Consider the following 285,691-nt stretch of genomic DNA (forward strand, 5'->3'; position numbering starts at 1 on the left):
TGCCCTGTTTGGCCATGAAATTGGCCATTGAGATTTGCCACTTGGCCACCAGTAAAAAGATGGATTGGATTAGGGGGTGCTCAGAACTCCTTGGATCCGGATACCAGCACACTGGATTGATGGTGATTGGCATTGTTTCTGTAAAGGCCTTTTCTTTGAGAAAGACTGAAATTTATCCCAGTCCACAGACGCGATGTCAAACATGAGATATATCTTTAAAACCAGACACCTTATGCACCAGTGTTTACATGGGTATACAGTACATGCAAGGGAATATGAAAAGAGGGTTACATGTGTTTTGTTTTCCCACTAACACTGTGAAATAGATGTAAATGCATGCACACGTGGATTACTATGGGTGTACTGATTTGTGCATGCTTGCGTGCATATATGTATTTAAATGTAAATTGTGATGGTGGAAGGGCAGTTGGGATGTTTCGGGAATGGGGTAGAAGAAGTGATCTGCATTTGTATTTACATTATTATGCAACAAAGTCAAGTTTAAAAGTGAAACTTTTTTCTCTCATTTTTTGACAGCCAAACTTTTTACTTCTAATTTATTACTGTTAAATTTAAGTCACAGAGCTAAGCATCTGTCACACACACACACACACACACACACACACACACACACACACACACACACAAATTCCCCATTGATCTTTGAAAAACCCAGAAGGTCATTTAACACTTATTGCTTTATGTCGGTGCTCAATTTGTATGGCGTGAAACTAAATTAAAAAAGCTTTATTCTCAGTTATATTTGTATATATTGATGTTACACTTTACCATTTTCAATTTTCATTCAAAATAACATGTTTATATTTTTCTTATGTGGAGATATGACATTTTTGCCTGGCTTAACAACAGTAAAATCTTTATTATACAGTGGATTTATTTTCTTAATCCAGATAGAAGAGTCTTTTAGAATTGTGAAAAATATCTTCAGATCAGCAGAAAGTGTTGTTCAACACCCTTGGTTATTTATTTTTCTGAAAAACAAATGCTTAACTGTGACTGGAGTATAATGGTAACACATGAAAGGCGCAGACCGGCACAGACCAGTGTTAGAATAATTCCTGACTCTGCAGTTTATATAGTAGTCTCTGACCTGTCTGTTGTCAGTTTGACACAACTGACATGGTAACACTTAATCCTCAACATTGTCTTGCTATGTGTTTGTGATGACCAATAGCCTACACATAGTAACATAATCTTGATTAAAATCAGTTAATTTGATTAATTTCCTGAGATTTATGACAATCCAGGCATCATATATCTTATGTCTGGAGGACTTTGAGCCCAGAGCTGCAGGAATGCTTCAAGATACAAGTGGCTGATAATGAGAAGAGTGACCAGTATGACTTTCTGATGAGGGCTGAGGAGGAGGTGAGGGGTGAGGGCCGTCCTCCCATCTGTAATCCCCTCTGTGGTGACGTCACCCAGGCTGTTTCCAAACGCACTCAGCGTTGAGTGTTTGAGCAGCCAGGCGGCCAGTGTGTGCATCCCAGGACGCAACATCAGTGTAGCTGGGGCTCGACTTTCAGCTGATCGCTTCACTTCGGACGCTTTGGGAAACTAATAACAATGGGTAAGTTTCTAGCAACACATGCTCCATTACTATAGCCGGAATATAAGACGGATATAAACGTCGCTTCTTTTTTTCGTGATGACAGCACGCTTCATACTTTGTAATTGTTGCTCCAACTTTCGGGGCGCGCCGATTGTTTTAACGTAAACTCAACTTCTACTACTAGTGCTGCAGAGGTAGGTTTACCTGACCCGGTTTCATGAGAATCAGCATTAGAGCAGCCTGCTGAAGCAACTTGAGGAAAGCGATTAGAGAGATTAGGTCCATCTGGATTCCTGCAGTCAACTCTGTGCGAGTCTGCGGAGGTGTTAAATCCAGATCAACTTGCTGCCTCTACTGTCTCTGTTACTGCTTTTAATAGGGCCTCGGTGCTGAACTATTGGGAGTGAGCTAGTCCTATTTGATCAAAACTTTAAAAAAAAAACCTTTATGGATCATTATTGGTCAGCAGTGATTGATCATGTTGCATGGTTGATAATTATTGAGTAATTTTCAAAACCAAACAGTACAATAATGTTTTGCTGGTAAAGAATGACTAAAAGTTACTGGAAAAAAAACTAACAGGCAACATATTGTATTAGTCAGATCCTCCATAGCTGAAGCCTGCATGCTTTGTGTTATGCCAGAACTTGTAATTGCTATCTGAAGGTCTGAGCTGAGAAGGTCCTATCTTTAAAATCAGTCCCAAGTGTTGGCCATCTGTGCTCCCAACCTGGGGTGGGGGGTGCATGGGAGGAGTGAGGCGCTCATGCCTTGGATGTTTAGTAACTTCTTGCTAAATTGAGACTTTGAAACAGTGATAAACTATAGATCAGATATGACGTTGACATCCCAACTGTTCTCATCCTGCACTGGGGTAGATATTTTAGAGTAAAATCACACAGAATGGATCCAATAATTGTAATTCTACCAATTTGAGCTTTTTGAGTTGGTTTTTAGGCAGCATTTATTGGCTTGTGTGTACCACAGCCCAGCTGAGGCCAGGGAAGAACACTGTGTGCGAATGTGTATCAATGCTCATTAATTCGCTCTGAAGCTCTCACAGAGGCGTCTTTGTGCTTCTAATTTGGAGCTGCTCCTTTGTGCAACTTCAGTGGCTCTTAATGTAGAGAGAGAAGAACACCGAATTGCAAGTTACAGAGTGGATACCATGTGAACTGATGCCTCACAGACCCTCTTTCACTGTCTCATAGACAATATTACTCTGCATGGCAATCGACTTTGTGCATTGTCCAAACGCTCCCATTTTTTTTATTCAAAGACCTTCCATGGCCCTTTCAGGAAATGTAGTATAGCCTTTTGTTGTGGGAATTAGAGGATTCGTTTGGAGACTTGCTAGTTGCTTTAAAGGTTTCCTTTTGTTGTGTCAGAGAAACTGATATCATACTGCTGGGCTTTGATTTGCTGTTTCACGTGAAATAGCTTTGAAAACAGAAAATGGATTAACTGTGTGCACAAAACCGTTCAGCCCAAAATAAACACGATGTCTTGAAGGCGATTGTGTGTGGAGCTGTGAAGTGAAGATGTCATTCAGAGGTTATATAACTCATGTATGATTTGATTTTACAGCGACCACATGTTTTTAAGAGATTCTCCTCTGTCCTTGCAGTGAACGATTTAACAGTGCATTGGCCTGTGTGAGGGATGTGGGAGGATAACTTGGCTTCAGTCCACTGTGCTTAATTCAGAGGGAGACAGCAAGTCATTTTCCTCAAATATCTTGTTAGGTTCTTGGTGTTTGCCCCGTGACTATTTACTCACCCAACAGTGTTTGGTTGCCAAGAGTTACTTGATAACTAAATACATAAGAGACAATTGTGGTTTGCTCTACTCAGATATTTTTATTATTGGATGAGAATGCCTAAAGATAAAAATGTTCTTTCTTGCATGTGATGATCATACTCACTTTACCAAGGAAAGCACGACATTACTCTGCATAGCCAGCTTAATAGTTTTACCTTGCTGCAGATTGTAGCCCCTGAGCTACACTATAGAGAAAAATCTGTCAAACATTAGCAACGTTTATCTGATATTTTAACTTTGATTATGTGCTTAACATTTAAAGCTGTCTTATGACAGGAGATTCAACTAATCAAATACAGCAAATTATGGACACGACTATTAACACCGCGTTTGTTCTTCTTGGAGCTGGATCCTGATCAAAAAAACAAAAAGAAAAGAAGGAAGGATTGCTTTTTTCCTCATGGAAACTCATGAACCCTCTGTTCGGAGTGTTTTGTCTTCAGCGTGGTGGTCTTGTGGAAAAGGTCATCAAGGCTGGATGCAAACCAGATCCAAATGTTACATCATTGTTTTTGAGTATTTTAAGAAAAAGAGAGTAAATCACAGCCGACAGTTGTAAATGTGTCTTTAATTAAACATCTTCCTATAGTTCAACAGCTCAGCTGTTAATGCCACTTGGTTTGCTGGTGTACAAGTGGAGGCTATCCTGATGTCAACTGTTAGTAGTCGTTATATTGGTTATAGTGAAGACTTCTTCTGATTGATTCTGTCCTTCAATGATCCACAAACACAGAGGTTGGACAGTCTCCTTCATAATGCTTTTTTACATTTGTGTCTGTGAACTGTCTCAGAGTTGTTAGCTGTCTCGTGCTCTTTTAACCTGTAGTTCTCCTCCATCTGGACTGGGATGTCTGGAAAGTGTCTGATTATTTAGCTCGCACATCAGCAGTGATCACTGTCACAGACACATGTGCTGTGAGACCCTGCATCCTGAGTCTGAGGAGAGGAAAGACCCATGACTGCTAATGCTGTGCCAGCGGAGGTGTTTTTGTGCTCTCGGAATCAACAACTTGTCAACTGATGCCAGAGCAATAACAGAAAGTCAGATAATTGACCCTGCTTTTAGTTGACTCATGACAATATTGTCCTCAGAGGCATATTGTAGGTCATGCACATGCTTCTGTTTCCAAGAGATGCCGAGAAAAAACACAGGACTGCAAGAATGAGTCACTGCAGAGATGGTCAAAGGATGCTCACAGAGAAAGTTTGTTTGTTTGAATCAAAGCATTCATTTGTTAACTCCAAAAAGATGCTCTCCTTGAATTTCCTCAGTTAAGTCCAAATAAAGTATGCGGTCGTAAAATATTATGAATGATCCCCCCATTGCTGTCACCATCAATAATTCCTAAATTGCTTTTTCGTCTTCGGGTTTGCAATCATTAATTACACTGAGTATCCCTCATAATGAGGTGAGTTGCTTTCATGGTTACATGATTTCTGGGCTTCTTTCCATTTGGCAAAGGATATGACCGAACATCTTTCATAATTATACAGCAGATGAGGCCCATAGAGTACTTTTTGCAACTGTGCAGCTTTAAAAAAGAGACTCTTTAGTTCAATCGAGATTTCATTCATCTCCTGCTTCCCTTCCTGCTCCACTTTGTTTCCTCTGAAATCTCCCTTCTCTCTCTCTCTCTCTCTCTCTGGGTCATCTTCACTGCTTTCCTCTAACTTAATTTTTTTGTTTCTCTCCAGCCCTGCAGGTCTGCCAGAGCAGTCATGATAATTTGGTGAGCTTAATAACTCCTCCGACAACAAAGAGGGCCATTGAGTATTGTGACATGAAATGATAGGAAAAGAGAGTGGGGATGCTTGTTATAGCATGTGCCTTGGCTGTTACTTTTACTAAAAGCTTATTCACAGTTGAACAGAAGGGATGCAAGTGTGGGTGCGTGTGTGTGTGTGTGTGTGTGTGTGTGTGTGTGTGTGTGTGTGTGTGTGTGTGTGTGTGTGTGTGTGTGTGTGTGTGTGTGTGTGTGTGTGTGTGTGTACGTTTGTTCTTGTTAGAAAGATATTACAGTCAAACTGCAACATGGTAGAAACAGGATGGCATTTAAATATCTGAAAATAGACCACAGGCTTTTAATATATATATGCAAAAGACCACAGGCTTTTCAGATATGAACTCTGGTGTTGCAGAAAATATGTCAAAGATACAATCTGGCCTTTATTTTATCTGCAAGACTTCAGACAAACACCCACGGTTTTCAAGGGTTAAAATGCCAAATACATGCATAATAAGGTCTAATTTGGGTTTTTCTTCTTCAACTTTACAGAATGTTGGCATCGATGCATGTACATAGAGTGCAGAGGTGATATTTGCCATTGGAGCAGCAATCTATCATTGTTTTGTTCACAGTCAGATGATTGTTCCAGAAGCCCTCTGGGAAATAATAGGTTGGGGAGAGCAAAGAGCCTCTGCAGCTGATGAACATTCACTCACTCATTCAACAGGCGTTCAGCTTCACTGCAGGATTTTCTGCTATCTACAGTAAACCATGTTACAGCAAGTCTGTATGACCGCATTTGCTACAGCAACAACAACAATGCATAGGCCTTGATTCACTCAGTCTGTATCACATGAGCAGGGGACATTGATTTAATGATCAATAATGTTTTCACGGAATGACCTATTTTCTCTCGCCAAAGACTGGCAAGATCATTATTTGGTCAGTGTTAAAAGTGACTGAACAGTGTGATTGCTCTACACAAAATGATGCCTGTGGCAGAGAGGGCTATGCTAGCTAATGCATCTGCTCTGTGATGGCCAGGATCTGGGCTAGAGGATTAGAGCCATGGGGGGACCACCAGTGTTAATGGCTAATGCCAGTAAAAGAAGTTGGTTGAACCTGTCTTAAGGTCTTAAGCCTTCAAACTCACTGATCTTTTCCTCAAGCTGGACTTCCTGGATCGTATTTCATGTCTCACCAGTACCTGAAGCAACACGTCCCCACCAATGCATTCCCTTGCCTGTCGGATGTTCAAACAATGTCCGAAACGCCTCTCCTTACAAAAACTGTTGGATAAAATGTTTTGTCAATTTCCAAAACTGAACTCTCACTTAACGTTGCAATTTTGTGTGTGTGTGTGTGTGTGTGTGTGTGTGTGTTGGCAGGTTTTTTTTTCTTCATAATTCAGTTCACCCAATTACCGCTGCCATGTACAAACAAGTGCAACACAATGAATACCTTTTAAAGGAAAGACTGTCCAAAAGTGTGAGCCCTTGTATGCCATTTGAGTCATTATTACATCTCGGTGCTTTTCACCTCTGCCGTCAAGTGTGGCAATTTGGAAAAGCTATTAACACTTTTGCCATCAGATGTTGTCAGACGACGCATGGTTTGTTTCAAGCACCATGGTCTTGGTCATGGTCAGGTACACATATGAACCTCGAAACAGGTTTTACTTGTATGAACCAGTACAAACCTTATGTTTATACTGGCCATTAAAAGATTGTTTCCAATGTAAGTGATGGGACAAAATCCATAGTTGACAGGTGTCTCAGCATATTGTGGTCAGTAAGTCAAGTGTTGCTTGCTGCAGCATTACCAAGGCTTCATCCCCTTTGCTCAAATTTAATGTAAAAATAACTGCCAAGTAGTAATGCTTCAGAATCTCCCTTCAGACACCTGTTGTCAATGATGCTACATTGATATTTTTCCATGCTATGATCGGAGACGGGGGTGAGGAGGTGTGTCACCAAAGTTGGTTGGTTCTTTCAGCACAATGTATTCATTTTCCTATTTTGGGAGGAAATGCAAAGTATTGTTTTAAGCTTCCAAAACATCTACGTCGATAATAATTTAGGTGCTCGATGTGTTCAGATGTGAAAGCAGTTAGCTGAAATAAGAAGAAATAATAGTGCCTCCAGCTAATTTCCCTGTAAGATCATCTGTTCGCAGTGAGAGCAGAATGCATTAGTCTGCTTTTCAACTGTGGGAGCCTGTAGGATTGAGCTGTTGGCTGTGTGCCCATTGAGTGTATTCAACCCTTCACAGATAGATCTTTGTCCTCTGCGCTTTTACGCAGCTGCTAAACAACCGTAAGACAAAAGCATCTGGGGTACCCCAGCACACCGATGAGAAATGTTCACCATATGAAGAGCTGTGCCAGACAGCCTGAGACCATTTGGATACAGCCAAATGCTATGCTTGGGATAAATTAAGCAGGAATTGAAATGAATGCCTATGTAACCCCTCATGACTTTTTCTTTGCCTCTATATTCAGGATTATGTGATGGCACTCATAAAAACAAACCTTGTGAAGACGTATTTCTTCACAGCTTGTTGTGTCTAAGATGCTGCAGGAAATGCTCATGACTCATCTTTGCTCATGTGGTGCTACATGTGACAAAGTGAAACCCGAGTTAGAGGCCACTGGACACACACTCTCTCCCTCTCTTCCACCAGAAATTATTTTCCTGCCCAAAAAAAAGGTTTCCAAGGGAGAGTTTTCATTGTCTGCTTATTATTCTCCAGAGAACTGCTTGATAGGCAGGAAGAGGCAATTCTTCCAAGCAGATGAAAATTTGCAATAGCTGAGCTTTTATAAAGCGACAGCTGCAGGAAACCCAAAAGCTGAGGGAGAGTGTTTGAGGAGCATTTTTGCTTCGCAGACAGAGTGTTGGGGGGTTTAAGAGGATGGATTTCAATTAGACTAAATTGTTGAATAATAATGTAATGAAAATAATGTGTGATGCTTTTACCATTTGTACACTTCATGGTTTTGTAAGGTTTATGTGTCGCTGTAGGTTCACTCGAGAGGAAAGGAGAAACATACCAGCTAACAGCAGCTTCAGGGGAGAGGAAATCCCAGATGTTTCTGTCTGAAAAACAGCTTGACCCCGTAAACCACGTGTAGACCAGAGGAGAGATCAGTTAGCAGTATGAATGTTACAGCTACACCACTGAGAGGTCTCATAAGTCATCTTAGCTTCTGACCTCTACTCTATGGGAAAACAATACTGTAACAATAGTGTCCAGAGCTGAATAGGGGAAATTAATGTTGTGAAGAAACTGAGAATCTGGAATGTATAGAGCAACCTTCTGCTGTGTGTGTGTGTGTGTGTGTGTGTGTGTGTGTGTGTGTGTGTGTGTGTGTGTGTGTGTGTGTGTGTGTGTGTGTGTGTGTGTGTGTGTGTGTGTGTGTGTGTGTGTGTGTGTGGGCTTGTTTAACTATATTCGTGGGGTCCAAAAACCGGGAATCCAGTATACTTGTGGAGTCCTGACAGCTTTGTGGGGCCAAAATGCTGGACCCCACAAGTTTAAATGGCTGTTTGAGGGTTAAGACTTGGTTTTAGGATTAGGGTTAGAATTAGGTTATGGTTAGGGTGAGGGTAAGGGTTAAGGTTAGGCATTTAGTTGTGATGGTTAAGGTTAGGGTAAGGGGCTAGGGAATGCATTATGTCAATGACGGGTCCCCACAAAGATAGTGCCACAAACCTGTGTGTGTGTGTGTGTGTGTGTGTGTGTGTGTGTGTGTGTGTGTGTGTGTGTGTGTGTGTGTGCATGCAATGTCCATAATTTTCTGTATTTATTGATTTCAAAGTAGAAAACACAACATTCTAGGGGTGAAGATAGATGTTTTTGTATTCCAACAAAATGATTTAAGAAAGACAAATCTTTTTATGTATTATCAGACCAGTGGTTGCATCATGTATTTCCATCTACAGAGACATCCACATAATTTAAATGGAGTGTGCACAGAATACATTCATGAGAGTGTAAATGTTTAGACACTGACAATGATGTAGTGACTGCATCACATCAGATGGTGCCATAAATGGGTTCTACTTTGCACAGTAGATGCTTTGAAAAGTCCAATATGATGGACAAGAGGTCATTACAGTCTGTGCAGTTGGGAAAACTGCCCATCAGTACTTAAAGCAATAAAGTAATGGATTGACCCACTCTCTCAACGTTCAGCCAGGGGAGAGTATATGTCAAGCGTTAGAGAGATTAGCTTCCGTCTTTCTCTGATGATGAGCTGTATTTGCCACTTATTGTTAAGCACTTACTCCACGTCTCTGCAGGGGTGGAAGTGTCAGGTTCAGGTTATGGCCGACTCCCTGTCCTTCCAGGATCCAGCCGCAGGACGCAGGGATTTGAGACACAAGAGGAGAGACTTGTGGAACAATGGCATTAAAGTGATCTCCGCGTCATCTGCTTTGTTGTCATAGCGCTGATGATGAATCCTGACACGGTGGGGTCCAACTGTTTCACAGACCAGCCAGTCGGCTGAGGCGAAAAGGAGGAGGTTTCTTCTCCTTCTAATGAGGGTTGGGGGAACGGAGAGGAAAGGAGAGGTTTGAAAAGGGTAAAGTCTCGGGTCAGGGGTGAGAGGTTGGCAGCATGAGGCAGAGGACAATAGGACTGGCGGGGTAAAGAAATCCCAGCAGCTGGGATAGACACAGTGGATGGTGGGGGCTGTTCATGGGAAGCAACCCCGAGATTAGCTGGAGAGTCTCATCTGATGTCCCTTCATTATGTCTCTTGTGTGTGTGTGTGTGTGTGTGTGTGTGTGTGTGTACATATGTGTGTGTGTGTACGTGTGTGTTTACATGCTTCTGCCCTGTGCAACAAGTAGGAAAATGAAAGACTGCTTTTTGCCATTCCAGTAGCTGTAGTGTGAGAAAGTTTAAGTTGTGGAGATCCTCATCAGTGTAAGTGAACGTTTAATGAAACGTGTGAGACATCAAACTAGAATTAATTTGCTTTTACACAATTTCTAGGCCTCCTGACACAACATGCTAGATTTTCCTAATATATTTAGTGCAAAATTGTATGTGCTTGTGTTGCTTCATTTGATATCAGAATATTCATAGTTCAATAATATTATGTGCACATCCTATAGTACAAGATTGAAGCAAATAACCTGCTAACTTCCTTATAATTCAAATTGACTGCTGTCCCGTCACTAATGTAGCATAGAAGGCAACTCAGTGGTCTTTTGTGTGTTGAGATAAATATAAAAATGTTTACTGAGATAGTTTAAAGGACTAACACCACTAAGGGAAGTCCCTGTGGGATTTTGTACTCTTTGTGCAGTTTAATGGACATTTATACATTTCAAATGGCTTTGGGAGGGGCTCACTGTCAAAATGACTGCAGGGTGGAAGCAGTTAATGTGTACAGAGAAAGATGGATATAAAGAGAGTAGACCCATAAATCCGATTAGAAGGACACCTTAGGGGGCCATGATAACATGTACATGAAGGAGCTGACTAGTTGCATGTGGAGGGTTTCGCTCATTGTGACAAACCTACAGAAAATTATCACCTGACTTTAAAGTGCTGCTTTATAGCATCTCTTGTTGGTTGGTTTGGTTTTCGTTGTTTGCAGCTATTTTAAGCAAATCTCTGTACAGAAGTAAATGACAGACAGACAAAGTTCGCTACTAGCTGGTGACCACATTGGAACGTTTAAAATAAGATAAGATTTTATTAATCCCACACTGGGGAAATTCCTGTGCTACAGCAGCTCAAAAGAAAAAAATGTACACACATCAGAATAACACAAATACACATTGAATAGACATAGGAGAAAAAATATACAGAAAATATTATAAGAAATAGAAAAAAAAAATAGAATTAGTTATAATAGTAATAATACAGACAGTATATATACACAGATATACAGATGAGTAAGGTGCGGATGAATAGAAATTACTTTTGAGTTTAGCACCTCAACAGCCAGATATTTCCCTAACGAGTTTGTGGAGACCAAAAAGAGATCATATCTGTGAGATATAGACTTGGGGTTAATGTTACTGGTAGCATTCGGTAAGATGATTCATTGGGTCAATAGGCACTCAGCATCTTGATCATTTTCCACAAATAATCTTTCCTGAGGCTCGTCTATTCTGAAGAAACTGCCGAATGATATGTGTTGTTCCATGTTGGGAAATAAAAGTGTGTTTTAAACCCCCTAATTTTTCTTACAGACAACTATTCAGGGGTAGCTGGGTATTTTCATTACCCCCACATTTTGGCAAAGTATTATCACAATATAGATCAAAAAGACCAGAGGTTATTATGTAGCATTATTCTAACTAGATAATGGAGAGGTGTTCGCTTGCAGTGCCTCTTGGCTGGTTCATTGGCTCCATAATGTAAGCGTGGCAGACCACAAATACGGCAAAGCCTCTTCCAGAACTGAGGCATCATTAAAATATTTGGAGGACACTGAAAGAAAAACAAACAATTACGCAAAGACCTTTACTTTTCTCTAAAATGGCAGAAGTTCATGGTCTGTGAGGGAGGAGGTTGTACCACTACTATAAACACCTCCTCTCTGTCTCTGCCTTTCTCTCTTTCACTTTTTTCCAGCTTTATGTTTCTGTTTCCTGGCATTGATTTGCATTTTTGACTCCAGACTGAAATTATGAAATTGTTAGTCTTTAGGTTTTGATATTACATTGGTTTTTCTGTCCGGCCAAGCCATAGTGGCAATGTCCAAGGTACTGTAAGCTAAGAAGCCTGGGTAATATGAAGCATCTGTGTTTCCCACTCTCTCTGCAACACACTTCGGCCAAAACCACAGTGGCTGTGGAGGTGCCAGAGAGTTAGGGTTGTGAAGTCATTTTTAGAGAAAAAAACATGGCTGCCAGGCATCCCTGAGTGAGTGTTTGTCTGTTTCCAGACTTAACGTGATATAGTATCACAAACATGCAATTAGAGAAGTGCTGAGTCAGATACCCAGGGAATTGTTTGGTTAAACACTAATTTCACTGGAGCGAAACATTCAATCTGGAAATTGCACAGAGGAAGAAACGCCAAGACATAAAGTATGTCTCTATTAGAAATGGTTGAAATTGAATAGCAGAGTTGGATTTCTGCTATTTTCCAAAATGTTCAGGTGTTGGGGACTTAGAGTATACTTTATACATGGAAAAAGTTGTATAAATCCTTTTGAGGCTACAAAAGGAGCTGTGTGAACTCTGATAAATTGCCTCAAGTGATGTCACGCAACAACATTGGTTGGTGGTGAAAATGAAAAAACATCTGGAGGTGTTGAGTTACAAAGAAACAAGCTTACCAGACCTCTGTAGCCCACTGTTCATCTCTGCTTGAGGCTAGCAGCTCATGGCTAGCGGCTCAAGGCTAGCAGCTCAAGGCTACATTAGCGGCTACTAGCATGACACACCCGAATCCCTGACCAAACTGTTGGCAGTCAAGTTGCATTGTGGGTTACTGTATGTAGGTGCCAATGTTTGACAAGGAAGAAGAATAATGCGTGGACTGCATAGATCTTGTGTATGTATGCATGTACGTTTTTATTTAAACTGTCCAACAAAAGAGAAACATCACAGGCACTTGTTCAAGTTCAATTATAAAGGTTATTTAAGTATGATGGCAATACCAGATTCAAATACCTTTGAACCTTCACTCTACTCAAACACTGATGGAGATTCCTCTTTTTAGATTTTTTTCTGCTATGCAAACAATGATGGTGGAGAAAAAGAGATTTTTCTTAGTTTATAGCTTTTTGACAGAGCCAAAAGAAAGCACCTGGATCATTATAAGTTTGCCTGTTTACTGTGGTTTTCCCTCTCACAGTCCACATATTTTGTTATAATGGATGAGGACAGTTAGCATATTCATTATTTCCATTGCAGTGATAGGAAAATAGGAATACAACTTAAAGGCTCATGTTGGTTGTATTTCCATGGAAGTATTAGCTGTACTTTGAGGCATGCATTTTGATTTAATGACTGTTATAACAAATCATATGCTGAATTTTTGAACAAAAGTCTTTTTCACTGCATTTGTTATTCTGTGGAAAATGGGTCAGCAAAACAAGCCAATGGATCTGTATAATGGGGTTGTAGTGCACTGCTTTTGTAAACCAATCAATGACTTGGATTCAGCACGCCAAACATGAAGGCAGACATCCAGAGCAGATTGACCTATGAAGATGGCCTGCATTTAAATCTAGGACAGTAATGCCCCCACAGTACATACGAATGATTTTCACTGACTACAACAAATTGCCAAAACAGTGTTTATAAGAATCTAGGTCTCCATGAATGTCGTAATGTGCCACTTATCACTGTCATATACAAGAAAGGGAATGGTATAGCTTTTTCCATGAGAGCAGCAAAATATTCACAGATATTTTGACAACCAGTTTGCTCTCTTTTTTTGGCTTTCTTCTGCCTTTCAACAGGCTTTGGCCTTCACAATGAGGCATACCTCATATGGTTTGATCTGTGCTTCTTTGCTCTGGTGTGGTGAGCCTGCTTTCTCAGGCCGTTGTCAGTGTTTGTAGAGGTACTTGGGCCTGGGCACAGGCCTGCATCCCTAAGAACGGTGAGCCAAGCAGGGTGCAAGTCTTCATGGGTGACTGAACACTGTGGAGCATTCAGGGCCCCCAGTCTCACAGCGTGAAAGGTTGACCCACAATGAAGCCTCCTCCATTTGTATGAGCTTCATCATCATTCAGATTGTGTCCTCAAGTAGGGGAGTGGCGCTGTCTCAACACTGGGGCTGAGCATGCAGCTCTCAGGCTTTGCCTCCTACGTTCACATGATTATTCCCACAGCCACTCAGCCTGTCACAGTATTTTTGGTAAAGCTCCAATCAGTCTAGTACTCATTATGTGTCTAACAATACCTTTCTTGTCTAATTAATTTGGTACCACTTTACGTTAGATTTTGTCATTTAATGATTTTGTCAATAAACATCTTGCAGCACAAGATATATTATTAGACATTACAGCAGCATATTACCGATTGCAATAGCATGACATAGCATTTATTTACCACTGAAGTTATGTTTGAAAGCTTTTTATATATTTAAGTATATAAACACTATACTGTATCTTCTTTGCATTATTTATTATTGTAAAGTGGTTTCTCTATGTTAGAGAACTCTCAAGCCCCTAAGAAATACACAAAGTAGACATAATATTGTACATTGGATTCCTAGAATTAGGCAAATTGTGCTTGCATTAGCTGATTGGCATTAGTTCATTAGTCTTATTCATCAGCTGCTTGGTTACCAGCTGACTAGTGATGTCCAGTCGTATTCACGCAGTTGTACTATACAGCATGGTCATTATAACCAGACACCTGTCACGATTACTCTGCTGATACCTACATGCCAGCGCCCTTTGCTGCCACACCGATAGCCACCACCCAAAGGGCGGATTAGTCCTCCTATAACATTTTTGTTGCAGCTCCGATTCTTTGACAGCTCATTCAAAGAGTAGAGACTTTTACGCCAAAGCTAATTGCGAAACCATTTATTATTAATGGCTTTCCTTGACATAAGTGTCTCTTGACTGAAACAGATGTTAAAGCTAAGGTGGAGGATATGAATCTCTTTCGTAATCACTGTTTTAGTTGACTTCATTATTTGAGAATGAGTACTGTGACAATGCCATATATGCTGATTTTCTATTTCTGAGTTTTGCTACAACTGTTAACACTGGTTTGATCACACTTTTTGACTGCAGAATTTGACCAGGCCTGATCACATGTTTTGAATTTCCTTTTGCATGTGTGCAATGAACTCAAACATTTCGTTCTTTTAAAAGGCTGCAGATGGATAACTGGCTTGTTGACAACTTGTCTTGTGTATCAACTCCTTTTCTTTTTGAAGCTTCACCTAAGCTCCTCAGTACAATTAATGGGGAAATCCCAAGCACAGCTACCTCGAAATCACCTGTATTCTCGCATACTGCCATCACTTCTACATATGGGTTGGAGTCTCCCTTCTCCACTTCACAAGGATGTCAGTCCTCCTGGCGTTTTACAGGGCTGACAGTGAAAAAACTAAAGATTAGTGCTGCATTTGTTGTTGTGGGATCCCCGCTAAGTTCACTTCCCTGACCCCTGAGGCTCTCATCCCCTGCTGATCCCCCTCCTTTCTGAGGTCTGGTATCCGTGAGAAGACCCCACTCCAGCTCCGCTCCAGCAGGGCTCTCCCCCCACCGCTGAAAGGCCTTTCTCTCATTAGCATGCCCCTGGGGCTCCTCGGCCTGCTGTTGCCAAACAAACACAGCCAAGATCTTCTACCCTGTCTCCCTCACTGTCTGTTTCTCCGGCAATCTCTCGCTTATTTTTAACAACTTGGTTCTCACTCTATCACCCCCTTAGCATTCTCTTATTTCTCCGTCCTTTTTGGACAGCTTACAGCTTTCAGCTTACATTCTTCATGTTTCTGCCCTCATGATTCTCTGGATCCCCCATTTTTCACATGCTGTTTCCTCTGTTATTTGTATCAGCCCAGAAGACGCTCTGTGTCCTTGTTTAGGAAATGCAGATTTGCATTTCTTTCCTGTGTGCTTTTTATGTGAGTTAGAAGCCACCAGATGGAGGGAATACAGCGGTCAGAGGTTGCTAATGTATTCTGCAGGAGCAGAGGGCATATGGTGCCAATCAGAAGATGAAGGGCTAACCCCCCCACACACACACACACACACACACACACACACACACTCACTCCCTCTTTCTTGAACTGTGGTCAGATGTGAAATAGAGAGCACTGATATGCTTTCAGCCTCAGCCTATACAGCACTCAGTCGACTAAAGTAGGGGTCCATTCTCACCCATCTGCACCCTCTCTGATATAACAAGCCTGCTCTCATCGGATTGCTAATCAGGGTTCTACTTTCGTTTCTGAGACAAGCACACCTGAGAAGAGGGAGTCTGTTCAGGGCATGGACGAGGATTTGTATGTCATTAGGAGGACAACTTGATTTGACTTAACTGAATCGCAAAACAGCCAAAACAAATGAAAAGGTGCACATTTTGCCTGTGAAACTGGGTTTTAAGTGATATATGACTGTGGCTCAACCAAATCCCTACTGACAAGACCTCTGAGCCTTGGATAGGATCTGTGATCTACAGTGGAGCGGTGCCTTCACGAGGCAGGACGAGACGAAAAGAGCGAACGTGGAGGAGAGAGTAAGAGCAAGAGAGAGAGAGAGAGAGAGAGAGCAGAAACGTGCGTAAAGCAGAGTGAGCGAGGGAGGAGAGGGGAGAAAGGAAGAGAGAATTTGCTGAAAGGAAGCATTTTTGTTGGATGGGAGAAAAACAACCATGGAAACTCCATCAGAAGAAAACCAAGACCAGAGGCAGGACAAAAGAGGTACCAATAAGCGCTCACAAAGAGCCAGTTCAGTTCTTTTCACTGCTCTGTTTACTGGGGCTTTAACCTACTCCAGCCTGCTTGGTTTCACTCCAAACAATAGTTGGGTAGATTTTTCTCAGATGGGACTTTTAAATGTCAGCACGGCATCCTTGTTTTAGTGTTTGTATGCACATCATTGTTGATATTCCAGTTGCTGATTGATGTTTTTTTTCTGCAGTATTTTTGTTTGTTTTTGTTTTATGATCTAATTAGACTAAGGATATGGGATGATTTTAGCAGACCTACCTCTTGCAGTGGCAGGGATGCTGTGTTGCCGCTGGTCATCATCATGCTAGTGTCACTTAATGAGTCTGTTGCAGAATTAACAGCAGATCAATCAAACCTGCAGGGTGTGTGTGAGTTGTTCTTTCAGGGGGACTGGTGATTAATGAGGTGGATGAGGGGCTGACAAGGACAAAGATAAATGAACCAGACATTACCAGCCTCGCAAATAGACAGCCGTAAGGAGTGTGTACACTAAGGAGAGAGAGAGAGAGTCATTAACTTGCTCACCCCATCTTGTAAAAATCAGCAGGAACCATTTCTTATTTTATTGCTCTCTTTTCTGAACATCTATTCCAGGTAAAATATTGAACATTCAGACAGGCACTTTCGAAAGAAAGGCTGTACTGCTTAATAATGTAATATTTGTGGAAAAAAAGAAAGTCTGTGACTTTTAAACCTTTTCTTTTAGTGATATTTTATAATCTCTGAATTTGTATAACTGAAGAGTTTTGTACCAAAACAAGTATCTATAAATAATTGCACCTTTGGCAGTGTAGACAAAGTCACATGTATCTAGGGCTGTAACTAACAATAAGTCATTTTTGAGCTGTCAGAAAATAGGGAAAAATGTCCATCACAGCTTCCCAGAATCCCAGTGTTGTCTGTTTGCCTGAGAAAGCAGAAACTCCTCATATTTGAGAAGCTAGAGCTTTGAGAACCAGCGAATGTTTAGTATTTTTGCTTGATAAATACCTTAAAATATTAACCGATTACACTATTGGACATTTTAAGTCTTTATGAGGACAGTATAGAGCTGACAGGAAATGATAGGAGAGAGATGGGTAATGACATGCAACAAAGTTCCCTTGCCGGACTCCAATCGAGGACGTTGCGATAACATGGTTGGGGCTCTGAGTTGGAAAACCCAGAGTCGGAAACCTGTGGGTCTGTAAACCTATTGAGACACTGTATGTGATATTGGCCATAGGCCTATAAAAAGAGTTGACCTGACTAAACTCTCCCATCATTTCCTTACACACTCTCATGTTCACAAATTTACTCCTCAGCTGTCCCCAAACATGCAATGTATGACCCATTACGGCCACCATTGCCTTTTATTGTTAATACATCCACACATCCCCCTCAGCTCCTTTTACACACAGTCATGGCTGAGCTGCAGTCAACAGCTATTAGCTGAAAGAGTATAAGTTTCCCTTGTTAGGTAAGTAAACAGTAAGACCACTTTATGACTAATTGGCAGGCACAAATCACCCCTGTCCCACGAGAATGGCCATTAAAGCCATTATGGCATTTTTAAGTCTCCTGTCAAAGTGGAGATTGTGGAAAATGAGACTTTCTCATAAATAGTGTATTGGCAGCTCGCCCCAATGAAGCAACAAACAACAATACCTAACATAGCTGTAAACAGACACATCTGTTAGCAATGAGGCTCTATGCTAGATTAAAACTGGATGGTGTTTTTGTCGGAGCTAGAAGCAAATTTGTTGTTCAGGGCCCGGCTATAAGATGGGAGAGTTGCAGCGGCTTCATCCCAAATTGTGCCTGTCCAGGTGTGTTAATTTGTGTGAGTGGGATTTATTTGTATATGATATACATACTTTCACCATGTACGTATGATTATGTGGTTCTTCTGTGTTTGTCTTGCATGTGATTCGTTGTTTGCGTAGGTGTGTTTTTGTTTGTGTTTATGTCTGGTATGGACATCAAATTAAACAATCTTTTTCAAAATGTCTGCTGCTGACTTGAACCAGGGGCGAATTTAGACATTTTTCCACTTTCCACTGAGGGTCCCAGCTGTTGGAAGATTTCAGTTTCGTGGTGTTGACAGGCTGTGTTTACGTGAAGTCTGATCGAAGGATGGAGGGTGGTAGCATGAACCATGCTGCAGGGGTTAGTTTGAGGAGTCTGGGCTCGAGCTAACTGTGGTGATGCATAGATGGATTAACCTGTTTGGAGACACCAGGGCAAACATTTGTTATTGTCGGGGCACCTGTTGCCACCTGTACCCATCAAGTACAGTGCACAGAGAAAACTATAGAAGGCAGCTTCTTTATATTTTTGCAGGAAAACCAACCAACAACTGCTACTGGTATAAGTAGTCTTCCTATTAGGGCTGCTAGTAACAATTGTTTTCATTATTGATAAATCAATCAATTATTTTTTGGATTCATTGATTCATTATTTGGAGTCCAAGCAGGCATTTTCTTTTCTTGTCTTGTGTGATGAGCAGTCCAAAACCCCAAGATATTCGTTTTTCTTTCAGGAGACCAAGAGAACCAGATAATTTGAGAAGCTGGAAACAGTGAATTTTTACAATTTTTGCTTAAAAATGACTTATTATTACTTACCTAATTATCATCAATTATCAAAATTGTTTGCTTTTTGTCGGTCAACTAATCAATTAATCGATCAATCGATAAATCGATGCAGCTCTAACTCCTGAAGTATTACCTGGCCCCAGTTTTTCTTCACCGAAGTATGTGGTAATTTGATGAAACACAGCTTTATTTAAGAAAAAGGCACCAGGTGAGGACAATATACAATAAAATAATAAAGGTGTATTATACTGTATATTAATGCGGGACCCAGTTGATATTGTCCTTTAATGATGTTAATTCCCTAACAAATTTGCAAGTAACTAAAAACCAGGTCACTCACAAACTAAGTAGACCTGGAAGTTGGGGCCCTGGGGTAGTTGCCCACTTTGCCTACTTGATAATCCAGCATTGTGGTTATTGACACAAGGCTAAAATGAACCCTTGTTTTCTTGGTCACTCTGGTGTGTCTGTTTATCTGTCCGCGGGTTGGTCTTAATGAGCCATCTCATTCACACATTGGATGATTTGAGCTGCTTTGACAAACAGGATCCTCCTGGAGTGTGAAGTGGCTGCTGTGGCCCATTGTAGACTGGGCTATGTGCAGTGCTGGAGGGGCACACAGGATGGAGCTCAGCGGTGGGCTTGTCCTGGGCCTCAAGCCTGTGGGCCGGAAGCGCGGGACCGTGGTTCACTGCCATTCTGAATGGCCCCTGAGAGTCCAGTGTGATGGACAGTCTAGGGCTGCACACACTGGCTCTTTGTATCAGGGCTTCTTGGACTCTGTCTCTATTTTTTCTGTCTCTCTCACACAATGTTATACACGTACACACACACACACACACACACACACACACACACACACACACACACACACACACACACACACACACACACACACACACACACACACAAGCGTCTTTTTCCCTCTCTCCTCATGATCCTGATGTGGCAAATGTAGCCTCTGCTGTAAGGCCTCACATTGTCATTACAAACAGTCGCTAACTTGTCTGTCTGTCTCGCTCTGTTTATCATTCTGTTCTCCTCTCATTCATGTACTGTAGCGAAGAGTTGCAGAGTGGAGAGTCCTGAAGTGGTTTGAGGTCTAACCAGGACTGGGAGCATGTGAAAGTCATCAGAGGGATAAGGCCCAACGTGATTTCATTTATAAGTGTGCTTCACTCAGAACAATCCAGCAGGATCCATTTAGTACAAGCTTGTTGTTGAGAGAGTCACTCTCCTACTCTCCTCCTACTGTTACCCCCTGTGGAGGAGGGTGATTGGATCTGAAGTATCCTGTGCGCTATGAAATTCCACACAGTACACTTAGAGAAAACAGACTGTACATTATTGTGTGGTAGGTTTACTGATACTGACTCTCAAATGCACATTACAACATCATGTACGCAATTGTGTTAACCATCAACAGTCTAATGGCAGAATCCATCTACCTCTTTGAACTAGACTTTGTAATTTGAATAGATGCAACACCAAGGAATTATGTTTAACTTGGAAACAAAATAGTACATCTACAGTAATAATAGATGTTTGATTAGAGATGAGCTTTTCTTTTTTTTTTTTTACAGTAAATTAAAATAATAGTTTACCATGGGAAATATTCTTATCTGCTTTCTTGCCAAGAGTTAGAGGAAAATATTGATCTTTTCCTCTAACTTTCAGTGATAAAGTGACAAGTGAACTTCCCAAAATGTCAAATTATTCCTTAACCCAACAGTGCAGCCCCACCTCCCTTAAAAAAGAAGATAGAAAAAACAAAGCTGGTGTCAAGATCTGATTCTGAAACATGAGGATTTCTATAAAGTAGGCAGATTTAATGATAAGGATGCACGTAATATCTCACAGATCCGGCAATTACTCCAAAATCCCACCTCTGCTTTGAATCCATTGACTGAATAAGACTGATTTTACTTTTGGCGCAGACTACCGTCCCCATGGTGCTTTGTGCAGAACTGCTTAAACGTGGTGTGGCTTTGATGTTAGTTCTGTCTCCCCTGATGTCTAATACCAAGACTAAAGCTTTCACAGAGGCCTTTTGTGAACAGAGTAGTATTCCTGAGGCTGCTAATAGTTGAACTTCGTCAGTGGGCCTGTCCTTGTGCCAGTGTTTTTTCAGTCAGCCAGAACAGAGTTATACTAACCTGCCAACATGTCCAGTCCAGCTGTGAAAATACCACCTTGGAATTATTGTGTTATTAAGGATAACAACCACTAAGTGACACAAGGTTTTTCCAATATTCTCAATCTGAATGGATGAATGCTTCAAAAGCAAACCACTCCTGTGGAATGAGCACTAATCAAACATGTGGCTTATCAATCGGATTGGTGGCTTTCAAACATAATGTCTTTCTAGGTGCTCCACGTCAGTCCATGACATGCTCCAAGGGAGGGTGGTGCATGGTCAACATGACATTTTAAAGCATTTCCTACATTCAGGATAGACTTCATGGAAGACAGTTTAGTTTCTTATAGCTTTAGACATCCCTGTATGTGTTTTTTTTTTTTCTCATTTTCAGATCCAGCAAAATTCAGGCAATCGAGGCAGACTGACTGACTGTGACCATGCGTTCAAATTTTAGACATTTGATCTAACGGGAATAGTGACACATTTCAAGGCAGGGTTTGAAAACAGACACTGATTTTCATCCATGACATGCCACAATTTATTACAATCAAATGAATTTACAATAAACCAGTGTGACTGTCGTGACTGTTTCTGTCACTCTATGCACATTTAATTCGAGAGATTTGGTAATAGAGGCAGACTTTTCCTAGGGAAACATTTATTCTCTTCAGGAGGGTGAACTGTGAGACCTAGTGGATTTATAGCTAAGATACAGTTGCATTGTGCGTGTGGCATTCACTACAACAGCAGTTCTTCCTTAAAATGGACTGTATTTACTTTGCAGCTGGGCTCAATATCCTGTGTGCTCTGACTCCCAGTAGCCCACTCACCCTCCCCGACATGTTCATCAGAAAAATGTGGGCTGTGGTAGACATTAGCCACTCTGCTGTGGGCGACCTCATTGAGTTGTGCTTAACATTCTGCCATGACAACTCCTATTCACCCACCATGGGACAAAAATGTTTTTTATCTCCCTGTACTACACAAATAGTCAGGATGAAGCGTCTGACTGCTCAAGTATTGGCCCAGCAGCAGTATATCTGTTTTAATTTCCTCTCGTTATGACAAAGAGCACAAACACAGATGAACTTTCAGGATTCTCGCCTCATTGAAGAAGCAAGCAAGTAGAAAATATTTTTTGATCTGTTTTTCTTCAAGAAAAACACAAATTTGTGTTAAAATAAGCTCTGCAGCCTCTCAATTACCGCCCCTCCCTGTTTCCTACTACATACAAGAAAGAGCAGAGATAAGAAAAAAACTGTGAATGTGATAATTCAAGAAGACTTATTCAGTACGTCACTTGTTAGCCTCTACGCACCCTATCATATAGAAATTACAGATCCTAACATCACAATTTTGCAAATGCATATAATGGTCTCTTACATTGCTGATATGGAACAGAATGTACACCGATTTTGATGCAAACCTTTGCCCAATAAATTCCATTACATTATAATCACATTGTCTTGTTTCTATTACATAGGCTGTGCTTGGCTAATGGTGCATTTGCTTGATCTTGCTTGATCTGTTCTGTGATGGTTGGTGCAGTTCTTTCAAAGCCAGAACAATATAAATAAACTTAATTTTCTACTCTTAAACCTGTAATAATTAATGTTTTGGCATTTCTTTCACTTAAAACTGCTGACCTGCTTTTGAAAACATTGTGACAACCAAAACAATGAGCTGAAAGAGGCTAAAATTCTTCGTAGAGCTGAGGGGAATTGTACAGTTGGTGATAATTCACTGTAGGTTCATCACTACAAGGGCCCTCTGTCACATACACACAGTCAATTGATCCATTGTTAATGTAAACGTATTGATTATAGCAGCTTTAAATACTTTCGTTGCTGTGTGAGATCAGACATTTGTGAGAGCTTAAAGCATAAACAGCCATTGACCTGGATGTCCTATGACTCAACATCATCCTGTCAAACGCATGTGGATCTGATTGGAAGCACACTGTGGTTTGTTTGCATGCATCTACAGACAGAGCATTGTGGTGACTGGCTCTATTTCAAGGCATTAGAACACATCGCATGAGGCAGATCCATCTGGGTCACTTCATTCCCTCATTGTGAGTTGCCATTGATTTCCATTACAGCTTGGCTGACAGCAATTGCTCTGACCTGCTGGATGGCCATTAGTGCCCTTTAAGTGTAGTGATGAATTGTCAGGTTAAACCTTAAAGGCAGTATAGACTGTAAAAACTTCAGCCTCACACAGCAAACTGTACTGTTTCCGCTGGTACTTTCCATTGCAGAAGTCGCAAAAGGAAGCATGCCTCATCAAGCGAGATCAATTTTATGAAATCTATTTTGAAACAGACTTGTCTGTGTCAGTTCCTTTTTTCTATAGATATCTAAGTGAAAAGGCAGTGTTCTTTAAGGAGTCCTGATCCTTTGTTATTAGTTACAACATGATACATGACTGGTGATCTGTCCAGGGTGTGCTGGGATAGGCTTGATGGATGAATGGATGACTCATATGAATACTAATCTTATACTTCATTCCCCTGAGATCACTTCCTGTCCTGCAAGTGAAACATAATCCCTTATATGGACTTGGGAGCTGATGTTGACATATAATTTCCAATATTGCCTTTTAAAGCAAAACGATCTGGTATAAAACACTAGTTCAGGATATCAAGTGACACTTGTTGCTGACCCAATTTGTCTGTGTCCCCCCCCCCTACAGGTTGCTTTGAGTGCTGCATCAAATGTTTAGGCGGGGTGCCGTATGCGTCGCTGGTGGCAACAATCCTCTGCTTCTCTGGCGTTGCCCTGTTCTGTGGATGTGGCCATGTGGCTCTTACTGGCACAGTGACCATCTTGGAAACACACTTCTCCAAGGTCACCAGTGATCACGCCATGCTGACTGATGTGTAAGTGACCTTGTACTCTATGTGTGTGCTACATGGCTGCTTGTAATGCTTGTCACAGTAGGATCCATTACACAATATGCTCACTGTGAAAATGTGCTCTTACATAACCATCACAATAAAGAGAGGCCTAAAAGTAAGATGGATCTCACTTTTTATGAGGTTGTCTTTATGTTGGTTATTTTAAGCCGATAACATCTCCCATGTTCACCTTATCCTGGTGAACAGTCCTAATATGGACCTATTTTTTTTCTTTTTCTTTTTTACAGTGCATCCATTAGTTGAGACAATAAAAGAGGAATGACAAGAGACAGGACTGCACATATGTTTTATGTCAGTGTAGATTTGGAGTGCACTGTTTAGTTAAAGACAAAGTCTACAGCGGCAGTCCGCCAGTCTCTTGGCGGATGATTTCCAGATACATGCATCACCTGTTATCTCCACATTTGGGCTAAGTGTCTCTCTGCACATCTTTGGGAAGCTGGATCACAATCTTAATCATAACCATCTGTTTATGGTTAATCAGCCAGCCCAGGTTACTTATGTTTTAAAGATTGCATGCAAAAAACCTTAAAATGATTTTAAGCAGCTATTTTCCACACCAGACAGTGGTACGTCATGCTATTACTTTACCTTAATTTTTAGTGGGTCTCTCCAGGTGTTACGTTTGAAGGCTAAATGCATGTTAGTGCTGGATATGTGCTTTGAACCCATTGCAGCTTTACAGGCACAACTAAGCCAATGTGTGACATTGCTCTTTAACAGAATACAGCTGATGCAGTATGTCATCTATGGCATTGCTTCATTTTTCTTCCTGTATGGGATCATTCTGCTGGCTGAGGGCTTCTACACAACCAGTGCCGTAAAGGAACTGCACAGTGAGTTCAAGACTACCATCTGTGGACGCTGCATCAGTGGAATGGTATGTTAATACAACCACACATCGCTGTGTCCAACCTGATTTTTAAACACAGAGTGCTTAAAAAAAGGTTTCATGCCATGTGATTAGATAATAAAATACACACAAAGATGAAGATGATGAATTTTTACATTTTACAACTGGTTTAGTTTCATGGTTATCTGATAATGCCAACATGGTGCCATGTCTGTGTCCTCAGTTTGTGTTCCTCACATACATTCTGGGTGTGGCCTGGCTCGGTGTGTTTGGCTTTTCGGCCGTGCCAGTCTTCCTCTTCTACAACATGTGGTCTACCTGTGCGGCCATGAGGTCTCCCATAGCCAACCTCACCAACATTGACTCCATCTGTGTGGATGTTCGTCAGTACGGTAAGAGAATAGCACTTTGTCCGAGAATATGTCTTGTTTTATTAGTGTATACACTGAGGGGGCTTTGAACCAATATACAGTAATAATCTAAATTAGGGGATTAGAGGAACCCTTAAAGCCAAGCAAGGTCTATGTGTGAGCCCTCATCACCTGTTGCATATGTCTTGTGATTGTGACCATTTCACAATTTCAAACAAAGAGTACCCCCCCCCAAAAAAAAAATAAAATCATCAATAAAAAACTATTCATACGTTCTTCTTCTTAAAGAAGTACTCTAGCATCTTACTATTGAACTTTCATAAGGTTTTTAGACTCTATAGGTCAGGCAATAATGCAACTCGGCTGCATCTTTCTGCAAGAACCTCCCTAGTCTCGCATTGCCAGACCTATCTCCACAGCGCTGTGTCAGCGCTGGAGTATGGTCTGGCTACACTGCTTATCTATTCTGAAAAAATGCTCTGGCTTGTTTGTATTTCTATAAACCAATCACAACAGTCCTGGGTGGTGCTAAGTGCTAAGCCACGATAGCGGAGATAACAAGAGCACCCGATGTCAGGCTTTATTATCCCAGCACTTTACATCCGTTGAGCCAGACTAGACCCTCCCTGACAGATATGCCCAGCATATTCCACATGCCCAGTTTGTAATGCAGGCTTGAAGTCTGAAGCCCAATCTGAGACAATTATTCTCTCAGACTTGACAAAGCTCCTTCAGAACCACAAAAGACATCATGCAGTATAACTGTTTTCTCAGGCTTAGGAGTACTTCTCATGATGAGTTAACTGATCTTCATGTGTAAAATCGGTGGAGTGCCCCATTACATCTTTGTTTATCAGACGTTTTAGCAAGAAAAAAACTATTATTTTGTGTTTTGTATTCAGTGGACATTATCTCAGTAGACTCAATTCATAGTACTTGACAGGTTTGATCATGAGTCACATGGTACAGTGAATTTGAGTGTATATGAAAACCTTTTGATTTTCATGGCTACAGGAATTATTCCATGGAATGCCACACCAGGCAAGGCCTGTGGATCTACGCTAGGTGAAATTTGCAACACCAGCGAGGTAAGGTTTTTTTATTCACACAGATCAGCAGAGGAGCATGGCATCACTTTTTAAACTGAAGAATAATCACTGTTTGTTGTCTTTTTCCAGTTCTACCTGTCTTATCACCTGTACATCGTAGCGTGTGCCGGGGCAGGAGCCACTGTGATCGCTCTGGTAAGCTTCCCCCCGCTCTCTCCATCCTCTCCCTTTAGTCCATCTTTGCACGGTTTGTATCGAAAGATCATGTCAAGTGCTCCTCTACTCATTCTCAGACCAAGGAAAATTACATGTAGGCTTTTTCTCAGCTCCAATTCCATTTGCTCTTTACCATTTGCTTAGATGCACATGGCCCTGTTTTAATTTTAGGATGGATGGAAGAGAGTGCAGTTTGGCTTGCTTTTTGTGCCATTAAAGAGTGTAATTTCTAAAAAAAAAAAAAAATAATCATGAGTTTGAACCACAAAATCACAAGTAGGATATACTTAACTTTGTACTGCTGGAAAATAATTGGTCACTTTACTAACTTGTCAGAGTACTAGTGATAAGGAGATCACCGGCATGTTCTCTTACAACCTTTTCTGTTCTCTTCCACCAGCTGATCTACATGATGGCTACCACTTATAACTTTGCTGTTTTGAAGTTTAAGAGTCGAGAAGACTGCTGCACTAAGTTTTAAACTGTTTTAGGAGCACGGTACAGCATTTGAGGCTGTACTGATTAGAGACAGTTGCCACTGACAACAAATAAACTAAAAAAAAAAACCTGAGAATAGAAAAATCAACATCTCTCCATTAGTAATCATATGAAGTGTAAATAGCTGACTGTATGCTTCCTTTAGCATTTGGTATCCGGGGATATTTTTTGTCCGAGGAGACCTGATGAAAGTTGTCTTCAGATTGGGGTGGTGTTTAGTTGGCTGGTTTGTTCTGCTTTCCTTGGCACTCACTTTTAGAAATGTGTCACCATTAGATTATATTGAAATGCACACAGCTAGAAATCCACAACAGTGTTATTTATATTCGTAATGCGTAAAGCTGATTTTGACCTGCATAAAAGTAGTATTTCAAATTATTTTTTAAGACTTACAGTATTTAGCTTGCAGTACGTCACTTTCTTGCATAACAGGACGAGCATCAGTTGACTGCAGTCAGAGCTGTAATGCGAATTTGTGCACAAACTCCTGAGGCACTTGTGGAACATTAATGTAAGATTGTTGCGCAGGTTGTAACACACACTTTTAAAAATGATCTAAGTTGGAAATGAGACCATCAAGACATACACTGCACCACGCCCACATAGATGTGCAGTATAAAGCTCTGAAATTAGTCCATGAGGATATCTGATGACAAATACTAAAGGTGTTCTCAGGCTTTGTTTTTGATTGCCAGATTAGCAGTTTTGGCGAGGATGAATTCTAGTGCTACATCTGTAAAAGGATGAGCTACAGAGGCAAAGTGCCTTGTATTGCCTTATTTTTCTTTGGTTTATCTTTCCTTAGCCTTCAAATTTTGGTGCCGACCCATGAAACCATGAAGTGTTACATGGAAAATATTCAGTATTATTTCTTTTGTCACAAGTTAGATAGATTTAGATTCTAAACTGAACTAAAAACCTTTCATCAACTGTATTATGCTGATGAGTATTATGGTGACCAGTGTTTTTTGTAGATTTCAAATTAACTGCACATACCTACGTAGAACAGCACACTATGAAGGGTTAGGCCAGTACCAGGGGTATACTTCTGCATGAGGCCCTAAGCCTCACTTTAATTTCATGTATTTTATAAATAAAAAAAGAAATTTCTCCTATTTTAGAGTAGAGTAAATGTATTTTTTTCTATGAGGGCTGATGCTGGTATAGCCTCAGCTATGAAGTTGATGTTTTGTTTCCTACATTTTTCCTTTTATTCCTTCTCAAAGTGCCATTAAAGAGCCATTTGTTTTTATCTTAACACTGAGCCTGCATGCTTACATTTTTTTCAGATTCTTTGATCTGTTTATAGTTACTTATACTCCATATATCATATATTTAATTTTCTCTTATGTTTTTGAAGACTGTAGCTTTTACTTTCTATATAAAATAAACAATCTTTGTTTACAAAAGTATCCCTACTTGGTCTATTTCTTATCAATCGTACAGCAGTATAATACTGAACTGCATATGGATCAGGGTCAGATTCACAAAAACTCATGCTTTGCACTAACCTCAAGCTTTTACTGCTGCATAAAACTCACATGCACAACCTGCGGCACTCTTTCTCTTCTCTTTCTCACGTCTAAAAGGTGTTCTGTAGTATTGTGCGTAGCAAAATAGTAACATAACTCCAGTATTAGTAATGATTGTAACAGTTATGTTACAACAATTGTCTTTCTGAGTAATGTCGCCCTTGTTCGTTAAGTCTTTTTAAAAGCGTAACTTTATCTGTTTGTCTGTGATGTGTAGCTCGGACTCCTGTAGCTTGCTTTGCATCTTTGACATGCTCACCGGCCATCCACCTCACCCTTCTCTTCCAGATCCACTTCCTCATGATTCTCTCAGCAAACTGGGCCTACCTTAAGGATGCCAGTCAAATGCATGCCTACCAAGACATCAAAATGAAGGAAGAGCGGGAGCTGCAGGACATCACCTCACGCTCAAAGGAATGCCTCAATTCCTACACATAAGGATATTACACACTCACAATCCACACACACATGTAAAGACACATAGACACTGCGGCCAACCACTGTGGCCCCTTTGGACCAAGACAACGCTCCACTAAAATAACCTGCCAACTGCCGTGACACTGTGCAGTACTAACCAGGCTCCTAACAAACTAATGCATCAGTGTTGCTTTCTGCACTAACTCACCAAGAAGTATTTTGAAACTGCTACTTAAAATTTCATTTCTATTTTTATGAAGGAAAAAAAGGCAATTTTGAATTCTGATATTCATGTAGTGTTTGATTTTCTCTAGCCCTTTTTATAGCCAGTTTTTTGCTGGCGATGCTTGAGACATTGCACTATTCTTATACAACGCATAACGATGCCTTGTTTGTTTTACGGTCTTGCTCTGTCTTTCTTTTGAGCTGTAGTGGCCAGTTTTCAACAAGGCGATACAATATTTGGTTTGCTTTTTTTCCAATCAAAAATGCAGACTAATTATACACAACATGAAAGGCCTTACATTCAGAGTTAGCATGACATTTCTAGATAGCATGTCAGAATCCAATTATAATGACACAAGATAATAATATTGACACAAGACTGGCATGTCACAAGGCATGTTTTTTCTTTGATTTCACAGCAATGAAATAGGTCAAATCTATAATGTGGACCCAGTAGTTCTGTTATATTCGGTGGTATTTAACTGCATCTTAATCCCAGTGTTAATCATTTGGTTCTAGATTTCATTGTACAGCTACTTAAAAAGTCACGCAGAACATTCATGGCCTATAATAACACTACCTCAGGTGTGCACTAGAGCCTATGGAACAATTTATTAGAAGAAACACTTCTCCTTTGCAAAACTATGGTTTGAAGATCCTATTATAATCACACACACCAGGAGCTCCTCTACATGACATTATCATAGGGTTTAATCTTTATGGACAATGCCATAAGAATAACTAGCTTGCTAAATGTGAACTGTTGCCAATAATTAGACAAAGGGATAGTCAGTGTATTCAATATCTTTAAAAGTTTGGTCCGCGTGCATTCATTTATGCAAATGACAAAAGACAGAGAGCGCTCTCTGATCCATCATAAATGTTTTTTTAGCTCATTGTCTATTGTAATATCTCATATATTGTAAAAATATGATCAAAAATTACTTGATTTTGAAAAACCTTATGAACAAGTGTAAGTATGTCCCATGTGCATTGGTACTATGGAAAAATCTACAGAACTTAAGGTGTGAAAAATGTAGACTTGATAAAAGTCAGGATTTTTAGCTTATTTTTCAAGATAAAACCACTTCATTTGTGTTCTTAATTTTCTATTATTGCACCAGTTTTTGATGTGCAATTGTCATAATGCTGACATAATTACTCATGTAATCTTTTATTTCTATTAGTTTAGTTACAGAGATAAGTTTCTTTGTTGCATGAAGACAACTGTTTCTGCAGTGACACGTGATGTACAGTCATGTATACTGACATCAGTAGTAGGCAGTGTTTGCCTGTCTCCTTTTTTTCTAATTAAATACAAATTAATCCTTTTTTTTGTAGCTGATTAGTTATGTTTTTTAGGTTCTTTTCTTTAAAGTCAAAAGTATACATGTTTTATATTATTTTGTTGCCTGATAGTATACTTGTATTGTCTATGAATGTCAAGGGCTTCCTCGTGAATATCTGATGCTTAACATTTAAATAAACTTTCAAATAACTAGATGCAACACCAGTCATTTAAAAAAATTGTACGGCTATCTAAATGCTAAAGTTAGCCAAAGTATGAATGCCATTGTGACTCTCCGCCCAGTGTTTTACACAGAATCTGTGAGATATTGTAGTACACAACCTGCATAGTTCTCTGCAGGAGTTATAGCTACAGGTGCACAATCATATACATATATACATATGTCTATGTGTACAATGGCCAAGGAGAAAGATGACAGATGTACATCACGCCAATGTACTGTACATTTCATCTTAATATGCAGCGTTTCCTGTTGAATGAACCAAAAACTAAAGAATAATCTATCAATCACCAGGAGGACAACAATCCAGCATCCTGTCTGACTGGAAATCCCTTTATGACATTACTCAACTGGCCTGTTGACTGTTTTTATGAAAATAAAAAAAAACAAAATAAAACAAACTTCACTCTGTTGCGGTGTTTTGTTTTTTTTCGTGATAGGAATATCTTGTTTGGTGGTGTACAGTCAATCCAAAAGAAAAAATATCCAGTATGATTTATTCAAAATGTATGCTGCCAACTATACATACTGAAAAGCAACATCTAAAAATATAAAACAATCAATGCTTCAGGGTTGTTACAAACTGTCCAAGAATACAGGGGCTAATTCATCCGTTGATGATGATGGCAGTCTGGAACAACCAGCTCACCAGAAATCATCATCTTCATCCTTGTGTGAAAATGCTGCAATGCTGGGAAAACAATATCAAGTTAATTTGTGAAAGCCTTGAGGGACAGAAAAAAAACATCTAAACCAAAAATAGTATTTCTCAATGAATTTATCCTTAAGACAACATTTCTAGAACAAATAACATTGAACAGACCAGGAGATGAGAAACCACAAAATAAATTACATTTTTTTGAATTATGGAGGATTATGTAGGCTTATATATTTATTAAACTGTCCTACAGTAACAGCATTACTTTTGAATTAGAAAACCTAAGCCTTAAGTCTTGTCAACTGTTTTTAGTTACCTGTCGTCTTTCTCCTCAGACAAACTCTTGGCCTCTGGGCTCGTATGTCCTACTTCTTCTCTTCCAGGGCTCTGAAACCACCCCCCCCCCCACTCAGTTTAACACACAGGGCAGCTGCTACAAGTCAAGTCACAAAAGCAAAGTTTTACAAAAGTGCGTGCAACTCACCTGTGCATGCTGCTTCTCTCTGGCTTCCAGGACCATCTTCATGTATTTCTCCAATGGATTTTCACCTTTGGACTCCTCCCCGTCATTATCTGCCTCTTGTTTCTGCTCTTCATCTGCTCCTTCCTTAATTCCAGTTTCTTCTTCTTCTTCTTCTTTTCTCTGTCCTGGTTGCTCCATCTCTTGCAAAAGCTGGATAGACATAAATACTGTCAATACTCATTTAATCAGGTTACCTTTCCTAAAGAGGAGTTTTAAAAAGGAACGTGGTGCAAGATACTCATTACCATCTCTTTCTCCAGTCTTTCAAGTTCCTGCAGCTCCCTCTCTCTGGCTTCTTCTTGCTCCCTCTGCCTTTGTTCTAGTCTTTCCTTTCGCTCTCTTTCCCACCTCTGCTCCTCATCCTCTTCATCTTCTTCCCTAGCAGATTCACCTGAGGCTTGTGGGACTTCTATAACACATATGGATTCCCATGAGTCATATCAATTGTCAGTCATCACTTTATTGTTGGTTTAAGAAGCAGTGCACCCCCAGAATGGCCACAATTTGAGCAAAATATGAGAGATTCATACAGTCAGACTGATGGTGTACAGCAGAAGGTGGCCATTCTTGTCATTTGGGGTCAACCAAGATCATGGTCAGTAACCGGGTGGGGGGGGGGAAACGACGACAACGACTAACAACTCACCCGCCTGGCCCTGCAAGTCTATCGGGTCTTCTGGGAGGTCCTGTGGGCGGGGGACAGCGGGGCCATCAGGGGCCTCCTCAGAGAGAGGGATGGCAGTGTCCAGGAGAAGCTCTGGAATGTGGCCCGGCTCTGGAGGGAGACATGCACAAAGAGATCTTTTATGCTCCACCATAATGCAAACGGGCCAGAGGACCAGCACAGAATACATAATCAGCTGCCCTTCATCTTCACCATTGTGCAGGGCCACTGAAAGGACACTTTGAAGGCCAGTCACACACTCATTAAAAGAAACAGCCATTCTCAAATCCAAAACCTCCACACCGGATATACTCCATTTTGTTACTGGGATTTTGTTGAAATTAATGATAATGAAATTGTAGATTTTTGTTTTTATGCAAGGCTGTTCATCCAATGATCCAGTAAAATCTTTAGGCAGACCAGGAAAACCTCCAGGTGCTGATTATTAAGGGAATTGTGCTTTTGACATACATAGAGGGCTTACCATCTCTCCATGTCTTCCAGACAGTAAAACAACATGTAACTATTAAGCTATTATTAAACTATAAAGAGTACCTACTTACACATTCCCTGTTGATTACAACAGTACTGCTCCTGTGTGTCAAGTGCAATGACCTGACCAAGCAGCTTTTTCAGTATACAGTATAAAAATAAATAAAAATTAAAAATTATTTTGCAGTAGCATAGTTTAAATAAAAAAAATAAAAAATAAAAATACTAGTTTAGTACCTGACAAAATCCCTGTGAGATCTTCTAGGCTTATTTTCTCAGGCTGTGGGGAAGACTCCGAGCTGGAGAACACAGGGTGCAGCTTTGGTGGACTGACAGAAACAGGGGCAAAAATGAGGGCATTAGTATGCGCTCTCTAAAATCTCTAAAAGTGTATTCAGAGTGTTGTAATGTCCTTGCCAAAGCAATGCCAGATGGTACCTGGACTGGTCTCGTGCTGTGCTCTTGAGCTGAGGACTGCGAGGTGGACTGAGCTCAGAGGAAAAGTCACCGGAGGTCTCCACCTCGTCGCGGGGGTCACGAGGGAGCCGTCTGTCAAACGACAACTCCGGGAACGTCATTGGAGACACAACTGCTTCTATCAGATGCAAAGACTTCATGTTAGGCAATATCCTCATAGGAGAAAGATTATGATCTAAAAGCTGACACGAAAAAGGTGTGGATTTACTGTTTAGAATGTTTAAACTGTTTTGGCACATTATGAAAATATTTCCAGTAAGTGTTAAATGTGCAGGATATGGGTGCTGACGACATGAACCCATTTCATTCTTAACTTTTTTTGACAGTTAAAAGAGCTTGGTGCATCTAATCCCCTTTGAAGTGTTTTCACAGGATAAACCATTTTTTGAAGGTACCTTCGGCAATCTCTCTTTGATGCTCTTTCCTGGAGGACGAGTGCGATGTGGAGGACAGACGTCTGGGTGGAGGGCTGCTTGCATCCTGGGGGTGTCCATCTCTTATAAACAGAGATTCAGTCACCAAATGGAGACTGTGGTCAGTGAAAGCTGTGGACTGGGGTTGGCTATGGTCTTCTAAAAAGGTCACTCTTGGTTGTGAAGGTGGTACAGTGTTTCTGGTGTCATAGAGTGCATAGGAGGGGGTTCTGGTAGTTTGGGGAGACGGTTGTCTGTGTGAGAACTTTGATTTGAGGGGGGAGTGGGTGTGTGAATGGTGAGAAACTTGTTTTCTCAGGGGAGAGTCGGGACGATGTGAAAGATGTGCTCGTTGTGGGGAAAGAGGTCTTGGGGGAAGCATGTGTGAGATGGTGGAGCGCACTGCCCTCTGCTGGTAGTTCCTGTAGGCTTCCTCTAAGGTCTCAGCCTCCTCCTGCAGCTCCTGAATCCGAGCCTTGGCCTCAGCCACCAGCTCCATGTCGGAGTCTGGAGAGTCATTCCAAGGCGACTTGTGTCCTCGCATGGGCCCACCTGCTTCACAAACATCATCATAACCCACCCTGGGCCTCAGCAGAGCTCTGTCCACATAGAAGTCAGGGGGAACCAGCTTGTCAGCGTTCAGCTCCAGTATTGAGCGATCAACAAGAGAGGGTTTGGGGTTACGCAGCACTTCATTTTCAAGAGCTGCCATCATTGCATCGATTACACAAAAGAAAGGGAAAGAAAAAGGAAGAGAATTGAACACTAATACGAAAGACCAACCACCATTAAATAGCACAAATCAGAAGAGTTGCTACAACAAATTTTGAAGAACTATTTACATGCATTTACACCTAGAATCTGGTTGCTACTACATGCCTTTCTTTTTTGTTTTTTCAAAAAAAAACATTAATTATTATTTAGTTATTTAAAAGGGAGAATGTTTGAGGTCTTTTTTTCAAGAACTTCCAAGAAAGAGAGCCAGTTCATGAAAAGCAGAAATAAAAGGTAACTACAGTTATGTATTGTAACATTCATAACTGCATACAGAAACCTACATGGTTCAAAGTGATCAATCACACTAAGATGTGGCAGACGTTCATGGGGTACCTTGTTGAGTTTGGCGAAGCTGTAACTTTATTTCCTCAATGTGGTTAGTCATCCACTGTGACCTCTCCTCACACTTTGTCAACTGAGCCTTTAGCTGAGCACACCGCTCCACCTGCAGAAAACAGCAGACAAGGACATAACATGAGAAGTTATTGTTTGCACACAGTGTAAGGTCTGTGAAAAGTATAGGTATGCGCTGCTGGAAACAGATTACACAAGAACAAACAGAAGACAAAACCGTGTGGAAAAAAACCTGACCACAAAGTTTCCCACACTCAGCGAGAGGCTGTGATGTGACTGACCTCACTCTGGAGCTGTTCCTGCAACACCTGTTTCTGGTTGTCAAACTCTTCCTCATCCAGTCTGTGAGCGCTCTGCAGCCTCCGTAGCTCCATCTGCAGCACCAGCTGCTCCTTGGACGGCTGGCCCAAATCTGAAAGAGTGGTTGTTAGAGTCAAAACATGATTTAAAAGTGCATCCTTTTTGCCAGTCCTATGTCTGTTTCAGTAGGAAAGCTATCTGAGGAAAACACATCTGGGGATACACAGGGGTTGCTCTGATTTAGGGTGTCATGTTTAAGTGGTCCAGTTCACGGTTTGAGCTGCATGGATCAGACCAGCATGAGAGTACAGCACATGGGGCTTCGCACCATGTTTCTGCCTTTTGTTCGTGATGAGGAGAGAGGCCCACTGCTCCAATGCCTCCTCCTCCTCAAACAGGAAGAATACTGTACCCCTCAGAGAGAGGCACAACTTTGGTTCTCAGCCATGGGTTAAGGGAGCCCTCTGTCTCTGCACACTGTGCTCTCTGCTCCCCTTTACTCCATTTCTCATTACCACTCCCTCACTGGTTACTTTTTAGAGAGTAGTCTGCGGAGCTACAAAGACAGCACAGAGGCCCCACAATGGCAGGCAAGACACATTCAAAAAGACTCAGCTGAGCCAGAAGCAGTGGGACAGACTAACATGAATGCTTCACAGTACACTGCATCTCCCACAGCTCACAATTAGCCCACACTCAAGCACCTTGAATGCAACATAGGAACAGGACTTATCTCAGTTTGGAAAAACAAAAGACTACAAATATTCTGAGGTACTGATTTTCAAGGTTTATAATAATAGGTAGGCTAAATCTCAAGACATTGAATTTACCAGCCACAAAAGGAATCAGTTGTACATTATTACAGCCAATCCTCACCAGCATGGAGAAGCCGGTTCTCCTCTTGGGTCTCCTCCAGCTGTTTCTTTAGCAGCCGCAGCTGTCCTTGCAGCTCTGCTTTCTCTCTTTTCAAGCTGGGGTAGTCACTCATGGTCTCCAGTCTTTCCCTTAACAGCTCCTTCTGTTGAGTCAGCAGAGAAATCTGCTGCTGTGCTGTGTCCAGCTCAACCTGGAAAACAACAGAAGAGACATGCAAAAAGCAGGCAAAATAAATCTGAAGAGTCAATTAATCAGTTAGACTGTGTACCATAATCATTACATTACAATATTATCACATCACACTGAGTGATTACGAGTTTTGTCTGAATACAAGTGTTCAATTGCAAATTGAAGAGGGTGAGGTTAACACTGCAGGATGACTGGGGTTGTGTTGTTTACCTGCAGCCGTCTCAGCTCTGAACATGCTCTGCTGTGCTCCTCTAATTTGCCATTAATTACAGCCGACTCCTTTTGGATACGAACAGTTTCCACTGAGAAATAAAATGGAATGGAAACACAAAATCAAACCAAAACATTGGCAAAAGCAAACCAGTCAGTAATCTTGCATTCATTTAAATACTCACTTTTGTTTCGGTTCTCATTCTCTGTTAGTTTTTCTGTTCTCTTGATAAAGTCATTCTTTAACTCAAGCTGATACCTAATTTTATAAAAAGACATAAGAACAACAATCAAAAAGAGCTGTGAAACTAAATCAACACAAAATCTTGGAAATCCATGTGGCCCTTTTCTATTACAGACGGGTACAGTCTAACCAAACCAGCTGCCATCTAAACGTGTTAAAGCAACGCATCATTCGGTCAAGTGGACGATCAGGTCCCATACTGTTACTCCATAGTCATAGCTGCTGACAGACTGCCAACCGCTACGTCTTAAGCACTATGTATCTATATAATATATTATAAATAATAAGTCATAGTTTTGATGTAATAACTGATGAGCATATTAGCGCAGGACTCTAAATATGTGTAGAGTTCTCAATTTCAACTTATTGACTGACATTCAGTCAAAAAGAAAACTGAGTCTCATGACAGAATTCAAAATTTGCTGTAGGATGGAATAAATCTTTAAATATTTCCAGTATACATTGTACATACAGGATAAGTTTTTTTTACTTTAAACCTACTAAACAGTGACATCCTCTGGTCACACAATGACAATATCCCTAACAAGGCTACCTACACTAAACTTGAGAGATAAAGTGAACGAACAGAGAGAATATATCAAATGAGACTGCCTATGTGTAACCGACTGAATATGTCTAACTGGTGGTGACAATGTGAGCCAAAATATAAAAAAAAAAAAAAAAAAACCCGGACAACATGAAAATACCTGGAAAGTTCATTCTTCAGCCTTTGGTCGTGCGTGTCCTCCATCGTCTTCACTGCCAGTTCTCTCCTCCTCTGCAGCTCTTCAGTGGTCTTGACCTTCTCCTCATGAATTTGACAAGTCCTATCATCATACCAACACAGTAACATTCTCCATGAGCCAGTTATCACAGTGAGAGAGCACAGCACCCATCTACTAACATGAATGGTAAAACAAAAAAGCTCTTACTTTTCAAAAGCCTCAATTCTCATCCTCAGCTCATTCTCTCTGTTCCGCACTGTTTCGATTTCTTTTAGGACCGATTGTCTCTGCATATACACGTTTTTTTCTTCAATCTAAAGAGAAGAGGAATACAAACAAACAGCATAAATTACACTGTCTCAGATTTCACCAAATGAAATTATTACATGCAAAGGTTTGTTTTGTGAAAGAAGAAACATCATATTAGCAGTAATCTACCTCTTGTTGTTTTTGTAGTCGATCAATGGCATTTTTCTCCCGCTCCATCAACGCCTTTGCCTTCATCTCGTAAGTCCTCTCCAGCTCCTGTTTCAGCTTATCAAATTCTTTATGAAAATTCGCTTTTTCTTCCATCCTCACCTTGGCGATTTCAACATCTTTAAAATGTTGCATCTTAAGAAACAAAAAACAATGTTGAGGCCCGGAGGTAAGCTACATGATTACATATTGGCCACTCATAAAAAGGCAAAGCATTCATGCCATACATTAACACCATAAAGCATTTATACCTTTTAAAAATGTGTTTAGCGTAGATATAAGTACATGTAGCTGTGCTTCATACCAACCTGCTCATACAGTTTTTGATTCATTAACTTTGCAAAAAAAATATACACGTCACGTACCTTTGTGTTCATTTCTGCTTGCATCTGTGCTTCAATTTCTTTTCTATGGGCAGCCAGTTTGGATTGGAACGAAAACCATTTGTCCCCACTGTAATTGAAGCTCTCATATTCCTTATCAATCATTTTCATCTTCTCAACTGTGTATGGAAGAAAGAAAACATTAAAAACTGCACTGAGTGGAATATGTGTGGAGTCAATTTTAAGACTTTATTTCATCATACCAAGAGACAATCCGTAACTTGCTATGCTGGTTGTCTGAGTGTCAGCATCATGGCACAGGCCGTGAGTATAATGGCGCGTTAGCTGTGTTAGAAGGCTGATCAGGAACCCTGCTAGACAAAGAGAAAATATATCAAGGACAGACCTTAGGAGCAGGATCAACTTTATTAAAAAGGAACACAATGCGGCATACCTTTATCATTGTTATCTTTGTTTGAAGACTGTAAAAAAAAAAAAAAAAAAAAAAAAATCTTGTTATTAGTGACAACATTTATATTTATTTCAAGAGCAATATTTGAAATGCTAAATCATGTTATTATTACCAGGGATCTGTAAAGGGCTGATTCAGGGTCAATTTTAAGAAGCTGAAGAAGGTCTCCTTTTGTGAAAACCTGCCAAAATGGATAAGAGACCGAAATCTTCATCTGCAATGATGTGCTTTTTAAGATACAGTCAATTAGACAAATGCTTATGCTCACCTTGTCTTTGCACAGGCCACTTTCAGGGTAGAATACAGAAAGAGTGTACTCATACCCTGAGGTGCGGAGATGATCACACACTATGCTGTTACAGGCTGAGACCAAAAGAGGTTCCGATTTCACGGTTACTGGTCTGGGGACTGGTTCTCCTCCAGTCAAAGCTGGGTGTTTTAACTCCTGGATAAGCTGATTCCGCATCTGTGTCTGAATCAGATCAGAAGAGTGAAAGAGAACAAGAGGAATGAAAACTAAACTCTTTCTAACGCGGAGGTTAGAAGATTGGGCTACAAGAGCCTGCAGCGACTTTATTAGCATGACTTACTTTGAGTGTATCTAGCACTCCTTTATTTTTAAAAGTTTGATAGAGTCTTTTCCTCAGCTCATCTGGAGATAACGTGTCTTCCTTGGCCGAGGACATAACTGTCAAGTGTTGTTTTGTAGGTCCTAAAACTGACAGAAGGAGAAAAAAAAAGTAGCCAACAACCATAGACCGTTAAAGGACAACAACACGGTGAAGCTGACACGGCGAGCTAGAGAACAAAAACTGCAGTTTTTAACAACTTTTAAAATGGTCTTACCTGGTGTTGTACTGTTATTACTGTGTCTTTTTAACACCTGATACAATAGGCATCTCAACAAAGAGAATAGTCTCTAGTTACCAGCCTAACGACCAGTCTTAGGCGTCCCTTTCGAGGAGGTGTGCCTCAACCATGGAACCATTTAAATCCGTCAACGGACATTTTCGTTCCGGGCGCACAGTTATGATGTAACGAGAAAAAAAAGCAGCAACTTGTTATTATTATTCAGTAATTTATTCAGCGGGAGTTTTTTATTAGTAAGTAGTATAAAGTAATTTATTTATGAAGTTAAGCTAAAAACAGCTCCCGCTGAACCGTTTTCCAGCAGATAACTGATAATTACATTTTGTCGTCATCTTTGTGCGACTGCTATCGTTTCTCTCCAGGAAACAAAATTAACAGGTAAACAAAAGTCAGTTGTATCAAAGTAATAAGCTTTCACTGTTGTGCTTGCTTTCCGTTCCTATACTCTTTCAAGGCGTAATGCGTTTTTTTATAGTCTCACAAGAATCACTTAAAGACTTAAACGACGTCAAGCGTCTGTGGAGCACTGCGGCTAACGTTAGCTTGCTAGCTGAAAGGTTCAGTCAATTGGGTGATATCGACATTGATATTTTGCAAGATTAAATTGTTTAACCTATTGTTTTGAATTGTTTTCAGGGCAGTTTGGCTTTGCTAAGAAGAAGGTGAAACGATGTCTGGAAGTTTTTATTTTGTCATGGTTGGTCATCAGGACAACCCTGTGTTTGAGATGGAGTTCTTGCCAGCTGGGAAGGTTGAATCAAAGGTAACATGGCTTTTTGTAATAACACCAGCAACTATTCTACTACATCTTGTGCAATAACAGTGGTAAACAAATTATAAGTGTTATTCATTAGCCTAGCCCTAGACTACAGCATAATTGTCAGGATATAATCTAGGAGTCTTTAATGTAAGTGGTACAGGACCTTTACAGTTATTTATAGGAAATGATAATGTCTGTTCATTTAATATGTTGTTTGATGATTTGTGTCATTAACCACAGGATGACCATCGCCACCTGAACCAGTTCATTGCACATGCTGCCCTGGATTTGGTTGATGAAAACATGTGGCTGTCCAACAATATGTACTTGAAAACTGTGGACAAGTTCAACGAGTGGTTTGTTTCTGCCTTTGTTACTGCAGGACATATCCTTTTTATTCCATTTGATTCTTCCCTTTGTATTCCCTCACAGAAGACTATAAATAATTCTTGTTTCGCAATCAAAAATTGATAAAATATTGCCATGTTGTAGTTTACTGACAGAAGAGAGACAAAACACCCTACATGGCTGAAATATCATGTTTAATAAACTAATTTCAGAGGTGTACATCTGTAATTTGGATACAACAATGCAAGATAACCGAAACAATTAAGTCTATTAATCGACAGAAAATAAATCAAGTTTTGATTTATCAACTAAAAATGACCAATATTCTTTCAATCCAGCCTGTTAAACATAAAGATTTGTTGCGTTTCTCTGTTTTATATCATTGTAAATTGAATATTTTACTTTGAGTTTTGAGGCTGTTGGTTTAACAAAACAAGTAAATTTAAAATGTTACCTTAGGCTCTGGCAAATTGTGATGGGCATTTTTCAATATAACAAATAACAGAAAAAAATATTGAACAGGTTAATTGATAATGAAAATAATTATTAGCTGAAGCCCCACTGCCACTATTTAACATGTTAGTTAAAGTCATAAAATCATGTGATCAAATGATAAAATCATAATCAAGGAATTCATTGGCATGGTATTTTCTTTAATTATTTGCCGTACATATAAGATTCATCATGCTGCATGATGTGCGACAAGAAGATGGAATCAAGAACTTCTTTAATGATGTATATGATTTATACATTAAGGTAAGTGGTCTCCCATATGATTGGAATAACTTTGCATGAGGTAACATTTGGTCCATTTCTTCTTTCAGTGTTTGATTTATTTTTATTTTGTCTTCCAGTTTGCAATGAATCCATTTTATGAAATCAACGCACCAATCCGCTCAACAGCTTTTGAGAGGAAAGTACAGTTTCTTGGAAAGAAACATCTCCTGAGTTAATTACTTCACATGCACAAGGATTTGAATGCGTCTTGCCTATTTGTACATATACCTAACACATAATTGATGCCTATGTCTTTCTTTTCCTGTTTCACAAATGTAAAATGTATTCAACATAGATTTTCTATTAAACATTTTCTTGTCTGATGTAAGGTAAAGTTTTTATTTTTTATTTCTTGCAATGGGGTGAGCTGTAAGTATGGCTAAGGTGTTGATGATCAGCATTAGACTTTAAGGCATTAAAACGTAAACTTATCCTAAGAGTATTTGACCGATAATAGAAAAAAAACCCATTGTGATTAATAGACACAATCTTGTGCCTTGACATAGACACTTTGTTACGGTATCTAGTGGTTTAGGCATACCATTGCAGTAGTTACAAAGCACAGCAGAATGTTAACATTCACTTCGAACATTAAGATAATAAACACACTTAGTTTTCAGGCTACAAAACATGCTTTAAGAGACAATTCTCAGGTGGTTTATTTATCATTTGCCATACCAGTAATACAACTTTGAATATAAATGAAATGTTAATAAGAAACGAGGTAAATAAATCACCATTGTAAATATTAAGCTGTGGGGAAAGGCTAAACTGTAAGTATAAAAATGTTAATAGAGTGCTTTAAAGATCAAAATCATTATTTAAAACAAACCCAACAATGAGAATAACATTTACTCAATCATGACTGCTATTCCAATACACTGTCCTCAAGGCAATATTGATTCAGTGATTTTTAAGGTAAAAACGGTTTACAAAATACAGATGTTTCCAGAAATTTAAATACACCATATGCCATGCATGTTAACTTTGCTTTAATATTGATCTTGTATTGGGGATCTTGTCCCTCAGTGCTTTCAGTATATAATCTATTCACTAAGCAAAATGTGCACGAAGAAGACCTAAAGGTGGTATAATCACGACAAGCCTCAATTTGTTAGTTATACATAGTAGTGCCTTAGCTACTTCATAATTCTCACAAATAATGTTATTGGGCTGTATAAATTAATAAGGCAGTTGTTTTCTGTATATAAATATATATGCCGTCACTCTGTGTTATTATATTTAGGAGTAAAGTTCAGAAACCCTTTCATGATCGCACTCCCAAGGTAGTACACAGGTAGTAGTTTTAAGATTCACATTATAATATGCATTCATGACAGAAAACCATTTGAGAGGGAAGAGAAACTTTTCAAATATATTGCCTTTGTTTTATCATGACAGCTTTTTAGCTCCCAGCAAGTAGTCTTGGGCCAACACAAACTATAGTTTATTTTTCTGCTATCCATCCAAAGCCTGACTTTTGAACTGTGGCAGAGCTGAGTAAATGATTCAGTGATTTGTGGTTTATTTGTAATTACACTGGGATGAATTTAGTGTTTCCTCTTTCCCTTCAAATAGAAGTCAGATTATTAGCATTATCAAACCTTCAACAGTATAACAAATCATAAAGCCAGTAGCATAATTTGTTTAAATAAGATGTTATTACAGCATTGTAAACATACAGCCTCATCACATAACAGGCATAACAGCAAAGTATTGTTAGTGATAACCCCTGAATGTTATGAACAGCAAGTGGTAGCAGAGCGAGGCTTTCTGTGAAGCTTAACTGTGTCTGTGGGGATGAGGTGGTCCGTTCTTTCATCCAGTGCCAACACTCTACGCACTGCTTCCTCGAAGGCAACCGCTACATTGGTGGCATCCTTGGCACTGGTCTCATAATAGGGGTAGTCGCCGTTCTCCTGGCACCATTGCCGAGCCTCCTCAGAAGACACCTGCCTTTCTGTAACGTCCAGTTTGTTGCCCAAGACTACAAATGGGAACTTCTCTGGCTCCTTGACATCTGCATAGTAGATGAACTCCTTCTTCCAGTTGCCTAAGTTGAGAAAACTCTGGCTGTCATCTACACTGAATGTGAGCAGGCAGCAGTCAGAGCCACGATAGAAAGGAGTCCTCAAGCTGCGAAAGCGCTCCTGGCCAGCAGTGTCCCAGATCTGTAGGGTAACCTGGTGGCCATCTACCTCCAGTTCCTTGTTGAGGAACTCTACACCAATGGTGTGGAAAAGGTGTGCATCAAACTTGTTGGTAACATAACGATTCATGATGGAGCTTTTTCCGACACCACCATCGCCCAGAAGAATGACTTTAAGCAGGGATGTCTTTGTTGTCATGGCTATTCACTCCCGACTGACCACTTTGAAATAATGTACCTAATGGAGAGATGCAATGTGCAAAACAGATTTGTATTACCTGTACAACACTATAATATACTTTTTAATAAAATAGTGACCAATAACCACTTTTTTTTTTAAGAAACACAATTTCTTAGAGATGTTTTGAGCATTTTTGTTTTACCCCTGATTGATTTTGGCCTCCTCCACTTGTCCAGATCATGTGCTGTAGACCCTAGTCCTTGGTCACATGCTCATATGTTTAATGTTGATGCGAGCAGCCATGTAGGTAACGTTCAGCCAGCTGTAACACAGCAGTTTCCTGATTAACGGATGGCCCATGACAGCAGCTGAGAAGCCCCATTGCAAAAAATCACTCATCTGCTACCAAACGTTCAATACACTTGTTTGCGAGCAGTCCAACAGGGTATACGATTTAGCTTGTGACATATAGCGTACACGGTATTAAACTAGCTAATAGCTGTATAACATGGTAGCACGCTAGTATGCAGTCTGAATTGTGTGTCTCTCAGCTAGCTACGTGTTAGCTAAGCTAGGCTAACATTAAAAAGGAAAACAAGGGAACACAGCTGGAGTTAGATTAATGAAATACACAGCATTCGCTAGCTCAGGTTTACTTGCAGGTAATATTGCTAGTAGCGTACCTTACACTTTGGGCCAGACAGCGGTTGAGTCAACAAGAAACACGAAATAATATTAACGTTAATAAATATGTTTGACAGCTCCTCGTCTTGGTGTGGCTCGAGATAAGGTCGCACTGTTTCCTGGTGAACCCATAAAGCTCAGTGCTAACGCAGCTAGCTGCTAAGAAGCTAACGATACACGGGCAGCCTCGGATCATGTGATCTTGTCAGACAGAAACAACCAACGAGCGCTGAGGTAACGTTTCAGGCCCCTACAACTTCTAGCTACATTATAGCACTATATATTGTTCGCACACGTTATATCGTTCTAATTAAAAAGTCGCTCGACACGTACAGTTACTTTTAAACCAAGGACTTTGCTGAGTGTTCTTTAACAAATATTTGCTTATTTGTATTATGCATGCGCTCAACCACCAGAGGGCGACATTTACCTTAGTTAGCTGTTATCTCCCAGCATCCCAGCTGCACACTGAGACAAAATCCACTCGACCACAAAACCACCTAGCTAACGTTAACATACCTGTAGCACTGTCACCATATTTGTATCGAAATATCCACTAAAGGTATGGAAGGAATTTTACACCACATAGCAATACCATAATGTCGGCTACAGCAACTTCAAAGTTATGTACAACAATATTAGCAACACAATGTAGGCCTACATATCGTTTACTAACGTTCGAAAATTATGCTTTTTATGCAGAGTGGCCTCATTGAATAAACATTACTGACGCATTAACGAGTAACGTTAAACAGCATGTAAATGTCGTGGAGCAGTATAAGTACAGTATTTCCCTCTGAAATGCAGTAACGTTAGTGGCAAACATTTTAATTAAGTATCGTTAAAGCACAAGTAGCCTACCTCAAAATTTGTACTTAAAGCATAACGTTACACAAGTTATCAAACGGCAACATTATTGACGTTATAGTAAGTAAGTTTGGTATTAATTGTCTTCCCCAAACAACTTTCTGTGATAAAATACCAGCTATGCATGGCATCCATAAATTTACATTTTATTTGTGGTGGCATTTCTTCAGTCAGCAGACTGTGTTTCCTAAAATTACTCCCATTCTTTGTAATATTACCTTGGATTTTGTCCACACTGCAACACTGGCATATTTCCATTACCAGAAAATTCTGTTTGCCGAAAACTACAGTAACTGGCATGTAGACAGAGTTAGAAAAAAAAACTGATTTAATGTAATAGTACAATATAACATGAAAGCAGCATTTACAGCAGTTATGCAATGATACATTTTAATAGTTAAACTAACCAGCCTTTGAAAAAAGTTATTCATTTAAGATTGAATTTCAGATATAATTTATCTACGAATTCACATTACATATCATAGATTATTTTCAGTTCACTTCAGCAATCACATACACAACAAAGGGCTAAGCACAATACTGTCACATCTAACTAACAGACAAAGTTAGCATTTCCACCTATTCCTGAGATCGGAGTTATCTGTATTATAAGAAAGACCATTTTAAAAATCACGATAGAGAATAAAGCAGGATGTACTGATGTAGCAGCATTGTGATGGAGTAAACATGCATGCACTGATAGTACATCATCTTCCCTTGAGACCACGTTTCAGTATTTTTTTGTGGATGTCGTGTGGCTAAGTCATTAGAAAACAATGAGAAACTCGAGACCATAAGAACAGACAGGAAACAGGAATCTTTGACATGTGTCAGAGCAGATTTTCAAAATGTAAATCCAGAGTGAAGATACTTCTTAAACGAGTGGACTGACATCCTCTTGACAGGGCCCTGAAGTCAGCACAACATTGTCCAGCCCAATCTCTCCTGCAACATCTTTCCCATGCTGAGCTTCAAAGATAATCTGAAAGACATTGAATAGTACCATCGCATCTTTAGTCTGTAGATTTTGAGTAGTTTTTGAGAAAAATCCAGCATAGCTAGTATATGTACTGCATAGACTTATGATACAACATTTGTGCTGTTCAATTTACTTTGGCTGTTATTAGTGTTGTTAGCAGTTACAGCACTGGTTTGGCAATCATCTATTACTAATATGTATTATAAAACGATAAAATGTCTCACAGATTGTGGTGCCTCCTCTTTCCAGGCCACAGTGAGGAACTCTGTCTGCCAGCCCTGGTCTCTGCTTTGCCTCTGCTCCCATACTGGGTAAGCATTGTTATCCAGCAGCACCCTGAGAGTTCCCACATTATGGCCCATCAGACGGTAGTCAAAGGTGAGGCAGAAGCTGCCCTGCTGGGCCCGGTCACTGAGAAGCAACTTCAGCTTGGCTATATCCTCTGGCTCCCCTAGGAACCCACTCATGGCCATGTAGTATTCACCACCTGAACGAGTTTGTAGCACTTATAAGTGAATGCATCTCAATTCACAAACATTAAATATATCTTAAAACGTAATAATAATTCTGTTACCGTTATGGTAAGCTACGCTCCAGTCCATGTTATCAACCTTGTCTTGGACCCACTCACATGCTCCCTGATCAAAGTTGCAATCCATGATAAACTCTAGAGGGTAAAACCATAGGAGCACATTAGCAAATTAGTCACATAAACAGTCACAATAGCACATAAACAGATATTTGATTACCTTCCTGAACTGGTGCCATTTCGATTTCTTTGACTTCTGTGGCCGGTCCGAACACTGATTCAAAGTCCTCTGATACTGTGTTAAGAGATTAAAGTAACAGTTAGTGTGAATTCATGAATCTTCAGCTAAATATACTGTACAGTACACTCACTTGTCAGTTTATTAGGTAGCACCTAGCACACAACAGTCCTGCAATAAATCCTTCTTTCATAAAGGTTATAATGTTCAGTTTCAACAAAAACTGAAGCTAGGATTTACTCCAGGGCTGCATTCCTTTTAGCAAGGTGTGCCCTATAAATTGGCAACTGAATGTATATTATTTTAGCTAAATTGAATAATCAGTAAATGGGTAAAAGCAGACCCAATTGTATCACAATTATACTATTACAAATCTCATAAAATATGCTGCCTACATTTTGCCTCATAGACATGACAAAGAACATTTTTCCTACAAATTCCTCTCAAAAAATGTGATCTTAAAAAAAAAAAAAACATTCCTAAATGATGCAAGATATTTTCCACGATAAAACATAAGCCAGTGGGCCTTTTAACCAACAGGTGTAGACCTGCCCTGCTGTCACTCATGTCTTGAGATGAAACTACAACTTTAGGATACAGCCCCCCAAGTATTTTAAAGCTCTTTCAGCAAACCACCCCCATGGCAAGCAGCCTGAGAGAGTCAGACAAGTGACAGCTGGGGTTATTGAACCTGCTCAGCCAGAGTGAGTTAGTGTTAGAGAGGTCTAGAGTGCTGATGACAGACTTTCCAACTAGGAGTCAAGTCTGTTTGCTGACAGCTGTTTTGGGGAAAACATAATAAAAGGCTTGGAGGCTTAAGTGACCTCCCTCCCTTCCTCACCCTCCTCCCAGGAGATGGGAAGCAGGATGAGTTGTATCCCTGGGCTCTCACATGCCGACAGAGTAAAATTCCTCCCTGGAGGTGACTGATGTCTTGGGGCTTGTCTCCTCTTGCTATCTGAGTTATTACACCGGCTCGGGGGTTTCCATAAAGATCAAGATTAGTGGTGAAAGGTAAAGGTAACCTCATGTATAGGGTTTCTCATTGAGATGTATACCTCTTCATGACCACACTGCTGCCCACTCTTCTCTTTTTATCTGATGAAAGTGTCTGGATGTGTTGCCAGAATGTACATATATAAATACAACTCAGTCATCATGTTTTATAACCAATTAGATTGATTCAGATAATTTCTTCATGTACCCATTGCTGGGTTCTTATTTAGATCTTAATATATATTATGATAGCGTTACGAGTTGACAGGATTTTAGTGTTAGTGACCCTATTTTTACAATGCTAAAAAACATGACACCATGCTTATGGTTCTTTGTTGAAATAACTAGGACATCTTTGACTAATCAGTATCAATGTGTCTTAGCATGTTGTTTACTAAAAAGAGTCCACAAATATGTGTTTTTCCATTGTCAGTAACAACAAACCTTCCCAGAGTTATTAATATTTAATTTGTTTTATTAGTATGTTTGTTTGTTTGTGTATGTATGCACCAATCCACCAACCAACAAGCCCCTTTCTTCTCCAGTCAAGGTCTTAGACCTGACCTACTATTTTATACTTTAACTGCCTACTGAAAAATCGATAATTGTATTCAGATGCTGTGTAGACATTAGAGCTAAGTCTCTGCAGAAACTGAGTTTGTTTAGTCTATAGTATGGTTAATACATTGTGGACCACCCAGAAATACTGCAAGAAAGCCAAACGAAAAGGGCACTTACTAAAAACATCTCCTCTTGGATTGAGCTGGTTGTCTTCCTCTTCCTCCTCCTCCTCTTCTTCTTCCTCAGGAAATTCATCCACCCGTCTCTGCTCAGTCTCGCCAACATAGACCTCTCCATCATAGTCAAAAGGCTGCTCACGGATCTTAGGAGGCGGCGTTGCGACTGGTTCAGGGATAACATTTTTGATGTCCTCGTACTCCAGTGTACCTCTCACTTGGGAGTCTGTGATGGCTGCAGGCAGAAAGAGAAATCCGATTAGACATGTGGAACCTCAATCATGACTGGGAAGGACAGTTTTTTACCAGAATTCAGATGTGTTTGTCGTCATGTATTTTGCAGCTGCTGTTCTTGTCCTACTCCATGCAGATGAAGCATGACAGCAACGTTTATTGCACATAACTTTAATTAGTGTTTAAATTGCACAAGCATTTTATCACACAAGTTCTGTATATAAAGGGTCATGCTGAGGATGCCAGGTCTCATATCAAGCTGTGTGCGTGGTGGACGTACAACGTTTCCAGCCATGTGCAAGGCAGAGAGTTTGGAGAGGTGTTCTTAAAAGTAGGAGGCAAGAGGAGAGAATGAATGGGGATGCAGGGCAGGGCGTGAACAGCGGATGCAGAGTCTTGGATTTCACAAAATCTCACCATTGAGGAAATCATCTGCACTGCCTTTGTCTCCATCCCACGACCTCTGATAAAATGGCTTGACTACAAAAAATAAAGGCATTTTTCATTTACGCTGAAACCCCTTGCATATTCTGTTTATGTTTTTTTTTTCTACATGGGGCTTCACCTGTAGTATTCTGGGCCTGCTTTATAAAGTACAGCACAACCTGTCTTTCTCCTTCTTCAGATAGATGGCTACTGTACAGTGTCGTATACACAGGTGTGTTTTCAATCTCTGGCTCTCTCTTGCTAACATCTGTTAAGAGGAGTGGTGTCTGAAAGCAGGAAACTAGCCTTGGCAGGACTCTTGTTTACTGATGTTTTAAAGAGTTCAGATGAAATATGTGGCTGTAAAACTGCTCCTGACCTATCTGACTGACTACTCTCACCTGGGAAAGGCCTGAGACACGAGTTTCTAAAGTATATTTGTGAATGGGAAGTGTTATATCAGAAGGCATCCCTTGAACTAATGAATTCATAATTCTGCGCAGCAGTTATTGGATCTCACCAGAGCATTCAAAGCCATTGCCTCTGAAGCCAGACTTGCACCTGCACTTGTAGGATCCTTGAGTGTTCACACAGACAGCATGGTGGCTGCACTTGTGGGTGCCGGCTGTACACTCATCAAGGTCTGAAATTGGAAGAAGTCTATTTGTACCTTTTAGGAGCAGAATTGATCACAAATGTTTCCCGTAATAAACTTGTATACCTTACCTACACAATCATATTTGCCGTCAACATATTTCAGGTCGTAGCCATCCTGGCACTTGCAGAAGTAGCTTCCAAAGGTGTTCACACATTGTCTGTTGTATGGGCAGAGGTTCTTCCCAGTAACACATTCATCAATATCTGAAGGGAAACAAAACCAGGGTGGACATTAAAGGGCCTATGGTTTTATTTTTATCGAGTTTAAATTATTCATAAAAATGTAAGCATAGTTGTACCAAGTACAACACCATCTTTGTGGGGTACTACTCTACTCTGCTATAGAAGAACCAAATATGCACCCCAAGTGACCATGGAGAACCTTTAAACCACATGTCACATTAGGCAATATTGATAAAATAAGTCCACTATGGACTTGTTTTAGCTTATTTCCACTTCTCTGTAGTCCTCGACACTTAATGACTATTTGTCGTGGGTCGGTTATAGACAACTGTGTGCTTCCTCTGAATCACATGGAGTCATCAGCTGCTGTTTTTCATCTGCCAGCAGGGAGCTTCACCGTTGTTGGTGTAGCCTACTGAGTGCATTACACCATCCTGGTGATCATGAACATGATCACTCACTGTCTTCCCACTTGCATCACTGCTAGTTTGTGTTAGAACACAAGCCAGGCTAAAAAGCAGTGCTTCCACTGAGTGTGGTAACTGAGCTTGTGATGTTGTGGATGCAATGAACGACTTAACACAGGAGGTGTGCAAGACAGTTTTTACGCTAATCGTAACATCACCATTAGGTACGCTTTTGAACATGATACAGTGCCAAATAGTTGTAGTAGTCAGCCTATTGCTGTTAGAGACAACGATTTAAGTCATTAATTGACCTTCATATTTTCATTCAGTCATGTCATGATGTCACTTTACTTATATGTATCTACCTGTATGCATGTTTTCACATTGTATGTATGGTCAGACAGCAACTTAATGTCATGACCTGCAGCCAGTAAGGGGTCTATCATGTCTAGTACAAACTGAACGATTGCTACTCTAATTCAGGTTTAAAATTGTACTTTACATTATTAGAAACTAGTTTATACTTTCATGATGGATACAGTAGATATGCGTCTGTCTCATAAGGGGCCATTATTTGTCTGTTATGTTACATTACATCTGGGAATAATGTACTTTTTGGTACATTAAAAGTGTACTTCTGCTGCAACTCTGATCTTTGAGTGTGTTGAATCCATGGTAATACTGAAGTTTAATGCTCCAGAACTATTATATTACTTCCTCTTTGTGATCAGTATGCCAGACTGGCTCTGTCACCGCTGAAGCAGTTTTGTGGGAAGAAATATAACTTAATTGCATCCATCTGAATTACAAGCCAAGCATGCAAAAGCCACATAATATAATCTGTACAGAATTGTTCTACTATGCACATACTCGGAAACAAGCCAAAGCCAATTCTTTTTTACTCTGTATTCCTTGTTTAGAAAAGGGCTATGCTCCATATGATTTTTCCCTCTCACACTATATGCTTAAAAATCAGTCACAGTCAATCACTGTGTTTATAATCTATTGTGTGTATGTTGTTGCTCACCTACACAAGTCCTCCCATCTTGCGCCAGTTGCAGCCCCGCAGATGGGCAGAGGCAGCGAATCTCCCCCTGAACTTCCTCACAACCATACTGACAGTGGGCAATAGAGCATGTCATAGAATCTACATGAATACAAACAAAAAAGCAAACATTTATAAATATTCAAACTTGGCAACTTTATAGGGTATGTATGGACAGTAACACAATGGGACTTACTTGCACAGGATCCATCAAGCATTACGGTGTAACCATTGAGACAGTAGCACTTGTAACTTCCATAGGTGTTCATGCAGCGATGCTCACAGGGACGAGGTTTCAGACCACACTCATTTAGATCTAGAAATGAGAGCAACCCTAATTTTTTTCACCCGCAACATCTTGTTTTCTAAAACCTAAAAAATGTACATTTTAACTGAAATGCTTTTTATTGAAACACAAGAGATACATATTTGCTGAAATTAAAACATACCTAAAATAAGCTAGTAATTGCCAGGTATCAGCTGGAAATGAGATTATCCTGTACCCAGTTTGACCTATGTTTTCCAGACCCCAACTACTCACCTTGATTACATGTCTTTCCGGTGTATCCGGGGAAACACTTGCATTTGTTGGGGCCAACACACTCTCCGTGCTTGCAGCCGTGGTCACATTGAGCTGGTAAAACATTTAACATGAAGAGAATAAAGCCAGAAATATCAGTGGTTTGAGAATAATGGATTATAGTTAAACCACACATTTCTATTTTGCTGGCAAGGTTTTTCAATCTAGACTGTCATTTCCTCCACATTTTCTGGGTTAGAAAATAGGGGTATAAGAAAAAATCGATACACTTGAGTATTGCAATATTTGATTTAGAACGCAATATTGATTTTTTTTATTATTATTTTTTTTTTTAGTTTATGTGCAAAAATATTCATGTAAGACAGTGGTTCACGTTTATGTTGTGTTTAAACCCCCTACTGCTAGATGGCTATGCTGAGACGCACCACTAATGTCCTTGCCTAACAGTGCCTAGCAGTGCCTGACTTTTTGCTAGAAGCTAAAAATGTAGCTATGGCTGAACTTTGGCCTACTTTAGCATATAAAAATTTGCTCACTAAGAACCTGTGAACCACAATCCCAAACTGGCAGTTTGATTTTCTGTGTACTGAATTGTTTATCTAAAGTACACTTCTTTGACTTGTATGCACATCATGTCTTTTTTTAAATATTAGTTTTTCTAAAATTATACTTAAAAAAAATCCCAATATATCGCCTTAGGCACAGTCTCGAAATATATTGCAACATATTGAATCTTGACCCATGTATCGTGATACGTATCATATCGCCAGATTCTTGCCAATACACAGCCCTATTAGAAAAAAAGAATAACTGTGTATTGTGGCAGTATATATATTTAAAGTACCAGTCTTTGAATCAATCTGGACTGCTCTTACCCTCACACTGTCCTTTACTGTTCTTCTTCCAGCCATAGCAACACTCCAGCCTCCTGCCATAGCGACACACACCTGGTTGGTTTCCAGTAAGGACTTGTCGGTAGTGCCTTTGTAGAAAAAGAGAGGAGCGGAAGGTATGATGTGTTATTTCACTGTCTCAGCTAAAATTAAAGCCCACCCTGGTTAATGCATGGAACATCAGATAGAAAATTTGAAAATATTATGACATATTATTACAAAATAAAATATATTTACATGAAAAAATGTATCATCCACATCCACAATCTCACTGCAATCTCCCAATTGTAGATTTTAGCTATCATTCTCTTTTAATTAAGGTCCCACTGGTAGTTGTGTGAAAAGACAACCTAAATAAAGTGTCCCCTCACAGGCTTGCTTAGTGATAAAAGTGGGCTCCCTGTGGAGCAACAGCTAGCTGACAGGATGTAGGCTACAGATGGAGAGAAGCACACTAATCAGACACTTCCTGCGTTGCACATTGATACCTTATGCACAACCACATGTCCTTCTTTTTCACTGTACCTTGATCTTCACCTGAATCAAATTTCTGGAGTCAGATGAGAATCTACTGTAAAGTTATTCTCAGTGGTGGGCAGCGAGTCAGCATTACATTCAAAATAACCCACATATAGATTATATTGCATGGGTGTATTTTTAACCTGTAAATTAAATTAAAATATTAGGATGCCATTTGACTTTGACAGTAAATGTATGTCCGAATCACACATCCAAATCTGACTTTACAGCTTTTAGCATCATTATGTCTATATTTAAGCTCAGTGCCAAACTCTAATATCCCAGATGTTTTGGTGTCACAAGGATAGCATCTTATACCAGCCTCGGCTCCAGGGGGACTAGGGGAATCTGAGACTTGATAGAAATAATCCAGAATAGACCACATGAGAGGGGCTCCTTAGTGTGACAGGTGCTCTTCAGTTATTAACAGTTGCTGTGCTACATTTAGCTGATGCACTGCCATAACTGTCATAGTCCTCTGCTGGCAGGGGCAACAGTGTGTAAATACCATCAGAACAACAGTTTTCCCTGTAAAGATTTAAAGCACATAATTCAGTGTCAAATAGGGGGGTCATCTTACTCATTAAGCTCCACTTAAAGTAAAAGCATGTGGAGGAACTAGCAGTTAAATGGTAGTAATTCCTCTTTATGGCTACAGGAAGTTGGCCAAATTGTATATTAGCCAATTGGTGCCAGTGCATTTCAGAGGCAATGTGATACACACTATAATACATAGATATCTATTTGATATTATCCTGGAAGGTCTTTTTGATTCTTGACTGAGTATATATCCAAGTAAAGTTTAGATCTGCTGCAGGTCTTAGAGTAGAAACATACAATACCACATCAAACACTCTGTTGCTCTAGTTCATTGACTTACCTATGGGCTTCTGCACTGCCAGAGGAGATGTGGAGCATGAAAAAAAGAGCACTGACCAAGGTGAACGGCTTCATGTCTGTGACCGTGAGCAGCTGCAGAGCTTTGCTTCTCGCAGGGCTGACTTAGGTTTCTGTGATTTCCGACTATTCCTCCTGGGGGCTTACGCTCATTAAAACGCTTAGACAGGAACAGGTCTTAGTTGAGCCTGCACACAAGGCAAGGCAGATTTTGTGTAATTCCAGAGCACAAAGTTGAGGTTGAAAAAGACTCTCTCTCTCTCTCTCTCTCTCTCTCTCTCTCTCTCTCTCTCTCTCTCTCTCTCTCTCTCTCTCTCTCTCTCTCTCTCTTCAATGCTGCAGCTATACTCTGTGTCCCATAGTGTGCTTCCTCTTCTTTCTCTCTGAAATTCCAAAGGTGGGTTGACACTCTGTGAAATGACACTGCACTGTGGGGGATAGGTTGTGACTTTTGGAGGTAGGAGTGGGTTTGTAAGGGGGGTGGGGATTATGTTTAGGGGTGCTCCTCTCTTCACTGAAACCCTATACAAGACCACATGAAAGTCTTCCTGTGCAGTAGGAAAAATCATACTGTTGTAAAAATGTCAAATGCAGCGCAACCTATTGATTTTATTTTGTTTCCTTTCTGGGATAACATGAACTTTATATGCATTTGTTGCTTGATGATCTGCCCGTGTTTTTTTCTTCTTTTTTTGGGATAATAAGCTGTATCGGCTAATTCTGGAACTCTGACATGCATAGGCCTGTCATTAGCAGCTGCAGAGCTCTTTGATGTCTTACTCACAGGTAGCACATAAAGTGTTTGCTCTCTCACACAGGCTAATTCCCAGTTCAGCCATAAAAATGTTTAATGAGTTTTTACGCTTTCAAAGTTAGCTCCAACATCTGGTCCTGATCGTCTGTACCCTTAGAAAAGGACAGGTGATGTGTCTGTGTTATTTCACAGTTGTGTATACTTCTCCCATGTTTTTAAAATAGTTGATTTTTTGCACTGAATTAATTTACACAATGCATGTCTGTCCCCTGCCACGGCTCAAAATGACGATTAGAAAACTGCAATGGAAACAGCTTCAGATGAGAAGGAAGTCTGCAGTTAAACACTGTAGTTGAGCTCAAAAATACAAGTCTGTGATTATTTTGCCTGACATTCAGCACCGGTCAGGAAGCAGAAATGTTTCAGCTAATTAAATGTCTTGTTTTGTTTAGACAGCGTGAGGTTAAACCAAATTTAGTCTGGACACTCCCATTGTTGCACCCATTTATTGCAAAAATAATACACATTTGACTTCGGTGTAGCTCCGCTCGTATGTTGCTCCAGAACAAGTCAATGTGGCATAGACGTGACTCTGAGCTCACAAACACTCCTTAACAGAGCAAGTGGTTCATAACTATTAAGGTGAACCTGAACTCCTATTGCCGAATCCACATGCAGAAATTCCTAAATGCTAATCCAGCAAGACGCTTGGGAGGAAGTGTGGTTGGGAAGCAGGCACTGGTTGCTGCAAATATGCAGCATTAAGTTGTGGCATTGTTAGCAGAAAGTTTGCAATATCTGTTAATAGAGGAGAAAATATTTGGATAAACCCACATTACCATTATATATTCTAACCTTAACCAAAGTCTTAAGATCACATAGCTTAATAGTTTAGCTGTCTTGATCACTATCCTTCTGTAACCTTACTTAGGTAGTTTTACTTTCTTAGGCATAACCATACCACTGGGGAGCTTAGTTGGTCACAAGGTTTTCACAAGAGCAGGGAGTTGTAAAATATTTTGAAAAAAAAAACTAACTTTCACAAGACATGGCAACAGCATTTTAAAACTTTTATTGTATTTTTAAAGAGATAGTTTTACACAAGCAATGTTCTTCTCCAATCATTTATTTGGAAGTAGCAATACTCTGAATTCTTCCATGACAAAAACAAGGTTGATTCTGGGTTACAGCAAACATTAGGGAATGAAATGAGAGCTGTATTCTCACAAAACAATGGCTTGTTGTGTTGTTGTTGTTGTTGTCTGTATGGTGTCAGGCTCTAGCCCGGTTATGGCATTAAACACGAAGCATAATTGTTTGCGTACATTATGCATTACATGATGTACAGCAACTGTTTTCTAGCATCATACGTAGTACTTTCTGTAGTCACTAGTCCTTGTTTCATTTCAAGCTTGATGTCTTTAATGTACCACCTCTGGCTCCATGCTATAGAATAACACACAATTTCTTTTTCTAGTCTGCAACCTGACTCTGTATGGCTGACATCTCAAGCATGTGGGCCATGCATACTATACATTAGAGCTGCTTCCTTGGTAATGCTATGTTGGTGGTGTGAACCTGATGAAGCCATTATGCTCACAACAACAGCACCATCTTCTGTCCAGGAGAAAGCCCTGGTATTTAGACCCTGGCCCCTCCAACTTTCGAACAAACAGAACAAAATCAAACAGGATTTCTGTGCTTTCCGGGCTTTTCAGTTAGCAAGTATTTCAAAATATCCTCGGCTGAACTATGTGAATATGTTTTAAATGACTAAAAAACATACAGTTTGTTTAATTTGTGGTAGTTAGGAAGCACGCTTGGTTAGATATAAATGAGTTTCACAAAAGCCTGGCCTGACAAATGTAGCAGTGTTTTTACTAGTGCAAGTATTAAAAAGTATGTATAGTTTCTCAGAGACTGCTTTACGCCTAGTATAAATAAATTCTCCCTCAAGGACGACAAAGATGAGTTTGTCTTTCCTTATTTTTCTTCAGTTAAGTTTAGTTTCAGGAGGGGGAGACATAGTTCAGCTTTTGCCAACACAGATAAAGAGCCAAGAGGTAAACAAAAGGCCATGTGTTGCTAAATACTTGGCCTGTAATCTACATACAATCATCTTCACCATCTAACTATTCTATCACATGGATTGCAGACATGTTTAATTCTTTACTGACTATGCATACCACTTCATTGTTTGTGATTTATTTGTGATTTAATGTGTTCTGCATTGATCTGAACAGATATCTTAGCTGTTTGTGAGTGGAATATTACCAGCGGTTGTGATTTATTGTGTGCTTTGTCTCTTCTCTGTCACCAGAGGGCCCTGCCTGTCTGCATATATTTTTTGTTGATTGACTTTGCTGTTTTCTTTGCTGAGTTCAGAACAGTAAAGGGTTAGTGTAAAATGAAGTGTAGATCGTGACTTAACTCACACTTGGCCTTTTTCATGTATTGACTTGACTTTTTTCATAAAGTGACTTCCTCCCCACTTCCTGGCATGAAATCGGCTCCAAGCATTGCAGACACGAGTCGATCAAGTTATAATTTGATGATGCAGCTGAAACTGATTAGCAAACTCCAGTTATCCCCCCTGCAACATGCATGCTTTTTTTTTTTTTAAAGGAAATCAATGGCCCCTATTGGGCACACTCACTGTGGCCCCTGGCACAATGAGCAAGGCTTTTATATAGCTATATAAGGAGAGACACGGCTGTTGAGTAGTTATTTTGAAAGTGATATGTGTACAGAACCACATCCTGTCCTGAGTTGGAGATGCAATGAGTAATGAATGCACTGCAGAGAATACTGACTGCTGTGAAAATGGGTCACTGCTCATCAAAGATATTGTGGTACACTAGTTGAGGTTATGTGTTCAAATACATTCAAACACTGCTGTCTAGATTTGACTTAAGTCTATATAATAGACCCATTTAAAAAGGTTATGTGCAACAATCACTGGTGCTTTTTCATTTAAATGTGGTAACTATCAGACAAAAAAAATGACAATCTGCCTTCAAAGCTTCAATCCTCAAAAAAAGACATTTTCTGTTACACTGTGGTCTTTATAAAACCACTAAAACCTGATCAATTGTATAAGATTTGTTAAACAGTGCAGGGAGGGAGACGTGACTTCCCCCTGCAATAATACATGAGGCCTTAAGAAATCTTTTTGACTGGGTGTGTACAAATCTGACTGCAGTATCCTGCATGCCCATCTCTCTAGTGTTAAACGTTTGTGAGGACAGAGGATGAAACAAGTGATTACAAAGTTATATTGACTTTGTGCAGGTGCTTCCATGTAAAAAGGTGGAAGGGAAACAAATCAAATAATGTGTTTGAGTGCTATATTGTAGTTAAGGACAAAACAAACTACCTTACAGGGCAATTGTCAGTGTTCAAAAGAACATCAGATACTACAAGTTTCAATTTTTGTACTTTTAGTTGTAATTTTATGTTTTTTTCCTTAAACTGAAACCTCCTGTAATTCACAAAAAGTAGATCTTATAAGTCCAGGGGCTCCTCGTGAAACATCTGCTGCCCACAGATTACACAATGACAGACTGGTGCTAAGTGAGGTTGAACGCAGTGCAACCAGAGAGACAGACCTTTAGGGATTCAAGCTGTCTGCGAGATCACACAGACACTTTAAAGCCCCTCGACATGATGAGTGTGATGGGCTTTGGCCTCAGCTGGACACCTCCTCCCATTCTCCTCTTATTAATAATGCAGCAGTTGTACCATGCTGTGAGGGTGGCTTGATGGGGAAGCATCAGACATCTCAAGAGGCTTGATGTGTGGCTCACCGTTATTTATTAATAGGCTTGCCTGGTCAGATACTTTACAGTAGTCTATTAAATATGTCACAGTCTCAAACAAAGCTCTTACTGTATGCTGGCTACTCTTTAGACACTGCTGAGCTGATGATAGAGCTTCACAGAAATAACACTGAACTACGTCAGTTGCTTTGCTGGAGTTGTACCACAGTTTTCCAGGAGTAGAGGAGGAGACTAGCCTTTGTTTGCTGCATTATTGCTGACTTTTCAATAATTCAATAATCCCAGTGATGAATTAACACTTTGTTTTCTTGTGATTCATTCTCCTCGCAGGTTTCTGACTTAGCCTCACACACCATCAAACCATTACATATACTGTATATCTACAGATGTTGCAGTATGTATTTTGACTTCCACTTCTTCAAATCAGTGGTTAGCTAATGAGGAACTTCCCTTGTGCACTTCCTGTAAGATGACTATATCTAAATCCATGTCCCTTTTGCACAGCCTCTTTTATTAACCTCCTTTTCAGATGAGGTTGACCTTTAAAATGCTCCTAAACAAATGACAACTTTACAATTTTCTAAGGTCCTAACCTTTCGTTTTTTTTCGTCACTAATTCTCCTTCCTACTTTACCTGTTACACCTGCTATATTCTACTTTTTGTAGTTAAAGCCGTGCTTTGCTCAGTTAGATATGGGAACCTTGTCAGCTGTGTTGGTTTTCTAGTTGTAGCACAAAACGTACTTTTCCATGCTGCTATTATCAAAGCTACAATTAAAGGACCATTTTTCTGTGATAATGAAGCCTCTCGTCGTAATGATACAGATTTATACTGTAGCTTAAAGTAGCATTGTTCTTTGATGTCTGCAGGGGCTTAATTTGCCATTTAATCTTTTTAAGTGGCTAGACCCCAAAGGTCAGAGTTTATAGCTGCCCTTTATTCTTCTTAACTGGGTAGGTTGGTGCTGGGTATAATTACACAACTATAAACCTGAAGAAGATAACCCCCCTCACCAGCGATCATGCAAACTGCATGTCTAACAGAATAAGACATGCTGCAGTATCACTTTTGACTCCGACCATGTGGGTGCACCAGAGTTTTAATGTGCCTGCACTATTGTAGGGATTATAGGCTCCAGACAATACATTTAAAATGGCTCTGCTGTTATTACAGACTTGTGTGGTATATCAGCACAATGAAAACAACCAGAGTTAATTTCCTGTTTCTAGTTAGAATAAGCTTTCTATCTATTGCTGCAGGGACACACACAATAAAGGGATAAAAACAAGTCTCCTCAGGAATGGCATTTTAAACTAGACTAAATTAACTGTTTGGGGTTGTATACAATATATTATTAAACTGTAAGATATGAGTGGACCGTATGTTTGTTTTGGTGTTTATATGCATACATACTGTGTGTAGGTATGATTTATTCGATAACAATTATGTAACTTAACATGCGTATTCTGCTTGGTGCATAATGTTCGAGACCTGTGGAGACAGGAATGAGATTTGTATGTTACACCTACAGGTTCCTCTACAGCGGTGCACAGCATGAAGTGGCAGCAGCCTGGCACAAAAGGAAGTCAGTAAATGTCAAATAGCAGAAGTCGGAAGTTACCGTTTTAAAACTTTGAACCAAGCTTTGTCTTAACGGCTTCCACAGAACCACTTTGAGCAGTGTGTACACACACACACACACACACACACCCACACGCACACACACACACACACACACACACACTTATCCACTAACTATTGGGAGAGCAAACCATTCTCAGACCTAATCTAAAAGCCAAAGCGGTTTTTACACTGCTGCAAAACACATTACATGTAATGGGAGTTTGTGTGCTTTTATGATATTATTACAAATAGCTGCAAGGATCAACATGTAAATCCCTGCATTTGGCCAATACGTATAGTGAGAAGAGAAGAGAAGTTAAGACGTGCTAAGCACATTCCTCAGACAGTTCTCACTCACACACTACTTGAGTGTGTTTAACACACTCTAACCCAAACCCATCCCTCAAGGTTTGGCCATTTACAGCGCCTGGGGACCAACTGATCTGATGTCTGATCTGATGACCAACTGATCAGTGCCTTGATCAAGGGTAGTACATGTTTTTTTGATGGTGGGGGAAACCGGAGCACCCGGGTACCACGCAAACATGGGGAGAACATACAAACTCCACACAGAAAGGCCCGGAACGACCTGGATTCGAACCCAGAACCTTCTTGCTGTGAGGCCATAGTGCTAACCATTGGGCCACCATGCTGCCCAAAGGCTATCTACTTTCAGTTAACCTTTATCTGGACCGTGGTGCATAGTACTAAAAGATTAAAAAGCAGACAAACATTGAAATAATTCTTGTAGGCACGGTACATGCTTTGACAATGTAATGCACAAAAACTAAACACATGCTTGGATGCACAGTTGTGTACATGTTTGATAAATTTTTTTTAATGAGCATCACTATTTTACAAAATAGACAAACAGACTCCTCTCACAAGTATAACGTTTGCAGCTTTTAGTATGATTCACTGACACAAATCATGCTGTTCTGTACATTGTACGATTCGCAAAATGTTCCTCAGAAGCAGTTTAACACTACTTAACACACTTTCTACACATACCTCCTTATTTACCTGTGCCTTATGTTATATTATGTATTTTTCTTTTTTTTCTTTCATCAGCTGATGAACAAGTTCCTCCTCTCTTCCTGTCTTGCTTACAAACAAAAATTACAAATTCAGCAATGGTCAGCAAATTTTTAGTTATTTTTACAAGTTTTATTTAAACACTATGTCACTCTACATATGCTGTAAGTCCACCAGCACAGTTAACAGTGGAGTTCTGCTTCTAAATGATGGCACTGCAGCTCTTTAACCACATCCTGTTACACACCTTTGAAGCTGGTTTCAGATATATTCACAAACAAGCTCCTGTAACATACAGCAGGACTGTGAATAGCACAATGTGAGATGTAAAGGAACTTTCTTGTCAACACTTGAGTTAATTTGTATATTAATCAGTGGTTTTGCCATTTCAATTGCCATTGCAGAACTAGTATCAAATACTAACACTACAAGTGCTTTGGGAAATTAAAAATGACACAAGTGCACAAAATGTGGTAATATATCAGAGAAATGCTAATCATGTGCAGACAGTGTGGAACTCCATACTGTGAGTGAGTGAAACATCAGTGCGACTGCATAAGGAGGAGAAGTTGACACATTGTGTAGCTTTGAGGATTTGTCAAGAGCATTATCCTGCTCGGGTATGGTGTATACAAGCTGAAAGGACTTAACTGGAGGGCAACATCATTAGTGGAGTTTTGGTTCTTTGTATCCAATAACAATAATCACAACAATGAGGAATCTATGCCATGTCCTATTATTCATGGGGCATATTGCCAGAAATCTTTGATGTGATTACTAAGACAATATCGGACAGTGAAAAACATTTTTCTTTCCAAGTGGTTAGCTACACAGAGGTGCTTTCTTCAGGAAGGTAGAGGTCTGACTTAACATATATAGTGTTCTGGTCACTGCTTCAAGCTCAACTTTAGTCTGCACTCTGGACAGACAGAGGCAGTCTGTTCTCAAAAGGAAACTACTTTGTTTCCTGCAGCATTTTTTAGCCTAACCTGCAACTGTGACAAAGCAGAAATGACATAAACTAATGTGGTAAACAAAGGGTTGGTCAAAAAAAATGCAAGGCAAGGCAGCTTTATTTGTATAGCACATTTCAGCAACAGGGCAATTTAAAGTGTTTTACATAAAATAAAGAGCAGTTAAAACAAAAAAAAACTTAAAAAATTAAAACATTAAAGAGCAGTTAAAAATGATAAAAAAAAAAAAACAACATATTTCTTTAATATCTCATCCACTACGGGCCCTGCAGGAACATGTGACTTTGTACTCTTGTTACCCATAACAAGAGTGGAAGTACTTCTCTTTACCTACAATATAGCTGTCGCTATAAGGCTTAGTTTAATCAAGGCAAACTTTGCAAAATCCTAAACAGTTTCAACTGTTTTCTTTTAGATTTTATCATAAAATCTATGTCACACCCACGTTGGACAAATTCTCAGAAATATGTCCGTTATCTGTTCAAAAATACCACTAGATAAATGAACAATTATTTAAAGAAAGGCAACTGAGAGTTGCGGCAGACCTGCAGTTTTCTGGGAGTTTGTTCCAGATATGTGGAGCATAAAAACTGAACGCTGCTTCCCCCTGTTTAGTTCTGACTCTGGGGACAACAAGCAGACCTGTCCCAGACGACCTGAGAGGTCTGGATGGTTCATAGTGTATAAAAGCATGGACAAGTTTTTCCAAATCCTGCCTCTTTTGCTCCAAAAACAACCACCTCAGTTTTTCTTAAAAAAGATTTTTTTCATCAGAAAGCAATAGCGGGTCTATGTAAACGCAGTAAAATAGAAAAGGCCCTGGTTCCATTTCTTAATTCATCTGCCTGTATTGCCTTGATAACTGCGTGTCCCTGTAGACGCCGTGTTTATTCATTTATATGGGGCTGTGCGGCCCACTTTGCCAGTGTTAGGACCACTTACTCAGCGTCTGAGCCACAAGGACAAACTCAGTTTGCTTGTGTTAACGTTTCTGCATATACACCTCAGTGTTTGAAATTTCTAGTTCTACTTTTTTGAACTCATTAAATTTCCCTCAGCTTGAACTAATGTTAAAGATATTCAATATGCAGCTTTATCACAGTACTGATTATAGTAAGTCTGTAAAAAAAAATGTACCCCAAGACGGATCAGTCAATTTCCTGATAAGAATATATCGCTTTATGGCTCATCTCAAGAGTCTATTTTTCCCTCGGCTGTAGAGGTCAGGTATTTCGCTCAACTGACCCGTCAAATACATTGCTTTTAAGACAGCTTGTCCGAGCTCTGTATTGTCTACGTATCAACCTAAAACGCTCATTTCCAGTGCTCACATCACATGATTACTGCCACACAATAAACACATGCAGACTGGTGTCTTACTTCACACTTACAGTATTCCTCTTACTTCCTGTTTCTTTGTCACGCATGATCACTATTATCATGCTAGCTTAAACCCTCACCTTGCTCTTGGAGTTCTAAAGTTATAGCATGTAACACTGTGAATTCTTCCTGCTCGTACACATATACTATAAGTACATGAGGAAATTGGTGCTGAAAGGGGGCATTTAGGTTTCTAGGCTCACAGCTGGTGAGCTACCGAGCTCACCAGGGTGACTCTTGCAGCTGAAAGGTTGCATGCACATGTCACATTGAATCACACTACACTGCATCTCCGTCAGTGCACTCGGGACACATCTGCCTAGCTATCCAGATTGCAAACATGTAGTCCAGCAAGGTTGCTTTTGTGTTACTAATCCTGTAATCTTTCTCACTTCCTTGTATGGTTGTACATACATGGCAGTGTAGTGAACGGTTTTGAAACAACATTAACACTACAATTAAGGGACATAAAACCAGTTAAATTAATATATGATGTTTTAATGTTTATGGCTACACAGAAATTTCTCAGTTTCTCAGTATTGCCAAATTGACTGGTTAGTTTCAACTCAACAGTTTGTGTTTTCAATACATTGTCATGGTTAAATGCATGGTCAGTGATTTTGCAGCTTTTGTGACCAATACAGATTTGGGAGAAGCTGATTGCTAAACTTTTTTTTTTTCTGATCAGGTGTCTGTGATTGTGATGGAGATACCTCTGGGTTTTCTGTTCTTATTATATGGCTGCCACCCTTACTGTGTAATTCTGTAGGACTAACACCATCAATGCAAGGTGCATTCTTTACAAAGTGGGGTTTGCTGTTCATTACTCTAATTAAAGGTTAACAGCCCTCAGAGAATAATAAACAGGTTACACAACTCTTTGTATTTACTCTGCCTTTGTATTTGCTTTGTTGATGTGGTTTCAAATAGATGTATTACATTTTAGATAGCTACTTAGCTTTTTCAGAGATTCCTATCAAAGATAACGCACACAGATTAATGTTTGTATGTCTCTGCTAAGTGATAAGTTTGTTAGCCAGATAGATGGATAAACTCCCTCAGCTGTCACATATCTCACGTATAACACAAGGCACGTTTCTGGGGTTGTTTCGGGGAGATACTTTTGTCACACATAGCAACCATTATGGTGTGTCATGGGATTGGCCAGCTTACACCCTCAGCCTTTGTGTCTACCTATCACACAATAGCAGCACTGCTTTTTCCCACCGCGGTTATGATAATGAAGACAAAGATGAATTGTCCTTTTCTTGGTGCACTCTGACTTAAGAACATAAAGACGCTGAACCTCCCTATACAGATAAATGACCATTTCTGTCACAGCTTCAGCTTTTTATTACACTATATGGTTAATGGTGAAAATGTAGTAAACCTTAAATAAATCAATCTGCATCTGTACTATGACTGAGCTATGTTCATAATAACTTCAGATATATTTTGACAGTGTTAGATTTTCTATTTTACTGTTGATAACATTCCACAATGTTCCTCTTCCTAATGTATCTATACATATTTGTGATTATTCTGTTATTCTATGCCAGTGACAAAACAGATAAGTAGACCCACCCATTTGGTACCATTTGTTTTAAATGGATTCCTTCATAAACATTTTAATGATTTACATCATGTCTCTTGTCCCTACTGAAACAAAAAAAACAGCACAAATTAACATAATAACTTAAAAGTCTCAGTGTTCAATATAAGCTTTTTCTGAAAAAAATCTCTTAAACAATTCAGGAAACGTTTTTGGCATTTTAACTGGTGGCATAAACAATAAACTTCTGGCTGGCTGTAACAAGCATGCTGGAGCTGTGATGTATTTGCTATAATGCATCAGGTGTTCCATTAGAACACAACATATTGGCTAAGGCAAACATTGGTCAACAACATTTGTGCTGTGCAGCATTAAATCTCTGGAAAAGTAAAGCTGTGCCTAAACATGAGAAACATGCTTGCGCAGGTAGACAAGTTCAACTTTTTTCCCCATGGGGGTCAAGAGTGTCAAGCGTTCTGTTGCTTGCTTAATTGAATTGATTTAGAGCTCTGAACAACACTGCAGTCTCTGATTATGTGAAAATGTGTAGAAAGCTGAAAAATCTCCTGTCTGCTACCATGGAAACAGAGCGCAAGAAAGATGGACCGGGCATTCAGGTTTTAGGCTGAACACGAGGAAGGAGCAGAGATATGGAGATTAGTTTCACCGTGCTGCTGCAGCTGTGAGATCCTGTCACGTCCTCCTGCATGTAAAAACAATAACCAGTAGGAACAAGCATTGTTTTTACCCCTTTAGTATTTCCTGTTAAATAAAAAAACAATGTCAGGGAATTTGCTCTTATTATCAAGGGTTTTTTACTTACTGTATTTTGTGTATTGTATTGGTTTTAAATAAATTAGACACTGATTGGTAGTCAATTTATTTGCATTAGTAAAGCAAATAGGTATTGATCATCCCTTCTTCTCACATTGTGAAACAAAAACCAAGACTTAAAGATGGGGCCATCACAAGTCACATCCAGTACAATCCATCTAATCTGAAACATAGCTACAATCTTTCATACTGTGAATGTCCAACCAAAACATGAGGTGAAGTGGTAAAGTGGTTTACGACCAAACCTTCCTTATACTATGTTTTATAGCCAGGAAGATGTATGGTGATGTAGCACCCTGACATATACCTGCACTTAATAGTACAGGATGTTCTTCTTTTTTTTTTTTAAACCACATAGCTGTACCATCCTGCATGTCGCACCGTAGATCAATTAAGTTATTTCTAAGCAACTTAGGCAAAAATATCTACAATGTGGTTGTTGATATACAATATAAGCCCCTTTGGGAGCAGCATTCCTAGTGTGGCTTCTCAAAGCACATCACGCATGTAGCCATAGGCACTCTCGGAGGCATCTGTGTTCTTAGTAGTGGGCTTCAGCCGGTCCAGAGGGTGCCCGTCACAACACTGGCAGATGGCCTCTTGGTGCCTCAAGCCAAGTTCACCACAATCGGCACATTTCGGTGTCATTTAATTGTCATCTGCATTCCTTTTTCGTGGACAATTTTCAGGCCTTGTGTGGGCAGACTCACATAAGCAGCATCAGTAAAACAGGTAAGTCAGTATGGTACAGTAAATATTTTGATCTTTCCAACATGTCTGGTGTCCGTGAGCATGCTGCTGAACCCTTGAGCTGCATTCGCGTAGGAAGGTTGTCAAGATAAATCAGTCTAAGGCTAATTATACCGTAGCAGTTTAACAAAGCGTAGAGAGAGTGTAACAGGAGAAAGCAGTGTCTTGTAATGTGTAATATTGGCTACTGTTTTCCCCAAAGCACACATTGTTATAGGATACAGAGGAGCTGTTGTGGCAAGACTGCACATAAGGATGGTAGAGAACTAAGAGGGGGGAGGCTGGCATCACAGATGTTGTAAGAGTATAATTGGGTATTTTGGTGTCTTAAAAGGGCAAATAGAAAAATAAATTAACATGTCCTTTTTCCTATACTAAAACTGACCTTTGATCAAATGTATCCTCGTGGGAAAGAGGATGAATGTGAGATTGTGCCAATCCCTCAGCAGAGCCTATTGTTACAGCACAGCTGTTATGCTCTATAGACATTAGTTACGTAATCCCTCTCCCCATCCCCACATGATATACAGCTGTCGTCCCTGTGCAGCAGAATGAGGTAGAAGAGGTTCTCTCTTTTTTTCTTCTTCTGTAAATAGATCGTTTATTTTGTATCTTCTTGGTGACAGTCTCCAAACAGTGCAGTCTCGTCAATGTTGTGGTTTACACATTCAACGAGGTCACCAAGGCTTTGGTTAACTCGTGTCACTCATTCTGCTACAGTAATGTGTAATGATCACAGTCCTGAGTGGGCACATGTGTTATCTAGTTTTAATAAACTTTTTTTCTGTATATTTTATTTTATACAGTTATACAGCTAAAAGCACAGGCTTAACTCATGTACTCAATAAATGTATTTGTTCACCCAGCAGTTAAAGCTATAGCCCTCCTGTCTTTCATGTATAAGAGCACATGTGACCTCAGGGCAGCTTGCAACAATCAGCCTCAACCTAGTTCAGGTACAGGCTGTTCAGTGTGTACCTGCCATTTGTGATTACAGTAAAGAGCATTAGGGGATACCCAGTTGAGAGATGTGAGAAATTCTCACTGCACTTCATTTTCCATCAACATAACCTGCAATAAGGTTAATTCTGTTATACTAACATTTTAAATCAATTGTGAATCCAAACACGAGGCTCAATTTGACAAGATGGGACTTGGGCTGGAGTGATTCTTACAAAAGGAAGTTGCTGTAGCTACAGCTGGAAGGGTGGGGAGGTACTCTTGCTCAAGCTTTGTGTAGCTGCAAGGGAAGAACTCAGGTGTACTGTACAAGTTTAGACCAGAAGTAAAAGTTTGCACCGCAGTCAAAGTGTTGAACTAGATTTTTTTCAACTATATTCAATCCAGTGCTTGGCAGGCTTTAGTCATACCTGTGTACATATACCATAGGTAATGAAAATGTTTCTCCCCCTTCACATCAGTTATTACAGGTTGTACAATCTAAAGCCTGTGCATTTGATGTAGAAAGTGCACAAAGTCCAGATGTACATTAGACTTATGAGTACATTTGAAATGCCAAGCCTTTGCTGTGAGAGTATGGTTTGAAAATGTTTATACTTTTAGCAGAAAGTCACTTTAGGTCAGTTGGTAGCTTCGCTGTGCAGGCTCTAAAGACTGATGAAACACCTACAGTGCTGCATGCTATCAGAGCTGGTTGGGATGAGAAGCTTTCGTGACCATTTAAGTGAGTCTTATAGCCCAGAGTAGGGTGGTATAAGTTAAATTAAAAAAAACTTCCACAGTGGAAAAGCACAAGGACACATTCAAGTCAGTTTACATTTTTATTTTGCATATTTAACAAACTTGTGCATTCCAGATTTTGTTACACCACACTAAGTGAGAATTCACAACTGGCCAGAGAAGGGTTACAAAGCAAAGTGTAGATCCCTCATGACACATCTGCTCGTTAGATACACCAGGGATGCATCCAGTGCAACATCCTGACATCAGTCACTTCCTTACTGTACAGACATCAAGCCACACTTCCTTACTGTACAGAGAGTTTTACATCCATAGTTTTGTCAATTAGTATGTACCTCAACTTGGAAAACATATTGGAACAGGATAAAAAGGCAAAAGCTTGTGGAATGTACAGTGCACAGGACTGGTCTTCATTGTCCCGACGCCTTCTCTTGTTCGATGACTGCAGGAGAAAACAAAAAGGTTTGAAACATTAGTTCCAACGGTTAATCATAGCAACTAAATGTTGGATTAAAAAGGTCATTAGGAAGGGCACATACTTTCTTTGGTTGGCAGTGTGTTTTTCTCTGCAGTCTCTGCCTTCTTCAGCTTGCTCTTGTCGAAGCTTTCGACTGCCGAGACGTCAGGTTTGTCAGACATGTCTGCAGATGGTCTAAACACAAGAAACCTTATTAAATTAGCCGTTTAATTAGAACACACCTGGTCATGTAGACAACCGATTAGAGCATAACGGGATATTTAACCTACATGACCTTCCTTACGCAGAAGTGACAACTAGGGCTGAGAAAGACAATGAACTTAATTGCAGACCACAACGCATGTGCATGCGTTTATCAGCACCCGACTTGAGAAACTCTTTGTCAGTTAGTGAACGTGTGCAGCTGAGGGGCCACCGCCCTTTAACGTAATCTAGATGAGCAGACTGCTTACAACTGCAGCAAACCCCAGTCTTAATAAACCTTACCCACATAGGCAGAGCACATGTAAACTACCGAATGTTTGGTTCAGATTATCCAAGTTACTGACACAGCATGAAGCATTTGGTTTCATAGACAATTATTATTTTTTTGCCATTTATTCATTCTATAGCATCTTGTTTAAATAGACAATACTTTAAACTATTTTCCGATGAACTCCAGCAGCTTTTAACACACCATGCACACCTGACACTCACAGCCTAATCAAGCCAGGACATTGTGAGACGAAGAGAAACGTAACGAACTAAAACAGAGTGGCTAAAATCATTCAGCAGTAAAGCTTAGATAAAAGCAAGCTCAAAACAAACATGCACATGATAAAATAAACAGGCAAACACACTCACCTGGGTTTCAGCTCAGATAAATTAAGTTACAAGGCGTACGTCCAGTTGGAGCAGGAGCAGAGTGATGACTGCAGCGTCAATCACACTTTAAATACTGCGCAGTATGCAAACGATCCTCTGACGTCACATCCACTGTCTCGAAAGCCTGCTTTTGTACAAATGTGTTTTTGCTTTTTCTAATGTCATTAAATACAGTGTCTTTATCATCATAGCACTTCCAGGTTGGTTGTTCATAGCGACCAAATGTAGGCAACAGGGTGATTTATGAGTGAGACAATGATTTGAAGGTTTAGGTTTAACTTGCACAAAGTGCCCAATTAAAACTGTGTCAGGGGCGACATCTTGAGGGCAAACAAAGTAATAACCAGGACGTGAAGATGGTGACAAACATTTCATTGCTGAGAGTTTTGGTCGTGCAAATCTTGACATTGTTTGTTTTTAATTCTCTAATATTTTAGTCTAGATAAATATACATAACAAATAAACACATACAGTTAGGAAAATGCAGCACATTTTATAGGCTCAAATTAATTTCCCTTTCTTTGGTTGATCTTGGGACCTTAAAGATATTTTCTAGGTTAGATGGCGAACAGATAACAGACTGAAGCCTTTACATCTACAAATGGCACACATTTTTAATGGATTTATGTATTCATATAGGCTACTGTGAGACATTCAATGTCATTGTAAATAAAATAAAAAATAATAATAACGAATGTCTTTATTTGTCTTCTATTAGACAGTGATTAAAAGCTGTAAAGGACCACATCGGTGTTGATATAGAACAATAGTTTCAAAAAAGGCTTTGTTGTTATTGTCCACATTTTTAAAGTTATAAATCATTCCCAAACAGTTGTCATTGGTTCACTTGCTGGTGAAGTACTTTGAATAAGTCTTGTTGTACATCACCTGGTTGTCCACTCTGACCACATTTCTCAGGTTCTGCCAAAACCAGGGCTCTGCGGCAGCTGTTCTTGGCCACTCTACAACACTCTTCTCGCACAGTCTCCTCCTCAGGCGCAGGAAGTGAGAATGCTGCAGGACGGGTTCCAGCATCAGCAGCACGATCACATCCACATTTTCATCGAGCAGTCTTTGGTGGGCCAGATACATCGCCAGCTTGAAAACCCCGGTCTTAACGTAGCCTTTCGTTAAGACGAACAGGGTCTTGCGACTGTACCGGATGCTCTGAGCGAGGTTATCTACCAATGGGACTCCAGGAAGCCAATCCCTCTCCTCCAGACACAGGGGAAGATGCTTCTCTCCTTCCTCTTCCAGTTTAACTCGCAGATTCCTCATCACCCACTCAGAAACATGTGGATCTGTGGTGTCGTAAGTCACAAAGACATCATAAACACCAGCTTGCGAGTTCAAGGATATGTATCCCTTCAGCTTAGCTTTCATATAGTGTAGGACGTAGGTAGCATCCCAGTAAAATAAGTGAGCAACTGTTGCCACAAACATAAAAATAACAATTAAGGAATTTGTGAGAATGTAGATCAAGAACGCCTGACTGTCATTTACACACTGGTTAATATCAAAGTGGATCAGAGCTTGTCCCTTCTGGTTCAATGGTGTGTCGCATAGCACCTCTGTGGTCAGTCGTGGGATCTTTATATCACTGTTTTCAATCCACACAATGAAATCTAATGAATCACAGGTACATTGGAACGGGTTACCCTGCAAGAACAAGGTCTGAATCTTAGATTTGGGTCTTGATTGGAAAGTGGATTGATTGATGATAGTCAGTTTGTTGTAGTCAAGTCTAAGAGACATCAGGCTTTTTGCACCCTTTAGAAACCAATTGTCCAAGTGGAAAATTTGATTATGACTCAGGTCAAGGAAAGTCAAAGTATGGATGACATTTGAGTTTATGCCTGTTACATTAGATAAAGAATTGAAGCTCAGGTCTAAAATTTGAATTTGATGCAGAAACTTGAGTTTGTCCCATATGAAATCAGTAAGCAAGTTGTGACTTATGCGTAGCATAGTGAGGTTACGTGGCAGATATTCATAAACATTGTCTGGAATCTTTGCAATCCTGTTGTGGGATATATCTAAAATTGTCAAATTAGTAAGATTAGTAAAAAGCATTTTATATGAGCCATCCTGTTCTTTCCAAAGAGTCCCAAGATTATTATTTGTAAACTGAAGTTCTGTTAATGATTTGCTGTACATCTGTTTGGTCGTTAGTGTAGAAATGGAGTTATGACTCATGTTCAGCACCCTCAGAGCAGGCAGATTTTTTGTAAAATTTAAATTATGCGTAATCCCGAACGCTTTAAAGTAATGATCATTGTTACTGAGGTCCAGCACTTGTAGTTTCTTTAGTTCTTTGAAGGCGTAGTCATAGGCCAGATCAATCTTATTGAATGACAGGTCCAGGTATGTCAGATTAGGCAGCAAGGAGAACTCTGTTCCATTAAGTGCTGCTGAAAATCCATTTCCTGAGAGGTTGAGACATGCAATATTTCCATAACCCTCGAATTGCTTTGGAGAAATGAAGAAAAGATTATTTGAGCTGAGGATTAGCACTCGTCCAGACTCAAAGCACTCTTGCTTGATAAGGCCGTGTGACAGCTCATAATCAAAATCTTTCGGATGGGCTTTTATGAGCGGTGAAGTAGAAAGGTCTGACCTCTTTGGATTGAATCCATTACTTGGATGTGGTGGACTAGTCACTGGAATGGGATACAGCCTGTTTTCTGCAAGGTATATCATTTTCAGGTGATGGAATTGTCTGAATATGGTGGAATCAGAGTGAATAATGAAGTTAGTCCCTAAATTTAGTGCAGATAGATGTTCGAGCTTGTACAGAGGTCTGAGCGTGCCCGGTCCAATACTCTGGAAGACCAAACCTTCCAAATGCAAAGTTCTGAGTGACGTAAGATTTGAAAACTCTGTTGAGAGATTTAATGTTGTAGGGTATAACTTGAGAGCAAAGTTGAAAGAAAGATCAAGTTTTTCCAACCTTGGAAGATATCTTAGAAATGTTGCCTCCTCAGTAATTGCTTTTAACAAGAAGTTAAATGACAGGAACAATTGTTTAAGCTTGTTCAGCCTCTCAAACCAGGAGGGATTCAGGTGGTCCAGTGAGCTTCCTCCCAGGTTCAGTGTCTCAAGCTGTGTCAGACTGTGAAATGCGTTAGGATGGATACCAAGAGAACCGTTTTTGCAAGGAACACAGGGATATGGAGCAGTTTGACATCTTGGACAGTTCCCTTGTATTTTTAGGACTTTTACATTTGGTAGCCCAAGAAAATCATCTTCAGATATGTACTGAATTGCATTATCACCCAGGTTTAACACGCGTAATGATTGGGGTAATCTTTTCGGAACTTGAGTTAAGTTGTTATACGACAAGTCCAGAGCCTGCAGTTTGCTCATAACTGCAAAACTGTCTTCCATAATCGTAACAGTTTTCCCACAAGGATTCCAGAAGTAGCAGTTTTTGGATAACCATAAATGTGTCACATTTGTTAAGCCAGCAAGGCTCCTGTTATCCACTGACATAATGTGGTTATTGTTCAGCTGGAGGATTTCCATGCTGAGAGGAAGATTGCTGGGAATTTCCTTCAGACCATTGCCAGTTAGTATCAGTTCAGTCAGTTTTGTCAGATTTTTGAAAGCATTTGCTGCAATCATCACTTCTTTGTTCTTGTTTGCCCAGCTGAGATTGAGCTGAGTCAGATTCGACAGTTTGGAAAATGAATTAACTGAAATATTCTTAATGAAATTTTCTGATAAGTTGAGCTCAGTTGCATTACTCGTTATTCCATCAGGTACTCTCTGCAGATGACGCCCTTTACAGTCAAATAGAACCTGAGAGGTATTGTCAGCTGTGACATCACAAGGGAACTGTGGTGACATCCACACAGGTTTACATGCAGCAGGCTGGATCTCATAATGGCAACACAGACAGAACAGCAGCAAGTGCATCCAACACGTCACTGTCTGTAGATAAACAATAGAATTAGTGAAATGCAGCAACTTAAACTCATAGTCAGTATTTTATAAACATATATTGAATATGTATTATATTGTATCATGCAGTACATCATACATTTTGTGTTTTAAAGGATACATTCACAATTTGTAAATATGTTCAAGTATGTCCGAAGGAATGATTGCAGCGAGCAAAATCAGTTTCAATGTTCATATGGGCACCTGACTAATGTTTAGGACATACTTGACACATTGTGAACCTATCCTCTATTGTTTTTCAGAATGGTACCACTTGCATCCAGCAGGTTGCAGCACTCTATAGCCTAAATATCACTCCCTCACATATTTTAAATAATGAATTCTGTAACCCCTTAAAGCCAGACTATGTAACTTTTACTCAACAATGGCTATTGAATACTTAAAGCTACTGCAATAGTATTGAGAAAAGTCCTTAAGTCAGTGAACTGACTCAGCATTGTCAGATACAACAATATGTATCTAAACATTAGCCACAATAAGCTACTGATCATACCTATCAGACCAAGAAAGGCTGTAGCAGCAAAACCCCTGAGTGTACTGAACTAAGCAATTATTTGTAGCAATTTTGTTTGTAATTGAGTAAGGTATTTCTTTCCATAGCACACAGTCTCATATTAGCATCTGGTTTCCTCTTTATTTCTTATGAATTATTCGAGACACGTTTAACAAGATGTCGGCCTGACACATGGTATTATGTTTGTTATGTGGGTTTGGCTGCACAGCATGAGTTTGTAATCACTAATCCAATGACGGACCGCTGCTTGTTCAAATATTATACTCATAGAAAAAAGATGATATTTCTTTTTTTTCACACACTTGTAAATACATTTTAATGTAAATTATTTAATGTAGAACACTCCATTATAAAAAAAAAATGGCAAACGTTTTGACAAAAGTTTTCAAATAGTCAAAGTTTTCATAGTCAAATAAATGTATACACAGTCCAAGTATTATCTAGTGCCATAAAGTTCCTCACAGAAGATGAAAACCCTCACAGGTTATATTACAGAAACATCCAATTAAAAAGCTCATACAGGTAACCAGTAAATCCATCACAAACGTCGGACGGGTAAAACATTTATATTACTTTCAGTATGTAAATCTATTTCTCTGCTATTCATAGAGTAAAGCTTAAAAAACGTACGAAGAAACTTGTATCAATAAAACTCACCATTGTGGTATTGATTCCTTATTATTCTTGAATAACAACCTTGCAAAAAACAATGGCACTGGCAATCTTTAAAATAAAACTGAAAACCAACTACTTGATGACACTGTCGTGCGTGTCATCAAGTCACTAAAGTTAATTTATTCAACTTAAAATCTATAAAATACAACACACATAAAAAAAAAAAATCCCCCTGCTGTTGCTGAAGTCAAACAAAAGCAGCGAGCTGGCTGGTTCTCACAAAGAGGCTCCAGGGCAGAAGTAGCCTCTCAATTGCAGAAGTGCATCTGTTTCATTTCCTTTTTCATGACTGTCAACAGTTTTGTTGCCATCTCAAGTCAAAATCATAATTCTCTGTGTAAATGGCAAAGAGTGGCAACCAGTTCCCTATTGAGTTACCGTAAAAAGGGAATTTATGATAGACAATTAGTCATTCATGTCACAATCATTTCTCTTTTTCTTACATTTAAATAGTGGGATGTTCACACATTGTAATTTCATTTACAAATGTAGATTCAGTGCCATCTCTAATTAAGAAGGAACTAAGTATGACAGTATATTGTTTTACAGTGTCTCTTTGAAGAGATTGTTGTATTGTTTGTGACTTTCAGTTGCTAATACACTTCTCAGGCTGAACCAGAAGTACAATTGGGCTTGAGGATTTGTTGGCCACTCCATCACAGAGCGCTTATACAGTCTCTTCCTTAATCTCAGGTACTTTGAATCGCAAGGTACTTTCTCCAAAAAGATCAGTACAATGACGTCATCTTTTTCATCCATTAGTCTTTGGTGGGCCATGTAGAAAGCTGTCTTGAAGTTGCCACTTTTGATATATTTGCTGGTGAGAATAAACACGGTCCTCTTGCTATTGTGGATGCTCTGGGAGAGGTTGTCGATCAGGGGGCATCCAGGGATCCAGTCCCGTTCCTCCAGACAAAGCGTCAGCCGGCAGTCTCCGTGGTCCTCCAGATGAGCAACCATTTCCTTCATCACCCACTCTGTTACCGCCAGATCCTCCTTGTCATATATCACAAAGGCATCATAGGTGGAGCTTTGGGAGTACAGGCGCCCATAACCTTTGAGCTTTGCCCTGCAGAAGTGGTAGATGTACCAGACGTCCCACAGGAAGAGATGGCTGGAGATTGACAGGGTGAGGAAGCTGAGGACGAGGGAAGTCATGAGTGTGTAGAGGATGATTGACAGGTAGCTGTGCTGGCAGGCCAGCAGGTCCACTGAGAGCACAGGATGACCTCTTTGTGCTCCTGGGCTAGCGCAAGTAACATCCGTGGCCAATCTGGGGATGGGCACTGTGGTCCTGTTGAGCCATGTGACAAACCAAGTGGCGTTGCAAGTGCACACAAATCTGTTTTTGTGCAGAAGCAGCATTTTCATCTTATTGACGACGTCATCTGGAAAGCTAGATTTGTCAATGTACTGTATGTGATTAAAACTCAGATCCAGATATTGTAAGTTGTAGGCATCCTTGAGGAAATCTGGCGTGAGTTTTAGGATCTGGTTTTTATGTAACAGGAGCTTCTTTAGAGATTTGGTACAGATTGACAGCATGGGCGGAACAGTAGTTAAGCTGTTCCCACTGAGATCTAAGACTTGCAAAGAACTTAGAAGTTGTAGTTTCTCCCAATCAAAGGAGTTATCTTTTAGTTTGTTATTTTTGATATAGAGCTCAGACAGTTTGTCTGGTAAACCACTGAACACTTCCTGTGGAATGAAATTAAGGTTGTTATGAGAGATGTCGAGGACAGTCAGATTATGTAATTTCTTGAAATAATTAACATACCTAATGTCCCCGTCCCTCCACAACATATCTAATCGGTTACCTGTGAACTCTAACCTCTCTAGAGATTCACTTTCTAGCTCTGTGTTAGTGGAAGTAGAGATCTGGTTGTGGTTCATGAGCAATATCTTGAGATTTTTCAAATGTCTAGTGAAATTAAGCATGTGAGTCAAGCCTTCTGACTCAAAGTAATGGTTGTTGTAACTTATATCCAAGATGACCAGACTTTTCAACTCTTGAAATGCTGTGGAGTAGAGCAGGTCCAGGCGGTTTGAGGAGAAGTCTAGATATTGTAAATTAGTCAGATAGCTAAATTCAGAGCCATTCAGACTTTGGCTCATTGCATTTCCAGACAGATTGAGGCATCTAAGCTCTCCGAGATTTAGAAATCTTGAATGCAAGAAGAATATGTTGTTTCTGCTCACATCCAGGGTTTTGCCGAACTGACTGCAGTTCTTGTTGACAAAGGATGTAATCGTTCCAAGTTCTTTATCTTTGTATTTGCAGCTGCGAGCATATTCATCATATCTAAAGTAATGAATCTCTCTCACTTCCTTACTTTGGTACTGAGCTGCAGGCGACATGGGAGACCAGTACAAGGGCTCTCCCCCAGAGAAACCGACAGCTTCTTGGCCGTCAGAGGGGGATGATATTTTGTTGTCAGACAGACTGATTATTTTAAAGCTTTTTAATTCCATCAGAATACTAAGGTTTGCCATTTTAATAAAGTTTGTACCCAGATCCACAACCTCCAAGTTTGTTAGAGGTTTTAAAGGAGCAATGCTCTCTGGCTTTAACTGCTGAAACACAAAGCCCTTCAGTCTGAGAATTCGAAGGGATTTGAGGGATGAGAAATAGCAGCTCAGTCTCAGTGTTTCAGGGTACCTCTGAAGCTCATAGTTAAATGAAAGGTCCAGTTCTTCTAGTTTGCCCAGGAAATGTGGAAAGTGTGTGACTCCTATCTCTCTTGCTAAAAAGTTGGATGAGAGATCAAGAACTCTTAGCTCTGTTGTGCTGGCAAACCACTCAGATGGCACACATGTCAGAGAGTTACTGTGCAGGCGCAGCGTCTTTAGCTTTGTCAACATTTTAAAAGCTGTCTTGCTGATTTTAAGTGGGGAATTATTTGGGCACGGGTTGCATGGGAAAGGAGCGTTGTAACATCGAGGACAATTTCCGCTAATATCTAGAATCTCAAGGTTAGTTAAGTTTTTGAAATCCTCATCAGTGACTTCTTGAATGTTGTTGTTATAGAGGTACAACTCCTTCAGACTTGTGGGTAGTCGATGTGGAATAAAGGATAGGTTATTTGACTTAAGACATAACAATGTTAAATTGTTAAGCTGTAAAAATGCACCATCCTCTATTTCATAGGAAACATTACATGGGTTACGGAAATAACAGTTTTGACTGAGGTAAAGCATCTCAATATTTCTAATCTCAGAGAGGTTTGCTGATGAAATATAAAAAATGTGATTCACTTCCAAACTCAGCAGGATCAGGTTTGGAGGGAGGCCTTTAGGTATACTGTAGAGCTGATTGCCATCTAGATACAGTGCTCGCAGGTTCCTCAGGCTGGTAAAGGTGTTTTCCTCAATGATCACACTCTTTGTGCACATGCGGTCCTTGGGCCCGATTTTGATGGGCACACAGTTGCACCTCATGTCAATCTCAGTCAGGTTCTCCAGACCATGAAAGGAGGTGGAGTTTAAGTTAGGAATATGGTTGATGGTGAGCGTCAGATTGGTAGTGTCTCTGGGGATGCCACGGGGGATATCTATGAGGCTTCTCTCAGTGCAGTCCACCGTCACCACACTCCCATTGTTGGTCTCTCTAACGTCACAGGGCAGAGTTTTGGGGTAAGAAACGCTTGCTGTTGATGTGGTGAGACAACACCACGGGCCCAGCAGTGCCACACACATCTGTACAGAAACACAGGCGGTTCACTGAGAAATGTGTGCAGGTGGACAGCTGATAACACAGTTACATTACTGAGAAAACACACATAATGCAAGAAGCACATGCTAAAAGCAACATTTTGAGTAATGTATATGCAGATATGCTACTTCATAATACAACTAGGAACTGATACAAGTTAGTGTTTCATTTTCCCACCTCCATCTCCATGTAGTTTGCAGCCATTCTGATCAAAGCCAATCCTTCATTTCACTACTTATGGATGCATTTATAACCCAATACAGTGTACGAACAAAGATAAATGAGACTCACCAGATGGAAGAACATTGTTCACATGAGAGACTTAAAAGAGGTCCTGCTATAAGTTCTGTTGAGATCGAGTACTGAAAGAAGTGTAACATTGATGATCAGCTCTAAGGAGATGAGATGAAAGTAACAGGTGGCTGGGTTAGCCCATTGTGTGTATAATTAGCCAGCATCACTTCCCTATCATCATAAACCACACACATCCAAATCTTCCATCTTTTATTATGTGTGTTTGATAATGGTTGACTGATCGTGTTTGTTATATAATGGTGAAAACGTGCTTTCTGCTGAGATTACTACAAGGAGGTTGCCTTTAGAATGGAGGGGTCAAAGGATGATTGTTGCTTGCTCTTATAGTACAGTATAACAGCACAGCTGGAGGAACTGTGGGTTATTCAGTGGTTACTACCAATGGAAATAGCAGTTTCTTTTTTTGTTGGTCTGCAGGGGAAAGTGAAACCTATGCTTAGGTTTAGGTTTACCAGCTTACATGGCAAACATGCTATTCTGGCACCAGGCAGAATATTCTTCCTCAATCTTTTGCTACTTTGTGGCTCTACAGCTGAGTAACATTCACTCTAATGCGTGATCTGTCCAGACAGTATGCGTGTATATTTGGCCCTTTATTTGAGAAACCCAATGCAGGAATAGACACTGTAGTTTTAGAAAAAGCATCTACCTGATCAGCCTCATTTGGTAAAAAGGCATGATGACAAAGTGTTTTTTTTAGCCATGCTGGCAGCAGGGCATGGCAATGTCGCTCTGTCTGTCGGTCCACCACTTTGTCCAGACTGGACCTTTTAAACAGCTATGGATTGCACTGAAAATGTGTACAGGCATTTGGGGTCCCGGTAGAATGAATTATAATTTGGCAATTGTTTAACTTTTCATCAAGCGTCATCATCAGGTCAACATTTAAATTTGTCCAATACTTTGGTTTAGGACCAAATACCTGCAAAATGTATGGTATTTCCATCAGCCTCATCTGTACTTTGCGTTTTGCGCTAATTAGCAAATGTTAGTATTCTAACACGCTGAACTAAGATGGTGAACATGGTAAACATTACCTGCTCACAGTGCAGTACAGCCTCACAGAGCTGCTAGCATTGGTGTAGACTCTCATGAGCAACATGTGCTACTCACACATAACAGTATGTAAACATACTCTCTCCGGCCCCATAAGAGAAATGGGCCATCATCATCATTAATGCAAAAAACATTACACCACTCAGGCTTGAGTAAATGATAAAAACATGAATTATTAAACACGGTTATGAAATAAAACATGGGTCAAACAACTTTTCTGTATAAATAATGCAATTTTAGGAGCAAACTTGTATACTGTGATCTAGAAAAGTAATTCTGTTTTTAGATCAACAGAGATCAACTGAAAAGAGCATTAATGATCATGAATTTGCATGTACCACTGCAAAATGAAATACAAATTAAAATTCGGTAACGGAATAGAACAAAAAGAATTTGAGAAGACTTTTTAAAAGTTTTAATCTTTTTAATGATGTTCACAAAAAATAACAGGAAAGTACTCAGTGTTCATGTGTGTAAAGTATTCATTAAATAAAGGTGAATCCAGCCAATGAAAAAATCATGTGTTACTTGATTGATCACGTCTTGTCCTGCGCAGTGATTTGTCTAGAGCTGTATATAGTGTATGCATTTCTCCAACATAATATATATTCTTACAATGTATAAACAAGATACCAATAAGGTTGTAATAATCTAAATGTTGAACCCCTAATATAACCAATACATCTTGAAAATAATCCCTATTATATAATATTAGATAATATACTTGAGAGGAGGGTCATAGTCTTCTTCATAGAGGCCTTAATATAATCTATTCAAAACTTTAATAATTCATATACAGTAGTTGTATTTTTACTTTACATAATAAAATATTGTATACACAAGGCAAGTTTTTTTCACAGCAGTTCACATTGGTTGTTAAACCCATGTCGTTTATGTATGGCTTTAAAATCAATAATCAGGACAAAATAACAACAGTTTATTTGTTGAGCAGTGTTTTCAGTGAGTGAGTTAGTGCATTTATAATAGCAGACATGGAGGCAGAGTGATGTGTCAATGCATTCACATTTTGGTCACTGGGGGAGCTTCCCGAAGCTGCTTCAGCAGCTTTCAGCAAACACACATAGTTCATGACGACCTCGTCCACCTTGGCTACCACCTCACGCCGCTCTCTCTCTGTGCTCAGGCCTTCCACCAGTGACATGCAGGCCTGCGTTAGGCAGCAGAGTGTGTGGAAGCTGTGCGTCAGAGTGAGCAGTAACTCCTCTGGGCTGCTGTACTCTACACCCATCTGACTGCAGGCACTGCTCAGCACTTTTGCTTGCATGAAAAGCAGCTGGGAGAAGTTATCCATGTCAGCCTCGTTGACCTCTCGTCTCGCACCTCTGGACCAGTCGCCGACGCTGGAACGCAACACGCCAGCCATCTCTAAGGCATCCTTACGTGTAAGTGCGAACCCTGTATGAAGGCTGTAGGTTTTTCCCTTCATTGAATTTACACAAGCTAGCCTTGCTTCGAGGCTCATGTCATTCGTAGCTGCATTTATTTTAATCTGCTCAGCTTTACAGTCAGCTTTCAAGACTGTGTTTTTCTCGCGATTGAAAGAAACCGAGCTGACAGAGAACAGAGCATGTGAGTGCATCTCTCGGTCTTCATCATCACCATCAGTGTTTTTCTTTCTCCGCAGGAAGCAGTGACTGAACGGCCCACGGCACCTCCACGTACCTACATCCAGCCTTGGTGCTGTTGACTCTGGCAGCAACAGGGAGGCTCCTCTTAGCAGCCTTCTACCAGATGAATTAGTTGCGACTGAACCCTGGGACAAGCTCTTGGGCAAGGTTTTGGCAGAGAATATCCTCTGTACTTTGGGGTGATCTTGAGACGGGAAATTCTGACCACCACTCCTCCTTGTAAGTGTGGCTCTGGTCTTCTCTATCAGTGCTTCTAAACTCCTGGAACTTGGCATTATGGTGCTCCAGCTTCTCCTGAGCATCCGATCCCTGCGTGGCTTCCTGATGCTGCTTGTTTTAGGGTCACATAAAGATCTGCTTGAGGGGAAAGCCAGGGCGTGTGGGTCGGGCTCGGGGCTGGCCTGTGTTAGCCCTCTGGACTCTGTGCTACTTCTTAATGATGATGGTGATGTGGTTGTGGTGGTGGTACTGGTCTCATTACAGAGAGCTAAAGATGACTCTTCCCCAACCTTCTTCAGCTGTGTGCAAGCTACACTAGGGGTAGTAGGAAAACAAAGAGAACTGTTAAGCATCTCCCTGACAGCACATATTCATCTTTAATAATAATAACCCATGTACTATATTTACAGAAATTATGATATGCATCATACTTGTTAATTCCTAAAGGGTCAAATAGATGGAAAGAACAAAAGTGACATTTTTAGAAAACTCCTCAAATAAAGGCAGGGATATATTTTAATGTTTGTTGTTTCATTTGAAAGAGAATAAGAAAAATTAAAAAAATGTTTGTTTTTGTAATTTTCGTGAACTGAGTGACGATATAAAATATATTCCTGCCCTTATTTGCCTGCAATGAGGGAAATGTCCCTGTTGTTCCTTTTATGCACTTACACAGAAAAAGAAAAGAGAGCGCACCCTCCATTTTAGTTTTACCTGTGGTTTCTTTTATCTTGGGCTTTCGGTGACTGCTATCTCGTGTAATCCCGAACCCAGGCTCAGCACTGGTAGCTGCGTGGATCTTCCTCAGCAGAGTGGGGTCTATGGGATGGCCAACCCTTCCCTGACCTGGGGGCCCATAATGTTTTTCCTCAGCAGTAACATAACTCAGCCCCTTGAGCGAGGACTCTGACAGTACATGCATGTTGTCTGTGGCACAAAGAGGAGAATCCATGGGGGTGACACAGCTGCTGCTGCCTGTGCTACAACCGGCATCTATAGAGGAACACTGCGAACTCTGGAGAGAATTAACGCCTTCACTCTGTATCGATGACATGCGCTTGCTCACGTGGTATTCACATAACCGTGTGACGTCATGATCCAATGGTGGAATCTTAATTTGCTGCTGCTCATTGTCCTGTGAAGTGGCATCTCCTTCTGCAAGGGCAGGCCCTTTGGACGGAGACTGGAGATGAGCATTTAACTGTTGGCTTCTTTCATCTGAGTCCTGTTTCTCTTCCTTTACTGTCAACCTGTCTGCATGGAAAGCCTGTGAATCAGTTACACCATCCGGAGAGAGATTTTCTGCCATTTTGTTTTCGGGCACTCTCTGCTGCCATTTTTGATGCCTGTCTTTAAAGTGAGTTCGCCCCAGATCAAGTTGATTCATGTAGTAGGAATCTCTCACAGTGAAAGCGTTATACTTCCCAACAAGATGAGGGGCCTCCTCTCTAGCTGAGTCGTGAGAAGTCGTGTGAGATCTGTTAGAGGATTCACAGGTAACTCCTTGCATTCTGCTCTCTGCCACCCTCTGTTTTCCTCTCTGCCTGCTCATTACTGAGCCCATGTGCATCTTAGTGAAGTATTCACTGACTGATTTTATTTCCATGGTCTCTGGCTCCATCTCACCGCCATCGGAGTGAAAAATCTGGGAGGAGGCAACGGCAGATGATTTAGCCTCCTCATCCTGATGCTCCTGGGTGTTGTACTGCATAGCTCCCGCACCACCATCACTAGGTGCAGCGACCTCTGTCTTTTCCTCGTTCACAGCGTGGTAACCTTCTGTCATGGCTACATGCATCCTCAGGTGGTTCTCTGAGTGTCTTTGAGCAGCGGCCAGCTCGGAGCTCTCTGTCATCTCAGAGGAATTTGTCTCGTTGCCAGAATCTGAGGACTCAGGACTAAATGCTCGTGATATTTCTACACCTGTGTACCACAGAAAGACAAACACTTAATTAACAACTTCATCTGAGGCACATGATAAATATCACAGATTAGGGGATGAGTCAAATATGGTTAATGGTAATTCACCATGTCTGGGGAGAAATGCGGAGTGAATGATTACTTTGGAATAACATAGACAATAATAAATATAAATCAATATATAATAAGCACTTAAAACTACAATCAAATTAAGGCATTTATAAAATATTGATAGAGAACAGTCAAATAATTACAATTAGCATGCTATGGGTGGCTGTTTAAAATGATTTGTTTTGATTTTTTCTATATTAGCAACACAAATTTGACATTGTGCAATGTGCAAATGTGAAAACAAACCAACAACACCAACACCAACAAATCTTGACAAAAATAAATGGTACTGTAATGAACACAATTGTATGAAGAAATACACAAATGGAAACAGAGGAAAAAATGGGCTTTATTGAAAAAATCAACAATGACAAATCAAAAGTGAATGGCTGGAACATGTGCGGTGTCAATGGATGAACGTTACAATAGTGTAAGGAGAACCTGTGCTACTCTCGGACTGTGCCGGACTCTGTTCCTCAGACGCAGCGAGGGCCTCGAGTGCCTGTAAGGTGGACACCACTGCATCGTTCAGAGGCTCGCCGTGGCCTTCTGCTCCGAGGGCGGGCACTGAATCTATAAGAGACACTGGGATATCATTGCAGGCCCCCTGGGCCCGAGTGCTGGCCCCCTGCTGCTGCTCCTCCTCGTCAGAGCTGTCCCTGAAGCCGGGAGGAGGAGCAGCGATGGCCAGGTTAAGAGAGTGCAGCAGTACGTCATTGTCCTCCTCGTCATTACCGTCCGGTGGGGGAGGGAGGGAGGTCAAGTCAATGATGTCATCGTTGGACCCTGACAGTGAGAGTAACATAGGCTTGTCAATGTCACTCATCACCATGTCCTCCTCACAGCTGATGTCATCTTCATCCTCCGCGTCATCTGTTGTGTCTGCGTAGCAGATATCGTGCAGCAGCGGCTCCTCGATGCATTCAGTAGGACCAAAGATTTTGGTGGAGTACTGATACCCGTCCCCGTCTTCTATGGCATCCATCATCTTATAGTCGTCCTCGAGACGCCTATACATGTGGCTGTGATTGTCTAACATCTCTGGACTCTCATCCATCAGTCTCTGGTAGCCCAGATTTTGGGGGTTTACACTGTCTAAGGGAGGATCTCCAAATATGAAGGAGACCTTTGCACTCCTGGAGGAGTCTTGGGGTTTGGGCCTGGGGACGTTGAGGTAAGTTTGGGAGCTAGGGATTCTGCAGCACTCTGCCCTCTCTGCCATGTGCATTGAGTGTTGGGGTTGGTGGATCTCAGTAATGTAGACTCGCTGGCCTTCAAATCTCCCATGCTGGAGGTATTCACACTCCTGGTCAGAATAATCTTGGTTGCATCTCTGGTTGTTTCTGTCTTCAAATCCTTTATGGGGTGTGCTGTATGTACACTCAATGGCCTGGTAGGTCTGCTTTACTCTTGCTGCATGGCCTGCAAAGAGGAACCCAAAGATGAAACAGGACTTATTTAAACACAACACTTTCTGATGAGTCATCTTGTAATTGTTTCGGACTTACTTGTTTCTGTGCTTTTGGCCACATTGAAGATGGAACGCCGAGAGTCCACCAGTAATCTGTAGTAGCCAGCAGTCAAACAGGCCAGATTCATTGCATCAACAGACTCCATTAAGAGAGTGATGGGCTGTGAAAGAGGCAGATAAGCAGATGACAATGAACGCAAAATACATGGGAACGCGGGGCTATAGAATGACATTGTAATGACCGCTAAACAGACTTGGTGTTGTTAGGGTGAAACCACAGAAAATATTCACAAAACCAGTCAGCACATGCTTTTATATTTTTTAAAGAAGAGGATTTGTTAACCTTCACGTCCAGAACATGTAGTTCCACTCTAACCCTGTTCTCATCTTCTGTATACATCTCAATGCGATTGACATGACTGAAATCAGCCAGAAGTGCCACCAGGTTTGTTTTGGTATTAATCACATGGCTGATGCCGTATTTGGGCCCCACCAGCAATGTCACTTCTGTGTGCTTCTCGCCTTGCTGTGAAAAGGGGAAGAGAGAGGCAGCACATTTATCACTTTGTGTCACACACTGGCTGCATAAAAGGTGAAAAAGTGGTTTCGCTCACAATTAGTGTGGATTTAAAAACTCGTCCTCCATACAGCCTCAAATCGCTGAGATACTTCAGATAATGGACCTTTGCCTGCAAGGCAGTCAGCTGGAATGGAGGAGGAAACAATACACATAGGATGAGATATGATCTGAAATTACTGCAGTGAGGTATTTACAGCAGAATGTAATGTTCAAAAAAAGGAAAAAGGTTCAGCACTGTCTGTTCAAGCAACCACCCAGCACCATTATTTTGAAACTGAACACTCCACTAGGTGGTAGTAAAGAGTCTATTCAGACGTACTGAACGGCAAAGAGAGAAATTGGGAGACTTACTGTAAAGATAGAGAGAGAGGAAGAGAGAAAAAGGGAAGAGGTAGCATACTCTACCTTTTTACCAGGGGGCACAAGGTTCTGGTTGGTTTTGAGGATGTGAGTGAGGGCTTTTTTGATGTTCTTCTCTTTCATGCTAGACAGAACTGCAGGAGGCAGGAACAACGCCAGACCCCACTCCTTCCTGCAGACGCACAATTCATAAAGATTAGAGAACGCCGCTCAATCACTATGAAAAACAGTCAAGTCATCACTCTTGACTGGTGATCGATTGATTCACCCAGAGGTGAAGGTGAATTGATTAAGTGACAGGGTACAATCAGAATAATTAACTAACCAGCAGGAATGTATCTTCTGGCATTGCAGTAGTAAACAATACATTGTTTCATTGTATGAGAGCATTCTGGACTTAGTAACCAAAAACCAAAATGACTCTATATTTACATGGCGCAGTGTGAAATCCAATCTACTTACTCAATATACTTGAGGGAAACTTTCTGGGACTGCTTGGTATTGATGGTTAGAATATACATTTGCAGGGCAGCCAGATGAAGGGCCGTGTCGTATTTCAGCTCTGACCCAAATCTCTCCAATACCACATCATTACAGCTCTGGAGGAGCCGAGAAGGAGAGGACAGGAGGTTACACTTCAGTTACTCCTTATCATTAATTGCAAACTTTCACCATAAACTACGCTGTATGTGTTAAATGTTATCTGCATATGGTGAGATTCACCTGAACATAGAGGTACTCAAATGCTACTGCGTCTCTCCTAAGCAGGTCCACGGGATCTTTTGGGACAAAAGTGATGCGAAAAAAGCACTTCATCTTGTTTGACCCTGGCCTCTGTGTCACCTAGAGCACAAGTCAGAAGATAACGAGGGACCCATTAGTCAAGTGTTTGTGTCTGCAACATATCTAATAACAAGAGTTTACACATGTTTTAAGATTTTTTTTTATAAGAAGAACAGTAACGGTGCATTATATGCAACATTTGATGTTAACTTGAATCATGTTTGTCAAGATTAATAAACAATTTTAACAGGGTTTCAAGGATTAGTTAGAGACTAATAGTTAAAGACAGGGGGAAACAGCTAGCCTATCTCTGTCCAAAGGTAAATAAATCCACGTACTAGCATATCTAAATCACTCACAACACAATCTCTTTCATAAAAAACAAGGACTATTTCAGAGATGTATTCGTCTTCTCTAATTCTTGGCAACCAAGTGAATAAGCAAATTTCCCAAAATGTCAAACTATGCCTGCAGTTTTGCTCCTGTTGTACTACAGCATGAATACAAAAAAAATACTTGGCTGAATACTGAAGACAAGGGTGGTATCCTCCCTCTGTTTTGTCATCAGGTCTATTATTTAACTGCCTCTCCTGTTTAGGAGCACACATGAGAGCTGTCTCACCTGAGTTAGCATCTCCTGCTCATGCAGGAGCATGAGTTTGCTGGCAGACCCCTCAGCCCTTTGTTCCAGCATCAGAGAGAAGTGCTCGATGCTCTTAATGGATAGCTTTTCTTGCAGGGTCAAAATGACATCCTTTCACACAGACAAAGTCATAGTTAATACATTATGAGAACCGTGCAGATGCAGCAGCTTGCTTGTGCTCAGCTCAATGCCAAGGCCATATTTAATTTTCACGGCTGAACACACGCAGAAACATGAACTGAACATATATTTCAACTGCAATAGTAGAAAAACAAATGTATGTGTATTGCTGACCAAGTTCTCCCTTCTGCACAGTTAATTCGCTTTAACATTTTGTTTGAATTATATTTTCAGTTCACAAGGTTCTAAAGGCTGTAGTGAAGATAGGAGTTTGCACTTGTATTATGTGCAGTACAACTGTAAATAACATTTAACATTTAAACTGGACATCACTTCAGATTACACAACAGCATTTCACAGTGATGCAAGGTTCTTTCCGGCACCTACCTTAATGGATGTGTTGCTGTCAAATTTAAATGATTTAGTCTGCCCGTTCTCCAGGTACACCTTCAAAACATTTGGCATAAAGAGAAGGGAGTTGTCCTTCACCGTTTCCTGAGGATGGAATAGCAATCATTTGATCAACAAATCTCACTTTTTCTATTTGGAAGATGTTTATATACTGTAGTTAAAGTACATGGGAAGTAAATTCTGTAATTAGAAGACCCCTAGGGGAAAATTATTTCACATTCAAAAAAATCAATAGTGAAGTAACTCTAGGGAAAATTAAAGAAATAGTTCCACATTTTGGGGAATACCCTTATTTACTTTCTTGCTGGTATACACTCTCATTTCCATCTGGTAATTATGAAGCTACAACCAGCAAAAGGTTAGCTTAGCTTAGCACCACAACGAGTCCTTTTTACACATTTTTGTACGTTTAAACAAATCACATATAACATGTTAGTTAATGAGCTGTAATTGTTGCTGGTCGGCAGATTTTTGTATTACTGTTGGACAGATCCAGGCAAGCTGTTTCCCCCTGCTTCCATTTTGTATGCTAAACTAAGCTCTCCTGACTGTAGCTTCATATTAAACAGATACAGATACTGTATGAGAGTGGTGTCTATTTTGGTATTTGGTGGTATATGTTTTCTTATCGAATTCTCAGCAAAAAAGGAAATTAGCATATTTCACAAAATGTCAAACTATTTCTTCAAACATGTACTGTATGTTTTCACATTTAACCATGACACTTTCTGGATTTATGTATGATGCTGTCCTTTTAGCTCAGAGGATATGACTGCCTCGTAGTCTGCTTACTTTGTGGCTGCTCTCTAAAAAGTCTCTTGTCTGTGTGATACATCCAACAAATCAGGGAAGCCCTCTGTGAGTGTCCCCCTTTTTCTGTCAATCATACCCACGTGCTCACTATTTCATTACAATGATGAAAACGTGTAAGAGGAGGAGGTGCATTTCTTGCTCATGCGTGTCTTCATTTTCCATTAGTGATTTCTGATATATTCACTCTGCTCTATGCCCACTTTTAGAGTTTAAGTCTGCCTCTGTTGTCTCCTGTTCAGAACCTTGATGTGTACAGAATGAATCAGTGTCCAGTGTGACTCACGGGGACCTGGCCATTGATGATGACCTCTTCAGCGAAGCGGACCTTAACAGGATTAGTCTTTAACTTGGCCTTTTTGGCTGCGCTGATGAATGCCGATTTGGGTGACTTTTGGAGGGAAAGAAGGAAAATAAAACAGATTTAAAGGACAATCAGTTTCTTTATGAGTCATGTATTTTTTCAGCTCCACACAATTCAAGGGCATGTTGCCTTCTTGAAACATGACAACCTCCCATTTCTCCACTCAGTGCTGATGCAATTAGAGAGGCTCTGTGTAAGGGCATGAGAGGGAGGACACCCTCACTGCCGGTGTGTCATTGAGGCTGCCTGGTAAACCAAAGCAATTACAGGCTGGATTATACGAGTTGCTTGGTCCTCTGAGTATTGTGGAATACTACACCCATGTTTTTTTCCCCTGCAAATCAGATCTGCTTTCAAGATGTTAAGTGGCTGTTTTTTAAAGACTCACTTGTCATGATGAGCCTCTACAGAACAAACTGATGCATACACAATGAAATTAAGAAGAAACAGCATTAATGTTGTTTTCTATGTGTACGCACTTTCGGAGGAAATTCAAGCATAATTCATTCATTTTCTCTGACTTACTATGTTAACTGTAAACAAAGGCCAGATATATGCTCCTGGCACTGTGCGTTCACAACCATCTGGTGCCCTGTGACTCCAGTCATTTTTGATGTGGCAGGTTCATGAGGTCTTGCGAGGATCTGACGCTAAAACATGAGAAGACTTGGAAAGACTGCAGCAATTGGACTCCCTTTGAGTTAGCGGGGCTCTAACACTCAGCTAAGGCCTCACTGATACAGTGCCAGCACAAACATATGGCATGATTAATGGATGCTTTCACAGAGTCAACAAAATAATCAGCTCCAAACACACAGTCTATTGGAATGTACTTGATTTCATTCATAGGGAATGGAGAAACTTACTGGGCACGGCTGAATAACGCTCAACAATATGGACTCCTTGCAACTCCTGCAAGACACAAACATTTTTAAATAAAGAATCATTTTTCATAAAAGATTTAAACAAAACAAAATAATGTGGTTAAGAGAAATCTGAATTCATTTCAGTTTTCTTCCAGTTACTGTTATTTTTAGGACATCATGGTGGACGGTAGCACAAGGACCATTGTGTCCCAGTGATGCTCCTGGCAGCCTGTCTTGCCTCCATAGTGCAGAGTTTTACTGCAGAGACTGAGGCCATACAAGGCCACATGGGCCACAAAGGAGTGGCCACATGGGCACCTTTCCCTGTACTAATGTACTGTTGACAGACTGCCACACAGGTCGTATGAGGACCAAGCGCTCACAGTCAGCCACTCAGCTGTGTCAGTGATATTCATTTAATGAGACGCATGAAAAAACATCACCATGGTGAATGGAGCAGGTGGCTACAACAATGTACCACATCTGCCCAGCCGAAATATTTGGTTTAAAAAAAAAATGCTTATTCTGGATAGTTGAGGTATTGTGGCCACCTACAATATGTCCATAAACTGTAAGAGAGAAGTAGTTTGATTATTTACATTGTTCACAAAAGTGAACTACAGTGCTTATATAAAGTATTCACCTTCATTGGAAGTTTTCATGATTTATTGTTTTACAGCATTGACTCATAGAGGACTTAACGTGCCTTTTTGACACCCGTTTTCTAAGTTGGTTGGAATGGTCCTTTGTTGTCATGGTGTACTTTACAATGCTAATTCAGAAATTCCAGATACAGATGTATTTTGACTGCACATGTTTAACTTATTAAAAAACTAATTGGCTGTGATATTGAGGATTTAGGTGTGTCCTATTTAAGCAGGTGAATACTCTATTTTATATTTGTAATTAATTAGGGCCACTTAGTAGAAATACAGTACATTTTCACTTCAACATTACATGTAAGTCATTTTTTCTGTTAATCAGTGTATAAAACAACAACATTAAATCTACTTTGATTTAACACTGTAAGACAATAAAACATGAAGACGTCCAAAAAGGGTCAATACTTTCTATAGGCACTATACAATTATCAACAACAGGTTCAACACCAGGCAAATGACATCTCACCTTAATGTAGTGTCATACCTGACAAGGTCAATAACCCTTTCCCTGGGTGCTGAAGTGACTGGCTCATCATTAATCATGATGATCTCGTCTCCTGGGATCAGCTTGCCTTCTGATGGACCCCCTGTCAACAAACACCAAACAAGAGTTAAGTGGTACTAGCTGTGCATAGTCATGCCATTTTTCTTGATTTCCTGTCTTGTGGCTCAAGGCTCTAATGAATGCTTACTCATTGAGCCCTGTTAAAATCAATGAATCATCCACGTAAACTACAGCCTGTGTGGGTTTTATACTCTCTCCTTTCTGGCTACTTTTTGGAGGATTTCGTCTGCTTCGAGGAATATCTTGCTAATGGCCATAGATTGGATGAGTCACTGCTGTATTAGAGCTCACGGTAACAGCTTGGTCACTTTACCTGGCGTGACTGAGCGGACCACCACAGGTTTCTCACTGCCTGCCACGAATCCAAAGCCAAGCACTGGATCTCGTCTCATCTCCACCTTCCGGGGCGCTTGTGGCACAAACTTGTCCCCGTCCAGACGAACCTCCTCCAGGGAGCTGCTCTGGGAGACGTGGCTGTAGGAAAAATAAAAAGGATATTTCCTGGTTTCGTCATCACTACTGGTTGTATTTGTTACATTGTAAAGCACTGAAGCCACTGTTAGTGTATCAAGGAAAACAGAAATGTAAAATTTTCATAAATATTTCATATTATAAGAATTTAAAAATGTCATTGCTAATGTTATATTGAAAATGTATTCGGTCATTACACCAAACGAGCGATAGATTTGATTTTGAATATTGGGTACGTAAGAAAACATGTTGCGGAGAAGACAGAACAACTGGATTTAAATTGTCAGTATTCCTGAACCCAAATGTGCAATAGTTTGTAATGCTGCTGAAACAATTAGTTGATTAATCAATAAGTCAATTGACAGAAATAAATTATAAATTCAGCTACTATTTTAATAATTGACTAATTGATAAAGTCAAATTTTAGGCTTTGAGCTTGTTCACTGTGAGGACAGTCAGTCACAACGTCACCCTGGGAACTTATGATGGGTATTTATGACAAGTTTCTGGGCAATAATGAACATTTTAATTAGGGGTGGGGGGAATCAAATCCATACAGAATAATATCGCGATATTTTTCCGTGGCAATAGTGTATCAATACACAGATGGCAAGTATCGATCTTTTATTATATATGTGTTGGTCAGTTTGTCTGCTTGACAATCCCATATTCTAGCAATAAAACTGAAGTGAAATGAACAGAAAAATGTATCTTTTTAGATAAAACATGTTGACAAAGTTTCCTTTTGGGTACATAATCTCTGAGCTGCAGTTTGATTGTCTCTAGGGGGGATTTTTCTTAGTGGTTTTATATATATATATATGTGTATATACATATATATATATATAAAACCACTAAGAAAAATCCCCCCTAGAGACAATCAAACTGCAGCTCAGACTGGAGAAAGCTGTTCAGATGTTTGCATAAAGGGGACAGCAATTAATGGAACTGCTAACTGTATATAAATAGTTGTTTACCTTTTTTACCTTTACCTAAATCCCAAATGTTTCAAGACAAGATGCAAGATATGGTTTTGAAATAAGGAACTAGTGCAATGCTGCAAAAATAGAACAAGTGGGTGCTGGTAACCAAGCTCCAATGTTTTTATTCTCACATTGCAGATATCCTCTGTGTGCTTTACCAAGGAGCAGTTGCAGTTTTCTGTAGTACTCACACTGTTATGCTTCAGAATAGGCTTTTGCCTTGCCACACTAATAAAGATGCAGGACAGGTATGATGTGGAATGTCATGCTGTTAAAGCCTCCTGCCTGCCTGAGTTTGAGATTTGCTATCTTGAATCCTGCCATTAATTGCTGGCTGCAAACCAAGACTGTATGGTTTGTACCTTATTTGACCATTTCCTTTAGTCACCCTGATCAATGCACTTTACTTCATCCTTGCAACATCATTATTATTCTCTCCTCTAGCTCAAAAGACGATGCACAAACTGTATGTAGCTTTCACATAATCTGTGATTAGAGTTTTTACAGTGTTTCTCCACTTTCTCTAGCTGCAAAAGCAGCAGCAGCAGCTCCGTATGGTGCCAACAATGTTGGTTAATTTAAGCCGGGGGCAGACAGTGTGTGATTCACAGTTATCCTTGACACATGTACTATTCACCACTAAATACTAACAATTAATCTTTCATTGCACAAAGACACAGAGAGATCTGTCAATCGCAATCCCGATACTAGGAGAAAAAAAAAACAGATTCAACAAGATGTTCAAAGATAAGTGATTGTCAACTGAGATTTAGACTGAGATGATGATTTAACAATTCCCTCCTAGAGCTATAAACCAGAAATACATCATGAATATGTGATCTGTCATTAGGATGTGAACTGCAGCTGCTTAACAGATAACAAAAGATGACAGGAAGTGGAAACATCAGTCCTGAAGTGAACATACTGTATAGCATGCCTACATATCATGCCTAGAAGTGAACCCAATCTTTGTGATGCTCTCACATCCACCTTTACAGAGAACTAAGACTTGAAATCAAAGAGATAGTTTTACATCTATAAACCAAAAGCTCAGCCCTCAAAGTAACTCTGATCCAAAAGAAAATAATGTAGGATCAATATTACAACCATGTGAACATTGACTTTATAGTCAATTCTTGTAAAAAGGGGCCTTTAATGTTTGGAGTGGGGTGAAGAGGTCTACATTACATAGCTATAGTTGGGAAGAGACTTTGCTGAGCTTTAAAAATCTAAATCTTGTTATACAACTGATTTCTACAGCACAATACAAAGATGCTCTAAATGAACCAAATGCTCTCCTCTTTTGGTTCCAGATAAATAAGCCACTTTCTTTTCAAGCTGAACAAGAGCTTGATGTCTAATAGGCTGATGTAAAAGGAGCTAGATTAATCTAAAGAAGGTATTTCAGCTGAAGATACAAATATTTTGAGGGCTGGTATGCTCTTTAAGTTGAAGGGATGTTGCTGTACCACAATAACAAATGGTAAGTAGCAAACAAATCTTCATGGAATAGGTTGTTTTAACTGTAAGAAATTTGTCTTTGTGTTATAAAAGAATCCAGCAGATGTTGTGTTAAATCTGACCCGCTGGCACACGGATGCTGGCAATCTCGTTTTTATGTTAATTAAACAAATGCCTCAAAAGTAATGCGCTACTGATTTAATTTAGACCATAAAACACACAAGCTTAAATAATAAGTACTGTGTGAGTACTATGCAGAGGCCATACACAATGTATTTGTAATTAAGATATTATCGTCTTTGTTTCAATTAAAAATGACATAGCCCCAAGTGTTCCATTGGTGGGTTTGGTAACAAATCTGCATTAAGGTGTAATTAAGAGATAAAATCACATCTTCCTTCCTTCCTTCCATACAATTGTTGAAGTGGAGTGCTGTTTTTCTTGGCAGATATATTTGACTTTAGACTGTTTATACATACTGTTTTTTTTTTTTTTGGACAACATTTTCTTCAGAACCAAATTCTTTTTTAAGAATTAAAAGAGGAGACTAAGATAAAAAAAAAAAAAAAAAAAAAAATGAACAAACTACAATCCCACCTGTAAAAAACAAATAGCAATACAGGTACTCGACACACTTTGTCATCCGGCTTTGTAATTCTGCAAGTCTTTGTGCTAACTTCTATTGTAAAAATCTGTAAAAAGGGCTTTTAAAAATGGCTACCAAGAAGCTAAAGACTAAACCCATCAACCATTTAGCTAGATTATTTCAAGTGTTTTAATCACTGGATCTACAATGTCACAACATGTAGGACATTTGCCACAATAACTGACTGTATCATCACATCAAAATGTCACAGAATGCTCACTCATTCTCACACCAGCACACACATACATGCACACATTGTGCACACATTGTGCCTATATGAAAGGAAGGCATAAAGAGTTACATTTCAAAGTTGTTTAAAACCAATTTTGCACATCCATTGTAAAATTAATTGGTTCATTTGATAAATCAACACAGAAGCCTGTAATTGCAGCGGTGTGGTACATTAGTAATATGGGCCGGCAGAAAGACTGGCAACGGTGTGTGCCAAGCCTGTGGTAAAAAGACTAAAAAGGTGGCGCTAATTGAAAATAATGAGCTGAGTGGGTCCCTGGGGTCATCGAAGGAATCACTCAATCTGTCATCTTAAAAATAACAAAACATGTTTGTGTCAAATAAGTTCAAATAAGTTCCCCTTGGCGGCCTATTTAACACATTTCCATGTGTAAAAATAACAATTAGCCCTGAAAGGTGTTATTATATTACATGAAAGCGACAGGGGATGTGTTGTATAATTGAACAGGACTGCATGAAAATGTGAGGGTGGGAAATGCTATTGTATGTACAGACAGACTCAATAAATAAATAAATAAACAAATAAAGACGTTTACTACCTTTATTATTTCAGGCCCTGTTTAATATTCCCATATTACTGCCTTTGACGTTACTATATGATATGTTTCTCACATCATGTCAGTATGATATTAAAGGGATCCAGAGGCTATCCAGATAATAATGGAGAGTAGGCAAATATTTATAACACACCCATATCAGTATTTCCACACCCAGCCTGGCAATGTGGCAGCATAAAACTGACACCAAACACCGGTGTGGCGTTGGCAGTTACTACCTGTTGAAACGATATTAAATGCATTATTAATTGGTGCATTTACTAACCCTTTTTACAAATTGTTTTTTAATTGTTTAAATGTAACAGACATTTAAACAATCAAAGTGTTTTCCAAATGTATCAGTTCAGTATCTGTTTGAGATACAGGTTGCTGGTCTACCTGGCTGCAGGGCACGGCTGTGTTTATCTTTTCTCTGTTTCCACCCCGATTTCTTTAAATATAATATAGTTGATTATAATGCCTCTTAACATGACACATTTTGTCCTCACCCTTGTCACGCCAACATTAAAGCAGGGAATTTGTTTTGTCATTATACGACAACACATAACAACAATTACCGCATAGTGAACTCTATCACTTTACATTTCTGAAGGTCCCTCGAAAACACATTTGGTTTGGATTTATATGTCAGTTTTATCTCTCAAATGACAAACTCAACAGATTGTGCACAAATCTAAACCATATGGACCTGTGCATTCAGGAAGAGTACGGTCACCTCCCCTGCACGGCCACCTGCTAAACATGGCTGGATTCCCATTGTGCAGACAGCCATGCATCTAATGGTCCCTAATCATACTCATTAGCTGCTAGTGTAGCTCCACAACACTTTATACAGCAATCAGAAACCACACTGTGAACTATACAGTTAACACAATAAACAAAAATGAGTAGCATGAAATCCTGGCCTCACTGTACAAGGACTATTTTTATTCTTGCTTTCTTAAAGCATATTTTGGACGAACTGGAGTAAGCTCATTACCAAAAGCAATATCCTGTTACTCTTGTTCTGAAAGGCCGCTTTGACATGGCTCACAACTTGTTGGTTCTGTTATATTTGCCCTGCCTGGAACACCACCTTTTTAATTAAGAAATCTCAGCCAGATTTTATTAGCATATGTTTTGCTGTGTCATTCCTCCTTTTAAGGGACTGGCTGCTGGGCTTAATGAAGTCAGTTTAAGTACTGATGCAACTACTGTTCATTTTACTTTGACAGCTTTGTGTACTGAGAAAAGAAATCGCCATCCTGCCATCTCATGATCAGTCTTTACAAAGAAGAAGTCTCTTTATCTACTCTGTTGAACAGTCCTCCAGACTAAAGTCACAGCAGTCTCCAAACTACATTACATCTATGTTAACTCCCATGTGTTTCAGTGTAAATATTAAATAGCGACTGCTTTATTCATGTGCTCTCCTGTCACGCAGATTAGACATGTGTTCCACTGAGATATGCAACAATTTAGTATCAGCCCCCTAGAGACAAACTCAGATGTCCACGGACAGCCACAGAAACAGACATTTGATTATTCATGAGCCTTCCTTAAATTTAGAAAGATAAAGCTGGAGCCAAAACAGCCTCCATGATCTGCCTCATCCAGACACACTTTCTGCATCCAGCACTGTCCCTGCTTCTTGCTCCTTATATAACTCCTCTGACATCACACTTCTCGTGCTATAACCCATGTGTGACAAGTGCTCACCTCCTATTCCTTTACCATGCAAATACACCAATGTTTTCACATTAGATAGATGCATTTAGGACTCAAAGTAAGCTACTGTTCATGTTGTTACATTATAATAAATGTAAAAAGGAGAAGTGACTATCTTGTGAACAAATGAAAGGAGCAAACATTTCAGACAGTCAGAATCTAGTATGCACAGGGGTTCAAAATTTATTTTTAGATCTAGTATGAATGCATATTACACATCTCGGGAAAAATAGGAAATGAAAGCACAGCCAAATCAATAGAACAAGCAAAACACTTGTTACATTAGAACATGTGCACACAAACATAAAGATCCAGAGTTTATTTTTACCTGCCAGTACAGATATCCAAAAGTGCCAATTATGAAGGATCAATCACGCTGATGACACAACAACCCAGCATCCTCTAGGGAACATGCAGACTCTCAAATCAAAACAAATCCCTGCACAGGTGATTTTTTTTTCCCTCAGTGGCAGCATACACACACTGAAAAGACCTCTTCTGAATTTGGGAGACTGCATGTGGAGTGTTGTGGGTGTGTGTGTGTGAGAGAGAGAGAGAGAGAGAGAGAGAGAGAGAGAGAGAGAGAGAGAGAGAGAGAGAGAGAGAGTAGGCAGTGGCAGAGTGTGCGCAGCAGTGGAGGGAACAGAGAATCAGTATTCTGAACACACAGATGGAGACAGTGTGGAGGCAGTGACGTGGCCGGAATAATCACAGGTTGGCAAAGCGTCTGAAACATCTGGGATAGAGAAAGCTCCCACTCTGTTTCTTTAAACACAGGGCACTTACTTGATGTAGCAGTCACGCCCCTCTCTATTGCTGCCCATGTCCCATCCATTGGGGGGTCCCTGTGAAGCACTCCAGGTCCCTGAAGGGGGCGGCCGGCCTAATGATTTGGTCCTGTGGCTGCAGAGGAAGATAGGGATGAGAAATTAAGCATAGATCATAGATCATAATGTGCTGTTTCATTACAACCTACTTGCATAACACCTGTAATATCAAGCTTGGAGGTTATATGCTAAATCAGTTAATCTAACTAATTTCAAAATAATAGTTTTCATAGAGATATTTAAATCATAATGAGTCGTGGCCTGATATGAAGCAATTCAACGCAAGTGATAAGAGAATTGATTCAAGCGTGATAAACAATGTTTCATAGCCACAGTTCACTCAGTGAATCTAAATCAAATTAATTACGTAAGCTAGTCACACAGGCGGAGTTGTCATGCCTCACTCTTGTGCTTTGAGAGGCATGAAATTGGTTTTATTTCTAGATGTCAGCACATTCTTTATAAAAGAAGCCCAGAGGATTTTTTTTCTTATAAAAGTGGTTATTTGATTTGCTCAATGCCAAGACAATTAGATACAGTTTATCAGAGAATAGAATCAGCTATAGCCATCAAAACAAAACAATTAATTGCAGTCTATTGTATGAAAGACCACGCCTATCAAAACCGAGATTAAATACGATTTTTCTGATTCTACCAACAAAACCCACCGCTTCGAAACATTTTCCCTGTGCTACAAGTTGGCAGAGTGAAGGTATTCAGAAGAACTGTAATAGGTTAAAATGTTTTAATGTGTCTTTTTGTCTGCAACCCCCCTCCTTGTCTTCCCTTTATCTCTGTCTTTGTGTCTGCACACTGGTGATGCTATGAAAGCAGTGGCAGTAAGTTATGTCACTTCAAAGGCTTGTCTGCCGTGTAACAGGGCTCTTCGCATTCATTATTCAAAGCTCCTCTTTCTTTCCCTCTAAAATGTTTTCCCAGTTACTGTACCGATGATAATAAATGATGTGCAGGGTGCTGGGATCTGCATGAGAGTATTAGGGTGTGCCCATGAACACGACTGTCTGTATGGGCACACGTGTCCATTGCATGAGGTATGAATAAAATATTCCCAACTCATCAACACAATGTATAAGCTGAGAGAAATGTTACAAAATGTTCTGAAGCCATTCAGTGCAAGAGTTAGGCACAACATAATGTCACCTAAGATGAAGTGTATTCTATGGTCACTTCAACTGCTACTGAATGCATTAATCATAACTAATTCATAAAAGAACATGTACTGTAGCTGAACATTGTGTTTTTCTTTTGAGCACTACATATGAAGTTGGGCTCTGAACAGAGGAAGCAATCTTTCTTTCTTACCCAATACAATGGTGTGTTTGGGAGGTGTTAGTGTTTCCACAAGGAAATGGATTTATTTGATCTACAGTACATTATCTGAGAGCAGGCCTCCGTGGTGTTAATTTAGAAAACTTTTCCTGCAGCTCAAATGATGTGTGTGGACACAACTGCATACTGTCTGACACTTGGAGCCATATTCACCTCATTGATGAATCCAACTTGTAGCCTCCATTTCAGTCTCTGGGATAAAGCTAAAGCTGTTTCATTTTTCAGATTTATACATTTTAGTCAACAGATGTAATGTATAAAAGGTCAAAGAGTTGTAGCATTATGAATCTGATTCTATAATGAAAGTATTTATGCAGGATTACACCTGTGGCAATGACATTTCTCCAAAGGTCTTTGATATAATGAAGCATGTTGTACTTACAGTTTCAGACGCTGTGCCTTGAGAATATGTTTCTAAGCTGAAAATTTCCACAAAATCCATTTTTCTGTCCCTCAGCCACAATGTGTCTGTATTAATGGCAGAGTCATAGATACAGTGATCTTTGATTTCTTTTGTTTGCAGGCGGGAGGTGCATTATGCCGTTGAGTCGCAGCACTCCAGCTTACAGAGAGGCTGAAAAGGTTCACCCTCTGGTGGACAGTGAAACTGATCTTCCTTAGCTAGCATCAATAAATGATGCCTGCATAGTCACAACGGACTAAGTAATCGAGCGCCAAGTGGGCAAGCCATGCTGCACAATTCATGATCAGTTACCCAAGAGTCAGACGGAGGACAGTTAGAACAAGAAGTTGGAAGCAAATGTACTTTCTCTCAGGACAAATTGCACAAAAATAGCAAAATGCACAGCAACCTTTTTATGTTTGAATTTGGCTTACTTTACTATTAAGTAGCAATTGAAACATTATCTTTAACAGTCATTAACAACAAAAGGAAAAGGAAAAATGACTGAAAGTACATTACAACTACATGAAAGTCTAAGCCTATGTTACCACAGCAACTAACATCAAGGTTGTATGATCTAAATTGGAAGACTACAACACAATAGTATTCAAAGACTTCATTGTGTGCATCTATCTTGATATCTTTGTGAAGAGGAACAGTGGCAGAAGAGTCTGTCATCCAACTTTATCAGTTACTTTATCAGCAACTATCATTTGGAAGATATGAATTTAATTGTACTGTCTGCGAGACGGGGAAAAGATCACTTTTCAGTCCTTCATAAAAATTGCATGAACAATGTGATCATTGCTTTATCACAGCAGTTCACTTTCACTTTCATCTCTCTGAATAAAAGCTAGTTGCGAAGAAGCATTCTGCTGTGTTATGAAGGCTGAAATCCTGTTAATGTAGGGAGTAACTATGCATTATAGACAAGCCACAGCTAAGAAGAGCACATTCCAACACAGACACTCAAGTTAGTTTGAATAATTTACATCGACAATCTCCATGAGGGTTGGCTATATGAAACCACCCTCTGGTGCCACAGGCCTGCAATTACGCATATTGAAAATTAAACAAGTGTAATTTTTCATGAGCTATTCAGGAAGTTATTTCCTCTGAGGAGAGTTTGCGTCAATGACTCCTATTTGCACGTGGTAGCAACATTTTTACTGACATTTACATGCTCATTGCCAAAGGACCAAACTCTGCACTCTTTATTGGTTCTTAAGGGCTTTCCATGCACTGGGCGAGAGACGGGGAAATATCCCGGACATGTTCAGAGATCCATATTAATTTTAATTTTCCTTTACATATGCCATCATCACTCAAACATCACATTATTCTCTTCCAGTGCAGCCAGTTTGGTGTGTGTGTGATTGATTATAGGGATCCAGTCTCATAGGAGCTAATGTATTAACAAGCTATTTACTTTTGTTTGAGCAACGTTCAGCACAGCTTCTGCTGCATAAATACACACACACACACGCACACACGCACACACACACACACACACACACACACACTTAATACACCCACACTGTCACAACACAGACATTTGAAGATAGATTAATTAAAATCTTGATTAATTTCTTGAATCCACTACATGTTGTGGATCTGAAATCAGTGATCATCTTTGTGCCTGTTTATGTTATGACCAACAAGTCCTCCAAACCGTCGTCATATCTGAACCATAGAACCAGGGGCGATTCTAAGACCAGACCTTTAGGGGGAATGTGACACGGATACGGTGCCTTGCAAAAGTGTTGGGATGGAAAGGTTGGATTTTTCCTAATTTTTTAATCAAGGCATTAAGATCAATTTCCAAAAGGTGATTTAGACCCTCTTTTGGCGGGGGCTTGAGCCCCCCTAAAGAGGGTCTAAAATCACCCATGCATAGAACTTAACGGTCGTGGTTTCAAACAACTCGTAAACGTTGTGAAACGGTCACAGTTTGGTTATGTTTAAGCACCAAAACTACTTGGTTAAGTTTAGAAAAAAGATTGTGGTTGGGCTTAAATCATCTGTTCTGTTACTTAACTTCCGGTTACCCATGTGACGCAGAACGTCGCGTATTTATATTTGTTCTGTAATGTAAAAAAAAAAAGAACGTGTTATACATTTTCACCTTATTTCCTATATTGCTACCGTAACAATTACAGGAGGTCACTAGAGGGAGCAGCCACTATAAATGTAAATATGAGTCGTAATTGCTGCTTAAACAAACAACTGGGAGCATTTTTCGTGGGAGGACAATCTCATTATTACCAATCACTGAACACACACCAAAATCTTCACAAAGTACAATAAAAACTATTTTTCAGTCTCCTTGGGTGACAGGGAGTGAAGTTTTTCGAGTATGACTTCAGATAAAGGGCTAGGAGGCTATGACGCTGCTCTGTCTGTGCTATTGCGTTAAACAGAGACATTTATGCAGAGCTAGACCACTAATGTGATTCTGTTTGGATATAAAATCTGTGAAGAGACAGCAGATGAGATGACTATCTCCTGGGAGGAGGCTGGGCAGCGGAGCGGAGCAGAGAAGTGGCTCAGACAGAGAAGAACCTCTCTGATTAAAGGCCTTGTTCTTCTACTCCTTTTTAGACTGCCGCCATCCTGTTGAGAGCACATACGCACTGGCTTTTGTTTCAGAAAACATCTGCCCTCTGCTTGACTTCTCCAGCCACCACCTTGGCTCTAATCCTTTGATCAATATGGCAGCACAATCAAACATGGTCTAATCTGCTATTTATATTGTGCACTGCTAATACATGCTTAGCTGTTATGAAATTAAAAAAGTAGTTATACAAAATTGTTCAATTTCATTCTACTTTTCTCACCCATTCTGTGACTTACACATCACTGTTGTTTGTCCACTTTACATTGCGTTTATATGACATCAGAGGAGGAACGCTTTGTTTTCCTTATATGCAAGAATCAACTTTCACAACCAATTCCGAGCCTGGGTGACTAGAATTAGTATAACACTCACTTGAGAATTTTAGAGCCTATTTTCCCCATTATTCCAATTGAATATTGTATTTCTGTGTTTGTCTTTGGAAGCACTGATATTGTTGCCATGGGCAACTGCACTATCCTCAGCAGCTCTCTGGTGCCTCTATATAGAAAGGGTTCTGCTTAGTTAATCTCTTCTGGGTGGGAATAAAACAGCAACTGGGAAACAGGCCACCCACCATTATACTCTATATAATCTATAACCTCACAGTCCCCCTGAATCTAGCTAACCTGTTAGACAGCAAATATATATATAATCACACAAAACATCTGTTTTCATTATTACTCTGCATTTTCCCCAGGCCCGCAGTACTCTATGTAAAACATTAACTAAATACAGTGATGAACTTACCCTGTAGGCACTGAACTAGACTTGTATACTCATTCACCTCATTGTGTTACTCGCTGCTTTTATGCTAAAAGCTCTAAAGGACAGAGCTAAATAAATGGTTGCCTGAGATCTCGTCCACCAGCCAGCTGGCTCCCATTTCTGACCGTGCACCATTTCTGATATACTCTTCCCTGAGAGCTTCTGATGTGAACAGCTAAGAATGACAGCTCTTTTGGTCATTGTGTACTCTAATGAACATTTAGGCTAATCAATTTATGTCCAGACCAGTGATTTCCTGTGCAAAAGGTTTGCAGTCAAAACATGTCAAACAATGAAGGGCATAATAGATTTTTTTATAGGAAAACACAGCCAGGAATGAAGTCATGCAGTTCAACTAAATAAGCTGTAAATGTTCTTCTATATTAATCATGTTAGGCAAAATCTCGCCAACGCCATGCAGTAGTTGGAGTTGGAGTACAGAAAGAGTAGCTTAGTTTCATCTAAAATATTTTTTAATTGTGCCAACAAAATTCCGTGCAACACTTTGCACAGCTGTCATAGACTAACCTTACCTTTGTAGGATACAGACAGGTTGAAGTTGTAGCTAGTAGTACAAATGGATCCTAAAACTACGGTCCATACACTGCTCCTTGCAGACCATTGGGTTTGCAGTGACCATTTTGACCGGGATGACTACTGCCAGCCAAAGAGGACAAAACACCCTATACCAAAGCAGATTTCCTTAAAGAAAATTGCTGTTCAAAGAGTATGGAGCTGCAGACAGAGCAGAGGAAATGTTGTTAGCTAAAGTTACTGTGTTGAATTTGACTTCAGTAGACATGAAAGCATGGCAGGATAACAGCAATGTGTTTGTTGTCAGACACTTATAATAACAATCTGAGCCTGCCAGTGGCAAAAACAGCACTTGCAGTATGATGTACATCAACAGTAGTCACTCAGACACAAAAACATTGAAAATTGGGTCTAGGTTGAAAAATACCTAAATTTCCCTTTAAGCCAAAGTTCTGCATGGACAGATCAAAATAGAGCAGATTTAACAACTTTGGTCAAATGGCTCAAACTTGATTTTTGAGATACAAGACAGAGGGTGAGAGTTAGTCATCTTTCAACAAAGGAACATCAAACGTGAAAATGTTTGCTAGATTTAAACACAACAAAGAATGAGGAAAATGAAAGCAAGAGCATGCTTTTGTTTCTGACAGCAGACACGTCTGGAGGCGTTGCGAGGCAGAAGGAAGAGACAATGAGAGAAAACGTTCCCTTTCTTGTACACCTCTAAATACATACAGTGGGTTTCTCTGTAGCCTTAGCTAAACAGCATCTTGCTGACTTAAATTCTTGCTGGCAGCTGAGAGGGAGAAAACAAAACAAAAAACCGCCAGTGTAGCAGTGGTAACTCATAATCAGGGATAGCATTGTGTGGCATTATTAACAGTGACAGGATGCAGTGACGTTGGTGGTCCACGGGGAGCCGCATCATAAATGCTGTCGTAGAGGGATACTAACTGGAAAACAACAGTCCTATCATCTGATGGAAATTCCCTGCTACTTGCCTACTTGCCTGCAGGAATGTTAAAAAAAGGAAGATGTGATTTGCATAGAACAGAAAAGAACTAAATACTGAGGTTCAATATTATGCCTCAATGCTTCAGTAAATTGCTGTAATTTGTCTTTCAGTCTGTTCAAAAAAACTAATGAAATGAATGCAGTCTGTTGATGACTCATAAGTGAAATGACATGCACTCAGTGTGCATTCTTGTGACACATACAGTATCTGATTTAACCATTCCCATTTATGATCTGCTGTTCCCACCACCACTGGTCTGTAGTGTTTCTGATGGAGCCAAATCCCCAAGGAGGATTACTGTCCACTGGGGCACATCAACTCAATCTAGCAGACCCATGGGTGCATAAGGTGAGGTGTCTGCCCTAGCAATGAATGAAGTACTCAAGACTGTTACATGTACTTCACATACCACATACTTACCATCACTTAAAAAAACAAAAAAACAAACATCCCTTTTTTCAGTTCACTTTCTTACACTAAAAGTTGCCAAATAAAGAAAATAAGAATGTAAACTACTAAACCTACTTTATTGTTTTTATTGTAAAGCATCAAGCTTTCAACTTCTCTACGTCATCTATAAGTGCTCATCTTCCTGTTGTGGCCATAGCAAACTTGACCACTCATATTAAATGACCGCAGATATGTAATGACTCTAATGACCAAAGACAGATCGTACTCAATTGCAAAGAAGATATATTTACATTATATCACCAAAATATGATGTTTGAAAATGACTGACATCTCCATACTGTGAATTGGCAATCATTACCCGTGGCCCTTTAACTGAAGGGATTTAAATCTGAAACAAATGCAGTTTATCTTCGTAGTGTTTCAGAACATATATGGTTTCATGACACCACAGTAAACAACACACCATACTGTCTGCAGTATAAGAAATGTATGAACTTAGATGCGCGAACCGCATCAGCTTCTGTATCCTTACCCACTCCCATCTACCTCACTTGCTCATTCATTTCACATCATACATGACTGCACACCTTGCTCTCTTGAGCAATCAATAACTCAGCATTTTTAATCAGCTCCCCATTCCTTTGTCACTCTCTAAATCGTGCCTGTATGAACATACAAAACACCACCTACTAGAAAACGAACAGCCACATACAGAGACGGGCAAATACAAACAGCATCCATCGGACTCACCCTGACAGCTTTGGCATCTTCACAAAGCTGAACACATCCATGTGTGCTGCAGACTGCAGTCAAAGCTACAAATTGACCATCTACTTCACTCCGGCTCCATTTTCCCACACTTTCTTTGGCAGCGAGGAATAAATAATTCAGAAAAAAAAGTGGAGCTTCCACAAGTCAGGTGGAGAGATTAGTCCTGTTGTCTGGGCTTCTGCATGGCTGAGTGATTGCTGTGTCCTCGCCTCAGCAGCGCAAATCCACAGCCCATGGAAAAGGATCTGGCAGACCAGCTTCCCCCGGTTACATCCTTCAAAGCATGCCTCTGTTAGCTGCGTTAAGCCACCTTCATTTAATTTCCATCGCGGTGGAATGATGTGCGGGAGCCGCACAGTAACAACAGCTTTGGAGAGAGGCAGAGAGAGCCAGAGCCAGGAGCGGTGAGAGGGAGGGAGGGACAGTGGTGGTGATGGTGGTGGGAGATAAGAGGGGAAGAGAGAGGAAAGAGGAATGTGACAGGATGTCAAGTGTGTGTGTGTGTGTGTGTGTGTGTGTGTGTGTGTGTGTGTGTGTGTGTGTGTGTGTGTGTATGGTAGCAAGGTCCACAAGAATTACTACTCAAGAATGCAGCCAGCTTCCAAGAATTCCCCAAAGGCTAACCTCATCAATCCTCAACCATGTGGTGTGTTTCCAAAAAGCAGGAAAAGGATGCGAGAGATGACATGACAGAGACACACTGCATGATGTGCTCATAATGTGAGTTCAAAAGCAACAGAGGAGCAGTGAGAGCAGCTGGAGATGCATGAGGACTTAATGTGTCCCCCTCCCCAGCTGAGGTCTCTGCCTCACAGCTGCACATTAGGATGCCCATACTGTACACTGCATTTGTTTTGACCCTTTCAAAACAGTTCAGCTTTCCACTCAATGAGGCCATTCGTGAGAGGTCTCCAAACATTTTAGCCATCCTCCCAACACAAACAAAGCTGTTGACAAGGTGTCAAAAGAAGATCAGGATTGTTGGATCCACATATGCAGAATGGAATACCATAGTAGATAATAAGATGTGTGTGATTAATCAATGTCCAAAGGGGAGAAGATGAGGGCTGTTGTGATTCACAGTCGGCATGTTAATAGATGCTTCAAGCATCTCATTTCCTCTGTGATATTCTTTTGATTGAAATACATACATTTTCATATATTTCTCCTTCTACTTCAAGATGTAGGGAAATTTCAATGTGTTTGGGGCTTTCTATTTCATGTCAGGGTACTTTCAAAATGCTATTAAACTGATAAATGACCAGAAGAGCCCTGAAAATTTAAAACCACACGTAATTCGGCAAAGGGTAACTCCCAATTTCAGCCCCATCACCAGATGAAGAATCACTATTATCCCAAAGAGGCAGAATCACTCTTCATAACACATCAAACACCACAGATGAGGCACCTCTGTCGTAAAAACTACCAAGGGCCAATTAGCCTCGTCTCTGTTTCAAGGAAGGTTTGATACGTCTTCATGTGGCTCAGGCAGGTTTGATACTGTTATTGTTACTTCTCACAGTAATACAGACAATTTACTGTTATCCTGATCCTTGATGCGCCTACAGGAACCACACAGCTAGACAAAGCTATTTGAATACATTTACTGGCATCAATAAATATAGCTCAACAAGTCATAAACTGAGGAAACAATATACAAAATAATACAACTTAAAAAGAGTTTAAAAAGAGATATTCTTCTACCTATCTATATTCAGTGTGAATCTCTGCTGGGGTCTTGGCAGAATAATAATCAATAGAAATGTCAGGTAGTAATGGATAAATAAATACAAATACTGGTTGAGGAATTTCTTGCTACGATTTGTTACTGCTTCCACAGCCGAGAAACAACCTTCCTATATTAAAATGCCACAACTTGTAAGGCTCTGCAGGGTGAGTCAATGTGCCTTTGCTTAGAGTGATACATGCAATAAAGAATGTTGTCACTTCCACTCAGGCTCAGATGTGTTTGCTGCCATATAAAAGAAGCAACTAGATAGGTAAAAAGGTGAAGCTCAGGATTGTCTCTGACAGATTTTACTTAAACTTTTTGAACCTGTGAAGGGATTTTTGATCCAATTGTTTAAAAAAAAGAACGTGGACTGAATTATTATGTTAATCACATTCTGAAACACAACAGTTTAGCTGATGACATATGCCTGGAAGGCTGACAGGCAGCCTTTTTTGTGGCGTACACACGAGACTTCAAGAATGCACTGATGAGCAAGGAGAACATGTCCAACAATTTGCTTCAAATGCAACCGCAGTGTCCTGTGGTGGGAGGATTGAGAGACTCAGCGTATTTCTGGACAGTTATGTTTGTCCATTTGGGCTTGCGGCCCAGAGGCTAACATGAGTGGCAGAGGATATTAGGGTCAGACAGGAGCGTGATCTAAGGAGACTATGGCTGAAGCTTTGACCGATAAAACCCAGCTGCCCTGCTGATCCCTAACTCGCCTCTCTCTCTGAGTCCCTTTTAAAACAGCTGATTTCAGTCATTCTGGCGCACTTGGCCAGTTAAAACCCAGCAGTGCTCAAATTGTGCAAGTCCTGCCTTTGAATCACATTGCTTACCTTTAAAGGTTAAATTAGCAGAGCATGACCACTTTGCATGAATTGCTAACCATGATGGATAGCAAGGGCATACATGCGCAATGCTGTAAAGCATCACAACACTAGATTTTATCTGGGAATGTCCACAGAATGGGACTGTGAGATCATGTTTTCATGTTTAGTGTTGCAGATCGAGCAACATTATAGACTTCAGTGTGCAGTGCAGTAAAGTGACTTTTTAGCTTTTACTGCCCTCTGATCCCAACTTAGCATTAATGGCCCTTGGACCTCAAATCAGATGTGTGTCAGTGGTCACAACAGCAAACTGCCCTCAGAAACCAAAGTTAACTGTGTCATCCCCTGCGTCTGTTTGTGTGTTTGTCAACATGCATCCGCCTATGAGCCACCTCGTTACCTCAACTTTCCCAAACTGTTAGTGTGACACTAATTATGCCAGTGCCGCGGCTGATTTATTCACTGAATTAAACAGCCTTTAGTAGGGGAGTTTAAAAGATCTGAACACTGTTTTGCCATGAATATTCAGTGGTGTGACTAATTGGGATAAGAAGTGATTACCTTAAGTGTTACCTGGCTGAGTTACGTTACCTTTAAAAAAGATTATGGATTTGGTTTGCCAGTTTCACTAAACCTGCTGATAAAGTTCAAAGTAACACTGGGAGGCTGTAGCCTATTCTGTGTGGAGTGAATCAAACATAATGGGGATACTGCCAAGATACTCGACACCTAGAGGTGCTATGTGCCTGGTTAACATGCAGGTTATCAGACATTTTCATGTGCCTCATTGGCAGGCCACGTGTGGTACATTCATCCATCCATTCATCTTCTACAACCAGCTTATCCTGTTCAGGGTCGCTATGGGCTCAAGCCTCTCCCAGCATGCACTGGGCAGGAAGCCGGCTACAACATGGACATTAGCCAGTCAATTTTGGTCTAGTCTCGCTTTGCGAGACCATCCACACGCTGCGGAGCGGATGAGGGTCTAGCTAGTCCAGATAGCAATTTGGGATGGGAGAAAAACGTGCTCTGGTTTATTGCCATTTTTTTTAACCAATCACAATCGTCATGGGCGGCGCTAAGCTCTGCACGGAGCTGCTGTAAAATAGTTGTGCAAGAGAAGATTGGACAGATAGTCTAGTTAGCTGTCTCGATTTACCAAGCAGAGATATGAGGAGCAGTCAACCATAGTCCTCATAAATCCACCGGAGTTTAAAATTCCAACACAAAGGAAGCGGAAGGAAACGGACATCGGCGAAAATATATGCATCCGGCGGAATTTCCTGCGGCATCGGTGCAATCCCGGAAGTGGAACGTCAAGGATATAGACTAATTATAGTCTGACTACTAACTTGCTACATGTCTAACTAATATATATCTAACTAAATGCAAACTTGGCATTTGTTGCTATTAGAATACACCCACATAGGCCTTCTTAACAGCAGACATTTTGACTTGTTATAGCAGAATAAGCACCTGTGTTACCAATACATTTATTGATTGCCCTATTCCATTTAAGTAGGCCAAGCCAGTGTGTGAGCATGCACAATAACAGGATCCTTGAACTGACATATCTAAATGGAATGCAGTCATCAACAGTTATTAATTTCAGCTGTGCTTTTCTTACCATGACATGTCAAAATGTGGCTGTGAAAAAGGCCTCAACCGTTTCAGCATGCTACTGTCACTCAGGTACGAAGATATAAAAGGAAGAGTTCTTGGGAAAGTTGTAAACACCAATTATTTTGAAAGGCTGTGAATCTCAAAGAAAAAAGCTTGCCAATCCCTGTGGAACATACACAATACATCATTACTGCGATGCAGTGGTAAAGAATAAGTTGGGTAACCCACGATCAGCAGTCAGCAATCCGCATCACAACGACAAACACAAAATCAAATCTCTGTTTTCCAAAAGCACTAATTGAGTCACTCATTACTTCTTATCAAAATGACTGATGTTAGGCTGAGGTGAAAAGCTAAACTGTTACCTTCTAATACATATACGGTCTTAACAATCAAGACTTTTTGTGCGACAACTACCATCAGTGCTCTCATTGTAGATATATGACAGTTGTGAGTAATCAGCTCTGACTAAATTATAAAGTAAGCACAGAGCACCAATCCACAGCACACTACTCACTGAATGACAGTGAAGACGCCGAGTTCTTTGTCCTCTGGGTCCATTGCTGATGACAGGTCTTTAATGCAGTACTTGTTTCTGTTTTTCCTGTCCAGGCCCTTCAAGCCTCTTTCACTAATGTGTGTTCCCAACCTTCCTCCTGACTGTAAACTTTCTTCCTGCTGGATTTGGACTTTCCATAGGCAACTGAGCTTGTCTGACTAAGCCATTCAGTTACGATTACATATAGTACCCCTGTCCAAGTGAGTGGCTGGTGCCCTGGGGGAGGAGACCGAGCTTGTCGCCTCTGCCTCAGTAATGAAATAACATCACATTCCGGGCCAGTGCGTCAGAAAACACAGAGGGATCAATGCAACAGCTGGACTCCAATGGGTTGCTGTGCTGGTTAAGGCTGCCTCAATGAGCAAGGCTCTTGTGGAAACATGTTCTGTTTTGGGTGAAATTCACCTTTGGTGTTTTCCTATTTCATATTTCATGGTCATAGCAAGAGAGTTTAAAATAATTGAGTGTTTCCAACAGCTGAAACAAACAGAGTTTTATCTCAATGGTATTATTTACAACATTTCAGCACACAACGAAATTGCAGTATCTGAAATATTAATCTGATCCATGTACGATGCATTTGGAAATGCCATGTGTTTTATCATCCATGAGAGCTTAAAATTAAGCTTCAACCATAATCCAAACTCTATCACTATCTGTCTGCCAACTGTCATCCTTAACAGAGCCAAACCTAAATCCTATATAAACCACAGAATTAGACCTTAACCTAAATGTTATACAGTAGCATCAGGTAATTTTATCATTCAGTTTTTCAATGTATTGAGCACACATCTAATGCCATATAATGCAGCTTGTCATACTGTGATGTTTAACCTAATAAATACAGTACATTTCATATTTAGTAATTCTTTGTTTTTTAGGGCATTCTCCAATAAAGCCATGGTATCTGAACATCATGATAGTTCATGCTGGATTATACCATGCAGACTCTGTGATGCATGAATGGCATACACAGTCTTCCATTAGTTATGAACCGAGGCACGTGTCTTTGCCTCTGCAAGCAAATAGAACTGCTTGCATAACACATCCCATGCCATGTACACACAGCAGCCTATGAGAACTGAAAGTTCAGCTTCCTATAAAACGACAAAGACAGTGTTTTTCATCATAACATTTCTTGCTATATATGTACAGAAACATGCTATTGTTTTAGTCAATTGTGCACTGTGCAAATTGCGCACCCTGTTTCTCTGTATGCATATGCAGTAGCTGTGCATGGCCATATGGCCACAATGGAGCGCTGTGTGAGGTTTAAGCAGACAAAAGCAGACCTTTCTGCGAGATAAGTACTGTGCATCCATCCAATCATGTGGCCTATCACTCGCCCCTGGGTCACAGTGCGCTGCATCAGTGGCCTGTTTTTTCCGTGACACACAGGTCGCACCACTTAGTGTGGAGACAGGGGATGTTCACAGTGCAATATCCCTGCCCAGTGTACACAACTGAGAATCACATTTAGCATGTTGTCTTGGGGTCAAGACAGTGATGATTTAAGATGATGATACGCAATGTTTGTTCTAAGACTCATCTGATATAATTTGTTGTTCACTGTGTGTGGGTGGATGGCTCATTTGTTTCCTTGGAACAATGTGACGCTGCATGCTTCTTTGCAAAATTGCTTTGACAGCTTATAGGATGCAACATACAGTTCTGAATTTCTGATCAATTAGTAAAATGCACTTAAAAGGTGAATTTCAATATTTTTCTAATGAACCCTATTTCCACATGCATTTTTGTCTATGTAACTAATGTGAACAAAAATCTTTGAAATTGGTCCAGTATTGAGTGAGAACGCTATAAGCGGCAGCTGCGAACCGGGCTGCAATGGAATTCTATGGGGCCATTGCACACTGTCAATTTCCATCCACTCAAAGTGCTGTTTTTTCCACTGACAGACTAAGATTATTATAAGTGTCTGACTACAATATGGGAATATGGTGAAGTCTTCTTCTGAAATCTCACGAGGTGACTTGTTGCCGGAAGACAGTGGTGTGAAACAGGAGTGGGGAGACAGGAGTTCCTGGGAGTTTGTTGTTTTGGAGTACAGACAGCGTAGCTTTGCGATGTCTAAAAGATTTTCAATTGTGCATTTCCGAATTGCGCCAACAAAATGTCGAGCTACACTTTACGCAGCTAGACGTTACTTTTGGATATGAACAGCTGAAGTTGTGGCTAGTTGTGCTATACAGCTCCAAATGGATCCTAACACTCAGGTCCATACACTGCACCTTGTAGAACATCGGGTCTGCAGAGAGCAATTTGAACGGAAGGTCACTGCCAATCAAAGAAGAAAAGAAATCCTATACCAAAGCACATTTTCCTAGAAAAATGCTGTTCCAAGAGTGGAGACCTGCAGACAGAGCTGAGGTAAGCGAATGCTATAAGTTAAAGTTACTGTGTTAACCTGACATCAGTTACACACAAAAGCATAGGAAGATATCAGCAACTTCTCCATCTTTCCATAACATAGTCAGACACTTACAATAACAATCTGAGCCTGTCAGTGGCAAAAACAAACCACTGTTAGTGGATGGAAATTGACAGTGAGCATTTGCCATATAGGGTTACATTGCACCTTGGTTCGTGGCTGCCGGTTACAACGTTCTCGCTTAAGACTAGACCAATTTCAAAGATTTTTGTTCACACACAAATACATGGGAAAATACTGAAATACCCTTTTAAGGGCAAATTTAACAAAAACATCCTAATGCTCTGAAATAACTGATAAATAATGACTGAAACAAAGAAGCAAAAGCAAAAGATGCAGTTATTTCCACATGTAAAGGGTACAAGTTCATTTTGAGTCCATCAAAGCAAATATGTGCATTACATAATATCAGGAAGGAAGAAAATGGAGCAGAACAAACACTAGATGCAGTTATTTGCATAAAATGATGAGAGTCGCTCCATGCAGAACAGGAAAACTCATATTAATATAATAAGAGCTACTGCTTGGCCCTCACTAAATGTTATGGAAGTATTTGTAATGCTGTCAACTGCATTCATTCCAATAATGTGATTTAAACTATTTGGCTACAAATCTGAATAGGGATAATTATCTTTTTTGCCATCACAAAAGAATGCCAAATAGGTCATTAATCATAATTAATTAAGCAAGTTGAAAAGCCATTAAAGGAGTTGGACAAAGCCATTGCTCTCATTGAAGTCTGAAATGTGTTCTTGCTCTTGTTCTTGAAAGTCCACTATTTAATTAAACTTTTTTTCAGAATATCATTAATCATTATATTTTCTTGGTCACAATTAACTGTCAAGAGAATAGAACACTAATGTATAACCCCAACAGGCATGAAAACAACTCTTCTGATGAGCTGTTAAATATACTCATACCATAGACAGGAAGTACACAGAAGTCAATCGCAGTCAATGAGATTGCAGGATATCACATTCCTTAAATCAGATAGCTAACTCTCGTGTCAACACACTGCAGAAGCTCCTCCCTGCTGGCCAGGGAGGATAGGTTTCACAGTATCTAGCAATTATCTGTAATGTGGGAGAAAAATCGATGTGCCCATGGAAAGCTGCTAAGGTCACCAAGCTGATGTTGTCACTTGAATCAGAAGCACTGTGTTGCCGCAGGCTGGGCTCCAAGCCTATCAGCTAGCATCTGTGAGAACACACATCATTTGTAATGCCATGGATTACGATAATTATTAGCCTGACGATATGGAAGATAATTGGTTTTTGCATGTGACCATGGTAGAATGGAAAATCACTACAGATTTCAGTCATCTATTACTACAGAATTGTTTTTTAGAGAAGTTAGTTCATTTTATTAGTTTTTGTACTCCAGTCCTAAAAAAACCCAACAGTATTTATTTTTAACTGTATCATATTTTATATAGTTATAGTTTCGTTTTAGTTACATTGTTTTACCTAAACAGACTAAATATCTTTTCAAATAAACTTAAAGGAAAAACTTATGGTCCACAATCTATACTAGTGCTGTCATAGATTAGATATGTTACACCAATTCCTGTAAAATATAATACAGATGGGTGGGGGACCAACATGTTTTAATCCTAAATATCGTAAATTACCCCTTACTGAACGTCTCTGTTGTCAATCAGTTTGACATTTGTGGGAAAATAAAGAAGTGAAACAGCCTCAGACTTACCTGTGCTGCTCTTGGTTTTTGTCCAAACTGCTAACGCAAATTATATTGTTGCCTGTATTGTCAATTTCCATGTCTTCTCTCTCAGGTAGATACTCAAAACTGGAGCTAATGGAGGGTGAGCATCGAGTGTGCCCTCTTTGTGGGTTAGAAGATCCTGGCAGTACTGTAAGGGGAGGAGAGGCCTCCTTGATACATTGATAGTCTGGGGTAAATTCTATTAACGGCAAGGGGATATTGAGAAGAATGAAAAATCAATACCTTGTGGCCAGTAATGTTTGAAGGATCAGGCTGAGTGGAAATGTGAGATGGCATGGCCTTGCCCTGACGCAGAGACTGTTTCTGTAAGTGGTTAATCAAGTGCTTGTCTGACACCTAGATTGCATTTTCCTCTCACCATTACTCCCATTTTTCCCCTTCAGTCTAGAGAAGATGTGCTATCAAATGTGAAGATGGTAATCAGAGTAATAATAACAGTTACCAATCTGATATAGTTGCACTCTACTAAAGGAATTGGAAATTGTGTTTTGGTCTTAACATCTCAGATTTCAAGAGACAAATGTTTTTTTCACTTCTGCACCGAATGCATCTACACCAGGGAAGCAAAAACATGAGCTCCTCACGTGTTTGAATCTCAGACTATAGCCTACAATCTCCTGAAAATGATGGGATGTCTGTGATGACTCACTGAGTAAACATTTTTCTTCTCTGCTGTGTTAAAGTGAAGCCGACCATTTTGTCGAGAGCTTAAATAAAGAAAATGAGCCATACAGCACAATGATGCAATCAAATTGTATCTCCCACCTACCTCCCTTTAAAATAATCCTCCCATAGCTATAATTTGAGTCAGAACTCAGCCATTTATTTTTTAGCTTATCAGGGTTTTTTCTCAATATCTCCACACTAACGGAAAAGAAATAGGTGTCATAAACAGAATGGCAAATGCAACATTTCCGAAGACGTCGTTTCGCTCTCTTTTGGTTGCCTACTATATCTTTATACATTAAAGGTTCATAACACTATGATGCCATGGGCTGCTTGCACTAAACAGTGTCCATATGGTTACAGTGCACTAGCACAGACAAGTGACAGGAAGAAGGCACTGCATTGGTTTAGGGCTAAGCTAAGTTAGGCTAATATTGCAATGTTCCTTCATTTACATTTTTTTTAGCAAAGTTTCAGGATATTATGTAGAGAGCTCATCATACAGGCACTTTCAGCAGAGCTTGCTTATGCCATGTTATATAGGACCTCAATAGTGTATTTGATTTTAAAATAGTTGCAGACTGACTCTAAACAAAGAAAGATCTTTGTTTGGATGGCATTTCAGCATTTCATTTTTAACTTACAGGGTTAACTATACCAAAATCTAATCAAATATAATGCCTGTTAAAAAAAAATACTGTTCAGTTTTTGTTCAGTGTTGATTTAACTACACATTTGCAGCAATGTTTATTTATTAGATTTTTTTTTCATGTTATGTTCATGTTTTGTCCACAAAATGCAACAACATCATAAACCAGGGCCTGGAACATGTGTTGAGTTGGTGTATCTGTCACACTCAGTAAGTTGAACACAAGTGAAGATAATATAAGCCTCACAAAGGTAGAATGTGCTGCTATTGTATTGGATTACATTGTATTGTACAGGTATTGCTTTCATTGTGTCTAAAATCCTGTATCAGGGTCCCAGATCCTCAGGTGCCCAAAAAGCTGCAGGTTCACATTGGTTTGTGACAATATGGGACTATCATATGCACCACTAAACTTCAATATTCACTCACATGAGAAGGGCCTTAAGGTGGATCCTGCTATATTACCTGATTCGGAGGCCACATCAAAATCTTACATTTTATGACACATTTACTTGCTACATATTAGTTAATTTGTGGTAAATCAAATTACCACACAGCAAACCTGGGGCTGTAATATTCTTGCATACTGTACACAGTGCACAGGGAAGGGGTTGAACGAGGGGTTAATAGTTGCCCAGCAACTCAGTTTTGCTGCAGGGCCCCAAGCAGCTTGACTTGGTCATGGCAACAACCCAGGTAAAGTCTCCAAATCAGTCATTAGTGTTACACATCTGACTCAATTTATGCGTGAGAAACAATGCATGTGTACTACCGCCATCTAGTGGCCTGTTGTCTCGTGGTCGTTTCGTATATTAATTTTTTTATGAAGGGAGGATACTTTCAATCAGTAGTTTCAACAATCTTTTACAGCCTGGCCACTACACACAAAAAAACGAGTAAGTGCTTCAAAAACCGCAATTTAAAAATGAACATTTTAAATATGTAATATTCACATTTATGTCTCCAAAAAATATTTTCACCTGATGGCTCTGCTGTTGACACTGTGGTAATTCTCATCAGGTCTTAGCATCACATAGAGAAGTATTAAAGAGAACCCAAATGCTGCAACAGATGCTGTTTTGTTTTCATGTAAATATCCCCCTCAAACTCTAATGGCCCAGACTATTGAGCTAATAAATCACTAGCAAAAATTACCTCCCACATATATCCCCAGAAACCTATATGGTTCCAGGTAGACAGCAATCTTAACAGGATCCCTGCCAGCAGGCTGCACATTGTACTGCTCATTATGTTGCTACCGCAAAACTCTGCACAGTGGAGTGCCTCTTACAAAGCTGTTCAGGTGATCAAGAGGGTGATGATCATTTACGTTCAGAAATATGAATTATATTCATCAAAAGTTAATTATATTAATTTTATTACTATTAGAAGTATGAATGCAAGTATCTGAAACCAAACCAAACACTGCGTTGTGAGGTATTCCAAAAGCCCACATACATGACCTGTGTGGGCCAAATGTTTATTCTGACATCTGTTACATGGTTAGTGGATGTAAGCTCCCAAGGCTGCACTAATACCACTGAGAAATGACATAACGGTAAGTCTGATGAGAATCTGCTTGTCTTTCTCAAAACCTCGCCACCACCAAATAAGTGGATCAAACGCATAGCCGCCCTCTTATCACCACTTCCCCTGTCTGTTTGGTAGACTCTGGTATCTGATGAATCCTTATCGTGGCCATACAGTGCTGGTTCACATGTCATGTTATCACACAGGTCCCTTCCCCAGGGCTCCCACAGGAAGAGTCTCTTCCCAGGGCAATACATGCCAAGCATCTCAACTGCCTTACGGTGAGGAAAAAATGTGGTGTGGTCAAAAGATGACTGTGAATTTGGGCAGGGTCTGTTCAATGTTTCTGTCACCATGAGGGTCTCGTTAGACTCAACACAAGTGAGAACCAAATTAGAAGAATTGAAAGGTTAATTTTAATAGTCTTAGTTTAAGTTTGTTTGATGTATTCTGGTTCTGAAAGTGTTCCTTTAGACATTCAGATGCTGTGAATCCTTGCAAATCAGCAACTGCCATACTATAAAGTATGTTAACATCAGTAAAAACAATACTGACCCAGTTAACCCTAAAACTGATAAGGTCATATAACCAGATTTACAAAAAGCAGCAACATTATACAGCATACACACTACACACGGTGTCCTAGAAACAATGCATTTTGTCACAATATTAATTCTTCAGTTTGTTTAATTTTTAAAGGGAGTTTATAAAATTGTTTATTTATGACTGGGATATACAGTAGCCTATACAGGCTAAATATGGAAAATGATATATATTCTGGCTTAAATTCTAGTTTGGAATGTCCTGTTTCGAGTATTTTTTTTTTTTTTTTTGAGTGGCTAGATTTCAATTAATAAATAAATAAATACGAGCCTATTGCTGTGAAAGTATTTTTTTAAGTGGGTCATTAACTGCATGAGTCATATTTTAAAGCTTAATTCTCTTTTCGTTTCTACTGACATGGTATGCATAATGATTCGCCTTTTAAATTTAACAGCAGGACTAAACACGCGCACGCTGTGCCACACCCACAGATATGCTTTGTTATTTGTTTTGATGTTTTGGGGGAATTAACATACATTTTGTCGTTATTAAAATCATGAAAGGAGGAAGTACTGAGTCAGAGTATGTGGGAGGTGGAGGGGGGGTGACCAGGGACTCCAGGCGCGGATTTCATTATCTCCAGCATGGTGACGCGCTGGGGACCTGCTGCAGCTGCTGTGAAACGGTGCTGTTCCTTCGTTTCACTTGGACTTGTAGCAGAGATATGAATGTTTCTTTACTTTTTCTTTAACCACAAGTTGACCAGCTAAAGGAGATATGTCCGCTCAAGGATTGTTAAGCAGTGTTTTCTCGTGCTCGCTAAGCCCCAAAACTATTTCCAAGCGGAGACTGAGAAAGACCAAGAGCTTGGACCCGGCGTTGATGAGACATTATGGTAGCGAATCTGAGGAAACATCGTATAAGGTCAGTGACCCGATAGCTTCACGGTGCAGGTGATTGTAGTTGTCGTCATATTTGATTGGCTGAAATGTCAGACAGCATCCAGAAACCCAGTGTAAAAGATGTCTGGATTTGTCAACCTGCTTCCTAATGTTTGGTACAAATAGCTATAGCCTATTACACCGGGTTGCAGGCAGTAATGATAAGAGTTATAAATGGTATTGGTGTTAAATGATTGATATGACTGTAATGACTGTGTTTCTGAGTATCCTATAAACTTGGCTTAAGATGTGATTCAGAATTTGTACTTGTATCACTTTTTAAAGGGTGCTTATTTTTCAATTACATAGGCTACATGAGGTACTTAGAAGAATAAAAGCTCAAGAGCGAACAGAACTTGAGCTCTGCGTTGTACAAATAGCCTGCTTCCAGATTCCGGAAGTGGCTGGAATTCCATCAAGGATAATATCGGTATTTCCCTTTGATTTTAAATGAACACTTATTTATACATTTTATACATTTTATACATTTTATACATGCAATTGTTATTTTATTTTTTTAAAATGGGAAAGAAATCAAAATGAACTCGTTTTCTCCCACTATTGCAACATCACCCTCACTCAAGTCCATGACTAGTGTATGACAAACAAATGAACTCTTTTATGTATGGACCGTATGATGCACTATAGTTTTGTAGCTGCGTCAATGACTGGACACCAGGAATGATTCAACTCATTCCTTTTGTTAAATGATGTCAGCAGCAGAAGCATTTGCTTGTGCCAACTTGCTAATGTTGAAAGAGGTGTGAATGGAAACAGTTGTCACATTTGGCAAGTGTCAGACTTAACTCAAAAAAAGATTAAAGTCTGTATTTTCTCAAATACAGACTATTTTCTCAAATACAGACTTTAGGGTGGAGTTCTGGGAAAAGTTTGGGAGAGGCTGTGCAGTGAAGCTTCCAGCCTAACAATAGTAGCCTAAAAAACATGACAAAGACCAATATGATGAAAGTGTCCCAAATTATCAAATGCGTGCATTTTGAATAGGTGCTTAGCTCTTAGAACAGGACCATTACTCGTATATAACTCCCAGTGAGTCTAAACGCACATTTTAATGGTCATTATACCTTGGTAAAAAGTGTTTTCTCTTTAATTCTGTTTCCATTACAATGGCCATTTGTATCTCTTCTTTTGTTAAATATAAATCTATTTTAGATGTATAGTACTTGCAGTATTACATGTTCATGTTGGGCCAATCTGTATTGCTGTGCTGAAGTTGGTCCTCATGGTAACACTGTTTGTTTAGTATAAGGGAAATGTATTACAGACTTGGCATTGTAATAGGCTTGTAATGAGTACCAGGTATCTGGTCTCTCTTTCAGTCATTAACAAGAACCCAGATCCAGAGCCCTTAACAATGTAATCACAGTAAATCTGAATGAAGCTGATTAATATTGGAGACAGCTCTGTGTCAGAGAGGATATTTAATGTGATTTATGACTTTGGAAAGTGCTTGCGTGCCACCATTATGAGCTGCACTACAGCCTAGTTTTTGCCAAGCGTTGTAAAGATGGAATATGTTACCTCCACTGCAGATTACCTTTTGGGGTATTTGTCGATGGTACAGCTCTACTACTGTATTTCTAGAGCTCCAACATGCCAGTGAGAAGAACTCCAGCCAGTTTAGCTGAGGTCTGAGGTGTGAGATCCTTCTTGGAGACTCATGTCACATGACCGCGCTGTCGGCTTAAACTGACAGTAAGTGCCTTACTGTATGCAAACCTCACTCCAAGTCCGTAATGAAAGCCACATTTTCTGGGTGTGCAAATATCCAACCAGCAGTTCATTCGGGGACATTAGTATCTAAGATACCGTCACAACAACATTGGTGAAGTCAGTCTGAAAATGTTTCCCCCTTTGCACAAAACACTGCTGCACCTCCACCCAATAACAGCCCCAGCTCTGCAAGACTCTACTTTTTATGAGACGTACTATATGTCTTGCAACTTAAACTGTCCTGGCCTCTCTTAAAATGAAAAATACTATATTTAGTTTCTCTAATGCCATCCAGTATATATTTATTGTGGTTAGCAAAGAGTAAATCACAGGTTGTGTACAAGATATACCTGATGCCACAGCGTGCGAAAGATGAATCTACAATCAATGGAAATCCATTATTGCAATGTGTTCGGTCACTCACTCGGGGTCTCAGTAGTCTGAACTGAGATGGAAAGCAGAGACATCTGGTTTACTTAAAGAAAGCCTCAACTTTTATTTCTCACAGTAGAGCAGCATGACTTTATCCTTGGCTATGGTCCGTCAGGCACATATTTCTTCCCACAGGAGACTGTCCGTTTGCATGGCATAGTACTAAACCTGCTGGCTTGAAACTGCAGCACCATAGCATCCAGTTTGTGTCCGAAAAGAGGACAAATAAACAGTGGGTTAGATGTAAACATAGGTGGTGTATCACATAAATTCAATCAAATAATAACTGACATATTTGATCAGCTTCTTGTAAGTCAAAGCGTATTCCCAGCCTCAATAGCTACAGTAGATACATGCACTGAAAAACCACATTCAGTTCACATGAGATTACAGGACAATAGTGTCTCTCCACTCCAGTCAGAAAATGTTGGCATAATTTAGTGTAAAGTGATTATATAGGCAACGTGTCTTTACTCATCCCCAGTTCTCTTCTGTGTGTCACACTCAGCAATGTAAGTGGCCATCTAATAAGAGCAATATGTTTACCTTGTTTTAGGCACAAAATTCAATGGACACACTGAATTGTGGGAGAGGAGACAGAACAACAAGCAGTTTTTTAATATAGATTAAATCATTGTGGATTACTTTGTCAGGACAGTTACAGAAACATGAATACATGCTTCAAACATGCTATTAAGGCAGCATTATCAATATGTATATTAGTTAATTAATTAAGTAAATTTTAGGCATTTACCTAGCAACCAGCAATGCGTTTCATCTGCATTGATCTCCTGTGTACATCTGCCCTGCATATTGCACTATAGAACTGATCTGTTGGACACCGCTGAATATCATGACAGTAGGCGTGACTGCCCCACTGCAAGTCAATAACGGCCTAATATGACTGGTGCATTCCTGTTTGATCCACATAAGTGCTTGGCATTAGTTACAGTCATGTTAAGGATTTATTTATGCTGATTTTGCATTTCATTTTGAGCTGTTATTGGACAAGATTGATGAATGAATATGAAGACCTTGTAAGATATTGGAAAATATTGCCTTTTGATGAAATCCCTTCTTTAAAAACCTATTAAATGTCTTTCTTTCCACATTAAATCTTGTCGATGGAGGATGGTGATATTGAAATGACCCCAAGCAGTGTGTGATGTGATCTTCATTCATTTGATGACATACCCTTGTAAGTCATTTCAAACAGCCAGATCAGATATGCAACAGCAATATCACCATTCGCTCAGGTTTCTCTTCGGAAGCTTGTATATTGCAGGAACTTATAAAGCCTTTAGAGGGAGACATTTATTATTCTTTTGCAGTAATATAGTGACCAAATGAGGACATTAATCACTGGGACAAATATTTAGCTTTAAGTGTACATTCTAATTTTGAATGCTAGTAAGCAAATTTGCAAGTTTAATTTCAAATTGAAAAACCCATGTGTGTCCCATGGCTCCTTTAATATATTGGTGGAATAATTTGTTGATGCAGAGAAAGAAAAATGTGAGAGTACTGCACTGTTGGAGTGTTTAGAATGAATGTCATCTGCATTCCTTTGAGCATCATGGAGGAGAGACGGCCTGCAGGAAAAGAGCTTGGAGGAAACTGAAAACTTCCCTCCGTTACAAAGCCAGTTAAATCTCACGAAAAGACAATTAACTGAGTAAACATATTTCAATTAAAATCCAGCTTCTTTCCAGAAAATGTTAGATTTGGAGACAGTGCTGAAAGTAGGTCTCCAATTAAAGTTTTAAAGGCAGATACTAATATGAATATGTTTGACTGAAGTAACTCGCCAAAATCTATTCTGCCAGTGTGCTCTCAAGCATTGTATTTTTAGTACCATAGGGAAGCACTGGAAACCATTTAGACCATACTACACTAAACCACACTAAACCTTTCAATTGAAACTCATGTGAACTCATCAATGCTACTAGGGAAATCTTTTAAAGTAATCCTAAGTGATTTCCCCAAAAATGGACATGTAGAATGTGATTGCTGTTTTGACTACTAATTGTGAAGCAATCGTAGTCAACAGACTGGGTATTTAATTTCTTCTGCAGGCTGATGCAGCTGCTAGTTCACTCACCATATTATATTATATGATAATATTATATTAGAACCCAGGTAGCACCTGCCCCAGCTGCTGTGCAAGACAGTTCTCATATGCTCTGGATATTTATTCAAACTAATTTAATAACATTAATGATAGATCATATCTGTTGAATATTGATTTATGTGTCTTGTTCAATCCCTGATCTGTATCTACCCTGTATTAAGACCATGTAAACTCATTATTTGGCATATACGTACATGTGGACTAGACTTTAATGTTTCAATGAGAGCATGATGCAATGTGCATACGCTATCTGTGTTTAAATGTCTTAAACATTAAGCTATTAGTATAATAAATTAGGTTGTAGGTTAAATTCTTAAATATAAAACTGTTATTGAGACTTCATTATTGAAATCTCAGGTTTCAAGTTTTACAAAAGACATTATGCAGCATAAAGAGCTCTTTAAAGTGAATGAGGATTTCTCCACCCAACATCGCCTTCCAAATGGTTTGTTTCTGTTGGACATGCTGCTTCCTGTTTATCATCTGCCTGCACGGCATTAACAACCTCATTCCAGCACTCCAGGGTGAAAAACTACTCCAGAATAGAAGAGAAATGCCCAACTAGAATTGTAAAATTGTCTTAAGTCTCACCTCACACATAATTTAGAGGACATCAATAATAGTCATCTGATTTTTTTTGTTCAAGTAATTCACTACAATGGAAGATAAAAGATTGAGGTCTTTTTTTTCCTAGGCTACAGGTGTTCTAAACATCAACCAAAGGGAGGCAACTCAACCTACTTGTGGAGAGGTGACTGCCATTATAGTTTTAGCCTCCCTGTGAGCTACATATCAATAACTCTGCTGCCATTGCTCTCTGACTATCAAATATCTTACACACCCACGGTCCACCTGCACAGGTATTTGCACTTATTTTGCCTGATTAGACCTCTTTTCAGGACTGTGTGGGTGGTAGACTGTGCTTAATTGACATCTCCCTCACTGACATGTGGCACCTGTCAATGCAGTAACCCATGAAAGTGTTACAGTGAGCCAACATGCACAAAACCAGGACCCTGAAACTGAAACACCTAAATGGAATTTCAGTCATCATTAATTTAATTTCTGCACCCGTCACATCCTACTGGGACATGTCAAAATGTCTTCCATGACAAAGGCCTTTACTTTTTGGTAATTGTTTTACACAAAAGACATTTTGACATGTCACAGTAGGAAAAACTCAGGTGTAAATAATATAAATTAATGATGGCTAAACTCTATTTAGCTGCTTCAGATTCAGGGTCCTGATATTGTGAATGCTGGCTTATTGTCACACTGTCATGACTTACTGAGACACTTGAATAAAACCGAACCATCGTTAATGTTATTAGTAACACCTGTGCTTTTTCTAATAACACAAGTCATAATGTTTGCTGTGAAAAAGAATTTTCTCTGCCTAAGCGTCAACCTGAGCACAGTCATATGTCAACCGGAATCACTTAAAACACCTAATGGTATGTGGGTGTGCAAGGCCTATACTTTTTTTTTTAGAAGGATACTTGAATATTTCTGGATTCTTTAATTCTGATATCACTATTTGAGAGTTTCAAAAAAACTGATAACCATATATCAGCCAATATTGGTTACCTAACATAAGTTTTTATAAGGATTTTCAGGAATTGTGACTAAGATAATTACTGGGATAACATAATGCCACAGATTTTCTTTACAGTCTGGTGGCTTACTTATAAAACATAAACATATATTTGAAAGTTATTTACTGACATTCCTTGTTACTAATAGACATACAGCATATGTAGATAATGTTACAAAAATAAAGTTAGGCCTATCTGCAATAAGCAAAACTATCACCAATACATCAGCCTGGTATTATAGCTATTCTAACTCTGTGCTTCCAAAACAGCTGAACTAGCTAGCTATATGGATATTAAAAAAATAACTTTACTCCCTACCAGACATATAAATAATAATACAGTAGGACATTCATTAACAGTTATTAGATTTAAACAGCAGTGTTCTTTCTTTTTTTTTTTAATATGTTTTAAGTTAACATTATGCTACTTGCTATCAATTTGTTCTTCATCAAGTCTGTGTTTAAGAGGTTTGACACCTGACCAACTGTTACATTAGCGAGCCAGTTTCCCTAAATCCAGGGCTCGAGCACCATTCACCATCCAAATGCTGGTAAAATAAGCAATTAGTTGGTAGATTTGCTTTACTCACCAGCCAAAAAAATAATGGTAACGTTAATCTGTGATTTTCTGTTTTTATTTATTATTTATTATTGCTGTCCATCCCTGTCTGTCTGTTATTTGTTGTATGTTAAAGTGTATGTTTATGTGCTGCCTTCTTGGCCAGGGCTCACTTGTAAAAGAGATTTTAATCTCAATGTGATTTTTTTCCCTGGTAAAATAAAGGTTAAATAAAATCTATTGAGTGGCTGGTAAATGTTAAACATTTAGCTAGCTAGCCATTTGGTTTTGAACCATGCCTAGAGTTATTGTTATGCAGATATAGCGTTATATATATATATATAACATTAATATTAATATTACGAACCCCATGCTTTTCTCGTGATAAGAAAGATCCAATCAATCAACAAGCGAATAATTCTGTTTTGTGTGGCGCTATCTAGCCAAACAGCTCAAAAACATTCAACATCTTAAATATGTTCACTTTTGGTTTCGTAGTCAATTATGAATAACTTCCACAACTGTGGAGCTAACCCTCCTGTTGTTTGTTTTTGTCTGGTAACAGCTCAGCAGCTAGTATCTACTACCTCTGTAATTCGCGCGTTTGACTTGTTTCCCATGGCAACAGTAGCTCAGGCCAATGGGGATTGTAGTATTTAGAGCGATTTCAACCGGCCCAGTTGATTCTATAGCATTACGTGTATAAATCTAATATGTTTTGTTAACCATAGACTATAAATATGAGTAGTCTATGGTGTTAACAGTTTTCTTAATACATTCATGGTTTTAACTAACTACAGTTAAGAATGTCCTGTTTACCTCCTCAGAAGGGTTTCGTTTTTTAGCTCAGAGCCCTAATCCGTCCCGTCAACCCCTCCCAATCCATTTATGAGCGGTAGAGTTATTCAGTGGGAATGCGTCTGTCACCATGAGGTAAATCAGTCGCTGGACTTGTTCCACTTCTAACTGCACATTGTCTGACCAGCTGTGAGCACGTGGACTGTATTTATGTGGGGTGTTTAGCCTGAAGTTCAATGGCGTCGGTTAATTTGGCATTAAGTGGTGTTCTACAAGTTGAAGGGGGGGGGCGAGCTCGTCCGTGGCGACCTGTCTGTGTAATGGGGGATCCCTTTCTCGACCAAAACATCACCTATCTTGTGAGTAGCTGCTATTTTAGGTTTGTCTCAGTAACTAGCTAGCTAGTGTGAACGATGACTATGTGGGCTTCCTGAAGGTTTCCCAGTATGACAAATAGTTTACAAAAGCGGATGGAATAGTGAGCTAACGTTACAGGTAAGTATAACATTAACACAGGTATGCGAGTTTTGAAAGTATTGAAACGTCCTAAAAGGCGTGGATGAATCAAACGTTAACCCCTTAACTTTACATGTAACCCTCATGTTGTCCTCGGGTCAAATTTGAACCATATTTAAAAAAAAAAGTTTCCATTTCAGAAATGTGTTTCTTTCAACCAAATTGTCAAAGAAAATAACGTGGATGGTTCCCTACAACCATTACTCTTCACAAGTAAAATAAATTATCATTTCACTACTTTGGGTGTTTTATTTAATTTTATCGTATTTGAAAAAATGACAAAAGAACGTTGAAAAAAAGTGACAAAAAACCTGGAAAAAAATTGACAAAAACATCGGGTAAAGAACAACAAAATGTTGAAAAAGAAGTTTTCATTTAAAATTTTGACCCAGAAAAAACAACAAGTTAACTGGTCGATGAGAAGACAACACAAGGGTTAAGTGTTGTGTTATGAATGTATATTTGTTTTTTCAGTTATTCATGTCATATTATTGAAACCCCTTCCTGATTACATTGACTAAGCTTATCTGCACACTCCTCATGCTTCTTCCCACTCATAATTAGTTCAGTCCTACAACCTGTTGGTAATACCTTTGTTTGAATTGTATGATATTACCTTTAAACGCTAACAAAACATAGTAGACTACCTTTGCATTTTATACAGTCTGGAGTGTACTCTGTACATTAGAGCACATTTATGTATTTACATATTAAGAATAGTAAGAGGTGTGCCCTCTAGCTCACCCAGTAAGCGCGTTTGCCCCACATTGGCTGAGTCCTGGAGTGGCGCGGGTTCGAATCTAACCTGCTGCCCTTTGCTGCGTGTCAGCCCCCATCTCTTTCTAGCCTGTCCACTGTCACTGTATAATAAAACAGTAATCTTAAAAAAAAAAAAAAAGAATAGCAAGATGTGAGTAAACTAATTGAATGAGTTTTTGTGTCGGTGGTAGTCGTTTCCAAGCTTTCAAGGAGACCACAATGTTATTTTGGTTTTGTCAACACTGTTATACACACAGAAAGAAAAAGAAAGAAAGAGAGAGAAAACAAAAAGAGACTATGGGTCAAATGTCTGCAATGGAGTGCAGTTTCTAAACATCTAATGCAGAATTTAATGTAGAAATTAAAAGTGTAGGGGCTCTTGTGGGAAACCCTTCCCACTATGCCTCCAGTGAATGCTTTCTGAGTACTGAGGAATATTCATCACCTCACTGGATCTTGTTCAGGTGTGGTTGATTAGTGTAACCTGACTGAGTTTTCAATCTTGCTATAAACTACCTTGCACATTTCCTCTCATTGTATTCCAGTGAATGCTAACAAAAGCGTGGTGTTTCTACGAATTAAATGTAGGATACTGCACAGCCAAGGAAAATGCACCTTGGTATATACTCACTGGCACAGGAGAGGGTTGAGATAAAATATTAGATGATACATTGCAATAGGTATGCTTACTTTATTGCTTGCTTTGTTGTAACAGTATAGAAATGATGAATACAAACAAAATTGAAACATTAGGAACAAAGGAACAATCACTGCTAGGCTTCTTTCTGTGCAGATAGCTCATGATGTTGTAGAGAGACAGCTGGGACAAGTCTGGTGTTTTCATTTTTAAGGTTATAAGTAGGCTAGTGGCTTCATCAGTGACCGTTGTAATCGTGAGCTCAGTGCGATACTGTTCTTCCACTGTCACAAATATGATAAAATGTATAAAATGTTGTTTGAAAAGCCTTCCACAAGTCAAACGAGATTATTATTTATACTTATTATAAGTATAAAAGTGTTGATTTGTTTATTTTATTATTCACTTATCCATCTTCTGACAATTAGGCCTATAAGAAAAAGGAAATAAATGATAAATGAGTTTCAATATTGTACCGAAGTGATTGTGCACTCAAACATCATGTCTGGACATGATACACTTAAACCTATGATTATGGAATAGGGTGTTGCATCAAGATGCACAATACTTTGAATTCTACAAAAAAGTAGCCCATATTCGCTTTCATTTGAGAGTGTCACTTTACTGACAGAGTGAAACTATGGGAACCCAGCTCACCCATCATCAGATAGGCACAAAGTTTCCACTCCCATATAGTCACCCAAGAGGAATGTCTGAACAAAATGAGTAGATAACTGTAAACATGACTGTATTTGGCGGTCTCTTATTTCACAGTATTGCACCACAAACATCTTTATATTCTTGGCTGTAGATGGTGCTTACTTTTGCTTTTGTGTCCTGATCATCTGTTGCAATGCTTATGCTAAATGATGTACCTGAGGTAAAAAAACAAACAGAATACAGTTGTGACAGATTCATGTTGTGTGCCCTGCCATCCAATGCCCCACCAGACCTGGGTTGATTTCTGTCACTGTTTCCTTTTTTAAAAGTCGTAATAAGAAGCTGTAGAAACAGAAATAATTTCCTAATATCAAAAGTAAGGCTATACATTAGTATGGGAATTATTATATATGTCTTTAGTATGAAGGGAGTATTTTCTTGAATGATGAACAAACTATTATGAATATGTGATGCACATAAAAAGTTAAAAGTAAGCAGAGAGTTTGAAACATTTTGTATATCTAATTATAGGAGCTATTATTTATCCAATAAAGGACAACAGAGGGTATAGTATAGTTTTTACTGCTGAAAAATATGTCATGTTACGTTCTCTGTGCATATTTATACTGTACTTTGTCATACTGTATGTGTACTTGAAAATAGTATGCTACTGTAACACAGTCCTAATTCTCATTTAATGGGAGTGAGCCACTTTAGTATAAGCCTTATCCTGATAATGAGTTACTAAGCCTCTTTGGAACATGGCTCATATGATTGGTTTGACCGTACTGGATCAAAGCACTGTAATCTCCATCATGGAGATGCTCAAAGGTTGAGGATTTAACATCAGATTATTTGCCCCGTCATTACCACAGTACTAAATCTCCATTACAGAAGACAGCATTAAGATAAGAGATTTCACTTTTAAGAGCTAATGGTAAAGTGTGTTTGCATTACTTATAAACATGTTTTTGCTACTTGTAAAATAAGGTAATCTACATAACAGTACATACAGTATATTTTTGCTGCTTTCTCTGGTAAGACAACTGGTCCAACTCACAATTCTCGATTTCTGCAATTAGAAAAACATGTTGGTGTTAGATTACATAAAAAGAAAAAATGTGTGTGTGTGTGTGTGTGTGTGTGTGTGTGTGTGTGTGTGTGTGTGTGTGTGTCCGTCCTCAGGGTGACTTCACCTGGAACAGCGTGTCAGGACGTACCGTTGGCCTGAAGCCCGTCCCTCTGCGAAGCTTGTCAGAGTTAGAGAGGGTTCGTCTCCAGCATGTGGCCTTCAGGAGATTGTTTCGGGATCGCTATCTGGACTGCCACATCACCATTCCTAAATGTATTAAAACACATACACACACTCACACGAATAGTCCTTTTCCTTATTCAACAAATTGCTATTCTGTCCCAAGCAAAAGCATGTCACAGCGTGTCTTCTGAAATGCAGCAAAATGGCAGAATGTTTTTTTTCTTTCTGTTCACATGCAAGGAATAATTTGCCTTTTTGGGTAAGGGTGTCATGCTCATGATTGATTGCAATTAACTCTTGCGGCTTACTTGATTTCATGGTGTGAGATTTTCCACCTAACTTCTTTATTTACCTGTTTATTTTAACACCTCTGCCTCGTTTCAGATGGCCACAAGCACAAAACGTCCCTTATGCGGAAGTTGGATTCATTATCGAAAGAAAAGAGTAAAGACAAAGGTAATGTGGGATGTACTGGATACACTTCACACTGTAGGGGGTATGTTATTGCTCCACCTTGCAAATTGTCTTCCGATAAGAATTTCTAACACACTCAGCTATATTATTGTTAGTCTTTCGAAACCAGTGAAGATAAACAGTTCTTTTTTAGGTCTGTGGGAGAGCCGCTGAGTCCTGTCAGTCAGTATTCCCCTCCAGTTTCTAATCGAGTCAGCCTTTGACACTTGAAAAGATACTCTGTGATCCTTTTGGCTGAAGCTGTATAGACTTACTGAAGCAGACATTCTTAGCTGTTTATACCCGTTAAGAACTGAGTGATCAGAATCTACAGTAAAGAAGTCTCCGAGGGAGCTGTGATCTTCATCCGCTGCACTGCCCCACCCGCTGCAACAATCTGGCAGCAAAGTGATGTTCACTGTCAGCCAGACGGTCGTGGTCGAGGGAAATAACAAAAACAATCTTAAGTGGTGGCTCATTCATTACAGCCCATCCTTTGGCACGGCCAGCCCCCTCTTTCCTCTTTTTCCCCTTTTGTTTACAAAGGCACTTCAGAAAGTATGTGCTCTCTGACTCTGAATATTGAGTGTGCACTGCATAACTGTTGTGGGCATTAATCTCATCATTCTAGGCATTTTCCTGTCATAATTATTTTGAGGAACATCTTTTTAAAGATCACGTTTGAATATAAAGAATGAATGCAAACACAAGACAGTTCTAGGCACTTTGTTCAGCAAATATAAGCTCAACATACTGTTTATGATATGCTGACATGACTGACACATCCTAAATCTTATTCAACATCTCCCAGTTGACTTGAAGCCAATGATATGAACTTTAAGTCTCCCTGTCTTGCCCTTCCCTCTCACACAGAGACTACGCCCCAGGCGTTTGGCATACCGCTGTCGCAGGTCATATCCAACGATCGCACACACAGGCAGCGGAACGATCCTCTGCGGGAGGAGCACAGTGACCCAACTGAATTGATGCTATCCTTCCTCCACCACAACTCCAGCTTCAAAAGGGGCAACAAGGAGTTCTCCAGCAGCAACTCGTCCCTTAGCTCCACTTCTGAGACCCCAAATGAATCACCTCTGTTCATCACACCAGACGCAGCCCCACGGACACGCAGGAGGGTAGGCTTTTCTGTCAATAAACCTAATAACACGCTGTTGTAGAGCAACAGCAAATCTGTCTGATTACACTTGCACACTAGATTTCTCTGGGAAGTTGTGACCTTTCTAGATATTCACTCAGTGGGTAGCCATTTAATGACTGCTCCACATTTGATCACAACAGTCACTGTGTGGTTGTCGCACATCTCCTTGACAGGGCGGAGTATCTGTGGATTGCATCACTGATCTTGATGATAACCAGTCTCGGCTCTTGGAGGCCCTTCAGCTCTCCCTGCCAGTCGAGGCAGTTGGCAACAGGAAGAAGTGCCATGACAAAAAGCTCAGCCTTAACCCTATCTACAGGCAGGTGCCCAGGGTAGTGGATCTCTGTTGCCAGCACCTGGAAAAACACGGTACACATTAAGTTGAAAAGTAACACTATATAAGAATAGTGAAAATAGTGTGTAGTATAGAAATATCCAGCTCATCTCTTTGAAAACTTATGAGTTAGTAACAAATGTAGTTTGATCATTCATAACCCTGTAAATTATTACAATTTAAATGTAAACAATTTGAATGTCTCTGAGGCAGAATATTAGCCACGATATTAGCATTAAGAGAGCATATTCATCTTTGCCTACAGGCCTACAGACGGTTGGAATTTTCCGTGTTGGTAGTTCCAAAAAGAGAGTGCGACAGGTACAATGTCAGCTGGTTAGCTTTATCACACCTCTGCATTTAAATAAATTGTATCAACTACAGGTATGAGGAACATTTTTGCTGTAATAATTGTCACAATTTTTCATCCAGCTTCGCATGGAGTTTGACCAGGGATGGGAGGTACAATTGGATGAGGAGCACAGTGTCCATGATGTAGCTGCATTGCTAAAAGAGTTCCTCAGAGACATGCCTGACCCACTGCTAACAAGAGAACTCTACACGGCTTTCATCAACACAATGTGTAAGGAGCACACTCACATACACATACACATAATAATAATAATACAAATAATAATACTACTACTAATAATAATAATAATACATTTATTTTTTTATAGCGCTTTTCTAGACACTCAAAGACGCTTTACAGTTTTGGTTACAAACAGACAAAACAAAACAGACTAAACAGACAAGGTACATAGACGAGGTAACATGACAGACAAAAAGAAAAGGAAACACATAGGTGCATGGACAAGCACAGGCAAAGCAGGAGAGGTGGGCAATGAAAAGGAGGGAAAAACTGGGAAAGTCTGTTAACAGGAAAAAGCAAGTTTGAAGAGGTGAGTTTTGAGGGCCTGTTTGAAGGATAGTAGGGTGCTTGACTGTTTGATGTGGTCGGGGAGGGCGTTCCAGAGGGTGGGTGCAGCAGCTGAGAAGGCTCTGTCGTCCCAGGTCCGGAGCTTAGTCCTGATGGCCAAAAAATAAGTCACCATGCTTTTGGTTAAGGTGGTCGGTAAAACTTGCAGTTGTTAGTGTTGACTTTATTTATTTTTAAATTGACGTCAATGTGGTGGCCTTTTTTTCTGCAGCGCTGGATTATTCAGACCAAGAGAGCGCCATCCAGCTCCTGATATTTCTGCTTCCTCCCTGTAACAGCGACACGCTGCAACGCCTCCTTTGCTTGTTGTCCACAGTGGCTGCACATGCGAAAGACAGCCTGGACAATGACGGACACCCGGTAAAGAAACTGTACATTCCCTGTTTTGTTTGTTGACAGTGTAATGGCACATTAGGTTGCACAATACACGGTGTTGAAATCTTGGCAATGCATTGTAGTTAAACACCCATGGACCAGCTTTGTTGACAGTATGTTACACATTTTGACACCAGCAAGTACAAAAAAATGCTCAAAAGTGCTCATATTGTGCTTTTTGGCTTTTTCCCTTTCCTTTATTGTGTTATATATATTTTTGTGCATGTAATAGGTTTACAAAGTGAGCCCAAAGTCCACCACAAAAGGACTTACCATCTCCAACAGAAAACATTGTTCACAAACTCCAAACAGCTCTATTGTAGTCCAGCCTTTACTTCCGTGACGAATGTGCGTCACTTTGTAACACACGTTATAATGCTCGCCTAGCTGCTAGCATGGCACTCCCTCATGCTCTGCAACTGACTAGCTAGCAGAGGTAACAGAGAGCTCAACACACAGGATGAAAAGAGGAGCTGCAGCAATGTGCAGTTCAACAAAAATGTTTTTTTTTGTTTTTAAATTAAACCATGTAAACCTATTCTGATATAACCCCTAAATACAATTATGAACCTGAAAATGAGAATAGTATGAGCACTTTAAGGAAGTGAGCAGCTATCACTGAAAACAAACTGTTTACAAGTTTAATGTGATTGTGATGAATCCCAGCAGCCATCTGAAAGCTGTAAGACAGCTGTTTGTTACACCTGCAGCCTCTAATTTGAAGAAAATTATGTGCCAAAGCACAGCACATTATGCATGATCATCCATTGTGGGTATCTTAATTAAATGATGCACAACCAACACTAACCACATTACACTAACGCTATGCTTCCCTATAATCATACTGTTCAGTCATCATTTATTTTGTTTAGTTTATGAGTTGTAAACAACAGGAAGTGTAAGTAAATTGCAACATAGTGGGAAACAGTTCATATCAACAGCTATGTATTTGCACCTACAGAAACCAGTATTTCTTTCCTACTCCATATAGCCAGTCTGGGAACAAAGTCCCTTTTGTTGAAATGATCATCTTTTCATATTAATCTTACTTTTTGACTACTAATTGTCACAAAAGAGATTAATTGTTTCCTAGGGATATGAAACAAGTTTATTCTTGGCCTCGGTCCGAGTGCATACATACTGAAACAGTGAACAAGAGGTCTGCTCGGTCTCTTTGAACAAATGAAGGCAGAGCCAGCCTTATTGATGGTGGCAGGGCTGTGTTAGGGGCACAGGGTGCCAAGGAAGTTCCGTCTATAAAAAAAGACTCTTAATACCATAATTACTCTGTGCGTGTACGATTTTTCATTCCTTGGTTTAAGTACATGGGAAGAACAAAAGAAAATCAATTTAGCTCCATTGCTAACTTTCATATAAATAATTTCGGTCTAGAAAAGAGAGAAACAGATTTCTTGTAATTTCAGGTTTTAAATATGGGTAATCACATATAATAATTTGGCTGTGATGTGAGAGGTTTACTAGCAAAGCTTTTACTTTAACCTGAATTGAAGAATTCTTACTCATATTTTCCCATAAGGATTGCTAGAATTCTTAAATTACTGTAGCTGAGGAACTGTTGTCCACCTTATCAAAATATCCAGTGGAAGTGTCTAAACGTGTATGTTCTATCCAGACAAATAAATTCTGTCCTCTGTTTTGTTTAGATCACAGGAAACAAGATGACATCACTCAATTTAGCAACCATCTTTGGACCCAACCTCTTACACAAGCAAAAAAACTCAGACAAAGAGTTTTCAGTCCAGAGTTTTGCCCGTGCAGAGGAGAGCACAGCGATCATCAGTGTGCTCCGAAGGATGATCAATATATATGATACGCTATTTTTGGTAAGCCATCCTTACTACTGCAAACCAGGCATTTAAACAGTTAGAGACTGTCATGGGCTTAATCAAACAATCTCAATGTCTTAAGACCATGACACACCAAGCCGACGGTCGGGGACTAGTGGCGACGACAGCCACCCGTGGCATCGCCTCTTGTCGGCCCTCGTCGCCTTTGTCTGGGCCAAAAATTAGCACTGGAACACACTGCAGAGACTAAAGCCCGGGGGCCACGTTCCACGTACGTTCTGCTTGAGAGGAAATAACTCCCCATACCAGCAGGCGGCGGTAATCTAGTTGTCATTCAACAAGGGAAACCAAATACCGTTGCTATGATACCCACAACAAACAGCGTTTGCTCTAGCAGCGGCAGAACCGAACAGTGCCTACGGTCCATCTACTTCACTCCCCGCCGGGAAGACAGTCTTACCGGGAGATGGCTAACCAGACTGTCCCTCTCCCGGTCTTTTCATTCGTTTTCTTGGCAAAGAAGTCTCCCTACAGTGGGAGCGGAGCGACCGGCTGCTGGCTCGTTAGCTAAAGTTAGCTTGCTAATTTCACCCACTCAACATGCCTCAACATACACTGGTTACCGAAAATCACTCATCTGGTGATAGCAATGTGCTTTCCTACGATGTGACAGAGCATGTGAATTAAACATTAAGTTGTTACATTTTACTAATTTAGAGGCTGGTCAGCTTGCTGGGGGCTAATTGTTAGTGGTGTAGAAGGCGCAGAGAGAGAGAGGTCTTTAGCTGTAATAAATATCACGATATAGGATGTTAGTTTATTAACGTTAGTTTATTTTGCAATGTTTAGGTATATATAGATCTTTTAAAAGACATGTTATTGTTGGAATAAATATAAATGCACAAGTAGTTAAGTATATCTTGTTGTACGTCTGCCATCTTATGGACATAATGTGCAATAATTGTTATTGCAATAGTTCGAACCTGTGTTTTTAGAAGGAACATTTGACAGCATTTTTGACCAGTTTTGACAGCTCTATTTGTATTGGATTGATCAGATGAGATGACAAATGAAAGGAGCCTTGTGTGTGCTCCTCACAGTTGTTTGTTTTCCTCACTCTCGGCCGACGACCGCTGACGCCAATTCAACATGTTAAATCGGCCGAAAAAGGGCCGACGACTGGCGAAGATAGATGCTTGGCGACGGTGCGGGACACACCGCACAAACTAGGACTGACGGCTGTCTGTCGGCTTGGTGTGTCAGGGCCTTTAGTCAGATCTTTTTTTGGGGGCAATTCGTAAGCTTAATAGAGTTGAGCAACCTTGTGAAATGTAAACATTAACTTTATAGGTTCTGAGAAGGACTGAGCTTTAACAGTCACCTATAAAGCAAAGTAGTGTCACAATAAAACAGAATATCACGCAGTTCTTTTTTTCTCTCCTGAACCTTGTGAAATTAAGTTGAGTGAATACTCTTTTTAGTGCATGGCAAATGAGAAGCCTCACTGGAGAGGTTAATAAGTGTCATTGCAGCCACTGTTTTGTTTATAGATGATTGGGAGTGAGGGCAAGATCCTCATCTGCATTATGTTTTCTGCTTTTCACCAGAAACTTAAGTGCAGATGCACATAATTAGGGTATCTGAAAATGATCTGATAAGGAAGCCAGAGGGCAAAAAAATCCCATCAGACATTTGCTCTGCGTCATTAGTTCTGTTTTTCTAAACTGCTGTTAATTATTTTTGCCTCATACCATACAAACAACATCTTGTATCTGTAGCTTATTGCATCAGAGACACTATGTAAATGCTGGCAACATAAAATTGTTCCCTGAATAGGGTAAACTTTATATAAAAAAGATCTGCTCTGTGGATAATGCTGTTATTTGTATGCAGTACAGAGGCATTGTATACACTTCTCCATGATTAATATGGAAATGTCATTGAATATGTTCATTTCAAGTGTAAGTAATTTATAAGGCACAGTAAAATGAATGTAACTAGGCAGTGCATGTTTGGAGAGCGTGCCTGTTTGGAACGGGCCGATTGGTTGGTTCCCAGTAATATTATTTTTCACAACTTTATCTAACTATAAGCACAGTTCAATCACGCGCGACTCGGCTGTGGCTCATCTAGAGATTCGGCGTGTCCCCTTTTTTTGTCTAGCCGTCACCTATCCCGGTAGCGATGTGGCCCGGGCATGGGAAGCAGGGAGCCCGGCTCAGCCTGCTGGGGAAGCCACTACAGCGTGCAGAACGGCTGGAGAAATGTGCTCAACTGCGGGCAACAAAACATTGTGCTGGAGAGCCCAAGAAAAGAGCCTGGGTGTTCATCTAACGTGTTTGTGTACGATTCATTACATCATTTGCATGTAGGGTAGACAGCAATCAGTTTTTGGCGGATGAACACTTTTTGGCATGACACCGGTAGCCTACTGCGAAGACATGCTTTGGCTCTCAGTTGGTAGCAGAGCCCATGAACCACAATCAATGAGCCGTCTAGGGATGTAGCAACTCCCCGGGCCTGCTGCTGTACTGCGCATGCGGGAGACACAGACACGCACAAAGGTTCCTTGATTTATAGTTAGATACACTTACAATTCATATCCCTTTGTTATGAGCTTCAGTTAAATTGGGTTTTGATTCTTCCAGGTTCCTGCTGACCTGCAGCATGAGGTGCTGATGAGTGTACAAGAAACTGATCCTGATGTTGTGGATTACTTACTGCGGAGGAAGGCCTCTCAGTATTCGTGAGTCGTGTGTGTGTGTGTGTGTGTGTGTGTGTGTGTGTGTGTTGTCCATCTGCCCTGGCCTCCAAATGATTATGCACCCCCTGTTCATATTTTTTTTATATCTATAATCTTTATTGTGTGTTCTTTGTTCCTGCAGCGAGCCAGGCCTTCTTAGAGCAGGAGACTCCTTCTCTCTGACTAAGAGATGCTTATCCAATGACGCCATCAAAGCCTCTAGTGGAGAGGTGTCTCCCTATGACAACAACTCTCCCGTCCTGTCAGATGGACTGCTGTGTAATTACCCAGAAGACACCAGTCCCCTCTCAGACAGGGTGCCTAGACTTTCTGGGCAGTACAAACTCAGCAGCCAATGTCAAGACAGATCTGGCAGCACTTCTCCTACACTTTCTACAGATAAAGGTGAAATAAATGCTTGGCAACATATACTTTAGTATTATAAAGTTTAATTAAAAGGAATAGTTTGACATTTTGGGATGGCTGCTGGCCATGGCTTTATATTTACTGTACGAGAGGGGTATTGATCTTCTCATCTCAATAATGAGTCAATAATGGTCTTAAAGACAAAAAAATTGAAAGGGCAGGGCCTCTTGTATATTGTAAAATGGTATTTTAAAAAGATACTGGAGACTTATTATTTTGTTAGCTTTCAGAAACCAGGGTAAGTAATCTTATTGACGGTTTTGTTCCTATTAGAGGCCTCAACTGATAATTTCTGGGATACCTGGCATGAACTGCTCAGCAAGGAGTTTACTGGCCATCATATCACTGGTAATAAAATCTTCTGTATGTGTTACTGCAGATGGTCTTGAGATTTATAATGAATGCTGGATGTTAATGATTGGTGTCTCCCAGGCTCCCTCGGAGACGTGTCGGAATGTGAGTCACATGGATCTTCAGAGGGGCAAAGCAGTCACCAAGGTAACGACAAGTTGCCCGTCAGACCGACACAAACCTCATTGGGCGTGCTGGAAATCAGGCCACACCTCCCGGTAACTCGCAGCAGCAGTGTTCCTCATGCCCAGAGAGGACAGAGACAACCTCAATCATCATTACATCAAGGATTGAGTAGCCAATCAGGAGCCCTCAGCTCGGACAACTTAGCAGAAAGGACAGGACACCCTGCATTACTTAAGGTCGGAACGGATAGTTTGTCTCCCCTTCAGTACTCTGGACAGCTGAGGGAGACCCATATTTCTTACTCCACACCCTCCCTCTTCACGTATCAGCCTGACCCCCAAACCCAACAGCAGGCCCAACAAAGCCCTGCCCCCCAGACTGTAGATACTGCAAATGCCTCTGGGCCTGGACAAGAAAATGTCCCTGGTACACCGAACTGGCAGACAGAGAGGTGGCATATATGGCATATATTGTCAAAAGAAAATGCAGACGCCCTGCCTGAAACCTTGGTTTGATGCACCCTTTGACTATGTTGAACTATACTGAAGATAACTTTATGAGAAAAGGGGGCCATTCTCCTGTCACATTTCCAGTCGCTGAAATGCTACTGTCTGTATATGCAGTACTAAGTTAATGTTTCTCATTGTTAGACTGATGGAACATTACATCAACCACCATCTTAGATGTGTTGTTTTTTTGTAGGGGTGTTCACTGTATAGATATGAATTGTGTTGTGTATGTAAACATGATATAACATGTAGTTTTGTACATTATTTTTTGTAGTTTATTTTAATGTGTTGTAGTTATTAACACATAGAGATTATTTGCAACACAACCATCAGAAACCTATAGACTTGAATGATATTAATTCTTAATTTGAAGCCATGAATGTTCTTTTAATGCTGAATATAAAAAAATATAGATGTTTGTGCTGTAATATTGCTTCAAATTTGTAGTACCTTGATATGTACTGTAGCTTCATGTTACAGGCTCCAATTATAATCTACTTACTTGTAGAAATGCTGCAGACAATGTCCATATTACCACCCGCGTTGTGTATGTACTGTCCTATTACATACATATTCATATTTGCACCTTTAGGGTGGCCATTGCGTAAATGACTTTAAGTACATTGAGATTCATTAAACAGGATTTGTTGTTGCCATTACTTGTAATTTTAGCCAATTTTTTAGCTTTATGTAATGACCTATATTGTAGATTACTCTTTAAAAATGGCCACAGTTTACAAATTATAGTATATTATCACGAATGTAGAAAATGAACGTAAAAGTAAGTACTCCTATAGGGAGCCATGTTTTCTAGTGCCAGGTAACAATCTAACTTCTCCTCATTTAGGAACCATCATAAAGTTAAAACCAAAGGGTGACTTCATTTTTAGTATGTCTGAACTGTAGTTCAGATGACAATGAAACCATTACCTGAACACTCCACAAGAGGGAATCATAAGACCAGGAATTGGTTTTCTGTTTCACTGCCTCCTCAAACCAGTAATCCTTGTGCATTGTGGGTATACAGTGGGTTTTTAACGACTCATTGCGCATTGAACAGCTATTACTTCAGTTTAATTCCTATTAGACACCTTTTCCCACCATGATGGTGGTGGTGATTTCATGTGTTATGGACGATGGATATAAATTACACTTTGTTTTTAGGATCTAATTTTACACTATTATCTTGTATTGCTACCATTGAAGAGTACATTTTCTTTTACCAACAGTAATCTTGCTGTCTGTGGGTGAAAATAAGAGATCTGAGCTGAGACAATAACTAACATTTACCACTAAAAAACTTCCAGAGTACTAGAATTGCAAGAAGTACCCACAATAAGTATACAATTATGCAGGAAATGGCTACCATTGAAGTCTGGTACAGATTACGGATCTGGGAATGCATATTTGAAGATAAAAAATTATGTTTACTTGCCTTAAAGTGATGGAAATTACTGAGATTACTAAAATTGTGTAATTTATTAGATTGCTTTATAAATTTGTGTTTGAAAGTAACTAATCTCATTATGTTTTGACAATAAATGTCCACGCCCTGATAATAAACTTGTTCCTTGTTAAGCAAAGCCTGGGGATTTCCTCAACACCAAGATTTGTGGTTAAACTTTCTGGGCCATATCTGTCTCCACAGCTGTGTGAGCCGAGCTGCATTTGGCCACCACACAATCCCAAAGAGAGAACAGGATGTCTGGATGTGTTTTACAGAGAATCACTGCCGTAAGCATACACTTTTGCATATGCAATGCATTGTGCCGTCTGCCTTAACACTATCCAATTCAATGTCCTAACCACTAAAAAGACCATGCACTGGAAAAAAAACAAACAACGAAGATGCTTTTTTTTATATTTGTGACTTCCCTCCCCAAACTAAACAAGATCAAATATTTAATTTCACATCTTATCTTTGCAGCACTGATGAATATAAGCTGATCCTTTGGCAGAGAGCTACAACTGTTCCCAACAGGGGGTCCATCCTGTCAGAGTCCGCTCACTGGCATCAGGAACAGCTGCAGGGAGGACAGAGGAAGGTCACAACCAAAATGAGACTGAATGTCCAGAAACAAGAGAGCACTGGCCTGGGTGTTTGAAGGTCGAGATTAATACACACATCTCTACAAAGGAAAAATAGAGCTCAGTGGAGCTCATTACGGTGTTGAGTATGGCACAAAACCCTTTGAAATCAAATGCTACACAGCCTCAGTCCATTTTCTTTCATTTTAGATACCAACTGTGGGCTATGTTGCCGTATACTGACATATTGGTGACCATAAGGATTTACTCCCCGGCCTGATTGTTTATGTGTATTCAACTTTATAACAAAATCGGAGGGTACCTTTGAGTCAAATACAATCCTTGTCATCAATAACCGTTGCATTAATGTTAAGTTAATGTAATACATTTACATTTTCAAAAGTTGAAACAAGAAGCTATTTTTTGCCGATTTTTGATTCCACTTGTCCTCCATTGTATCCGAAAATGTACTTCCAATGCCTTTTGTAGTGAGGGACAGCACACGACAATGACATTATATGGCAATAATGAGTGAATACAATGCACAGCATTTCACTAATAAAAAAATGTGCAATACAATAGTCAGTAGACTATTAATGAATGCAAGAGTGACACATGGCCCAATTGCCAATAGCTGTGGCTTAGGAGTCATGGTCATGACTGGGTAATGAAGTTTATTTCAAGAAAAATAAATGTTCAAGATTAAAGGATTAGCAGTGATTGCATTTAGCCTATCAGCTTAGTCCAGTTCAACACTTTATGAACAAAATGGGAAGTTTTAGATACAAACTGTTTCACTGATAAGACAACTTTAAGCAAGTTGGTGCAATTTTTGACTGGATTTGGATTCTGAGTAACACTTCCTCTTTCTTCTTTGGATGAATGGTGTTTGAAGTAGTGCTTGATTGTTAGATGTCTTTAATTTTTAATTTAATTTCAAGGCTTTCCAAATCGATTTATTTATATCTGTTTGCAGATTATTCGGCCAGTATACTGAAACATTTGTTCATCTCGCTTGTTTTTTATCTCAGTGAAGCAACACCAGAGCTGTGTATATGCAGCCCCCAAAGTCTCATTTCATTCACCCAATCTGCTCTGCTTCATGCTCCAATTGGGATAAATTTGATAAATATTTGTACCCAAAAAAACATTACAAAACATGGTGGTGTTTGTGTTCAAATGATCAGATGAAACACAGTATGTTAGTGGGCGCACATGTGGATGCACATGTGGTTGTGCTCTCCCAAATACACTATGGCTTGGATGGCTTTCAGTGCGCATATTGCCAGCAATGTTTTCCCCTTATACAGGGGATCAGCTTGGGTCAATTTCAAATGATGTCAGTTCTTTAACGGGCTGGGCGATAAATGATTCACTGTTTAAATTGTGTTAGCAGCACACTTCAGAACAGCCATGCAAAGGCTGTTTTCAACAGGCAGTTTGGTTCAGCTTTCAAACTTGTGCAACAAACAGAGAATTATGTGGCTGAAGCAATGACTCCCATGCAACATCAGGAATTAGAGCATCCAGATGTTTTCCTCCAAAGCTTGTTGTTATCAAGCTTGTTTTATGGGACAGCTATGAACACATACCGATTCTATCTGATATTATTATTATATCTTTTTTATTTAGCAGCCATAAGGTAATGTAATCTATATTACAGGACATGTCAGACAAAAGTGTGGAGGCTAATACTGTAAATATAAATGCCTGTGCAACTCTGTCCTGTTTATGTATTTTGCAACAAACTTCAAGTGATCATTACCAGAAAGATATATTCAAGTTGTTCATTTCTTGGAGAGAAACTCGGCATGCTGCAGGCTACATTTGTTAAATTTCCATGTCATTCCCCTATGCACGCTGATTGCAAGAGAAGCTGCTGCTTAGACACTGTAGAAGACACAGTATTAAAGCAAGCCTCAAACATATAATCATGTTTTTTTGTGCTTCAAAGACGTTGTCAGCAGTTAATAATTTAGCAGAGGATCGACCCAGGTAATTATCATAGAGTGACTTAAAAAATGAAACAGTTCTAAGACTTAAAATGCAAACACACAAACACGTTGGCAGTCTGGCTGTGTTCCCATGAGAGAAGAAAGGCTTTAATCAATACCTGTACAATTTCACACTATTGTCCCGAGGAAGAAAGTGAGCAGTAGAAGTTCTCCCTGAACATTTATTCCCTTTGATTTACATATTTAGACATGTTTTCAGAAACATGCTGATTTTGCAGATTTCCATAATGTCCTGTGTCATACTTGTCATTCTTCTCCTACTGTAGGTTTTTTTGTCCTACTACTTACCCCACAGTTTCCACATTACAAACACATTTGATACAGACATACAGTGCACTGATATGCAGGTTATTGAGGAGAAATATGTTATTAATTTGGTAGTGATCTGTATACTGTAGCAACCACCCTAAGCACCCTGGCAATCATCTAGCAACCACCAATAATAATCAAAGCTACCAACCACTTAAACACAATAGAAACCATCCAGTCCAAATTTTAACTTTGTCAGCAAGTATGTAAGTTTAAAGCCTTTTTAGCTTTGCTATTGAGGTACGCTGCTCTATATCCCTCCCTATGTAAGTCTCAGAGAACGCACTAAAAACTAGCAGTTACAGGTACTTAGCTTATCCATTCCATCCCATCCATTTATTTTTAATTATCTTTAGAAGTTCATTCCATGTTAAAGGAGCATAGGATATTAAAGCTATATTTCCTTTGTTGAGTGTAAGCTGTTATTAAGTAGCTGTTAATGAAGATTGACTTTCCAGTGTAACATACAGTTTAAAGATGAAGGCAACTTATTAACAGTTTACAGAGAAGTTTTACAGAAAAGGTCAAACCTGAGAGCAAAATGTTAAACACTACAGCATCCAGGGGTTTGCATAAATAACCAAGAATCACCAAGGTTTTTGGTTTATTGATTTCATCATTTGAATTTAAATGAATATCCTCATTGCATTTTTCGCACCAAAAACATAATATTAGTTTTAACAGAATTGAGCGCATGCTTCTAATTTTTAACTGACTTCTGAATGGTGTTGTGGCCTTCTGGGATCTTTCTGAAGCTTTTCTTTCTGCCTTTTGTTTTCAGAGGGCCAAAGTTCCGACAATCTTCTCTGTAGTCCCAGTAGAACACTTGTTGTGATCATCAAAGCAAATGAATGTTTCATTGTGTCATCAGTGCAGCAGCGACGGCCTCAATTCTGGATAATATCTGGATAAAACACAATACACAATACTGTTTGTATCAGCCATATCATTCTCATCAGTCTAACATTGTTTTTACTAGGAAACATAATACTAATAATAATTATCTTTACTACACTAATTATCTTTATTACACTCTTTGCCCTTTATGGAACATGAGTGGGTGCTGCAGATTCACAGTATATCATTTGCACACCCAAACATTTCAGTCATCTGACTGATCAGATGTTTGCTGAGGGGTTAGCTTTGCTTGAAATGTGTTGAAGTCATCAAACTGCATATACTGAAATGAATCATACTGTAAAGGTGTAATCATCCCAGTATAACAGGTGTGTAAAAAGTCCCTCTAATCCCAAACTTTTTTTCCTTCCTGATATGCAGACAGAGCATCTTGAAAACTCTCTGAACAGGCTGTATGCTGTGGATGCCACCTTTTCCCTTGAATAATTTAGACTATATGAAAAATCAAAATACAATCCAAACTCCTCCTAAACAAGATGAATGAAACATGTAAACATGGGAGAAAGGGCTGGTATGACATGCAAAATCATTTGGAATCAAAAAGGGGACATTGCAGTAATGTAGTACACACACGTTAACCATTCAGCTCAGAACTACCCCAACACTGAGGTAATGTTAAACAAAACTCTTCATAGGTTTGGTTTCTAGATGAACCGTCTTCAGACTGGGATTTAGCTGCCCCTTATAGTGGCAATGGCCATAATTGATACCAGCATGGTTCACTCTGCTTTGTTATCTTCTGGCACAGAAACACAGCAAAACAATAACCACATTTAGAAGGATTCCTGTGCTGCGACTGTGACGAATAAGGTGAGAAGTACCTGAATCTGTGTCTGAGTCTGTGATATGTTTACCTCATGAAGAACTCCTCATGAAGTATCTTTGTATTTGGGGCAAAAGTAAAAAGTAAAAAGTTGCTGAGTTCACCTTTGAGGTTCACTAGTTCTGTTACCTGCTCTCACATAATATAAAATCAAGGGTATAGAGGACGTCTGGCAGTGTAGAGAAGGTGTTTATTCAGTGTTATTGGCAACATAATTTGTAGTGAGTTAAGCAAAATTCTCTCTATATTTTTATCCATGCAATCTTTCTGATGTGGTGACCATTACAGCCTTATAGTAACGTTTTTGTCATGTAGACACAATTGATGTTTATATTCAGTAATTTTATTTTATTAGGAGTTGAAAAACAATGGAAATTCCTTACTTTAAGGTTAGACCTCACTGAAATTCTTGGTAACCTTGACTGTTTCTCCGCTTGAGGGATGTACACCCAATTCCTCAAATATGATCTCATTATTGCAAGTATGTAATTGTGTTTTCAGACTGAGTCATCTATCTCGCAGGATGAATTCTCATTAGGGTGGAGAAAACTAATTCTCTCTTGCTTAATAGCAAGTTTTTTCTTTCTTTGCTGCTTTCTGCCTGCTGGCTGCTGTGGGTCCTTAAGCTTGATCCTTATTTCTCTCCGCCTGGAACTCAATAGAGCCGCCTGCGGTGACGAAGAAAAGCCCTTTATCCCTATTATCTGACGCTGACTTACAGTATATCAGTACCAGGCCCAGACACACATTTTCACCCATTCTTCTTTCTCTTAGCTACAATGTGGAAAGCTACTCAGTAACAATACCATTGGCAGTGCTAGTGATACTGGTGCAAGTAAAGATTCCACAACTTTTTGTCTGATATTTATGGTAATGCATGGAGATAATTGTCTTCCTTTATTATTCCATTCAGTGTCAGCCTGCGCAAGGGTTAAGTACTCTTCTGGGGAGATTTCCATGCTCCTGTGTGAACCTGTAGAGCAGACGAGAAGCAAAGTGTGTGTCAGTGAGGTATGTGTGTGTACACACCCCAATGAAGGGGAGTGTATGTGCAGACAGAACACCTTCAACCTCCTGTCTCCTGTCTGTTTTACCTCAGGGGAAGTACCAGCTGCCTAAAAGTCATACTGTGTATTAGCCTAGTATTTATTCACAAGGAGAGACACATACCACCGCAGCCATGGGGAAGCAGGTAAGATCTGATAAAGAAACAGTTAACGGCATTGGGTTAAGGGAGATTAATGAGGGTTATGTTATATATTTGTTTCTTTTGCCCAGAGTAGCAACGCTAACTGTCTCAGACTGAGCAGTGGGACACTTGAGGGAATACTATCACTTTTGTGTTGTGTCAGAAAAAGAGTAAAGGTGACTGTGATGGCCTAAATACTTACCGATAAGGTTTCTGCTAAAGTTGAAGTGTTGAAATAGATTTAAATAATGTTATAGCATTACACATCAATCACTGCATGCCATCTATAATACTTGAAATGCTGATTCCTCCTACATGTGAATCAACAACTGCAGTCAGCACAGTCAGGAATATATTAGAGACACACATGCACGAACGCACATGAGTAAACAACCAGGTTGGTACAAGACGAAGCACTGCACTTTATGTGCTTCTCAGTGAGAAATTATATTTTAGAGGTGAGCCGGATAACAACAAGTTCAGTCTTGTGTGCACATGCATCACATCTGCTGACAGTTGAATATACTCATATCAGCTTCCTTATAAAACAACTGCTAGCAAATTATTGAACTGGCAAAAAAGTAACATTTCCTATCCACAGGGAACAATTTATTGTTACACTTTTGTTGTCCAAGATTTTCCGTTTTATGTATTTTTACAAGAAAGCTTATGATTGTCAATGAGCGGCATTATTCTCCTCCTAACTTTTCTTTTGGTGAGAGCTAAAGCAATGCCATGTTGTTCTAAGAGAGAACAGAATGCGTAATTGTGCCAAATAACTGTGGATAGGGAACTCTGGTGAATTCATTTTGGCTTTCAGTACTTTCCCTTTTGCAAGCATCTGGTTCTGCTATTTCTCTGAAACGCCCTCCTTCCCTCTGTTTTAAGGGACTCAAAGTAAAGCATTCGTTCTTGATATTAATCTTTTGTGCCTTTGGAATTGAATTATTTTTTTCTTCAACCACCCTTTTTCACATTCTAAACTGGACAGAGAAGACAGTTCATTTTTAATGTATTATTACTATTTTTCAAAACTCACTCAAGCTCTGTTTCATCAATCTGCATGCCAAATGATAAACAAAACTGTCTCCATCAGGTCAGCGGTGCCAGCTCCACCAGCAGCTGTGACTTCTCTAGGTCTGCTTGTTGTGACAGGGAGAGAGTCAATGCTGGTTCAGTCTCATTGTCAGAGCCAATGAGTGTGGATAGAAATGGGGTACTTGTATATTGATGTGTGTGTGGAGTGGACTCACCACACTGTGCGGCTGAAGAATATTCTTTTATCAACAATACCTCTGCAGGAAAAGTAAATGTTTAATCTATTTCAAACTCCAGAGAATGTGTGTGTCACAGGCCAACACTGAGGAATATGTCCTAGACTTGTCTTGAAGGAATGCTTTGTTGACATGTAGATGACATGAGGATATTTTAGTAGGGCCACACTGAGCCAAGGCTCACAGCAAAAGCAGAAAACTGATCAGTTTGACTGCCTTATAACCTTAAGAACATCTGTAACACTGCAGAGACAGGCCTTTTTTTAATCTATGTGCCTAAAAGTTAAAAGTTAAAAGTTTGTTTTGTAAAAAAAGTTTGTTTTGTTTGTAAAAACACTCGGTGATTGCTCCAACTGCAACAGTGACAACACTGTCAAAAGTGTCTTATGCTGAGCAGAGTGTTTCGAACACATTCCTTGGCCCGAATGCTGCCAACCCAGATCCTAACAGCTGGGCTTCTGCCTTTGGCTCTGACAGTCTCCTCGGACACATGAACGCAGCACAACACAGCAGATGTTCAGACCTCCTCCAGCATTTCTTGGTATAGGAGTGTAGTAACTCTATGACTGCAGGATGGAGAGGAACAGCATGGAGTTAAAGTAAAGATTTATACGTCCTAGATAAGATTAGTAGTGCCTTTAAATGCTAGTGCTACTTGTAAAAAATAAATACAAAAAAGACTGTATATTTGGGCTTTGGGGGTTGGGTTTTAGGTGGAGTTAGCAGATGGAAGAGTGATTGAGTGCTTCACTTGCACCATCTCTGATAAGATAAGTTCAGTGTTGTCGAGGGGAGATTCTTGATAAAGATGTGACACTTGTTTTCTACAGTAGATCCCTCAGAAGCTGGAAGCAATTACAGACTTCTCGAAGCAGCAAAGAATGTAGCAGGCGTTCACCGCACCCTTTTCAGAAGGATTCATTTTTTCAGGAAAAAATAAAAGCCAAGACTTTCAGGCAACGGAGCTGTGGTGTGGACTAAACATAACACATGACCTTACATTCCCAAAAATTCCTTCACTGTTTGATTTCAATGAGAAAACGCCAAACAGTGCAGCATTTCATTGTGTTGCTTTCAGCCACAAAGTATAACTGTTTTTCTCTGTAAATGATGTTTCCTTTGGACTTCATTTCTTTCTTTTCATGTTTTGTCAGAATTTTTATACTGTAACTTTATTTTAATCTTTCCATGTAAGCTGATAGCAAACCATAACTACAATTTCAGATGTACAGTATAATGGTATATCAATTTGAATGTTAATCAAGTGTCTTTAAGGCATTGCTCCTTAAGAAGACTTAAGTAGCTTTCTTTCATCCCTGAACTATCAAAATGTAAATCTACATTTAATAAATGTTAAGGTAAAATATGTTTTATACTAAATTCAGCCACACCAGTTACGTTCAGAGCTTTTAATTGTTTGCTACACATTACACAGGATAACTACATTGACAATTGATTCGGCTGTTGGCAAACCCATGAACACAGCACCAATCAAACAGCAGCATATATACTCAGAGGAAAGAATCAATTCCAGGTCAATGCTCACAACAGTCCTATATGTTCTGCCAGCTAATCACAACCCACACTAAATGCATGTAGACATTGACTGAAGTGAAGTGCACCGCAGATATTGTATAAGCTTCAACATGCCTCTGTGATACATAGCTTTAATAATTGAAAGGGGGGAACTTTTCTCTTGAATTGCGCCTCAATGTTAAAGATAAATTGCAGTTAGTGTTAATTGGCTTGGCAGTAACATGCTCATTTATTTGCTTGATGTTTGGATTGATTGTGTGTTGCTCAGTTATGGGCAGGATGCCTTGGGGATGAAAGCAATTAAAATCTTGAACCTTTGCCATGGTGAGGACAGACTACGCTTTCATCTTATTGTTTACTGGCAAAATGAGGAGTAGCTGTTTTGGACTATACTACGAAAACAATCATTGCTGCTTAGATCTGTGTTCAAAAAGACTATCTTGATGCCAAAGCATGTGCTAAATCAATCAGGCACGTGCTTTAATTGCAGTAATATGTTAGGGCTTAAGAAAACACAACATGATGAAGATATTCTGTTTGTGTTGCCTTGTTTGTGGTCTGTGATCTGATGAGTGCCATTTAGTGAGCAGCAGAATAAAACATTTATTGTGAGGATGTACGGAGCTGTGTATTAAATGCAACCATGCAGCAGGGCCCTGGAGACTGATCCCATCTGTTCAGGGCCTGGTTGTGTAGTCAGAAACTCATCAAAAATGTGCTCCCCAAGGTTCATGCCCCCCCCCCCCCCCTTTGTCTCTCCATTTGCTACATCTTTGTCTTTTTGCTGAAAGGGTGGGGAGCCAAGGGCAAGAGCTCAACCCCACAGAGGAGGGGGGGTTGATGGACCCGGATATTAATGGAGACAATATCCATGAAATGACCCAGTGGAAGTGACGCTTCCTGGGCATGTTTTATGCTCGCGTTAGCAAACGGCTGGGGCTGGGGCAGGGTGGGGATCTCTAGCAATAAGGGAGGGAGTGTGGAAAGAGACTAGCCAGGATGCTACTGTATGTTTGTTTAGTCTCTCATCCATGTGCTACTGATTGCTGAGCCGTCAGTGGGAGTTGCATCTTCTCGCTGTGTTTTAGAGGATCCCACTGGACAATAGCACGTAAGTCAGGCTAACTGCCTTTTGTTTAGCTGCTGAATTTAATGGAAAAGTTGATGATTTTCTTTATTGAGCAATTCTGGTGAAGTGGTTTTGACCATATCCACTGTGTCCTCCTGCTGATTAAATATGACTCTTGTCCAGTATGAAGATGTCTTCTTATGTTTCCATTTCTGTATAAGGTAGATTTGGACATCCTGAGATTACATACAGATTTCAGGATTTCTTTGTTCAGTACAAAATGAGTTTGCACTTGCTTGTGGCTGAGCACCAAGGGGAAGCACAACCTTCTAACATGATGATGATGATGATGTTAGCCTCCTCCCTGAGAGAAATCCTGTTTCTTTTTCACCCATCAAAGTTTATTTAACATTACATTTCACTGCCTTTTTTTCTTCCAACTTCTAATCTGCTCCTTCAGGAAGGCTTTTCTGGCCATTTTCAGGTCTTTGTCCAATTAATACAGCTCGATGTGCCAACCGCCACTGCTTTAGGCAGCAAATGGCCTTATTTAGTGCGATGAATATTCATTTGTTTTGAATAATTATTCTGACAGTGCTGTTACATATTGATAAGGGAATATATATATATATATATATATATATATATATATATATATATATATATATATATATATATATATATATATATGTACAGTATAATTCAAATTTTTTTCTGGAAGTAATTTTAACTAGGATTACACCAAGAACTTTAACATATTTTACAAAAACATAAACAAGAAATATAATTGTTATTGTCCGCTTCCCAACCTCTTGACTGAATTATCATAGCTTTTTTTTTTTAACAAAAAGCTATGATGGAACAGTCAGTTTCTCTTTTGTCAAAGTTGATACATCATGACTCAGTAGAGCTCACATATTTGGATTGGAACAATACATTATATTTCTTTTGATTAGTGGAAGTTAAATTGATAATGAGGCACATAAATACACAAAAATAAATGTTTTTGGTCCATTTTCCAGGCTGAAAGCCACAGAAACTGTGTGTGTTAGCCTGGATCAAGGATCAGGTTGCATTTCCAGTGGGTGAAGTAGGAACAGTCGCTTAAACCGCATCCCAGACAAGTTTTCTTTTTTGGTATGGTTAAAACAGAAACAGACATTTTTTTTCCACTTAATGTTTATTGCAGTTCAGAAAAGAAGGCGTGACTTTGGATTGACCCGGGAGTGGGGAAAACCATTTTCACCTTTAGAAAGCACTGGCCTCAAATGTCAGTGTGACTCCACAATCCATGTAAATGTCATGAGTTTTATGGCATTTTATTGCACTGAAATGAATCTTAGTGTGAGAGAGTGAAGAGGCAAAGTCATTATTTCACAGGCAATTTTTGGATATATAGCAAAGTGCAGCCTTGAGTGGTGGCAGTAACACTGTCTTGTAGATTTTCTTGCTGTTGTAAATTACTGGTGTTGGCATACATCTGGGGAGTGGGAATAATGTAGCATTGCTGTGTGCGTTTTACATAGGAAATGGATGTGTGTTATGCTGTTTACAAATCCATTAGTGTGTGGGTAATGTGTGCAGAACAAGTGGAAGTCATGCTTAATTTGTCTATTGTCTCTCCTTACTTGTCCGCTTAAGAGTTTAGTCGTGGTCACTGGAAGCAGAGTGACCCGTCTCAGTTATTGTTTCACCGCTTACAGTGTCTTTACACATTTCTTTTCCTTACAAAATGCAGCAGACTTCGGACTGGCATGAGATGTTGGAAGGAACTGGAGAGTGACAGACAGCAGTAGACTTGACTGAGAAACAAACAAGCTGTGAAGAGAGAGCTGAAAAGTTTGCCAATGAAAAGATTAGAGTGGTATTTGGCTCGAGTGCCAAGATGCATCGTTGCTCTTGCCACACCGCCATGGCAACGGAAGCTTTATGCTTTCCCCCCAGTCCCCCCACTGAGTGTCCAGACTGTACCAAAGAGTCATTTAAAGTTCTTCATGTCAACCCTAACGTTAAGCTATTTAGCTGTGTACATTGTAAATTACATTTTCATGAATTCAGCTGTTTAAAATAGACATTTGCTGTGTCAGCTTTGATTACTCATTTCCATATAGCTTAATTTTCTTTTTGAATAACATGTTAATGACTGAGCTGCATAAACGTCTATTATAAATGTGCACGTAACCTCAGCTGAGAGTCTCTCCAAGGCCTATCCATCTCAGTGCTCCCATTTGTCATGCAGGGCACCTCTATTCCCCGGTGACCAATCAGGAGTGCCTCCTTGGCTGCTAAATGAGCCCCCCTCACCACCTCATCATCAGTTGTGATTGACAGCCTCCCACAGGAAGGAGGGGGGTTATTTACCTCCTTATGTTCTCATGGGACTAAGTTAATGATCCCAGCCAACAAAATAATACAAAGAGGGGAAAAGCCTGAGAAGTCGGCGCCTGGTTGAACCATTCGGAGCAGTTTTGGCTTCCTTTAGAGAGGATTAGAGAAGAAGAGGTTGTGTGAGGAGAATTTCAGAGATAGCGGTGAGGCAGACGAAGCAGAGCCTAGACAGAAAGTAGGAGCTAAAGAGACTCTTCTGAGGGAAGCCAATGTTTTTAGAAAAATCTTCCTGTGCTTAATTTCTGTAATCATCTGTCACCCGGACTATGAGCTGTCTGGTTGACTGACTAACAGACTGCGAGGTAAGGGATCATCTGTATTTCCAATGGGAGACTTCCAAAGTCCCCTTTAGGTCTCTTTGGCTTTGAAAAAGTTTTTCTGTGCTAAAGTAAATATGCTTTGCAGTATTCTGCATACTTTTCCTTCTATATGCTTGAAATTTAGCAAATTATTTTGAAGAAAATTGAAGATCGCAATGAAAACAAAATATCAATGGTAATGTTTCGGCTATGGTCTGTTATTTCTTCTTCAATGAATTTCCTCTGCAACTGAATTAAACTGAATTTTTAGGCTTTATTGCACATTATGTACATACTGGCGTAAGCTTTGCATTTGCATTAGGTCTTATGCAATTACTAAGATGGTAATAGGTTTATGTTACGTCAAGTCATTATCTGCCTTAACATGCCTTCAAATCTAAGTTGTTTTTGTTGCTCTCACATTTCTTTTCATACTTTGTTGAACCCTGCAGGCTAACCTGAAACACAGTGAGTCCTGGCAGGGGTTTTGGGTTACTACTAATCCAAATAAATCCATGCCTTATATGCTGTGGTTTCACCACATAACATAAACATTTGCTTTACACAGAGATACCATATCAAACACACTGACTTGATGTCGCTGACAAGGTCGTTTGAGGTAATGGCCTCTAACTAAATACCTCAAACCTCAAATTTAAACACTGAATGCGGGCTCAGATCCAGAGCTGAGAAACGGATCAAACTTAATGTGATTTTGGATGCCCATCGTGTCAGCCAGCACATGTTGGTGTTGGAAACATATTCCACGTAGCCAGAGTGGTGAACAGATGCGAGCAATCTGAGACAACTTTCAACACTATAAGTCAACTGTCGCAAACCACAATACATTCCTGCGTGTTTTCATTTCAGTAAATGTATTCACATGGAAAAACAAAAGGGGTCGCTTTTAGCAATAATGTTGCTGAATGTAGGTTCCCAACTAAAGGTGGTTTGCTTGATCACCATCTGTGCTAATGAGCACGACAACTGCCAGCAGAATACGGTTGTGTGAGAAAAACAGTGGATTGTCTGTTATTATATCTGTGTTCATCCAACGTTAGCATGTGCACTGGACATTGATTCAGACACAAAGCGTCACTATCCTTCCTGTAGAGAATAATCATCATTGATTACTGTGTTTACTTATGCATTTATTTCATTTGGCTGTATCGAATCTCATCTCATGAAACAAATTTCCAGATAGCAGATTTTGCCTGAACATGGTTGTTATTACTTGCAAATGTCATCACACCAATCACGCAAAAATCAAGAGAGAATGTTTTATTATTTTCACTGAATGTTGTTTTGTTTTGTGTGCAGCTTCAGCTTTTTGGATGATGTTAAGTTGGGGATGACAAAAAAAGCTTTGTTGAGAGTTATGGCAACACTCATACACACTGGTAGCCTCCAGTGATAGACCAAACCAGCAGAAGTCCTGCCCCTTTCATGTGATTGGCCAATGCAACAATTTGCAGCCCACTGTGTGTAGATGGGATAGGTACAGTCTCTACAGTAAGAGCAGAGAAGAGGGTGCAAAGTTTCAATCCTCCTTGTTTTCAGTGGGCTTGGTGAACAGAGTTAAGGTCAGAAACTTACAGAGAATAGGAGAGACGAGTCACTCAATTCAAAGTTCAGACCACTGCACTGGATCAGCTTTGGCAGAGACCAGATATCAACACTGACTGATATTAAAGGTGGCTCTTTCCTCGCTTGGATGTAATCATGTGGCGGGTAAGTCAGAGGGTCATTCTTATCTCACTCTGTGTTATATGTTACTGCGCATACCAAAACATAGAGTCATCATAATTTTCCAAGCCTTCGGGCAGAGTTTTCTGAGGTTGTTTGGCCTTGTGTTCACAGATTCCTTAATGTTTTGAACTGTGAATAATTCTTGAGGGATAAAATGACTAAGTGAGAAGGCTGAGGGGAATTTTGTTATTCAAAAACATCAAAGAGAGTGGGAGTAACTGGAGTAGTTTTCCATTGTCAAAACAGCTATTCTGTGTACACTTTGTAAAATGTCTTCAAATACTGTACATGCATCTGTACAGGCTCTATCTAAAAGGATATAATATAATTTGTTGAGCAATCACTTGAGTGTACCTTGAATATTATTTCTGGGTTTCCTTTTCCTTTTCCCAGTCATCATAAACATTTTTTATTACCTTTACTCAAACAGAGAGATCTTCTGCAGCACAGGGGGAGATAAACCCAGCCTTTCATCCATAATCTGGTAGCCTCATGACCTACAGAATACATTTTTTTCCACTGATAAGATAAAATATACTGACTTTTCTCCCCTGCTACATCCATATATGCTCTGGCAATACATCTGAACACAGTTTGTGAAAGGCCTACATAGGAGTCATTTTACATGAAGCTAATGAAGAGTAAAACTGGGGCATTGCTGTTGGGTCTATGGTTTTCCTTATAAATTAGTAACTTATCTTGTTCCAGTGAGGAGGAATGTTAGACATCTTCCCAGAGTGTGCTGCCTTTGATCATTAGTGTGACAAATAGATATCAAGCTGTCACCATGGCAACACATATGGAGGTATTTATAAAGAACAGTTGCATTGGTTTTAAGTCTAAGTTAAGATAAGATTCACGAGAGGGCAATTTTTTGTTGTTATTATTATTATTATTATTATTATTGTTGTTGTAATTAGTTTTCTTGTAGACTTAGCATACATATAAAATGAGTACAATTAGATATAGCAATTTTTTAAAAATTATAGTTATTTTTTAAATATAACTGCAAAAATGTCATCATGTAATTTTGGCATTTTGTATAATTGTTTAATGTAAGAAATCTCTGAGTAGGGACAGATATACGTGTTTGCTGTAAATTATAAATCAGCCACACGATGTCGCTCTTTGAATGTCTGGCAATAAAACGTCATTCTTGTTGTGTGACGTTACAAATCGCTTATCCACACACTGGGTAAGACCATGGATGTATTAAGAGAGGGTAAGACAGATAAATATGCTGTGAACTGGTTTGTGCGTTTTGATGTTAACGAACTACCTCCGAACGATAGTTTTGGGCTTAGTAAGACTTAGTAAGACACAGGCATGCTTGGAAAGTCACATTCTGTAAAGTTCCTGTGGTTGTGGAAAGGATACGGTGTTTTCCCGCCGATCCCACCTGCCAAGTCTCGGAGAGGAAATGAGAGTTTGGTGCAGTTTGTGATGCTAACCAGTATGACCTGTACAGCACGGACTGACAGTAAGCGCACAGAGAAACAAAAGCAAGAGGAAAAAAAGAACTTGTTCAGCTGACCTTTAGACCTCTATATCAAGTTCTCAGTCTGTATGGAACTCATTAACTACAAACATTGTGCATTATAGATTTTTAGTGCCATGCATTTCCTCATTTGGAGCTTCATTATAAAACATCCTGCTCACTCAAGCTGGAGCCTCTTAATGGAAAGTTGATTTGAGCCATCTTTCACTTTCATAACAATTTTATGTCTTCTAACATCAGTTTGCCATGAGTGCACACATGACAGTCATACTTATCATTCCTGTTAGCCAGATGAGTTATAAATACAGTAGCCTAAATGTTTTTGTAATTAACTTGCCCTTCACAATCCGCCTTTAATAATCAGCAATAATGGATGTTGGTCAGGGCAAGGCTTCATGCAGCTAATCTCGGTAATGTGTGCAGCTGCAGATCAGGTAGATTTGTCAGTCCAATCAGCTGGCTTGTGCTGCCACAGCTGTAAATTACATTAGGCCTGAGTGGGCTGCTGCTGAGCTGGCTGCTTTAGGGAGCAGCAACAGGCTGCACATTGGTCACAGCCATGCTGTGAAGACAGGATTACAGATAAATATGTTAGGTGTCTGCCCCAGGAAAGAAGACAAAGAGCAATCACTCTCTCAGCTGCTGAATACATGGCTCAGAGCCATCATTAAAGGTGATAAAACACCATAACCAAAAGGATTAGAAAGTGCTTGAGCAGGAAATTGTCTTCCTATCTGAGACAATGTAATTGTTTCATCTCTAAATGAGCCATTACTTCCTAATCAAATAAAACTCCAAATGTTAAGTTGGTGCTCAAGTTCATCAAAGAGCCACACAGTTAGGAGCATATGTAGTAGTTTGGTTCCCAAAAGGAGGACATTTACACATTCCATGCATTATTCATCAAACTATAGCAAACTTGGTTGTAATATTGGTATGTGTTTTGTGATTGCTTTTTTTGAGAAATAGATTTCATATGATATTCTGAGTATTATATACCATAATATAGCTTTTGTGATTCTTCTGTCTTAAAGGGTGCATTGCAGTTCTGAGGTAACCTGATTCATGCCTCTGAGTGCAATAAAAGTCATATTGCAAAAGCATATCAATGCCCTGTCTATCTATATTAAGGTATTCTGAAAGCAGTCTTCTTTATACACTGATCGTGTGAGTAAATTGTGTTTGAATGTTGAAACGGGAGCAATCAGAAGAGAGGCAGGGTTTTTTTTAAAACAAACTCCTTTATTTCGGATTCCCCTCAAATGTGTGCGCTCAGTTTCAAGTCCTTTTGCTGAACTCATGGTACTAAAATCCATCCCAGTTGGAGACCGTATAAAGAGAAACCTTGGGAATGCTTGTCACATTCCCATGTGCATATCCCCAGCAATGCAGCTCACACCCACCGCTTTGTCGAAACTTTAGCATCTCTTTAATATTTACAGTGTGTATCTGTCTGTCAGAGAAGATAGCCACTCTGGGGACTCTCTTTGAATGACAGGATAATTGAAATGCAGCGCAGTGTGTCTGGAAATAGTGGCACATGGTAAGCAGATGGTACACCTCTATCCCAGTTGGCCCACATGAGGGCCAACTGGGATAGAGGTGTACGTAGCAGATGATGTTTCGTGGTGTCTTTCTTCATTTGCAGTCCTATTTGTGAGAAAGTATGCTTAGCGACTTTCAGTTGTTGCTGTCAGCAGGTTGAGAGATAGACATTGTTTTGGATATGTTGTTTTGAATTGTGGCACTCCTGAGGCATATTACACATACTACATAGTACAACACAGACTGGAGACACAGATAACAGTCTGTGATGTAATTTGCTTTTTCCACGTCACCTTGTGTTTTGAGTACTAAGGGAGTCGCAGACCTCTGTCCCATGTTACAGAGGAGTCCTGCAGCCTCTCAGGCTGGCTCTCAGCAGTTTGTGTCTTCAGTGTTTCTCTTTGAATCCCTGGTGGCATAGCCAAGAAAAGTTCTAATCAACAGTATTGTGCTGCTAGAAGCTAAAGGGGTGGTCACAAGGAAACCTGAAACTGATCCTGACGCTTTGAATTTCTGAATGGGCAGAGCTGAGAGGACACTAACCTGCCTGTGAGAGGCATGGGCTAGGGCTCTGCTTTCCTGATTTTGCCTCTCCCTCTTTCTCTCTCTCTCTCTCTCTCTCTCTCTCTCTCTCTCTCTCTCTCTCTCTCTCTCTCTCTCTCTCTCACTGTTGTCTGCTCTCTCTCTCTCTCTCTCTCTACTTTCAGTACTGGCTAGCGCTCCAGCTGTAGGTGGAGCTGGCTTTCCTGGAATTGTCGGGCAACTTTTCCTGTTGTGCTTTCTACCTCTTGCTCAATCTCTTCCTAATGACAGCTCTGCTGCAGGATTACTGGGGCTGTGAAGACTTGTGCCAACTGGATGCCAATATCTACAGCATGCTGGGGTTTATAGCTGGTGCATTTGTTGACGTTAATATGTTTTCATGATTTAGGTCAGAAGTTTTCCTTCAGCAGAAATGTCTCGGCATTGCAAAGTGGGGCGGAATCCATCGGTGGGTATAGTAAACTGTGTATGAATGGAGAGAGCTTTCAGGAGTGCCTAATGTACTTGGGGGCTGTAATCCAGTTTGCAGTGGCTCTTTGCCACAGTGTTGTTTTACAAGCTTTCTGGGTATTTTATACCACAGACGGTGACATCAGAGGATTAGCATCTTTGCATTGTGTTTGTCATACAAAGCTCTTTATTCATTTTTGTATTGAGGACAGCATGGTTGAAGCAACAGCTTAACCTGTTTGACGAGACCTGTGCTAGTTGAGTAGCCGCTATATTGTAGCTGATAGCTTTGCTGTGATGTTGTCTCGTGTGTTAAAGTAACACCATGTTAAACAAATGGCTAAAAAGTAAGGCATGCAATTGTGTAGTTTCATGTGCCACAGTTTGGTTACTCTGTAGCAATTTGTTTGGTTTAAGGCTAATTATAGATACATGAATTAATTAATAATCATTCACTGCAAACTATCTGAAATTTAAAAAGAACATGTTAATGATAAAATACCAACTTTCAAACGAAATCTGTGCCAGAAAGCTTGATGTTTAGCATAAAGGGGTTTGCATAGTGAAGAGGTTGTGTTTAATCCTCTGTAAAATTTGCATTCGCCGCTTTGTCTTTAAAGAACAAAATAGCAAAGAAACAAAGGCCCACAGATGCATCACAGTCAGAGAAGACAAGTGCAACAATCACCTCTTGTACAGTGCAGTGGGATAGCTGCCTGTCTGTGAAGATTTGAATAGAATGGAAAGAACAAACCCAGGTCTGTAGCTCAGAGGTAATTGCTGTATCCTCACAACTTCAAAAGGCTACTTGTGCCCGACTGTCCTGATAATGAGCTTTTGCCTTCTTCACACATAATGAGTGGAGGTAGAGAGTTCACATAGAGAGACGCTGTGAGCACAGTGTGTCCACTCGCAGCTGGGGTGTCTGACTGGCCCTGAACAAAGGCTTAGTGTCTGTATGATAGCGTGGAGCCTCAGCCATCAGCAAGAAGGCCAATACACTTCTGCTTGGCTGAGCTGTCAGTCCTCACTGGCCTGCTTGCCTACCGACTACAGTGTAGAGAGGAACACATGGGGATAGGCTAGACTATTCCTCTGCCAAATTAAAATGAGCTGCATTCTTGAAGTTGTTAGTTCAGACCATACAGAAGTCTGAAATATGTATAATAATCAGACAGTATCTTTTGTTTGAGTATTTTCTTACTTGCTGGATTTACCTTCTCAATTTGCTTCTTTTCCATAATCAGATATCTCTTACAAATATTTACATAGTGTAATATTTATTTTCATGTTTTCATATTCAGTTTGCAGGGGAAATTAAATGAAACTCAAGACAGGGCTGGGTAATTTTGGTTTTATTATCATAAGTACTTATGATAATAAAACAAAATATGCATGATCTTTTTTATTTAAAAATGTTTTCAAGTAAATGTCACATCCAAACCTGGACAAGGATTATTTTCATTAATCTTTCAATTTTTTTCCTTGATGAATCATTTGGTCTATAGAATCTTAGAAAAAAGTAACAATAGTTAGAATTTCCTAAAGCCAAAGGTGATGCCTTTGAATACCTTGTTTGGTCCGACCAGCAGTCCAAAATCCAAATATATTCAATTGACTATTACATTAGATAAAGTAAAGCTGAAAATCCTTACAGTTTACAAGCTGAAACAAAGAAGTGTTTGGGATTTTTGCTTGAAAAATAAGTGATCATGATAATAGTTGCAGATTAAAGGCAACTCATTACCTTCTATTGAAGGAGTGTTTACAACCTCCCACAGTTTAACTCTTTTCATAGCTATCACCAATGTCTAATTAATTTCTCTGTCATCCTTACAGATAGCTGATCAGCTTCCCTGGATTTCGCTGACGACCTCACTTTGTTTTGCCTGAAGATGGAAACGCTGGAGTCGGAACTGACCTGCCCAATCTGTCTGGAGCTTTTTGAGGACCCGCTGCTCTTGCCCTGTGCTCACAGCCTTTGTTTCAACTGTGCCCATCGTATCCTGGTCTCACACTGCACGCCCAGCGAGCCAATTCAGTCCATCAGTGCATTTCAGTGTCCAACCTGTCGCTATGTCATCACCCTCAACCAGAGGGGCCTAGAGGGACTCAAACGCAACGTTACATTACAGAACATCATTGACCGCTACCAGAAGGCTTCTCTAAGCGGACCTAATTCTCCTAACGAGACTCGGCGCGAGAGAGCCGTCCTCGACAGCATAGCCATGACATCCCCCGGGGACCGGGTGCAGTGTCAGTTTTGTGAGCAGGACCCTCCACAGGACGCTGTGAAGACCTGCGTCACCTGTGAGGTGTCATACTGTGATGAATGTCTTAAGGCCACCCACCCCAACAAGAAGCCGTTCACGGGCCACCGTCTGATCGAGCCCTTGATGGACTCCCATCTGCGAGGGCTTATGTGTCTGGAGCATGAGGATGAGAAGGTCAACATGTACTGTGTGACAGATGAACAGTTGATCTGTGCATTGTGTAAGCTGGTTGGCCGACACCGGGACCACCACGTGGCAGCCCTCGGTGACCGATTTGACAAACTCAAGGTATGAAATGATCTGTAGTTAGAGGAATGCTTGGAGATTTATAATGCACTACAGAAAACTTTCCCACAGAATTCAAAGCTAATTTCTGTATATATATTTTTTTAAACCCCTTAACATCTCATACAGTGTCACAGTATGACAGGTACACAAGCTATTAATAACTCAAACTTTCAAAGTGAGCTTTTGAGAGGTTTGAGTTTAGTGATGTAGAAACGTGGGCAGGCACTATAAACTATAAACCAGTTCATCAGGAAATTATAAAAAGTTGATGATAATGTTTTTGTCCTTAACTAACTTCTTAACATTTTAAAATACATTTTAATACAGTAATGTGTATTGGAAACCAGTCTCATGCACTGTAACATTGGTCAGTAGTTGCTTTTCACTGTGCCTTAGCTGAACCATTATTTTTTAGGGTTGGTTTTCAAGTGCTGGTTCCATTTTGGATCCGGTTCCTGGTCCAAGTGAATTTGATGCTGGATTTGGATTTGATAAAATGCTTTCGAACCCCTACCTCTACTATTTTGTTAAAAATGTAATAAATCAGACCCCTCTGTGAAGAGCAAATTATGCAGATAATGCAGATAATCTGCAACTTGACTTGATAAGTGCGATGTAATTTGAAGTACAAATAAGTTAATACTGCATAATGTTATGGCAAGTGAAATGCATATTATTGTAAATCAAATGTGAAGCAAGCATTATCTTTAAGGAAATTTACAGTGGCACTTCACTGACAGTATACTGTAAACTTCCTATGATAAACAATATGAAATAACTAACGCTACAAAATGACTTCCTTACTCAACTCAATTTTACAATAATGTGTGGTAATATTCTATATTTTTCTCATTGTCAACAAATACCATGAAGAAAAAAAACAACCATTACTTGATCCTTCTAACAAGTCTTTGCTTGATATAGCTTATTCAGCTGTGCCATAGACCTCCATTGTTGTTCAAAAACACATAAATGAGCCACACCATTGCATAGATTGCATTACATGGACAATATAGTTTATTTTGAGTCAATCCCACAGTCAAACCATCCTCCTGCAGTGAATACTCGCTACTGTAACAGATCCACGGCTGAAAATAGTCCCTGCCAAAGATGCTATTTTCTTCTGTTTGAGTAACATTTGCTAAAAATGACAGTACCCACTTGTTTAAGGGAGGAATCTTGACTTCTTTTTTTTTTTTTTTTTTTAAATTAAACTATATATTCATGACTTGTTATTAAAGATAAACATATTTAACATGGGCTTGGGGCTTGGTTTTGGGATTTGTTTACAATAAAAAAATGTATTATTGCCAGCCTTTTACTTTAAGACCAGAAGTATCATAAACCTTAGACAAATAGTATAAATGAAGTGAGTTGGAGTGGTTTCTCTCTTGACAAGTCTCAAATGTAATAACACCCAATGCGAGAGACTGCTTTCACAGTTTTTAGGTTAAGTGGCGGTGCTCACTTTCAGCAGATGGGCCGATATCAATTAGGCATGAGAAGATGCTGTTAGCTGGAGCATAATAGGTGGCATAGAATAAAGGTTGCTCTTTCATTATAGACATCAATCTGCTTCTATCATAAGATTGAGAATTTGGCTTAACGGGTCAGTGCTTTGTCAACACACAATGTTGGTCTCTATCATGTCTCCAGCAACCTCAGGGAATCATTTTATAGTCCACAACAAGGCAATCGTGCAGCAGAGTGCTTTATTGTGAACCTTTGACATGGAAATAACAAGTTAGCTTTGAGCTACTATATGTAACTGAATTTAAGCAAACTCTCTGAAATAATCAAAAATATTTACTATTTTAGTTCAGGACTATGTCTTTAGCTCAATTGTAGTATTGAGCTTTTCAGTTCTGTAAAAGTTCATCCGAAAGTGTATCCTGAGAACTGCATGGCATCCACTGCATGAAATAAAAATGAGGGTCTGCTGCTTTGTTTTCACAAACACTCACAGTGTCCATGCATTACTCACAAAAGGGGTGGTTTACTGTTTCACAAGTAACACTCAAAACCCTTTTGTGTGCCCGTTCCTGTCTTTCACAATGCTTGGTCACAGTGGAACTGGGATGCAAGCTATCTTTTGCAACATGTTTGGCAAGATAGGTCAGAGGACCAGCCTTAACCTGTCTCCTTTGTTTGATCATGCTGTCATTGTGCAGAAATCCCCTGGCCGCTTTCTCTATGTGGTGGGGCGTGGTCATTCACACCAGGAGGCAGACCAGGTGATCAGCATCATTTCTTTAATTCCACATTCAGGGACAGATTTGATAAAACCTAGACATGTATGTTGCTTTTCAAAGGCTCTATCCTTTGAAAACCAACAGAATTGCTGGTCAGACACATAGTAACGAGGCATGGTAGTGTAGCCATGTTGGTTATTAAAGATGCACTATGAGTTCCTGCATGGTTTCAGCGCTATTTCATTTTTTTCTCAAATCGTAGGCATCTCTCCTTGATCCGCTAGCTGCCTGCCCCCTGAATACACTGTGAAAAAGCCCGGTCTCGGGAGACAACACAATGGTCATAAACGTCAAACAAACAAACAAACACTAGAGACACTGTGCACCAAAATACAACAAACCACTCCAGCCAATCACCGACAAGATGGTTGAGGGAGGGGGTGGGGGTTAGTGACAGTTAGTCAGTTAGTCATGACAGTTACGGAAACATGGGGGGTGGGGCGAGCTTGCTCTGTTTTGTTTGAAATTTACTTGGAACGTCAACGTTAGTGACCATGCAGGAACTCATAGTGCACCTTTAATGTGACAAATGTAGTATACTGCTTTGTGTTTTATTCTTCAGTGTAGTTGTATTGTTCTTAATCTTTTAATATGCAGATTCTTCAAGTGGTTAAAGACAATAGGGTGTCAGATTTATCCTTTATCTTCTTAAAGACTTACTAGCTATGATCTGTTTTTTCTCCTTTATAATATCCTCAGCTGATTGATGCAATTTTATGATGCGATATATGCTACCACTTCATGCATTTATTTGTCAATGTATCCTGTTGACTCATATAACGTGCACTTAGCTGCATTGTTAGAAGCCTCAAGTGACAGAAGAAAAACAGCTATTCCCATCTCAGAGAGAAATTGTTCTTTTCTCGTGGACCCAGGAGGTGTGCAGCTGAGCTTGTTCATAGTTGCCGGTTTTCCCAAACACATGTTTACAGCCACAGTGCCTCACATTTCTCAGAAATTCCCACAGAAGGGGATGTTGTGACATTAGCGTGAGTGTGTGTGTACATGTGTGTGTGCAAGCAGGCATGTATAATGCAGTAATTCCTTCAGTCTGGTTTTGGTCATTATGTGACATGATCCTGGTCTAGTATTATATCTGTTATTATCTATCCATCATACATGGTTTATGCCAATTTATTCCTATTTAGGGTCAGAGGAGTGGTTGGAGTATAATCCCAACATGCAATGGGGTAAAGATAGAAACCTTTTGGCCATGTTCAGGAACAAAAACCCACGTTGCCAGTTTGTTTTCTGCTGAAAGGCAGATTATGTAAAATAAAAAAAATGTATATAATAAATATAATTATATAATTATAATATCATAAAATAATAAGTTTCATAGCGTTGTGTATTCCACTTTATAAAGAGGTATTGAAAAACATACAGTATGAGTTATATATAGTACATAACTGACAAGTCTTTTAATAACAGGCCAGACATTTTGACTTGTTATACTGTAGGTAAAGCACAGATGTTACTAATAACATTAACTATGTCTCTGTTGTAAAAAGTATCTCGGTAAGGCATGTCAGTCTGACACAATACCAGGAGCCTGAAACTAAAGCAGCTAAATGGAATTCAGCTATCGTTAATTTTATTACATGTGGGTTTTCTTTTCTACTGTGACATGTGAACATGTCCTACATAGCCTAACAATAGAGAATATACACTAAAATCTAAGTTATTAAGGATTTTTGATTAGTAATATTTGTAAAACAGACCCATATTTGAAATTATAATCAGAAGAGAAAACGCAGCAGGTCAAACTATGAATATACTGTACCCATAATATACTGTTCATAAAAAATACTAATTGGGCCTGTAATGAAGTGCATATAGATTGTTGAGTTCACAGATACTAAATAATAGTCTATATTTGTACATTAGAATACCTCACGATGATATGTGTTTATGATTCAATGAAAGCTTACACAGCCCTCAAACAAAGTTAAAACCACGCATGTGTAACTGGGCTTGTGGTGTTCACAGGATAAAGTGCCAGAATCTGGATACAACTTCTAATGTTGACACAGGATAAAACTCCAAAGTCCTGTCAGTGTTCTCTCAGGACTGTGAAAGGAAGGAAGAGAGACTGGCCAAAGCAAAGGTGTGGGACCAGAAGCATTCACATGCAAAAGGAAGCTGCTATTCTTTCCTCTCATCAGCTTGAAATGACTCTCGGAAAGAGACCTCCATTAGAAAGAGCTGTCTAAACACACAGAGAGTATTAATGTTGCAGGATAAGTTGTATTTTAGGCGCATCGAGAAATACAGTACACTAAAATGTCTCTCAGGCTTTTCCGCCTTTTCCATTTGCTCTCCCTTTCTCTGTTTGGCTACATGTGATACTTTTCATATTCAACCAACAAAATTGTCGGGGGAGAGTTTAAACCATATACGTTTGGCTATATTCAACATCGGTTTGGTTAATATGTTATGTTTCATGTGTCCATTTTAAAAGTTTGAACTTACCTCACCTGTACCATCAACATCAGCATCTGAAAAGGCTTTCATCACCTTCTCTTTCATATAAATAAATCATATTTGTGAGAGCGGTAAAATAAAGCCTCTGCTATTTTAGTACACAGTGAGGCTCCCACCTTATGAAATCATAATGTGAGACGTCTAAGCTGAAGGTCTACCCACTACAGGCCTCTCTTAACAGATTGTTCTCTTCTATTGGCTCTTTTTGAGGGGAAAAGTTTTATGTTTGTGCTTCAACATATGGAGATAAATTGAATATTGAACCCATCTTGTATTTTATACCATTTACTATGCAAATCTCTCAGACATCATTAATATCAACTTTAATAATAGGTTAAAACAAGCATTCTTTTGTTTTTATCTGATTCAGTTGAAAATCTGGGCTTCTTACAGCATCCTACAAGACTAATAATTTAGATTTTGCCTTTGACCAGTGTTAGTGTGTGTAATTAAAACACCTGTCAATAAATGTTTGATTTGCAGCATTTTCCCACACCTCTGTTTTTGGTGGGACTACACTTTTGTTGCCATTGAAATCATTTATAGCGCAGTGTAATTAATCAATCATTCATCTTACAATAATACTTTACAATTAGAAGATTGTTTGTACTACCACAGCACACAGTCATTATGCTACCCAGTTACAGTAAGAGATTAAACTTGAAACATAAGCCTTTGATCTGAGTCAGTGATTAACACAGCCGGGGTTTAGTTGTCCAAATCACTGGCAGATGCTCGGCTTAGCTCCGTAGCCTCAGCAGGCAGTATGATGGGATCTCTGGCACACAGGGAGGACTGCGGGCTCTACACTGATCGAAACCCAAATGTGGCCAGTCATATCCAGTGGCAGCCTTGTGTGTCCTCTCCTGTGCCCATTACACTCCAGCCACACAGTCCTTATGTTCCCATTCACCTAACTCTCCTCCAAGATTTATTCCGCTGTTTACAGTTTGATGAAGGTGGCAGTGTGTAATGAAATACTCATTTTCAATTTTGTTTTGCAGCAAGCTTTGGATTCCAACCTCAGCAGCCTAATCAAGAGGACCAGTGAGTTGGAAAGTCTGATGGGCAAACTCATCCAAACCTGCCAACATGTGGAGGTGAGGTTTGTTTATCTTTTCCCTTTCAGGTGTGGGCTCCTTGCTACTGTGGCACAGCATGGGTAATTCATTTAATGATTAACACAGTGATGAATTACTGTATCTGAGAGGGGCTTTTCAACACGTCAACAAGATTAAGGTCTCATTAGTCTATAGATCAATAATTTCTGCAATATGCGTACAGTTTGCTGCAAATTGAGTATTTTCAGAGCCAATGTTTAGGCCAAATATGTATGCAAGGACTTGGAAATAAACACATAAAGTAGATATTATGTGTTTCCTCAAAAAGCATATCAAATAAAGCAATCAAATATTGTGTACATGTCCATTGCAATGGCTGTGATCATGCATTTGTTTGGGATAAAGAAGACACACTGTGCACAAGGTTAATAATGTATTTGAAAGAGGATTTAATCAAGTGGCCCTGCAGTTGTGCAGCAAAACATTTTGTCAAAGCAAATGATTTACAAAAACACTGTCTCTTATCTCTGCATCTGTCCTGTCTAGGTAAATGCATCGCGACAAGAAAACAAGCTGCTGGAGGAGTGTGACCAGCTGATTAATATCATACAGCAGCGGAGACAAATCATAGCTACCAAGATAAAGGAGGGCAAGGTACTGTTTATCACCTTTTGTGTCTTGATAACCTTTGTTTTGTTTATCACCTTGTGCGTGTTGATAACCTTGCTTTCCAACACAGCTGATAAGGTAGCATACAACACCTGAGCATGTTGTTCTTTATCAGAATACAGCAGTAACAAATTCACTGTTGTTGGATGAAAAAACTCTTCACAATGTGACTCTTTGAGATGAGACTATGTCACCTTTGAAAACATCAATAAGACATTTTTCTTCTTACAAATAAAAACACAATAAAACACACTTTTACTAGTTCTGTAGGCCTGGGTTCAGTAGGTTCAAACATAGGCCTACAATGCATTGATGGTTCAGAGAAAGCTTTCTGACATCTCAGCTGATTTAAAATCGCTCATCCTCTTTTTCTGACCTTAAAGCTCAGACAGGGGGCTGGTGACAACATGTCCTCAGATCTGTTTGGATGAATTTTTTTGTGTGATTTTGTACACTCGTTAAAGCTACTTGCACTGAAATACTCACCATACTACAGAGTTTATTGATGTGTTTTGTCTTCAGTATCAGGAGAACTTCTGGCACAGAATCCATACAATAAATGTGCGTATTCTGTGCCTCTTGAATCGTTTCCCTTCCTTTTCCCATGTTAGATGCCATTAGAGAGGCAGTGGCATGCTGTGCCCTGCTCAGTGTCAAAGTAAGATCAGCCCTGCTTCCTGTGATGGCCCTCTCTGGAGGAGGACTCTTTCCTTCCTCACCCCGTGCCTCGTGTCAGGTTCTGAGGTTGCTTTCAACCACTAAGCCAATAAGGCACAGATGCGGGACAGGAGGGTCTGGTTACTATGGCAGTGTTATGAGGGATGTTTCATAAATACACCTCTTGTGCCAGGACAGCTTTTAAAACGGGTTGAAGCGCACAGTGTTGTGGATATTACACAACTGAAAAATCTAATTGTCAAAGGTGTAAATCTGATTTTCCCCAGTTAGGATTTTTCTAATTGGCGAGGTAAAATCAAATCTAGCATCTGGCAGGTTGGTGCCTCATACAGTAAGTAGTACATTGGTTGGTTATTTACCAAGCTTTTCATCTATCAACATGTCCTTTTGTTCTGCCCAGTCTGTGCGGCTGAGGAAACTAGCCCAGCAGATAGCCAGCTGCAAGCAGTGCATCGAGAGGTCCTCCTCCCTCATCACTCAGGCCAACCAAACTCTCAAGGAGACGGACCACACTCGCTTCCTCCAAACGGCTAAAAGCACCTGTGAGAGGTGAGGGAACAACAAAAGCCAACACTATCAACAAACAACAGATATGGTGTATAAAACCGTCGTCATCTAATAATATACTTCTTTATTACAGAGTTTCTATGGCAACAGCTTCCTCTCAAATTCTGTTACCAGAAATGAACCTGAATGATACCTTTGATACTTTTGCGTTGGACTTCACAAGGGAGAAGAAAATGCTTGAAAGCTTGGATTACCTCACAGGTGAGCAGGGTATTGCAATTTAAGCAAAATATTATTTATGTTTCGGCACGAAGCCTATCTGTTAATTAATATAACCTAGTACTTGCTCAGTGTATACTGCCAGATGAATTAAGTTACTCTACAGCTTTTGGGCAGTTTTTCACTCGCACTCTAATAGTTCTTCAAACTAGATAATTTACGTTCCTTTTATCCAAACAGGGCATTTTAAACTATCCTCACCTTATTCTTCAATTATAGATTCATACAATTTAAAGGTTTTGGCATGGACAGAAGCAGAGACTTTGTATTTCAACGATGTGCCTCTTAGCGACAGAAAACAAAAAAGCTCACAAGTGTATGGCTACAGTTAAGCTTTATTTTCGGCTGAATACAGGTTTGATTGTTTATGCTCAGCGCCTATTGTGCAAGGTGAATTTAACTCTGCATGGGGTCTGTAGCTATAATAGATGGGGGAACTGCAACCAAGCTTAATTACACATGTCAGAATAAAAAGACACAAATGGATGGTGCTATTTACCACCACTGGTCTCTGCAACATATTTTTTTTTTTTATGTTGTGTGCATATTAGAATCCACTCAGCTTTCATTAACGTCTCAGAAAAACATTTGTCTTTTGTTTTCTGATTGCAGCACCAAATCCACCAGTAATCCGTGAGGAATTATGTACAGCTTCATACGATACGATCACAGTTCACTGGACATCAGATGACGAATTCTCTGTTGTATCATATGAACTTCAGTATGCCATCTTTACCAGCCAATCTAATGTTGTCAGTAAGTCTATATGCAGGTCTCTGGTGGGAGTGCAGTGTAATGTTTGTGGTGGGAAAAATGACAATGATGGAGGGATTTGAAAGCGGTTTTACTCAAGGACTTTAAATTCTTTGGGGGATATGTTACACTATCCAAACATAATATTGTCTTGTATTGTATTAGCAGGAGTGGAGAGCTCTGTCCTGGCTCTTATCGGTAATGAGATGTTACCTATATACACTGCAATTTTTGCAGTGTCTAGCAAGGGATGTGGGGAAAAAATAACAGCTCAGTCAGACTGGATTTACATCTAGATAAACATCATGAGCTCGATATTATCTCGGGGTTGAAATGAGCAGCTGACTGATTAAATTGATTGCTCTAACAAGGTCACAACACGCACGATCAAGCAATTTATTCTCATCTGCCTCCGTGCTCAAGCACACTCGGATGAATGGTAATTTGACTATATTCGAAGAGTCAAAAATTGCAGCTGTAGATTGAAATGCTGCATATAATTATTTATTGTCCCACTTCTTAATTTCCAACAATGAACGAGGGGCTAATTGAACATGCTTTTTTATGATCAATTGGTTTGTACTTTGTCAGTGACTCTCTTGTCTGTCTGGGCTGCAGGTTTGTGCAACTCTGCTGACAGCTGGATGATTGTACCAAACATAAAGCAAAATCACTACACTGTGCACGGGCTTCAGTGTGGCACCAAGTACATTTTCATACTGAAGGCCATAAACCAGGCTGGAAACCGCAGCAGTGAACCAGGGAAACTCAAGACCAACAGTTTGTCAAGAATTTATTCTATAATTCATTTCCAATTAGAATTGTATTGCATCTTATAGAAACCAGCATTTAACATGCCCTTTTTTTAAGGTCAACCATTCAAGTTGGACCCAAAGTCAGCTCACCGGAAGCTGAGGTTGTCCCATGACAACCTGACTGTGGAGAGGGACGAGACGTCATCCAAGAAGAGCCACAGTCAGGACCGCTTCTCCAGCCACAGCAGCTACGGTGTCACAGGAAATGTCTACATCGACAGCGGCCGCCATTACTGGGAAGCTTTGATAGGAGGAAGCACATGGTAAACATTTACCTTTTCCCTCTTGGGATGGCAGTGTGTATCCATGGTTCGGTCCACCACTTTGGTCCAGACTGAAATATGTCAAGGGGTTATTGGAGAATTGGAAGGATTGCCGTGAAATTTTGTAAATGGCAAAAAGCAAAATCTGCGAACTATTCTTTGGTTCCTTAATGTTTTTTTTTTATTTATTTTCTGTTGCCGTGCAACTATTTGATCATTCAGATCTAACAGTAAGCAGCATTTCCCATCAAGTCTCCTGTTTGGTACAAGAAAGAATTTTTTTTCTGGATGTGCATGCCTTTTTTAACTTAATATTCATGGTCCCCAGAGGATGAATCCTAGTAACTTTGGTAATCCCCCTGAATTTTGCTATAGTGCTATCATGAGTTTGACATTTTGTTGTTTTGGGTAAACTATCTTGACAACTATTGGATGTATTTCCATGAAATCTGGTGCACACATTCATGTTCCCCACAGAATGAATTGTAGTAACTTAGGTGATCCCTTAACTTCAGCTCAAAAAGTTGTTCATTTATTTAATATTTCAGCTTTAGAATGCTAGAAATGTACTTGTATTTATGAAATCTCACAGTTTGTTTTTCTCCATTTGGGCATGCAGGTTTGCAGTGGGTATTGCATACAAGTCAGCACCAAAACAAGAGTGGGTTGGCAAAAACTCTGCGTCCTGGGTACTGTCTCGATGCAACAACTCGTGGGTGGTGCGTCACAACAGTAAGGAGATGCCCATCGAGCCTTCCCCCCACCTGCGTCGTCTCGGAGTGCTGTTGGACTATGACTCTGGATCTCTGTCTTTCTACGACGCTGTCGGCTCTCAGCACTTGCATACATTTGATGTTGCCTTTGCTCAGCCAGTCTGCCCCGTGTTCAACGTCTGGAACAGGTGTTTAACAGTCCTCACTGGACTGCCCATCCCAGATCACTTAGAGGGGACAGACTACAACAACTGACAAAACCTGTCCTGCTGGATTTCTTTGTGTACCCAAAAAGAGACCAGACTGCCTGCACCACATTGACTGTGATGTCCACATACTGTTGACAAAATAAAAACAGTAACCGAACGAGATGCAAATAATAGCCCAGGTGTACATTCCTAATCAAGCCTATGTTGAAATTCATTAGAATTATTTAAGAAATGATTTACAAGCTTCTGTAGATGTATTTCTTTGCTTTGCATATACGGTTATGTACATTACATTGCTGAATGGTTCTAAGGGTTTGCTTACAGTTTGAAATTAATTTTCAAATAGGCGCCAGATTTTCTTTTTATGTCTAAGTCATATTACATGTTTTCCCATTCATGTGTGAAGGTGTATGACAGGGTGACGAGCGGACTCTCTTGACTCTGATGTTTATGGAAGGTTGTATTATTGTTTATTTTAAATGCAATGTTTTTGAAAGTTTTTTTTTTAAGTCATAGCACTTTGAGAAGTATAAGTCACTATACAATGTATTCCGAAGCCATGTAATGAAAATGTTTCCTTGTCATTGTTTTGTTAGGAAAAAGCACATAAATAAATCACATAACAAAAATGAACACGTTTCACACGTGAAATCAGTCAATTCAGCCATCTGTAAATGCACGAGTGCAGTTCAGCATTATGAGATCATTCATCACAGTTTTCACATTTAAGTTTCTCTCTGACAAGATTTAATAAAAGTGACTTCATTTGATTACCTGTGTGATTTGTCCTTTTTTTAAGACATACGGCATGCTAAAAATGTGTCTCAGTAGGATGATAATTTAATACGCTGTACACTTGTTGTTTAAGCTCATTTATACTTGATCTCTTACTATAGCTTGAACGAGCGTTCACAACACAACAGTGAAAAGAAAACAAGGCCAACACCATCATAGAGAAAAGTGGCAGTCTTGCTTTACACTCTAACCCACACTGAGCCAAATACAACTGTTGACAAGATTTGCTCTGACATCTCTTTTTGTTCTGGAGTAACGTGGCTTGAATTCTGCAGCATCCCCTTTCAACTAAAGTAGACAAGTGATAAAAAGAAAGAAAAAATCTGAACTCTGTGTGACCTCCCCATGAGACACCCTGCAGACAGAGCTGCGAACACTACCACCTCCATGTCATGCCACCAGGATTTTGTTGGATTTTGAGATGTGTAAAGAAATACTGGAAGCCATTTTTGTAATCACAATTGATTGCTTGTTCTGGTTTTGACTACAATGTTAGCTCTTTAAGTGAAAAAACATTTTAAAAATGAACTATACAACAAAAACACAAAAAATGCCAGTAACAAAGTAAATATTTTGCAAAAGACATTTTTATTTTATTCAAGTAATGAAATGTTAGTGTGCATAAGTTAATATAACATCTGTTGATAAAAATTGCCTTAAGGCCACAGCATCAAAACTAAATTAGACTGTTTTGAATCATTGTATCACATAAAGAGCATGTTGTAGAAAAGATTTAAAATACAAATGTTTTCTCAAGACAACGGGCTGTGTTTGCTATGACTCTATCACTGTCGTCAGTATATTGAAACAAACAGAAAAATACTGTAGCCAATGTATATTGTCCAGTGTCTGCTTTCCATTATGAGACAGAGAAAACCGTGGGGTTAAGAACACATCTAAACAAAGACGCTATTGTTTGTTCTTCTGTGCTTTATCTTCTACATGCCTATAAAGACAGGTATGGTTAAGTTGGAACGCATTAAAGTTAAGGCTATGTTGGGGGAAAAGAAAAGTATTTGTATGTGTGACTGCAATACAGTCAGATCAAATATTTTACTCTGAATGAGTACTTAGAGAAAATAAACCAATTTGCAGACATAATGGACAAGAACTGAAAATGTTAATTTGAAGTATTAAAAACGTGCCCCAGGGCACCACCTGCTGGATTTGTATTTTCTGTGATAAATGATTGTGCTGGTAGAGGCCATATCTGTCCCAACCAGAAACTACTACATCTATCCTGTTGGTGTATATGTCTTGTGGTGTTAGCTTTGTAAAAAGGATTTAGTGGGCTTCAGATAAGATAAGAGACAAGACAGACTTTATTGTCAACCATCTGTATACAGTGCGATGCAGTACATTGAGCAAGGAGATTGTGTTTACCTGGTCCCCGGTGCAAATCCAAAAGAATGAATAATGCAATGATGCAACTTTCAGTTTAAAATATTGAATAAATAGTGACTAGGTCCGGAACAATCAAATGTGAAGTGAATAACTTATCAAGATACTGCTATATGGCACGATAAATAAAAATGATAAAACATTACAGCACAATTTTGTTCCAACATTTATCTACTGTTTATTTATTTAATTTAAACCTGCTCAAAGTAATTATGCATGGGAAGTTTTTTATAATAATAATAACTTTTTTATAATAAAAAGAAGAAAAGAAAAATCACAACAAAACACACAAATTCAATCCAACATGAGACTTGGACATATAAAAACAAACTATAAATAGCATGACAAACAAACACGTTATATACACAAGAAACACTTAACCTTAACACATAAAGTTGCTGTTGTTAGCATGATTTGGGGCAGGCCAAAATCACTTGTAATAATGTCAAAATATTAAACTATTTGAGAAGTGATTAAATTCACTGTAGCAGCTGTATCAGTCACCTCACCAAGCCCCGCCCACGCTCCCGGAACAGGAAGTGCCTGCGCGTTGCTGCTGACGTTGGTGCTGTACAAAGTGACGATGGCGTCCACAGATCAGTCGCTCCTGGACATAACAGATAAAGAAACCCGGGAGAAATTGTCGTTATGGGATCGGCGCACCGATGCCATGGCTCCCCTCACGGAGAAACAAATGGACGCTGTCCTGGAGATCCGAGCCGCAACTGAAACGCTCTCTATCCCGTCAGAGGTGAGATGTGACTCCGGAGCCAGCTAGCTTGCTAACAGGGTTGCTAACTTACTTTCTTAACACGTCAGTGAGGTTAACTTTAACTCTGAAGCTACCTCTGTGTGAACGTAGCTCACCTTTCTCCTGCCGTGTAAACATGATATTAAAGTTCTTATGAATGTTAGCTTGTTGGCTATCTAGAGGGTTTGCACTCCGCCACGTCAAGCCGTCCAGCTAGCTTTATACGAAGGATTGTGGGTGTGTTGAACCAGAGAGCCCTGCTTTGTTTTGCAGTTGCCCATTGAGGACTTGTGCAGTCTTTCGTCGCGGTCCTTGCAGTCCCCCTTCACAGCGACTGTGCCGGCGTCAACGGAGGACGTCCTGCTCAAGGGTTTCCAGATGCTTGATATGGAGAATGACAGGATAGAAACTGCACAACAGGTGACTGTCTTTGCCAGCAGTAAACAGTGCTGTAGCCAGTCAGACATACTATATCACAATGAGATGCATGGTTTTAATACAGTGCAAATTTGTGTTGCAGTTTTTTGCCTGGTTTGCCAAGTTAGAGGCCAACATGGACCAGGATGAGAGCGCAAAATACAGGTGCAGACATGTTAAGTGCTTTACACTACACTGTGCTAAGTGTATTAGCTTGTTTAGAGGAGGGTAAGCTTAGAGTAAAGATTTTTAATAATATCAATGTACTTTGTTTGTCCCCTTAGGGAAATTCATGTTTTCATTGTGCTGTTATTTTTTCCTTATTTACACACACATGCACCTGCATCAAATGTGGAGAGATGTCAGAATGATGGGTCGCTGTACCTCTGCAGTGCCCAGGAGGTGAACTGGCACCTCTCCAGCAACCAGTCCACACTTCCTACCTGGTCCGTCCAGGACTTGAACTAGCTACCCTCCAGTTCCAAAGCAAAGTCTCTACGGACTGAGCTGCTGCTGCCACCCGCAAAGCAGTGTTATTTATTTACAGTCTATAGCAACATTTCATGACTAGTACACTCAACGTGCTTTACACTGAAATGCTTGTTTATCACTCACCCCACATCCGTCATAAAACTAGCCTGGTTTCAGACATCTGAATCGCTGCCGATATTTCAGATTTGTTCTGCGATTCAAATGGATTAAGTTGAAGGAAACAGCAATTCAGTCTGATAATCCGCCTACCTAGACATAACCTACAGACATAGACACACATTAACTAATCATAAGCCAACAAAGAAGTTTCAAGTTTGCTTTTAAAGTGGCCACAGTTGTGACAGTTGAACGTTTTAATTCATAAAGGACAGTGCATCAACTTTTCTGCTAAAACATTGTCAAACTGCTGTGCAAACCAGTAGGAAGCTTCACTGCATCATCTTGTCTTTGGGTAAGCATGCAGATAATTTGTCTGCTTTCCCTATAGGAAAACCAGAGATGATCTAAACTGCTACCAGGATCAATGCGATGCTATCCTGAAAGATGTCAGTGCTGCTCTGGAGCATTTGAACTCCCTTCAGAAACAGTATCTGTTTGTGTCCAATAAGACTGGCACCCTACATGAGGCCTGTGAACAGCTCCTAAAAGAGCAGGTAAGCTGCATGCTGTTCAATCCATCTATTAACCCAAGCCACATAATAAGCGAATCGCTGAGACTTGATCAGTAGAATATGTTTAAATTGTAATGTCACTGAATTAATTTTTTCTGTAGTCTAGGACAAGCTGAGTATTTAGTATTTGCAACCATGAACATCACTCCCAGACATAGAAACTATGGAATTAGCTGTCTGTATGGTGTAACCTCCCATGTTCTTCTGAATTGTAATTGTAAAACAATTGTAAAATTGTAAAAAGAACTGTGATAACACCCAAAGGAGTCCCCGGAGATGACTGGAAATACTGTGCAGTATCTAGTTCAGAACAGCGTGACATAGATAAAAGCTTGTCTGAATATAATATTGATAGCAAGTGTTCTGCAGGTCAAAAAAATCAGTGTTCTGCTCATTCTTTCCCTGGCATATTTAATGTTGTAGCACTGCAGTTTTCATTCTTCTCTTTTGACCTTACAGATAGAAGCTCATGTAAAAAAATATATGTAGATTGGACCATTTGAGGAACTTTAACTGAACTGAAATTAAACTGTCATATCGTGTCAACTGTGGCTTGTTGTTTTCTTTTTTTTGCAGTCAGAGCTTGTTGACCTGGCAGAGAGCATACAGCAGAAGCTGTCATATTTTAATGAGTTAGAAAACATAAACACGGTAGGCTGTTTTTTTGGTCTTCATTTTGAAACATTTGGTAAATGCACTGCATAAAATGCATTGTAAATTATGTGCGTGTTGATTTCTGATTTAGATATGAACCTAATCATCATTATTAAAGATCAGCAGTTATGTCCCAGATTAAAAAAAACATATTCCAAAGAACTTGGATGTCAGCTACATTTCCTACATAACTATTTCTAAAAAGTTTCATAAATGTACTCATCAAATTTAGTTTCATTGCCGAAACCTTTCAAACATCAAAGGGAAATCTGTAAGACTGGTTTTATAGATTTTACTTTGGCTTGGTTTCAGTAAAAAGTAAAAACAACACATTTCTGTCAGTGGTAACTGCCAAATGAAATTGAGTATAAAGCTGGAAGATTATAATTGTTTATGTTTGGAATTACTTTGAACCTAGCTTTTTCTTTGTCTTTGCAGAAACTGAACTCATCAACCTTGTCTGTAAATAGTGAAGGCTTTATACCAATGCTGTCAAAATTGGATGACTGCATTGAATATGTTTCCTCCCATGTAAGTAGCTCGCACTCTCAACATTTCAGTTCTGTATTTGCAAATCTCATTTTATTTCCAGCGATAGAATAAAATAAACACTAGATCATGTTTTTGAGCAGTACAGTAAATATGTTTAAATGCCTTCCGTGTAATAAATGCATATTTATACTACTGGAAGATTTAAGCAAGACCGTGACAACATACTGTTGACTTGGTATGATTTATGCATTGCAATACATGATATGTGATCACAATAAAAGCTGTCTAACACTTGCTTATCTCTACTGATTACAGCCCAATTTCAAGGACTATCCAGTTTATTTGGCCAAGTTTAAACAATGTCTTTCTAAAGCTATGCACTTTATGAAGATCCACATTGTAAACACTATGCAGCATCTCACAGGCCAGTTAACGAAAAGGGTAAGGGAAAGCCACATTTCCTTCTCTTACACAGTCAACAACGGTGTATAGAGGTGTTCATATTGCGTGTGCCTAGTCCAATATCAATACATGATTTAAGTCTTTTGTCTCCCCCAGGATCCAATGGGCTTGACCAACGCAGACAATGCCTTTACACTTTATTATGTTAAGTATAGAGCAGCTGCACCTAAAGTTAGAGTGAGTATGTTTATTACTCACTGAAATTATGCATAGATCTTTTTCTGTAATAAAAATATATTTTCATTGACATGTTTTCTTCTTTCAGTCACTGATTGAACAGATAGAACAGCGAGCAGAAAAGATTCCAGAGTGAGTGTCAGCATTTCTCCAGAATAAAGTAGCAGCGTTCCTGTTATATTTTTTTCCACAGTTCTTGTGCTAAATTAACTTATCCCTTCCTATATTGATGTGAGCAGATACTGTCAGCTCCTAGATGAAATTCATCAGTGCTACCTTGACCAGAGAGAGCTGCTCCTCAGTCCCAGCATTACATCCACCATTACTGACCTGACCAACCAAAACAGCAAAGACCACTGCGCATTGGTAAGGCATGACTTGTTCAAAGCAGAACTGCCCTTTAGGTGACATTTGAGCTGGCAAAGAATGCACAGTATGGTCCCTCTGGGATATTTTCTGGATTGTTTGGTGCGGACACAAAGCTGTGCACATGATAAATGAGATTGTGCACAGCAGGCATCCAAAGCATACTTCCGCTTTCTTCACAAGTGAATTACCGTGCAGAGTGTTGTTTGTATACTCTGTCATACCTTATCTATAAAGCTGTGACTATTGTGCTGTATTCCTCTACTGTTTAAAAATGTAACTCAGTAACTCCCTAAAGGTCTGCACCAAAATTCATGGTAAAATAGTCGATACTTCAGAGATAATTTTGGCACCCTGAAAGACTATGTATTTTGACGCTGTTGTGGCATTTAAAAACACTCCACTAATTGGCTTGATGGGGATGCTATAATTAAAGGTCAGAATTTCATACCACAAACGTCATAACAGCCGCCCCACCTGTCCGATATTTTTATTTTAATGAAACTTGAAAGGTTATGCATCTTGTTAATGATTGCTGTAATGGGTGCCTGCATCATTTATGTGGGAGGAGGGTGTATTTGCTTGTTTGAAGTGGAGCCCAGGAAAAGTATTGGTAGACTCTGCAGCGGGTGATCATTATGTGTATTTGTACAGGTTCGCAGTGGCTGTGCTTTTATGGTTCACGTCTGCCAGGATGAACACCAACTCTACAAAGAGTTCTTCTCTAAACCTACACCCAAACTAGAGTGAGTAGCACCCGCCTCACTGGGAACATGATCAGTGAGCACACAGAGAGCCATCGACTTGTAGCACACATGCAGGCAGAATGTGTTTGTTTAAGGCGTGACACTTAAAAATGCATGATCGCCATTTCAAGTTTTGCTTGATGTGTGCTCGAAATACCAATTGATACAGCATTGGTAGAGAATTGTATTACCATTTAAGAGCAAACACGTTTTTAACAGTTTGCATAATTATTTTTAGTCATTACTTTATTCCTTAACTTGAAAGAAAAAAGTCAAAATAATAAAAACAATTTTAGACTTCTCTCAGTTGTACAAAGCAATTAAATGGTGTTTAATCTCTGACAGCGAGCTGCTGGAGAACTTATGCTTGTCCCTGTATGACGTCCTCCGGCCTCTAATCATCCACATCATCCACCTGGAAACCCTGTCTGAGCTCTGCAGTATCCTCAAGAACGAGATGCTGGAAGACCATGTTCATAACAATGGTAGGTTAGAGCTTTTGTTCTCCTCAAAGCTTCTCACTAGGGTGTGAAATGTTAAGATACTCAGATACAGCTTTCCTGGAGTTTGGAGACTGATTATATTACCATCTTGTTACCTTGGACAGAGCCAAGCTAGTTGTTTCCTCCTGTTTCCAGTCTTTGTACTAAGCTAAGTAAGCCTGCGGTAGCTGCTAGCGTTAGCTACATATTTACCATGCAGACATGAGAGTGGTATCGATTTTGTCATCTAACTCTCGGCAAGAAAGCAAATAGGCATATATTCAAAATGTCAAACCTTTTCAAAATGTTATCACAACTTACACAGAGGTTTTGTGACGTTAACAGTCCAGTCAGTTAGTGGGTTGGTATTTGAGAACACAAACTCCAGTGAAAGTATACACTAGGGGATGTGCTTTTACCTTGCTTTTTTTATTTTTTATTTTTTTTAAATTAAATTCTGTGTTTGGCTAGAAAGCAAAGTTTGTTGTGATTTTGATAGAGGTTCAACTGTAGACTGACCTCTGACCTCTTCTATGTAGCTACTCAGTTGGGGGCCTTTGATGCATTAGTGAAGCAAATGCTGGAGGATGTCCAGGAGAGGCTGGTCTACAGGACTCACATCTACATCAACACTGATATCACAGGTTACAACCCAGCTCCAGGGGATCTGGCCTATCCTGAGAAATTGGAGATGATGGAGGTAAGTCTTGCGTGCTGAAAGTTTTTCTCTCTTTTTTTAACATCTTCAGAAACAAAACCTCAACTAATTGTAATCAGTTTAGCTTCTACTCAACCAGCTTTACACACCATCAATGTAATTACGGCTACAGCTAATGAATGTTTGTATTAGTTAAAGCTTTAGTGCATAACTTTTTAATAATAATGAACGTCTGTTACATTCAAGCCATTGAATTGCCAATGAGTTGCTACAAAGCTAATTAAGACTATCAGCTCCACAAAACTCTCTCTGTATTTCTCAACATGGCTATGTTTAGAAATTGTTGTCGTCTGGAGTCTGGCGACTTTTGCGCGCAGAAACTCGAGTAAAGACAATTACCTCTTCTGAAGAGTCCATCATGTTTTTTTTTTTTTAATCTTCTGTGTCCTTTCGTGGCTTGACTACGTAGCAACTGTGTGGAGGAGGGGTGGGGGTGAAGTGCGATCATGGAAGGCTTGTATCATGTGGATGCACCGACAGAATTGTTGTCATTACTTAGAATTCCTCATGGGGAGACAGAAACTACGCACTATAGCTTTAATGTATCGATTCGTTTTTTTGATTAATCATTTTGGACTCACTATGGACTAGTGCAATATCCTAGTAATACTAGTGCGCGCAACATTTTTTAAAGACAAAATATGTCAAACCATTCTAAATTAAGTATTGTGGTGCTGCAGAGATGTCCCGGCCTACAAATCGTATCCTACAAACAAAAGAAAAAGTCTTTGTTTGCTACAGATCCTTGCAAAAACCACACTATAATAGTTTTAATTTCTTTTATTTTCAATAATTTTCAACGAAAATGAGATTAATGATACAAAAGTAATCATTCCCTCCATATTGTGAATCATATTGCTATCGCAAATATATCAGTCAAAATAATCACAATTAGATATCGTCCTCATAACGTGCAGCCCTATGCTGCATCCACACAATTTACTTGATATGAAATCTCCCTGATGCCCTTGACATTTCTTACTGTGTATCTGGCTTTCTGTCTGTCTAAGGACTTATTTTGCAAGTTGAATATTATTTTCTGTTAATTTTGCCTTTTTAGAAACCTGTTGTTGAAGCAAATGGAAAAAGAAGAATCTAATACTTTTTATATTTTAACTCTTGCCAATAGAGAATTGCTCAAAGCTTGAAGGAAGAGCAGATGAAGCAGATGTCACAAGAGTCCATGTTTTCTGATGTTCAGCTGGAGGATCCCGATGGTAGAAGAAACAGTAATGCTGGTCCGTGTTTCCAGATTGAGATTATTATTATTATTATTTATTTATTTTTTTTTACAATGTTGGTGTTATTGTTGCCTGATGGCTCTTCCTCCTTTGTACATTGAATACAGGGAATGTAGAAGCATCACGCCTGCAGACATCGATCTCTCCTGCTGATTTGCACGGCATGTGGTACCCTACTGTCAGACGGACGCTGGTCTGTCTGTCAAAGCTCTACAGATGTATAGATGTAAGTCTTCACTTTTTATTTGTCTCTAATTTATAGTCTCCTATCCTTAAATATGGCAGGATGTGTGCTATATAGTTTTCCCACTTTAGTATTTCTTATTTCTGTGTTTCTTACTGTGACTTGGTCTTTTTCCAGAGAGCAGTCTTCCAGGGTTTATCTCAAGAAGCTTTATCTGCCTGCATCCAGTCCCTGCTTAAAGCTTCAGATATCATCCTTAAAAACAAGGTTGGCACACATGGTTAAGAATATAGTATGGTTTTGTATATTTACTGAACCTTTCAGATTTTTGTTCTTATAGATTGGCTGAATAAGGTCAGTTTCCTCTTAGATAGAATTATATTATTCAAATTCCCTCCAGCTACAGGACCCTAACTAAAGTAGCTTGGATGTAATTTAAAGTTTTATTGTAATGAATGCTTTATTATGCTCAGCAGACCATCCTTTATTTATGGGCTTCTGTCACCTTCAAATTTGCTGTCTATCTGTGCTAACTGGCCCGTTTCAACCTAACACTTCAAATTAAAGCAGCAGCATCAATCTCAGAGAATGTGTTCCCACCCCATGTTGATGATGTCTTTTTCCAATGTTTTAGTTGCTAGCTGAGCAATAAATAGCTATAGCTGCCTTGTTTTAGTCACAGTTACATGTCCCTTTCCAACTATGGTTAATCAGGAGTTATCAATTAGACAAATCCCCTTATCGTCTCCAAGCTTGTGCTTTTTATGTTCTCTGTAGCTTGGATAGTCAGCCGATGCCCTTTTGTTTTGGCAGCCTGCAGTGTGGATTTAACAGTGTGCTATCACTTTCTCTAGACACAAATAGATGGGCAACTTTTCCTGATCAAGCACCTGCTGATAGTGCGTGAACAGATTGCCCCATTTCACACCGATTTTACCATCAAGGAAATCTCGGTGGACCTGAAGAAAACGCGAGGTAAGATAATTAAAGGTGGCGGGAACATTGGTGTTCAGCTCCATAAAGCCAGTCATTACATTCTCATGCTCATTAAGCAACTTGTGCCTATCACATGCACCGGTGGCAACAATTAATGTGGAAATTACAGTGTAATCCAACACAATAATGTACATTAACTGATGGCTCACAGGGCAGATTGCTCCTCTTGTCATCCTCCTCTCAGTCAAGGCCATATTAAACTGGTAGCACTAGAGGGCACTCTAATTCTACACAGCCCAGATTTAATCTCTCTGCTTTTGTGTGAAGATGCTGCCTTCAAAATCCTGAACCCTAAGGCTGTTCCCAAATTCTTCCGATTGAACAGTCACAACGCAATACTTGAATTCCTGTTGGAGGTAGTGTTTCTGTTTTTTTTAACCTATTTTATTAAACCTACCATACACTTTATGTACTTTGATAGAACCCTGCCTTAGGGAAGCGCCACTTGATAGTACTAAACCCTTCGTCTCTGTGGCCCCCAGGGAACACCAGAGATAAAGGAGCACTACATTGACTCTAAGAAGGATGTGGACCGAAACCTGAAGTTCAGCTGCGAGCAGTTCATCCAGCAGCAGACTCAGATCTTTGTGGGGAACCTTGAGGAGTTTCTCACCAAGGTAACCGTCAGAGCAGTTAGAAGGCAGACTTTGCCTCAGGCAGCGACGGCTCATCCTGACCTTCATTTTTTCAGCTTTCACTTTTAAAAACCTTTTCAAAAAAGCATGTGCTTATTCACGTATCACTGAAGGTCTTGGCACGTTACTGACAACTGAAGATAAAATGTCTGTTTTTTTTTAGCTAGGAGATCTGTGTGTGTGTGTGTGTGTGTGTGTGTGTGTGTGTGTGTGTTTGTGTGTGTGTTCTGAAATCTTTCGAAGCAGGAATTGTGCAGCAATAATTCGCTACTGGTCTTTTTTCTTTCTGCCCACATCACTCCAGTTTTCTATTAAATAACTACTCTTTATCAAATTCAAGACTTAGCAAAATGTCCATGACAGATTCTTGTACTTGTTTACACGGCTTATAGTAACACCAGTGCCATTTAAGATTTTTCCAGATTGTAATGGTTTGTTTTGACTGTCACGGCACTCAGGTTGCAGCTCTTAAAACTATGGCTATCGAAGGTGGTCCCACGTACAGTCTGTCTCAACAACCTTGGGCACAGCCAGGTAAGATTTGTCTCAGAACTGCCACTGGCATCACACTGTAATTCATCAAAACTTGTATAGCAAATGCTAGAGGGCATGGCAATGTTTTTTTTTTTTTTTTCCTGCTTTTCCTCAGTCATTTTTTTCTCTTTTCAGCAAAGATCAACGATATAGTGATGGCTACCTACCGGGTGATGAAGAGCAAGCTGCCAAGCACGTTACAGAGCATGTCCTTGTACTTAGCCAATAGAGACACGGAATTCATCCTTTTCAAGCCTGTCCGGGTGGGTGGCAGAAACGCTAGGTTGTAGCATGTGTTGCATTAGTCAGTTTTTTTTTGCAAGTCCTTGTTAAAGCGCAAGTAATTGTTTCATACAGTATTTACAAAACAGGAATACCATGCACTTGCAGTGAAATGACAAATCACAAATTTTCTGAAAAGGGGTAAATTAGAGGTTATTCACATGTATCACTGAGGAGTCCTTTTGTGTTTCTGTCCCCTCATATATATTGAAATGTTAGGCCTATTGTGCAGCGGTGTGTGCAGACATAACCATGTAAACAAACCTCTTACAGCATCAGAAGTCATTAATGATTTACATTTATTCATTGGCAAGGCTTAGTCACTGTAGTAAAATACCTGTCAATCAATTTTAGAGCGATACATTTTTTGGCTTTGAGATTGTGCCTTTAGCTATAAATTACAGTGCGATTGAACTCTAATAGAGAAATCTTTGTGCTGCCTGTGTACTGTTTATCAAGGTGCCAGGTGAAGTTGAATGAGAGGGAAAACAAAATTCTGCGGTTGACATGGAAACAAGATAGTGAGGGGACATTGGCCAGATGGAAATGTAGTATTAATTTCCCTCCAGCACTCAGTAATAGGATGGCTTTTCCCACAGAATAACATCCAGCAGGTATTCCAAAGACTGCATGCCTTGCTTCAGGAGGAATACAGCGGAGAAGACCTTCAAATCATTGCATGTCCATCGATGGAGCAGGTTAGTACTGTTGTGTTAGCACAGCCCAAGGGCACTTGACATAGTTTTAATAATACCGCTGCAACATCCAAAACTGCTGAGAGCAACTTTAGTGGAGAAAGAGAGAGTTTTTTTTTTTTTTTTTTTTACGTTTCTCTTTCAGATTAACCTACTGCTGTCTGTGAATAAGTAATGTCCAAGTTCGGCCTGGCAGTGCTGGTCAAACCCTCTCTGGATAGCAATGGGATGTTGCAACTCCAACCATGACCAGGAGCTGTGAGGATTCGAGATGACCAGAGAAGCTGCACCTGAGCTCCAAGCGGTCTTTGGTGTTTTTTGCCCCCAACGTCTCCTTCCAGGCAGCGCGGCAATGGTTATGTTTAGGGTTAGGGTTAGCTGACTGGAAGGCGCTGTTGGAGGCAAAAAAACACCATCGAGCGCTACAAGCTTGACCGGGAGCTCTGAACTGACGGCGACAAAAACGAAAGCCAAAGATTCTTGAGTTAAGTATGTTGAGGTTCAGGTATTCATCTTGAAGTCCATAACAAACTGGGAAGTGGAGGGTATTATTTTGGGTACTGAGTTGATTTTGTTTGACTTACATTGAAGGTGGTAGTGTTGTGGTAAGGGTTGCTTTCATGTAGGAGAAATCCATTTTTGATAAGGGTGGATTTGTGATCACAGTTGCATCTCTCTGTTAAAGGCATACAATGTAATTTTTCCCTATTCGGTCCCCCTACAGGTTGTCTCATTGGAACTACAGCTTGTGTGGCTGTAGTTCCAATGAGACAACCTGTATGGGGACCGAAGAGGGAAAAGTTACATAGTATGGCTTTAACACCAAATTGTTTCGAATGAAAAATAATTTGCACACTATGTGAGGATGGGGGGGGGGGGGGGGGGGGAATTGTATTAGGAGTCTTCATACAAGGACACTTTGGGTGTGCAAATAGAGGCACCAAAGCGTCGTTCATCAATCAGGTAGCTAATGGCCAGTAAGGGGGCTCGCATTCAGATAGCTAGTTTCTCTCTATGGGTTTGGAAGTATAGTAAGACAAAAATGCTGCAAAATATTTTATTCCTCTATTTTAAAATGTAACAGCCTTTGTAAAATTTAGGTTTAACTCAATGATGGCCTGATGTGCTTATAAGATGCTCAGGTCCAGCAGATTTTCCCCTCTGATCACAGCAAAATCCAGTCAGCTGTTCTTTACTTGTCGGATGTTTTCTTAAAGATTCTTCCACGTTCCCTCTTGTGAATGTTTCTGTTATTCTGTTGCAAATATGTAAACAAAATACAATGATATCTTATGTTTTATATATGTTTTCTTTTATACATAGGTTGATTACAACTAATATGCTTTTACTCTGGCAAAATAATGGACCTTAGCAGTTTTGCACTGTATGATTTATGGATATGTTTCCTAGTGGTCTTCACAGAGTTAATAAAAGTAACAGGACACTGGCAATGTGACATTTGCTTTGGTGTGTCCCATGTAAAATGATGTACAGTCATATTATTTATGAACATTCTGATTAAAAACAAAAAAAAGGTCAATGATGTTCTTTGGTTTATTGCTAGAAAGCACTTTGTCATTGAATTCAAATTCTCTGCACACTACAGTACGAGTCACTTCACACAAATGAGAAACTGCCATTCAAGGACATCATCGGCTTTAGGGGGTCTTCTTGGCAGACTGTTGCCGTTTCATTGGCAGCCGCTGTCTTTCCATCTGTGAGATGAGGCTTTGCTGGGTCTTGACCTTCTGTGGACTGACAGTCTTTTGAAAGGTGATGAGGGACTGGATGTTCTGGAGCAGGACATTGATCTCTGCAGTCTTCTGCTGCAGATACCTCTGAAGCATGTCAGGCCCCGGCAGCATTAGACCTTTTCCTTGATTTGGCTGTGACAACAAGGAATTCTAAAGTAAAGCAGAATCAATGATTTGGCCTAAAATTGGGTCTCGTTTTCTCATCCCTTGTATTTCTGCTATTGCTACAAATTAATATTAAATTAATACCACAATAACTTACTTTCAATTTTGTCCCTACATTAAGCCGTACACTGCGTTCGCTGGAGGTGAAAGTGATGCAGATGTGCTCTTGGGATTGGATGCGGATGTTGAGGTTAGGGCTCATTGTCAGGCCAAGGGGCTGGTACGGCGGAGCATGAACATGATCCTTATCGTCCAGCCAGCCCCAATGTTTCTTCAAATCTCCTGTGTCACTGCAGTAGGTGCCTCCCCATGGAGTCAGATTCACCCTAATAAAGAGAAGCAGCTTGTGAACAATAACACCCTCGGGGGTTTTGGTCTCTCACTCAGACAGTCATATCTGTCTGCTTCTACAGAGCTGCTGATAATGAAATAGATTTTATTTACAACATAATATGCAGATTTTATGTCAGTTATATTTATGAAATATGATATTAGGAATGATTAAATAACCAATCATACCAAATGCTGCCATTGTTGTGATAACAGGTAGCCTCTCCTCTGGTGGTGAAAACAGCCTGAATGCAAGGCTGCAGATGTTTGTCCTCCAGGACCAGCACACAACACCAGTCAGCAGACTGTGAAGCGGACAGAAGAATAGCCAGCCTTCCTGACGGATAGCTTTTAAATATGATTAAGGTGAAAAATCAAACATTAAGTCTTTATGATATCATGTCAGTTTGATTCACCTTAAAGGATACCACACCTGCCCAGTTCCATCTGGGAAAATCACAATAAATGTTTGACCACTGTTGTAGTGTTTGACAAGTGGTGTCGTCCTCTGTTGAACCAAACAGATGTATTAATTAATGTTGGCTTCTATACTCTCAGCTGTAGTCATGATAGGGTGTTTTAACAGATGACAATACCTTCTGTCTAGCATTTGCTCCATTGAAAGAAAAAGTGTTTTCAATATCCACACTTTCTATTTCAGGGAATGAAACTTCCTTCATGGCAGTCAAAGCATCTTCAGTGAGTCGATTATGTAGAGTGGCAGACACTAGTTTGTGTGCTGTAATATAGGTAAAGGTGGCATGGATGAACAAGAGGAAAAGATTGTGTGTGTGTGTGAGTGTGAGACCTGCTTTCGGGGTCTGATGATAGAAGCTTTCAAATTCCAAACCTTTCAACCTGCAGTGTAAAATGTAGCATCCGAGATTCAATGGCATATCAATTTAATTTGAAAACCATGTAATGGTGGAATCCAGAAATGGACAAGAGTGATCCTGACCTTTCATCTTTCTGCATCGCTGGGTCCCTATCAGTCACAGTTTCGTTACTGATACCCGCTGCACCCTTTAGCAAAATCTGTGATATCTTCCATGCCTTCTCACAGCAGAAAAACTGGCGCAAAGAGAGAAAGTGTAAATGTAAAAATGCTATAAAGTTCTAACATCATATTTATTATTATTACTCATCTCCTATAGAAGCAAATCATAGCCTAATTGTAAAATGAGACTCAATGGGAAGTATGTCATTCTTAAGTGGTTCTCGAAAAATAATTGATTTTTACAAAGAGTTTACAAATTCAGACAAATTCATGTGTCCAGAAAAAAATATTCAATATTTGTTGCTCAATGAGTCAAATTCTGATGTAAATTAAGTCAGTAATCAGATTGCTTGACATTTCGACACTAAAATTCAATATAAAATCTGATCAACCAGGGATACTTTTTCCTCTTGTATTTTAGGCAGGTCAGATGTTCGGATCACAGAGTATGGCTGAAAGAACATCTGATCCATCCAGGTATGATTGCTTATTCTGTAACATGAACCACTGATTGGACGTCTGCATTTGAAAACTCTAAAAACTAGTTCGAGACTAGAGTCTACAGCCATGCTAGCGAATCTGAGGCTATACTTAGGCACAGCTATGTTTTAAGCTAAATGCTAACATCCACATGCTAAAATGCTCACCATGACAATGCTAACACAACTGCTGGTGGCGTTAGACAACACATTCTCACTCCCATTGCGTAAAATACGGACGCTTGGTCCGGTGCCTTTGATGTTGTTATTGAAGCTAAAAGTCTCCTTAACGTCATATCTAAACGTGCTTGGTCTGGACTATTGGCATCACTTTTGACGCAGAGGTTAAGGAAAAGGTCGTGGGTGGGCTTATAAAAAGGTACGTTTCCATGACACGCGGGACAAGAACGGGACAGTTGGGTTTAGGAAACGTGACACGCAAGACACGAACCCTGGTCTACTGAGTGAAAGTCCTGTGTTGTTTGACCCATAATAGGAAAACACGACGGCAAATAGGAAAACACGACGGCAAATAGGAAAACACGACGGCAAATAGGAAAACACAACGGCAAATAGGAAAACACGACGGCAAATAGGAAAACACGACAGCAAATATGAAAACACGACAGCAAATATGAAAACACGACGGCAAATATGAAAACACGACCGACAGCAAATATGAAAACACGACGGCAAATATGAAAACACGACAGCAAATAAGAAAACACAACGGCAAATAGGAAAACACAACGGCAAATAGGAAAACACGACAGCAAATAGGAAAACACTTTTTCAATTTAAAATTGCACTTCAGGGCCACCGTATGCTACCGTTGTCGCTCTTAATGCTATGTTATCTTCAATCGCTGTGTAGCTGCTGCTCTCCCCGGTGCGTTCTACACACGCTGAAGGGTGCTTTTTGCGTCGTATCTGACGCTGACAGCCACTGCCCAAGTGTCCGTATTTTACGAGTTCGGAGTGAGAACGGGTTGCGTTAGAGGAAAAGTCAGAAGATCATCAAAGTCAAGGATTTATCTTCTTTGCATCATGGATATATGTACCAAATACTATGGCAGTCCATCAAATAGTCGTCAAGATGTTTCACTCTATATATATAATAGCACTACAAGGAAAGTCAGGCGATCACATAAGTCAGTTGGCTTCATTCTCTGCCTACCTAATTTGATGACAACCATCCAGTAGTTGCTGAGGCAGTTCTGTCTGGACCAAAGTGGTTGACAGACCAACATTGCTAAAAATAATTCAAGCCACCTAAATTCAGATGGTTGTTAAATAGTTAAATGCCATGAACTTAGTGTAATTTCAATTTCCACATTAAGTATTCAGAAGTGATTAAATGTCAATTAGGTGATTCAATTTATCATGGCTATTATTTGCTTCCATATTCATCTCAAGTCCAAGCTGCACACTTGACACTGAATGCAACTCTTCATTCAGCAAAATGAGCAAAGTCACAGTTTTTTTTCCCAGTTCCGTCAGTTTTTATTTAACATGAGCATGTCACCATATCAACAGTAGTGTTAGCTGCACACCCACTCTCACCTCTTTTGGGTCAACACTGTTTGCTATCTGATCACTGGTCACTGGGGGTTTCTTCAGCTGCTGGCAGTGCAAGCAGCAAATGTTTAACACAGTCTGCAGCGACTCCTCTGATGAGTCTGATCCACTTGAGGATGTGATCTGAAAATGTAAGAACAAAAAGAAATCCTACTTTCTTTCTCAAAAAGACACTGTCACGAATACATCCAAATATTCCAGTTAATGAGGTGTTCAAAAAGCGTGTTACAGCCTGGCATGTTTTGCAACATGCTGCAGCAGTGACAGTCAAGTTTTGACACAAGACAAACGCAGACTAATTGCATGTTCCATAAATGAATTCATATTTATACGAGAAGAGGAAGAGGAGCAGTTTAAAAGTGGAATTTTCCTCCATACCTTGTCCAGGTTAGTTAAAGACTCCTCAGTTTCTCCTTGGAAGGCTGCAGGTTTTTGGGGAGTTTCCTTGCTGAGCGAATCCAACACTTCATTATCTGGGGATATCTCCAACTCAGACTTCATGTTTTTAGAAACGCTCTGAGGAGAAAAAACAAAGGCACTTCATAATTTATTAACTTCTTTGAGGTCTTTAACTTGTGCTTCATGAATAAATCAAAGTCATGTCTCTGGATACCATGTAATATCATCTCTCACAAGATAAAACTTACACTGTGACAAGGATAGACAAGGCTATGAAACCTTCAGTATTTCTTTGGCAATAGTAAAATTATCTCTAAAACATAGAAAAAATAATTTATATATGCTAATTGCATATTCACCCCATCTCTAAGGTCTCTCTACAAAGTATGTTTCAAATGTTAGTTTAATGACAAAGCTAGTCAAGTTCAGATAAACCTCTCCTACTCTTGAGTGTCCTCTCAAAGCTTTTACTTTGTCAAGGACATCATCACTAAGAGAGAGAAGGGAATTTTACAAGCAAGAATACCTCACTGCAAGTTTGTCATTGTGAACCATCTTCTGGGTATATTTACTACATTTTAACATACTGACCTGCTCAAATAGTAACCCCAGATTATTGTGAGGAGCTTTTGATGTTTCTTGGTTTGGGTATTTATAGTCTGAAAATGCAAAAACAAATATATAGAATGATCTCAGATATTCCCAGCCATTTACCAACCAAGGTCAGAGATTCATAATTAGCATGACATGTGAAGAAAGTACCTTGACTGCACTCTTCCTCATGTCTCCAGTCAGTCTGTGTACCAACGCTGATTCTGGTGACGACTCTCCCATCAAATGCATGGATCGTCAGATATTCAGGTGAGCTTAAGCTGGAACCAGTTCTTTATTATCAGATTAATAAGCCAAAATACGTACAGAGGATGGATGCAATAGCTCAAGCACCTGCACAATATAATACAACTGCCCTGCAATAAGTACTAGCTACTGTATGGGAAGCAAGATGTTGTCAAATAGATGCTGATTCAACTTCATGTTTGAAGAAGGTCTACAGTGGACACATGCAGCTTTTCTCTTTTCATCATCCTTTAAAAGGTAAGACAATATCACATAAAATCAAGATTTCTGTCTTGGATCTCCATTGGCTGCACTGCTTAGTATCACTGTTTATGATGCTGTAACTAAAGTCAATTTGTGGCATTTCTTTTCAAACCTCTGTTTGTTTACAAGTCCACGATTTGTAGTCGAAGCCATCTCAGTTGATTTGCCTTGCGAATGTTTCAAGTGTGTCAGTCTTCTCCTTGGTATCCTTGACTCATTGTGAAACAGAGGTGTGCAGAGAAACCACAAATTAATGAATTAATAAACAAAACATTTTGAATCAGATACAGAATGTTTTGCTCCTATTGTACCATAGCAACCACAGACAAATAAGAAACTGTTTCTATGACAGAATAATTAACAGAAATGGGAGAATAAGCGAGAAAACTGAACTCATGTTCTTTGTTGTTTGATCACTTTTCTTCTATGGTTTTCACCACTGCCATTACCTTCAGTTGTTGAAGATAAGATTAGGACCCTTTTAATGATCCCCAGAGGGGAAATTGTGCAGCAGCACAAGGACAGAAATGAGTACAGATAAATAGTGAAAAGTAAAATAAAAGTATATCAAATAAAAATTTGAATATAAATGAAAATAAGAACTATAGCCTATGGGAGCAATTCAACTCATAACTACAAGGCAAGCAGTACACATACAGTACCCACGACCAGTGTACTTAAACTAATAGTGCGCAATATTGTCTTGAGTGAAATTACATAGTGGTGTAATAAGTATTGTGGTTATAACATTACATCGCTTATCATATATATATATATATATATATATATATATATATATATATATATAAATATACATATACATATATATACATACATACAGTAAGTGTTTTTAGTTTTTTAATGTTATCAATTCGTTTGACTTTTTTCTTATACTGGGTAGTAATTATTTTTTTTTTTCCTTTAAAACATTTAATTATCATACAGACATTGCAAACCTTGTGCTTGGGCAATACTGTATGTAATTATGCTCATGCTAAAGCAAATGTAAATCTGACTGAGAGAAAGCAAGAGAAAAAGGACGAGAACTGTTTTTGATATCTCTGAAGTGTGTTTTCACCATCTGCAATTCATGTAAAAATCTTAAGTGTAAAGCCCAGTTTAGACCAAAGAATCACGACAGTGTAAATCAGCCACATACCCACATCCATGTGCTGTATGAGCTCAATAATTAAGTCTGGTAATGACACTAATTCACAGCCTTCCAGTGGACCATATAAAGTAATGGACATAAATAATTACAGTAGTCTGCAATTGACAAATAGACTAGTTATAATAGATTAAAAGAATGTTACCATAAGCTACAATTAAACTGAAAATGCATCGGAATGAAGTTCTGACTGATCTTTCTAAACCTAGATCTACTTGTTTTCATTGTACATGCACTGTGCCTTTTGACACATTAATATGTTGATTGAAAAGCCTATGTGATGCATACACCATGATGTATTCTGTTTTGATAAGGGATGATACTAACATTGTTTGTTAATCACAAGAATCTTGGGATTATTTCTTTCTGTCTATTCTTCTCAAATGTCTACTAAATAACGACATAAAAGAACCTTTGGTAGAGAAAAAGGATATAAATTCATTAAAAAATTATTATTTTAATTAAAAGTTATGCCTGCAATGTAATATGAAGTTGCAATAGATGGAAAAAATAGCACCCCTTAAAATCTATATATCCAGACTGATCTCATGAAGTGGCGTATGTATGACACGCCAATTCGTATGCCATTTTTGGCGTGTTATCAAGACGCATACTTGCTTTTTAGCATATTTATCAACGCCGTTTGACCTCCATTAACTTACATTACCTTGCGATTGCGTGTGAATTTACGCAGTAGCGAGTAGTATGAAAGGGCGAAAATCTGTGTAGGGAGGTTGGTCGTGGTGGTGGATGGGTAAAACACAGGACTTTCACCCAGGAGACCGGGGATCGTGTCCCGCGTGTCACATTTCCAAAACTCAATGTCGCTTTCTCGCGATAACACGCCAAGTGGCATGTATGTTTACGTCCGCTGTGTACAGCGTAGACATACATGCGGATAGCTCAAAATACGTACATATAACACGCCACTTGGCTTAAGAAAGTGGGAGTGTATGTTTACGCGAAGTCATGATGTCATGTTGGTATATTGTTAAGATTTGCACCACAAAGCATTGTTCACTAATGTATGCAATTTAGCATTTGCAAATACATTATGTTGTGTTTACATCATGAATAGATTTAAAAACAGTATACAGACTCAGAACATCCAATCAAAAAACAATCTTGATCCCATGCCTTTTTACTCAAGGGACCCAAAGGAAGCCTATCTTTTTAGTAATGCAATATGAATATTGCATTAGGTTTGGTATTGGAGACACATCTGACTGAATGGTTATTTATGTTGCAATACAGTAACATAACATGCATGTTAGCAGATGGACATTTATTAATACTACTGTTTGGTGTTTGTTAGTAGCTGGATTTCATATAAATGTCAAGGAACCGCTAGTAAGGTATGATAGAAAAAGTGGTGTTTCAACTGGGAAAATGCACGTGATGATTTTGGGAGATGAGAAGTGGGATTAGATTGATTGGAGAAAGGGATAAGGGGGTCAAATGTTAAAATTTGTGTGTTCAGAATCATCAGTTTTATTGGACAAGTAAGTGTGAACAAATACAAAATACATTTGACTCCTTTTGTTGCTCTCAAAGTACATACAGAGAAATACACGGCTAAAAACAAGGACAACAAAGTTGAACAAGGTAAACATAAACATTTGACTGCTATGTTGATGGCTTTAGTGGCTGCTGGCATTTTGTGCAACTTGTGGGACAAGTCAGGTTGTGGAAATATGACTTTGGTTTCTTGAAATGTTGAAGTTCATCAGTCAATTATGTGGTGTAGCTATTATTTATTAAGCATTGAATCTTACATACCAGAATTAATTTGTTCCCGGTGATCTTTTCAATACTGCATTTAAGGTAGAAACACACACAACCTGGGCTTCTTCCCTGAAAGTTTTTATTTTCTCCAAACCAATACTGTCTTCCATTAATCTTTTTCTATAAAGCTCAAGCTTCACATACTGATTGTAACCATGAATGACTATAAGCACCAGATACTAAAGCTGTTTTAAATAATATAAGGCTATAAATTGTAACACAGCCATTAATGATATCAGCTTTTGCCTATTCTGTATCTCTTTCTTTATTTACATTGGCCTTTATCTTTTCGGGTGACTTCTCCTTTTTCATTTGTCTTCTAAGCCGCTGCGTCTGGGCAATGAAACGGTAATGTGGCTTAATGTTGCTCAGGCTTGCAGAGTGGTGGGACATGCAGGTCTGCATCTGGCCAAGCAGAGAGTAAATCTCTGAGCTCTTCGTTTTGGTATATCTCTGCAGAGCGTCTTGCCCTGGCTCGACATGGCTCTCTGGATAAATGAGCTGTATTAAAAAAATAAAACAAGTTGTCCCTTTTTAGAATATCTTTTGGGCACATATTGCAACTCATTAATTACTGTTATTTTCTGCATGGAGGCTCCCATATTTTTCATGTGTAAGACAAATGCATACAGTAAATCATTGTATATTACATATGCATTTAAAGTGCATTTATCATTACCTACCTTAAGCTTTGACCCCACATTGAAGTGCACGCTGTTCTGCTGGCACGAAAAGGTAATGTACATGCGTTGTTGTGAGTGTATGCGCACACTGATGTGTTGGCCCAGGGTAAAGGTTAGCGGCTTGAAGGGAAGGTTACGTACATGCGGGGCACGATACAACCAATTCCAGCGCCTCTTCAAAGCTCCTGTCTCACTGAAGCAGAGACCTCCAACAGGGGTCAGATTCAACCTTCAGACACACCACAGAGATTAGCAAAATACACATCCTGACCTGTAGAATGAGGGCAGCAGATTCATCAAAAAGTATCTCTGGTCAAAAAGTAATTTAGGAAAACTAAGAGGTCTCAATCATTTTGGTGTCCAAGATACAAAGCACCTCTAAAGCTTATTAATTAATATTATATCTTGTTGAATTAAGCCGTACAAAAAAAAAGAATCTAATAATGGGGAGTTATGTATCCGCTTTGTCTGGGATCAGTAATTTCCTGTAATCTCTATTTGTAATCTGGCAAATGCTCCCAGGCAAGAAATAGTCTGGCACATAACTACCTGCAAATTTATGTTTTTACACTTCGGTTTTTGTATGGATCACACAAACAAGATATAACAATTGAAGTGCTTGTAGGCAAAATGTGCTACCTTCAGACACAGCTTGGCTAACTGTTTTCCCTTGTTTCCAGTATTCATGCTAAACTAAGCTAAGCTAACCAGCTGCTGCCTGTGGCTAAATATTACTGTGCATATAGGAGAGTGGTATCCATCTTCTCATCAAACAAAAAGCATATTTCCCAAAATGTGAAGCTATTCCTTTAAGACCTTACTTTAGTAAGAACTTTGTTTAAATGATTATAATAGCAGTTATTATGGTGTAACAATTACCACATCATTCCATTGGGATGATAGCATGTGGCGTCGCCCTTATTTGTGAAAATGCCTTTGATGCTGGGCGCTTCGTCCTTGTCCTCCAAGATAATGTAAGTGAAGTCAGCATCTTCTGCAGATGATATTATAATGGCTGCTTTCCCAGAAGGATAACTTTGTCTATTAAGGATCATTAACACTGCAAACCTTTTATCAAAGGGAACAAATGTGTACCCTCTCATTAAGTACTTTGACCTAGTCCTTGATATTCCACGTTGTGCACTTCTTAAAAGGATACAAAACATTCCCTGTTCCATCTGGAAACAAGATGAGAAAACTTTTCCCACTTTTGTAGAACTTGAGCTGTGATGCAAAATAGTCAGTTATTTATTACATTTCTGGTAAATACATTGATGATAAAACCTTTTGGTTTAGGAGAGGCTACGGTAACAGCAATGTCATGAAAACATACGTTCAAACATACCTTTGGCTCACCATGTGTCTCTTCATGTAGTTCAAACAAGTCAGTAATCTTGGTGATATCTATCTGAAGAATGTGAGGCCCATCATTGATGCAGGGAATCTTTTTTGACAGCCTGTGGGAGATGTTATGCTTGGCATCAATACGGCCTGAGCAGAAAAAGGAGAATATCCATTTATTGATTTTTTTTTAAATGAGAAGCATGAAAGACTGCACACTTCATATCTTCGTCATTTGTACTAATTTGTCTAGACACCCCAGGTTGCATACTTACTTATGTCTATATTCAAGTTGTCTTTTTTAGGTTTTCTCTGGAGTTGAAAAAGTCTCAACCTACATTGGAAATTGAAATAATTGTTCGCAGAAGTTGGAAAAATGTACAATACAATGCCAAAACCTGAAGGGCATGATAATGAAATTCAGATGTCGCCTCATATTTCATGCTACTGTAAACACAAAGAGAGATAGAGCTTTCTTTTTGCCATGCAATATAGTACAATCACAATATGCAATATGGTACAGTTCTTGGTAGCCTTCCACTTAATCCTACCAACATGTACATGTACAAGCATGTTACTCACCTCTCCTTCGCCCGCTCTTTAGCAGCTTCCCTCTCCTCCTCACTCATGACAGGGACATGCGGGTTCACATCAATCTTCCTATCTGACTCCTCCTCTGCCAATTTGTCTCTCTTTCCCATTATAAGATCTCTCATTTGTTTTGCTAGCTCACAACAAAAGAGCTAAATAAAAGAACATTTACAACAATACACATTTTTGTCTTTTGTACTTGCAGTGCTTCTCCACTATGAACCTTTTCCCTACTCAAATGAAGACAATTTTCTCAAGGTTATCGGAACAGTAATTATTTTGAATGGATTTATTTGTTGCAGCTAAACAAGCTACACTCACCCTCTCAAAGTCAGTTTCATTTTCCAACATTTCACTTTGTATAAAGGGCTGACAGAGCTGCTGGCAATAGTCACACTGAGCATGAAGCACATCCTGTTTAGATTCAACCTCTGGAACCTACCATGCAGCAAAAAACAGACTCACAATCACCTCTTGCCTCTGATATTATAGCCTCTACTCACAGCTATTACTGTGGAAAAATGAAAAAGGCCATCACTGTCATTTCCTCACTTTGGGCAATACAGAGATACAGAACTAAGTTGACGGTACCTTTTCAACAAGAGGAGTTTGTTTTGGCTCTGGCTTGTATGCTATGAGACGAGGTGAACCCATACAAGGTATATCATGCTCCGTCTTTGGCATCTTTTCATTCCCTGGCTCCTGATGTGAATACAAAAAAACAAGACTCACGTACAGATTGTTGAATGTAAGCTACATACCTATACAGTATGTATAAAATATCCTTGCACATTTGCCTTAGCGGTCTTTACAATCTGTATGTTGCACATATTGTAATTGTAATTTGCCTTTGTAGACAAATTTGTGATTTTGACGGTCGTAGCAGAAATACTGCAATTTTAAAATTGACATTTTACATTTACTTTTGTTACAGTAACAAAGTCGGGTTTTGTGTACCTTGACCAGGGCTGCAAACTTTTCAATATAGGAGTGAGATAAAACTACTTGAGATTGTACATGCCATAGTCAGGGTCAGCCTGAATTTTAAACATGGGAACATTTTCTATGTGTTACAATGTATTTTGAGATTATTTTCCCTTTAATTAAAAAAAAAAACATTCACTGAGGAACTTTTACCTTCAGTGAGGTGTGTGAGGAGAGGACGTTCTGCTGTTAGTGAGTGCAGGTAAGAGCCTCATTCGCTCAATGTGTTTGAAAATTGAGGAGTGCAGTGGGACCAGAGTGGCTGAGTGCACTGGTTATACTGGGAAAGAGTGTTGTATTCTGCTATTGATTTTAAAAGAAGTGTCACGCTATTTAGTTTATATAGCCTAATAATGCTTGTTGTACCCGCCGCGGTGGTCATAGACTTTTTACTTATTGTTGGTCATTTGTATTTAATTGTCTGAGTGTTTGTCCTCTTGTAGGTTAATTCTAGTGAGACTACACTGAGGAAGGACTAACTGCATGTCAATCACTGCTCATGCACACACATTCATTCTCCCTCGTGGGGGGAGGGGCTTAGGAGACTGTTTGGGCTTTAGCAGAAAGGGGGGGAGGGACTGAGAAGTTGTCGATGTTCAAATTCTTTGGCTAAATCCTGGATCTTCACAATCCTACCTACAGCACCTTTAAATGAATGAAAATTTTTCAACATTTCAGAATTATATACATCTTTGGATTGTGATTATTGATACATTAATTTATAAGCAACACTTTACTGTTGCAGCTGGTAACGGTGATTCACTTAACACTTAACGTAACAGCTAATTGTATGTACTGATAGGTCATTTATTTCTTGATTTTGTATTAATAATTTGAATCTGCAAAGTAACTAGTAACTAAAGCTATTAAATAAATGTAGAGGAATACTGTAAAACTACAATATTTGCATCTGAAATGTAGTGAAGTAGAAGTATAAAGTAGCCTAATATACAATTGAATTACTGAAGTACCTCAAAACTTAAATACTTAAATACAGTACTTGAGTAAATGTGAATACATTGCACTTAAATTGTACCTATTATGATGTTTTATGTGATCAAAATGTACTTATTTTCTACCACCACATTTTGCGTTGTATAAACAAAATTGACTTTACTTGACTATGCATAAAACACACATTTTGTCATGAGCAAGTTACCACAGAAGAATCAGCGACAGTGTCCATGCTCACCACCTCTGCCTGCAACAACTGGGGATCTTCAATTTCCTTTTGAACTGCACAAGAGATAAATAATTGGGAACTTGACAGATGTCTAAGGCATGAGAGGCAGGATGGGGCAGAAATGCAGGAGACCCCTTTGCACCCAAACTGATGACATGGCTTACCTTGACAGCTGAAAGAGAGACTCTGCTCCACCCACTCCCAATCTGTCTGGCACTGAGAGCTCACCAAAGTAATTAATCTTCCATCCAACGCAAGCACCTCCATGAACTCTGGTGTGACCGGACTGCACAGAAGAACAGAGACAGGAGACAAAGAATTACAGCAATGCTTAACCAGAACGACTCAATTCATCTTAGAGCTACAGTAATAGATTTTTGTCCTCATGGGGGCAGAGGAACCCCGCAACAAGCTAAAAAAAGACACATCTGACATATTATCAAGTTGTTTTGGCAGTCACCTTTTTACACATTCTGCAGACATGGAGCAACATCAGCAAGTAATGTCTCTGGTCACCTGACAAATGTAAGTCCAATACTAACTCTCCTTTCAGTTCTGTTTTGCTCTTCGTCAACTCTTAAGAAAATAGCTTGGTGAATAATATTTGTTGACTTTCTTCACCAGCTAGTTAGTCAATAACTTTATCAGTCAGCTAGGTAGTATACAGTGGTTTTATCAGAGCTTTTTGGTGAAAACAGAGCTAAAAGTAGCTAACAAAGTAAGAGAGGCAAAGAGGGATATCACTCACCCAATGCATGCTGGGATAGAAATTATGGATTTTTTTGTTCTCCTCAAGCCAATGTCATAACCCAATTTAAGACTAGTGTTTTGAGACTGAATAACATCCACGTCTTAGACCACCTTTATCCATTGGAGGGGGTAATTTACAACTGTAATACACCCAACCATCCATGTATTCAAAAGCAACTGCATTCACTTCGACAATGCCACTGCAGTAATGGTGGCTTTAGGGAGCACTATACACATAATTCAGATAGCAGTGGCAGTACTTTATTTTATTTTTTCGGCTGAAAAGCTTTTTACTTTGCCCAGCAAAATATCATATGACCATCAAAGAACAGCGTAGACCAAAGGTCAAGCATCATAAACTGGTTTCTGATCAATTTTACAGCATATCAAATCAAAAAGTAACCAAAATACTGCAGGAGATTAAATGTAACATTAAAGGTCAATTATATGATTTCTAAAAAAGACACTGCAAATGCTTAAGGGAATGTTATATTAATGTTATTGTCATGTTTATAGGACTTTCCATCATGCACACTATAAATAAAAAATTGTCCTTACGGCTTCTTTTTTATAGGCGATGTACTGAAGCATCTCAGTTCTCTGCAATTACCTATAGGGGAGAAAAAAAAGTTGCAAAAGTGTAGAGTACATAGATAGCCTGGCTATGAACAATTGTCACACAGTACTTTTTCACATCCAACTCAACCAACTCACTTTTCTTAATCGCTTGTTCTTGTAGAACAATGCCAGCACGTAGCTTCCCAAGGTCATTTGCCGCTAGCGGAGTGTTTAAACGAGAGCTGGAGTAGTTGTCAGTTATGATGTTAGCAATGGGATCTTTCTGGTCGTCACATGTCTCGTGCTCCTCCAGGCTCTTCAGGTTGTCATAAAGCTGTCGAGGGGAGATGTCACCTTCTTTAGGACTCTCAGGAGATGCAGAGGAAGAATCTCTCTGGTAGGATGGAGACTGACTCATGTTTTAAAAAACGTGATATGTCATCTGAAGCAATATCTCTAGAGGACACTCTGTATCTGAATATTGCACAGTTCCATTTGTATCATTTTTGTTATTGTTCAAGTGCAGTTGTCTGGCAGTAGTTTTGCATCAAACTCATGTACATCCAAAATGTCATATAGTTGCCGAAGACAATTTTCCTGTTCCCATTACATTTACTAATGATGACTTCTAAGTTTAGTGATAGAGACTCTGTGGCTTCAAGCAAAAAAAGAAATGTCTTTACTAAAATAGACATTTCGCTACATTTAGATTTTCTGTGAAAGTTTTATGTCACACAAGTTAGCGGCCAACTTTTTAGAGCGAGAGTGGAAAACAACTGCAACATAATATCCCTACTGAAGCCTATAAAATGATCTCACTCTGTGATAACAGACAATACACTTCAACGCCATCCTTTTCATTGAGGATGATGCGTCAAGTAATTACAGTCACTGCTGACAGATCGATGACTAACGCTGACAACAATACCTTAGTCTATAAAACCCTGATTTCCCTCTGCTGTGTTCTGACATTTATAGCAGGCGCTGCAACATAGTAGTATAGCAGTCCTTTGTGTTGAACGTACAGCCTATTTTGTAGGTATTATAGAGACTCATTTCATACAGAGTCTGTGTGTGCACATCTAAAGGTAAGCTGGCACAATTCAGTGTATCATATTGTATCAGTGCTGTTTATTTATTGTTGCCTTTTGATCAGTGAATTAAATAAATCCTTTACCTCACCCAAATGATTTGATGCAAATCTCAAGGCTGAAATGCTGTGCTAATTATTTTCACTCTCATTTTCACTCCAGTGCTGGCGAAAAACATTTCAGGGCCTTTTGAGAAAATCATCAAAAATGTGGACCGTTGCTCTCGTTCTTTGTTTGGGAAATATTCTCATCACAGGAGAGGCCAGTGATCAGCATTCAGAACCGTTCTCTGTAATTGAACTCTCTGAAACCGCCTCCCCTGGTCTTTTAATACTGGAAAAACAGAAATCCAACAGCTCAATTCATCCACCTCACGTAGCAGGACCAAAAACCCCACACCCTCCTATGTGCTTGGAGTCAGCTGGAATCAGAGATGCCTTCAAATATGTCCATACTGTGGTGTCTGTTGTTGTTTTTGTTGTTGGAATAGTGGGCAATTCAGCCTTACTGAAAATCATATATGTAAACAAATGCATGAGAAGTGGACCAAACATTCTCATTGCGAGTCTTGCTTTGGGGGATCTAATCCACATTGTGATAGACATTCCAATCAACGCATACAGGGTGAGTTATACACTTGCGCTGTGTTACAATTACAGTGAGAAAACAATGTTGCACCTTATTCTGTTCTCTGCTCTCTTTAAAACTTCAATCTCACCTTGAATTGATTGTAGGTGGTTTGTTTCCACTGAAAATGTTCTTTGTTTTTTCTTCAGCTCATGGCAGAAGATTGGCCATTTGGCTTGGTGCTGTGCAAACTTGTCCCCTTCATACAGAAAACCACAGTTGGAATTACTGTGTTGAGCTTATGTGCTTTAAGTGTTGACAGGTACAGAGATAAGCAGCACTGTCCTGTGCCCTACAAGAAAATAGTGTTCGCTGGCTACTATCTGTATTTCATCAAGCAGACACATTTTTTTTCAGCATTAGCCCTTGAAATGCTCTTAAAAATAATTAATGTTACAGACAAAAAGTCCCCCAAGCCATAACATTTTCCCATTGATTTTGCAGATACCGAGCTGTAGTATCCTGGAATCGAATCAAAGGCATCGGGGTTCCAGTTTGGACAGCAATCGAAATAACTCTGATATGGGTTATTTCAATCCTGTTGGCTGTCCCTGAAGTTGTCGGCTTTGATATGATAACAATGGACTATAAAGACAAGCATCTGAGAATTTGTCTGCTTCATCCCATGCAAAGCACACCGTTCATGCAGGTAATACCCAATGCAACCGGCTAAAATAAACAGATCAACATGTGTTTGATTTGTCTTTTCATATCCAACATACAGCAATATTTAGTTAGGTTAAGTGTTGACAGGAAATGAAACGAATAATGTCTCTAATATTATTTCTCATAACTTCATCCAACAGATGCCTACACATTCTTGTACATGTCCTTGTAAACCTATAGGCCTATATGTGTATCTTGTATATTGTTTTATGTATGCTGTAACATAGCAACCAGGGAATATCATGTCATCAGCCGTACCAACTGACTCTGGGCTTCTGTCATGTTTAATCAACAGTTTTATAAATCAGTAAAGGACTGGTGGCTCTTTGGCTTCTACTTTTGCATGCCACTGGCTTGGACTGCCGTCTTCTACACACTCATGACCAGGAAAATGCTAAGGAATACCGACAATACAATAAGCGACCACACCAAGCAGGTTATTAGTTTTAAGCACATTTTGCAACTTCATTTATTCACATTTCTCATATTTTGACTTTCAACTTTAATATTGATCATATTTTCCCTTTTCAAGAGACGAGAAGTTGCGAAAACCGTCTTCTGCCTGGTGATTGTGTTTGCACTTTGTTGGTTGCCTCTATACCTAAGTAGAATCTTGAAATTAACCATTTACGATGAGACGGATCCTGATAGGTGTCAACTACTGAGGTGAGCATGAAGAATTCAGTACCTTTTAGGTCATGTTCAGTACCTGTACTGTGCTCTTATGTCTAATATATACCTAATGTTTACCCTTTTTCAGTGTCTTTCTTGTCATGGACTATTTTGGCATTAATATGGCATCACTCAACTCGTGCATCAACCCTATTGCATTGTACACAGTCAGCAAGAGATTTAAAGGATGTTTCAAGGTAAGATACACTGTCTTGGACTTTTTGTTTTTTCCAGTTGTTCCTATGTAGGGCACTATTCACTTTTAGACAAGTCTGGTGTGGGTGAAAGGATTGTGATCCACATTGGATGAGCAATCATATGTGTCATCAAGGACATATGGAGTCATGTCTGTAAAATGGCCGGACTGCAGCAAGCAACGACCCGAGGGGGTAATAAGTGAGAATGGTCTGGAAAAACATTGTCAGAAAAAAGAAAACAGACACTGGGCAATCTACCAGACAGTTTGTCACTGAATCAGAATGATTTGTTACAAGGAAGAAGAAAACATGGCTTCAAGGGAGAATTTCTTTAAATGCCTTTATTGTATTACAAGCTCAGAAGGACATGTCTTAAACATACTTTGGTTTGTTTTGGCTGTCATCGGGCCTGTGTGCACCACGGTGCATGAAGAACTACTCTCCCTTTGCAGTAATGGTTTTTATATTCCTTTTATTTGTTACATTTTATGTGTTTTTTCCTTTTAATATATCCCATTTTCTTTGATTAAAAGACAATCCAACTTGAGATTGCTTTCAACAAATGTCTCTACACAGAGAAATAAAAGACAACTGCTTTCTATTACACCCCTTTTCTGTACTAAAGCAACACGGCTTTTACTGTCGGTCATTTTTCAAAGACATACAAATAGGCAAAACTGCATTCCATTGCGTGTGAATACTCCACACACAAACAAACTCCATAATGTGCCGTTTTCTGCATGTGAAGCTGATGATAAATGTTTGTTGTTCTCTGACCAAATGTTTTTGTGTGTATGTGTGGTCCTTCAGGCATGTCTGTGCAGTCGGTGTCTACCTCTTCAAGCTGTTCCCCATGACGAGGCACAGTCTGTTTTAAAGTCCAGAACGCAGGATCAAGCCTCATAGCAGAGCTGCAACTTCAAAGCTCACAAGCAGACTTCCACACCTCTATCTGAGCAGGAGAACACCATATATATATATATATATATATATATATATATATATATATATGGCTATCAAAGCAGCTACCAAAACATTGGTAGCTCAGTAACCTTGACATGCCACCTAATACTATAAAATACTTCAATTACATGCAGCACTATCTTTTGTACTGTTGTTGTCAGTTGAACATCTGCTTTAGTATGAGCAACCTGGAGTCAGACTGTTCTGACTATTTGCCTCCAGGGCTTGACTCACTCCCAACCATTACATCAGATTTTACCTAGCACCTATCCTGTATCATGCATGCAGTTCTCAAATCACTGTTTTGGGCACGATGTTAACCTGGCACCCATCAACAGAAATCTTGTCACGGCTTACCGCCTGCATATGTATTATTTTGATTCGGTTTCTGGATTCTGGAAAGACACTGTGCCATACGAAATCAAGCAAATTGGAATTCAAAATTACTACGGTGTGTTTTATGGGCTACGGTGTATTATTAGCACATGCATGTGTTTTTTTTATCTATGTTGAGTTTCCCCATACACAAAGAGTTTATAGTGTTCCTTTTTGTTCTTGAACCTTGAGAAACATATCAAATTGGTGCCACAAGTAGATTCTGTCTCCGCCACTGAATGACTGATTGATGGTGGCCTATTTTTAATGCATTGTTAAATGTGTAATGCATGGAGACACTTTATAAAAGACCTGAGAGTGGGGAAGAAGGAAAACGAAGATGACAGAATGAGGTCAGGAGGAGAGAGGGATGGGAGGGGGGGTGGTAGAGATGAGCACCTGATAGGTCTTCCTGTCACAGGACAAGGCAAGCACAAATAGAGCGCTGTTCTTCCAGCTAATGCTGTATCAGTCGGCAAAACTGTCTTGATGCAGTGCGCTGGAATGCCTATTAAAAGTTTAACTTGTCTTAGTAAAGAGCACAACCCTCAGCTGTTTGAAGACTCAGTTGTTTGAATAAAAGCGTATGAATACTTGTGATGCTTGTCTTGCTTATATAGAAGAGACGTGTAATAAGGACATGAACCTGTCATATTTTTCTAAATGTTAAATCTAATCTTTTAAATCTAAATTTATGCTAAAGCTAATTAAACTTTCCAGTAAAGTACTGTATACAGCTCAAATCAAACATCCATCTCATAGTAATTTACATGTTGCATAAACATGTGCATGAAAGATACTTTATTTAAACCTTAGATAATTGAAGTCCTGCACTTACAGTTCAACTACATAATTTCAAATGAAACCATATATATAATAAAAATACTAGCTTTGTTTTATATCATGGCTTTTTTTTCATGTGAGTGTCATTGTGCAAAGTATTTGTTTATCTAATAGCTCTTGGCACATCAAATAGAGAGCACAAGGAAATGCTGGTTCCACATCACATCACATCAAACCAGCAAGCTGCCATCTTTATGTATCTAATTGATTATCCTTGCTTTCCTCGGCGAACAAACACTAGATTGAGCAAACAGCATTTGGAGTCAGGTTTATGTTTGTTATTATGACAGATTAGCAAGAATCAATGTAATCCTTTCAAATTTTAGTGTTGACATATATGGTAGTCCATAAAAATTGTATATTTAGCCACAAATCAAATTATTTTAAAGTTGTACTGTAAAGACAAAAAAGCCATCTGACTTAATATGTGTTTGTGATTAGAGATGCCAAAAATATGTTTCAAGAGAACAGAGAGAGTAACATGCGTGCTTTCCAGCCCACACAGTCATATTGCCTGCTGCGCTACACACTAATGCACCTCTCTCTGTTCTGACATAAGAGAGACAGTGTCTCTGTGTCTCTAAAGCTTTGACTGTTGGATACAACAGTGTTGGACAGGATATAGGAGTTCAATATGCTCATTTGCGGTGAAGCCAATTTGCACAGTTTTTGATCTAGCACAACATGGTCCATGTATTTTATTCGTTCATGTATATTTGTATGTACATATTTTGGAATCTGTCCTGTTTGGTTCTCCTATTTTTTCACATTTTGTGTTTTTTAGACTTTTTATGGCACTACAGTATGGCTTTAATTTGTCTTTGTACAGTTAACTGACAAAATCCAAGGTTTACTAATGTAGCAGCACACTTCTTCAGACGCTTCTGTCAGATACTAATTTGTGTCAAATGCTGTCAAATGCTCCAGCCTCCTTAGTTAATGTATGTACGAATGATTTTCGACAAATGGTGCAATGCTATCATGTCCCCAGCAGTAAAGGCTAACAACTGCCAGATGACACTGACACAATTATGCGGTATCCACAGAAGAGTGACGTCAGTGTCAACATTAGCGAAAGAGCGGGTGTCTGAGACCTTCTTTGGTAATCTCTGTACACACAAGGCTTAGATAGGGCTCCCCACGGTGCTGCCCAGACTCCCCAGACTGTGGATTTAATTAAACAGTGTGAAATTAATTAATCAGTTGGGTGGCAGGTAAATGGACTTCTCACTAGAACTACTCACACAACCAAGACAAGCATTTCATGTGCGCTGACAGTTATTAATTTGCTGTATGTTTTATTATAGTGTTTCTATATAGAGATGCTGAATTTCTGGGAGATTAAAGAGCTTGGCATGGGAAAAAAAGCCATGCAAATTATCAAAATAACAGCTCCCGAAAATCAAAGTATAAACCTGTGTTTGATCTGTTCTATCAATTAATTAAAAATTTCAGTTCTGTATAATAATGTGGTGCAAATTAGATGGAAATGAGATAAAATATTCATTTAGTTATCTGGGGAATCTGCCTGGAGGGCTTTTTAGTCTTCAGTCTGGCTCAAAATGCTGTCCATATGGCAATTATGTACAGTAGTGTTGCAGGAGGATTGGTCTGATGCCTACTGGCAGAGAGGAGCCTGCCTGTGACAAACTGCTGCTAGGATCTGATGTGAGTTGAGGGAGATAATGAGGCTGTTGTAAGCCTTAAGTATAGAGCCTGCCCCCGGGGTGGCATATCTAAGGGCTCAGGCTCCCTCATTGTTGCACGTGCTGCTGAGGATTAAAAACACATTTACTTTTTTCCCATAAACTTTGTCAGTACTACCCACAAGTCTTTGGACAACTTTTGCTTTCATGTGACAAGCCTCTCGACATTGCTTTGTGGAGGTTACAGTTACAGTGGTAGATGTGAAGTCTTGATTTGAATCTGCTTTGAGCTATCTATAGCTCTTTTTAAGCACCCCACTAGAGGACGTGTATATTCTGGGGTACATCCTACGGTGACTAAAGTTTTGACAAATGCCATATTTAAAAAAAGATTCTTCTAATATTGATCCCATCAGGCATGGTATGGTTTTTCAAATTATATTTCACTGGCAGGGTAAAAAGAAATTATATGGGTGAGGAAGTATTGTATTTGCATTGGTTATACAGAGAACCATGCCTGCTGTGTTGTAAAGATAACTGTCCACCTCTGGTGAGGAACTCTTGACATCCACTGCAGGTTGGATGCCTCCAGCCCACTAATGTCACATAGAGTGTGTCACTAAGAAAACAATGATGCAGATTCCAGCACTGTGTCCAAGTTAGACCTACACCACACTACAGGTTTTTTTATTTGAATGTAACAAGGACACCATGCAACCAAGTGCAATACACAGGAGAAAAACACTGCAGTGTGTGCGAAGTAAAGTCACTTGGGAGAATTGCTATAATGTCTCATGGCATAGAACGTGTTATGTATGTGCAGGTAGGTCTATAGACAATATTTACAGTTTTAACTCGGTGAAATAAACAAGACAGACTTCCTTAAACAATATCAGCAGGGATTTAATTAATGGCCATTAGGGGCTTGCATACTAAATAGGTGAGACAGAGAGGATAGATAGATAGAGAGAGAGAGAGAGAGAGAGAGAGAGAGAGAGAGAGAGAGAGAGAAGTTTTTTGTTCATGCCAATAAAACACATTGAGAGAGAGAGAGAGAGAGAGAGAGAGAGAGAGAGAGAGAGAGAGAGAGAGAGAGAGAGAGAGAGAGAGAGAGAGAGAGAGAGACCAGCCAATGGCAAGGAAACTTCAAATGGCAGGCAGAGTCAGACTACTGGGCAGAACTGCAAGTGGTCACTCAACCATGGGATTAAAAAGCATTTAAGCCTTGTACCAGCCCCCCTTCATTCAGCCATGTTATTTCTAGCCATTCAGGAGAAAAGAAAAGACAAATCTTCGGTGCTTGTGTGGTTGTTCCCGGTGTAAAACTGCGGGTTACAGGTTCTTCACGACGCCAGCGTCTATAAACGTATTGCAGTGCTTTCTTGCAGAAAAAACATAATGAGCTAGCCTAAAAGGGTTTCTGTGTTCTGGTTAAGGTGCAAAATGGACTGTCACTACTGTTTATTTCATTCATGTCTGGATGTAATGGAAAACATGCAATCAAATGTAGGACACGTTTACCAGAGTGGTTCACTTCACACTTCTATTCACACTTCTAATGCCTCTTGGGCAACAACAGGCAAATTTATAACAGGCTATTGACGTATTTATAGGCAGCTCCAGTGAGTGCATGGGCTTGATTAGCACAAATCCATGCTACTAAATAAATCACCAGCTAAGGTATCCCACATGTATTCTGGTGAGTGTTGGTGCCAAGAGGATGTCGGTGAAAAAGCGTTTGATTCAGTGGTCACCAGAGCACCACAGACCCCTGCCTGACTGTGCTTGTTTTGATGGGCAATGATGAAAGCACAGGTGGATGCGAGATAGCTTCCCCTCCCTTGGCTGCTGCGGACTCCTCTTCTGTGGTTTCCTATTAGCACAGGAGTGGAGGTTTGCAGTCTGGCTGCTGGGCACAGTGGGTCAGTGCTCACAAAGCTCTGTTTGTTCCCTGGCCTGCAGGGCTCCCAGGGTAAGCTTGGCCCCAGGGGGGAGACAAACAAAAAGGCCCCACTGTCTCACACACTGAAGCTGCTCTCCAACACATTCATCTTCTCCACTCAATGGGAATACATTTCTCTTCTTAGGAGAGAAATGGCAAAAGGAAACAAGTTTTTATTTAGAAACAGGCCCTCAGGATAACAAAACTGCTGTTGTTCTGAGCTATGTATTTTTTTCTCAGTTTAATGGCATTTTGAGTTGTTGCTTGTGGTAATATGTTTTTTTGCTTTTTGCTTTGTTTTTTCATTTCCTTTTGTCTATCTTAGACTCAGAGCGCTTTGTCTTCTACTGCTGTATCAACATATTCTGAAACCCAAAGAAACCGCAGAGAGCAACAGGCACACATCATATTTATATTTTAGCTGCTGTTACTAACTTTAGAGATCATATAAATAGTCCTGTTAAACAACAGCTGGAGCTAATATCAGAATATATATACAAAGGTCTCTCAATTAATTCATAATTTCAAGTTATCTCTTACATCCATACACACTGTCTGCCTGTGATTTCTAAAGATGAAATAATGTGCACGGTACCCTTCCAGCTGCTGTCAGGTCAGACATTCCACTGTTGTGCTGCAATCTGCAGTCCAAGTATAACTCCATTATTGAGGGGACTTTAAAATGAGCTGTGTGACACACAGCGGGATGATTTAGTCTAATGACCATGGCAGTGACAGTGCTGCGAAGGAAATTGGACTCCCCCTGCAAATTTACATCACTTGAGGGTACTTGGGGCTCTTTTAGCGGCTGCACTCCAGAGCACGAGCCATCAGGAGGTCCTGGATATGTCATGCTTGTCACCTTCCTTTAAGTGCATCTGCAGACGTGGGAGAGGGATTAATATTATATAGCCTACGGAAGCACAGAGGCCGTCTTATCAGCACTGCAGATGTGATAAGCACCTCTACCCCCATGAAAACCAGGAAAGATCTCCAAGCAAAGCGACAAGCATCTCTTTGTGTTGTTCGCTCACACTGCTTCAGAGTTTCAATGTGGCTTTAGTGGCAGATATAGTGCAATATCACATCTGTTGTAATTTGATGTCCCTGGATCACCCTCTGTGAAATCGTCTTGATCGCAACATGGCTCCTTTCAATTATTTAGAAAGTTGGAATATGGCTTTAGAGATTGTAATCTGATTTCTTTTGATTTTGAGGTATTCAGAATAGCCTACACCACATGCCAAAATAACAGCTGTGCAAAAAAGGTATCTGTGATCATCTTATTTGGTAGCTTAGCATCCACACTCCTCTCTTTGTTATATAGAAAAAATATAGATTTATTTATTTAATAAAAATGTCACTTTTATGAAAATATTTTCCATCAGTGCCATGACACTCATCTCACATTAGTTCACATCAATGCAGATGTCAGTGTGCACAAATTGCATTGCCCTCAAACTGATTCTCAGCTGTGAATGGAAGTTATGGCAACCACTGCTGTCACTTCAGTTTTATCAGAAAAGCACCCAGTGGAACCATGGAAACAAGATGTGACAAAAAAACATTGACATCAAAGCCAGCATATACTGTAATTAGAATTTATTAAAGCCTACTCAGTCAGGAAAGGTACATGAGCTGCTGAGTCTTTGGACTCAGTCCCATACCTTCCATTAAACATAGTACAGCACATAAAGCTTTAGTATTACATGATGCAAAAATGAATGTGCTCATTTGTAAGTCTGTTGCTGTAAATAGGAATATGACATTTATGTATTCCAGTTTTGCTATATGAAAAGAAGTAGCCAAAGAGAAAGCACCTGTTTATATGTAAAATATTTTGTATGGAGGACAATTATCAGTATATGTATTATAGTACAGATAATCATACATCATGATCTTCATTTCATGCTAACATGCATAGCTTTCTAAACAGTATTTACAGTCAAACTCAGAAAATACCTATATGCATGCATAACTGCATAGAAACTGAAAGTTTAGAGACCCTGGGGGTCTTACTAACAAAAAAAAAAGATATATTCTCTCACAAGTGCAGCGTGTTTTCTTACACAACACCTAAAATACGTGCCACCCACCAGCGACAGGGCATAATGACTCGGCAAGCTACCTGGCATCCTCTGTAGTTGTAAGGCCACGGCCAGTAGCCATGCAGAGGCTCGCATATTCTCTGACAGTGAGTGTAGCTGCGTTGGCATTCCGAGCAGCAGATCCCCTGGTGGTCTAACATGGTGTCAAAGGTCATGGCGCCTTCCTCTCCGGCACCTCCACTGCGCTGGAGTTTTAAAGCAATGTTAATTCTAAAGAGCAATCTTTTTTTTATACTCATTTGCAATGCAAATGTTTTCAAAAACTTCTCATCCACTCAAACAAACATCTACGGCAACATGAATTTTTATAAGCAATGGGAATTTTCACTTCAGTTCACAAGTTCATCAATTTGGAATTGCAGCTGTTACCCCGGTGACCTGTAATCATAGCTACTAACATGGCACCTGCTCAACAGCAGCAGCAGCAGTAGTATATCAGCTGGCAGAGGTTAGGACATTGCCACACCATGTACTTCTATTTCTTTGACAATACATTTTTAACAAGGGTGGCATTGTATGCGTGGTGTTATGAAGTCATTTGAAAAAAGTGTTGACAAAACAGAGAAATTTCAAGTTACTTTAAGGGTTGCTTCAGGGCTCAGTATATGCCTCTTGATAGTTAATCAAATATTCACCAGCTCTGGAGCCTTGTTTATCATAAACAGTGTTGTTGATGAAGCTGGTACTCACATGATAGGGGTTTTCGGGATTGTATGCTGACCCCGCAGCAGACTGTGCCCCCTCCTCCTCTTCTTCCCCGACTCTGGAGGTGTCATCTTCTGCGTGACTCACCAGGTTCCTCTCTTCAGCAGCTGCCTCAAACTCCTCTATGTTAAACTGCCGTTTGGCTCGCTGTGTGTCTCTTTTTCTCCTCTCCCCATCTGTTACATCAGCCACGAGAGGCAAGAGTATTGGGTCAACATCCACAAGATGCCATACATGTCCTCAGAGCTCAATCCTACATAGCTGGGGCTGTCTCAGATGTCCTGAATAATTAAATTAGCAGCCGTGATTTCAAGCACTCTTGCATATTTCAAGATCATTCTTTTTTAATACAAGACCGGAGCCTTTTTTGGTGTACTCTAAATGTAGAGTATGTTCAAGACATCAAGTGTTTCACCAACTTCTCAGACACAACTGTACAGTTTACAAGTGTGTCAGCAGATAAGCAGGGCAATCACAATCAAGCTTTGAAAAAACTATGATAGAATGTACAATACTTTAAATAGAATAGACCATGTTTGCATGCCAGTTTTATAGACTCATGGGTGGAGTGAATTACTACATAATATCTAGAAAGAAGAGAAGAAGGCAAAACCTTTAGGATAGATAGGTTGGAGCCAGTAAATGGGAAGCTCCCCGCAAAGACCCCGAATTTTGTTGCTCAGAAACCTGGTGTCCTTCAGCGGCTGCTGGGCAGAAACCCATATGAGGAACTTCTCGTCAAAACTCACTGGAATAGCTTCATCTGTCTGGCAAGAGGAAAAAGATAATGTCCTTGAATTAGAAAAATAAATGAGCAGAGGATGTGTTTGCTTTTAACAACACTGTAATTTCTTTTTTTCAATTTGCAACATTCTGTATCAAGTAGTATGAACATACCAGGTCAAGCATCAGCGACTCTTTGTTGTGAGCTCCCATGTGTGGAAGGTTGGCTTTGATTTGGGATTTTATATAGCACTTGTCTCCTCCAAAGAAGCGGATTCCGGTTATTCCCTGCACCAAATCACAGAGTTGCCATGTTTACACTCACAGCTTTGCTACTTCGCTAAGCACACAGAAAGTCTCAGCTGAACTACCTCAGGAAGAGAGAACAAGGACAAATTCACTCACAATTTGAAAGTCATGAATCTCCACAGCTTCCTCAGCTCCACTCCCAGTTTTAAATCTCTCCACGTTGTTGTCTGAATCAATTTCCACGGAGCCCTGTCTCATCTCCCCATTGATGCTCATACTGTAACGAACATTATAAACCTGGCAGCATTCAAGGTGGAACGTTAAAATTACTGATTAGTCAAGTTATGTAAATCACACTGTGGCAAACACAATAGAAATGAGATACAGAAAAACAAGCTTTACAATGTTCATGCTGCATCCTGCACAGTAATTATTGGTGTTGCTTCTCTTACAGAAATCCCTTGCATTTTAAGCATACTATAATTGAGCAAAGCACTACAGGAGATGCAGTTGCAGACCTTGGTGGGACTGTTTGCCCTACAGGTAAGCTCAATAGGACACATAAACATAACACTATTGTATATAAAATTGAGCAATTTATGTTGTTTGCATGGATTGTAACATAATTAAAGATGCAATTTCACAGTCTGAAATGTGATGACGAATAAGATTATGTATAGAGTATCTCTGCTATTTACATAAATACCTCTTGTGCAATAATGCCTATATTCAAACGTTTTTATTATCAGAGGATCTATTTTGAATCCATTTCCCACCTTACTTCCACTTTAGATATCAGTTATTGAAGGGATACTGTAATAACTGTGTTGAATAACTACAGCATAATCCTAAGTCGACACTTACATTTTTATCGCTGCCTTTCCACAGGTAGAGAGCAGCCATGGATGCACACAACATCAACACTGCGCCAACAATAAGAGCCACGGCTCCGAATCTCAGGAGGCGACTGACCGCAGCAGATGTCGGTGTGCTGTTTTGTTCCTTCACAAAGTTCAGAAGATGCAAAGTAAGAAATGATGCACACTAAACAAAAACAACTGATAACATTCTTGAAAAATGTATCAGTTTGGCAGAGTTTACAGTTAAATTTACATGTCATTGCTGTCGATTATATTTCTGATCAAAAACGTATTAAGTCTGTCTTACCGGAGGTGTACAGTGTTCAAAACAGCCAGATCCATGAATGGTATTTTGGACTTTTTCCATTGTCTCTCTCGTGATGCCCTCTATAATTCCTCCACTAATACTGTTGCTTCTCTTGTGGAGAATCAGGTTATCCACCAGGAGGCTTTTTGACATTTCAGTGTGAATGACTCACAGTTGATATAAAATGTTTGAGCTAAATTCTTCATCTGAATGTTACCTGTAAGTCCAGATCGTCTAAAGCAAGGTGGCCATCCTGTGGTACCAAACTAAAACAAGTTCTGAGCTCAGATTGGCTAGTGCCATGTGGTATAGGCAGTAATATAATGGGTGGTAGAAAGGTTGTTAACTAATCTTTCAGTCAGTGTGGAAGGAGGATGAAAACATATAAGCACTTACATATAAGTCAGTTATGTTTCATGCCTTTCATTAAATCAACCCACCTCTTATAGTTGCATGTCAATCATGATATAAATGTGTATGAATACTGCAGATTTCCTTCAGTTTTTTGTGGTTACAGGTGTGAAATGAGCAGACTTGCACTCCCTGTAGTCAAACTTGCATGCAGAAGTGAGTCTTCTTAGGTCTTTATATTCCTACAATATGCCACAAGAACGGAATGCCTTGCAATACCATCAATAAGAGACACACACAGAGACATAACCTTTGGTTAATTACTAATTTTTCTGATTTGACAATGGTGGTCAAGGTTACTCGGTCCTTATCATGATTTAAAAAGAAGACACATATAAAGAAAAAAGATTCAAATGTGCAGTGCTGCTGTTGCTTGGAAACAGATTGAACCAATTTTTGTTGGATTATTGGTAAACTGGGTGGCAATCAGAAAGGGTGCGGAGATTCTTTGACCTTGGAAAATAATATGTAATTGTATGAGCATTTGATCAAAATTGCAATATTTGCATGCAAATTGAGGCAGCCCAGTAACTATATTGTGTACCATGAAAAGAATATGACATTGCCGTATGCTTGCTATCAATTTAACTGTGATCGTTGGAGGACCACATTTTATTCATTGTGGCTTATAAGCCTTTATTGCAAATAAAATGCATTCAGTTGGCTAATTGAGGTTATTCTGTGTGCTTTTCTGAATACTTCCTCAGAACAATAGGTTGTATTCTTCATAAAAGATTACATTTGTGCCCTGTAAGCCCAGATAACTCACCTATTAAATTGTGGTTAAACAGCAAAACAATTTAGCTTTTAACTTTTTAACGTTTATTTGTGCAACAATGTGACAAAACCTACCACAAACATGGTAATCTTTCATATTGATTGTTTTTCACTGTGGAAAGGCCCCTTTTGGCCTAAATGTCCATAGCTCATGCCCCTTAAATAGTAACACATGCTCTTGAAAATTCATAATAAAATCTTCTTTACATTACATCATTATGAAAAATATATTATTAATGTACAAAATCTTGCATATTACACATAATATAATGAACAGTCTTATATGAGCCAAAAGACACACGACATACTACAAAACACTGCAACAATCCAACATAGAGTCAATTAAGATAAAAGTACTGTACAGTATAAAGACAGGATCACTTTGGATGTATTTTTGATCTTTAAGAGTTTGTGTACTCTGGAATGGACATCTCATCTGTTTCCTGTATTCTGGCCGGTGTCGATGGACCAACTAGAATATAATCAAATTCCTGGTGTTGGACTTTTTCGTATACACTTTGCAGGCCGTTGGTTTTGGGTATGTGTGCTGGATAGTAGTTTTCCCTTCCGGTGTTCCTGGGAAGGGAAGCAGTCTTGTTGAAAGTTGACAGATGCGGTCCACAGGCCATGCTTGTGTTGGGCCTTGTAGCTGAAGGGCTCCAGCATCGGTCCGAGTGTCCCAACACTTTGCACTCGTTTGTACATGCCCAGAGACCTGTGGAAAACAGCAGTGCTGTCAGGGTGTAATACAAATACATTTGCTGGCTCACCTAGTTGAGGGTGTTTGGTGTTGAAAGACCCCAGTGAGCCCAGGTAAGATCAATCATAATGTGTCCAGTGTATTAGAAAATGCATTGTTGTAACTGGGTACAATCTGGTGCATGGCTTAGATTAAAATATAAACCCCACTACAAGAAGCAAAAATGAATGCATGCCACATCATTGCGTGGATTTCACATTTGCATCCAGTCTCATTTAACTAATTTCTCTGAATTTCTATTTTATTATTATTTCTTATAATGTTTTCGTGACACTCACTGTTTGTTGGCGGCGACTCTTTTTTGTGCACATCTCCACTTATGTCAGAATCACTGTCATTGAAGTCACTGTCCCCTTTTCCACTGTCCTTGCCACTGATGTGGGGATCTCTTGCAGAGATTGTGGTGAATGAATTCCCCTTCCATATCGTTATTGGTCTAACTGTTTCTTTCCCATATCCCGGAAGAGTAGAGTAACCCTGCGAAGAAAACATTCAACACAAATGTTAAGTGAAGATTCAAAAGACAACAAACTTGGTGATAAAAAAAACAAATCAGAAAAAAAGAATTACTTACCTTTAATTTACCCTCCATCACCCTGTTGTTTGACTCAAAGATGCCTGCTGTCTGCCTGCCATCCTCACAGCCTGTCTCTGTTGTGTTGCTGCTGGCCAATGGAGGATTCTCTGGAAATGGATGGGCATCAAACACTTTGCCTTTGTGGTTTGCAATCAATGAATCAACATGACCACTTTCCACTTTTTCCACATTTGGTATGTCTTCTTTTTCATCACACCCCCTCTCCCTCGTCTCTTTTTTCCGACTGCTGCAAATGGTTGTGATGAGAATGATAGCCAGCAAGAGGAGAGAGCAGCTCCCTGCCAGGACTATGATTATGGCTATGGACATGTCCCATTCAAAGAGCTCCTCGCTGCCATTTTGAGGCAAGGAAGGCATACTGGGTAGAGTTCCTTCTATAAAGCTGAAGTGTATAATGGCTGTAGAAGTAAGCGCCGGGGATCCATTGTCAGTGACCGACACTGTGACTCTGACATTGTCTGTGAGATCATACATCAGCTGTCGGCTCACATGCACCTTCCCTGTGTCTTTGTTGATAGAGAAACCCAGGTGTCCCCCGTCTGTGATTTTATAGGACAGCTGTGCATTTTTACCTTCATCAGCATCTGTGGCCTTTATCTGGGTTACCACATAACCTGAAGGTGCATCTTTGGGCAGGAAAACCTCAGCAGATCCTTTGTAAAGGGGTGGATTTATGATAGAAGGTTGGTTGTCATTCTGATCGACTATTTTTAGTCTGATGACAGCTGTGCTCTGCAGCTGAGGTGACCCCCCATCACTTGCCTGGATGTGTATGTCTAGCTGTTTCATCACTTCATAATTAAAACTTCTCAGTGCATATATAGAGCCAGACACTGAATTAAGAGACACAAATGTGTTCACTGGGGACCCCATAATAACACTGTCCACAAGTCTGTAAGTAATTTTGCCATTACTGCCCAGATCCGCGTCACTGGCCTCAACTGTGGTGATATAAGCGCCCGGGGCGTTGTTTTCCACCACTGAAACTTCATAGACAGCTTTAGTAAAGTGAGGGGCGTTGTCATTCTCGTCGCTGAGTCTAATGGTATACTGAAGGATTTTTCTCAGCGGAGGTGACCCAAAATCCTCAGCCATGACCGTCAAGTTATATTCACTAATCCTCTCCCTGTCTAGGACTGCTGCTGTAACTATCATGTAGCTGTCCTCGTAAGCCTGCCGGAGTTTGAAATGGTCGTGACCGTATAATGTGCAGTGGACCTGGCTGTTAACACCTGAGTCTCTGTCCAGGGTGCTGATCAGCGCCACCAGACTGTCCTTGTCTGCCGCCTCGCTGATGTATGCAATGCCTGTCGTGATGGAGGTCATCGGGGTGATGCTGATTTCTGGGACATTGTCATTAACGTCTGTGACATAAATTATGACTTTGCACACGGAGGGGGTCGGGTTGGGTCCCAGATCAGTCGCTTGGACGTCTAGCTCATATGTGCTTTTGTCCTCAAAATCCACTGGGCTCCTGAGCGTCAGACAACCTGATTTATTATCCACTTGGAAAAGTCCTCGGATCTCATGAGAAACCTGTTTTCCGAATCCATAGACGACCTCTCCGTTCAAACCCTCATCAGCATCAACTGCGTTTAAGTCCAGTATAACAGCGCCAACCGGTGCGTCCTCTGGCAAACTAACTGAGAAACTATTCTGGTCAAAAACGGGACTATTGTCATTAAAGTCAGTCACTTTGATAGTTATCTTTGTTGACCCCGATCTGTAAGGGTTTCCTCCGTCTGTGGCGACCAGTTCCACAGTGAATGATGACTGAGTCTCCCTGTCTAGCTCTTTCATTAGCACCAATTCCGCATATTTAACCCCATCCGCTCTCAGGAGCACATCAATGGTAAAATGACTGTTGACAGAAATCTGATAGCTTTGGATGTAGTTTGACCCGACATCAGCGTCAGCAGCTGGGTCTAAAGGGATACGGGATCCCAATGCTGCATTCTCTGAGATCTCCACTACAGATTCCCTGTTTGGAAACTCCGGAGAGTTATCATTGATGTCCTTTATTTCCACCTCAACGTGAATCAATCTGTAGCGGTCTTTGGAGAAATTCACCACGTCAAAAGTGATGAGACACTGTAGAGTGTGTCTGCAGATTCTTTCCCTGTCAATTCGTTCCCCGACAGTGAGTTCCCCGTCGCTTTCTCTTACCCTGATGAATGAATCATTGAATTGTTTCATCATCCTGAAATTGGTCTTGGAGGAATGAGACGGACTCAAGGACATGCCCTTGGCAAGGTTTCCGATGACTGTACCTGGTGCGTCCTCCTCATTAGTCTGGTATCGAATAGTATTTCCCTCGGACTGAGCCGGTGAGGCAAATAAAAATGGATAGATTGAGAATATAAAAATCCACCGGTGCCAATAAGTTATACATTTGCCCCGTATCATCTTCCTAGTAATCTTTCCCTCGGTAAGCAGCCTCATTGTGTGCTGAACAGATGAGAGCAGTTCACCTCTGGAGTGAGCTCTCCATGCAGCTCCCGCTTGTATGAACTGAACTGTGCTGGAAGTGAAAGTTACTCGCTCCTTGCGCGCAGCCAGTCAGATACGCTTGTTGCCTCGCCTTCAACACAGCTCAAAATTCTGCAGTGGCGGGGTTTATACGGCTCCTCATGCTAATGAGACGAAGTGTGACCAATCCCTCGCTTTAGAATTAAAAATAACCCCTTATGAAAAAAAAAACTGTAAGCCTGTTTTTGAGAGTGTACACTTAAGAAAGTTGCAAAATAGAAGAAACGGGGAGAACGATATGCCATTGCTTGGAGATAGTCCCTGCTCTGTTTATCGTCTTTTCACAGCCATTACAGAGTGATGGTTTTATATAGCAAAAGCCTATTTCTTCTTCTTTTGATGTTTGGTTTATTGTCTTGTGAGCGTGCCTGAGCGTGGGCGCGTGCGTGCGAACGTGTGCTTGCACTCACAAGGCAAGCTCAATTGTTTTTTTGTTTGGTGAGATGGGCAAGATTTTGTTCAGGGTGCATCTTATTTCTAAAAAAAAAAAATAGCTTAATTATTTAAAACATCCACAACACTTCTGAAGGAGGAATGGTGCTTGATCATGTCTTGATTTGGCAATAGTTGATATTTTTTTCTGGTTATCTGTTATTAACACACAAAAAAGAAAGATGATCAGTAATATCATCTCACTTTGTAACCTGTATGTAAAAACAGTAAATGAATAAAGGGGTGTTTTCAAGAGTCTCACTGAGAAAATGTTCTCATATATGAGATCAAAAGGTGGTTTATCTTTCCAATCATTAGATTAGACTACATCCTGCCGCTCTCCTGGTTTATGGGAAACATGTATATATGTAGGCTTAGGAATTGGACGATGACTGCAGGTCTTATCGCTCTTCTATGCTCTTACAGCTGAATAGGAGCAAAAATTCCAAAGTTTTGTAGAAATTCTTCCCAGAAGGGCAGATAGTGTTTATAACGGAATATTAATGCCTATGGTTTTGGAATTACATGTTCAACAATCACTTGTGTAATGACGTAACACTTGGTTGTTTGCATGCTTTGTTCAGGTGTCCACATAGCTTTGGCCATGTAATGGACTCTATACATCTTCTTAAATTGGTCACAATACAACACCACCATAATCTCTTCAAAATCCAACCACAGAATTGTAGCGACACTTCTCTGGCACTTTGGACTACTGTAGAGGACTCCTCTTTGTAATATTTGTGAGGTGTTGGCACAGGCATATTCAACCCGCTAATTTCCGAATTTTTTGAAACATAATAGCTGAAAGTGCAGTGTAAGCTACATTTAAGCAGTAATATTAAAAATAAAGTTCTAAATCTTCACTAAGGACTTGATTTAGTTTCCACCAAACACGTGTCCATGCCAATTCCTTCTGTTTAGTTGCTCTGTCCAACCTCTAGTGGAGCTTATTAGATTTGATAGTTATTTTTTCTCTCCAGTATAATTACGTGTTGTTGTTCATCTGCTGTGGAGACTACATAGAATCGAAACCCAGAGAATAATTGTTCCACTACCTAGCATCTGGATACTGAAGTCACATGTTTGGGGCCTCTGCTCACAATTTATCTCTATTTACTTCCAACTTCTCCATCTACCATATATCTTAATAGGGTGTGGAGGAGAGTTGTTGACAGCTTGTGTGTATTTTGCTCAGAACACTTCGTTAGTAAGCCATACAGTTCACAGCGAGCTGTGGTTAAAGCACTAACAATAATCTGAAACACAACACTAACAATAAAGCAGTAATGATCTGAAACATTGTGAAAAGCCGACAGAGACACATTGAAAGGGAAAAGGCTGCAGTTAACAAAAAAGGTAGGTGGGCAATATTACAGTATAAGCTTTCCAGCTAATGGAGAGAATAACTGTGATAGATTGTATTTGTTTCTTCAAGCAGAGGTTATCACATTTGCGATACACTCTGTTTAGATCATGTTTGGAATAAGGTAATATATTAAAAATGCTCCAAATCCAGACAATAATTCATATTTAGAATCATCTAATCAGATTCACACCAATGTGTGTAATTAGCATGCAGAGGTTTGGCTATATTGACCAAGAATGTTAAGATTCCTACAAGCTTGAGTCCAGCAACATTCAGGCTTCCCACTAAAATGCATGACATTTGATGTCACCTTGTTTTGTCTTATTCTGAAATCATTTTCTTTCCATGCTGAATAATGCTAGCTATATTTTTAAGCTTCCAGTTTATAAAACAATTAGTCTAAGTTAGAAATAGTCTTTTTTCTGTTACTGGATTTCTGTGCAGGTCCCAATTTACACCTCTCCACTCCATGTGTGATGGTTTTTTTTTTTTTTTTTTAAACTTGTGCTGTCATTAAGAGGCTAAATTTGGCAGTGCTCCACTCAGGGTGAAATTTTAAAAACAATACACAAAACACACAAACATGACTCCAAATGAAGGTGACTGCTGCTCTATATCTGCTGGATGTGTAAGTAGGCAAGTGTTTTATGCTAACTCGCCATATCAACTTTGTAAGGTGATGGGGCGGCCTCTAGCTCACCCATTAAGAGTGTTTGCCACATGTTGGCTGAGTCCTGCAGTGGTGCAGGGTTTGAATCCAACCTGCTGCCTTTTGCTGCGTGTCACCCCCATCTCGTTCCCCCTTTCATGTCTATCCACTTACAAATAAAGGGAAAAGCCCCCCAAAAAATAATCTTTAAAAAAAAAAACTTTGTAAGGTGATAGAACAAAAAATCCAAACTTAACTTTGCTATGATAGTTGAAATACATCTAACATTGATTGGTGGAGTTTATATCACAGCAGAACTTTTATCCTAATCAAAATAATAAATAAAGAAGAATCTGCATTGTTGTGATCATATTCTACAAGGTCTTGTCATGCCCAGGCAAATTTGTACAGCTGACATCACCATATTTTCAATGCTCAAGTGGCAAAACACAACAGCATAATGTTCTTTTAACGCAGCAAAGAAATGAGTGGAAACCATTGAGGACAGTTCAGTTTGATAAACACTGTTTTTTTTCTTTCTTTCTTTCAGCTCAATTTGGAACCACATGTTATGTAACCTAATTTTTTCTTTAATGAGAACAGAGGTGATCATAGATTCAGTGTGGGCGATTCTCTTTGGATTACATTAAACCAGGTCAAATGGCTGTGCTGATAGATGGATTATTATAATGCAGCATTAGTTTGAACTGGGACGCGAAGGAGTTTATGAGAATTTATGATACGTAAATGGTTATTTATGGTTTAGAAGGTTATTCAGCAGATGGTTGTTTTCACTGTGGTGTGCAAATTCCACAGTTGGTTGTACAGCTTTTTTTACATATTACATTTAATTGAATTGTGCCCTGATCAAAAAACATAAAATAAATTGAATGTTTTTACAGCAATGGATTTTCTGCTCATTATTACCTGTCAGAAATTCAAGCTGCGTGTATGTCTGATTTTCAGATAAGCAGTTAAAAATGAAAATAACACAGCAGAATGTGATACTTAAAAAAAAATTCTAATACATGAGCTCAAGGTTCTTTCCACAGGGAGACTTAACACTGCATGCCATCCTTTAGATTCAAGCTGTATTATATTACTATTTGATTTTATACCTTTGTAGAATTAGTTTTTTGTTCACAGTGAAAGCAACCAACTGTCAAAATCATCGGTCATAAAACTGTCTGCATGATGCTGATGGTAAATCATGATAGTATTTCCATGATTAATGCTATATAATTGTGTAGAGTGTAGCTATTTCCATGAAAGTTACTGGCAAATTATTCACAGCCTCAAACAGATTCAACAACAGAGTGAAGGAAGCAAGCGGCAAACGGAAAATGTATGAGAGAAAGAAAAAAACTGTTAAGGGGAAAGATATTTCAAATTTACTGTTGGCCCACAGACACAATTCCATATTTAATGGGATTGTAAATGCATTCAGTTTCAAGGGATGCCTTTGCATTTTAAAGTCTCTAATCACTCTGGTCCATAATGTGCCTGAAGAAATGCCATGATAGTCTGCATTTGTGAAAGGCACTTAGTCTCGCATTCTTTTACAAAGATTAGAACTCAGAGGCAAATTATACTGTGGTGGAGCTCAGCTCAACTGAATGTTGCTGTAGTGGGAGATCACTTGCCTCAAAGAACTCAAAAGTCTATTCCATGTCTAAGAGAATCCAGACTCTCTTCTTTCTCTCTGTATGTATGTCTCTCTCTCCCTCAAACCTCTTTTGTTTCTACCCATGTTCAACTTTACATTAAAAAACATTCAAATTTGAGTTACATTTAAGTTTAAGTGGGCCTTTTTAAACATTAGCAAAAGCTATTAGCACATACTTATAAGCAAAATGTGTAGGGGAGAGCTGGTATGAAGGTAAGATGGTATGAAAAGGGCAATTTTCTCTGAGCCTATATGAGTCTGATATGCCCTCTACACACAGCATGCAACACTTAACAGAACTGCAAAAAAAACGTGTGAATATGTCATACTTTCGCAGTGTTTTACCCGGAAAGTTGTTTTGGATCAAATTCACAATTATGTTTTTTGGAAGTTGTGTTCATTGTTTCATGATCATTTGAAAGATTATTTAGAACATTCCCAAATCCTGAGGTTTGCCATGTCAGAGTTTTTCAATATAGAAGCAAGTCAGGTTTAACTGTCAGGAGTCATTGTCAGGGTGATAGTACACAATGTTTCTTTTGTCCATAGTTTGTCTGCACTGGTTCCATGAGGCATGTACTGAGGGTGCAGAAAACTGCATCTCTCACAACTGTGACAAAGAATAAATAAGATAAAATGAATCCAAATAATAGAGCATATAAAATGTGTTATTATTTAGAAAGTATCAATGTGCAACATTCATTCAAAGTCAAATAAGTCGTTCCACATTTGTACAAAATAGCACTTGGTATTGAAAGAACACAAATGTGAATTGTTGATCACAATGAAAATTAGTTTCTGTTTGTAACGTTATCTTTTACAATGATATTTATCTGAAAAGTGTTACTTTACTTGTTATATTACGGTTCAATCAAGTGTACTTTCTGCTTAGGAGGAATTAGCATAGTTTGACAAATGTGTTTATTTGCTTTCTTGCCAAGAGTTAGATGAAAAAATGAATACCATTTTCATATATGTACAGTAAATATGAAGCTACCACCAGCAGTTGCTTAGCTTAGCTTAGCTTAGCACAAAGACTAGAAACAGAAGGAAACAGCTAGCCTGGCGTTGTTTGTTTTTTGTACAGATTAAACAAACAAGATGAAACATGTTAATTAATGAGCTTTAGTGGGCTGGTAGGTGGATTATGTTACCTTCAAATAGAACCAGGCTTTTTCCAGTCTTTGTGCTAAGCTAAGCTAACTGGCTCCTGGCTGTAGCTTCATATTTAGCTTCAGATATGAGAGTGGTATTGATATTTTCATCTAACTCTTGGCAATTGAGCAGTATGTGTTTGTATGTACAAATGTGTTTTTCCCATTAACGTATTCACATTAACGGGTTCATATGATATCGTACGGAAAAATATACACAACAATTCATATGATATTTTACGAAATTATAGCGACCTTTCATGATTACACCAGCCATCGTACCTAAGTTTAGCCACCAATACGACTGGTTAAGATTAGAAAACACAGACATCCATTTCCCAGGTGAAAGTCTTGCGTTTACCCCTTAACTTCTTCTGGGACATGAACACCGCTCCCCTGCTTGAAAGTCCTGTGTTTTGGGACCCATCCACCAATCCAGCCTCCTGCCAATGAGGATTTTCAATGTCTTGTACCAGATGCTCCGGCCTTAATTATTACAGACAATAGAGGGTGCTACCTTACAGAAAACGTCAATGTTGGGCTTACAGTAATAAATACGTGGAATACATATGAATAACAATGCATTACTTTGTGTGGCTATACGTGCATATGGTTCATGAGAACAGCCTGAAGTAATCGAGACATTTCACAGTAAAAGTAGCTATTTCTGCAGTTAAAGTGCCCATGTTGTGCTTTTTGTCTTTTCCCCTTTCCTTTATTGTGTTATATATCTTTTTATGCACATTATAGGTTTACAAAGTGAAAAAGCCCAAAGTCCACCCCAAAGGGACTTACCATCTAACTGCTCCAAACAGCTCTATTGTAGTCCAGCCTTTACTTCAGAGACAAACGTGTGTCACTTTGTAACACGTGTTATAATGCTCGCCTAGCTGCTGGTGTGGCATGCCCTCATGCTCTGCAACTGACAAGCTAGCAGTACTTACTGCACATGTGCGACTCCCAACAAAGATCGTTTGCCGTTGTGCTGCAGCCATGTGCAGTACAACAAAAATATGGTGTTTTTTGAAAATTAAACCACATAAACCTATTCTGGTACAACCTCTAAATACAAGTATGTACCTAAAAATGAGCATAATATGAACACTTTAATGCATATGTTAACAAATCCTGAGTATTGTTGTCTTCTGTCTTTGATAAACTGTTATTTATAGAGTTGGGACTGAAAGGATTTCTTTAACCTCTAAGATAACATGGTAATGGGGTCACAGTCACCTCCTATTTAGCTTTGTCCTTTGTGTTCCATTGGTACATATGTTGACCTGGTCCACATAATTGCCCCATTGCATTGCTGCAAGTGACACACTTCACAGGGGCTTTACCTTCACATAAAAGTTGTGTTTAAACATACAACGCAGTGAGGTTATTGAGTCAACACTCATTTTCATATCATATCACCGAGGTGATAGATTAGGACATTCAAAATCTGTGGTAGCCTATATAAGGAAAAAAGACTGACTGAGTTTTGTAGACCAGATATGAGGGGCACTATGGAGCTTAGCTCATTATGGACTGTTAAAGTGCATTCTTCAAAACATGCTTTTAAATACAGGCTGTGAAATCTCAGATGGCTACAGATCCCATAGGCAACGTCAGATCTTTTTGTTCAGAAGATGCTCTCTGCTGATTAATTCAAACATCAAAATAAAACTCTGGTGTTTTCATATGCGAGAGTAAAGCCTCCGATGTCACATGGGGATTTCAAACCCCATCGGAAGTCTTAAACTCAGAAAGAAGCCAATGCTATGTTTTATTGATTCTTCTCCTGGAGTTTGGAGACAATCAAGCAGATGAATATTTCATTCCTCTCTTTATGTTTGGACAGAGAGCTGTATCCCAGTGTTCAAGGTGTCTCTCCAGACATGTACCATAGCAGACATAAACAAAGTTAATAGATGAGCAAGACAAGATTCAGAGGGAAAGTCAATGCTGAGAGCTTTGGAGGAGCCCTCTGACAGTACGATCTGGCAATTCAGACTGTCATGCTTCATTGTTCTTTGAGGGAGATGGGTATTGTTTGACTTTGAATGTTACCTTAGAGCTTATAGACTCACTGGTGGTGAGTCTTGTTTTGCAATATTGTGAATGTAAATTAGAATTTATGTTTTGGAATGAGGTGATACACTATGGGATTTGCATATTGGAGGCAGATCAACTTAAATATGTACAGTAAGTGAAAAGCATTGTTGAAATGTAGGTCATCTTTCTCAAGCAGTGAGATTTTCTCTCTTTGTGTGTATGTTTTAAGAGGAGGCGGTGCCATGTGTGTGTCTGTGTGTGCACATATGGGGGGATTGTGGGTCATATCTGTAATTCAGCGAGACCATCATGTCTCATACAATGCAGATGGAGGAGGCACATTAACATTTAGTGTTTTCTTGCCACAAGCGTTAATATGGCTGTTTCTCCTCATGCTGTTTTGCTGCGAGCAACATGGTGTTTGAGGCATGTGCTCTACAGGACTGGATGAGGTATAATTATGTAAATTGCATTCAAAGGAATCAGCAATAGCTCATGTGGAATGGATGTGTCAACAAGGTGACCACATTCACTGTGAGAATTTGCTAATTAAACATGACACCGTTTCTCTCTTAACACATGGGCTCAGTGAAACACTGGGATTTAAAAAATACTCTGGTGTATATTGTGTTGCTGGCTGAAAAATAATCTTCTTGGAAAAATAGTCTTTTATTTTGCCACTGGAAGTGTAAAAAAATTGCCACATAGTTCGCTACAGGATCATTAAACTATGTACGTGTTGTTGACATGTGTGTAATGAAAGCGCCTAAACTTCAAACAGCCTGTCCGCACAGCAGCCTCTCTGATGCCCTACTGCATGAAAAAGGGATGAATTATTACACTGGTTATTTGTCTGGCCCACTAAATGCTTGAATTCGATTTGACAGCAAGCGTAGATAAACTACTTTGCCTGAATGTCTGAAAAGCACTGTACCTGAGAAGCAAAGATTAATCCAGTCCATCAGGAAACATAAACACATTTCCCCCTTTTTTGTGATCTCTTTCCCCCAATGTACTGTAAGTCTGTGCAGACTATCCCTTATCTATTGTGAATTTATCAACATGGAAAACAAGACAGAGGGGAATGGCCCAGTTACAATCTCCTAAACTTCGGTTGTAGTCAAGGCACGTGACGTAGGTGAAGCAGCTGGGACAACTAATGAATGAGAGACAAGAGCTTAGAGAGCTTGTGAATGACACTTGAGTGCTGGCAAGGAGTGAAAAAATGACTTTTGAAGTTTTTCGTTTACTCCCTCCTCATCTTGCATTTGCCCAAGATGAATTGGCTTTTAAGATTTAAGAAAGTGCATGGCTGAAATACAAAGAGAGGCTCATCTATCAGCCCCTGAATAGTGAGAGAAAATCCTGTGGCTGTGTGGGGGGAGGGTGGCTGGGGAGGGGTGTGTTGTTGGTCTCTGATTAGACCTTGGGCCAGTTCTACTCATGGGCTTGCAGTGCAAACATCAATCCTCTCTTCTTCTACGTAAATCCTTTGAACCACTTGAGACAATTTCTTCACTGTAAGTCCCCTTTTAAAGATTTTCTTTATCAAATGTGCCAGCATATGTGTCAATGAACATGTATTGGTTGTTTATTATGTAAAATTCTAACTTGACAAAGGCAAACTCTGGGCATTGGTAATGGGACTAAAAACAACAGCATCCAGTCTGGACTTCCATCACTCTAGTGCAAACTGTCCAGTGTGTGAGTGAAGCTGCAGATGAGACAGTAGGAAGAAAAAGAATTGCATTTGAAACATATCTACAGTATGTGGGGATATGTCTTAACACTAAATAGAGAAAACACAAACATCTGCACACACACAAAAAAAGAACAACACAATTACACACAGAGCGGCATTATAGAAAGCTTTTATAATGTTTCAAGGGTGTCAAGATCTTAATTTTTTATACCGCTTTATGTGCATCCAGAGTATAAATTGGCCTCCCCAGTTTTCTGAAGTGATAAGAGGTAAACACCAAAAACCAATAACTGTCAGCCAAACATTAAATCAAACTGACAAGTCTCTTAAAAGGTACGGCTATGAAAAATTAACTGCAGGTTTTTTGAGGAGAGCTAAAATGTGGAGTATATTTTTCCATCTATCTCAGCTGCTGTGATCAACATGTTTTTACACTGAGGCTGGCTTCAGTCTGAGCTAAAATACAAACACTTTGGATGACAAAGCTTCATTCAATAGCATCTCTAACAAAGTGAATTTAAAAACACTATTTCCGACAAGGTATTAAGGTCATTTATTCATTTATTTATTTATATCATTTACTATGTGACATTTGAATATTACCTCATTTTTTATTCTCATATTTCACAGAAACAAGTCAAAAGAGGCTAACTTGACATGGATATACTGACTCAGGGTGAAATGGTCACCTTGACTTCCTTTTATTCAGCATCTGAACATCCCGTCTCTGCAAGGCTGATTCTGTGACACCTGAGTGGAGACTTTAAAGATTTCATGGGTTCAGTCAGTCTCAGCTGTGTCCTGGGTTCAGGAAAACTGAGAGAGAATTAAGTCAAACCCCGACAGAGTAGGAGTGACATTAAATCCTTAATAGTTATTGGTAAGATATTAAGGGATTAAAGCACGCTGGGATACTGAGACGGAATGGAAAACTATCTGTCAAATATCCTCTCTTAGATTACCATGTTACATGCTGATGTGTCTAACAGCCCTTCTGTATGAACCATAAATCTCATCAAAATGTGTATATATGGCAGTTCTGGAAATGCAGACTAAAATTAGAGAAGGGAGAACTTCATTGCCCTGACACATGTAGGTCTTGAGTCACTTGGCTTTGCATGGTTTCCAGAGAGCAATCACACAGAGATTGAGCAAAGGTGCGGCACACTTAAACATGTCAGCCAATTTCAGATGTGTGAAGCAACAGAGTGCTTCAGCAGCGCTAGCGGCTCATGGCCTTGGGCCTTGGGCTGTCTGAATCTGAAATTCACAGTTCAGAGCACACCCGGAGATGGAGCCGTAGAAATCCTTGATGCCCTGCACAATGAGGCCATTTCATAGTAGATCATGGTAGTCTCTTGCTGGTATTGAAGGGAGAGGAAAAGCATGTTGACAGGCCAATGAAGAATTTATTTGAAATGTCTTGTGGTGTTGAGAAGATTTGCTTGCTCTTCAAAAAGCTAAGAGGGAAAACATTGGAGGGCACACAGATATGAGTTTATACAAACATTCCTTCAGAGAGAGAGAGAGAGAGAGAGAGAGAGAGAGAGAGAGAGAGAGAGAGAGAGAGAGAGAGAGACGCTGAACATGAAGGAGCATCAGATGTGATTTAGACTGGCAAGAGAGTTCTCTGCTTGATTTTTGTGGTGACAGGCTCTGACAGTGCTCAGGTAGGAAACAACAGTGGGGAAATTTGCCATGAGTATTTGTACAAAGTAAACGTGTTGCCAAACATGAACTGAAAGGATTGTGTGGCACTTTAAAGGCTTGGATCACTCAAAAATGAAACAAAAACAGCTGGGCATGGTAGTTTTTTAGCAAACTTTAATTCAAACCACAGTCAATGGTGGATTTTTTGGGGGTGATTTTCATCCACATCTTTGGTGCGCTAGCAAGTATTTGGGGTACCTGTATGTATTTGACTCAAAAACAGTATCAATGTATTCTAATAAGGGAACATAAAAACACAAAAATTAGCATTAACAGGCTTTTGACAACACAGACAATACTTGTTGACAATACGAATAAAAACAATATATCTATATATAATGATATAAGAAATTTCCAGAGACAGTGCCTATTACTCTGGATAATATGTCTAAAAAACTTAAAACTATCTTTATGACTGAATACCACTATTGGGACATGAGAAAATATGTTAATTGTATATGTTGGGTATACTGACACAAGATCTAGTGTAAAGGCCAGGTTAGGATAAAGCTAGTCTCACTTTGCCAGACCTTCCTACACAGTGCTGCGGAGGAGGGTGTGGCAAGTCCACACAGCATTCCGGGATGGGATAAAAACGTGCTTCAGGAAGGAACTTGTTTTAGCGGAACTGTTTTTATTTTTTTTAACCTTTATTTATCCAGGTAAGTCAATTGAGAACAACTTGTCATTTGCAACGACGACCTGTCACATTCACACATTCATACCTGGAAGCTGTCCGGTACAACCACAGTCTGATCTGCTGGCCACTGAGCAGCTCCACTGCTGGTTGGGGTTAAGGGCCTTGCTCAAGGGCACCTCAGTGGTGGTAAAGAAGGAGGGACAAGTGCTGCGCTTTCACTTTCCCCACCCAGATTTTATCCTGCCGGTCTGGGGATTGAACCAGCGACCTTCCGGTCCCAAGCTCGCTTCACTGCCACATGTGTACATTCTAAAGTAGTTTTAGTTATGCAACAGAAAACTCAGATTCAACAGATAGTCTAGCTAGCTGTCTGGATTTACCCTGCAGAGATCTGAGGAGCAGTTAACCATAGTCCTCATAAATCCACCAGAGTTTAAAATTCTAATGCAAAGAAAGCGTAAGGTAACGGACACCCGGGCAAAAAGAGCGTGATCCGGCAAAATTTTCGGCAGCACTGGAGCAATCCCAGAAGTGGAACGTCGTGGATATAGACTAAAATAAAGCCAACACAAAGCAGACCTTTTTTCATGCAATTTAAGCAATTTGTGAAGGACACTCACTGTGGGAAGGGAAATGCTTTGCAGGATGTTTCATAAATCTAAAATGCAAAGTTTAAATAGTGAACCCAAACCTTTGTTAAGAAAGCTGGGTTTACACAATGCACATAGCTCAGTAGGTAAGTCGTTGTTTAATGGAGTTCATGTGAGCTTGGTAAACATTTATTTTACACTGATAATAACTATTTGCTGGGAGGCTTTGAGTGATATGTAGCAACAATTTAAAATCCGTAAAAAAAAGCTGTACAGGTTGGTATCTAAGTCATGTGGTGTTTTGTGGAGGTAAAAAATGAAATATTCTCCTAATATGTTGCAAATGTAAAGCATGGGTTGGCTGATTGTTTTGTTTCTTGTGTGCCATTTATGATTTGTTGTGCCTCGAGGACATGCAGACCTGTGGCTGCCTGGGCTGGGTGAATATCTGTGAAACAGACAGTATGTACAAGCCAGAGGGCTTGTGAAATAATTTACTTTTATGCTGTACGCCTCTCTAACTGTCATTGTCTTTTATTCCCAGTGAAACGCAGATTATTATCTGCTAGATTGTTTTTTAGCACCGTGGGTTTTTAATATTTTAAGACTGGTTCTTCTGTTGTGTTTCCTGGTGGTGACTGCGGATGCACTGGGGACAGTTTCCATTCATGTGTGGCACATGGCATTTACTGAGCAGAGGTGTGAGGTTTTGATTCATTGTGGTATACTTCCTGCTTGTCTTCCCTTTTCTTGCCTCTTTTCTTGCAGAACCTGCAGATTATCTTCATCTAATCAATAAAATTGCTTGTAACAACGCTTCAGTTGACTATATTTTTAGATGTATTGGATCAAGGGGTATTAGGCCAATGCTACTGATGTTTCAATCACTGCTTCTCTACCTCAATTATTTTTTAACTAGTCTAACATTTTGTCGTAGCAGCCTTATGTACCAGCATTTGTCCCTGGTTTGGACCTTAGCCCTCTCTCTACTCTGACTCACGCACAGACACACACATGCACACGCACACGCACACGCACACGCACACGCACACGCACACACACACACACACACACACACACACACACACACACACACACACATACACACACACACACACACACACACACAAAAAGGTTGATTAGGAACAGGTGTGCTTCGCTGAGCTGCTGGTTTGCTCGTGGCTCTTTCTGAAGCTCAATGTGTATGGGGCGCCAAATGTAAAAATTCAGATACAATCCCTAAACCTATATGTTAACTCTGAATCAAAATGGTAAATCTAAATCTAAATGTCAATTCTAAATATTAAATCTAAATCTTAAATCTAAATGCAAATTCTAAATATTAAATCTAAATTGAATTGTTAAATCTAAATCTAATTTAACATTAACATTTAGATTTAACATTTAACTTTTTATGTTCATAAACATATTGTTGAAAATTGCATATAACATGTTTTTTACACTAATTTATGTCTTAAATGTGAGAAACAAATATCTAAATGTGAGGAAAGTGAGCTAAATAATCAAAATATATCAGCTATAAAATTGTATCTAAATGTTTACATTTGGCGCCCCACACAATGTGAGCCCTGTTGGCAGTACAGCTTTAACTAGAGACACCAGCTCCCAGCGAATATATCACTCACTGAAAACATCAGATTTTCTCTGGAAATACAAACCAAGTATTCTACCACATCACCAGAGAATTAATAGCGCTCTAAAACACACAGTATACTTTTATTCTGCAATGCATACTGCTGTAGACTTGCAAACTACAGCCGGGTTCGCAGGAGTGAAATCTGCACTGTATCTGTTGCAGCAAAACTAGAATGAATGCATATTATTATTAATGCTACCGTAAATGCATTCAATTTCTAGTCTAAAACACTGGATAATTGAAACAAAATTTGAATGTATTATGTATGGAAGTCGATAGCCTTTCTCATCTGGGGTTTATATGTCTGTGCAATGGATTGTCATGTCATGGCTATTCAAGCTACTGGTCACCATTGCTCTGTTAACATGAGGAGTACAAGGAGGGATTGACAAGTCCCACCGAGGAGCACTGAAAGCTCCAGACTGTGGAAAAGGTTTAAATATTAAATCAGAATTCCGCCTGTATTCCAAACATAAAACAGATCTCCCCCTGGTGACTATCTCTGTGTGTTGTTGAATATATTCATATGGGCTGGCTGACTGTGTTGATAGTAAGTGCACTAAAAAGCAAAAGTTTATAAATGATAGATTGAAAAGCAGGGAACCGTTCAGATTTTCCTTTTATGAGGTGAACAGAATCGAGCGAATCGTGCGTTGACTATTGTTCTCTGCCTTGAACTAATATCTTCAGGGCTTAACTTATGGTCAAGGACAAAACATTGTGGGACAGTCCATTCTTCGGCTTGAATTAAATATTTATTCTGTTTTGTGAGGAGGGTAATTTCAATTTTGCTTCTGCAGGCTCCTCTAGTCGTTCTATTACATAACTCACAATAGAAACGCTAACAATTGTTCCTTGCCTGCTCCTGAAGCACCAAAATGTAATCTCCCTGTTACCTGGGTTTTAACATGAAAGTTGATCTCATTCTTGCAGACGGACTCCTGCTCTTTGTCCATACTCTCTGCCTCACTTCATATGCCTATAACTCATAGCCCAAAGGAACAAAGGAGCATTGCATTACACATTCAGCTTCCGTATACTGCAACACAAATTGATTGTGTGTGGAAAACAAAAAGTGATGGCGCTGAAATGCATTGCACATTTCTATTACTCTTATGCAGTGAAGGTTTGCATTTCAAATGTAAACATGTCTGACGTTTAAAACAGAGTTCAGAAAACAAATCATGAATGCACCTACATTTCCAGATTTATTAAACATTGTGTTTTTGGCTCAAAATTCAACATGCTAATTAGCCCCTAGGAGATCCATCTAACAGTTTGTGATTTTCCCCTGATTTTTAATCAGTCTAATTTCTCTCTCCAGCACCAACAAACAGGCATGTTCAGCGCCATACACATAAAGCCTCTGTTTGCATAATGTGCTCACTGTCTGCCCCTCTGAGATTAAGAACTGTTTGTGCATCCCTGAATCTACGTTCATCTACTGCTGTGTGTGTGTGTGTGTGTGTGTGTGTGTGTGTGTGTGTGTGTGTGTGTGTGTGTGTGTGTGTGTGTGTGTGTGTGTGTGTGTGTGCATGTGCAAGCATGAGATTGTTCAAGTTCATTTGTATGTGTTTTAGGAAAGAGGGCTCGACCCCCTCCCCTCCCCTCCCCCAACCCCCACCCCTCCCCTCCCCCAACCCCCACTCCTTTTAGTCTGCTGCCCTGGCTCAACCATGATTGCTCTGACAATTCAACACTAAAAAAAAAAAGAAAACACCTTCTGCCAGACTGTTTTCCCTGTTCTGTTATGGAAATGAGATTTTCCATCTCACTTCATCTTCACTACTTAAATACCTCTTTGCTGAGAATAGGACTGTCTAGCCTGTTAACACATTTCCTCCCATATAAGAGCTCTGTTGTTTTGCAAAGCTTGGATTTTAGCTTCTGTGCCTTCACAAAGAAATTAGATTTTCTACAAATTGTGTGAAATGTGAACTGTCCTATTAGGCGTACGTTTATTGCTCTCTAAATCACAGTTTGCACATGTTGTCTTGATGGCAGACTGCTGAATCTCCTGTTTGTATTATTCCCTCAAGGCATGTCTTATTGTCGTCTTCATTAAATTTTCTACTCAGACATGCTACATTGTGAGTTGAATTGTGATTCATGGTAAATATTTTCCATCCCAAAAGCACATTATGTAATTGTAGGCTTCGTAATGCCCTTTTATTTATAATGCACTCTTCAAAATGTATTTTAGACATGGAAAATGGCCAAAAACACATAAACAAAGTAGTAAAAGCAATATAACAATAGAAAGTCTAACCATAGTCCTTGGTGATCGTCAGTGGATCGAAAGCTCAGGTGCATACAGGACATCAGGTACACTGTCATAAATCTGCAGGACAGCACCATTCACCAACCTCCTAATCTAAAAGATTTAGAGCTGAGTGTTTGATTAGAGGCATGGCAGTGGTGTTATCAAGTAGGTGCTTTCCTTTACTGATGTTTTGTTGAGTTTGGCTTTAAGCGGCTCAAGAAAACCAAATGTAAGTGCTAATCAAGTGCTTTCCAGTATCCTGGAACAAAACACGACCGTATCCAATGACACTTTGCCGACCACGTGTTTCCGTTTATGTGCCAAGGGTTAAAAGTATGAATCAAAATGAATAAGGTTCATCCTAAGGTTCTGCTATTAATACTGTAGGTTGTTAGCAAAGCTATTAATTGAGCTACTACAAGACATAGAAAGGACAGGATAACTTGCGAAAAAATAAAATCATTAGCTAAAACAAAAGAAAGCCTAAAAAGTACATTTAGCAATGTGTCTCGTGTAAGGAGGAGAAACTGATAACATACTAGCCAATTTGTGCGAGCAGATGTCATTGACTAACAATATAAAATTAATTTATTACTTAAAAAAATCAATTACGATAATCTGCCCTTTACAGCAAACAAAAGCAGACATGGGAAACATCGCTGCAGAGCTGGAAAGACTATTTCTTAATCTCAGATAATTAGTAACTAGGCCCCCATAAAACACTCATTTTGGTTTTCTAGAGAATGTGGACTCTCTTCAAATGTAAACCAACACTATTCTTTATCAGGCCTTGTTCTGTAAAAGCACAGAGCCCAGACTCACTTTTACGAGAGCTTACACTATTCTATTCATAGAGCACTTAGAAATAGCAAGCATTCATAATGGAGCTGGGATCTGATTAACCTCCTTGCTTGCCGGCACAATGGCAGGCTACCCTGAGACTCAGCCCCGTAATGGAGTCCGCTATCACCAAGCACACTCCAAACATTCTTCGCACCGCAGGACTAGACGACCAGATTGGAATCCCTTAACTCCCCTCTGCACTCGGCACACAGAAGGGAAACAAAACATCCTCTAAGCTGATGCCCCTCAATGTTAATCTATCTCTCTGCTCCACTCATGCACTTATGCACATGCACACACACATTATACACCATAGGCATCCGTTTCAGTGCCTTTGTTGCAATTGTGCATTCCTAATTGTAAATTCTTACCAGTAAAGGCTGAAAGTAAAGGAGTGTCTCTATTCTGCATCTTCAACCATTTCCATTTAAAAACGCTTTTGTCTGTGAATGTGTACCCTTACAGTATACACAGTGTATGTGTCCACTCGCTGTTAAATATAATGAAATTAAATGTAATAGCCCTGCAACAGGCTTTATACAATATTTGTGTAGCTTATAAAGTGTCAATTTTATTTACAGCTGTAATTTGTGAGTCATATTTTGTCTATTATTATATCACATTGTATACTATATTGTATGTCATGTTGTAATATAATGTAATTATATATATTTTTTGTAAACAACTTATACACAATTTTCTCCACAAGGTGAACATTTATCATCTACAGTAAAGCAATATAATAGAGGACTATTACTTGGAAATACTCTGCTATTGGATTTGGTTATTTCATAAGGTTTTTCATATATTGTCATGACTCTTTAATCCTTACTTGCTTTCTTTAGCCTCTCATATGATATGATCCATTACAGGGTTGATGTGTTTCAAAAGTTTATCTCTCACCTCAATGTTGCCATCTCCTGGCCTAACAGGATTAAGCAATACGCTCACATAAGCCTTTCTGTTGTGGAGCAAATGGATAGCTTGTGCCAAATATGTCAGAGGGAGTGATTACACCCCTCAGTGGCCAGTTGGCCCAACAGTCTGCCCCCAGTGGCCAGCCCTGTGGGGGCTGTCAGGACCAGGCAGACTGGAGCTTGGTAAGGAGCCAGTCCCATGTTTAACAGCCAGCTCCTGCCCAGCCGAAGTGTCTGCTGCACCTGCCAATGGGAAACAGTTCTCACCCATCAGATAATGGCTGAGAGGAAATTGCTTCAAGGAGGTGACATCCTAGGATGGCAATATGGAGATGTGAAACATATTCAAGGAAGACAAGGAGAGGGACCTGGTCCTTGAAAAGCACAAATTAGCATTGACATATACCTGCACACACACACACACACACACACACACACACACACACACACACACACACACACACACACACACACACACGGAGGCACATATAAATATAGTCATGCACACATACACACACAAGCGAGAAGGCTATACTTAATCTTCCCTGCTTTGAATAATATAACCGTCCAAGAGAGAATTAAATTTATTCACAGCCTGGACTAAGAAGCAAATTCTTATTTACCTCACCTGATATAGTAACAGCCAACATGCCACGGAAATATGGATTACAAGCGTGGACATCCTCGCTGCGGACACACTGAAACAAGGAGATTTTTTAGCAGTAACCACAATGACCATTTCAACGGTGACGTGGAAAATATAAATCAAAGTGAAAGTTGGATAGGGATATGTCAAGTCAAATATGTGCCTGCAAACATCACACACAGAATATCACTGGAGGTTAATGTGCAGGCCTGCTGATCTTTTGGGGCCCTCATCCATGTAGCTTAAGGCAGTAAAATGTAATATGAAGCATGAAATATGAAGTAGTCATCATAATTGGATTGAAACCCAGTCCTTTACCAATAGAAAGTATACAGCACACCAAGGCCACTTCACACTCAGAGGAGGAGAGTGGATTTCTAGTAGAATATAATTGTTTGGATGAACTATTTTGAGGTTGCTAGTCTCTGCTCTAATTGGCCTGTTAGATCCTATGTCAGCGTGTGTTCCCTTAAACAGGTGGTTCAAACATTAATTTACTATTCATAAGGGAGAGAGTTAATGATCTGTGTGTGTGTTAAAAGTATTTTGTGAAAATGTGTACATGCTTTCAGGATTTACTATTGCTTACAAGTCATCTGATGTTAACATGGCAAAGTTTCCACCTGTAGATGGCACTCTCATCCCTGGTTTTAATCTAAACCTTTAGGGTCGACTCCCCATTTTGAAATGACTGGCCTCAATTCCAGAAACCTGTTTTGCTCTGTTTGTCGTTATGATCCTTTAGCAGGTATTTTGTTAACAGCAGGATTTTGTTTTTTCTCTCAGTGCTTACATTCTAATGACAAATATTCTTGTGTGAAGAAGTAGCATACCTGATGGTACATATGGCCAAAGTGCATTCAAAAATGCTTTTGCATAATGAAGTGCAGCTAGCAACTGTTGTTCCAATCGTCTCAGGCAGCGAGCATTAGTTACACAGTGGGGAATGGTTGGAGTTGAGTGGGGGTAGAGGAACCTCAGCCAAACATGATTTGTCTCTGAATACTAATGCCTCTTTTGATCTGCCTCGGCTTTTAGGAGATTTAAACAACAAAATCTGTCTTCCAAAATTTCTTAATAGACTCTTATAAATAGACCTTTTGTGGCCAACATGAAAAAAACCTAGAAACATGTTTACACAACATCCATATTAATGTTCTGCATTTGTTTAAAACATGTCGAGTCCACTGAGATCTTATTACAGGGAAACCCTGTATTATTCATGTTTGGCCCTAATAGTCTAATTAATTTATCATAAAATAGTAAGGCAGTTTTATGATTTTCTTATGTTATGCATTTATTTCCATAATTGATCTTTGTTTTACAAATATATATTTTTACGTTGCTCCTCACATGTCCTAAATTCAGTAGCTGGTGTGCAAAAGAGATTTCATCCCTCCTGTACTGATCTGAATGCATTAATTACAGAGCTGAGGCAAAACAGGAAACTAACAGAAAGAAAACACAATTAGACCTAATAACATCAAGGCTACAAGTACCTATGCGATTTATATGGCCCTTAAAGCTATTTAGGAGCATATTGTGGCAGAATGTGAAGTGTGATTAGGGACAGTATGTTAAACATTTGGCCAGTTGTAATCAGTTGGAGAGCTGTGAGGATGAGCTGTGGTTGGGGGGTTATCTGTGCCTGTAGCGCTGCAGGAGGTGCCAAAAGCAACAGAGACCCATAGCCAGTCTGAGCATTTGGCACCTCCACAGCTGCTGCTGCTCACATGCTTCCACCCTCTCGTTTCACCAAAGGCCAATACCAAGCACAGGATAATCTTGTTTTATCTGCCTTTCAGACAGCCCAAATGGCTGAGATTAAACCCTCCACATGACCCTCACGGCCAGAGTAGTGACATGTATACCCCCAGTTTATTAGAGCACCTAAGGTTAAAGTGAGATGGTGCAACTGATAGGGTGCTGGCCTGAAAATGGCTATCCAGCCTTAGCAAAAAAGTATGTGCCTATCTATAAATTCAATAAACTCAGTGTCATGAATTTAAGTCTATCTCTCAATGTTATATTTTTTTATCAAAAGAGCCCATTTAAGTATTTAGCAGCAGAAATTAGAAAAATTTAAATTATAGGGGTATGTTACGGTACAGCTAACAGAATGATGTAACGATGATTTTCAGATTCTGTCAGTGTAAAAAACCTTTAAATCATGCAAATGGAATGACCCAAGATGTATGCATTGTTTTAATGTTCAAACTACTGTATATCTTACATGCAGTATCTGTGAAGTAGCATGCAACATGCAACGCCTGTGTTTACTAAATCTGCATGTCGCAACTGTCATTAAAGTAGATGGTGTTACATGTAACACAGCAGTATCTGTTGTTGTCTCGAACTCGAGCCAGAACTTAGGAAACAAAGCTGATTAGTGTTTTTATTCTGTCATGTTTTCTGCATAATAGCTTGACTGTGCTGCATGCTTATTTTCTATTTTGCCTATGTGCATACCTGTATGTATTTATATGGTTCCCTGTATCTGTGTCACTCTGCCTTTTGGAGTGTTGTGTATATATTAACAGGTAAATGATTTATATAGTTTTATGACAAAATAACTCCAGACAAACCAAAACTCATAGATACAACTCTAATGTTCCCAGTTCACCTGTTGATCATTATAACTGTATATGTTTACATTGTTAGAAATTCCCAACAGTTTCCTCAGGGAGACTGACAAAATTAGACTGTAAAACATGCAAAATATAAAACAATAAACATGTCAAAAAGCCTTTTTAACATCTTAAATGGCTGACAATTTTCTAGCAGTGGGTAACATGGTGGCTGTTATCCAAAAGGTGGGCCTTTGAGACATTTGTTCCCAGTGGCATATGCCAGGATTACTGCCCCCAGTCGTCACCAAATGCTTTTCCTGCCTTCCTACCTGGTGGCATGGGGTGGAGAATCTTCAAACAGCCTTCAAATGATGTCAAAGCCTGACTGACATCGGACTGATTTCTGACCATCATTGTGATTACTGTAATGTTGACTGCCAAGGAAAGATTAACAATATTCTTACCATTAATTAAAATCACCTCTGTGAGAGAACAGATGGCCAAACCCATTAATCTGCTGTAATGATCTTACTGTCACCACACACGTCTTAATGAAGCCGTGATCTGCATTAATCACCTGATTTAAGTGACAAACAAGTATCACTCCTGTGTTAGTCAGGCTTTGTTTGTGGTTAAGGCCTCTGGTGACCTTGTAGTGATGTATTGATCAGAGAAATACTTTGGACATGATAAGGTGGGGTTTTATATTGAGGCAGTTAGCTCAAACACAATGTAAGACACACAAGCAACTCACAAGTGAACAAGTCATCACTACCTGTGCAGCTGTTTTAATCATTATGTCTGCCCATTCATTTTAGACTGAAATATTTTCATCTACAGCTGCTCAGCTGTTACCTTTTAAACCGTTGCAACACAAAGTGGTAAGTGCATGATAAGATTAAAGCGTAATCCTCTTAGTGGCAAACAACTAATTTGGCCAATAATTTTGCATTACCTTCTGACTCCTTGTAGCCACCAAAGCCTGGATTTCAACACCCAGCCAGCATGGGACTGTTGTGCTGAAGGCTTTGTATGTCTGGTAATGGCAGAAAAGTATCTTATGTTTGATCCCCCTCTGGCTCAGTGTTCATATGTTCAGTGTGATCTCGTTTTTAATAAAATAGAGATAGAGAACGAAATAATCAACAACCAAAAACTAATGAGTGATAGAGGCTACATTTCTGGTTTACACTTAACTCAACATCAGAAGATTTCTCACTTGATGTTGAAAACCACTAGTGATGATGCAATGCTGTTGCACTTCCAAGATTAACGGTTTAAGTTCTACTGGTCAGTTTAGCGTATAGCCAGAATAACACTTGATTAAATGATTTGTGACATAATACAAGCTTCAGCATTTGGGAAAAAAAGAACACTTGTTGGTTTGATGCCTTGTGGATTTGAGAACAAACACTTGACACTTCTGCTGATGCGACTGAAGCACGTTCCATGTTCAATATGTAAACACTGCAGCTTTCAATGGCATACATTATGAATTGGCCTACTCTGCTGCAAAGTGTTTAAACAATTTGTTGTTGGTTTTTGTTCACACTGCCTAGTAGTCTTGCCAAGGATAAAGCAGGCAACATAATCCATTTTTACATGTATATATATGCTAAATATGGCCTGTCCGAGCTGAACCTGAGTGTTGCTTTTTTTTATTGGACCTTTGTGCCAGTCATGGATTGGCCATAGAAAACACCATGTTCGTGCATAGAGTGATTCATAAGTGTACTTTGTACCAGAACACCTCAGGCCAAAGATCCATGATTGACTTTGTGGTCGTATCATCAGAGCTGCAGTTGAGGACATTAATCTGAGTGGGGCATGTTCAAAGCTTCCATTGTGGAGGTGACTGCTCAGAGGTGTAGTCAGAAGGTTGGTGCCTGTGGTGGCAGCAACCTGAGAACCCACTAAGGAGATGGTCATGCTGATGACGGAGGATTGGATGGCCTAGGGAGTCTCTTAAAGCAGCAAACAGGTACCAGGAGGCTAGAATGGCTGCAGCTTTGGGTAAAATGGAGCGTGAGATTGACAGGAGAATCTGTGCGGTGTCAGCAGTAATGTGAGCTAAAAGCTTTTGATTTACCAGTCGGTCTACGTTCCAACCCTCATCTATGGTTATGAGCTTTGGGTAGAGACAGAAAGAATGAGAGCAGCCTAAATGAGTTTCCTCTGTAGGTTGGCTGGGCTCACGCTTAGAGATGGTATGGAGCTCAGACATCCTGAGGGAGCTTGGAGTAGAGGCTGTTGAAGTGGTTTGGGCATCTGATCAAGATGTCTTTCTTTGGAGGTTTTTTGGACATGGAGAGATTATTTATCTCATCTGGTTTGGGAACACCTTGGGATCACCCAGCAGGAGCTGGAAAGCGTTGCTGGGGAGAGAGACATCTGGAATACCTTCCTTCGCCGGCTGTGAATCCATCCATGTGTGGATAGGTGGACATAGTATATAAGCAAAATTGGGCTCATATAAGACTTTACATTTGGTAGCACAGAGCTCCTTATCACCTCTCACACTGACAGAGTCACAAGTATCTCTGGTCTGCGTGGCTCTGTGTGCTTTTTCACACCTCCCTGTATGTGCCCTCTTGGGGGGGGCTCAGACAGATTTAACTCAAACTTTTGTGAGGTGTGAAGAGCCCTTTGAAGGGCCATAGACGCCTTTTAATCAGCACAAGCTAATCACCCATATGGTTGACAAAGGTCTGGTTGACTCATGCTCTTTTGTTATCACTATGGGAGCTGTTGATTGCATGTGTGTGTGTGTGTGTGTGTGTGTGTGTGTGTGTGTGTGTGTGTGTGTGTGTGTGTGTGTGTGTGTGTGTGTGTGTGTGTGTGTTATTGTGTGTGTTTGAGGTGTCAGGGAGAATCATCCAATGTAGTTTATTCTCCTGACTTCTTTGTTCTTCTGACTTCCAAGGCTCTTGTTTAAGAACTGTTGTTGAAAAGGGTAAATTAAGTGCATTTGAGTGTTTATTATAATACAGATGGTCTTGATTACACAGGCAGGATTTCCCTCTAACATGGAGCCACACTGATATTATATGTGTAATTAACAGTGTGGGTGTCCAAAACACAACACTAATCAAATGACATTTGGCTTTGTGGGTTTTCTTTACCGGAATATAGCTACTTACATTCCTCCTCCACCATTAGAACAGATGAGACAGTTTCTACAGCTGCACAGAAAGAGAGATTTCTGCTTGTCCTTTATTATCCAATTTATGGGCAATGTTTATATTGATAGATATGATTGTGTGGGGAAAAAACAACAACTAAAGAAATAAATATTTATGGATTCATAGTTTGGTTTTTATTAAGCCTAAATCTCAGGGTAAGGATTTTGATGTAGATGTGTGATTAAAATACATAATTGTTTATGAATAACAATGAAAGTCATCAGGCTTTGAGATCCTCCATTATTATCCATATATATATATATATATGGATAATATCCTCCACCAGTGCTTTAACTACTTATACCGTTTTAAGAAGCCTACATTCATTTTTAGAAGTACAGCAAAGCAAAACTACATTTAGGGTACCAGTGCTCACGATAGCTCTTATTTACTTTTGCAGCAATTATCAGCTTATTTTAATTTAATTGGCATGTGGATTTTTTCACCCCAGCTTCTGCATGATTTCCTAACTGACTAACACCTAATCAATACTTTAAGCTTTCAACAAGTAGACTTCTTCTTTTTCTGATGGCACGTGGTCCTATTTAATACAGTCCTCTAAGTGATTTAGTCAGTTAATTAATTGCCTGTGCAGATTTATTCAAGTCACACTGTTATCAGCTCGATTAAAGCTCCACAATCAGTTTATCTAATAAACCATTTGCTCCCACAAAAGTGGACAGCAGTTTGCTGCAGAGCCAAACGTTCCCCTGTTGGCGGACCACTGGAAGGCTATTGGTCGATGGGGCAGGCTATTTGCATATACCGGGTCTTATAGTCCCACAGCAAAGTCAGAGTTTAACACAGCTGTGCTTTGACCTGACATAGCACAAGTAGTGGATTGTTTGCATCATTTATGACTTATCTTTTAGCAGCATTTTGTAACCACTCAACATGGGATTTTGCAAGATTGCAGGAGTTGGGCTGTGCATGGTGCTTTCCTTATTTTTATACTCTGTTCAGTGTACAACTACAAGGTATTTCACCTATGAAGAGGATGCCCCGGGGACGGAGATAGGAAATCTGTCCCAAGATTTGAAGATTGATCCAGCTGATGACCCCGACACATCGTTCCGCTTCATGCAAGAAAACAACTCTTCTGTGATTGAAATGAGGGAGATTGACGGACTTCTGAGTGTTGCAGAAATGATTGACAGAGAGCAGCTCTGCCCCAGGTCTCCGCGCTGCTTCATCACCTTCGACGTTGTGGCCTTCTCCAAAGAAAAGTTTCAACTCATTCACGTGGAGATCGAGGTAAAAGACATCAACGACCACTCTCCTTATTTTCCGCGCAACCAGACACACCTAGAGATAGTGGAGAATGTTCCGCTGGACTCAAGATTCCCACTGCAGATTGCTCTCGACCAGGACGTGGGTGAAAACTACATTCAGAGCTACAACATTTCCCCCTCTAGTCATTTTGCCATTGAAGTGCGCGATCGGGAAGATGGAGTGAAGTTTGCTGAGCTGGTGCTGGTGAGGGAGCTCGATAGGGAGGTGAAGGACTCCTACACATTCGAAGTCACTGCAACTGACGGAGGAGTGCCTGCAAAGTCCGGGTCAATGATTGTAAATATCAGCGTGCTGGACTTCAATGACAACAGCCCGACGTTTGAACACAGTTCGCTGAAAGTTGAGCTGAATGAAGACTCCCCGGTGGGTCACAGAGTTCTCAAAGTTCATGCTTTTGACCCCGACGACGGTGTTAACGGCGAGGTGACGTACGCGTTTGCTGACGGGCTATCACCGGAAGCTGGACGCCTTTTCCACATCGACCCTTTTTCCGGGGACGTGAACTTGAAGGCGCTGGTTGATTTTGAGAAAAGGAGGTCATACGAGTTGAACATCAAAGCCTCAGATTCAGGCGCGAACTCTGTCCCATCCAGCTGCAAAGTTGTGATAGATATCGTGGACGTGAATGACAATGCGCCTGAAATCAGCATCAAACCGATGACTTCCAGCAGTGATGGAGTCGCCTACATCACGGAAGCTGCAGCTGCGGAGAGCTTTGTGGCTCTGATCAGCACCTCGGACAGAGACTCTGGCTCTAACGGGTACGTGCGCATCAGCCTGCTCGGGCACGAGCATTTCACCCTCCAGCAGGCATATGGGGACTCTTTCATGATTATCACCAGCACTACTTTAGACAGAGAGAAGATCCCAGAGTATAACCTGACTGTGATTGCAGAGGACCTTGGAAGCCCACCCTTCAAAACTGTCAGACAGTACACCATCCGTGTAACAGATGAGAATGACAACCCCCCCCTCTTCAGTAAGTCACTATTTGAAGTTTCTGTCCTGGAAAATAACATCCCAGGTTCATATGTTACCACAGTTGTGGCCCGAGATCCTGATGTGGGAAAGAACGCCAAAGTCTCTTACAAACTCATAGATTCAGAGGTGCCGGGAGGATCTCTAATGTCCACTTATGTTTCTGTGGATTCACTCTCAGGGTCTTTGTACACTTTGAGGTCCTTTGATTATGAGACTCTTCAGCAGATTGAACTGGTCATCCAAGCTGAAGACAGAGGTTCCCCCTCTCTTTCAAGCACATCAACAATAAGGATTAAAGTTGTGGATCTGAATGACAATTATCCATACTTCACCTTCCCCGTCCTTGTGAACGACTCTGCTGACATCCCTCTGCCTTTCAATGCACCTGCTGGCTATCTTGCCATTCGTGTCTCAGCTGAAGACAACGACGAGGCAGTGAATAGCGAGCTCTATTACCAAATTGTACAAGGTGACCCACAGCTTTTCACAATGAACAAAGACACTGGAGAGATTGCTTTAAAGCAATGGCTGACATCAGAAATTGGAGACGTGCTGGAAATTAAAATCGCCGTGAGTGACAATGGCAGGTCCCCACTCTCCAGCAGTGCCACCATTAGGTTTATCGTCTCAGACACACAGCCCTCTGAAGACCAAGTCATTATTGTGTTGCGGTCAAGTGATGAAGAAGGCTTTGGCTTGGATGGCTCGCTAATTGTCATTATTATGCTCAGCGGGGGCTGTGCATTGTTGCTGATTGCAATAGTGGTTGTTGTTGTGACATGCAAACTCAGCCGAAACGGTGGCTCCAAGAGAGAAGTGTGTCACAGCCTGTTTGATGGCAGGCCCATGCCCATGCTCAGCTCAACAGAACCAAACATTTACACAGGCCAACAAGGCTTCTTCCACGAGAGAACCTCTTCGTCTCTGGATGACCCCTGCCTGTATGAGGAGAGGAGTGGGGACTCTGAGACAAAGGTGAGTAAACTACAAGATTATTTCTTTTTTCACATTTTATTTTCACATGAATGTGATGTTCTTAAGTGCTGCCTTGATCTTTATGCCAGAAATGGGAACTAAGCTCTCTGCTGTCATTTTGTCTATTTCCTTAGATGTTCCTGCCCTCCAAGCATTTCCAAGCAAAATCTGTGTGGCAAGGTGACAAATACTGCTTGCAAATGAGGTAAGACAACTACATGTAATTTCTTTTCTCAGATAGAATATACTTTATTCACAGGCAAATCTAGCTGAACACAGAGGGTACTTAACATGCACCATGCATGCATTTTTCTGCTTGTGGCTTTTCTGTGGAATGAGGTTAAATGGGTAGGATAGAGACATGCCTTGTATGTGAAAAAATACATCAATAATCAAGCTAATGTGGTTCAGCGGGGGCTCATACGGTTTTTGTTGATTGTGTGTGCAGTGGCATTGGCAACAGCGACCAGCTGAGCGTGAAGGACAGTGGCAAAGGAGACAGTGACTTTAACGACAGTGACTCTGATATCAGTGGAGACGGAGGCAAAAAGAACTTCAGCACCTTCCAGCCAAGGATGAAAAGTGAGTTTTCCTCTCTTAAGTTTTGAAGTTTTGACAGCACACACTACTGAATTAAACATTAATATTCACCATAATGACATAAATGACAAATAGCGGTAATGTCATACCTGCATTGACATTTTTTAATCCTTATTTTTTTAAATCTATTTCAGGTTCATCCAGCGCTGCTAACAGCTTGTCTGGGGATTGCCAAGGCACATACTGTGCAGTACCACCGCAGAGCTTCAGAGGCCCCAGAGACAATGCATACAAAATAGGCTTCTCCCCAGAACCAGTCTTCAACAATCCTCATGGGTATCTCCACTTTTGGAAGGACTCTGGTTATGGCACGAATCGCCCAAAATCGAGGAGCAGCATACAGAACTTCTCCAGGGCCGGGACCCTCCCTCCTTACTTCCCTCAGCAGCAGCAGCAGCAGCAGCAGCAGCAGCAGCAGCGTGAGGCGAGTGTTGGAGGAGCTGAAATCCACTGCCACAGTCCAAAAATTGTAACTGTGGCTACGGCATTAGAGGTTGCAACTATCTTTTAAAAACTGTGTGACAACTAATTAAGATGTACCTGGAAGATGTAAATATTTGTAAAACTGGTTATTACTATACTGTCAACAGGTGTACATATTGTTTGTTGGAAGGAATTATTATCAAATTTATTATGTTTATTCATGTTACATTATTTCACTGTATTCTATGATGCACACTGGTGTTCATTTTTCCAATAAAAATGTAATTGAAATCATAAAACAGGTCATTTATTCAACAATGTTCTCAAATATAATGATTTGACTAATATAGCTAGATCAGACAATACATCAGTTTAACTGAGAAATACTCCATTTTGAAGATGAAATACCATTCCCTTGCTGATTGAAACTCCAGTCTTCTAACTATCCCTCCAGTTTGAATCTACATGATCTAGACTCCAGTCAGTGATGATCAGATGTAAAATCTCAAGCTGCTGCATTACCTGGGAGACTGGCTTTGAAGACTAGGTTTCGCGGTTGAGTTTCTTGCATGCAAATGAGAGAGTAGAGCTGGTACTCAAGTGGAAAATAAAGTATAAACCATTATTCCTACAAAATCATGCTGTATGCTGTCACAGCTGCTTTCGACTCTTCTAAATCATTTACATACATTTACACAACACAGTACAGCACATATTAGGTTGCTTGACAAATTACTGACTGTCATTTGTTGCTATGAGGGGCAAATGTTTAGCTCTTCTATATTGACTTAACTGTGAAATGGGACAAAATATACACAAGATGAAATACAGTTTTGTCATGTAACTCTTTCTCTGAATACTGTGACATTGATAAGGCACTTGCTTGTCTAGTTTTACTGTCCTATTTGCAGAAAATGTCACTTTTATTAAGTTCAATACAACCATGGGTATGTAGGGCAAGTGCAAACTGTCTCTGGTCACGAATGATTTATTGATGAGACATTGATGAGTGTAAAAACCATAACCAACACTGACAAACATCACCCTGACCCTGAATACTGGTTAGTAAATGTTGAGCTTTTATATGTAGCACAGCTGAAAAAATACAATTATACATTTGCATTATTTTTCTTAGATTTCCCAAAATAGAGCAGCAACAGAATTTTAGTAAATCCAGGACACAGAGATGCAAGAAACCAGAAAGTCTAACTAAATTATGCAAGATAAAATCAATTAAATACATCTCTCAATCAAGGGACCATGTCCATGGGGAGGTCCATGGGTTTTTATCAACAACTTCAAATGTACAAGTCTGCTTTAATATTGCTTTTCATCATTTTAGACTCTCAAGTTAAGTAACTGAAAGGCTAACTCACAATATGCATTTTAAATCATATTAAATACCTGCTGATTTGTATCTCATACACTAGTTTGCCACAGTATTTTGTCCTCATTATTTTTAAGGTCATTTTAAATGAGCTTTAGATGTATGAAAGCAAATGAGACAAGAGTAAAGCGTTTTTTACAAACTACATAATAGCTATCTAAGGGCCAGTCCTGAAGAGAAAATAAATAGTTTCCAAAACTGCTGCCAAGGAAGAGCTGTTAGTGAAAGCTGACAGCAGACTGAGCCATTCATTTTGTTAATTAATTATTTAATTAATTAATTTATTTATTTTCTGTTCATCTGCAGAAGAAGGGGGCTAAAAGCAGTGTTCATTTGCATACTCATAAATACCTGCTTTTTGATAGCTGTGATAAAAGCTGGTATGGAGCGGATTAGATACCTTTTTACATAACTGCAAGAAGAAAGGTCATATATGTGCCCCAAATGATGTGAACTGGTCTGACAGGTAGCCAATTGCACATAGAGGGAAAATGCATTTATCAATCAATACAATATGATTCCCTTCATCATTGCTTTGTATGCTCTTTGTAGGTCAAATAGTTGTGCAATGACCTGACAATTTGTGCCACAAGGTATATTCATCTGCACAGTTTGGTATAAAATGTGTGCCTGTTTGAAAAGTCACTGCTGGCAGGCACTGTGTTCATTCATTTCCAAATGGACTTCACATTAATGTCCTCCAGCAGCTCTCACAACACATTTGAAATCTCCCGAGGTAATAGAAAATGAGTGTTTTAGAGACGGTTTTCAGCTCATCAGCAGTCCACTGACAAATGAGTCAGATCTGCACACTTCATTTCTAGCCTCCGCACCTGTTGGTGTTTGGGGTCTTTTTTGACAAATGGCCAACTGTATGACTGTGATTACGTTGTTATAACCTCTTAGCATCTCAACTTTAAGTCCCCAGTGTAAGTTTGCAACGATGGAGCCTTTCTGATTTAATGTCATTTGGTGCTCAAGGCCCGTCCCACAATGCAATGTTTTGTACCATTCGCATCTTCAAGTGTGGATATTGACTTTTGGATGCTTTGAATTGAGGGGCTGGTGTGTGAAAAAATAACACCATTTGTTTTCCACTTGACAGTTTATCTGGAAGGAGAAGCTTTGTCTATTTAATTTGCCATTAAGATGATGTCTGCTTCATTTGCAATAAAATCCCATCAAAACCTGATACTTTAAGATAGTTAAAACACGAGGAAGGCAAAACCAACAGTTTCTACTAAAGGGATGGGATGGGATGTTATCACTGGACTTTGTCATCCTTATGTAATTACTGTTTAAACAAACAGCATGTCATAGACAGAAGAACTTATCAATTGTGAAGGCCTGGACTGAGCTATACTTTGGTCTTTTGTCACCTCAACACATTGGGTTTGGTTTGATCACTCACAGTTCAGTCTAGTGCAGATGTTAGAAGTAATTTAAAGTTCAATATTTCGGAAAAAATGTTTATTTGGAAGTGGTATTGATCTTCTCATCTAACTCTGGGAAAGACAGCAAATAGGGCTAATTCCCCAAATGAGGAATTATTCCTAAAATGGATTAAGCACGTACCTTCCTCTGTTTTCTTGCTCACTCAATCATTCGATAAATGTTTTGATCTACGTATTCTAATCTCAGTTGAGAACATTGTTTTCTCTCTAAGCCAAATTTTGCCATATGCTTGCGCCTGCCATAGTACAAAGCTGTTTAAGTGGAAGTCTGGGCCCAGGGTTTGGATCACAAGCACCAGGCAGCTCATTGTATTACACATGTCAGAGCATCAGACTGCGGACACAGGATGCTGTCCTCAGTTGCACTGCTGCATGATTCAAGGTATCATTTTGGTTCTCAATTGTATTATTTTATCTGTACAGTAGCTATCTTGTAACACATGGGTTTTCTGTAGTCTTTAAATGTCTGGTTACATTTGTAATATTTGCAAAAACAAGATTTGGAGTAGACCTATACTTAAAGTAAGGAAGGCTTTCTAAATTCAGTGGAAGAAAATAAGAAGTAAAGGCTACTCATAGTATGGGTGGTCAAATAAATTGCTCATTTTATCTTTATATAAGCATTTTCATTCAGCTGTGGTGTTTTTTATGGAAATGTGGAGAATTGTTTTGTTTTGAAAACACTATAATGTGTTACATAATATTACATTATAGTGTGATATTACCTATTCTTAGAAGTGCAAAGTGCAACTAAACTTGGAAGTGATGATTGCAAGATTGAACATGTAGTTATGTCGCTCAATGATAAATCCGGAAGCAATTCTAGCTATGAATAAAACACAAGCAATAATGTTTCTGCATCTTCTTTTATTAAATCCACCAATAATAGGCATCTGAACATACAAGGATGCAATATGATTAAAATGAAGATTGTTTAAAGCATGAACAATGAGGTGCTGTGTCACATTCTCTCTAGACATCTGTGCTTCTGTGGGTTTGGATATACTCAATTGATGTGATTGATGTGATATATTTGCTGCATTAATATGATGTGCTAGACTTCTTTTGTATCTCGAAAGTCAGATAAGACAAAGAGAGATAAGTAGTAAGACACTAACATCAATTCATCATAGTAAAAAGAATCCATTTTAAAGGAAATGTTGTCAGATGATATAATATAGAAGTCCTCTAGCCATTATTGTGGTTCCATCAATCACTGCTGTTTTTACATTATTATGTTAGGCATTTCCTACATTTATAAATGTTTAAAACAATCCTAGACAAGTGAAAAGGCAGACCCTTAGTCATTATTTCGACTTAATTCTCCAGGGGATATAAAGTAAAGTGTATACAAGTACAACTATCCCTACAACTAACCCTTTCTTTCTGTGCAGAACTGTGAGGCAAACATTCATACAGGTGAAGTAAAGTTACATAGACATAACATATTACTGTCTGATTAATCAGTAGATACTGTATGTAGCCTATAGCAGCACTGAGCAACATTACCAATGTCTGTCTGTTCTATTTGAATTCTCATACCACTAGGGGGAAACGTCACGCTATGCAACCTCAAAACAGGCTACACATAATTTACACATATGGGCTCACAGTATTATATACAGCAACCTGGCTAAAACTCGATAAGAACAATATGATTGAACAAACTAAGCAGCATATTGAATGTACTGCTATTGGGATTGCTTTATTATCTGTCTCTGCTAAAGCTGGGAGGTGTAATTTATGAGCTGTTTACAAAATGCCAGTTTTTTTAATGGAGTTCTACTTAATGACAGACAAAGCCTGTGTTTAACAGTAACATCATGTAATGTAGCAATATTGTGTCAGTACTGTTATATTCACGCTGCCAAAATGTGTTCTTTCATTGTATGAGTGCTTTCAGTGACAAGTTCACCAGATAGCAGTGTCATTGCTGTTTACATAATTTCATTAAGAGGTACCAGTGATTTAAAATGGTCACCATATGTTGCATTCAAGTCTGGTGAACACACAAATGATAAGTACCTTTTGTGGGACTTTGGCAATCAGACCATTGAGTGCTCATTTTCAGCTGAGGCACATCCACGAGCAATTAAATGCTATGAATTCCATATTCTGCTCTTTTATCTTCATCCTAAATAGAACCATGAACCAAACCCACACACAGTACAGACACAAATTAATATTCTAGTTTTTTGCTTTCACTGTAAATTATATTCACGATTCCATAGAAACACTGGGGATAACTAATTCACATTCCTATTGAGCATATTTACAATACTGTACAACAAAAGCTCAAATCCCGATTGAGCTTGTATCCAGGATGAGGTTCAGAATGTTACTTCAGTGACAGAAGAAGAGGCAATAAAAATAACAATAAACATAAATGATCTCCCTTTAAGCCTCTTTGTTATATAGCATCCATATAAACCAATTGAAAAACAGAATGCTTCATCTCGTCAGCCAGACAACCAAAGGAATACTAATTCAGTTTATCACGGCATAGATGTACACATGGAGTGGCTGCTGCTCCCTCATTTCAGTAAAAGACTGCTTGACCTCTGTCATAAACAGTAATGGCAGTGCCTGTAGTTCTCTATATGCAGAGTGTGTCAGCTCACACATAGAGCTTTGGACCTGATCTGATGATGATAAATCTGTGCCAGTTGTTCACCAGTTGATTGTGGTTTACTGCTGAGCTGGGTGAGTGTCTCATTGTGTCAGTGTGGGCTGTCATGGAGACAGCTGCCAAAGGAAACAGCCTTTATGCTGTTCTCCAGCTATATGGAAGAAAGAAATTAGGGAGAGAGGGGAGAGAGAGAGGGGGAGAGAGGGAGCACAGAATAATATGTTGCATCAATCAGTCTAAATGACTTGCGTATGTAATTAGCTAACAATGTTTTGTTTCTCCGTTTCCCTGAAGTTATTAGTGGTTCAGAGCTAACCTTGAAGTAATTGGAAAAGGCTTTGTTGATGTTTCCCTATCTGTAATGGAACTGATAGTTTATTTTTCTTCTCTGGATGGCTTCCCTCCTCTTTTATGTTAGTATTTATGAATTAGTTTCCTGTCACTTTACAGTACAGCCTAATACTAATTGGTGGTGAGATATATGGGTTATTCACATCCCACTAGGTGGCATGCTGTCTTCCTTCCTTCCCGACATTAACATGACTGAGAATTGTCGAAACTAATAACACGGTGTTGCTCTGGTTATACTGCCACACAAATTACACCTTCCTTGAAAATGGCATCATTTTAAACATAAATGTATACACTAACTTTGCAGCCAATGCTTCTCCAACTAGTCCCTGACATTTTAATTTGATGTTTCATCTGCAATTAGACATGCACTGCATGGCCATTGGCTAATTTTTATTTAGTGAGAATCAAACATTCACTTTGGAATCCTCTTCATTTGAAATGAGAGACTCAGTGCAGGGGTTCTACCCTCAGTTCTTATTAAGTATTAATAAGTTGGACAGTGTTTTGAATGACTATCATATCAGTGGCATGCTATGGGACACAATCCGGTTGCCAATGGAAAGATGGAATGTGTTGTCAGAACGAGGATGATGAGCCGTGTATGTGAGAAAAAGTCTGCTCCTCATTGTTTGAATTTATCATAAGAAAAACATCCAAAAACAAAAAAAGGAAAAGCAATCTGTTACTTAGGGAACATCTTGGAATGTTTGCGTAGCCGTTGCTTTGTTCCATTTCTATTTCACACAGGAACATTTTTTTCATCTTTTTAATTTTGTGATAGTCCCTTGCCTCTGCTGGCCACTTTGCTGGATAGATATCTGCCCGAGAAGTTAATTTAAATGACTTTTTGAGGATGGTGATTGATCCATTGCATACTAAATAACTTTCCCAGCCTCAGATAAAGTGCCACTGCAGAAAGAATAAGGAAATGTCATGAGCTCTCCTAAATCACACTGCTATTGTATCTATCTATCTATTACCACTGTTTCTATCTAATTTTGTAAGCGCTGCTCGTTCCATGGCTCTCACCTTCCAGAAATCCCAAACAGAATACTGAAATCTAGTCATTGTCAACATCACATATCTTGTAATGAATTCATCATACTGTTGTATACTTCTGTTATACTCTGAAATTTTAAAGCCGTTTTTGAAGGACTTCTGGCTCATGTTTAATATTTAAAATACATAAAAACAAAAAAGGGCTTTGTTTTTTGTTTTCTTTGGGATTGTCAAGGATCGTCGAGAAAGAGGCAGGTTTTCTTTTGTTTATCCAGCAAGATCACAGCCTGGGTCATATTAGAGATGTTTACTCCTCCTGTCAAAGGATAAGTTGTAAATTTTAGCTCACAGGAAATGAAAGATGTAGTGGCGCCCTGAGTACAGACACCAAAGTAATGTCACCTTGAGTGAGCATTTTTCTTGTCTAGACTGGCAGGTGATATAGAGGATAAACTCTGTTTTGACCTTGTGTTCACTCATCACAACAAAAATACAACAGAAGAACAGCACCAAAAAAGAAGAAGAAAAAAAGAAAACCACACCTGTCACATTTTAAATATTATTGCTTCAGTCAGCTGATATCACCTGTGACGCCTGCAGATAGCTGCACTTCACTCTGTCTGGAGCAATGGATGGCTAGGTTTGATGTTAACGCTGTTATTAAAAATGTAAAAAAACAACTAAACATATCTTCATTAACATTCAGTGCCATGGAGGTGTGATTGATTCCATCATCAACCAAGTCATTTTCAGCCAGCATAGGAACATCAAACACCATGACCTCCATTATTTCCCCTTTGAAAATGTATTCACTTTACTCGCCTCTCTGGCTATCCAATACCTTGAATCATTTCTCCTGGGAGGTGTTTTTTTCTACCCTGCTGCTTCTCTGCTTCTCCTAAGAGCAGTGTAACCAGCAATTCTCTCACACTGTATGTGGGACACTTGAGCTAAGAGTGAGACAAGGCATCTGGCACAACCTTCCTGAGACTGTGCACTAGATTCAGCTGAGTGAAATTTAGACAGAGGCCCCCAAATAAACTGGCACACCTTATATTTTTCTTGATAATATATGGATCTTTTGTGGCACAAATCAAACTCACTCTTCGATACAGAGCACAGGGTTTGAGAAAACCGAAAATAGATAGATTTAAACATTTACATTCACAATACATTTTTGATAAGTTTACTCTGATCTTGTGTACTCCCAAAGTCCCATTAGGTACAGTAAATAGATACGCTTTATTCTCTACTTTATATGATTATTAAAGGAATAGTTCAACATTTGGGGGAAAGCCCTTTGCTTTCTCAAAATCAGATGAGAATATTGATACCACTCTTGTGTTGTGTGAAGCTGAAGCCAGGAGGAAAGTAGTTCAGCTTGGCATAAAGACTTGCAGGAAGAAACAGCTAGCTTAGATCTGTCCAAAGCTGAAGTATACTGCCTTTCAGGTGGTGTTTCAAAAGTTTGACAAAATAATTGTAATGTGTAAGGACCTTTGACCTCTTCCTAGTCAACGCTTTGACCGATTTTGGTCTTACAGACAGCTGATGCTGTCTGTAAGTCTCTTGTCCAGGTTCCTCGTCTTTTTTATCAACACAGTCCTCCCCACAGAACAGTCACATGGGGTGTATGTCATTTACCACTTCAGTTCTTTACTCCAGGGAGGTTCCTATATTTAGGGCGTGCCAGCACAGATTTTAAGGTGTTGAATGGTTTACGGTAATTGCTGATGCCTTGTGACTTAAAGACTTTGGCTAGATGTTCTGAAATCACAGTGGACGTGTCAGACAGGAGAAAAAAAATGCCCTCAACTGAGCTTTCAACTGTTGTTGAAAGCTTTACTCAAAATTTCGAGCTTACAAATATTATAGGATATTCTTATGAACCTCAAAGACAAATACTCTTTCAGTAATTGTGACCGTGTGTTATAAGCTTGTTTTGAAATTTAAGTATCTTAAATATTAGTTAGTGGAGCCTCTAAAGCTGTGTGGCAGGTTGTAGAGTACTGAAGTCTAACAAGTCAGGACATGAGGTCCTTACTGAGGTGTATAATCAATATATTTCTGGAAGGGTGGTTCTTCCTGACGCCTGCAATACTGTAGTCTTTGCAACTCAGGCTATTTACAATTACGGGACTAATTTGTAATACAAATTCAGATTCTTTAATAAAACCCACCTGATTAAATGGAAATAGTATGGATTGGCTGAAATATGTACAATGCATGTGTGTTTTGTCACTGTTACAATAGTGTGACCATCTTTCATTTACAAATTATCATAAGACAAACACTAATATTTCACTGTAATTGATTGTATTTTATTGTACTAATTTGTGTTCTGAACAACAGACAAAACCAGCAGCCATGACAAAGTGAAGAGAAGTGAAGGAATTATTTAACATGTTTGACCTAATGCTATTTGGGTTTGTTTAAAAGCAAATAGGAACTTGTCTCGTTATAACCCTGACCCCTTAACATCACAGTATGTTGTTCAGAGTCTTCCTGTCATTTATTGTCAGAGCAGAAACTCAAAGGGTTGTCTTTTGATTCATCAAAGGTTATGGTTTGTTTTCTTGTTCTCATAATTATATTCATTATTCCAGTCACAAATGATTGATGTGAATTGATTGTGAATTCTGTTCCAGAGAGTACAAGTTTCAATCCCAATGTGTTTTGTGTTCAGAGCAGTGTATTACACGTTTGTTTTCCGGACTGATTGACAAGCAGGTCATTTCAGGATTTTTAGGCGCATATTTGTATAAACCCTTTAAAATTCTCTACAGACAGTCACAGTCTTACCTCTTTCCCCCCCAATACAGATTAGGTTCAGAATTTATTAAACCCATTTTACTGACCACCAACCGAAACTCCACTGGAGGCTATAAAAATCCAAAATGCTTTCAAGTTGGACTTTCAGTTTTGAGAATTTGGCAGAAGGTTGACTTAGCTATTGAAGCCCCAGAGAGAAGTTAGACAAAAACATCAACTCCTGGCCCCATACACTCTGGAGAGCAAGGCTCCACTCCTGAGTTTTGATTCTGAATTTAAATGTTGGAGAATTGGCACATTGACCCTTGAGGATTTGCATTTACATGCAAATCCACAGCTGGTCTGTAACAACAATTATTTATTCAACATGTATCATGATAACACGATTTGTGAGATGTGTGAGGCTTGTTTTGTTGCACCCACAGTCAGGCCAGCTTCTCTGCCTCTCTGTGGAAATCACTCATGATGTGTCAACCTCCAGAAATGCAGGCATAATGGACACTAGTGGAAGGCCAAGGTCTGGTAATGCTGTGTAAAGAAAACATATCTCTATTCTATACCTATATTTAGTCTTACAATCAAACAAGATTTTCTTTCTGACATGTTTGCATTTAACTAACTTTGTGGTCTCTCTACAGTAGAGAGACCACAAAGTTAGTGGAGAACACAGGGGGAATGACAACAAAGGTCTCCAGCTGGTATCAAACGAGGGGTGATGCGATAACACAACATGCACATTAGACCATTACAGTAGGCCATAGCTCTATCTTAATGTAAAGGCTCATCAAAAATTTGCTTAGTTTTTATAATCTATATAAGGTTTTAATGATACAAGCCATACATTGTGAGTAGGATATTGGTGTTGCTCTTGTTATTGGATTTGTTAACGATAAGCAAAATATAGAATATCACCACACATACTTTGAAAGAAAAACACACATTGCACCACAAACATTGACACATGTTGATGTAAATACAATATTACTGGACACCCCCATACCAGATGAAAGAATTTCGGTCAGTTCACAAAATAAACATTTTCCCACTTGCCCCTAGTGACATTGAGCCATGCATAAAGTGTCAGTTTTATCTGCTGCAGTTTCAAGATGTCCCATTCTGCCACCATCCTGACAGAATGGAAGATAATTTGATAATTAAATTTTGTTTTGGTTATTTAAATCATTGGATAATGACATGCAAAAGAAAAACTGCTTTCTAATGCCCTGGTCACTCTGGATATAGTCACAGACCTCTGTGGACTACTTTCTACGAAACATCCACACACCATGAAAAGTGTGTGTGGTATGTTCTGAGGATTATCCAAAGAATCTGGGAAACATACTGCTAATAGGCAGAGTTGGCTTAATATTACTTTAGGCCCTGGGGCTATGGATGTTTTGGAGGCCCTTCAAAATATGCCACAGCAACATTAATTCAGAACTCCCTGTCATTGGACAGCTACAAATAGTAAATGAAGTGCCCTCCTACCGTAATCAATAAACGGAATAATGAAACTCATCAGTATAAGACAATACATCATAGGTCAAAGTCTTCCAGCTTTTAGGTCGTCAAAAATGGGGTCCTTTTTCAGTGTATGTCCTTTTCATCCAATATTGAGTTATAGATATGTGAGAGAGTAGAATAAAATGTCCCCTGTGCTGCACGCTGTCGTAGTCTTCTTATTTGATGTGTAGTGCTGTCCATGGTGCTGATCATGCAAATGTCACAATGTTGAGTTTGTTTTGCATTAATACCGGTCTTTGGCCTCAGACTGTGTGTGTATGAATTTTAAGGATTAATAGTGGGGTGAGACTACATGACTTTAGCATACCTTGCCATTCTTAGAAATGATAGGCTGCACTGTCCGGTCTCAATTAATTCATATAGACTGAACCGAATTTTAAGTGTCATCATTAAAATATACAGTAAATAAGCATATCATTCATGGTCTTCTACCATATATACCTACATAGCCTGATATTAAACAATTCAATATGAATCCATTGTTTCATTAAAAAGGACTTTAATTGTCAGGGCCCGCCCATAAAAAACCAAATGCCTGGCCAATCACATTCCTCTGGCCGGTACTGACTGGAAGCAGGAAACCTCTGTGACTTCCCTGACCCAATATTGTTCATGACAGCGGTGGTGCCAATATATAATATTATAATTTACAATATATATTTATGTATATATATATATATATATATATTTAAACAAAAAATGTAAGTTTATGTCTTGTGAGGCCCCTGGTACTTGGTCGGAGGCCCGGGGCCCCCTGGGACTTAAGAGCCGGTAAGCCTGTGCATTAAGGCACCATTGCAGGGATTTCAAATTGGTCTTCAATTGTCTTTGTAGCAAAAATTTTAATATTATTTACCACCATTGTACTGGACTGACTGCAGAAGTTTCAGATGTGAATTTCTCAACATCTTGACACATAGAACTAAACCATTATGCATGGCTAGAGTCAACTGACCATTTAAATTGGGTACTCTGCTGAGGTGTCATGACACATGGATTATGCAGGGATATGGATCATTATTACAGTATAGAAGACACATGATAGTGGGCTAGAAACTGGAATATAATATTTATTCATCAGAATAGTATTGTGGTAGTGGTAGGATTAGTATTCAATAAAATTAACTTTTATTTGTGTTTACTTAGACAAACTTTGGGAAGTTACATTGTTGTTTAACATTGTATTTTTTCTCTTTGACTAAGATAATTATCTTAAAATGCTGTTTAACTGCTAAAAGAAAACCTTCCTCTTTTACGTGTAAAATCAACATGTTTACACAATGTCTCATGGAGAAATTTGTTCCTAACAGACTTGTTCTCTCTTGCAATTACTCTGCAGCAAAATTCAGTGACTTCAGTGTTGATCATCATTCTCACTCACCACCATCAGTATTCCAGAGTGCTGCTTGAGGTGTGGTGCAACCAGAAAAGGGTGCAAAAACAGAATGATAAGCAACTTAATCTCACCTCTAATCATGCTTGTGTGGAGTGGTAAGTGAATCACATGAAAGTGATGCAAAGATATTGCACGTATGCTTTAATGAGCACAGCTACTGTTTGTCATTTCAACCTCTGTGGAATTACAACAGGTAGGATTTTACACCAACATAATAATGTGCTTTCAAGTAAAAATCAATTCGTCATGAAACAACTGATGCTTCTGTGGCTTTTTACAGCCAACAAAGCAGCAGAGATGGCAGTTCATTCCAGGGTGGGTGCTTCGGTCTTATTAGAGAAAGTTATCCATGACAAAGTCAGTTCCTGCAAAAACAAGGCAGCCAAAGCAACACTTTAGGATGTGGCCTATTTATTATGGATATGAAACCCCCTCTCTTTCAGAGTTCAGATCATATTAAATGGTATGACTGTGATAATGTAGATACAGTTGTCAATAGCAGTTATTTCCTGAGGTTTTAACATAGACAGAATGATAATTAGTTTCCCTTTGTTGTCCTTATCTCTTACCTGCAGAAATGGCCAATTTATGCAGGCTGCACCCTGGCCAGGCAAAGTTGATGCTCCCCAGAGGAGGAAAGCAGCAACGTTTCAAACAATGGAAATGAACTCAGGGACAACTCAAGGTTGATTTAGATCCTGAGCAACATGGAATTAAATGAGGAACCAGGCCACACCGAGCTCGCCCTAATGTTGACACAGCTTCCTCTACTCTCATAGTGTACCTGCATCCCCAAGGAGCCCCATGCGTCACTGAGATCTGGTCAAGTGAGAATAAAAATGCAAATGTCATATTGTTGAAATGCTGACTGAACTAAATGTCAGTCCATCTTTTCAATATGAGATATGAGATTGATGTGGATAGGCCATTGAAGGCAAGTGTGATAGCTGCAGAAGGCAGGTTATACCAACAGCTGTGATATTTGAGCTGTGAAATAAGCCTTGCTTTTTTCAGAAGCACAAGTAATTATATTGTCCTTTACAGAGATTATCCTGAAAACACCCACAGTCTGTCCTTTATTTCATCTTGCGGCTGGATTTTCTCAAAACTATGACAAGGTGCAACACACGAGACAGGTGGTATTGTTTTTAATTATTGAAAATAATATGTAGTTCTGAATTTCCAAAGAGATTTATTGAGAACACAGCACTCAGAAGGTAAGAAACCAAGTTAATTTTTTCATTTACATTTTCCACACCATTTTGCCCATCTGATCCACTTCTCCTTAAGAGTGACCACTTGTCAAGTCCTCACTGCTTTTACTACATCCAATCCAGGTACAATTTCGTCGATCTATTCACAACCCCTAGTTCACATCCACATGCATTAGGAGCAACATCCTCCAGCACGTTTTCCCTCTGATGCTGCTGCTCCTCTGTGCGCGCACATCAGTAAATGAATCACGTAGCACTAGAACAGCCCTTCTTCATGCGATCTTGCCAGACCTATTGGAGAAACCCCCCAAGGCAAGATCTGTCACTGTTCACTCATTTGCTGGAATACGATCAGAAACTATGGTAAATGCACCAAGAAATACACTGGTGTCTCTTATAAATGCGTCGAGAGGATTCTGGTCAGATCTCATTGCGAAGGGAGCAGGTTTCAACAGTTGACGCGGAGAGAACTGAGCGTAGGAAAAGCGATTAATTTTGATTATCTGAAATCTTCCAGTACCTCTTTTCACGTTTTTTTTCGGGCAAACGTTCACAGGGACAGTGCAGAAGAACATTGTCCGAATGAAGAATGCAAGAGCACTGGGTCCAATTGGAGTGGATTATGGGATTACTGGACTGATTATAGGACAATCATCGGGCAAAAGTCGCAGCCGTGCTATAGATGCTCTTGAATGACGGGAACACAAAAGGTTGGACAGGATTTACAGCTCTATATCCTGCTTTTATTCTACTTTGTGGCATGAGCAGGCTGTGCAACACGAGCAGAACCCACATGCAACAGTGTGCCGCACAGGAGAAAAAGTAAATGCATTGTGAATGGTAACATCGGACAATGCTGCATTTTGAACGGGCATGTCAGTATTTGCTGTAGCCTAGGTGTAGATGTCGCATGAGGGCAATGCGCTTTTGTAAGCGACGGTCTAACCTTCACCACCGAGATTCAAACGCTTTAACCTTGGATGCAGTAGGGAATATTAATACTTTATAGTCATCGATTATTCATCAAGTCCCCCCTCGTGAGGAAAAACAAAGCATTTCTCGTTCACTATGTTGAATTTGATCTATTATTCATGCATTAGGTGTCGTCGGGCGGTCATCTTTGTTTACAGAAAGAGTTCATCATAGCCGAACGGCATGTGAAAGAGGTTAAAAAAACAGATTAAAAGGCAATAAGGATTTACACATCGATTTAATACCCAATTAATTTGGGATCGGCGTCAACCACTTGCTTGGTTGGGGTTGAGTCCTCTAGGTTTGCCGTAATCAACAGGTTGAAAGTCAACGATTTTTTTCTTTCTGTCTGCCACTACCGCATATCCAGTTGAAGGGATGCGTCTCTCTGTACCCATTTTCTTTCTGCTGTGGGTTAAAGCCCTGACATTGAAAAATCTCAATTATTCTGTCCCGGAGGAGCAAGGACCCGGCACTGTTATAGGTAATATAGCAAAAGATGCCGGATATGGGACCATGGAGAGGGGGAAAAAATCCAACTTCAGAGTACTGGAGAATTCTGCTCCACATCTGGTGGATGTTGACCCGGAGAGTGGACTAATCTTCACCAAACAAAGGATTGACAGGGAAACGTTATGCAGGCGCAACCCAAAGTGCCAGCTCTCGATGGAGGTGTTTGCCAACGACAAGGAAATATGCATGATCAAGATTGATATACAGGACATAAATGACAACTCGCCCAGCTTTCCTTCAGATCATGTTAATATTGATATTTCAGAAAACGCAGCTGCTGGTACACGCTTCCCTCTGACTATTGCACATGACTCAGATTCTGGGGAAAATGGGATAAAGACCTACCAGGTCACGAGAGATGATTACAATACATTTTCTTTGGATTTAAAAGTGAGGGGTGATGGGACTATATATCCAGAGCTGGTGGTTCAGAGACCTCTGGATAGGGAGGATCAGAGTCATCACACCCTCCTCCTCACAGCAATTGATGGTGGGGAGTATCCAAGATCAGGCTCCATGCAAATCAACGTCAGAGTGACTGATTCGAATGACAATAGCCCAGTTTTTGAAAAATCCTCTTATGTGATTGAGATTCTGGAGAATTCACCTCCCGGAAAAGTACTCATAGATTTAAACGCCACTGACCAAGATGAGGGAAGCAATGGGCAGGTGGTCTATTCCTTCACTGGATATGCATCTGAGAGAATCCAAGATTTGTTCTCCATTGACCCCAATACTGGCATCATCAAGGTCCAGGGAGAGATTGACTATGAAGAGAATCCAATCATAGAGTTTGACGTACAGGCTAAGGATCTCGGGCCTAATCCGATACCAGGCCATTGTAAAATTACTGTCAAAGTGCTTGACAAAAATGACAACTCGCCAATAATAAGTTTTGTCTCTGTTCGGCAGGGAGCCATTAGTGAAGCAGCACCTCCAGAATCTGTCATAGCGCTAGTGAGAGTAACAGATAAAGACTCTGGGCGTAATGGTCAACTTCAGTGCAGGGTGCTGGGTAATGTACCCTTCAGACTGCAGGAGAACAATGATAATTTTTACACGCTGCTCACAGACAGACCCCTGGACAGGGAAATGAAAGATGAATACAATGTAACAATCGTGGCGAGAGACAATGGGATCCCCTCTTTGAACTACACTAAGTCGTTTACTGTGAAAATCTTGGATGAGAATGACAATGCACCACGCTTTACAAAGACAGTGTACGTGCTACAGGTGCCTGAAAACAACATCCCGGGGGAGTATTTGGGCTCCGTTCTGGCCCACGACCCAGATGTAGGACGAAATGGAACAGTGTTGTACTCCATTCTGCCATCACATATAGGAGATGTTTCAGTGTACACCTATGTGTCTGTTAATCCCACCAATGGAGCCATATATGCCTCACGTTCTTTCAATTATGAGCAAACAAAATCCTTTGAGTTCAAAGTTCAGGCTAAAGATGGAGGATCCCCTCACATGGAGAGCACTTCAACAGTCAGGGTCAACGTCCTTGACGTAAACGATAATCTCCCAGTTATTATTTTACCCCTTCTGCAGAATGACACAGCCGAAATCCCAGTGCCCAGAAACGTAGGTATTGGATACATCGTGGCTACAGTGAAAGCAGTGGACCATGACCATGGAGAAAGTGGCCATTTGACCTATGAGATCACAGAGGGAAATGACGACCACCTGTTTGAGATGGATCCGGTGGGAGGGGAGGTCAGAACTGCTCATGCTCTTTGGGAAGAGGTCGCCCCAGTGGTTGAGCTGGTGGTGAAAGTAACTGACCATGGCAAGCCCCCCTTATCTGCCGTGGCTAAGCTGATCATTAAGGCGAACACAGAACCGGCAGCAGGAGGGGGTACCAGCGCGAGCGGGGAACAGCAGCACTGGGATGTATCCCTTCCCCTCATAGTTACCCTCTGCATTATCTCTGTCATGCTCTTAGCAGTCATGACCGCCATCGCTGTCAAGTCCAAACATCAAGATAAGGAGACTGGGAATTATAACTGCCGCATGGTTGAATACTCCAATCCTCCAGTGGGGAAAGGCAAAAAGAAAAGGATCAACAAGAGTGACATCATGCTGGTGCAGAGTGAGATGGAGGAGAGAGATTCTGCGAGCAGGATGAATGTGGTGAGCAGTCCTTCTCTCATCACTTCACCAATATGTTTTGACTACCAGAGCCCTCTGCCGCTCACACTGCCCAGGTCAGAGGTCATGTACCTGAAAACCACCTCAAACAGCCTGACGGTCCCCAGGGCAGGTTGCCACTCCAGCTTTGCCGGGCTTAGCACAGACACTCCAGCGAATAGGATGTCAGTGATACAGGTAAGGAGGATGCCGCACTGTCTTCTTTATCTGCCCTTTATTCTTGCTTATCTGCACCCGCTGCTTTGCCATACAAATCTGACAAAAGAAAAGTAATCGAGTGAAAAAGAGAAACTCCGTCACTATGAGCAGACATCATTATCACTTTTTTCTTTCCGTTTTGAAACTATGAAATATATTTCTGCATGACATGGAACTTAGTGCTGGAATGTATTCATGTGTTGTTAATTGCATTTCACTAAAGAGACCTTTTCTTTCTACATTTGAGAAATCAGAATCATTTTAGATAGTGCTCCGTTATAAACTTGCAAAGTGTACAGGTGGCATGCATAATCAGTAAGTCCTCCCAGTTAGACATGCAAACAGTGTGAGTCTTGAACAAGGCTGCTATGGCCCTGCCAGATCCACTGCTATAGAGTGAAAACAAAACCCTGCCTGAAATGTGGGATTGGACAGGTGTTTGAGCAGCTTGTCCGATCACATTACTGAACCAATGTGCACCAGACAGCTAGATGCACACAGCATAACCTTACAATCACATTTTTCGCTCCCCACAAATATGGGCCAAATCCACCCATCCGCATCCAAAGTTGGCACGAGAAGGCCATTAATAGGGTCCATCCTTGCCTTGTAGAGATGGCAGGGTTGTATACACGAGCCAGCTAACATGCTAATTTGACAGCATGGGCTTGTAGTGCTGTTTAGCACAGCAGAATTATCTGTTGTAAACGATGTAAATATCTAGGACAGTCTCACAGACAGTCTCATTTGGAGATGATAACACAGATGACAAGGCCTGGCACTGTCACCAGTCACTAGGGTATATGGGTGTGATCAACACAAACACATTATTGTCAAGATAGGGGAAAGAGGATGCTGATGGCAGTGGCTAATGCTTTTCTCTTTTGCTTTGCCAAGGCGGCACATATGGTCACGATAGAGATTTGTTCTTATCATACCGTCATCACTGGCAGGTGTTCTATGGATTTCATTGACACTAGTTATTATTGTAATAATAAAGATATAAGAATCTGAAAACCATACAAGAAAATCTCTTTTTCTGTCTCAATGTCATGTCACTCAGGCTATTGTTGAAAATTGCATGAACATTTTAAAATGGCCAATGCAAAATATTATTTCCCTTTTTTATTTGCAGACGGAAAATTTCCCCTCAGAGCCCAATTATGCTGGCAGCAGGCAGCCATTTGTTCAAAGGTAAGAGCTCTATCCAAAAGCTTCCTGACTAGTGCATTTAGCTTTTTCATCTTTGTATCAAGCTAGCTGACTATGGCAATCAAATAAGAGCGCTCACACAGAGGTAATGGCAACTTATGTTTCTTTTTTTCCCCTCCATTCTGCTGCAGCTCAACATTTAAGGATGCAGAACGAGCAAGCCTCCGAGACAGTGGCCATGGTGATAGTGACCAGGCTGATAGTGACCAGGATACTAATAAAGGCTCACACTGCGACACGTCTGCTAGGGAGGCCCTCAAGATGAAAGCAACAGCAGTTAATGGCCAGCCTTTTGAGCAGGGTGAGTGGATGCACTCTCTTCCTGACATCTTGAAGATGCTCAACTGACTCTTGTACCCCACATGTTTTTTTATACTTTATGCACTGAGAACATGCAGCTCATTGGTGTTTAAGTGGAGGTCCACCAGTCCATGGATACAGCCAACGCAGACAAATAGTTAACACAGAAGATGTAAATCCACACTGTAATCAGATGCAGGTCGTGTTACTTTGTACTGCTTTACATTGCAGACAGCCTGAGGTGTGTTGCAAAGATGACATGAAGGCACCAGAGTGGAAGGTAGATGGTAGTTTAAAAGGATGAAAGAGTCCGTTGGCTGAAGGTAGAATGTTCAAACATCTTGTGTCTGATTTTGCCATCAAACAGGCTCATATGCATGGCAAAGCGTACCTCTGTCTGTGTCTCTTTTGATCACGTCATTATTTCAACACAGATTCGTCGCATGGATGTCTTGAATGACACGACAGAGACAAGAAAGCGTGAGAGTGCAAAATGACAGGTATTTCTGGTGCAACATGACAGAGTGTTTCCACCTTTTGCTTGGAAAGATTTTCTCAGTTATTAACGGTTTTGCCGTGGTTACACTGTTTTGAGAAGAGCTTTGCTTTCTGAAAATAGAAATGTTAAATTTGATTTCACAAATCTGACACTGCCAGTAGTATAATCATAGATGATTGTCAATCTGTTGCAACCTGGCTGACCTGATATGGACTGATATATTTAGCTATTGTGGATATAAACTGAAAATATGAAAGCAACTCTCACTGGTGAGATAAAAGATAATAGGGGACTTGAGTGAAGTGGTGTTTTTTCTCATTTCCTTGTGTGAGCCTTGCAAGGTACTCTGGCTCTGGTCATCAGGTCCCTATGCAGTACTTTCCACACCATTTACATTGCTATGAACTGTTTGTTTGTGGGATGCTCAGGAGGGCAGAGATGGAATCACTCTTGCGACTGCGGGAAGAATGTGTGAATCTCTCACTCTATTTATCTCACTTTTGTGTGTGTGTGTGTGTGTGTGTGTGTGTGTGTGTGTGTGTGTGTGTGTGTGTGTGCTATGAGGAATTATGGCAGACCAAACTTGACTCTGTGGGAGGTGTAAATTCAATCACAATTTTTCTTGCAGCACATTTCTGAATCTGATTCAGCCGAAGTTCTAAGGCCAATCAAAGTTTCAGTTTTTATACATGCAAGACTGAATATTTACATGTGCAGCGCTGACGCTCGCTTGACAGTAATGTCAGTTAATTTAAAGACCTGCATTTGTTAGATAAGAGAAATGCAAAGAAGTGGGGCATTGCGTTTAATATTAATAGTTTTTTCTAATGCCTTTCCTGTTTGCATGTGAGAAATGTAGTTAAAAAACACACTAATGGTCAGATTAAATGCTGTTTTCTCTCAGGGTTGGTCAGTTGAACATTAAATGGTGTCACTGTCTGCTTAGTACAAGATGGAAGATCTATATTACGCATAATGCCCTAGACCTGATCACACAACACATCACCCTCCAACCCACACACTCCTTCTGTCTCTCTCACACACACATATATACACACACACACACACACACACACACACACACACGCATACAGGTACATTTATTGAACAACAAAGCCACTGGTTTGCAGATTCTGACAAGATAGCGCTATTATCCAAAATGGAGACACCACAGAATTATAGTTCCAAATGCACCAACACAAAAGCTTGTGGGTTAAGTAGTATTGCTTTTATGTCTTTACCTTTACCATCCCTTTAGTCTCCTGGCTGCTTTGATACAGGTAATATATGCACCTGTGCAGCTTCCACTATCATGCACTCTGAATATTTATTCACTCTCACAGACACCAGATGCACAGTGGATATGTTGCTAGGCTTTCTCGGATTCTATTTATAATGGGCAGGCCGTTTCTTTGTTTTTTGAGAACATGTCATTGTTCTGCTCACAGTTGCTCATAAGATCACAGCTATTTTGTCACTTTGTCTTCATTCTATTATGTGACTATGTAAATGCATTGGACTATATAAAGCCATTGTATAACTCTACTCTAACTCTAACTGTCATTTCAGAGCTATTACTTAACACATTTGTATTCAGTGATGAAATGGAAATGGAAAGCCAATGCCAGGCACAACAGATGAAAGCACCCTAACTTCCTCATCGTCTTCCGTCTGCCTTTTTGTTTTTAAATAATAGAAATTATACTAACAGTAGTGTTATTTATTATATGTATTATATGTATTTTCCCCATATTGTTAAATGTAAATAATGTATTATGTTATAGAAAAACTATAGTGTGTGATTATGACAGGAAAAATAATACAAATCTTAATCTCTTGTAAGCATTAAGAATTACATGTAAACATTCAGACATGATCCTTAAATTGCTCCTGGTTATATAGCGAGAAAATAGCACAATGACAAAAATACCTTACTGTGGTTTTGCTTAACCTTCTAAGCACATACATCCCTTTGCATCAGCGTCATCTGCTAGCTCCTCTGCAGTGGTGATAGGTACCATGGAAATGAATTCAGCATCTCCCTGCTTCTCTTCGCTTATGCTTATTGTTTTGGCCTTGTGTATCCGTGCTTAAAAAATACTTTTCTCTGTGGCGCTAGAAAAAAAGCAGGGAGAAACACAAATACACAGGACACAGAGCTGTAATCTGAGGTGTAGTTGCTTCAAAGCGCATCGGTTTTAATATGCAGGATCTGTGTTGCGGTTTTGCCAAATCAAAGCCATCATTTAGTTGTCCCTTTTGATGTAAAATGCATTTTGAACTCAAATGTGTATTTTCTCTTGATCTTGGTCCTGACAGAGATAGCACCAAAATGGTCTATGCTAAGGATGTAACAATGTAAATTCACATGATTATGTAACACGACAGGGGGGAAATCACAGTATGCAGCCTAGAAATTAAACTTGTTTAAAAAAATCTAACAGTAAAAATGGCTTGTTTTAACTTACAGTTATATGTACATTGCACTACAAACTCAGTACTGAGGTTAATCAACATCAATTATTAAAAAACAGACTTTGCCATTACGCTACTACAAATTTTACAACTTAAATTGTAATCACCATGCTTCTCTGTTGGTTAGCTGCTCTATATACCGTTTAAAAACAAAATACAAAACACAGTATAACAAAATACATACTGTGATCTAATTTTATTTTAAACCCTTTAACCAACTTCATTTATGCTACATTTGAGACATTCTCACATTTTTTTTGTTTAACCAGTTAATGGCCAAGAGGTCAGCAGAAAAACAGTTACAACAATAAATACAAACAGCATTAACAGACTGTCACACATTGCAAAAGAGTAAACACAAAGAATACACAATAAGATGCAATAAAAGAGTAGAGTCAGTATCCAGGTAAAATGTCAACAGGAGGAATTATTTTATTTACTTATATACTTATTTATATCATAATAAAGGCTGTTCCATGGATTATGATGGTATGTCACATTAGCAGGTAAATCATCAGTTTTCATGTGAACATTCTTTGTGAAAGCCAAAGAAGGTGGATAGTGTGCACATCCAGGGGTACAGGTGCAGAACAAAAAACAGCATACATAGGAAAGGGGGAGGTTTTCCGCACAGTGAAATTTACAATGTCCCCAAAAATGCATTGAAAACGTTTCGACCTGCAAAGTCTTTCTCAGGCAAACATCCATGTGAACAAAAAGCTCTTCCTATGATTAGATTGCATGATAAAAAGGGCACCCATTATCTTACACCAGTTTACTACGCACATAAAAAACAGATAATGTCATAAGAAAATGATTGTAGCCCATAAAGGACATATGTGATAGATTTTTCTTGGAAGAAAATGTAGAAATGCATTTTCATTTAACATTTTGAATGTTTCATTATTAAATCTCTAAAACAGTTATGGTGTAAAATTAACAGCCCCATTTCGCTTTTTAAATCTCCGTCCAGTCATCGAATAATTAACTGTTCCTTTTGTCATATGGCTGGAAGTGTGCATGTTTGTGTGTGGGTGTTCGTGGACCTGAGCAGATAGTGGTGGCACTTTGCAAATGAGCTTGCTAGCATGTGTGGCACATGGTGCTGGCTTTCACATCTCTTGGGCTTGTAGAGCAGAGACGGTAGAACTTCCTCCAGCAAACTGGCCGAGGCTGGCAGGGTGAGGAAGGTACTGCTGCCTTTGAACAAGAGCAGCTCCCCACCTCCTCTGGGAAGAGCCTCGTCATGTGGAGCATTCCCCCGTTCCAGGCTGATATTCTTGTTCTCATCAGGGTTAGGTTTAGAAATAAGATCAAGTGCCTCATTCGTCACTTCGCTCATTGTCTTTGATATCACAGAATGACATGTGAGCAAGATAGAGAGGCCTTATTTATAGACCAAAGCTATGAGAGCTGATCAGTGGAGTATCAAGCCATGTTGTGATTGGTTATTCCCATAGAAAAAAACGGTTTAATGTTTTGGTTGGAATCTTTGGAGACAGATTTATGAGAGAAAACGGATGTGAAGTGTTAATGTGTGACTGTGTGAGTATGTTTTATATTTTCTGTCATAATATTAGAACATTTGGTTCCTGTGGGGAGAGACACCAAAATCTGGGAGATGTTTGCAGATGTGATGTGTGTTGTATTTTATCTTTTACCTGCTCATTCATTTATTTCATACAGTTGTAGTTTTAACAGGACACACAATGTACAAAACTTAAATAAATAACCAATTTCTGATTGATTTAGTGATCATTATCTTCATTTTGTTTGCATATCTAGTTTAAAGAATGTCATTACATCCTCATGGCAATCACAGCAAAGAAAAAAATGTTTATTTAAGACAACATTTAACAACAGGACTTATTATTTTTCTAATTAACAGGTAAACTGTCATTTACTACCAATTTATAAAGACACCTTTGAAATATTGCTTCATGCCTCTACATGCAAAATACCTTGATGCATGATTGTCAAATTAATTTTGATAGCATAGTGTTATGGCTACAGAAATAAAAATGACACCTTCTTCATCATAACGCTGTGGAAATTGGCTCATTCTATGCAACGCTCTCTTTATGCTTATTTCATGTCTACCAGGGTTAGATGTGGTGTGAAATGTAAAAGACTGATTTATGGCATAAAGATAGAGCCTTACCCATTGCTCCACTTTTTACCGCTGACACTAATACACAGTCACTCGCACACGTTGTACAGTCCTGTGGCATTTGGCTTGGTGTTCAGCATCCATCAACTAATGCAGCTGACGTCTACTACAGGCATGGGATAATCAGGGAACCACTTAAATCAACAAAAAGTGGTCAAGAAGATGAGGTTACATGTTTTCTATGCATCATCAACTGACATAAATGACCAGCCCTCAATTTGAAATGTTACTACTAGTAGTGTTAGTCTACTGGCACTGAGTTGATACTTACAATGTGGACTATATTTAAAGCTAATTGTTTTTCATTTTTGCCAATTTTCACCAAAGCATATCAGTTCATATCAGTTTCCACACATACAAACATAGTTTGTAGAAACTGTTGACCACAGTGACTAGTAAACAAGGTCCTCTAGTGGCAAGGACAGGCCAAATAGGTACATTAATATGGAGTGAAATGAATCCCTCAAAGTAAAAGAAAAAATCACTAAAAGTCAAACTAATGAGTGTTTGTGTTACAAATTCCCAAGATCCAACTTGAATTGTAATCTTAGATATTGATCTGATTGTCACCCATTTTCTGAATATCCAAAATAACCACCCATAAATTCCCATCTATAAATTGTGAAAAATACAAAACTGAAAAATAATGAGCCCTAACAATATTCTAACTAACAACATTCTGACTACAGTTTCCCACCACTTTCTGATCAGAAAAATTGTAAATATCGTATGCAAATTTCACAGTTTCTGTGTATTCAACACAAACATGCTGCTGCTGGAAATGTAAATGAACAACACATCACATCCTCTGCACCAGATGATATTTTCCTGAAAACACCTATATAGAAGGGAAAAGGTTTCATGGATAGCCTGACTTACTCAGTTGCTATCTTGTCCAGCATGACATTTGTATGATGTTATCATTTTAAGGTTACATTGTGAGTGATGTCTCAAATAGAAAAGCCTGTACATTACTAAATCAAAACGGCATTGCTAAATTTGAACTTTCCAATAACTGCTGCAACAGGCTGCTTATTTTATAAAAATTCATATCAGGAAAGATACTATTGTTGGATTTGTATATGTAGGATTTTAAGAATAGTACTGGAAATGTGTGTTTGTTGAAGTGTTTTATGATTGTTGCTCATCCTTCAAAATGTCATCTACATTTTCTTCTTGGTTGTTTGTTCTTACCCCAGCAGGGTCCAATAACAAATGTTTAACTGTTTTTGCAGAGCAAGACAAATCAGTCCACTGCACCGATGAATGTCGTGCACTGGGACATTCTGACAGATGCTGGATGCCAAAGTTACGGGTAGGAAGCCAAGCAGACAGCGCCGATAATCGCACCAACCTTTTCATCCCTGTGGGAATGGATGCCATGGTAGAGACAGAGATTTATGGCACCATCAGCTGCAGCAGCAGAAAAACCCTCAGCACGTTTGGAAAGGAACAGCGGGACAGTACAATCCTTGTGGCCAATGTCAAACCTTACTTAAAATCGCAGCGTGCACTAAGCCGACCGCTACAGGAGAGTCCATCTGAGTCCACTAGTCCCACCAAGAGTAGTATGCCCCTGGACTTGGCCAACCAAGAGTCCAAAGAAGAGAGGGAGGGGGGTTCAGACAGCAGTGCCTATGGCCCTCCAGATGGCCAGTGCTCCCCACTGCACACCGAATTGGAGGAGCCCTCCTACCTGACTTGTGAACTCAGGCCTAAGTCTCTGTCAAGCAGCTTCATTCACAGCTCTGTCATCAGCCAGGAGTGTGGGGGGTCAGATTGTGCTCTCGACCCGCGGGACTCTGGTAACTGACAGGCCAGGTGATCCCGCTCGCTTTCACCTGCCAGGGGTGTGATGATGATATCACAGATTAATGACCAAGAGGTGATTTATTTTGACCCATAGAGGTGTCCAGGCACGCATTGTATAACCAAAAACCATCTGCTTTGTCTGTTTTTTTTAGTTTGTGACTTGTTGTGTTTAGGTGAAATATGTGTCCTTGACTGATGTGAAGGTTTGGGGGGGAAACCAGTGCTTACCTGACTTCAAGTGTTTTCATGGTGTACTGTACCTGTCAATTTAGGTGTCTGTATTTTACACATTTCAAACTCCAATTTTGTGAGGCTGTGGAACAAATTGCTACTGTTAAGCTATCGAGTCCTGTCTGCTTTTGTACAGTGAAGCTTCCTGTCTCCATTTAGTGTATAAGCAACATCTCTTTGAATATCACAGACAACTGAAATACATATCAGTGATGTTAAATACAAAAGTGAAGTGTCTTATGAACTGTTAATGGTGGTGCAACAGGGAATGTCCCTTTTCATAACACCATTTGAGGTTCTATAAAAAACAGTTTTTTAAGAATGTATTTGTAATTTTATTGTTGTCCTCTGCAGTTTATGTGAAAATAAGCGGAGCTTACACGTGAATGTGGGCTACTGTACTTGTTGTGTATTTTATTAAATTTGTATACACTGTTTGCATGGAAGGCAATTATTTTCGACTGGTAACAACTTCTGAAGCTGTCAAGTTTTTATGTGAGGGAAGTGAATTTATGTGTACAAGGTGCTTAATACGTGTTCATGACAAAAAGCACTCTGCAAATGTGCCATCTTTAGCTATACTCTGTATACCAGCACATCTTATCTAGCAGTAGTCTAGATTATAGTAAGGGGAACTTAAAAGAAAAATCACAATCAACATTTTACACAGTTATTTATATTCAAAAAATGCAAATAAAACAGGCACTGTGTGTGCACCCAAGATAATATGAGTTGACTTCCTCTGCTCAATGCTTTTATGATAGGTATGCATCATAAGGTGGAAATCCTGCTCACGCTTTTGTACTCTAAAATTCAAAGTCATCAGAGCTGCTGTCAGTTAATGTCTACTTGTAATAATATGTTTATTTATGAATGTGTCTGACAAATAACTAGACATGGATCTAACAAAAAAGTTAACATCAGCTTAAACTAGCAGTTACCAGCGAAGAACTTTTTGCAATGTATTCTTTGATGAATTAAGTGAAATTTTAATGATCACTGTGGGGAAAGTGGGTCATCGCAGCAGCAAAGGCTTGAACAAATAGTGCATTAAAGGTTATCACAAGTAAATAAAGAAAAAGAGAATTATCCAGAGGTCCATCATTTGCTCTCTTTTTTTATCAGATAGATATATAGTCTTTATTGTCCACTGGGGAAATTTGTTTTCACAGTCTGTACAGGGCCTCACAAATATACATACATACGCATACAGTAAACATTAGATTTGCAAAGGTGCATGTGCAAATGTTATATAAGTTGATACTATATGCATTGTGCACTGTTTAGTATTCAATCAAATGCAGAATGGGTGGGTGTAGTGACAGAAGGCTACGGTCCGCAGACATATTAGAACAGCCTGATCCGCTGCAATCCATCCACATTTCTTTGCAATCATAACCTGTTTTATTCTTTCATGCAGAGGACAAGGACATGACTGTTGCTGTGACTAGAGTAATGCTATTTATCCACTACATCTGCTGGACATAGTCTATATAGAACGATTAAGTATAAACATGGATGTATGTTTACCAAGATAAATCACTAAACGTAGGAATCCTGGAAATGTAAAAATGTTTTCTGTTTTTCATCTGCAAAACAATCACACAAAAGCCTCCTGTTTCTTTTTTCTTTATTTTTTTTTTTTTTAACTTAGTTTAGTTTCTCCATCTGGAGATACTGACTTTTGTACCCCGGCTCAGTGAGCGGTTTTCAGAATGCCTTGTTTTTCATGAGCTCTGGATAACAGAATCCTGTCATCTACTGAGAGCTGACTATAAGTACGACTCAGTTTCTCCTCAGGGAAAACACATTAATTTGGATTTTGATTTGCATTTGTTTTGGTGCTGGTATTGACACAATTCCAGACCTAGATGTCTCATCTCAGCAGGCAGCTCTGATGAGCTCATCTGCATAAGTTGAAATACTCTTTGAGAAAGAGATTGCGTGGGTCACAGCAACACATCCCATTGAAATACAGACAGAAACATCACATAATTTTATCTGTATCAGTCCCAGGGTATCAGAACACAGCGGATGAAGACAGGTGAGCAGAATGTTGAACCATTTGCTGCAACACTTACTCCTCCAATTGTTTAACACTATATCACTGTTTTACATCACAAGGAAGTAAAACAGGTTAAACTTCCACTTCTGCCGTAATTATGCAAAATTTGCTTTGAACCAACCCATTTCTTAATTAACACTGTGCTACAAGTACAGATGCTTGACAAGTGGTATGTTGTTAAGGGGAGCTGAATGCAGATTAAGGACTAGCATGCGGTGTTGAATGAATACGACTTGTCTCTCAGAATGATTACAGTCACAGTGAAAGGGAATTACAGACAATGAAATAGATCTGTGTAATACCTCCATTCTTCTACATTTTACATACACAAATGATCTATTCAGATGAAAATGGAATGAGCAGTGTAGCATCCAGTTGTGAAAAATTGACATGCTCACCCTGAGTACTTAAGCTTTTAATTCAATAATTCAATAACACAGCCGATTAAGAGCTTGTCTTCCACCTCCACCAAATGCTATGGGAGATGGTTCCACTTGGCTGAGAACTGTTGGTGGGGAAACATCAGCGAACACAACACATAAGCATTATTGAGAGTGTAGCTTTCATTTTAACCGAGAGATGTCATTGAGCACAGCATGCATGTCTTCAGGGCAACATATTAAAATGCTGCTTCTAGGTTTATTTGCATGTTTGTTTTAAGTGTAGAAAACAAACTTGCACATAAATAGCAAAAACTGTACCCAATTAGGTAATGTAAATGTGATGCCTCTGAATTGAATGGTAAAGAGGGGTTACTTTGAGAATCACTTTGTATAATACACACTGTTAATTCATTGAGTAATTCATTGACGCATGCATTTATTTTTAATGACTGAATTTAAAGTGTGCTAGAAATACTCATTGGTGTGAACATTTGTCATATTCCTTTTTCACCAACATTGCCACACCAAGTGACAAAATGCATTGACATGATACAAAACAGGTTCCATGAATAGGTTTTATGAATAGCAGGTTGCTTCATTAGTTTAAATCTGGATTAAAATAATAGCTTGACATTTTGGGAAACATGCTTTTTTATTGCAAATATGATGCTATAGCCACTGTGATCACTTATCTTAGCTTAGCACAAATACTGGAAACAGGGGGAAACAACTAGCCTGTCTCTGTCCAAAGGTAACAAAAATCAGTCTTCAAATGCCTCTAAAGCTCACTTATTAACACATTATATCTCATTTGTTTATGTGGTGTGTGTTTTGTGGTTTTCTGTAGATAGAAGCCAGGCTAGCTGTTTTCCCTGTTTCCAGTCTTTCTGCTAAGCTAAGCTAAGCTAACTGGCTTCTGGCTGTATAGTACCTTCATATTTAGCATGAGAGCATGATATCATTCTTTTCAGCTACCTCTCAACAGGAAAGCAAATATGTCCCAAAATGTCAAACTAATCTCTTTAAGGGAACTATTTTTAAAAACCTTGAAAGCTGTTTCACAGTGTTATACCACAGTACACACAGTATTTTTAGGTTACTTGAGTTACTGGGATAGGGATGAAATTATCCACTGACAGCTCTAACATTGGTTTATCAGCAGATTTTCTAAAGCAAATTGTAAGCTCATGAGTGAAAATTATCCTCATTTTAACCATGCAAGATCTCACCCAAACTTATTTAGGTTATACCCATAGACTGTTACAGTCAATGGTTATACCATAAGAATTCCAGAGAAATATTGAGTCTTATGTTACTTGGTGATATTGAAATACAGCCTAGTCTCTTCGTTGTAGCTTTGTATCCTTGTGCATTGGTGGAAGCTTAGAAAAGTGCCGCTTTTCTTCAGAGAGAAAATAGAGCTTTTTAAAATGTCTAGTAAACTGGTCAAAGGAGATTATTGTGACACCCCCCTGAAAACACACAGAGAAAAAAACGGTTAACCAAATTGATTAATGTGTTGTTAAATGTCTACGGACCACAGTGACATGGAAATAAATGTAGCTAAATGCCAACTTTCACTATTCAGTAATGATTTCCTTAATTTGGATTCAAAGTAGCAGTGTAAGATATGCATGTGTTGAGGCAACTGAACTTTCACAATTTATTTTCCCCTTTTAACTGTAGACAGACCTGACAGGGCTGTCTGGGAGGCTTTTGCAAAACACTATCCATTAAACATTGTTCTGTTCCTGTTTTTAGAGGAGTGTGACACTGTTGACTGCATTTAGCTTTCATTTAGACCCACAGGAATTAACACCCCTTTTATTGACCCCGTCTGACAGAAAATTCCAGACTGCACAGCCATTTCGTTTGGAGAGCTTGTTAAAAAAGGTGTTACTTATGGCATTGTCCTCTGGGAGGAGTTCAAATGCCAGCCAATCTGTCAATCATGATTAATGTTTAACGCCAAAAAAGGATATAGCATAAGGGAAGCGATCCGGCAGGACTTCACACAGGTTTCACTATGTGTTACTGGGTCATGACACACTTTCCTCACTTTGAATTGGGCAAAAATAGTCCTCTGCAGGCCTTTTTAGTGGCAAAGTGGGCCAATATCTGCATGAAGTGGAAAAGCTAATGCGCTCTGTCATCTGCTCAAAAGTCCTGAGTCTAAAAAGCTTCACCCTTTAAGTGCTTTGTCTGCCATCACAAATAAGATGGAACATTTAAAGGTGAGATGGAGAAAGAGAGGAAGGGAGCACTAGACAGAGAGAGCCGGAGTATAGAACATGCCCAGCTTTTTAGAATCAATAGACAGTTTATTGAATCAATACACAGTTTGGTGTAGTGCGAAACTGTTGTTGTCTGACGAAAATGGTAGATGTTGAATAGGGTGCCCCGATTAAGTGTCATGCAGGCATAAGTGCACAATGCTTGGAGTTTTCAGGGACAGCAGGCCTCCAGACTGTTCAGCTGTTGGACTCTGTGAAGGTAACGGTAAAGGTAAGGATGTTTTTAAAGTTCTATATAGAGCTCATTAAATATTATGCTTTGCTTTTTGTATAGCTTCTATAGCTGTTAAAGAGGAGATTTCTCATTAGCATTTACTGTGAGTTAACTCTGCAGTCAATAATGCAGCTAAATTGATTGGAGGCAGTTTCAGTGTGAGTTAGTTGGGCTGTTTTATGGTTTGCCTGAGTTTGCATGCATTAGCACATTAACTAGATAAGTATTTGGATTTTCTACTTCCAATAGGCAGCCATTGGTTTCTATCCATTTCAATTCATTATGTAAATCAACTTCCAGAGAGCTGAAAGGTGATCTACAGTGTCACACTGCACATTTATTTACTTTTACTCATCATTGTGTTGTACTGTAGTTACTAGTACTGTAGATTGTACAAAATGTCACGATCTTCAGGGAAAGGTGGACTCAAATGCAGAGAGGGCACAGGCAAAGGTAAGTTGAGCAGAAGATTTATTTCTCAACATAATCCAAAAGGTGGTAGCAGTCAAAAATAGGAATTCCAGGAAAACAAGAACACTGAGACAAACCAGGTAGACTAACAAACAGAACTCCAAAACAGAAACAATGACCTGACATGAGGGAAACACAAAGACTAAATACACAGGATAATGAGGACAAACAAGATACAGGTGACACAACAGGTGGAACACATCAGGGCGGGGCAGGACAATCACAAGAGCGGGAAAACACATGAAGTAAAACCAGACAAGACAAGACAGAAAACCAGACTATCAAAATAAAACAGGAAACAGAACATATACACAACAAAAACAGGAAACAAGAACAAAACCAACAGCGACTCAAACTCAAAACCATGACACAAAACCTCTCTTGGTGCATTCAAAAACACTCTAAAATCCTTGATTTGAGAGTCAGCTCTCAAAAGAGATTGCATTTGTGACAGATATTGTCAGACAATCTAACCCACAAGACAAAAAATAAGGCAACGTGGATGTTGTGAAGATGATAATGTAAAGTAGTATTTTGTTCTTGCATTTAAAAGTTTGCTGTTTTGCAGCAGTTCAACTGAAATCAAAGCACTTATACCCCCATGTTCCACCCAGGTGTTTTCACTCATTTTTGCCAATTAAAACTCGCCTGAGCTGAGGACTGTGTGGGTGTGTACAGATGAGCGCTCAACTGACTCCCTCACTCTCCTGTTTTATTGCACCTGTTAGGGTCAGTCGATTTACACCTTTATGATTATTAGTACATGAGAGTTTTGGGACCTCATATCCAACGGAGGTCTGATATGCCAGAATAACTGAAAATGCCTGTGCAGCGCCTTAAAGTCTGGGATGATCAGCATCACTGAATGCAATGGATATATATATATATATATATATATATATATATATATATATATATAACAAATATGAAAGTTCACTTGAATGGATAACTTGTCACAGACAAGTTTGATATGTTATAGAAAATAAAGGCATATTATCAGTGCTTTTATGGGAAAATAAACAAACACTAATAATTTATCGATTTTAATAATTATTTTGTGATTACGTTTTCAAGCCCCTAAATTAGCACCGGAACTCAAATTATTCTTGAGTTGCCTTTTCTTCCACTGTCCCTTAACACTCTTCCCATCTAACAAACAACTTTCTGCTGTAGCATAGCGTTTGCAGTAATTGGCTATCTTGATTTGTTTATCGTTTGTCTGTTTAAACATGCTAGATATGGATTTTTCCATTCTACTGATGTGCTACAGTTTTTGGTGCATTATAATGCTCGAGGAGGAATGTTTCTATTGGTAGCCCAGCCCAAGATGAGTAAGTCACAGTTTTATCATTGCACTACACAGCTCAGTCAATAAAACATTAAACATGTCAAACTGTGACTGAAATCAAGTCGTCTGGGTCATCTGTTGGTTACAAATCAGCAATGTAATCTAACAGCAATAGTAGTTTAAGGTTCACTGGTTGCAGCAACTGGTAGACTGGGAAATTCCAAGTGTAGCCATGGAGATTTTCTCTCGCACACTAGCAGCTTTTTGTCCACAGATAAACTTGCTAATAGCCATACTCTGGTTAGGGCACATAGGTTAAGCTGTTTTCATGCAACTTTGATACACCCCTCAAATAAGAGCACAGTCATCATGACATTTTTTTTAAGACAATATGCTTATCCACCTAACATGGTGTTTCACCCACAGATAGATTAGACGGTTGGCATAAAAGTATGAAAAGCAGCTGCCAGCTACCCGCTCCCTCTTTGAATGAGCAAAAGTAGGTTAACTATAACGCTGTGCAAGTCGGGTAAATATCACAGCAAGCCAAGCCTCTTAACCTTACAATGAGACAATTTGTCTATATGAACTATTATAGGCCAGTTATAGCAGCTCCATACATCGCCCAAAAATGATATGAGAATCATATCACTTTTGTACATATAGACACATCTCAATACACTGGTTTATCAGCAGAGGTTGACACATTGTAAGCATCAGTGTTATTATAGACGGACCACATTATTATTGCAGTGTCCATGATTATGTGTAAGCTAGTCATGAAACACACTATACACACAAACATGTATTTGCCAGTGTGGATGAATGTTGGCAGTCTTTTCATTTTCACCAGCAGCTGCTTGATGATGGAGTCTCGCTAAATGCATTCATCATCATTCATCTACAATGCAATTTTGCGACCAACAGACTTGACATGGACGTCCTGTGGTGCTGTTGTTCCACAAGCACAGTGCATTTATAGATGTGTTATGGATTTATTATGAATGCCCAGTTAAGTTAAATTGCTACCCAGAGTAGCCGACAGTAATGCCAACTAATAATTTTGGCAGCTGCAGAAATGCGTGTAAACAGTGTGACCTTACGCTAAGATAAAAATATGATTTGTTTAAAGAAGTGCATGACAAGGTGCCATGGCACTTGAGTGGATTAGTGCAACCCTCTGGGAAATCATCCATTTTCAGCTCTTGCATGGGTCTGAATCTAATTGCATGCAATGGTGTTATATCTCTATTTTCAATCCTGTTCATCAACACTATATCATTTGAAAACCAACGCAAAAATTATGAAGACATATGAGTTTTCCTGCAACAGCCTGCATGCACTTGGACGTATCTATAATTTGACAATGAATGCCCTTTCAACAAGGGTTTCTGCTCATTTCTATGCAGATAATTGTAAGATGTAGAAGTGAAAGATGCATTGCTCTTTATGCTTCTCTTTCGTCCTATATACCACTGAAACCTCACAAAGAATATTAGTCTAAGCCAGGGACAAAAACAGAATTGTAAGGGTCAATTTGCACAGATTCAGTGACCTCTGTGTTCATCCCACAATGATAATAATAGTCCATAATTAAAGTCAGAAACCTCAGTGCTTGCGCGGTGCTACATCTATGCTGATTAGAGGTTAAAAAGGTCTCAACGTTGACCTGACTCTTAAACTTGTGTCAGTAGGCGCACTGCATGAAAGCATAAGAAACGATCAAAGAACTAGTTGACAGACAACCATGTCAAATGCTAAGTCATCAATCACATATCACATCTTTTAACAGCATCCTCACTCTGCTGGGCAAAGGCCTGTTTTGTCTTTTCAGGCAATAACTTGGAGTAAATCTGGATAAGTAAATGTTTGGATCAGTGGGAGCAATAGGATCAAAATTGTTTGCAATATTGACCCCGGAGCCACGGCTACATTGAGATCCACAGTTCTGCGTCATGTCCATCTGGCTGCGCCCCTTGCAGAATTGTAATATTCTCCAGTTAAGTTTAACAAATAGTCCTTTTGTGAAATAATGATGCTGTCAAACATCTAAAGTCAGATCATGTGAGGTCTGTTTACTGTTTACATAAAGCTCGAACAAAGCCAAAAGCAGAGGCAGCTCAACTAAAACGAGCTGCATCCCCATTTCAAACCTGCATGCTTTAACTGGCACCGACTGAAGACCCTGCATCAGACAGTGATGCAATACCTCCTGTCCAATTCACTCTCATTTCAATCCTCATTACAGCCTGTCTGCAACAAGGACGCAGCATCTAACCCAGAACAAAAACAACAACCATAAAAAACCCACTATAACTCTAATCGTTCTGAAAATTATAACCTTGGTAATTAGACCACTACCCAATCAAGGTCATTATTTTCCTGCTGATAAAAAAGTGCTGGCATCTACCAAAAGCTTCACTGAAAGAATGTGTCTGTCTCTTCAAGCCATTATCACTAAATCCTGGGCAGGATTTCATGAAATTTGTGAAGGCAAATGTGTTCTTTTCGCTATTCCCTTCCCTGAAAACTCCACGTGTGGATGAAAATGGCAGCCAAAGTGGAGTTTCAGTCTGGCTTAGATGAGGTGAGGGAGCATTTACATTCCCTTGATCCCTTATTTTTTCTCCCTTTAGTGAGGGGTATAAAACTTAACCATCCAGCATGACGTTTAAATCC

The 285,691-nt window shown here is 39.6% G+C and overlaps 19 protein-coding genes and 1 long non-coding RNA gene across 45 annotated transcripts; 9 read left to right on the forward strand and 11 right to left on the reverse strand.

Moving 5' to 3' along the window:
- Nucleotides 1-1,338: 1,338 nt before the first annotated feature.
- On the forward strand, nucleotides 1,339-30,841 carry gpm6bb (glycoprotein M6Bb). Of its 3 annotated transcripts, none has more exons than XM_031296213.2 (7): nucleotides 1,339-1,591; nucleotides 23,928-24,114; nucleotides 24,877-25,033; nucleotides 25,230-25,398; nucleotides 26,392-26,465; nucleotides 26,556-26,621; nucleotides 28,961-30,841. In XM_031296213.2, the coding sequence occupies exons 1-7, from the start codon at nucleotides 1,588-1,590 to the stop codon at nucleotides 29,108-29,110; spliced, it is 807 nt and encodes a 268-aa protein (XP_031152073.1). In that variant the 5' UTR covers nucleotides 1,339-1,587; the 3' UTR covers nucleotides 29,111-30,841. The 3 variants fall into 3 exon arrangements, with proteins under 3 accessions (XP_031152073.1, XP_031152065.1, XP_031152081.1); XM_031296205.2 differs by lacking the exon at nucleotides 1,339-1,591 and adding an exon at nucleotides 16,124-16,487; XM_031296221.2 differs by lacking the exon at nucleotides 1,339-1,591 and adding an exon at nucleotides 16,242-16,487 and having other exon boundaries at nucleotides 27,043-30,841.
- Nucleotides 30,842-31,273: 432 nt separating this feature from the next.
- ofd1 (OFD1 centriole and centriolar satellite protein) lies at nucleotides 31,274-40,108 on the reverse strand. 4 transcript variants are annotated; one of them, XM_036004627.1, is made up of 23 exons: nucleotides 39,864-40,108; nucleotides 39,608-39,735; nucleotides 39,286-39,489; nucleotides 39,130-39,198; nucleotides 39,000-39,027; nucleotides 38,809-38,919; nucleotides 38,588-38,724; nucleotides 38,184-38,357; nucleotides 37,953-38,059; nucleotides 37,728-37,847; nucleotides 36,962-37,035; nucleotides 36,777-36,868; nucleotides 36,378-36,567; nucleotides 35,483-35,613; nucleotides 35,181-35,292; nucleotides 34,053-34,775; nucleotides 33,619-33,775; nucleotides 33,418-33,509; nucleotides 32,671-32,799; nucleotides 32,270-32,433; nucleotides 31,986-32,174; nucleotides 31,818-31,906; nucleotides 31,274-31,534 (listed from the first exon to the last, which is right to left on the reverse strand). In XM_036004627.1, exons 2-23 carry the CDS (start codon nucleotides 39,701-39,703, stop codon nucleotides 31,489-31,491), a joined length of 3,234 nt encoding a protein of 1,077 aa, XP_035860520.1. In that variant the 5' UTR covers nucleotides 39,704-39,735; nucleotides 39,864-40,108; the 3' UTR covers nucleotides 31,274-31,488. The 4 variants fall into 4 exon arrangements, with proteins under 4 accessions (XP_035860520.1, XP_031152013.1, XP_035860519.1 ...); XM_031296153.2 differs by having other exon boundaries at nucleotides 31,818-31,888; nucleotides 33,619-33,832; XM_036004626.1 differs by having other exon boundaries at nucleotides 33,619-33,832.
- Nucleotides 40,109-40,136: 28 nt separating this feature from the next.
- Nucleotides 40,137-42,100, forward strand: trappc2 (trafficking protein particle complex 2). Of its 2 annotated transcripts, none has more exons than XM_031296285.2 (5): nucleotides 40,137-40,265; nucleotides 40,524-40,650; nucleotides 40,888-41,037; nucleotides 41,671-41,751; nucleotides 41,850-42,100. In XM_031296285.2, exons 2-5 carry the CDS (start codon nucleotides 40,558-40,560, stop codon nucleotides 41,946-41,948), a joined length of 423 nt encoding a protein of 140 aa, XP_031152145.1. In that variant the 5' UTR covers nucleotides 40,137-40,265; nucleotides 40,524-40,557; the 3' UTR covers nucleotides 41,949-42,100. The 2 variants fall into 2 exon arrangements, with proteins under 2 accessions (XP_031152145.1, XP_031152138.1); XM_031296278.2 differs by having other exon boundaries at nucleotides 40,140-40,265; nucleotides 40,888-41,032; nucleotides 41,666-41,751.
- A 1-nt stretch (nucleotide 42,101) lies between these two features.
- rab9a (RAB9A, member RAS oncogene family) lies at nucleotides 42,102-45,331 on the reverse strand. 5 transcript variants are annotated; one of them, XM_031296258.2, is made up of 3 exons: nucleotides 45,217-45,331; nucleotides 44,305-44,424; nucleotides 42,102-44,159 (listed from the first exon to the last, which is right to left on the reverse strand). In XM_031296258.2, the coding sequence occupies exon 3, from the start codon at nucleotides 44,118-44,120 to the stop codon at nucleotides 43,512-43,514; it is 609 nt and encodes a 202-aa protein (XP_031152118.1). In that variant the 5' UTR covers nucleotides 44,121-44,159; nucleotides 44,305-44,424; nucleotides 45,217-45,331; the 3' UTR covers nucleotides 42,102-43,511. The 5 variants fall into 5 exon arrangements, with proteins under 5 accessions (XP_031152118.1, XP_031152093.1, XP_031152101.1 ...); XM_031296233.2 differs by lacking the exon at nucleotides 45,217-45,331 and adding an exon at nucleotides 44,786-45,026; XM_031296241.2 differs by lacking the exon at nucleotides 45,217-45,331 and adding an exon at nucleotides 44,786-44,989 and having other exon boundaries at nucleotides 44,305-44,470.
- On the forward strand, nucleotides 44,908-49,875 carry LOC116047457. The gene is made up of 3 exons (XR_004104386.2): nucleotides 44,908-45,020; nucleotides 46,882-47,010; nucleotides 49,203-49,875. It is a non-coding gene; the product is annotated as an uncharacterized LOC116047457 (long non-coding RNA).
- On the reverse strand, nucleotides 45,968-55,294 carry egfl6 (EGF-like-domain, multiple 6). Of its 2 annotated transcripts, XM_031296184.2 has the most exons (13): nucleotides 54,918-55,294; nucleotides 53,501-53,607; nucleotides 52,626-52,718; nucleotides 52,281-52,400; nucleotides 52,067-52,186; nucleotides 50,519-50,653; nucleotides 50,313-50,435; nucleotides 49,784-49,846; nucleotides 49,134-49,367; nucleotides 47,382-47,456; nucleotides 47,207-47,299; nucleotides 46,857-47,119; nucleotides 45,968-46,635 (listed from the first exon to the last, which is right to left on the reverse strand). In XM_031296184.2, the coding sequence occupies exons 1-13, from the start codon at nucleotides 54,989-54,991 to the stop codon at nucleotides 46,528-46,530; spliced, it is 1,608 nt and encodes a 535-aa protein (XP_031152044.1). In that variant the 5' UTR covers nucleotides 54,992-55,294; the 3' UTR covers nucleotides 45,968-46,527. The 2 variants fall into 2 exon arrangements, with proteins under 2 accessions (XP_031152044.1, XP_031152052.1); XM_031296192.2 differs by lacking the exon at nucleotides 49,784-49,846 and having other exon boundaries at nucleotides 54,918-55,293.
- Nucleotides 55,295-69,384: 14,090 nt separating this feature from the next.
- On the reverse strand, nucleotides 69,385-70,767 carry tmsb4x (thymosin beta 4 X-linked). The gene is made up of 3 exons (XM_031296364.2): nucleotides 70,639-70,767; nucleotides 69,857-69,969; nucleotides 69,385-69,759 (listed from the first exon to the last, which is right to left on the reverse strand). Exons 2-3 carry the CDS (start codon nucleotides 69,954-69,956, stop codon nucleotides 69,728-69,730), a joined length of 132 nt encoding a protein of 43 aa, XP_031152224.1. The 5' UTR covers nucleotides 69,957-69,969; nucleotides 70,639-70,767; the 3' UTR covers nucleotides 69,385-69,727.
- A 480-nt stretch (nucleotides 70,768-71,247) lies between these two features.
- On the reverse strand, nucleotides 71,248-76,350 carry LOC116047501 (toll-like receptor 8). Its single transcript, XM_031296358.2, has 2 exons — nucleotides 75,794-76,350; nucleotides 71,248-74,592 (listed from the first exon to the last, which is right to left on the reverse strand). Exons 1-2 carry the CDS (start codon nucleotides 75,794-75,796, stop codon nucleotides 71,503-71,505), a joined length of 3,093 nt encoding a protein of 1,030 aa, XP_031152218.1. The 5' UTR covers nucleotides 75,797-76,350; the 3' UTR covers nucleotides 71,248-71,502.
- Nucleotides 75,237-80,868, reverse strand: tlr7 (toll-like receptor 7). The gene is made up of 2 exons (XM_031296348.2): nucleotides 79,815-80,868; nucleotides 75,237-79,507 (listed from the first exon to the last, which is right to left on the reverse strand). The coding sequence occupies exons 1-2, from the start codon at nucleotides 79,827-79,829 to the stop codon at nucleotides 76,355-76,357; spliced, it is 3,168 nt and encodes a 1,055-aa protein (XP_031152208.1). The 5' UTR covers nucleotides 79,830-80,868; the 3' UTR covers nucleotides 75,237-76,354.
- A 436-nt stretch (nucleotides 80,869-81,304) lies between these two features.
- Nucleotides 81,305-112,182, reverse strand: frmpd4 (FERM and PDZ domain containing 4). Of its 5 annotated transcripts, none has more exons than XM_031296323.2 (17): nucleotides 111,907-112,182; nucleotides 99,292-99,408; nucleotides 92,742-92,902; nucleotides 92,348-92,450; nucleotides 91,202-91,247; nucleotides 90,258-90,362; nucleotides 89,138-89,245; nucleotides 88,610-88,741; nucleotides 87,928-88,047; nucleotides 87,667-87,803; nucleotides 87,250-87,376; nucleotides 86,879-86,968; nucleotides 86,608-86,790; nucleotides 86,302-86,425; nucleotides 85,235-86,215; nucleotides 83,477-84,685; nucleotides 81,305-83,072 (listed from the first exon to the last, which is right to left on the reverse strand). In XM_031296323.2, exons 1-17 carry the CDS (start codon nucleotides 111,948-111,950, stop codon nucleotides 81,832-81,834), a joined length of 5,028 nt encoding a protein of 1,675 aa, XP_031152183.1. In that variant the 5' UTR covers nucleotides 111,951-112,182; the 3' UTR covers nucleotides 81,305-81,831. The 5 variants fall into 5 exon arrangements, with proteins under 5 accessions (XP_031152183.1, XP_031152166.1, XP_031152192.1 ...); XM_031296306.2 differs by having other exon boundaries at nucleotides 92,330-92,450; XM_031296332.2 differs by lacking the exon at nucleotides 111,907-112,182 and adding an exon at nucleotides 107,178-107,614.
- A 7,950-nt stretch (nucleotides 112,183-120,132) lies between these two features.
- On the forward strand, nucleotides 120,133-141,427 carry LOC116047530 (rho GTPase-activating protein 6-like). Of its 4 annotated transcripts, none has more exons than XM_031296366.2 (13): nucleotides 120,133-120,452; nucleotides 131,475-131,634; nucleotides 131,929-132,000; nucleotides 132,871-133,133; nucleotides 133,330-133,525; nucleotides 133,756-133,811; nucleotides 133,923-134,073; nucleotides 134,642-134,790; nucleotides 136,470-136,649; nucleotides 139,262-139,359; nucleotides 139,490-139,761; nucleotides 140,056-140,130; nucleotides 140,215-141,427. In XM_031296366.2, exons 1-13 carry the CDS (start codon nucleotides 120,306-120,308, stop codon nucleotides 140,772-140,774), a joined length of 2,379 nt encoding a protein of 792 aa, XP_031152226.1. In that variant the 5' UTR covers nucleotides 120,133-120,305; the 3' UTR covers nucleotides 140,775-141,427. The 4 variants fall into 4 exon arrangements, with proteins under 4 accessions (XP_031152226.1, XP_031152245.1, XP_031152234.1 ...); XM_031296385.2 differs by having other exon boundaries at nucleotides 139,262-139,353; nucleotides 139,499-139,761; XM_031296374.2 differs by having other exon boundaries at nucleotides 120,134-120,452; nucleotides 139,499-139,761.
- Nucleotides 141,428-147,901: 6,474 nt separating this feature from the next.
- On the forward strand, nucleotides 147,902-174,415 carry mid1 (midline 1). 6 transcript variants are annotated; one of them, XM_031296412.2, is made up of 11 exons: nucleotides 147,902-148,053; nucleotides 162,241-162,962; nucleotides 165,134-165,196; nucleotides 168,703-168,798; nucleotides 169,306-169,413; nucleotides 170,507-170,655; nucleotides 170,747-170,874; nucleotides 171,505-171,648; nucleotides 172,264-172,425; nucleotides 172,516-172,723; nucleotides 173,343-174,415. In XM_031296412.2, exons 2-11 carry the CDS (start codon nucleotides 162,297-162,299, stop codon nucleotides 173,689-173,691), a joined length of 2,073 nt encoding a protein of 690 aa, XP_031152272.1. In that variant the 5' UTR covers nucleotides 147,902-148,053; nucleotides 162,241-162,296; the 3' UTR covers nucleotides 173,692-174,415. The 6 variants fall into 6 exon arrangements, with proteins under 6 accessions (XP_031152272.1, XP_031152303.1, XP_031152293.1 ...); XM_031296443.2 differs by lacking the exon at nucleotides 147,902-148,053 and adding an exon at nucleotides 151,862-151,971; XM_031296433.2 differs by lacking the exon at nucleotides 147,902-148,053 and adding an exon at nucleotides 154,371-154,619.
- Nucleotides 174,416-176,367: 1,952 nt separating this feature from the next.
- On the forward strand, nucleotides 176,368-187,294 carry cog3 (component of oligomeric golgi complex 3). Its single transcript, XM_036004417.1, has 24 exons — nucleotides 176,368-176,592; nucleotides 176,866-177,012; nucleotides 177,113-177,174; nucleotides 177,989-178,154; nucleotides 178,749-178,823; nucleotides 179,265-179,357; nucleotides 179,634-179,759; nucleotides 179,877-179,957; nucleotides 180,046-180,089; nucleotides 180,197-180,323; nucleotides 180,978-181,069; nucleotides 181,415-181,554; nucleotides 182,091-182,251; nucleotides 183,399-183,507; nucleotides 183,618-183,736; nucleotides 183,872-183,961; nucleotides 184,549-184,669; nucleotides 184,958-185,046; nucleotides 185,173-185,307; nucleotides 185,784-185,859; nucleotides 185,995-186,122; nucleotides 186,741-186,839; nucleotides 186,982-187,134; nucleotides 187,262-187,294. The coding sequence occupies exons 1-23, from the start codon at nucleotides 176,425-176,427 to the stop codon at nucleotides 187,009-187,011; spliced, it is 2,478 nt and encodes an 825-aa protein (XP_035860310.1). The 5' UTR covers nucleotides 176,368-176,424; the 3' UTR covers nucleotides 187,012-187,134; nucleotides 187,262-187,294.
- A 1,068-nt stretch (nucleotides 187,295-188,362) lies between these two features.
- Nucleotides 188,363-193,910, reverse strand: LOC116047584 (glutamate-rich protein 6-like). Of its 3 annotated transcripts, XM_036004419.1 has the most exons (12): nucleotides 193,751-193,910; nucleotides 193,300-193,421; nucleotides 193,129-193,196; nucleotides 192,517-192,654; nucleotides 192,124-192,261; nucleotides 190,044-190,156; nucleotides 189,936-189,943; nucleotides 189,682-189,824; nucleotides 189,514-189,593; nucleotides 189,275-189,433; nucleotides 188,853-189,081; nucleotides 188,363-188,722 (listed from the first exon to the last, which is right to left on the reverse strand). In XM_036004419.1, exons 1-12 carry the CDS (start codon nucleotides 193,789-193,791, stop codon nucleotides 188,495-188,497), a joined length of 1,467 nt encoding a protein of 488 aa, XP_035860312.1. In that variant the 5' UTR covers nucleotides 193,792-193,910; the 3' UTR covers nucleotides 188,363-188,494. The 3 variants fall into 3 exon arrangements, with proteins under 3 accessions (XP_035860312.1, XP_031152335.1, XP_035860311.1); XM_031296475.2 differs by having other exon boundaries at nucleotides 189,682-189,943; nucleotides 193,300-193,409; XM_036004418.1 differs by having other exon boundaries at nucleotides 189,682-189,943.
- A 2,745-nt stretch (nucleotides 193,911-196,655) lies between these two features.
- On the reverse strand, nucleotides 196,656-203,352 carry LOC116047610 (glutamate-rich protein 6-like). The gene is made up of 13 exons (XM_031296506.2): nucleotides 202,838-203,352; nucleotides 202,682-202,733; nucleotides 201,538-201,659; nucleotides 201,383-201,426; nucleotides 199,798-199,908; nucleotides 199,528-199,644; nucleotides 199,198-199,358; nucleotides 198,891-198,949; nucleotides 198,620-198,765; nucleotides 198,434-198,498; nucleotides 198,154-198,309; nucleotides 197,275-197,503; nucleotides 196,656-197,092 (listed from the first exon to the last, which is right to left on the reverse strand). Exons 1-13 carry the CDS (start codon nucleotides 203,097-203,099, stop codon nucleotides 196,838-196,840), a joined length of 1,779 nt encoding a protein of 592 aa, XP_031152366.1. The 5' UTR covers nucleotides 203,100-203,352; the 3' UTR covers nucleotides 196,656-196,837.
- A 46-nt stretch (nucleotides 203,353-203,398) lies between these two features.
- ednrbb (endothelin receptor type Bb) lies at nucleotides 203,399-207,626 on the forward strand. Its single transcript, XM_031316559.2, has 7 exons — nucleotides 203,399-204,396; nucleotides 204,549-204,661; nucleotides 204,844-205,048; nucleotides 205,361-205,501; nucleotides 205,598-205,731; nucleotides 205,826-205,934; nucleotides 206,745-207,626. The coding sequence occupies exons 1-7, from the start codon at nucleotides 203,980-203,982 to the stop codon at nucleotides 206,838-206,840; spliced, it is 1,215 nt and encodes a 404-aa protein (XP_031172419.1). The 5' UTR covers nucleotides 203,399-203,979; the 3' UTR covers nucleotides 206,841-207,626.
- A 5,673-nt stretch (nucleotides 207,627-213,299) lies between these two features.
- On the reverse strand, nucleotides 213,300-216,798 carry cnmd (chondromodulin). The gene is made up of 7 exons (XM_031317592.2): nucleotides 216,656-216,798; nucleotides 216,353-216,490; nucleotides 215,645-215,785; nucleotides 215,414-215,527; nucleotides 215,130-215,283; nucleotides 214,502-214,692; nucleotides 213,300-213,996 (listed from the first exon to the last, which is right to left on the reverse strand). Exons 1-7 carry the CDS (start codon nucleotides 216,713-216,715, stop codon nucleotides 213,769-213,771), a joined length of 1,026 nt encoding a protein of 341 aa, XP_031173452.1. The 5' UTR covers nucleotides 216,716-216,798; the 3' UTR covers nucleotides 213,300-213,768.
- Nucleotides 216,799-217,871: 1,073 nt separating this feature from the next.
- On the reverse strand, nucleotides 217,872-221,801 carry si:ch211-199f5.1 (protocadherin-8). The gene is made up of 3 exons (XM_031296520.2): nucleotides 219,178-221,801; nucleotides 218,882-219,080; nucleotides 217,872-218,558 (listed from the first exon to the last, which is right to left on the reverse strand). Exons 1-3 carry the CDS (start codon nucleotides 221,641-221,643, stop codon nucleotides 218,245-218,247), a joined length of 2,979 nt encoding a protein of 992 aa, XP_031152380.1. The 5' UTR covers nucleotides 221,644-221,801; the 3' UTR covers nucleotides 217,872-218,244.
- A 24,230-nt stretch (nucleotides 221,802-246,031) lies between these two features.
- On the forward strand, nucleotides 246,032-250,275 carry pcdh8 (protocadherin 8). Its single transcript, XM_031296529.2, has 4 exons — nucleotides 246,032-249,006; nucleotides 249,141-249,211; nucleotides 249,455-249,588; nucleotides 249,741-250,275. The coding sequence occupies exons 1-4, from the start codon at nucleotides 246,652-246,654 to the stop codon at nucleotides 250,115-250,117; spliced, it is 2,937 nt and encodes a 978-aa protein (XP_031152389.2). The 5' UTR covers nucleotides 246,032-246,651; the 3' UTR covers nucleotides 250,118-250,275.
- A 13,709-nt stretch (nucleotides 250,276-263,984) lies between these two features.
- On the forward strand, nucleotides 263,985-276,733 carry LOC116047631 (protocadherin-17-like). The gene is made up of 4 exons (XM_031296541.2): nucleotides 263,985-267,577; nucleotides 268,734-268,792; nucleotides 268,942-269,111; nucleotides 275,490-276,733. The coding sequence occupies exons 1-4, from the start codon at nucleotides 265,109-265,111 to the stop codon at nucleotides 276,065-276,067; spliced, it is 3,276 nt and encodes a 1,091-aa protein (XP_031152401.1). The 5' UTR covers nucleotides 263,985-265,108; the 3' UTR covers nucleotides 276,068-276,733.
- Nucleotides 276,734-285,691: the final 8,958 nt, after the last annotated feature.

This window comes from Sander lucioperca, chromosome 8, assembly GCF_008315115.2.
Source record: "Sander lucioperca isolate FBNREF2018 chromosome 8, SLUC_FBN_1.2, whole genome shotgun sequence".
NCBI lineage: Eukaryota > Metazoa > Chordata > Actinopteri > Perciformes > Percidae > Sander > Sander lucioperca.

Bases quoted from the DNA above. Each gene is read 5' to 3' on its own strand.
- gpm6bb (XM_031296205.2), top strand. From the start codon at position 16,439: ATGGAAACTCCATCAGAAGAAAACCAAGACCAGAGGCAGGACAAAAGA. The intron at 16,488-23,927 runs GTACCAATAAGC...CCCCCCCTACAG, and splicing joins CCAGAGGCAGGACAAAAGAG to GTTGCTTTGAGTGCTGCATC. The intron at 26,466-26,555 runs GTAAGGTTTTTT...GTCTTTTTCCAG, and splicing joins AAATTTGCAACACCAGCGAG to TTCTACCTGTCTTATCACCT.
- ofd1 (XM_036004626.1), bottom strand. From the start codon at position 39,703: ATGTCCTCGGCCAAGGAAGACACGTTATCTCCAGATGAGCTGAGGAAA. The intron at 38,920-38,999 runs GTATGCCGCATT...CTCTTTGTCTAG, and splicing joins CAAAGATAACAATGATAAAG to CAGGGTTCCTGATCAGCCTT. The intron at 36,869-36,961 runs GTGAGTATTTAA...TTTATTTCTCAG, and splicing joins GAATGAGAACCGAAACAAAA to TGGAAACTGTTCGTATCCAA.
- trappc2 (XM_031296285.2), top strand. From the start codon at position 40,558: ATGTCTGGAAGTTTTTATTTTGTCATGGTTGGTCATCAGGACAACCCT. The intron at 40,651-40,887 runs GTAACATGGCTT...CATTAACCACAG, and splicing joins CTGGGAAGGTTGAATCAAAG to GATGACCATCGCCACCTGAA. The intron at 41,752-41,849 runs GTAAGTGGTCTC...TTTGTCTTCCAG, and splicing joins TATATGATTTATACATTAAG to TTTGCAATGAATCCATTTTA.
- rab9a (XM_031296258.2), bottom strand. From the start codon at position 44,120: ATGACAACAAAGACATCCCTGCTTAAAGTCATTCTTCTGGGCGATGGT.
- egfl6 (XM_031296184.2), bottom strand. From the start codon at position 54,991: ATGAAGCCGTTCACCTTGGTCAGTGCTCTTTTTTTCATGCTCCACATC. The intron at 47,457-49,133 runs GTAAGTGCCCTT...CTCTTAACACAG, and splicing joins TCCAAGAGGAGATGTTTTTA to TATCAGAGGACTTTGAATCA. The intron at 47,300-47,381 runs GTAATCAAATAT...TTTACCCTCTAG, and splicing joins AATGGCACCAGTTCAGGAAG to AGTTTATCATGGATTGCAAC.
- tmsb4x (XM_031296364.2), bottom strand. From the start codon at position 69,956: ATGTCTGACAAACCTGACGTCTCGGCAGTCGAAAGCTTCGACAAGAGC. The intron at 69,760-69,856 runs GTATGTGCCCTT...TTTCTCCTGCAG, and splicing joins CACACTGCCAACCAAAGAAA to TCATCGAACAAGAGAAGGCG.
- frmpd4 (XM_031296306.2), bottom strand. From the start codon at position 111,950: ATGGACCCAGAGGACAAAGAACTCGGCGTCTTCACTGTCATTCA. The intron at 86,426-86,607 runs GTTAACAAATCC...CCTCTTTCACAG, and splicing joins TACATGTTCTGGACGTGAAG to CCCATCACTCTCTTAATGGA. The intron at 84,686-85,234 runs GTTCTCCTTACA...TGTGGTACACAG, and splicing joins ACAGTCCGAGAGTAGCACAG to GTGTAGAAATATCACGAGCA.
- LOC116047530 (XM_031296366.2), top strand. From the start codon at position 120,306: ATGTCCGCTCAAGGATTGTTAAGCAGTGTTTTCTCGTGCTCGCTAAGC. The intron at 133,134-133,329 runs GTAGGCTTTTCT...TCTCCTTGACAG, and splicing joins CCCCACGGACACGCAGGAGG to GGCGGAGTATCTGTGGATTG. The intron at 140,131-140,214 runs GTAATAAAATCT...GGTGTCTCCCAG, and splicing joins TACTGGCCATCATATCACTG to GCTCCCTCGGAGACGTGTCG.
- mid1 (XM_031296412.2), top strand. From the start codon at position 162,297: ATGGAAACGCTGGAGTCGGAACTGACCTGCCCAATCTGTCTGGAGCTT. The intron at 162,963-165,133 runs GTATGAAATGAT...GTCATTGTGCAG, and splicing joins ACCGATTTGACAAACTCAAG to AAATCCCCTGGCCGCTTTCT. The intron at 168,799-169,305 runs GTGAGGTTTGTT...TGTCCTGTCTAG, and splicing joins AAACCTGCCAACATGTGGAG to GTAAATGCATCGCGACAAGA.
- cog3 (XM_036004417.1), top strand. From the start codon at position 176,425: ATGGCGTCCACAGATCAGTCGCTCCTGGACATAACAGATAAAGAAACC. The intron at 176,593-176,865 runs GTGAGATGTGAC...TTTGTTTTGCAG, and splicing joins CGCTCTCTATCCCGTCAGAG to TTGCCCATTGAGGACTTGTG. The intron at 183,508-183,617 runs GTCCGTGTTTCC...CATTGAATACAG, and splicing joins TAGAAGAAACAGTAATGCTG to GGAATGTAGAAGCATCACGC.
- LOC116047584 (XM_036004418.1), bottom strand. From the start codon at position 193,791: ATGGCTTCGACTACAAATCGTGGACTTGTAAACAAACAGAG. The intron at 189,434-189,513 runs GTATCCTTTAAG...CATATTTAAAAG, and splicing joins GATGGAACTGGGCAGGTGTG to CTATCCGTCAGGAAGGCTGG. The intron at 189,082-189,274 runs GTATGATTGGTT...TCTCTTTATTAG, and splicing joins CACAACAATGGCAGCATTTG to GGTGAATCTGACTCCATGGG.
- LOC116047610 (XM_031296506.2), bottom strand. From the start codon at position 203,099: ATGAGTCAGTCTCCATCCTACCAGAGAGATTCTTCCTCTGCATCTCCT. The intron at 202,734-202,837 runs GTGAGTTGGTTG...TCTCCCCTATAG, and splicing joins AGAACAAGCGATTAAGAAAA to GTAATTGCAGAGAACTGAGA. The intron at 198,310-198,433 runs GTATCCTTTTAA...TAATAGACAAAG, and splicing joins GATGGAACAGGGAATGTTTT to TTATCCTTCTGGGAAAGCAG.
- ednrbb (XM_031316559.2), top strand. From the start codon at position 203,980: ATGTGGACCGTTGCTCTCGTTCTTTGTTTGGGAAATATTCTCATCACA. The intron at 204,397-204,548 runs GTGAGTTATACA...TTTTTTCTTCAG, and splicing joins TTCCAATCAACGCATACAGG to CTCATGGCAGAAGATTGGCC. The intron at 204,662-204,843 runs GTACAGAGATAA...TTGATTTTGCAG, and splicing joins TGTGCTTTAAGTGTTGACAG to ATACCGAGCTGTAGTATCCT.
- cnmd (XM_031317592.2), bottom strand. From the start codon at position 216,715: ATGGAAAAAGTCCAAAATACCATTCATGGATCTGGCTGTTTTGAACAC. The intron at 215,786-216,352 runs GTAAGTGTCGAC...GAATGCTGCCAG, and splicing joins GGAAAGGCAGCGATAAAAAT to GTTTATAATGTTCGTTACAG. The intron at 215,284-215,413 runs GTATGTTCATAC...TCCTCTTGCCAG, and splicing joins AGTCGCTGATGCTTGACCTG to ACAGATGAAGCTATTCCAGT.
- si:ch211-199f5.1 (XM_031296520.2), bottom strand. From the start codon at position 221,643: ATGAGGCTGCTTACCGAGGGAAAGATTACTAGGAAGATGATACGGGGC. The intron at 219,081-219,177 runs GTAAGTAATTCT...TTTTCTTCGCAG, and splicing joins TGATGGAGGGTAAATTAAAG to GGTTACTCTACTCTTCCGGG. The intron at 218,559-218,881 runs GTGAGTGTCACG...TGTTTTCCACAG, and splicing joins AGAGTCGCCGCCAACAAACA to GTCTCTGGGCATGTACAAAC.
- pcdh8 (XM_031296529.2), top strand. From the start codon at position 246,652: ATGGGATTTTGCAAGATTGCAGGAGTTGGGCTGTGCATGGTGCTTTCC. The intron at 249,007-249,140 runs GTGAGTAAACTA...CTATTTCCTTAG, and splicing joins GTGGGGACTCTGAGACAAAG to ATGTTCCTGCCCTCCAAGCA. The intron at 249,589-249,740 runs GTGAGTTTTCCT...AATCTATTTCAG, and splicing joins CTTCCAGCCAAGGATGAAAA to GTTCATCCAGCGCTGCTAAC.
- LOC116047631 (XM_031296541.2), top strand. From the start codon at position 265,109: ATGCGTCTCTCTGTACCCATTTTCTTTCTGCTGTGGGTTAAAGCCCTG. The intron at 267,578-268,733 runs GTAAGGAGGATG...TTTTATTTGCAG, and splicing joins ATAGGATGTCAGTGATACAG to ACGGAAAATTTCCCCTCAGA. The intron at 269,112-275,489 runs GTGAGTGGATGC...CTGTTTTTGCAG, and splicing joins TGGCCAGCCTTTTGAGCAGG to AGCAAGACAAATCAGTCCAC.